The sequence below is a fragment of the Cryptomeria japonica genome, chromosome 10 (genome assembly GCF_030272615.1).
Source record: "Cryptomeria japonica chromosome 10, Sugi_1.0, whole genome shotgun sequence".
In the NCBI taxonomy this organism is placed as follows: Eukaryota; Viridiplantae; Streptophyta; class Pinopsida; order Cupressales; family Cupressaceae; genus Cryptomeria; species Cryptomeria japonica.
The window spans coordinates 839,503,736-839,792,093 of NC_081414.1; the positions used below are offsets into that span (position 1 = coordinate 839,503,736).

The 288,358-nt window shown below is 35.7% G+C and overlaps 1 protein-coding gene across 1 annotated transcript; it reads left to right on the forward strand.

The window, feature by feature from the left end:
- The first annotated feature begins 11,663 nt into the window (after positions 1–11,663).
- LOC131053405 (disease resistance protein TAO1-like) lies at positions 11,664–221,736 on the forward strand. Its single transcript, XM_059212943.1, has 10 exons — positions 11,664–11,769; positions 11,869–12,156; positions 159,678–159,935; positions 189,982–190,223; positions 190,310–190,429; positions 190,512–190,810; positions 216,065–216,246; positions 216,395–217,731; positions 220,436–221,596; positions 221,704–221,736. Exons 1-10 carry the CDS (start codon positions 11,664–11,666, stop codon positions 221,734–221,736), a joined length of 4,026 nt encoding a protein of 1,341 aa, XP_059068926.1.
- Positions 221,737–288,358: the final 66,622 nt, after the last annotated feature.

Below are 288,358 nucleotides of genomic sequence, written 5' to 3' on the forward strand. Positions count from 1 at the left end.
GTGCATCGATACAAAATGTTGATCCAGTCACACCGGCATCATCTGAGAATTCCATAGTGACTGAAGAACAATGGCATGTAAAAAAACCCAGGTATGTAAGATTGAACCACTCTGAAAATCAGATAATTGGGGACAAGTATCAAGGAGTTATGACAGGAGGAAGACTAGCAAATGGAGAGGTATGTTTGATTTCTCAAGTTGAACTAGCCTCTGTTATTGAAGCTTGTAAAGATGAACATTGGATAAAAGAAATGGAAGATGAATTAGAACAAATTGAAAAGAACAATACATGGACATTGGTTCCCTGACCAAAAGACAAAAATGTAATTGGAACTAAATGGGTATTCAAAAACAAACTTAATGAAGATGGTAAGGTAACCAGGAAGAAAGCAAGATTAGTTTGTAAAGGTTACTCACAGAAAGAAGGAATTGATTATAATGAAACCTTTGCAACAATAGCTAGAATTGAGGAAATTAGATTATTTCTTGCATTTGTAGCTCATAAGAACTATAAAGTTTATCAAATGGATGTAAAATGTGCATTTTTGAATGGTGATATAGAATAAGTAGTTTACATTGAGCAGCCTGATGGATTTTCACTGACAAATGATAAAGATATGGTTTATAGATTAAGGAAAGCTTTGTATGGATTGAATCAAGCTCCTAGAGCTTGGTATGCTAGATTGGACAAATACCTTTTGAAGCTTGGTTACACCAAAGGTAATGCCGGCAATAATTTATACTACAAAGTGACTAATGATGACATCTTGGTTATTGAAGTTTTTGTGTATGATATCATTTTTGGAGGAGAAGATGGATTATGTAAAGACTTTGCTAATAAGATGTAGGAGGAATTTGAAATGTCTATGATTGGTGAGATAAAATTATTTTTAGGATTGCGGATTTCACAGACTAATAAAGGTATATTCATATGTCAAACTAAATATATGAAGGAACTATTGAAGAAGTTTGCTATGAAAAACTCTAAACTGGTAAGTACTCCTATGACTAGAACTGATAAATTATCATTGAAGGGTGATTCATCTCATGTTAATTCAACAAGATACAAATATATGATTGGAGGTTTGCTATATTTGACACAAACAAGACCTGATATAATGAATGCAGTATGTATTGTATCAAGATTTCAGAGTAATCAATTCTATGTAGGGACTTGCTATTCTCTATGTCCTGGAGCGGACTTGGGAGTAGGGTAGAAGGAAGGTTATCTGTGAATTGGATTCACAAATTATTGTGAATTTCTTGACTGAGAAGAAGGTGAGTGGGATTCATTGGCAGATGGCAGGGATCATTCATCAGATTCTTCAAATTAGTTCTTTAATGGAGCAAGTGTCCTTCATCCACATTCCTCATGAATGGAATAGAGCAGCTGATTGTTTGGCTAAGTGGGCTTTGGAACATGACAGTGATTGGAAAATTGAAGGTTGGGAGCATCTTTCCCCGGATTACTGTGAGGTCTTGCAGAAGATTTTTGCTGAGGATATGGATAGTAATGATGTTGGTTGATCTTGGTTGGACCCTGAGGCTCTTTTTTGGAGCTTCGGGGCTTGGGCCCTCCTTGTAATTTTTGTTTCTTTGTTTCAATAAATTTTTTACCCCTTTTATTAAAAAAAAAAAAATATTTCAGAGTAATCCTAAAGAAAATCATGAATCAACAGTAAAAAGGATTTTCCGGTACCTCCAAGGCACAACAAATCTTGGTTTATGGTATCCTAGAGATGAAAATATTGATTTATGTGCATACACAGATGCTAATTGGGCAGGAGATGTTGATGACAAGAAAAGAACCACCAATGGAGCATTCTTTCTTGGTAGCAGATTGATTTCATGGTTGAGCAAGAAGTAGAGTTGTACATCATTATCAACAACAGAATTAGAATATGTTGCAACATCAACTAACTCTACTCAGGTATTATGGATTAAACAAATGTTGAAGGACATAAAGGTAAAATGCAAAGAGCCTATAATTATTTACTGTGATAATTTAGTAGCCATTGATATATAAAAGAATTGGGTATTTCACTCTAAGACTAAACATGTCTCTATCAAATATAATTTTCTAAAAGATAATGTTGAAGCAAAAGAAGTGCGATTGGTTTATGTGAATACTAAAGAGAAGATTGCTGATATTTTTACAAAGCCTTTACCTAAGGAAGCTTTTGAATATCTCAAAGAATAGCTTGGGGTAATACCCTGACCATTAGAAACATAGACAGTTGATGTTTTGCATCAAACCGACAAAAATTTAATATAGAAACTTTTTCCAGCTTTGATGATGGAGAGCTACTTCTCAGGGGGAGTAGTTGGTTATAATAATTAATTGGTTGTATTTTTTGGTTTGCTTTAGCATTTGATGTTAAAGAGGGAGAGATATCTATGGAAAAACAATATCCTATTCATATTCAGAGATTATTCATTGGGGAGAGATTCATACTCTCTGCAATTTGGTTTTTGATTTCTGGTATTGATGTTGGTTTTTGGTTTTTGGCATTTCTGCTTTGGCACTTAGATGTTTTTCCATCTAGTGTTGCCATCAATACCAAAGGGGGGGATTGTTGGTATTATGGATGTGTTGCATTAGTTTTGTCATTGATGTCAACACTTATCTTTCTAGAGAGCTATGGTTATGTTATCGACACATTGTGTTCATCGATATGGACAGTGACTTATGCATAGTCAATAGCATTTGGTTCACCAACAGGTTATATTGTTCACCAAAACTGATGAAGACTTGTTATCATCTAGAGATCACTCTATTATGTCAAAGACATGGTTTGGATATTGGTTTTTGGTATTTTGGTTATTGGTCTAATCAGGTTGACATATTTGTTGTTACCGGAAATTGGTCTAGGTTATGCATCTGCACACACTATCTATTCCAGATCAGCACAACATGTTATGGAGATGATTTATTATTATTGGTTATTGTAATGAGCTGACATGATGTATCACATCTTGACTTATTTGTAATTGATTTGAATATAATATTCTTAGTGAGCCGACCTACTCAATTGGTCTTAGGTTTGGTATATATGTAAGATCTCATTTGTGAGATAAATATAGCACATAATGATATTGTAATAAAGTGTGGTATTTGGTATATGTGAATATTAGAAGAGCTATTCAAGAAGACATCATTCGAAGGTTCAAGGAAGGTTTGAAAGTGATTGTCAGAGCTTAACCAGTACTGAATCCAACATTGGAGATGTTATTTTGAGCAGTACATTATTATAGGATTTAACCATCCTACTGTAGTCATTACAACTCCCATTTGAGCAGTGTGCTCTAGACGGTTGGCCTTTTTGCATGTGCAGACCCCATTTATGTATACATACTATCTATAGTAGTATCATCTAATTGTGGGTAAGGTTTCCCACCATGGTTTTCCCCTTACAGGGTTTCCAAATCAAAATATCTATGTAATGTGTTGTGGATGTTGTTTCTATTTTTGTTTCATGCTTTAAGCTTTACCAGTATTAATATTAATTGTTAATCTATCAACCGACATTTCAATTGGTTTACCGATATTAAGTATCAAGTTTGATTAAATCATAATTGGGTTGTAATTCATAATCAACTGATTCACCCCCCCCCTCAGTTAGATTTAGATTCTCAGAGAAATACCTTTAGACTTCTTCGCAACTAGGGTTTCTGGTTAGAAGGCTCTTCCATCGATTCACTTTTCCACAAATCTTCACAGTCCACTATCAAATTCACCAAAGTAGCAATCAAATGCTCTTCTATGTTTCTGTCGCTCTCGAAAAATGCTAAGTGAAAATGAGACTATAAAACACCTTTTATTTTCCTTTTACCAATTGCATTTAATGCAAAACTAGTTGAACATACCCTAATCACCGTTCAACCCAAGAACTTGCTACCAGTTCACATATCACATCTAATTTACTAGTTACATCTCAAAATCACTTCTTAATATCATATTGCATCAAAACATGCAAATTTGACTTACTGCACACCATTTAGGGGGTCTAGAAATGGATCTGAAAATATGCTCCCTGTAAGCTTCATACATAACTTAGTTTTTGGTGAGGTATTCTCCACACCAGGTGAAGAATTGGAGTCCTTTGATGGTTTCTCCTCACTTTTCTTCCACATCTACCTTCTTATTTCCTTTCTAGTCAATAGACTGATTAACCGATTGGTTCATTATATTTCTACAAAACCTTGTAATGTGTCCTGGTTTTTTATAGCGGAAACATGCCATTCTAGATGCTTTCCAGGGTCCAGCATTGCCCCTATCAGTTCTTCTCCAATAATTCATAGCCACATGACCATAGTTGTGACAGATTGAACATGTCACATTCCATCAATATTTATTTCATATGGACTAGACCGATTCACATAAGGTCTCTGACAAGTAGGGGTCCTCTGGTCATTGTAAGATCTCTGTCATTCACCATTTGACATCTGATTCATGTAAGATCTCTGATTGTTCACTCTTGACCTGCACTCAAAAACTTTATGCCCATACTTGATGCACTTGAAGTAATATCCATCAAAAGTACTAGGCTTATATCATTCATATGCATTAGGTCTATACCCATCAAAAGTATTGGATGTACTTCTACAAACATTTATAGTATGACCTACCTCATGACAGTTAAAACATATTGGTTTGTAGGTTCTCTTATCAGTTTTCTTCTTGGTCCTTGGTGTAGATTTGGATTCATGCATGGTGTCCTTGGTACCGGATGGCTCTCCTTGTTTAAAGGTTGTGTATCGCAAGCCATGTGTATCTCCTTTCTACCTTTGTGTCTAAATATTCTCATCAAGAATAGCAATTCTCTTGTTGAATTTAGCTAGTAACTCATTTACATCAGTAAATTCCTTGGTAAGTTACTCATTCTTCTTTGCGAGACTTTCTCTAAGAGACATAGCCATGTCTAGAACATCTTGTATTTTCTCTTTTTCTTCTCTTTCCTCATGAAGATGTGCATGTAGGGTACCAATCTCTTAGTTCATCTTAAAGATCTCATGCTCCTTATCTCTTATTTTGTCTTCAGTTGTTCTCCTGGCTTCCAAATCTTGGCTCATCCTGATGGTAAGCGCTTCCAACTCTCTCCTCAAATTTGTCTTTTCATCATTCACCTTTTCTACCTCATTAGACAAAGAATCAATGGTTGCTTCCTCAAATGAACTGTTTTCACTGAGTTCCATCAACTACTCAGCAAGCTCTCTTTTCTTAGCCAATGAAGATTTGTAATTGACCTTTATTTCATTATAGGCTTCTTCAGATTCTGCAAACCTATTTGAAAGTCCTATGTAACTCATTTAGCCTTCCCCCAAGTTAGCCTTAGATATCTTTCCCAAGCAATTAAGCATGCAATAAATATAACCACATAAGAAAACATCCAACAAAGCATGCAAACCATAAAACAGTGAATTTTTACATGGAAACCCAACTTGGAAAAACCATGACTGGAGTTAGTACCCACAAAGATCTTCTAACTGCGGTATAGAGATCTGACCAGTTAAGGTCATATTGTTTCCCCTTGTGATCTTGTCCTTGATGTCAATTGTTTAGAAGTTAATCCTTTGGTCTTTTGTGTTTGGTTACTAGATAACATCATCATGTCAATTTTTCAGAAGTTAATCCTTTGGTCTCTTGTTTATGGTTACTGGACAATATCATGAAAATGATTTTAGATTCACAGGCTCATGGTGATCCTTCTTTCACTTGTAGGTGCATGAGGTTTGGTTGTTTGGTATATATTTTTTGCTTATGACTTTTGGCATGAGCAAAATGATACTCACAGGTTTATATTTGATATGCTTAATCATGACAACTTTCCATATTATACAGTGCAGTGAATTAACTTAAGTCGATGTAATCTACACTATGTCGAGGAGCTAATATTTATTAGCTATTGTTACCTTTTGGGAAAAGGTGAGAAGTTATATGGTTTGAATTAAAAACTCACGTGAATGTGAGTAGCCTGTTATGGGTCCACTTGGTATTGACATGGCATTAATTTTGAGCTCTTTGACACACGGGTTGTAGATATTTCTTTTGTGGACATGGCATAGCAGAATTCAAACTAATATTGCCTTTGAAAAAGATTCTTGATATCCGCAGATCATAGGGCAAAAGCAAATGAAACATTTTGTTGAATAATGCAAACCTATATGCAGCACCACCATGGGTTTTTTGTGGTAGTTACAGGCGAATTTGTTGGAAGAATCTCCATGTGGGTTTGGAGTATGTTGGACTATTTGCTATGCAAATTCAAATGGAGACATTTTTGGTCATTTTTTATGGAGGTGTTTGCACATTTTCAAGGATCTTTTTTTCAGGTTTTATGAGTCACCATTTTCAGGTATTTTCATTCTTGCCTTTCTTGGCTCACAGTTTTTCTTGAATATTGGAAAAGGAAAGTTCGTTTAATGTCAGTTTGTGAGAAAAATCTGAAATAAGGGTTATAACTTTCAAAAATTAACAAAAAAAAAAGAAATATTCACTTCAATTTGGTACAGTTACTTTCAGATGGAAGAAGTTGTTATTCTTATGTTATTCAAAAATGACATCAACATTATCAAGTATTTTTTTTTACTATTCAGTTATTTATGATTATTCAGAAAAATGATTTTGCAAAAGTTTTTTTCTTGTCAAAGGAGAAAAGTAATATTTATTTACTTGTCTACAAATTACGTGTTATTGAAATCCTAACTAGGGTTAGGTACTCTATTCTCGAGGGTATCCTCTGAAGTTATTTTGATTGGCATCTCTAGTATTTAAAAAGAAGATTCAGACATTTATAGTTTCGGGAACACATAGTAGAGATAAAAGGGTTTCATGAAGAATATTGTGACATACATGATACACATTCCTCTGGTTTTACACACATGAGATACATTACTCTGGTTTTCATGAGAGTTGTAAAATTGTTGCATACAGTGAAATATTGAAACTGATATTATTGAAAAACTAAAATTTATGTTCTACAGTGGTTTTAGAACTGCAAAAGAAATGCAAATTTTAAGATCAATGGTGAATATAAATTCAAACTTTGCAGTTGTTAAAAGGACTAATTTGAGGTGTTGAGTTTAGCTCCACCATTGTAATCATTTGAGGCTTAAGTTGAAATAAAGAAAGCAGGTTCGAGTGGGTTTTTATACCCCATGAGGGTTTTTCCACTCAAGAATATTTGGAGTTATGTGTTGTCTTTTGTCCCTTTGATTATATTTTGTGTGCATTCTTTGTCAAGCCCTGATACTTACAATGTTCATGCAGTTATTTGTTCAGTTCAATCTATGATGCAAAATATTGTTTCTATATCTTTGTTTTTGCATTTAGTTCTCCTTGGTATGTTGTAGTGCAGAGCATAAATGGATTGTTTAAGAAAATTTAGTTGAACAATCTTATATATGCTTCTGATATGAATCAAATAGTTGGACAAAAAAAGTTAGTTGCATTCTTGAGTTTCACTTGTTCCAATTTTGCATTGTGTTCAAAACTTTAAATTGGAATTAAGATTGAAAACATTATCCTGGTGTAAATTTATGTCACTCTAATTCACCCCCCCTCTCAGAGTGAATCCACTTCCAACAAGTGGTATCAAAGTGTAGGGTCCTACATTATTAGGTCTTGCCTAGGATAGATCCTAGTCTTAGAAGTCCTTCATCATGTCACATGTTCAAGAGGGGTCTTCTGTTACTAGAGATCCATTATTTTATGGAACTAATTTTGTGTTCTGGAAAATCAAAATGGAAACATATCTGATTTATATAGACCTTGATGTCTGGAATATTGTTTGTAGCAAGTACATAGTACCTGCTACTATACCTACATATCCTGATGGGAAAAAGTAGTATGAAATGAATGCAAGAGCCAAACATGCTATATTGTGTGGGCTCACTAAAGATGTCTTTATTAAAATTATGCATTTAAAATCTACAAATGAGATTTGGGAAAAACTTGAAAACTTTTATCAAGGTAATGAAAAAGTCAAACAGTCTAAAATACTCACCCTCCAAACTTAGTTTGAGGAAATGAGAATGAAAGATGATGAAAAAGTTGTTGAATACTTTCTAAGGATTGATGAAGTTGTAAATGGGATGAGAGGTTTAGGTGAAGAGGTTGATGAATTCACAATGGTCAAGAAAGTGATTAGAACTCTATTGCCTAAATATGAAACTAAAGTTTCTGCTCTTGAAGAAAAGGAAAATTTCAACAAGCTTACCCTAGATGATCTTCAAGGAACCTTGACTGTGTTTGAAATGAGAACAAATAAAGTTGACAATACTAGTTCATCATTAAAAGAGTCTACCTTCAAAACAGAGAAGAAAGAGGATGTGGATAGTGAATCAGAATTATCTGATTCTTTAGAATCTCTCTTAGTGAGAAAGCTCAAAATTAAATACAGAAGCAAACTACCTCTGAAATGTTTGCCTGTGGCAAAGACGGTCACTTTGCAGACCAATGTCCTTATACTAAATAAAATAATGATGATTACCAAATTGAAAAACATTACAAGAAAAAGGTTTTCAGTCCTAAGAATAAGTTCAATTTTAACAATTTTAAAATTAAAAAGAGTCTACTCTGCAAAGAAGACTCTAATGATGAGTTAGATGACTCTCTAGGTGATGAAGGTGAAACCTTGTTCATTGCTGAAATCGATTCATCTAAAACTGCAAGTAAAAAAATGGTTGGTAAATAGAATAGCCAATCAGATTCTGAGAACTGTGAGATAAATCATGAAGGTGAACTAATTTGTGCCTTCAAGAAATTAAAAAACTCAAGAATCTCATCTCCTCTCAGGAGAAAAGTTCAGATAATTTAACTATCTCCCTTCAAAGTGAATTAGATGACTCTAAAAGAGTTATAGGGAATCTCAAATCAATACTTTCTGACAAAGAACATGAGATTATAGCACTCAAACAACAGGTTAACTCTCTCAAAAATCAAGTCGAAGATCATGAAAGAGCCATTCACTTGCATAACATGCTAGGGAAACAAAAACAACTTACTAACATAGGTGAATGCTCAAATTATGCAGATCAGAATATAAAAACAGATAGTAAGAAGCATCTCTTTGAAAACAAGCGGAACAATTTTAGATTTAATTCCTTCTTTAATGGATATAGCTTCTTCTGTAATAGATTTGGTCACAAAGTGAATACCTACAAATTCATGATGCCTAGACCATCAAGATTTGGTCGAAATCAATATTTTGGCTTTCCTAAAACAATCAGATGTTTCAAGTGTAATGCTATTGGTCATACTTCCAATCAGTGCAGACAAATACAGGAAAGGGTTGGAGACCCAAACAAGCTCATAACATAGAATGATCCATGCTTTTTCAAACTGCTTTTCTCTCTAGTAAGAAGACTTTATGGGTTGTTGATAGTGGTTGTTCTAACCACATGATAGGAGATAAAGACAAGTTCTTGAAACTTGAAGATTATGTTGGTGGTGTTGTAAAGTTTGGTGACAATTCTGGGATTCAAATAAAAAGGTAGAGGGTCTTTACTTCTGAATGATAATACACCTCTTCATGATGTGTATTATGTAGAAGGCCTTAAGCACAACCTTTTAAGTGAGTCAAATCTGCGATAGTGGATAGAAAGTCTCATTCAACTCACAAGGTTATGCAATCAAAACTAAATTTGGTAAAATAATTGCAACAAGACTAAGGACACATGGCAATATATATAATCTCCTTGACTCATCAAATCATGAAAGAAATGAAGGTATGTGTCTTATGGGTCAAGTTGAAGATAACTGGTTGTGGCATAAGTGTTTAGGTCACACAAACTTTGATAATCTGGTTAGAATCAGTAAATATCAGAATGTACAAGGTCTACTAGTGCTTAGTAAACCATAAAATGTTGTTTGTTCTGGATGTGTTAAAGGAGAAAAAACAAAGATAAGTTTCAAATCAAAGGAACATTCCTCTACTAAACCCTTGCAGCTAGTTCACACTAATTTATGTGGTCCTACTAGGACTAAGTCTATCAATGGTGAAAAATACTTTATGTTGTTTGTTGATGACTACACAAGAATGGTTTGGGTAACTTTTCTCAAACACAAGTTAGAAGCCTTTGAAAGATTCAAAATCTTTCGTAAATTGGTTGAGAAAGAATCAGATTTCAAACTTAAATATTTGAGATCAGATAAAGGAGGAGAATTTACCTCTCAATAATTCATTAAGTATTGTAAAAATCATGGCATAAAAAGATAGTATGTTGCTGCTAGAACACCCCAAAAAAATGGGGTAGTTGAGCGAAGAACATAACTATTAAGGAAATGGCTAGAACTATGCTAGATGAAGCCAAATTACCTGATAGATTTTGGAAAGAATATGTTCATACAATAGTCTATATCTTAAACAAAGTGTAGACCAGAGTGAAGTCTAGTTTTAATCCATATGAATTATGGTATGGTCATTCTGCAACTATTAAGTATTTTAAAATCTTTGGTTGCAAATGTTTTATTAAAAAGGATGATGAAAATCTGGACAGTTTTTAGTCTAAATCAGACGAGGGTATCTTTTTAGGATACTCTACACATAGTAAAGCCTATAAATGCTTCAATATAAGGATGAATAAGATTGTTGAATCTATTAATGTCACATTTGATGAGAAGGTGTTTCTAGATGATAATCATGTTCAGGATGTCAAGGAGGAGCCTACTTTAGCACTTGGCAGATCTCCTAAATTTTCTATTGCAGATAGCTTTCAGTAGGAGAATGCATCAAGTTATAAAGTAACAACACCTCTACATACACCCTCTAGGATTATTACTAAGAGACATCCTCAAAATATGATTATTGGGGATAAAGATGTTGGAATTTTAACAAGAAGAAGAGTCAAACTTGATGAACAAACTCAAATTGCTCAACAATTTTGTTTGGTAATTGAATTTGAGCATGCTTTGAATGATGATTGCTGGTTGAAATCTATGTAGGAAGAAATCAAACAGATTGAGAAAAGAAAAACTTGGGAGTTAGTCCCAAGACTTGACAACAAAAATGTAATTGGTGGAAAATGGATTTTTAGGAACAAACTAGATGAGTGTGGCAACGTGGTACAAAATAAAGCATGCTTTGTGTGCAAATGGTATGCACAAAAATAAGGTGTTGACTTTGGTGAGACTTTTGAACCTATGGCTCACATTGAGTCAATAAGAATATTTTTAGCATATTCTTTCTTTAAAAATTTTAAGGTTTACCAAATGGATGTTAAAACTGCATTCTTGAATGGTTTTCTAGAAGAAGAGGTATATGGAACAACCTAAAGGATTTGTTGCATAGGATAAACCTAATCATGTCTACTGGTTAAAAAGGGCTCTTTATGGTCTTAAACAAGCTCCTAGAGCTTGGTACTCAAGGTTGGATTCACATTTGATAGAAAATGGTTTAACCAGAGCTAGTGTGGATAGAAATCTTTATATCAAGAAAGAAGGTAATGATATTCTCGTTGTTGAAGTTTATGTTGATGACATTATCTTTGGTAGCAATGATGATGCACTATCTAAAAAAAATTCCAAGATAATGACATCTGAATTTGAAAAGTCAATGTTAGGAGAACTAACATTTTTCCTTGGACTTCAAGTTTCTCAACTTGAAAATGGCAATTTTATTTCTTAAACAAAATACACGAAAGAAATTCTAAAAAGGTTTCAAATGGCTGAATGCAATGCAGTAAGTACTCCCATGGTCAGTGGATGTAAATTATCTAAAGTAGATGAAACTCCTGATGCTGATCAAACTATGTATAGGTCAATGATAGGTAGTTTGCTATACTTAACTGCATCAATACCTGATTTAATGTAGGCAGTTTGTATGGTTTCTAGATTCTAGTCTGCTCCTAAACAATTTCATTTTACAGTTGTTCAAAGAATATTCAAATACATTAATGGTACTCTTGATTTTGGTCTTTGGTATCCTAGAAATGACAATTTTACTTTGCTGGCTTATATTGATGCTAATTGGGCTGGTTGTGTGGATGACAGAAAAATCACCAATGGTGCTGCATTTTTTCTTGGTGATATTCTTGTGACATGGGACAACAAGAAACAAGATTGCATCTCACTTTCTATAACAGAATTTGAATATGTTGCAACTACATCTTGTTGTACACAGTTGCTATGGATGGCTCAAACTCTTTTGGATATGGGTATTATTGTTGACAAACCTCTCACCTTATTTTGTGACAATACTAGTGCTATAAGTCTCTCTAAAAATCTGGTGATGCATTCTAGAATGAAACACATTGCAACTAGGTTACTCTTTCTTTGTGAAAAAATATTGGCTAATGAAGTTACATTGCAATATGTTCCTACTCAAGCATAAGTTGCTGATACTTTTACAAAGCCCTTGGCTACAAATGCATTTGAAAGACTTCATTTGTGATTGGGAGTTGTCTCTCAATCTAACCTTGTTTAAAATATCCAATCACTAGTTCAGGGGGAGCTTTGGTCTCCAATAGTAGCCTCCTGGTACTGTATTTGATAGTATTTTAACTGCTCCTCTCTATATCTTGCAACCGTTCTTTCAGATTCACCCTTTGTCCTTGAGACAAAAAGGGGGAGTATTTAGCATGGTTATTACAAACATATAGTTATTTGCATTGACTTTGGTTAACAAATGGCTATTCACATTGGCCTTTCGTTAATAGAGGATTATTTGCATTGGCTTTGGTTATGGCTCAATTTTCCATCAAGGACAAAGGGGGAGTTTGTTGCCACTTGTGATGTTGTCCTTGATGTCAATTATTTAGAAGCTAATCCTTTGGTCTCTTGTGTCTGGTTAACATCATCATGTCAATTGTTCAGAAGTTAATCCTTTGGTCTCTTATGTCTGATTACTGGACAGTATCATGAAAATGATTTTAGATTTACATTTGTGGGTTATTGATGCTTTGATACATGTGTAGATCACAAGCTCATGGTGATTCTTCTTTCACTTATAGGTGCATGAGGTTTGTGTTGGAATAAAATGATTCCAAGAACACTGAGAGGGGGGGGGGGTTGAATCATTGTTCTACTGATAATACAAGATTTTAACTTTTTATAACATACACATATAAAGTGGTAAATGAAGAAACATAAAATGTGAAGTAAATAAATGAGCCACATGAATGAACACCATAACACACAAAATTTTATACATGGAAAACCTCAAAGAGGAAAAACCATAGTGGGATTTGTGACCCACAATATCCATTCATTGGCCATATGAAAGATATTACATAGCATGGGGGCCTACACATGCAGGAAGGCACACTGCCTAGAGCACACTACTCAACACAAAAGAGTCTCACTGACTACAAGCTTCTGCTGAGATAAAATAGTAATGGTGAACTCACAAAATACATCTTTAATGCCAAAAAGAGTTTCAGTTAAAGCTCTATTCTGTACTGGTTCATAAACCCTGAACCCTTCTACCGGTATCTTCTTTCCTCAAAGAATGCCTTACAAACCATCTACTAATCATAGCATGATATAACTTTCACATACAAATGACCTACATACATATCCTTCGCATCACACAGTTCTACTTGTTTTTTCATGTATCAAAATGACCTAACAGACTGACTTATATACCCTTTACAAACAATATGCCTTATGTCAACTTACAATGCAAAAGATATTCAATGTTGGCCCCATACAAAATAATTTTACAAATAAAACTTTTTGGATCTAGATAGATGTCGTCTTCACTGAAGTGTTGGATGTCGGTGTCGGTGCCAGTGCCGGTGATGATCCTAAAAACTCCAATGTCAGTATCTGTCGGTGTATGTCTCTAAATGCCTGTATCTATCAGTATATGCCTTCAATATAATCTTTTTTCCATAAATGACAACATATGAGACCAATGAGTGTCAATTGCCAACAATCTCCCCCTTTGGCATTGATGGCAACACTCATGTGAAAAATAAATTCCCTGTCGGTTCAACTGATACATGCTCCCCCTGAGCTGACTGACTATGTTTGCAATATACTCTCTATCTGATATCCCCCCCCTAGGATTATATACATATTTTTCACATAGTATACACTCCCCCTTTGGCATCAATGCCAAAGATCGATGAAATAATCGAAAGAATTGTTATAGATTACTTTAGTGGAGCTTGACCAATTTCAAGATTTTTGGGTAAGCTTTCTCTAGCAATTGTATATAGGTATCCCAGCTGGTTTTGAATATTTCTGATATGGATACAAGTCCACTCAGTAGATGTACTAGTGTGTCTTTCTCTGCGACTTCTGTCGGTGTGGACTTCACAAGCATATCCATACATTCCCTCTTATCTACACCAAGTGAATCCAATCTTGGACTCACCAAACCTTTGAGACTTCTTTCTCTTCGAATAATCTTGTCTCTTTCTTTTTGAAAAGAAAAAATTTAGTTCTCTAAAGTCAAAATTTGTCCATCAATAGATGTTGTAAGCTAAGTTAGTCCATCAAACGAATTAGCAATATTAGCAATTTGTTCATGTAACTCCTTTATCCTCTTATCTACATTTGTTGTAAGAATTTCTATATTACAAAAAACCCAATAGATGTTAGTACCCTGTTTCAAACAATTTTCAATAAGTATAAGTTTCTCTTCAAGCTTCCTCTTCTTTGTCTCAATAATCTGGTCAAAAGCGGCTTTCTTAGCCAAAGTAAATCTTTCAAGTACTTTCCTATTGGAAATCTACTGCAATGATTGAAAGTTTTTAGATATGTGCTTTGTTAATGCCTTATATTTTCTAGAAGGGCTTGCTTCATTTTCAATCATATAATCAGGAATCAATTAGTGCAAAACTATTATTGATTGATCTATTATTCATTTGTCTACAGATCCTTCCTTATTAGCTTTTGAGTAGCCATCATCATTAGCTCTATGGGACTCATTTTTGTGATTGATTTCTTCTTAACTTGTGAAGTGTCAATTACCAAAATCTTGTTGGGGAATCAACTATCGATATGGTACTGGGTGTCTTATTAGTCTCCTTTTTCTTATCCTCTCCTGGTGTATCCCTTTTCTCATCCTCTTTTGTACCGGTGGCTTCGCCACTTGGTGTAGTATTTGTTACTTCCGGTGGAGTATTATCCACAATATTATCTCTAACATGTACATTATCTATTTTACCTTGATTGGTGTATAGAAATGTTGTCTCTACCGGTTTAGTCTATACACTCTCATCAGTTTTAGGATTATCTACCTGTAGTCACATAAATCTGTCCACTTAATTAAATGAATATTTACTATTTATTTGATTATTTAACTATCAATAACTAGTTAATTAAATTAAATGTTTAATTAATTCATCTTCAACCTCTTCTTCTATTAACTAAATAAATTATTCAATTTATTTAAATCAATTCATTAAAGCCACACTCTAAATCAATTAAATAAATAAAACATATTTATTTAATTTAACCCCCTTTTCTCATTTAAATAAATAATCAAATATTTATTTAAATCCCTAAACTCCCCCCCACTTGCATTCTCCTACAAATGCAAGTTGCACCTATTTGGTTGAAATAAAGTAATTTTATTTTAATTAAAATCCTATTTTTCCTCACCCACCAAACCTACTTATTCTTCTAATCCCCTTCTAGACTCTTCTAACCATTCCTAATTAGGCTAACCCATCCCCTAATTGTTGTCACATTCCTAAGCAACTTGAAGTCACTTCTCAAAGCCTCCAAAGTCTTTGAAAAGCATTAAATGCTTTATGTCTCCAACAAGTTAACCCCTAAAGTCTTCCAAACCATTAATGGCTCTTACATAACCATTTATTGTTAATTCCAGTTGCCTACATGGTTAGAGGATTTCCCTCTAGCTCATGTGTCTCCTCAAACATTCATTTCTTTGACCATGGTTATCCCCACTAACTCTTGCACAAGAGTTTGTCCATTGGATAAAGCCATTATTCATTGGATAAAAGCTTTATTCATTCAACTCAAGCCTAACCTTACCTCCTAAGGTAACCCCCATGTCATCTCAAGTATTTAATTCTTCTTCCCTCTCCTCTCAAGCCATCTCATGATGACATTTGTCATCCTGGGATTGGGTTGAAAACGCTCACATGGATCATAAACCCATCAATTCTGACCCTTGTTGAGATTACTCAATCTTAACCATCCATTTCTCTATTTTTTCTATTAATAGAGCTCATTTCCTTCATATCCAGATCTAGAAATCTTGTATGCATCTAACTTATACCAAATTTGAGAGAGCATCTAGGAGCACTTTTCTTTGTTATTTTGGATAAAATTAACATAGATTTAATTAGCCTTTCTCATATTTAGCTTGTATTTGCATAATTTAGTCATTTTCATAATCTTGAATCTCCATAAGACATCCATAATAGTGTAAAACATTGAGGGATACACTCATGTGGAACTTGGAGAGGAGAGGAACAAGGGAGAAGCAGCTATGAGCATGTTAGAGAGTATTTGGGAGGGTTTAGTTTCTTTCCTCCGTTTTTGTGTGCTTTCTATAATATGTTTAATATTTCTCTTGATATGCATGCTTAGGATTGTAGTTTCTTTCATATTTCATTTTTATTGATACTACTAACACTAATGTTTGACTTGAATTTTGTGTGTTCCTAATATCCTTTTTACAGTGCATCATTTGGTGAACCTGATGTGAATCGAACATGCAACCTTTGATCAAATCAATTAACTCTAGAGGAACAGCCAAAATTTGTAGAATTCTTCTAGCAACGTCAAATCAACTTTGCATGGTCTTATGAAGACATGCCCGACTTAGATCTAGACTTGGTCATGCATCACCTAACTGTTGTAAAAGGAGCTAAACGTGTCAAACAAAAGCTCTGAAAGATGCACCCACAAATTGTTGTTCTCATCAAAGCTGAACTCAAAAAGATCTTGGATGTTGGTTTCATTAGACCAATTGATTATGCAAATTGGATCTCCAATATTGTACCTAGCGGTAAACCTAATGGGGGCATCCATATCTATATAGACTTCAGATATTTGAACAAGGCATGCCTTAAAGATGATTTCCCCTTACCAAACATTGACATGATTGTCAATCTAACCACGGGTCATGCAATGCTTTCTCTTATGGATGGATTTTTAGGGTACAACCATATCAAGATTGCTCCAGAGGATCAACATAAAACTGCTTTCACATGCCCATGGGGAACCTACTATTGGAATGTGATGTCATTTGGTCTGAAAAATGTTGGGGCAACCTATCAAAGAGCTATGACTACCATCTTTCATGATACAATGCACACCATAATGCAAGATTATGTCGATGATTTACTTGCTAAATCATTAACAAGAGAAGGTCATCTAGTAATATTGGGTCAAATATTTAATAGATTAGAGCAATATCATGTTCGTCTTAATCTAAAGAAATGTGTCTTTGGAGTAACCTCAGGGAAGCTCCTAGGATACATTGTCTCAAGCAAAGGCATTGAAGTAGATCCAGTGAAAGTCAAAGCAATCATGGACATGCCACCTCCCAAGAACATTAGTTAGTTAAGGACACTACAAGGGTGGCTATAGTCAATTCAGAGGTTCATTGCACAATTGGTTGATAAGTGGGCATCCATTCATGCATCTTTTACACAAGAATATCCTCTTTCAATGGGATACAAAGTGCCAACAAGCATTCTAAATGCTTAAGGACTACCTAATGCATACACCATTGTTGATCCCACTAGATCCAAGTAGACCTCTATTGCTGTATATTTCAGCTACAAATACGACATTAGGAGTATTGCTGGAACAACACAATGCAGTAGGAAAAGAGTGTACTATATCTCTCACACATTGGTAGGCTATGAACTCAATTACACATCTATTGAGTGAGCTTGCCTAGTGGTTATCATGGCAGCCACCAAACTAAGACACTACATGTTAACACACAAGGTACAACTCATTGCTAAAATCGATCCCCTTAAGTAACTACTTAGCAAGGCAATATTGATAGGCCGCTTGGCCAAATGGGTTATGATCCTGAGTGAATTTGATTTTGACTACATGGATTGTAAGGCTACCAAAGGGTAGGTTATTGTAGATCAGTTGGCTGATGCACCACTCACAGGTGACCATCCTCTTGTTTCCAATTTTTTGGATGAAGAACTCTTCATGATTACAACCACACAACCATGGAAGTTATATTTTGATGGCTCCTACACTAGACATGGCTCGAGGGCAGGTATGTTAGGACCTAGAGGCAACTCAGAGGTGGGGGTGAATCAGTTGACTATTAATTTTAACCCAAATATAACTTAATCAAACTTGATGCATAATACCGGTAAACCAAACTTAATGTCAGTAGACAGTTTAACAGTTAATAATAGTATTGGTAAAGTTTAATACATGAAACAGAAAGATAAATAGCATCCACAACACATAACATAGATATTTGTATGTGGAAATCCTGTAAGGGGAAAAACCAGAGTGGGAAACCTTACCCACAATTAGATGATACTACCGCAGATAGTATGTGTGTACAAATGGGGTCTGTACATGCAGAAAGGCCAACTACTTAGAGCTCACTGCTCAATCACAAAATGGGAGTCACACTGACTACAATTGGATGGTTAAATCCAATGATAATGTACTGCTTAAAATAGCATCTTCATATGCTGGATTCAGTACTGGTTAAGCTCTGATTGTCTTCTTCATAGCTTCCTTTAATCTTCAAATGATGTCTGCGTGTATAGCTCTTCTTGTATTTGCATATACCTTATTAGATTCCTCTTCCACAACCATATTAATCTCACAAATGAGATCTTACATATATACCAAAACCTAAGACCAAATGTGTAGGTTGGATCACTAAGAATATTATAATTAAATCGATTACAAATGAATCAATATGTGATACATCATGTCAACTCAATGCATTTACAATAATAGTCAATCAATAAATTATCTCCATAATGTGTCGTGCTGATATGGAATAGATAACGCTTGCCGGTCCATAACCTAGACCTATTTGTCAATAACAACAAATATGCAAACTTGATTAGACCAATAACCAAATCATAAAAACCAAGTATCAAAACCATGTCTTCAACGTGACCAAGTAATGTCCAAATGATAACAAGTCATCCTCTATGCCGGTGAACAATATAACCTGTCGGTGAACCAAATACCGGTGATTGTGCATAAGTCACTGAACATGCCGATGAACATAACCAAAGATCTCTAGTGTTGATAAGTGTTGATAGGTGTTGACATCAATGAAAAAACCAATGCAACACATCCATAATACCAAAAATCTCCCCCTTTGGTATTGATGGCAACACAAGATGGAAAAACTATCTAAGTGCCAAAGAAGAAATGCCAAAAACTAAAAACCAACAATTTCCCAAAGAGATCAATTACCAGAATTCAAAATACATAATATTCTTCCCCTAGGAATAATCTCTCCCCAAAAGATAATGTGTTTTTTGATAGATATCTCACCCCCTTTGACATCAAATTCCAAAGCAATACAAAAACTAGATACAATCATTTCATAGAACTAATTGTTATAACCAACTACTCTCCTTGAGAAGTAGCTCTCCTTCATCAAAGCTGGAAAAAGATTTCTCTATTGATTCCTGCCAGTCTGATGCCAATCTCTAACTGTCTAAGTTTCTATTGGTGAGGGTATTACCCCAAGATGCTCTCTGAGATATTCAAAAGTTTCCTTAGGCAAGGGTTTAGTAAAGATATCTGCAATCTGCTCTTTAGTATTCACATAAACCAATTTCACTTCTTTTGCTTCAACATTCTCTTTCAGAAAATTGAATTTGATAGAAACATGTTTAGTTTTAGAGTGAAATACTAGATTCTTGGATATATCAATTACTGCCATATTATTACAGTAAACGATTATAGGTTCTTTGCATTTTACCTTTATGTCCTTCAATATTTTCTTAATCCATAATACCTGAGTACAATTAGTTGTTGCTGCAACATATTTTGATTCTGGTGTAGATAATGATGTACAACTCTATTTCTTACTCAACCATGAAATCAGTCTGCTACCAAGAAAGAATGCTTTGCTAGTGGTTCTCTTTCTGTCATCTACATCTCCTACCCAATTAGCATATGTGTATGCACATAAATCAAAATTTTCATCTTTAGGATACCATAAGCCAAGATTTGTTGTGCCTTGTAGATACCAGAAAATCCTTTTCACTGCTAATTCATGAATTTCCTTAGGATTACTTTGAAATCTTGAAACAATACATACTGCATTCATAATATCAGGTCCTGTTTGTGTCAAATACAGTAAAGCTCCAATCACAGATTTATATCTTGTCGGATTAACAGGTGTTGATTCATCCTTCAATGATAGTTTATCAGTTGTAGTCATAGGAGTACTTACCAGTTTAGATTTTTCCATACCAAATTTCTTGAGTAGTTCTTTCAAGTACTTAGATTGACATATGAATATACCTTTATCAGTTTGTGAAATCTGCAATCCTAAAAAGAATTTTATCTCCCCAATCATAGACATTTCAAATTCTTCCTGCATCTTATTAGAAAAGTCTTTACACAATTCATCATCTCCTCCAAAAATGATATCATCAACAAAGACTTCAATAACCAAGATGTCATCATTAGTCACTTTGAAATATAGATTGTTGTCAACATTACCTTTAGTGTAACCGAGCTTCAAAAGATATTTGTCCAATCTAGCATACCAAGCTCTAGGAGCTTGCTTTAATCCACGTAAAGCTTTCCTTAACCTGCAAACCATATCTTTGTCATTTGTCAAAGAAAATCCATTAGGTTGTTCAATGTAAACTTTCTCTTCAAGATCACCATTTAGAAATGTGCATTTAACATCTATTTGATATACTTTATAGTTCTTATGTGCTGCAAATGCTAGAAATAGTCTAACTGCCTCAATTCTAGCTACCGGTGCAAAGGTTTCATTGTAATCAATTCCTTCTTTCTATGAATATCCCTTACATACCAATCTTGCTTTGTTTCTGATTACCTTATCATCTTCATTAAGTTTATTTCTGAATACCCATTTAGTTCCTATTACATTTTTGTTTTTAGGCCAGGGAACCAATCTCCATGTGTTAATCTTTTCAATTTGTTCCAATTCATCTTCCATAGCTTTAATCCAATGTTTATCTTCACATGCTTCATTAACCGATGCTCGTTCAATTTGAGAAATTAGACATACCTCTTCATTTTCTAGTCTTCCTCTAGTCATTACACCTTGATACTTATTCCCAATTATCTGACTTTCAGAGTGATTCAATCCTACATACCTGGGTGTATTCACTTGCTACTATTCTTCAATCACTGTGGAATTCTTAGATGATGTCGGTGTGACTGGATCAACATTCTGTACCGATGTACTCTGTATAGGTTCATTTGTGATTATCTCAATCGCTGGTTCAGAGTCCATGTACCTTGAATTACCTCTAAACTGTTCATCAATCTTCACATTTGCACTCAATGATTTTCTGCAATCTCTTATTAAAATATCTATATGCCTCTCTTAGATGAATAACCAAGAAATATTCCTTCATCACTTCTAGGATCAAATTTACCAATATAATCATCTCTCCTAATATAAAATTTGCTTCCAAATATTTTGAAATATTTAAGAGTAGGAGTATTACCAAACCATAGTTCATGAGGGGTCTTACCGGTTTCACCTTTTATGTGAACTCTGTTGAATGTGTAAACCGTTGTATTGACTGCTTCTCTCCAATACACATGAGGTAGCTTTGGTTCTGATATCATGCTTCTAGCTACATCCAAAATCATTTTGTTCTTCCTTTCCACAACTCCATTTTGCTGGGGTGTCCGAGGTGCTGATAATTGTCTTCTGATTCCATTCACTTCACAAAATGTATTAAATTCATTGGATGTGAATTCACCTCCTCGATCCGATCTTAAACATTTGATTTTCTTACCGGTTTTATTCTCTACCATTGCCTTGAATAGTTTGAATTTCCCAAAAGTTGTTGATTTATCCCTGAGAAAAGTAACCCAACACATTCTAGAATAATAATCAATGATTAGCATTAAATATCTATCTCCTTGTAAACTTCTAGTTCTTGCCGGACCACATAAATCAATATGAATTAAATCAAGAATATTATTGGATTTCTCTGGAATACTCTTAAAAGTTGCTCTAACTTGCTTTCCAAATTGACATTCCTTACATACCAGATTGTGTGGTTTTACAATCTTAGGTAAATCCCTTACTGCCTTAGTAGTACTGATCTTTACAATGCAATCAAAATTTACATGGCAAAGTCTTTTATGCCATTACCAACTTTCATCAATATGTACAATCAAGCATGCTTTCTCATTGTTATTCAAATGAAAGATATTACCTCTAGTCTTATTACTAGTTGTAATTTCCAAACCAGTTCTATTCATGATTTTGCATTTACCATTCTTGAATTGTAACTGAAATCCTTTTTCAGCTAATTGACCAACACTCAAAAGATTATGGATACCCTGTTTCCTATTATTCCAAGTGAATATAACATTAGAAGACATGGAGCTAGGAGGAACAGGAAGCAACAATGGGAGATCTCAGAATTCAAATTCTCTGAAAGGTGGGAACTCTGGTTCCAATGGTGGGAGCAGCCAGAATGAAGTTGCTGGTCCTATGGGAGAGATAGAGAAGCCTCAGGATATTTCGAAGGCTATTGACATTCCGTAGATTGGTAGTACTCTTCCATAGAAGAAAGCTGGTTCTGGGTTTTCGGGGGAGGGGTCCAGTGGGGGTTCTAGCCCATGTGAAGAGCCCTTGGAGAGCGGAAAAGAATCTAGAAAATGGTCATCCCTTTTTGGAACAAAACCATCAGGTAAATCCTCTTTACCTCCTGTCAAAAATATTTCTGATCCAACTGGTGGAAAGTTCGTTATCTCTATCCCTGATTTGGTTCTAGATCATAATATAAATAGCATGTCGAACTCCCTGGTAGGCAAATTTATGGGTTCCCATCCAAACGTCGAAGTTGTTATGGTTTACGTCAAATGGAAATAGGCTCTGAAGGGTAATGTTGAAATCTTGCCATTGCCTAAAGGCCTCCTTTCTTTTACTTTCTCGTGTGAAGAAGATAAATTAAGGATACTATGTGGTAGTCCTTAGATGGTAGGAAGGACAACCTTGGTCCTCCAGAAATGGCATCCAAATCTGAATATGAATGACTCTCTTTTGGCTCAAGTTCCAGTTTGGGTAAAGTTACCAGGCCTGCCTCTTGAATATTGGGTAGAAAGTATCTTCTTAGGAATATCAAGTTCCTTTGGTGAACTCCTCTCGATAGACCCCGTCACAACATCTAAAAGGAGACTCACTCATGCTAGGTTTTGTGTAGGGATAACTCATGATGCAGATATACCGAAACAGATAGATATAGTTTCAAAGTTGGGGACATGGAAACAACAAATAGAATATGAATATATCTCCTTTGCCTGCTTTCATTGCAAGAAAGTAGGCCACTAGGCAAAATCTTGTCCTATCAAGCCTAAAGTAGAGCTCAAGCAGACTAAACCCCTGGGTGAAAGTAAAAGGGTTCCAGAAAAAAAGGTTTGGCAAGTTAAAAACTCAGAAAACAAGGAAGCGGACTTTGTTGACAACAACTGTTTTGAACCCTTGGGGGAAAATAAGGACGTGGTCTCCTCAACTTCCATCCTTCCTATACAGGAAGTATTGAGGAATGAATCAACAAAAGTTAACAACCCCGTGATAGAGTAGATCCAAATAGAGGAATTGAAAGAACAGACTGCATCCTCAAAAGATACAGCCGAAGTGGTAACTACTGACACTTTTGCTAGTAAAGAAATGCAAAATAAAGAGGAACAACCTGAGGAAGGGGAGATCATTGGCTCCCAAGAAGAAAAGACTGACTCTTCCTCGCTTATGAAAAATACTAAAATGCAAGAAGCTCAAAAATGTGCTATACTAGGTATGAACCTTTCAGATTCAGATCAAAATTTTAAAAAAGTGAAAAGTGCATCACATGATTCCATGACCCCTAAATGGGGCAATGAAGATGAAATATCTAGACTCCTCAGTAATTTTGAAGTGGTTCTTGAGAAAGAAGCTGACTAGAAAATACCAAAATACAGGAACAAGAAAGGATCCACTCCCTCGGCTTCACAACTAAGGAAATCAAGCAAAATTGTTCAAGTTGATGTTGGGTACATTTCCTCTTCCCCAGGTCAACCTTCTAACCACAAATTCAGAGACAAGGAGGCCAGTAAGAACATTGCAGATGGGACTTAGAAAACTCTTAAGGAGTTAGGAATCGGTAAGTAACTATGAAGATTATCTCTTGGAATATTAGGGGACTTAATAATCCTCATAAACATGATATTATTAGGAATATGATAAGGGATAGTAAACCTGATGTTTTTCTGATTCAAGAGACCAAAATGAGTAGAGAAAAGGTTGAAACTCTAAAGTTTTTTAAAAATGGGAGTATCAGTGGTGGTAGCTCGGAAGGTGCTTTGGGAGGAATAGCTACTATGTGGAATCTCAATAGTGTCAAAGGACATGTTCTTATTCAAGAAAAAAGTTTCTCTTGCATTAGATTTGAGAATTTAAAAGATGGAACAACATGGGTCTTCACCAACATATATGCGCCCAACACCTTGAAAGCTAGAAAATCCTTTTGGAAAAAACTTATAGAAACTAGGGACAACTTCAAGAATCTTAGTTGGCTGGTCATGGGAGACTTTAATACTCCTTTGAGAGAGGAGGAAAAATTTGGTGGAAGCCCCTCTCAATTTGAAAGTAAGTTGGCCCTTATGGATTTCATAAATACTCAGGCTCTCAACGATGTGGACTAATAGGAGAATTGGCAATGATCTTATCCAAGTTCACCTTGACAGGGCCCTTATTTCTGATGACCGGTTCAGACATTATTTCTGCTCCCTATTTGCTCACATCCGGGTTGGGTCTAATCATTTTCCCATCACTCTCTTTGCTGATCCTATTAATAGAAGAAGACATTTTCCTTTTAGATTTGAAAAAATGTGGATTCATCACCCTGACATTACTTGTAATATTTAGAATTGGTGGGATATCCAAGTTGAGGGCACTGCTATGTACAGAGTTGTAAAGAAACTCAAAAGTGTTAAGGACAATATAAGACTCTAGAATAAATGCAACTTTGGGAACATTTTTGAGGCCAAAGGTAAAGTCCAAGATGACCTCAAGAAAATACAGGTGCAAATTCAGAAGGATGGTTTCTCTACTATATCTACTGCTCAAGAAAATGAGACCCTTAAAAAATACCATGAAATCATTGCTAAAGAGGAAAATTTTTGGAAACAGAGATCAAGATGCACTTGGCTAAAGGAAGGAGATAGGAATACAAGATTCTTTCATATGTCGACTATCAAACATAAAGTAGCAAATAGAATTACTAAACTAATAGTGGACAATGGGGAGCTGGTTAAGGAGGAAGAGATAAGGAATGAGGCCAAAAGGTACTTCTCAGATCTTCTGAGGCGGGATCATAGGTTGGATGCTGATGCTCAATCTTCCTTTCTTCAAAACATTCCTTGCCTCATTGATGAGAAGATGAATGCCTCCCTTTCTTCCATACCTTCGATCCTGGAAATAAAAAATGTTGTTTTTTCTTTTGATGGTAATAAAGCTCCCGGTCCAGATGGCTTCCCCATGTTCTTCTTCCAAGATTTATGGGACATTGTAGGGCAAGATGTTTCCAACGGGGTCAAGAATTTTTTTGGGGCTAGAAGACTTTTGAAAGAAATTAATGGCACTTACATTGCACTTATTCCCAAAATCCAAGGTGCTGACTCCATGGACAAGTTCAGACCAATCAGCTTATGTAACTCTTTTTAATAAGATTATCTCCAAGGTTCTTACTACTAGAATCCTGACTGTCCTTCCCTCTTTGATTAATCATCAGCAAAATGGTTTTGTCCCAGGAAGACAAATTCTTGACCCCATTATTACTATCCATGAGACTATTCATTCTCTCATAAGGGGCAAGAAACAGGGTCTCATCCTTAAGCTTGATCTCTCTAAGGCCTATGACCGGGTTGATTGGTCTTTTCTTGTGAAGGTTCTTGTGGCTTATGGCTTCTCCTCCAAATGTGTTGACCTCTTTAGTCAGCTTATTACCTTAGTGTCTTTTGCTATTCTTTTCAATGGTTCACCATCCCCCTTCTTCCATGCGTCAAGAGGATTGAGGCAAGGGGATCCCATTTCCCCTATCCTCTTCATTATTATGGTTGAATGTTCTGGTAAGTATATGGAAAGCATGGTGATGCGAGGATCTTTTAAGGGACTTCAACCTTCTTCAGCTGATCATACCTATTCTCACCAACAGTTTGTGGACGATACCATTTTCATGGGGGAATCAAGTATCTCAAAAGCTAGAACCTTGAAGGACACTCTTTGTAAGTTTGCCTCTGCATCTGGTCAACTCATTAATTGGGTCAAAAGAAAAGTTTTTTTCATCAATACTCTAGAGAGAAGACAACATAGAATCAACAGAATTTTGGAATGTCGGATTGCTGATCTTCCTGCCACTTATCTTGGCCTCCCATTGGGCATTGCACCTCCTGATTATTTTTGGAGCTCTCTGGTGGACAAATTTCATAAAAAGCTAGCTGGATGGAAAGGATCCCTTTTAAGTCAGGCTAGAAAGCTTCAACTTCTAAAGGCTTCTCTTCAAAGCATACCTATCTATGCCCTCAACCTTTTCGGAATTCCAGTAAAGTATGTTGATGCTATTGAGAAAATTCAAAGAAATTTTCTCTAGTCAGGGGTTGAGGAAAAGAAAAGAATGTCTCTTGTGGCTTGGGATTAGGTATGCAGACTGAAAAGTAAAGGTGGTCTGGGCCTGAGAAGAATCTAGACCCTAAATAAAGCTCTTTTGTCTAAACAGGTTTGGAGAATGTTCCACTCAGATAGTGAATGGTGTAAAACCTGGAGAAGTAAGTATTCTTTTCTGTCCTCTTCTCTTTCCTCTTTTATCAATTCTGATATTAGTATGAATGGGTTCCATATCTAGAATCATGCCTCTAAGTGTAGAGATAGCATTGCTAAAGGGGTTATATGGAAAGTTGGCAATGGCAGAAAAATTAAATTCTGGGAAGATCCCTTGCTTTTTGATAAATCTTTGACTGATATCCCAAAATGGGCCCCTTATGCCTCCTCCTGTATTAGAACTTTTGGTCCTTTAGTTGAAGGGTATTGGAAAGGTAATAAATGGTAGAACATTGAAAGTATCCACCCAAACCTTATTAAGCTTAAAAACCATCTTTCATCAATCTGGTTGAATGAAGAGGAAGACTCCCTCATTTGGAAATATGAACCTAAAGGTAATATTACTGTCTCTTCTATGTATGGTGTTCTCTCCCCTGCCCCTTCTGAAAATCCTTTATGGTCTAAAGCTTGGATAAAGGGACTGATCCCTAAAATCAATTTTTTCTATTGGACTATTCTTCAAAATAAAATCTTGACCTTAGATAATCTCAAGGGCGAGGTTTTGCTTTCCCTAATAGATGTGCTCTATGTCTTGAGGAGGAAGAGTCTATGGACCATCTAGCCATCCATTGTTCCTATTCTGCTTCTATCTGGGAAAGATTTCTTAAGAGTTTTTGCATTGATTGGGTGTTTCCTAACACTATCAGTGATTTGTTCTACTCCTAGAATTATCATTGGTCTAACTCCTTTTTGAGAACCCTGTGGCAGCTATCTCTCCCTCACATTCTATGGGGGTTATGGAAAGAAAGAAACAATCATATCTTCAAGGACAGTTCTCTTACTCAGGATATTGTTTTCTAGAAAATAAAATGGGCTATTGTGGAGAACATTGGGATCATTGGGGCCCCCTGCTTTTCGGCCAACCCTTTGGAATCTCACATTTTAAGTTCCTCGAGTTTTAAGAATGCTGACAGTTTTGATCCCAAGCAAAACAAAATTAGAAGCAAGATGGCAAACTCCCCCTCATGGTTGGTTCAAAGTCAATTTTGACGGTGCTGCAAAAGGTAATCCAGGCCCTGTGGGATGTGGAGCTATTCTTAGAGATGATAAAGGTATATGTAAGGAAATGATTGTTGTTCCAATAGGAAGCCAAACAAACCACAAGGCAGAAGCAATGGTAGCTCTCCAAGGCATTCTCCTCGCAAAAGATGGAATTTCCCCTACCTATGGATTGAAGGGGACTCTAACAACATCATTAAATGCCTCAAGGGGACCTCTAAGCCCTCATGGTCTATCAATAATAGTATAAAGACTGCTAGAGACTTCATTAACACTTTTGAGAAAAGTTTCAAATCTCATATTCATCGTGAAGCTAATGGTTCTGCTGATTGGGCAGCCAATGTGGCTGTCAATCAAGATGAAATGATTACTTGGAAGGGAGAACAGGGCCTCCAAGAGGATGTCAGATTAATCATTTTTAAGGATTGATACAATAGCACCCCAAAGATCATTAATAGACAAAATAATAATGAAACAGATTAATAGGAGTGCTTTGATCTTTTCTAATATTGTTAGTACTAGTTTCCAGATTCTAGAAACTATCAACAAAACCCAGTTTCTGGAAACTATCAGCAGAATCCAGATTCTGGAAACTATCAGAAGAATCCAGATTCTAGAAATTATCAGTAGAATTTAGATTCTGGAAACTATTAGCATTGGTGAAGGGAAGTCAATAGTAGATTATGTGGAGGATTTGACCAAAACTATTGCTAGAGCTGAAAATATGAGAGACTCCTTCAACCCCAGATTTGAGCAAATTGAGAAAGACCTGATTGAGAGGAAAGCAAATGCCAATGCTAAGGATCAAACAATGATGACTTGGATGAACTTAAAGCAGCTCTGGCCAATTACGACCAACTGAAGATTAAGGCGGAGGACCTCCTGAAGGCTTTATAATTGTGCTATGTTTTCTCTGGTTTCTTCATTTTGTTGTTTCTGTCCACTGCTGTCCTTTCTGTTTACTGGCTTTATTGCCAGTCATTGTGTTAGTTGTTCTTTCTTGGTCTAGATTCTCTTTGATGATCCTGTTTAATCTCCTTTGTTAAAGGTTTTGGGTCCTTAAAACCTGTTTTTCCTATTAATCAAAACACTCAAAAGATTATGCTTCAAACTTTCAACATAGTAAACATTGTCAGTATTGTGCTTACCATCAAAAGATATAGTGCCTTTTGCTCTGATCAAACAAGCTTTATCATCCCCAAATCTTACTACTCCTCCATTGTATTCCTGAAAGGTGAAGAATTTACTTTTATCACTAGTCATATGATGTGAACATCCAGAATCAATGATCCATTCATCCTTTTCTTCAATTTTTGCTGCCAGGGCCTTCTCTAGTGGTTGTACAGTAGGTGTCGGTTGATCTTTTGTTATTGCAAAAAAAGCCCATCCATTGTCTATCGGTTCCTCATTAGAATGATTAGTAACTCATTCATCAACATAGTAACATGATTTGTCTTTATTATTCTTAAATCTGTATCTTTGAGATTCAGGGTTAGGCTTGTATGTTCTTTTAGCTTCTTCTTTCAATCTTGCATGTCTATCAGGACACCTAGATGCCATATGACCAATTTTGTTGTAGTTAAAACATTTAAATGGTGCTTTACCTTCATACTTACTTCCAACTAGACTTTTAGGTATTTTTCTTGCAAATAGTGCTTCAAGTTCTTCCAATTCTTCATTCTCTCTTCTGATTTCTTCAAGTTCTCTTGCATAAAGTGCTTTCCAATTAGATTTTGATGATGATGATGATGATGATGATGATGCTACAGATGATGATGTGTTAAAGGATAAATCTATCTTAATTGTAGCAACATGACTAAATTCCTCAAGTTCAAAAGCTGAAAGTTTTCCAACCAAGGTATCTCTAGATACTGATGCATTAGGCATTGTTCTCAATTCATTAATAGTAGTTACTTTCATTTTGTATGCTGGTGACAATTCTCTTAAAAATTTAAAAATAATTTCATCTTCACTTAAGGATCCTCCACAACATTGTATACATAAAATAATTTCATTAACTCTTTCCATAAAAGCAGAAATTCTTTCATCTTCTTCCATTTTTCGATTTTCATACCTGACCTGGAAGCATTCCAATTTTGCAATTTTGATAGTGGTATCACCTTCATTCAATGTCTCCAATTTGTCCCAAATAGCTTTAGCAGTAGATCAGTTTGATAATCCCATGATTTTCTGATCTGACAATACGCTCAAAAGTTCTTCTCTTGCTTTGCAATCATTCTCTTGATCTTTTGCCAAGTTAGGAGGATTCGGTTGACTCTGTGTAGGACCAACATAGCCATTCTTTGTAACATCCCATATGTCTCATCCAATGCAATTCAGATTTGTCTCCATTTTGATCTTCCATATACCATAGTTAGTTCCATCAAGCTTCAGACTGTCCTTCCTCAAATAGTTAGTTGCCATAGAATCTCCTCAAGTTGTTAAACTTCTGGAAAAAGAGGACTTAGCTTTGATACCAATTGTTAGGACCCAGAGGCAGCTAAGAGGGGGGGTTGAATCAGTTGACTATTAATTTTAACCCAAATATAACTTAATCAGACTTGATGCATAATACCGGTAAACCAAACTTAATGTCAGTGGATAGTTCAATAGTTAATAATAGTACTGGTAAAGCTTAATACATGAAACAGAAAGATAAATAGCATCCACAACACATAACACAGATATTTGTACGTGGAAACCCTGTAAGGGGAAAAACCACAGTGGGAAACTTACCCACAATTAGATGATACTACTGTAGATAGTATGTGTGTACAAATGGGGTCTGCACATGTGTGTAGGAGAAAAAGTGACACTAAGCAAACATGCCCTAATCTCACTTTCAACCACACACTTGTGGAATATGAAAGAGCCTAGAGGTATCACACAATTGGCTACTTCTTTTTGTGGAAGAGAGAGCCACGGGCTACCTATTAGGATTTATATTCCTTTGTTGCAATTGAAAGATAAAATGATGCAAATTCAATTCCCAACCCCAAAGTGCCAGTATGAACTAATAACAAGATTGCATAATTGAACTTAAACTATGGAAAGCTATAAACACAAGAATAAGACAAGAATGCAGATGCATACCCGGAGCTAAAATCTGAGTGAAAATGTTTGGGATGGGGGCGCGGATGCCACTGTCCTGATTCTGCCCCTGAAACTGCTCCGGAAACTGCTATTTTGCAACTTGAAAAGCTGTCAAAAATGCTGAAAAATTGCTATCTGACAGAAGGACCAGGGCACCCAGCACCCCTGTCCTGGTAGGACCAGGGTGCCCCACGCCCCTATCCTGATCTTTTTCTCTGCAATTTGGTGTGGAGTGCTATCTCAACCTGCTTCTCCCAGATCTACAACCTGCGGCGGCGTCCGAGTCCCAAAACCTGCACTTATATCTGAAAAGGGTGTGGGCAGCTATATAGGGTTTTGCCTTAGTCAAACCCCCACTTCAGTGATTTCCATGTCCACGAATAGCCAAGTTGTATTGTAAAATGTATTGTGTGTGTAGACCTTGTGTGTGTGCAAGATCCTAAAATGCAAGTAAGCAAACTAGAGCAACCTAGAAAGTAAACCCTAATTTCTTGTAAATGACAATGTAAATGCTCTAAATCAAGATGCAAAGTGATCTAAAGCATGAATAAATGATATATTGAAGCTTATGCAAAGACATGAAAACAACATGAAATCATACCCAACCCCCAAGGGAGGGGTACAAGCCAATCTTCAGTCGGTAATCTCCTATTGTTCTTCAATGCCTTCCAAGCCCTAAATGGATGAGTGAAATTGATAAATTCTTGATAGAGGGATGTTGAATGTTGTTGAAGTCTTCAAAGATCTACTCTTTCACTGCATATGAGGTTCCTGAAAACAAAAATCAGATCCTTTCAAATGAAGAAAGAGAGCTCTTATATATGAAACCCTAGGTCTTAATTTCAACTTTTGGCCGACCTAGATATTGAATCTCCTACCAATTTCTTGGGGTTAAGCTTTATTTTATGATTGGATCGCGCTCCTAAAATTTCAGAAAAAATGTCCAGGACCATGTGCACTCCGGGCGCCATGGTCCTCTCCGGGTGCCATGGTCCCGACAACTTTTCACCAAATTTTCAGGGCCGTCAGATATGATGATTTTAGAGAGAATCCCGAAGTTACAGCTAATTTTGAGATGTTTTGACCCCAAAATCAAGCCCCCAAGTTCAAAATAGGACCTAATTAGGGTTTTTGATTAAATGATATATTAGAGGAATAAAATGAAAGGGGCACACTCTAATGAAAGGGCCCAACTTTATGATGTGGATGATGATGAAATAGGACCTTAGACCTAATTAATTTAATTAATTAAGTGCTAAAGGGGAAATGCAATGCAAAATGCAAAATGTGCCAAGGTGGGTGCTAAACTAGGTGTGAAATTGTACCACCCTAGCAAGTGCGTACAATTTACGATGCTACATTTATCTCCCACTTTAGCGGTCATATGAACACTACGTGCATATGCAAGCTAAAGTACAGAAAAGTAAACATTATTTGAAAAAGGATATATCCATAAGTCTGTCGAACGAAGCCCCCAATGGTATCTGTAGTACACAGTTAGGAACCACACCCTACAAAACACATGTTAGATCACAAAATCACCTAATGCTTACTAAGGAAGGTGATGAAAATTCGAGGGTAGCTATATGCCCCCCCCTGTTTCGGCTTGCTAATTTTAGTGAGTTGAAACAAGGTATCATGTTTACCACTTCGAATTGTTAAAGAATATTGATGACAAATGCTCACAAGAAGATTTGACATGAGATCAAAAACTAATGGAGAATCATTTGGTAAGAAAGAGGACTAAATCTCAATTCCAACACAACAAAGAGTGTGAGGATTTGAGACTTCTCTAACACAAGATGAAGGATGTAAATGGAAAAAAAATGCAAAGAGAAGAAAAGAAAGGGAAAAAGCATGAATACACACATTGGTGATCCATGGGAAGAATAGTGAGAGAGAAAACATGGACTTCTCACCCCTAGATCTTGTCTAGGTGATCCATGGGAAAGAGGACATGGAAAACTAGCCCCTAGAGTCTGTCTAGGTGATCCATGTAAGGGAGGAGAGTGAGAAAGTCTAGCCTTATGCCGCTAGTTCCACTCAACCTCGTGCATGTGTGTGTAAGGGAGGTTAGAAGCACCTCATAGGAGTCTATGCCCGAGTATGCTACAACCTGTATATGTATAGTACAAAAGCGTGACATCTCGCTCTAAGAGTCTGTGCTCTGGTTCTGAGAATAATCACCTTGCATAAAAGAAAAATGGAGACATCTCGCTCTAAGAGTCTATGCTCTGGTTCCGAGAATGACCCATTGCTCAAAAAGTGTAATGTTTATGTCATAAGCAAAGTAGAACAAGGATACCTACCTTCATCACAAAAGAAGATACCCCAAAAATGCAACAATGTCATAAATCCAAGCAAGAGAGTTTTGCACTCTTTAAGCAAGGATAAGATAGTTGAAAAGGGATATCTTGTAGTATGTGTAAAGGAGATCCTTAGAGGAGAAGAGATCTTTGTACAAAAGACACCTATCCCCGAGAGGAATTGTTTTAGACAAATATAACATCTTCTAGAATAAGACAAAGACGAGAATAAGAATGCAATACTTCCTTCTTTTGCGAGGTGAAAGTGATTCTTAATGAAGGATGACGCTCCTTTTAACCCAATTGGGAGGGTGACTTCATTATGGATGTATTTTACCAAGTGCCAAAAGAGGTTGTAGTCAAGGACTTACACCTCTTGTAAGAGAGAATCCTTGAACAAACAACAACAAATGCATACAAGGAATAACATCAAGTAATGAAGTTCACACCATCCACGAAATAGGAAAAAGTGGATCCTTAGATAAAAATAAGAAAAGATCATTGCCTCAATGAGAAGGACTTACACAATCTTCTAGGGAGAGATTTGGACATAAGCAAAAGAAGAGATATATGAAATCACTCTTGTCCCCATAGGAACAAGAGATAACATAGAAAAGTAGGCTATTATGTTGCTTCAAAAATATGATTGCACTTGAAATTGTACCATCATGAATGACAATGAGCCCCCAGTAAATGAGCTACCAATGTCACATAATGGTGAGCAACATAATAGCCATTAATGTTATTTAAAGACATGATAGATTGAATGAGGTGTTTGAATATGACATGCTAAATGCTCAACTATAAGTGAGATCAAAAACATGTATAAAATGATAAAAATTGAAGGAGAAAAGTCACAAGAAATCTTAGAAGAGGGATGAGTGTAATTTATTAGAGCCTTATCCCTAGAGGAAAGGACTTTATGATGAATAGGAGATAAAGATTCATAAGTGGATTTAGAAATTTGAGGGGATTCATAAAGAGATTTGTTCATCGCCAAGATTTCCTTATGAGGGGAATGAGAGTTGATAGAAGTAGAAGATGATTTAGTTGAAGTGAGATCATCATCACTACTAAATATAGCATTCACATTGAGAGATGGTCTTTTAGATGCTTTGGTGGGCTTAGAAAGATTATATCCAAGTCCAAATGAATATTCATGCATGTTATGTTCTAAAGGAACTTTAATTCCTTGTTCATTTGTGCCACAACCATTTCCACTATAGCCACTCTTAGCCAAAATATGAAAACCACGACCATAATGATTAGCCATTTTAGAAAGAGAAGGATGTTTTTCATAAGACAAAGAATCAAATTCTTCAAAATTAAAGGTGTGAGGAGAAGAAGTTTGAGAAGTGGCCACCAAATTATTGCTCATAGGTTCAAGTAAGATTGATTGATCTCTAGTTTCTTCCTTCTTTTTAACTTTAAGCTCTCTAGGAGGAACCCTATACTCACCTACAAAGGTGGGATTAAATTCAAGAGATCCCCAATCATCTTCTGCGAGAACCTTCTCAGGATCAAAAGCCTTTTCATGTGTAGATTCAAGTTGAGAAGAATCTTCTTCAAGAACTTCAGACTTATCCAAAGAATTTTGATTATCAGAGGGTGATGATTCATCAATAGGTATCTTGTTTAACGAGTCATCACTAGAAGAGGAAGGTTTAGAAGAACTCCCTTTGGAAGTAGATGTTTGCAAACAAGCTTGAAAATTAGTATCACCTATCAAGGTATATGTCTTATTATTATAAATAAATTTAACTTGTCTATGCAATGTAGAGGGGATAGCTTGCATACTGTGAATCCAAGGTCTCCCTAATAACAAGTTGTATGTTAGATTTCCCGACATAACATGGATAGGAGTAGGCAAAGTAACAGGTCCCACTATGATGGGTAAGGTGATAATACCTAATGAAGACTTAGCCACATTATCAAAGCCTCGAATGGGATGAGAGTCAGGCTCAATAAGGGATGTATCCACATTCATCTTATGCAATAGATTAATGCTACACACATTAAGGCCAGAACCATTATCTACCAGTGTTCATCTTATAGCAGTGTCATTTATGATAACCATAATCATCAAGGGATCATATTGATGTTGAATTTCACTAGTAGGCAATTCATCTTGAGTAAACACAATTTGAGCTTTAGGATTCATCACAGAGTTAACCAAAGACACTATATTACTAGATGTATTAGGTGGAGTAACATTCAAATCTTTCAAGGCATCTTGTAACATTCCATGATGAATGGAAGAAGTTTGGATCAAATCCCAAAGGGATATCTTAGCAGGGGTAGCTTTAAGTTGTTCTATGAGATCATATTCCTTACCGAGAACTTGTGAAATACGTGGAGGTTGCGAAAGAATTGGTTGAGAAGGAGGAAGTGAAGTTGGGCTAACTGGAGGAGGATTAGGTTGCCTATTGTTTCTTGTGTTATAGGTATGAGCAACCGCATGATAACTCTCTCTAGTCAGTTGCTTAGCATACACATAAGGGCTCTTAGTAGAATAACCTCCTTGCACAGTAATAATAGGTTTCTTAGGAGTGCAAAAAGAATCATTAGCATAACCACCTTGAACCACTAAGATAGGCTTATTTAAAGGTTGAGAATTCTGAGAAGGACAAGCACCTTGGACAGTGAAAAGAGGTTTGTTAGGTGTTTCATTCACATGTATCAAATTGATTGAGGATGGTTTAGGGGAATGAACAAAAGTGTTGGAAGAATTGTTGATAGTCTTCTCTTGCACTAAAATCTCATCACGGATTATATCAATTTTAGGAGAGAGACAAGGGGTAGGAATTGATATTCTAGTAGGAAGAGTAATACTAGGAAAGGTCATATCATCCTTTATCATCAAAGGATCTACATGGGGAATAAAATCTCTAGGAGAAGGATCAACATTACTCTCTAAAGTCCCACTTTTGAGAGGGAGATCTTTGAAAGAGATGTTAACCATCTTGTAGAACCAAGCTGAGGAGAGGGAGATGCTTTATTTATTAGAGGAAGAATAATTGAGATTCAAGGAAGGTGAGAAACTATCAAGGGAGCTTTCAATCTTGATTTCATCCCCCTTGGCTATGGTTCTCTCATGGGGTAGAGAATAATCTACACCTTCTTCTAATGGTTCATCCCAAATAGCGAAGTTGTTGAAAGGAATGTTTGAAGTATTGTCAATTTCGGGAGAGGAGATAACCTTGTTTATTAATTCCTCATCCTTAGGAGGGAGAGCATCAATAGATGTGTTAAACTCATCCTCTTTCCTCAAAATATGTTCAATATGATCTTTAGGGGAGAGAGAATTAAGGAAATTGCTTATTATTTCATCTTCTTTCTCTAAGGGATGCTTATGTGTAAGACAAACTTTAGGAGAAGGGTAAGCATTTATCACTAATTCATCATCTCTAGTGGGAATTTTGTTGGAAAAGGAAATGCCATCACTAGGAAATGTAGGGATAATGTCATCTTCTTGCACAAAAGGATCCTCATGAAGGGAGTGTTTTTTAGGAGGAACATGAACATATTTCTCCAAAGATTCATGCTTAGGAAGGAGATCTTTGAAAGAAGTGTTCATAACCTCTTGTTGCACTAACATGCCCCCATTGGAAGGACCAACTTTAGGAGAAAATAAGTCAATGTCCATCAATACCTTTTCACTTAGAGAGGCATCCTGTAGGGAAGGTGAAGTAAAATTAAGAAAGGTGTTTATGATATCATTCTCTTCCTCTAGGATAGCTAAATAGGAAGGGCACATTTTAGGAGAATTGTCAAGATCACTCTTAAAGTCTTCATCCTTAGAGCATGGGAGAGTCTCAAAGGGATTGGTAGAAACTCTTTTAGGCACTAAAATGTTGTTATAGATGGGAGGAGGTTCTTTAGGAGAAGGAAAAATTGAAACAAGGGAAGCTAACCCATTATCACATCTATGAAATGAATGCATCATGACAACAATTTTCCTCTTTCAAATGATAACACATGCAAAATAGAAGGAAATGTTTAATTTTAACCAATGAAAGCACTTAGAATGTAGATCTAGAAAATTAAATTTATGATTCAAATGAGTTCCTAAATCAGATTTGAAATTATTGATCCAATTAAGCTATCCACAAGTTCAACTTTGAATTGAAAAATTAGGGTTCTAGCAAAAATTTCCTCTAAATTTTGAATCTTGCAAGAAATTAAAACTTGTAAATACAAATTTGAATTTGAAATAGCATAAAAACTCAAATTTGAAAACATAAATCATAATTAGAGAAGATTGGAGTTCACGTCGGGTTCACCAAAAATGTGTAGCAGAAAAAGTGACACTAAGCAAACAGGCCCTAATCTCACTTTCAACCACACACTTGTGGAATACAAAAGAGCCTAGAGGTATCACACAATTGGCTACTTCTTTTTGTGGAAGAGAGAGCCATGGGCTACCTATTAGTATTTCTATTCCTTTGTTGCAATTGAAAGATAAAATGATGCAAGTTCAATTCCCAACCCCAAAGTGCCAGTATGAACTAATAACAAGATTGCAAAATTGAACTTAAACTATGGAAAGCTATAAACACAAGAATAAGACAAGAATGAAGATGCGTACCCAGAGCTAAAATCAGAGTGAAAATGTTCAGGACGGGGGTGCGGGTGCCACTGTCCTGATTCTGCCCCTGAAACTGCTCCGGAAACTGCTGTTTTGCAACCTGAAAAGCTGTCAAAAATGCTGAAAATTGTTGTCTGACAGAAGGACCAGGGCGCCCAGTGCCCCTGTCCTAGGGACCAGGGTGCCTAGCACCCCTGTCCTGGTAGGACCAGGGTGCTCCACACCCCTATCCTGATCTTTTTCTCTGCAATTTGGTGTGGAGTGCTGTCTCGACCTGCTTCTCCTAGATCTGCAACCTGCGGCGTCGTTCAAGTCCCGAAACCTGCACTTATATCTGAAAAGGGTGTGGGTAGATATATACGGTTTTGCCTTAGTCAAACCCCCACTTCGGTGATTTCCACCTCCATGAATAGCCAAGTTGTATTGTAAAATGTATTGTGTGTGCAGACCTTGTGTGTGTGCAAGATCCTAAAATGCAAGTAAGCAAACTAGAGCAACCTAGAAAGTAAACCCTAATTGCTTGTAAATGACAATGTAAATGCTCTAAATCAAGATGCAAAGTGATCTAAAGCATGAATAAATGATATATTGAAGCTTATGCAAAGACATGAAAACAACATGAAATCATACCCAACCCCCAAGGGAGGGGTACAAGCCAATCTTCAGTCGGTAATCTCCTATTGTTCTTCAATGCCTTCCAAGCCCTAAATGGATGAGTGAAATTGATAAATTCTTGATAGAGGGATGTTGAATGTTGTTGAAGTCTTCAAAGATCTGCTCTTTCGTTGCATATGAGGTTCCTGAAAACAAAAATCGAATCCTTTCAAATGAAGAAAGAGAGCTCTTATATATGAAACCCTAGGTCTTAATTTCAACTTTTGGCCGACCTAGATATTGAATCTCCCACCAATTTCTTGGGGTTAAGCTTTATTTTATGATTGGATCGCGCTCCTAAAATTTTGGAAAAAATGTCCGGGACCATGTGCACTCCGGGCGCCATGGTCCTCTCCGGGCGCCATGGTCCTGACAACTTTTCACCAAATTTTCAGGGCCATCAGATATGATGATTTTAGAGAGAATCCCAAAGTTTCAGCTAATTTCGAGATGTTTTGACCCCCGAAATCAAGCCCCCAAGTTCAAAATAGGACCTAATTAGGGTTTTTGATTAAATGATATATTAGAGGAATAAAATGAAAGGGGCACCTCTAATGAAAGGGCCCAACTTTATGATGTGGATGATGATGAAATAGGACCTTAGAACTAATTAATTTAATTAATTAAGTGCTAAAGGGGAAATGCAATGCAAAATGCAAAATGCGCCAAGGCGGGTGCTAAACTAGGTGTGAAATTGCACCACCCTAGCAAGTGCGTACAATTTACGACGCTACAACATGCAGAAAGGCCAATTGCCTAGAGCTCACTACTCAATCACAAAATGGGAGTCACATTGACTACAATTGGATGGTTAAATCCAATGATAATGTACTGCTTAAAATAACATCTTCATATGCTGGATTCAGTATCGGTTAAGCTCTGATTGTCTTCTTCATACCTTCCTTGAATCTTCAAATGATGCCTGTGTGTATAGCTCTACTTATATTCACATATACCTTATTACATTCCTCTTCCACAACCATATTAATCTCACAAATGAGATCTTACATATATACCAAAGCCTAAGACCAAATGTCTAGGTCAGCTCACTAAGAATATTATAATTAAATCAATTACAAATGAATCAATATGCGATGCATCATGTTTGCTCGATGCATTTACAATAATAGCCAATCAATAAATCATGTCCATAATGTGTCATGCTGATCTGGAATAGATAACGCTTGCGAGTCCATAACCTAAACCTATTTGTCGGTAACAACAAATATAAAAAATTGATTAGACCAATAACCAAATCATCAAAACCAAGTGTCCAGACCATATCTTTGACATAACAAATTAATCTCCAGATGATAAAAATTCATCCTCTGTGCCGGTGAACAATATAACCTACTGGTGGACCAAATACTAGTGACTATGCATAAGTCACTTAACATGCCAGTAAACATAACCAAAGAGCTCCAGTGCTGATAAGTGTTGATAGGTGTTGACATCAATGACAAAACCAATGCAACACATCCATAATACGAACAAGGTATTCTTTTCATCACACCTCAAGGTGATAGCATCCCGAAGTCATACAGGCTTACCTTTCCATGCACAAATAATATCGTTGGATATGAGGCCTTAATCACAGGACTCAGATTGGCTATACAATGACATCTAAAAGAGCTACAGGTATATGGAGATTCTCAGCTAATTATTCTACAAGTCACCAATGAGTACCACATGAAGGATGACAAACTCATGTCATATAAAAGGATGGTGGATAGTTTCAAAGACTCATTTACAACTATCACATTTGAGCAAGCACCCAGAGATCGAAATCAATTTGCCAACAAAATGGCTACAATTGCATATCTCCTGGATCTTTTGCAAAATTCAACACACTATGAGTTCTTGGTAGAAATGCTTTGGATCCCCTCTTATGATATACCCAAAATGGAAATGATATGTCACCTCATCAGTTTTGATTCCCCATGGTATGGTGAGTTCTTCACTTACCTACGTGATCACACGCTTCCTCCCAACCAATCAAATAACCAACACAAAACATTTATCTTCCAAACAACTTGATACACCATCATTGCTGAAACCCTATAACGACAAAGTATTGATGGTACTCTCCTTTGATATCTGAAACAAGATGAGGTAACAAAGGCCTTGGAAGAGGTACACAAAGGAATTTGTGGGGCTCACTCAAGTGATCGTTTACTCGCAAACAAAATCATGGGTGTTGGATACTATTGGCCCACCATGGAAAAATACTCCTACTACTTTGTCAGATAATGCAAGAAGTGCCAAGTTCATGGAGACTTGATAAATGCACCTGCATAGGAATTGCAGCCAATCACAACACCATGGCCCTTTTATCAATGGGGACTTGACCTTGTGGGTAAAATCCATCCATCTTCATCCAACAGCCACAAATGTATCATTACCACCATCGAATACTTCACAAACTGGATCAAAGTTGTTCCACTTGCCCAAGTCATTGAAAAGAAAATCACCTTAGTCATCCTTAATTACATCATCTGTCAGTATGGTGTACCCATGTCCATCATCACAGATAACAGACTCCCCTTCAAAAATCAAGATGTCCATGAGCTCTGTGAAATTTTTTATATCCAAAATCATTTTTCCACCCCATATTACCCACAAGGCAATGGTTAGGCTGAAGCATCAAACAAGAACATATTGAGGATCCTTAAAAACACAGTCAATGATGTCGGTCATGATTGGCACATTCAATTAAATCTAGCACTATGGGCATATCGAACCAGCATTTGAACCCCTACAAGCGCAACTCCCTACTCACTGGTCTATGGAGTAGAAGCCATCCTACCTATTGAGGTTGAGATACCATCTCTACGGATTTCCTTGCATAATCTGATAGACCATGAAGCATACCGGGTCTCCCATCTTCAAGACTTGGAACTACTTGATGAAATGCGACAAGCTGCATACAACGACCTAAAAACCTATCAGCATCGCATTAGTAGAAGCTATAATCATCAGGTTAAACCTCATACATTTGAGGTAGGTGATCTTGCTCTCAAAGAGAATCATTGTAACCAACCAAATAGAGAACATCAGGGGAAGTTTGAATCAAATTGGCTGGGTCCGTATGTTATCATTGTTGAATTTGGGTTTGGGGCATATCAGTTGGCAACTTCCGAAGGGGAACCACTAGCAGATCCGATCAACAAAATGCACCTCAAACCATTTCATACGTAAGATGTACAGAGCATCAGGATCCACCATATACCAAAAATACACCAAAAACATTCAGAAAAATATCCTGAAGAAAATACAAAAAATCAAAATAATAAAGAAAAATCATGCATCCAAACAATGAAAACTACTTCGGTGGCACCTTGGGTAAAGTGCAAAGGTGAAAACCTAGTAAACATGCACCATTCATAAAAGGGATATGGATCCATTGTCTTTCAACATCATTGTGATCACATCCATTGCATTCATTCATCCATCATTCAAACCATGGCCTGTTATTGATATGCAATTAGGGTTATTACTTCATGTGTCATGCATCCCGCTTTCATAGCAACATCTAACTGGGGGCAATACTCTTAACCTACTGATGGAAGTGTATTATACATTGCATGTGATTCATTGAGTTCTTTATTAAAAAATGTCTTGAAATAAATACCCAAAAACATTCATACTCAGAACATCCCAAAAACATTCATAAAAAAAAACATAACAAAACATCAGATACATCATTCAAAAACATTGCAACATATATTATTCCTTGTACATACACATCACAATAGACACCAAACAAACATTTTGTGCTACTCAAATGATGATCACTTATCAAATCAACCAATCAATCAAAACATGTACACACAACTATCTTCACAAGGATGCATCCTTCCTTACAAAAGAAAGACATGGTAACATTTTCTTTGACAAGAAAATTTTATTTAAGCTTCTAAGTACTTGTTTGATTTGTTATGTCTTTATTTTATTCATATAAGGTTCCTAAGCTACTCCAAGATATCTACCAATGATTAGAGTAGTTAGGATGGTTCCTAGTATCTTTTTCTTTGTTTGTTGTCTGCGGATTGTTCCAATGAAGTTTTGGGGCATGTACTAATGGTGTCTATGTGGGAAGTTCACTAAGCTATGTGATTATATGCACAAATACAAACATGGATCACTATGGCTTACTGACTATAGCGTATACCTTGACCATTTGCACATGAACTAGAATGGAGGGTAAAATAAAGCTCAAACTTGCTTGCTTATAGGTGAAATGCTCAAACTTGGTTCCTGTTACCTCAGCCAAGAACGATACTACCATCCTCGATGAGGAAAATAAAGCACTATGAATGCTCTATGGATCGTCATTTCATCTCATCTGTATATATTGCATTTTGTTGCATATCACCCATCCATTTGCTCATTCATTATTCATATATATTATTTGCATGCAAATGATTCAAGTTTCTATGAGAAAACACCTAATATAAATTTTTCTTGCGTACCATCATGACAAAGTTCTCTGATACACCATCTCACATCTGTATTCCACATCCATGATTTCTCATCAACTTGCATTCATATATCATGAAGGCATGGCCTTATCATGTAATTGCATCAAATACATTCAGTTCATTATCATTTAATTGCATTTAGATGCATTAAATTCACTTAGATATTCATTTAAGTGCATTTATTTACTCATCAATAGAGTACATTTATTATCATTTACTTGCATTTCATTTAAGTGCATTTATCAAGAATATTCATTCATACATTTCATACATTCATTTAAAATCATTAAATATACATTCCTTTCATTATAATTTAAGTTCATTTAGATTCATTTAGTAGGTGCATTTTTTACCATTTAGTTTCATCTAGATTCATAAGATGCATTCATTATCCTTTAATTGCGTTAAGGTACAGTTATTCATTATCCTTTAATTGCATTAAGGTGTAGTTATTCATTATCCTTTAATTACATTAAGGTGCAATTATTCATTATCCTTTAATTGCATTAAGGTGCAGTAATTCATTATCCCTTAGTTGCATTTATTTGCATTATCATTTCAATCTCATTTATCACTTAGTTATATTTGGAATTATTTTTGTCATTTAGATTCATTTAGATACATCTTACATCATCACATCATTTAGATGCATTAATTTAAAAGTGCATTCATACATAACATTTGTATACGCATTTATTCATCCATAAAGTGCATTCATACATAAACATTTGTATACACATTTGTTAATCCATTTAAAGTGAATTCATACATAACATTTGTATACACATTTGTTTCATTTAGATTCATCTTAAAAAAATACATCATTTACTAATATCATATTGTAGACACTTAAAAATAATTATTTTAATTATTCCTTGCATAATTAATTAATTAATTATGTTAATTCAAATTCCTCTCAATATTAATTAAATATAATTAATATTGTCACTATAGCATATGATTGATTTATTTAATAAATCAATCCCTTTCTTTATTCTTCTAAAAAAATCAAATCCTCACAAATCTTCCTCTTAGCTAATTAATTTCAATTAATTAGTTAACCTACATGATTCCTACAAATCATCTTCTTAATTCATTCCTCTAGAAACTCCCTAAACTCACTTAACATTATTCTTCTATTTTTTATTCCCTCCACTCATTCTCTCTCCTAGTCAAATTCTCCTACAAACATTAATCCCACCTAACAATTTCCTCTAATCCCCCTCCTAATGAGTCATTAATGGTTAATCATCATGATCAGCCACAAAGTCAACTCTTTGTCCTTTTCATCTAGCCACTAGCTTTAAATGCTCTTTTCCTAGGTGAATGTAAGATTTTCAAAATCACGCATTCCTCTAGGCATCCCCTCTCCCAAGGAATTTTTAATTCCTTTTTATTCCTCCAATCCCTATGATATCCTTTTTTGGAGAATTTTTAATTCCTCCAATGCATCTTGTGGAGTGTGGAGATACGAAATGCCTTTCAGGCATATTTCTTGGTCTCCACACCCTCTCTTGGACCTTGTGTGAGCTCACAAGTAAATCTTAGCCCTTCATCTCAAATTCATCCTAGCCATTCGTTTTCCTCTCCTCTTCCTATAAAATAGGGCTCCATCCCTTCATTCAAAACATCTTGAAATCTAGTAAATTTATGCTGCCCTTTTGAGCCCAGGAAATCAACTTGGCAACTTGATCATCTCGTCCTTATCATTTTTTAAATCCATTCCATTTGTGCACAACATTGGAGAGCCATCCACATCCAACAATCAAAGGAGCACATCAAGTGGAGCATTATCAAGGGGCGCCTTCACTTCATCAAGCTCAATCCGAAGGAGAAGGACGCTTGTTGAAGACTCTATTTTTCCAAACTACTAATCAAGTTGTTTTGTAGGATGCTTGTTGAAGACTCCTTTTTTCAAAACTACTAATCAAGTTGTTTTGCAAGTTGCCTAGCTGATTCAACCAAATCTTGTGCATTTATTTAAACTAGGCACCTAGATATTAATTAAAATGGAATGAACCATTGTCTTATGTGTCTTTAAGAAAAGCGTAAAGGTAGGAAAGTATGCTCTCGTCTTACTAGACGATCAGAAATCCAGACCCTCCAACCTTTTCTTGTTTGATTGTGTGTTTACCTCTAGCGGGCCTGCCCTCCCAACTTGCTCTTTGAGAAGGTAAGAGGGGAACAACCCAAGTGAGTACACCCAGACCTGGGGTTCCCAACTCACTATAATAAATAGGCCATTGACTATGAAAGGGTTAATGGTTGGGGCTATATGAGAGTTCACTCTCACATTGGGTGCTTAGTAGGATCCTAGAGATCTCAATCACGCTTGCGTGACTACTAAGTTCTTGGTACTTCATTGGGCTATAGGCCTCAATTGCGCTTGTGCAACTTCGAAGGGTAGCTCCTAACGGGAAGACTTACTAAACACCTTGTTCATAGTGGCCAAAAACATTCTAGTCATTGGTGCAAGAGGTCGGACCTCTAAAGCGGCCCATATTATTACAGCCCTTAGTAGAGACACAAAGCTCACCATGAGGAATTTTCATGGAAATTGATGCTTGGCTTCCCCAAGAAGTGAGTGCTGTGGAGGGGAGCCAGTGGGGTCAAGCATCTAAGTGTCCACTCTGGTTAAGCATAAATGGGAAACCAATTGGGATTCAATGACTATTGTCCTTGCCAGCCTTAAGAATGTTGTATATGAGCATGAGTGCCTTTGATATAATATGCATTTGATCACCGTGTTTGCTTTGTTTGACACATACTTGCTAAGAGAAGACTAAAAACACATCACTATCCCCAAACACTTTGCAAAAACACTTGTCAAGACACAAACAATTGTCCAAGTCATTACCCACACAAAGTCCAAAATTGCGTCAAAACTCTGTCCATCCCATTTTTCATAAGCCTAAGAGAGAAGCTAAGAGTCCGTCATCTCCATCAACATTCAAGTTTGTCCTTTGAAACACCAACTACCATCCAAATCAGGGTGGTTGTATCCCTTCATACAACTTGCCATTCGAATCAATCCTTCATGTTCATACCAAAGAACACCTAGTCATCAAATTTCTTCTAAACCATCACTACTATACCTCCTCCATCAATCATCCTCAAATTTTGTAAGTCCTTTCATCACAAATTTCTTAAGTCCTTTCATCACAAATATCATGTATGGTTGCAACTCAATCCCAAAAGGAAAAGATGGTTGAACAACAATATGGCATGCCAGACATTGATGTCCTATATGAAGATCCCATGCAAGATCATACACAAAGTGGGAAACCTAGCGATCAAGATCAAAGTCAAAATATTGACATGGTTAACCAAGATGAACTTTGTCCAGAAGTGCAAACTTTCCTAGTGGATTCTTATAACCAAGAGATGATGGAAAAGTTTATTAAACATAATCCTATTGCACTTTTGAAAACTCTCCTTGAACATGGAGCTCAAATTCCGCCTGAATTTAATAGATCCACTCTCACCCAACAACCACAAGGAGACCTTGCTCCCACACAAAGTGTTGTACCTACTATTCAAACTCAATCAATTGCAGCCCCATCAATCATCTAGGCTCAATCAATGCCACCTGCGGTACCTCCCACCATGGTCTCCATCCCACCTTCTTCCTCCTTACCATCCATACCACTATCAAATCTGATCTCATCTATTCTCCAACAAACTTCTATACCACCTCCTTCTATTCAACCACACATTTCTATTCCACCAACTTCCCTTCCTCCCAACAATGTTGCAAATTTTATCCGGGCCATATTCAATCCCATCACAACAGTTGGCGGACCGCAACCAACTGTCCCTCAAACCCCAGCGACATCGGTCATCACATCCCACGTTCCCACCTCCTCATCATATCAATATATTGGTGGTGGTGCACCTTCTTTGGTTCATCCAATTCTTGGGGCAAATACAATTCATCAATATCAAAGTCCACAACAAGACCTCATCAAGGAAATTCAAGACATGAAAAATATCATCAAGGACATGAAACAAAGGACTAATAAAAGAAAAACTTACTCGTTTGAAGATTTTTTCCCTTGTCCTTACGACTCATCTATATCAGTTGCACCATATCCCCTATGATTTGAGATCCCTAAATTCACCAGTTATGAAGGCAAAGGAGATCCCCGTGACTATGTCCAAGAATTCCACATCTTATGCCAAGAAGTCTCCTATAGTGACCTTTATCTTCGTAGACTCTTTCCCAAGAGTCTCACAGGAGATGCCTTGGCATGGTTCTCATCTTTACCACGAGGTTCCATTGTCTCTTTTCTAGACTTGGGAGGAAAATTTGTGGCCCACTATGCATACAACATGGGTAATGATGTATCTATGATGGACTTATGTAATACAAAACAAAGGCCCGGAGAAACCTTCACCAATTTCCTACAAAGATGGCGACATCTTATCAAGAAATTCCAGTGGGACATGCCAAAACAACATCAAATTGAGCTTTTCCAAAAGAACTTGGTGCCTGAACTTTCAAAACCTTTAATATCTCAATGTATCAAATCCTTCCAAAAATTGACAGATAAGGGCCTTGCCCTCGAACATGTCTTGTTGGAGGAAGGAACCTTGAAACATCACCAGAAATCAACACAAAGTTCTTCCTCTTATTATAACAACAAGCCAAAATTTTGGTCCAAAAACAAAAACATGGTCAATGATGGTGTAACTAATGCAAAACGGGTCCAAACCGTGGCCACTCCCCCAAAATTCACCACCAATAATCATCAATTCAACAATCAAAATAATCAAAATCAATCCCAAAAACCTCACAACAATGTCTCAATCCAAGGATGACCACCTCGATCGAATAATAGGACTCCAAGAGATTTCACTCCTTTGGCTGAGCCTATTGAAATGGTGTTTCAGAAACTTGTCCAAGTAGGTGCAGTGGTTTTTCCAATCACTCTCCTGTTTGACCCCAATCAACCTAAACTGAGATGGTATAATGAAAATGAGTATTGTGAATACCATCGTATCAAGGGACATGATACACGAAAGTGTATGAAACTAAAGATCTACATACACGATCTCATTGATAGAGGTGAGATTGAAGTAGCAAATGCAAAACCTGGTAATAACAATAACAAACTCAAAATGTACCAGGAACCCTTCTCAAAGCATGATAAAGGAAAAGGCTCATCATCTAACGTAATGGGTTATGACTATGCTAATCACGTAACCAGTTTTTATTTTTTGGTAGGTCGCATTGAATCTACAGACAATAATGTCAATGTCATAACCATCCAAGGAGTTAATCCTCCTTCTGCCCAAAGCATACCAAATCCTGCTAGGATAGTCATTCAAGGCACCACGCCTTCCACCTCCCATTTCTAGAATGACTGCAATGCAACTACACATTGAGGAAGAGTCACCATCCAAGGAGTTCCTCCCCCACCAAACCCCCCACCCATGTCTTCCACCCACCGATATGACCTCCTTGATCAACTTGGGAAGACACCCACACAGATCTCCATTTTGGAACTTCTCAAGACCTCCCCGGTCCATAAAGAAATTTTGGAACAAGCCCTTCTCCAATCACGCGTTCTAGATAACATCAACACCACCCAATTCCAAGCCCTCATTGGAAATCTTGTTGCCCAGCAGCACATTGTATTTAACTCCAAAGATGCTCCCGCAAATGAAGACCATAACAAACCTTTGCACATCGAAGCTCTTATCCACAAGCACAAGGTCAAACGTATCTTAATAGACGGTGGATCCGGGCTTAATCTGTGTACATACAAATTAATAAAACAATTGGGACTTTCTAAGGATCTGATAGAGACATTAGGAAGGATCACAATAAAGGCATATGATGATGTAGAAAGAGTTTCAAAGGGCGTGGTCACCTTACCTCTTCAAGTGGCCCCATTACAATTGAAACCCCTTGCCAAGTACTAGATCTTGACCTCCCCTACAACATTCTTCTCGAGAGGCCATGGATTCATTCCTTGCAGGTCGTACCCTCCACCTATCACCAATACATCAAATTTCCCTATAATGGAAGAGAGATCACTATCAAAGGTGATCCCCAACCTTTTCAATATTGCAAACTATTAGAGGGGAAGCATCCATATCATTTCCCACTAAATAGACCCTCGCCAATGCCTCCATCTGACACATCAAATGTTGTCTCCACATCATCCCAACCAGATAATCAAATCAAGATCTTGGACAATGGCTATGGAGAATACAAATTGGAGGACATCTTATTAATAGGCAACCTCCCTCTCTCTCCTAAGTCATTTGGCAAACCAAAAGAGATAAAAAAAGGACTCAAAACCAGTCATGCAATGCCAAAACACCACCTTCCAGCAATGGGGCCCACTTGATAACAAGAGCCTTGAAGTAGATATCTCTTCATGGCTGTAATGGGAAGAAGATGAAGATCCAACAAGAATATCCAAAGAAATGTACACAAAAGCATCTGCCATAGTTGAAAAAATGGGTTACAAAGGACATGGCCTGGGACCAGAGGAGAAAGGAAGAAAAACACCCATAAATCCTATCTCCTACAGATACAACAGAGGCTTGGGGTACACCTTGGTGCCTAAGATTACTATTGCGAGTGCCCTTTCTAGTCCTTCTTCAGATATCGAAAGCATTGATGAAGAGGAATTCCATGAAATGCCTTATGAATACAAGAAAGATATCTTCTTGGATGCTTACATCAATACCATCACCCCTGTAACCCTTCCCACTTCACATGAGCTACATCTTGTCCATCCTGAACTCATTGATTGGGGCCAACGAGACAAACCCACTTTAGATATCTGCACTAATGATAATGCTCTCATTGCTCTCCTAACAACACAAAATATGGAAGATTGTAGCAGAATCGAGGGTATTCAACTACACGAAAAGGGATACTTTGATAGTCAAGTCAATGCCCTTAGACACAAAAAAGATAATAAAAGAAAAAGATATGATTCCTTAGGTGAAACCTCCCTGAGGTGCCTTTGGATGAACAAGAAATAAAAACAAAGGGCGTATCTGAAAGTGAAAACCTAGAAAAGGCACTTGACGATGAGGGATTTGACCTCCCTACCATTGGTTACCTTCCACAAGACAAATCAAATTTGTTGATAGAAGAAACAGACAACATCAACATGGGCACCGAGGTTATTCCAAAAAATGCCCTCATTGCCAAATCCCTCACAGAAATCGAGAAACAAGACTTCATCAACTTCCTTACAGAGGTAAAAATCAATTTTGCCTGGTCCTATTCCGATATGCTAGGGTTGGACCCTACCTTGGTGGTTCACAATCTCATCGTCCACCTAGATGCAAAACTTGTAAAACAAAAATTGCGCAAAATGCACCCACATATTGCACTCCTGGTCAAGGTGAAACTCCAAAAGTTGTTAGACGTAGAATTTATCAAACCAATAGATTATGCTGAATGGGTCTCCAACATTGTACCTATCGGCAAACCTATTGGGGGCATCCGTATCTACACAAATTTCTGAGATCTAAATATAGTTTGTCCAAAAGATGATTTCCTGCTCCCCAATATAGACATGATTGTGGACCTTACAGCAGGACATGAAATGTTATTGCTAATGGATGAGTTTTTTGGATACAACCAAATCAGGATAGCAGATGAGGATCAGCATAAAACTGCATTCACAACACCATGGGGTACCTTCTATTACCAGGTCATGCCTTTTGGCCTTAAAAATGCTGGAGCTATGTATCAACGGGAAATGACAACAATTTTTCATGACCTCTTGCACAAAATTATGGAGGACTATGTGGATGATCTACTAGGAAAATCCAAGACAAGACAAGAACACATCCCCATTCTAAAATAGATCTTCGAAAGATTGGAAAAATACAAGCTGTGCTTAAATCCCAAAAAGTGTGTGTTTGGCGTCACATCGGGAAAACTACTAGGATTCATTGTTTCCCATAGAGGCATCGAGTTGGATCCTGCAAAGGTAAAAGCTATTATGGAAATGCCTTCGCCAAAAACTCTCAGACAACTGCGCAGTCTCTAGGGAAAACTTCAGTCTGTCAGGCATTTCATTTCACAGCTAGCAGACAAGTACCATCCATTTGCACACCTGTTGCGTAAAGACACGAAATTTAAATGGAATTGCCTATGTCAAAAGGCCTTTGAGAAATTAAAAGAATATCTAGCATCACCTCCCATATTGATGCCTCCTGCTCTTGGAAAACCCCTTATTTTGTATATATGTGCTACTGCAGTGGCATTGGGGGCATTATTGGTGCAAACAGATGATCAAGGGAAGGAACATGCCATTTACTACATCAGTCGAACATTGTTAGGATATGAACTCAATTACACCCCTATTGAAAGAGCATGTTTGGCATTAGTGTTCAGCACACAGAAACTATGACACTATATGCTAAATAATAAGACAAAATTAATTGTTAAAATTGATCCACTTAAATATCTCTTGTCCAAAGCTGCTCTAATTGGTAGAACCACCAAATGGGTCATGCTCTTAAGCAAGTTTGACATTGAATATGTGGATAGAAAGGCAATCAAGGGACAAGTCATTGCAGATCAGTTGGCTGAAGCTCCACTTCCAAGCGACCATCCTCTTCTCACAGAATTACCAGATGAGTTCATTATGACTGTTACAACATCCTCCACATGGAAATTATATTTTGATGGCTTCTACACTCAAAATGGATCGGGGGCAAGAATATCATTGGTCACACCTCAAGGAGATGGCATCCCCAAATCATACAAGATAGCCTTTGCATGTACCAATAACATAGTAGAATACGAGGCCCTCATCACAGGTTTACGCTTGGCTATCCACTAGAAAATAAAGGAATTACAAGTCTATGACAATTCCCAACTCATCATAAAACAAGTCAATGATGAATACCAGACAAAAGATGATAAACTCCTTCCCTACCGTACCATGGTTGAAGATCTTAAGAAAAATTTCATGGCAATCAAGTTTGATCAAATCCCATGAACAAACAATAGGGCTGCAAATGCATTGGCCACCTTTGGCTCCCTCCTTCAAATGCCAGTCAGAAGTGTGAGTTCTTAGTCAAGCAATTGTTTATACCAGCATATGACCTACCAGAGTCTAAAATGGTGTGTGTTCTCATTGGTCCCGAGTCCCCTTGGTACCAAGAAACCTTTGCTTTCCTCAAAGACAACACCATTCCCCCACACCTCACCAAAACCCAACAACAAACCTTCATCCGCCAATGTGCCCATTACACCATCCTTGCAGACACCTTGTTTAGAAGGCATTTTAATGGTTCCCTCCTAAGGTGTTTAGATAAACAAGAAGCAGAATGGGATTATGAGAAGTACATGAGGGTATCTGTGGGGCACACTCAAGTGGACTCACATTGGCTAAAAAACTTTTGAGAACAGGATACTACTGGCCTAAAATGGAAGAAGATGCATACAATTATGTGAAGAAATGCATCTCTTGCCAGTAGCATGGCGACAAGATTCATGCACCGTCACAAGAATTGCAGCCATTCATTACACCATGGCCCTTCTTGTAGTGGGGGCTCGATCTCATTGGGAAAATCCACCCTTCATCTTCCAACAGACATAAATTCATTATCACCGCCACCAAATACTTCACCAAGTGGGTAGAGGCTATCCCTCTTACTTTCACCACGAGCAAGCAAATATCCAAATTCATCCTCAACTACCTAATCTGCTGATATGGCATCCCAAAAGTTATCATCACAGATAATGGTAAACAATTTAAGAACCAAGATGTCAAAGAACTCTGCCAAAAATTCAACATCCAACACCACTTCTCCACTCCATATTACCCCCAAGGCAATGGCCAAGCTGAGGCTTCTAATAAATGAAGTAGGCCATGATTGGCACCTCCAAATCCATCCTGCATTGTGGGCCTACTACACCTTCATCCGCACCCCCAAAGGTGCCACTTCTTATTCCCTAGTATTTGGTTCCGAAGCCATCCTTCTCCTTAAGATCGAGATCCCCTCTCTAAGGATATCACTGCAAAACAACCTACCAGAGGAAGAATACAGAATTGCCCACTTACAAGAGCTAGAATTGTTAGATGAAAGGTGCCTCAAGGCCTTGAATAATCTCTCGGTATATCAAAACTATTTGCGCATGAGTTATCATAAAAAAGTCAGAACTCAAGAATTCCAAGTTGGTGATCTTGTTCTCATGGAAAATCAGAAAAATCTACAAGAAAGAGAAAAGAAAGGCAAGTTTGAGCCTAATTGGCTTGGACCATATGTAATCATAGTGAAATGTGGATCAGGAGCTTATTAGTTGGCTACTCCTGAAGGCAATCCTTTGGATGATCCAATGAATATCATGCACCTCAAAATATTTTATGCTTAGTCCTTAGAAAGTCTTAAATTGTCAAAAAAAAAAATCAAGAAATTTTTTTTTAAAAAAATGAGAAAAAGATCTTGAAAAAATCGTCACTTTGGTGAAAACCTGGCAAACAGGCACCTTATGACACAAAAAAATTAAAAAATTAGAAAAAGAAAGAAAAAACAATTCATCCATTAGTGAAAACCACTTGGTGGTGCTATGGACAAGTACCTTGGTGAAAAACTCTATGCAGACACCAAGGTAAATAACCGGATCCACTGTCTATCACATCGATACTACAAATCATCTGCCATCTAGCCCACCCATGCACAACATTCCTTCTTTTTCACCTCCCAATAAAACATGCGTATGATGATGAAGTCTTTGCCTGAGTCATGAACAAGGAATGTCCCATTGAAACTGATATTTTATGCCTCTATGTGTAAGCTTCAAGAAGTCTTGAGAAACAATCCCAAGTCCATCCTAGTTCTACTCTTGGCAAGAGGTATCATGTGGTCGCAAGGAAGAGACTTGTTAGAATTTGTTAGATCTTTTCATATAGGCTTGCATCTTTTGCCCTATGACTGCCACTATTTACGACTGCCTAGGTTCTTCCATATCCAGGTACGTTATGATAGGTGCATACTGGGGCATATTTCATAGTATGTCAGATTTTGGATCCTTCTTGTATAAATCGGCGACCTGCTACTAGTGTTTATCAACACTTACCTTCTCGTGTACAAGAGGTATCGGTGTGTTTGAGGGTTTCCTTGCACGAACCCACAACTCTGTATTAGTGTTTCTTAACACTCACATTATTATGTGCAAGAAATTCCCGTTTGTCTACAGAGTCAGTCCAGGCCCTGCGTTTCTCATGGCATCCTAATTTCTATAATCAATGGTGCAAGTCACTCAGGGCAACATCAAACTAGGTTGGCTCTCCACATTTGTTGTGCACAAAATCTCACCATCATTCCATCAAATCCTAAACTCAATAATCCCATGGAGTTCTCAATTGCCACCATTTTCCTCCACGGTCTCGCATCTTGTATTCTTCTTTCGAAATACCTCACGACTGCTTCATATTTGTTCCTCATCTATCCCTTCCACCTTAATTTTTCTTCCTCTATTTTTTTCCTCACATAATCAATTCTGATCCTGATTCATGTCTTATATAGGATGTATCCTTCCTAAAGCCAGACGCTCTGATCATGTCTTATACAAGATGAATCCTTCCTGAAACCAGACGTTGTGATCTGATCATGTCTTATATAGGATGAATCCTTCCTGAAACTAGACGTTGTGTTCATGTCTTATACAGGATGTATCCTTCCTACAACTAGACACTCCGATCATGTCTTATACAGGATGAATCCTTCTTGAAACCAGACCTTGTGATCAATCATGTCTTATACAGGATGAATCCTTCCTGAAACCAGACGTTGTGATCTGATCATGTCTTATATAGGATGAATCCTTCTTGAAACTAGACGTTGTGATCAGTCATGTCTTATATAGGATGTATCCTTCCTGAAACTAGACACTCTAATCATGTCTTAAATAGGATGAATCCTTCCTGAAACCGGATGTTGTGATCTGAGCATGTCTTATATAGGATGAATCCTTCTTGAAACCAGATGTTGTGATCAGTCATGTCTTATACAGGATGTATCCTTCCTGAAACCAGACACTTTGATCATCTTTGTCTTATACAGGATGAATTCTTCTTGAAACAAGACTGAATCGAGATCTTATCAATTGAATCAAATCAAATATATTGGGATATCAATTTCGCAACACTCCAAAGATCAAATACCTCAATTGATCTCCCGAGGGGGCATCACCATACCATAACCTATCAATCAAGAGTCGGGGCATCCTATCAAACCAATATTAGCATCAAAACAAGATTATTCTTTGAATCAATGTGTCATCACACCTCACTTCAAAGAGGGGCAAAATGTAGACACTTAAAAATAATTATTTTAATTATTCCTCACATAATTAATTAATTATTTATGTTAATTCAAATTCCTCTCAATATTAATTAAATATAATTAATATTGTCACTATAGCATATGATTGTTTTATTTAATAAATCAATCCCTTTATTTATTCTTCTAAAAAAATCAAATCCTCACAAATCTTCCTCTTAGCTAATTAATTTCAATTAATTAGTTAACCTACATGATTCCTACAAATCATCTTCTTAATTCATTCTTCTAGAAACTCCCTAAACTCATTTAACATTATTCTTCTAATTTTTTATTCCCTCCACTCATTCTCTCTCCTAGTCAAATTCTCCTACAAACATTAATCCCACCTAACATTTCCTCTAATCCCCCTCCTAATGAGTCGTTAATGGTTAATCATCATGATTAGCCACAAAGTCAACTCTTTGTCCTTTTCATCTAGCCACTAGCTTTAAATGCTCTTTTCCTAGGTGAATGTAAGATTTTCAAAATCACACATTCCTCTAGGCATCCCCTCTCCCAAGGAATTTTATTTCCTTTTTATTCCTCCAATCCCCATGATATCCTTTTTTGGAGAATTTTTAATTCCTCCAATGCATCTTGTAGAGTGTGGAGATACGAAATGCCTTTAAGGCATATTTCTTGGTCTCCACACCCTCTCTTGGACCTTGTGTGAGCTCACAAGTAAATCTTAGCCCTTCATCTTGAATTCATCCTAGCCATTTGTTTTCCTCTCCTCTTCCTATAAAATAGGGCTCCATCCCTTCATTCAAAACATCTTGAAATCCAGTAAGTTTATGCTGCCCTTTTGAGCCCAGGAAATCATCTTGGCAACTTGATCATCTCATCCTTATCATTTTTCAAATCCATTCAATTTGTGCACAAAATTGGAGAGCCATCCACATCTAGCAATCAAAGGAGCACATCAAGTGGAGCATTATCAAGGGGTGCCTTCACTTCATCAAGCTCAATCTGAAGGAGAAGGTAAAATAGCAAGGTGAAATGGTCTTTTAATGATATTTTAGCATTCTGCATGTTTATTTCATTATGTTTTGATCATTTGACCTTCAAATCTATTTTCCCCTCTTCACATATCATGAAACATAAACAAGTATTATCTATCACAACTATCATTATGCATTATTTAAACTCATCATTTAGCATAAATCGTCATTATTACATTGCATTAATAGAATTACAAAAAGCATCATCCATCTATTAACCTACATCCACATGTTAGCAAATCATCCATAGCATGCATATAGAAATCATATCATCACCATGTACATGTAGAAAGAAAATCATCCATAGCATGAATCTAAGCATAACTCATAATCATCATCTTGCATAAAAACATACATGTCATCATATATATGCATATCATATAAAATCATGGGATCTCCTCATATATCACATCCAAAAAGAATCCATGTATTAGAGTACAACGATGTCAAAAATATATCGGCTACCGAGAGCCATCCAAGTAAAAGTCTAAAATAACAATGTAACAAGTTCATAGAAACTCTCAAATAGCACATTGGCCAGATGTTGCTCCACCACCACCCCATGCTCCCCCACCACCCTCACCATCTCGCTGCATAGGACACATAACACCACCACTACTCTGAGCTCTCTGAGACCCCTCTGATAGCGCCCGCCGCATCTAGGAATAGCTCAGTGCTCATTGAATAACTAGCAAAACCTACTCATATAATCCTCACCAATAGTCAATCTATCCACCTCCCCATCGCATCTCCCTCAACACCGCCTTAGTTGGACCCTGTGCCTGTGCTCCCTCCAACACTCAAACTCTGTCCTGCACCTCCCTTAATTTGTCCACTAGATCATCTCTCTCTCACACCACTTCGCTCAACTCAGCCTCCCGTGCAAACAGTTGGACATCCCTGGCTGCAATCTTTTCCTCCCCATCCTCTAACTAAGTCTACAACTACATAATCATAAACTTTCATAGATCTCCCTCTCCTCCACTTGTGGCTCCTCCACCTGTGGCTCCCTCTCCCATCTCCATAGGCTCTGCTCCCCCACCAACATCCCTACCTCCTGCTCTAGCTACTTCCTAAATAAGTGGACCCTATGATAGTCATAACAGATACCCACCTCTACCCCTCCTCTGTAATCATCCTCCTCTACCACCTCCACCTCCAAATCTAACACCACCCCCAAATCCCCCACCCCCACCACCTCCACCTCATCCCTCTCCACCAAAAGCTCCTCCATCACCTCCCTCTACCCCATCTCCTCCTCCTCCATCTCCTCCTTCCTCATCATCTCCTATCTTCCTCAAAGGGTGGTATAGGCTTGATAGAATCTAAAATTCATGCAATCAGATGCACGGTATGATACTGCATGTACTACTCTGTCACCCATGCATCTACAATCTTTGTCCTCATCTGCCATGGTATCTCTTGTAATGTATGGAACTCTGCAAGGGCCTGATCATAGGGTTAAACTACCTCCCATTTCCATCTCTCCCACACTACCCATACATACTCCCCTGAACCCATCAACACACCCTGCCTCCATCCAAATTGTCTCATCACCCTCCCTAACAACTGTCTCTCTACAATATATGATGTACGACCAATAAAAAACTATGTCACAAAAACATATGGTAGCACCTCTCCATCATCCTCCCATGACTCACAATCAAGGTATGACCTCCATATAACTATGTCTAGGTCATCTAAAGCTCGACGCCAAAACTCCAACTTCCCTAAATGGGGCTGGGTGATCATCCCTCCATACATACACACATAGGGCTAATCTATCACCCTAAATCTCAAACATACTGGTCATGTGACTGGTAAGTGCTCTCAAGCCCAAATGTGCAACAATGTGATCCCTATCTCGATTGATCTCATCTCTCGGTACACTACCTCATGTAGATCCCTATAAAGGTGTGCTAGTACACATGACCCCCATGCATAGTGGGTCCCCTCTATCACCATCTTCTCTATCACCTGACCCCACCCAACCACCAATCCATGTGACCGTCGATTAGGGCTCAGTAAACCCCTAATGATGCCTGCTAGAACTATGGGTAGAGGATCATACAATGCTGCTATCTCCTCCCATGCTATAGAGCCATCCTCAATGTACACATCATCAACACATATCCTTTGTATGACTGTCATCCATAAATGACGATCATATGTAACTATCTCCCCCCTAATCGGGATGTGCAAAATCCTCCATACGTCCTCTAGAGTCACCGTCATCTCTCCCATCACCAAGTAAAACATGCATGTCTCACTATGCCATCGCTCTGCCAAGGCTATCAATAAACTGTGATTCATCTGAATCATGGGTAAATACATCATTTCATACAACCTATTCCGCAGACACAATCTACCTCCACCTTTGTCAAGTACTCCCGCAGCTGCTATGTGGCGGGATGCCTCTCCCGCATCTGTAAGATGGGAAGATCCTCTTACACATATCAACACAAACATCAGTTGTTTTGCTAAAAAAATTCTTAATTTTCAACCTAGACTATAAACAGATACTCTGATCAAGTATCTCTGGGTCTCAACAGGTAATTGATCATGGTAAACCTAGACTACATCAGGCATTTATCACAATGACCTTAGTCTCAACAGGGTTGCTATGATTCACCGAAACAACTCATCCATTCATCAACACAGGGATCATAGGCTATTTTATCTAAACGCTAGAACATCTATGACAATCGTGCTACTTTACAGACAATCATGCTACTCTACTAACAATAGTGCTACAAATTGTGCACAAAAGCGCTACAAAAACAAATGCACTAATAAAAATACAGTATAACGCTATTACATGACAATAGCACTACAACATTTACTCGAACATGCTAAAATTGTAAAAGGGCTATTACTATGCAACCATTGCACTAAAAGCAATAATAGTGCTACAACTACTACACAATAGCTCCATTGCAAAACAATAGCACTATTTTAGACAACAAAAGTGCTAAAACATAGTTTTAGCACTATCATCTTGCTTGGACTTTGACACTTGAAAAAACACGACAAAATGCATAAACAAAAAATTCAAAATTTGTGTACCACTGGTCCTTAGTCGTTTGGTCGCTGGTATCAACGGATTTGCTCTAACAAGTGATCTTCTATAGGAATAGGCATGATGACTGCTACTCATTCCTTCACCAAAGGCCTGATGAATAATGATGAATAATAAATACCTAATAGATACTAAGAGGGGGGGGGGTGAATCAGTATAGACAAAAACTTCCTTAAACAACTTAAAGTGCAAAGACTCCACTGATTGGCAAACGGTATCACTGATCTAAAACAAGGCACTACTAGTAACACATAGTATGACTGTGAAAGACATAAATTGGTTCATCTAGATCATCTTCAGACCTAACATCTCATCTCAACTTCACCCATATTCTTAAGCAAGTAAAACATCAGAAATACAATGAGCATTGGATCAGCATGCTTTACCGCTTAACAGAAAACACTAAAACATCACATGAAAAAGCATCACACATAACACACTAATTTTTCATGTGGAAACCCAACTGGGAAAAACCATGGTGGGGATGAATACCCACAAGTTGTTCTTGAACTCTTTTGAAGTTCGCTTTGTTAGGAGCCTAGTCCTATTAAAGACTTTATGACAGGTTCTGCTAGGAACCGATCCTGCTAGGGATCACCCAGTTAAGGAATGGCTAAATACCCGGTTAGAGGTTAAAACCTGGTTAAAGGTTACCTTGTCAAAGGATTTTAAAAACTCTATGATTTTGAGTCACCTTGTTAAAGGATTTACAAAAGGCCTATTAAAGCTACCCGATAAAGGGATTTTCCAACTGTTGAAATGGTTAGAAGTCAACAGGTAATACACTAATCTGATAACAACACTCAATGCCAAGGCAGATCCACTTCAGTTCCTTTACATTTGCAATCACACTCTACATATCTATACTCACTACATCTGTCTGGAAAGAATCACTTCACACACATTCATTTGCCAACAAATTCAAATGAATATCATCATCGACCTTATAGACAACAATTTGGTTGGTAGCCAAAACCTAAAACCCTAAGCATCTAGGTTAACAATCAGTCCGATCCTGACCGTTTAATCACATTACATAGGGTAAAACAATCTTTAAAAAATCTTAAGACATTCTCCATCGTTCGTTCTTCACCGTTTCTGGAAGCTGATAACCCATCACGCGCTCTCCACCATTTACTGAGACTTCGCACATTCCCGAGGTAGATAGAATCAATCTTCTTCATGCAATATCCTCAAGGAAATTCTTTATGTGCACAAGGCTGACATGGCAACATGATCTGATCTTCATTTCAATGCTAACTCATCACAAGATGTCATCGATCGAATCACACAGACTTGAAATGCATCAACTGGAAACCCTAAAGCTGAGAGTACCAACCGGTAGTCATATCAAATGAAACCCTGATACAAAATTTGCATATACCGATTCACATTCCAACATACCAGTTCACCTTTTTGCATATACCGGTTCATACCATTATACCGGTTCTCTTGCCAGATTGCTTTCTTCAATATACCAGTTCATACTTTAGCATATTGACATCAATGACAACATACAATATCATCATGTCATCCAACTCTGCACATATGCCAACAATCTTCCCCTTTGGCATTGATGGCAATATACAAAGATATCTCTCTACTTCACATCTTCTCCCCAATCTCTTCCATATTATATGTCTTCAATACTATAGATATCTTCTCTGCTTCACATCTTCTCCCCCTTTGATAACAATGCCAAAGTGGAGGCACAAACATCCATGTTCCACTATGCTACTCCCCCTGAGGAGTAGCATCCTTCAACACACCAATCCTCAAAAGATTTGACAATGCAGTACCTGACTGATGTGGAACACATACCTTTAGTTCACCTCTTGAAGGGGTAGCACCCCTAATTCACCTCTTAAATAGTTAAATGTAGCCTTCTGTAGAGGCTTGGTGAATATATTTGCTAACTGCTCTTTATTGGAAACATGTTCCAATACAACCTTTTTGTTCTAAACTTTCTCCCTCAAGAAATGATACTTGAGCTCGAAGTGCTTGGTTCTAACATGCAATACCAGATTCTTGGAAATATTAATTGTACTTGTGTTGTCAAAAAATATACTCATCGATTCAGATACAGGGACTTTGAAACCACTTAATACATGCTTCATCCAAATTGTCTGAGTGCAGTTCATAAATGCTGCTATATATTCTACTTCTGTTGTAGATTGAGAGATACAACTCTACTTCTTGCTCATCCATGAGACTGGTCTACCGCCAAGAAAGAATGCACCACCGGTTGCACTCTTTTGGTTGTCCATATTACTAGCCCAATCGGCATCAGTAAACACTTTGAGATTGAAAACATTATTGTATGGATACCACAATCCATAATATATAGTTCCCTTCAGATATCTAAGAATCTGCTTGAATGCTACCAAGTGGGATTCTCTTGGACTTTTCTAGAAATGTGCAGCAATTCCCACTGCATGTGCTCTATCCGGTCTGCTGCGTACTACATAGTGCAACTTACCAGTCATTGACTGGTATTCCTTCTCATTCACCAATGTTGAGTCATCTTCTTTTGACAATTTACAACTGGTCATCATCGGTGTACCAACCGGTTTGCTGTCTTCCACACCAAAGGTCTTCAACACCTCTTTGACATACTTGGACTGAGTGATAAAGATACCATCTTTCATTTGTTGAATCTGTAGTCTAATGAAGAATTTAATCTCTCTGATTAGTGACATCTCAAATTCCTTCTTCATCTCATTTGCAAACGCATGGCTCATCTTGTCATTTCCACCAAAAATTATGTCATCAACAAACACTTCACAAATCAGAATCTGATCTCCTTTTGACTTAAGATAGATATTGCTATCTTCACTTGTTCTTTCAAATCCAATCTTCACAAGATGGGAGTGTAAACGTTCATACCATGCTCTAGGTGATTGCTTCAATCCATATAAGGCTTTATGTAGCCTACACACCATATCACTGTCTTCTGATAGGGCAAACCCATTTGGTTGCTCTATATACACTTCCTCTTCAAGTATTCCATTCAGGAATGCAGATTTCACATCCATATGATACACTTTGAATCCCTTGAAGGATGCATATGCAAGGAGCATTCAAACTTCTTCCAATCTAGCTACTGGAGCAAAGGTTTCTCCATAGTCTTCTCCTTCTTCTTGAGCATACCCCTTACATACCAATCTTTCTTTGTTTCTTACCATTGTACCATCTTCATTAAGCTTGTTTCTAAAAACCCATTTGGTGCCAATAACATTTTTGTGCTCAAGTCTGGGTACCAAAGACCATGTACCATTCTTTTCTATCTAGTCAAGTTCCTCTTCCATAGCCTTAATCCAGTCTTCATCTTTGTGTGCCTCTTTAAATGTTTTGGGCTCAAATTCAGAGATCATGCAATAATTTTCTCTAACCTTTCTTCTTGTAAGAATTCTTGCATCCTTATCTCCTATGATCTGCTTTGGATCATGATGTAGCTTTACATACCTAGGAATGATCTTAACTGATTCCTCTTTCTTTTCTTCTTCATCCTCATCTTCATCTTCATCTATTGGTGTAGGAGCATTGTTACTTGTACTTGGTTATTTTGCAACCGGTTCCCAGAAGGTTACATCCAGTTCATCTACCACTCACTCACTATTGGTTTCCTCAGGTTTCTCAAAAGTTTCATCAATTCTAATATTGACACTTTCAACAATTCTTTGAGTCCTATTGTTAAAACACTTGAGAGCTTTGCTCTTGGTGGAATACCCTATGAATATTCCCTCATCACATTTTGCATCAAACTTGCTCTAGTGTTCATTCCTCTTGATATAACACTTGCTACCAAACACTCTAAAGTAGCTTACTACAAGATTCTTACTGGTCCAATACTCATAAGGAGTTTTATCCTTACCTTTCTTGATGAGTACCCGGTTCATAGTATAGACTGTAGTGCTCATCGCTTCTCTCCAAAAAGTGTGAGCAACCTTCCCTTGAATCAACATCATTCTGGCTGCTTCAACTATAGTCCAGTTGTTCCTTTCTGCTAGGCCATTCTGCTATGGAGTCTGAGGGGTAGGTAGTTGCCTCTTGATGCCATTCTCTTCACATTACTTATTGAACTCACTAGAAGTGAACTCACCTCCTTGGTCGGTTCTAAGTCATTTGATCCTCTTACTACTTTCCTTTTAAACTAGTGCTCTAAAGGCTTTGAACTTTCCAAAAGATTCAGACTTGTCTTTCAAGAATGTGACCCACATCATTCTTGAGCAATCATCAGTAAGAATCATAAAGTACCTATCTCCTTGAACACTCCTAGTTTTCATAGGACCACACAAATCATTATGCACAAGATCAAGTAAATTATCTGCTATGAAAGATTTACCTTTAAAGGTTGAGGAAGACATTTTCCCCAGTTGACAGTCTCTGGACAAAGGATTCTCTAGTTTGTTTAGCACAAGCAATCCTCTAATTGCCTTGATCTTACTGGTCTTCACAATATTATCAAAATTTACATGGCAGAGTCTCCTATGCCATATCCAACTATCATCAAACTTAGCCATTACACATTGACTGATATTAGTATTTAACTGAAATAAGTTACCTTTGGTCTGCATACCGGTGGCCATCAGTTCACCACTCTTTCCTTTTATTTTGCATACTCCATCTTTGAATTCTAGAGTGAGCCCTTTATCATTCAGTTGGGCAACACTGAGAAGGTTATGTCTAAGACCTTCTACCCAATACACATTATTAGCACTTCTTTTTCTATTTAAAGAGATGGACCCTTTGCCTTTTACCATACATGGTGCATCATTACCAAATCAGACTACACCTCCATCATACTCTTCCAGAGATAGAAACTTTCTCCGATCACCAGTCATGTGGTGAGAACATCCACTATCAATAATCCACTCATTATAATTATCAAAGCGGGAACAAGAGCCTTCGTGTATGACACATCTTCCTTAATGGCTACAAACACTATGTCTTCACTTTCTTCATCTTCTGATTCATCATCTGTGACACCTTCATCGACTGCAATAAGATAGTTTCTCCTATTTCCTCCTTTGAACTTTATAAACTTCTCCAATTTGTCCTTATTATCACTATTAGGATAGTTGACAACAATGTGTCCTATCCTATTTCAAGAAAAGCATTTCAAAGGGATCTTACCTCTGTATTTTCTAGTTCCCTCAAGAAGTCTCTTGGCTAGAAGAGCTTCAAATTCCATCAAGATCTCCTCATCATCCATATCTCTGCTTTGTCTTGGTTCATAGCTAGTACTAGCTTCTTTTCCCTTTCTAGATAGTGTAGCAGATGCTCTAAAGGATGAATCAGTCTTCTGAACACTGCCATCATAACTGTTTAGCTCATATGTGGTAACTTAGCAATGATAGAATCAAGGGATACCTTTGTCTTGTCAATAGATCTCAACTCCTGAATAGTGGCAACCCTTATTGCATAGACCAGTAATAAGGATCTCAAAAATTTGCTAACAATGGTGGAATCATCCATTGTACCTCTTGCACTCTTGATATCTCCAACAATAGTTTTAATTCTTATCCCATATTGTTGAATGGTCTCTCTTTCAACCATCTACATGTCTTCAAACTTTCCTCTAAGGCTTTCTTCCTTAGCCTGCTTCACATGTTCATCACCACCATAGATAGACTCCAGAGTATCCCATACATCTTTGGGATTGTCTTTATCTTGAACATCTATAAACTTAATATTAGATAGACTGCTGATAAGAGCTTCCATGACTTGCCCATTCTCCTAAATTTCTCTTCTTTGATCATTGGTGAGAGTATCGGTAGGGACAACATAAGTATTCTCAACATAGTTCCAGTGTTGAGCACCCATGATTTTAATGTATATCTTCATTATGTCCTTCCATATCTTAAAGTTATCTTTGTTGAACTTAGGACCTTCCCTCTTCATCATTAGAATAGGATCTTTTCCTCAAGCAGTTAAGCTTATAGCACAGAGGACCTGGAGGACACTCTGATACCAATTGATGAATAATGATGAATAGTAAATACCCAATAGATACTGAGAAGGGGGGTGAATCAGTATAGACAAAAACTTCCTTAAACAACTTAAATTGCAAAGACTCCTCTGACTGGAAAATAGTATCACCAATCTAAAACAAGGCACTACCGGTAACACACAGTATGACTGTGAAAGACAAGCCGGTTCATATAGATCATCTTCAGACCTAACATCTCATCTCAACTTCACCCATATGCTTAAGCAAGTAAAACATCAAAAATATAATGACCATTGGATCAGCAGGCTTTACCGCTTAATAGAAAACACTAAAACATCACATGAAAAAGCATCACACACAACACACTGATTTTTCATGTGGAAACCCAACTGGGAAAACCCACGGTGGGGATGAATACCCACAAGTTGCTCTTGAACTCTTTGGAAGTTTGCTCTGTTAGGAGCCTAGTCCTGTTAAAGACTTTACAACAGGTTCTTCTAGGAACCGATCCTGCTAGGGATCACCAGGTTAAGGGATGGCTAAATACCCGGTTAGAGGTTAAAACCCTGTTAAAGGTTACCTTGTCAAAGGATTTAAAGAACTCAATGATTTTGAGTCACCCTGTTAAAGGATTTACAAAAAGCCTGTTAAAGCTACCTAGTAAAGGGATTTTCCAACTACTGAAATGGTTAGAAGTCAACAGGTAATACACTGATCTAATAACAACACTCAATGCCAAGGTAGATCCACTTCAGTTCCCTTACATCTGCAATCACACTCTATAGATCTCTACTCACTACATTGGTCTGGCAAGAATCACTTCACACACATTCATTTGCTAACAAATTCAAATGAAAATCATCATCGACCTTATAGACAACAATTAGTTCGGTAGCCAAAACCTAAAACCCTAAGCATCTAGGTTAACAATATAGTCGGTTTGATCCTGACTGTTTAATCACATTACATAGGGTAAAATAATCTTGAACAAATCTCATGACATTCTCCATCATTCGTTCTTCACCGCTTCTGGAAGCTGATAACCCATCATGGACTCTCCACCGTTTACTGAGACTTTGCACATTCCCAAGGTAGATAGAATCAATCTTCTTCATGCAAGATCCTCAAGAAAATTATTCACGCACACAAGGCTGACATGGCAACACGATCTGATCTTCATTTCCATGCTAACTCATCATAGGATGTTGTCGGTCAAATCACATAGACTTGAAATGCATCAATCGGAAACCCTGAAGCCAAGACTACCAATCAGTAGTCATATCAAATGAGACCCCGATACAAACTTTTCATATACCGATTCACATTCCAACATATCAGTTCACCTTTTTGCATATACTAGTTCATACCATTATACTGGTTCTCTTGCCAGTTTGCTTTCTTCAATATACCAGTTCATACTTTAGCATATTGACATCAATGACAACATACAATATCATCATGTCATCCAACTCTGCACATATGCCAACAAGGTCACTATTAGAGCTCCAAACTGCCAAGGAGATAGGTGCAAATGAGTCTGTTTTTACCCCTTCCCATCCATATATACCCTCTATCCCTAACCCTAATTCACCTCGCTCACCACCGTGGTCCCTGTGAACTTCCAACGCCTCTCATTTCTTCATTTTATCCCGTTCTTTCACCATTATTTCTAATTTCTTCTATTCTACCTCCCCTCCACTTCTTATTCTTTTTCGAGAGATCGCTCGATTTTTTAAAAATTTTAAGCCCATATCTCGAGGGGGCATACCACCCACTAAATTAACATTTATGGGGCATATTTTGTCACACCTATTTTTATTTCTTTGAAACGACGCGATAAACCACACTATCTCAAAGAGGGGCAAATGTAGTCACATAAATCTGTCCACTTAATTAAATGAATATTTAATTAATTTATCTTCAACCTCTTCTTCTATTAACTAAATAAATTATTCAATTTATTTAAATTAATTCATTAAAGCCACACTCTAAATCAATTAAATAAATAAAACATATTTATTTAATTTAACCCCTTTTCTCGTTTAAATAAATAATCAAATATTTATTTAAATCCCTAAACTCCCCCCCACTTGCATTCTCCTACAAATGCAAGTTGCACCTATTTAGTTGAAATAAAGTAATTTTATTTTAATTAAAATCCTATTTTCCCTCACCCACCAAACCCATTCGTTCTTCTAATCCCCTTCTAGACTCTTCTAACCATTCCTAATTAGCCTAACCCATCCCCTAATTATTGTCACGTTCCTAAGCAACTTGAAGTCACTTCTCAAAGCCTCCAAAGTCTTTGAAAAGCATTAAATGCTTTATGTCTCAACAAGTTAACCCCTAAAGTCTTTCAAACCATTAATGACTCTTACATAACCATTTATGGATAATTCCACTTGCCCACATGGTTAGAGGCTTTACCTCTAACTCAACCCCTATCTAACTCATGTGTCTCCTCAAGCATTCATTGCTTTGACCATGGTTATCCCCACTAACTCTTGTACAAGAGTTTGTCCATTTTATAAAGATATTATTCATTGGATAAAAGCTTTATTCATTCAACTCAAGCCTAACCTTACCTCCTAGGATAACCCCCATGTCATCTCAAGCATTTAATACTTCTTCCCTCTCCTCTCAAACCATCTCATGATGATATTTGTCATCCTAGGATTGGGTTGAAAACCCTCACATGGATCATAAACCCATCAGTCATGACCCTTGTTGAGATTACTCAATCTCAGCCATCCATTTCTCTATTTTTCCTATTAATAGAGCTCATTTCCTTCATATCCAGATCTAGAAATCTTGTATGCATCTAACTTATACCAAATTTGAGAGAGCATCTAGGAGAACTTTTCTTTGTTATTTTGGATAAAATTAACATAGATTTAATTAGGCTTTCTCATATTTAGCTTGTTGGTATGTGCACCAAGTTGTGGTACCAAAAGGGGGTCTTAAGATGCCACTTTTTTCTGAAATCAACAAATTCTGAACTTCAACAACAAATTGAAGATAGTTACACTCCAAACTTGAATATGGAACAAGAACAAGAGTCAAAGTGCTTCGAGCCTACTTTGTAAACTACTAATATATTTTTAAAATGGTGGAGATTAAGGGCTTCAAAAAGGGAGGCCAGAAAAAGTGGTCTTGTTTTTATGCAAAAAACATAACATAGCGTCTGTTGTGGCCCCCCTAAAATGTTAACTTTTTAAAAAAAAATTTAAAATTGCTTCAGTGAGAAATTAGCTAACACCTTGTAGTTTATGCCATATTTTCAGCTAATTGTTTAATGAGTATATGATTTTTTACTAATTTTCGAAGTGGACACATCCTGAAAAATAGAAATTTGAGCGTGCTCCCCCCTAAAATCTTTGATAACTAATCAAAAATCAAAACTTTTTTTTTTAAATTATGTAGAATGGAGTCTAGTTTCTAAAAATATAAGTTTCTTCAAAATCTGATGAACGTGTAAAAAATAATACCCAAAATAGTGCATGTTGGTTTTTGACAAAAAATAGACACACTAACAAAAGAAATTATAGATGAAAGCCTTAATGAAATCAAAATGCAAAAAAAATTACATGCTTGGATAGAGAAGAGAGAGATTGAGGTTGCTATGGTGTTTTTTTAGTTTCATTGAAACACGTGCAAACCTGATGGAGAGCACGGCCAAAAATATGTGAAATTTTTTAATCTTCTGATAAAAACACATCTCAGGCCTGAAATGGTGATGACCACGTACAGTCCAACCCAAAGGGTTGGTGGTTTTCAATCCAAACCATTTGGTGAGCGCCAAATATGGTGCTCACCAAATGCAAAATTTTAAATTTTCACATTTGGCACACGCCAAATGTTTTGCATTTTTTTAAAGTGAAGGTTTTGTGAGTGTGTAGATTCTAGTTTTAAGAGGATCATATAAATTTCAGACTTAGTCAAATTTTAGTAATCAACATGCTCCTATTAGCATTCTCTAGCTATGTATCTCACTCTCTTTATCATCCCCAAACTCTAGACCTATCTCTATCCCTATCTTGTCTCTCTCACTTCTCTCTCCCCTCTCTAAGTAAACCCAACTTCTCTACCTTTCATTCCTTCCTTAACCCCATATATATCCTTGACTCCCTCCCTCTCTCTTCTTCTCTCTCATTCTCTTATTATTTCACTCCCCTCCCTCTCCATTCTCTTGGTCACTACCTATCCCTTCTATCTTCTCTCTCCCCATATCTAGGTGTCTTCCTCCCTCCCTATTCACCTCACTACCTCTCCCTCCCTATATTATTACCAACCTATCTCTCCCCCTCTAGGTATCTCACCTAATTAATTTTCCACCCTCTAGTTCTCTCCCCCCATCTCCATATTTCTCTCCCTCTCCCTTACCCCTATCCATTTATGAACTCTCTCCCTTTATTATCTCTCTCCAAACCTATCTATCTCCTCATTCCTTAGGTCTCTGAATCCCTCAATGTCTAGCTCTCCATCCATCCCCTCTTAGTCATCTATGTTAGATTCAATGACAATCCAAAAGAAACTGAGAGGGGGGGGGGGTGAATCAGTGTCTAAACGGTTAGATGAATATTTAAACTTATTAATAAATTTGCAAACCAAAGTAGTGTACTGGTAAGCAAGAATTAATGCAGTAAACACAAATAATAGAGACAACATAGAAACAAACCATAACACAAGATTTTTAATGAGGAAACCCAGTGTGGGAAAAACCTCGGTGAGATTTGTGACCCACAATATTTACTCATTGGCCAACAAATAAATACTACTTACAATAAGGGTCTGCACATGCAGGAATGCCAATAGCCTAGAGCTCACTACTCAGAAGACTCTCACTGACTACAACAAGGATAATAAAATCTAATACAATGTACTGCTCAAAGTAGCATCTCAAATGCTAGGTTTAGTACCGGTTTAAGCTCAACTAGATACCCTAATCAAAAACTTTATTGTCACTAAATCACCTTATACAATATTCGCTATCTCTTATTCATTCCTTTCTTGATAATACATCATCATATACCATACATACAAAATGACCTATGAGATCTCATACTTATATGAGTCATTACAATATACCATGTCGGTTTACAAAAGATAATTACATTCTAATACAATAAAAAAAAGTTCATTCCATGTCGGCCTGAGTGCCAGTATGTTTCATTGCTGGTGAAGTTGAATGTCGGTGTAAGCGCCTACCGGTGGCAGTGGCGGTGTCGGTGAATAACCTATTACCGATGATCCTGCATAACTTGATACTGATTGGTTGTCATCAATGACAACATCAACCAATCTCATATGAGTGTAGAATGCCAACAATATCCCCCTTTGGCATTGATGGCAACACTCATGAGAAAAATCCCAAATTGTCATCCCAAAACTTAAATCTAAAAAGATATGCTCCCCCTGAGCAAATGATCTCCTCTGTATGTTCATTTTTATCCTTATCACTCTCCCTTTGACATCAATTACAAAGGATGTCAAAAAGAGTGAAAGAATACAAAATTTCTACCTCAAAGACTGTAACCGGTTGGTCACAATCTGAAAAATGTCCGCCAAAACTAGGTTCAAACTCTGCATGAACTTGTTGTTGTCTGATAGAGTAGTCTCAGTCTGTTGGATCATACCAGTGAGATAGTGCATTTTCTGCTCCGGTGATTGCTCTCTAGGGATAGTTGCCTTGGTAAGTTCAACTCTTTGAGTTATCAGACTATCCAACCTTGGACCAAGTTTATTCTTTAATTCACGGGCCTTGAACCTTATTCTTGCTTTCTCCTTTTCCAATTTCTCCTCATATACAACCATTTCTTTCTCAAAAATAGATGTAAGTTTAGATGAACCTATCATGTTGTCAGAAATGTCATCAATTTCCTTTTTAATCCTTTTTATTTCCTCATCTATGTCCTTTGTCAAACAGTGTGGTTTACATGCTTCCCTGTGCAGTTCCTTATACACCAAAATTGTAGAATTGAGTACTAGTAACAATGTGTCTAGGTGATCGGTACAATTCTTTATTGTGTTTTCAAAGAATGTAATCTTCTCCTTGTCAACTCTCTCCTTAATGATATCCTCATTCACCTTTTCCAAAGTTAGAACATTTTCGACAATAAATCAGGACAATGTGTCTAATTTGCCTATATAATCATTAATGTGATATGTTGAACATGTAGGTGCAATCAGCTTCAAAATTGGTAAAGTCTCATCAATGGCCTTAAATGCTAAGGCATTAAAATCTATTTTCCTCTTAATGGAATCCAAAAGAACATCTGTGATGTTAGTTGGTCTGAATTCTCTTGTGGATGTGCTAGATTCACCAACCACCTTTATTATTTGCTCCTTATTGCCAAAATTTGGTTTCTCTTTACTTACATTCACTTCCGATGGATCTGTCTATGTATGTACCTCTTCCTTAGATGGTTTCTCATTATGTACAAATGCCTCTGCAACTTCTGATTTCTCCGATTCATGTTGCTCTGTGTTAGTACCCTTATCTTTTGTAGGTTTCTTAGTCTTTGGTTGTTCAACTTGTGTTGGTTTCTCAGAAATATTTTCACTGTTAGTTGCTTGTTCTTTATCTACCACAATGTTTATAACTTGTGTGTATATATTCATTGTAAAAAGTATCTCAGACTCCAGATTAGTATTATCAAGAGTTATACATTCAATATCTATAACCAGTGGATTATCTGTGTGTACCGGTGGGGTATCCAAAGGTGGAGGTGTAAGATTATCTGTAATCTTTATAGTAGGAACACCACCAACTTTACCTTTACCCTTATCCTTTTGATATACCTTGAATGTTTTCTCCATTTTTGATCTGCTCCTTTCATCTTTCTTTTCCTTCTCAACAAAGAATATATCCCAGCAGTTTGTAGTCTCATCTACTATCTCTTTGACTCTCCCTACCATCAGGCTTACCTGTTGGTGTCCACTGACAAATACTGACTAGTTTGCTTAAGATATAAGCTCATCAACCTCTTCCTTAGAGTTAACTGGGTGCACAACCAAAAGAGCTTCAACCTTTAGTTTCTTGTCTAGCTCCATCATAGATAGCCTCTTAGCTTCCAATCTTAAGTAGAGATCATTGGGTAAGTCATCAATCACTTCTATCAAGACTTTCTTGTAAATATCTAAATGAATAATGATACTCTCTTCAATGGTTTCTCTGTCATAATTATTGAAAGAATGATACCATTTATTTACACTTATAGTATTTCCTTCTTGAGTTATCTTATTCAATAAGTCATCCAAAGAAGGGGTAATCAGTGTCTATTTCTTCTTCGAAGTTAGCTTCTTCTGTGGTTCCCTTACTACTTGTTGTTTCTTCCTCCATTTTCTTGTTTTCTTAGGAGAAGGAGAAGGTATCGATGGGGCTTTCCTTTTCCTTTCCACTCTCTTAAACTCAGCAGCTTTACCATTGTCAGTATCAGAAGATATATTAACCAGTGAAACATGTGCTTCCGGTTGCAGTCCTTCAAGCTCATTGGCAGTTATACCACTAATGTTCATGACATTTTCTTTGATCTCACTAACCTTCTTAGATGCATCTCTAATGAATTTTTCTCTTTTCTTCTTTTCTTTTTGCATAGACACTTCACTTGCAATGGTCTCAACATTACCAAAGAATTTCTCCGATGGTTCTCTTGGTGCATCAAGTAAATCTTTGGCATATGTTTCCAGAACAAGTAAATCTACCTCATAACCCATCTCAGTAACCCAAATAGTTCTAGGTCTTACTACTTCCATCCAAGTTTCATCTCTCTTAATGACAAAGCAGATTTGTTTGTCATACTTGTCAACTATGCTTTGAGGTTATCTTTCCCTAGCTCTCATCTTGGTTTGAAAAGATTTAAAGTAATCTGCAATGTTCTTATTACTGTCAGTCCCCATACCAGTGAAAGATTATTGAATATGCTTGCCTACTGGGATGTCATAACCAAAATCCTTGTGTCCAATGTCGGGTATTTCCTTGGTAAAGTATAACATTAAGCATACTAGAAGGTTTCCAAAATGGAAAGAACCTTTCTTATCTCCCTTAATCTTTTTCAGGTTGTCAATAAGTTCATCCTTTAGCCAATCACACACATCAATATTAGCATTATTGTTCACCATTTCATATGCACTATGAATGCAAAGAATAGAAACAAAATTCAGTCTGTTAGCATGTGTAGGTTGGTATCCAAGTACCATACTGACATATCTCACATTTATATCCTTAATATCATTAACTCTAAGTGATCTTATATCAGATGTGGCTTTGGTTACACTTGTCACAGTCTTGTTAGGGATTTTCTTTGTTCTATCAAGCCTATTATTGGTTGAAGGTAAACCAGTAACTGCCCTAATTGCTTCCTTGGTGATTTTGCAAACTGACTCCAACCACATAAACTCTCCATGTACTCTGCTCAACACAATGCGTACCACTTCATCTGGGAATTCAGGAATGTTCAATATTTCCACAAAACCTAAGGTTTCCACAATCTTGTGTTCGGATTTAATAACTCCTTGTTCATCAGTAATGACCTTATTAAAAAATTTCATCAAATCCTCAGATCCTAGGTCTTCTATGTTGCAATGGATATACAATCTAGGGTCTTCAGCAAAAGCGACACCCTTCGGAATTTTTGAAAAAGCTCTGATGGAATCATCCTGCTTCGCAATCTTGGGGATAATCTTAAACACTGGTCGAGGGAATTGAATGTTTTCTAAAATGGTAGGGTTTGCAATAAACTCAGGAATGAAAGGTGAAGTTGCCATTTTGAAAAATACCTCTTAGCTGTATGTTCACTGAATGCCTGAAACTCACTTTGCAGCTTTTCCTTAGAATGCCTTTGCTCGATTTCATTCTCTCTAAAATTTTGAATGCTTGGTGAGTCGAAAAAGAGGGATTTCTGGTGTTATATAACAAAAATGTCTTCCGACAACCGCATTAAATGCTCACAGGTTAAGTGAAAACTTAACATATCTGTCAGTAAAGAAGAAATGTGTCTTCTCACCATCAACTGAGGGTAGAATGCATGATTTTCAATTCTCTGCCATACCCCCAAGGGTTATTCCTCAAACGGATGAAGAATCTCCTACCGGTGGAGGATTACTCTGTTCTACCGATGCAGAGATAGTTTCATCAACTATCTGATCTCTCTTCTTAATCCACTATTTTGAAAAATCTTCCTTTATTTCCTCTACCTTTTCTTTTCCATTTGCACTAAATCCCTTATTGTTCATCAGTATAGTCTTGCTTCTACAAAATTTTGCAATATGTCCAATCTTGTTACATGCATAACAAGTTACATTGTTCCTCTAAATAACCTTTCCATATCCTTGACCGGTTTGTGATCTACATTGATTAGATAAATGCCCAAATCTACCACAAACATAGCATTTCACATTCATTCTGCAATTTTATGAATTATGACCAATTTTATTGCATTTGGAACATTGACCAATGGGTGGATTATTCTAATTATTTCCAAATCTGCATTGATTTTCTCTATGACCAAACTTGTTGCAATTGAAACATTTCCCATTAAATTTATAAGCATTAGGTTGCCTTACCAGTTTGTTCTGATCTTGATAATTTGCAGTACCGAAACTTTCTCCAACTTCAAAACCAAGTCCAACAGTATCTCCATCAGGTTTTTATATCTTTAGCATGTCATCAAGCCTTTCTAAACTTTTCTTGAATTTGTCTTTATACTCATTTGCAGTGATCAACTCTCTTTCTAGAATTCCAACTTGTCTCATAAGCTCCTCCTTATCATGTTTCATGTGAATCAGATCTGTCTTTAGCATATCATTTTCATGACCAAGTCTCAAACTTTCATATGCTCCATCATTAAGTCTTCTAATCAAGTCTTCTTCATTCTTCTTCCTGTCTTCAATATCCTTACATAGCCTCATTATCAGATCTTGCATTTCATTCCTCATGTTATTGTTCTCTTGTCTCAGCTTATCTACAATATCTCTAAGAGATTCCTTTTCATCATCATGATTTTGCATTTGCTCATGAAGTTCTTTTCTCTTGTTTTTTTCTATAACTAGGTTCTCTTGAAGTCCTTTAATGAATTCTTGTGCAATCCTCAGATCATCTTCAAGTTTGATATTCTTCATTTTTTTCAACATCAAAATCTTCAAGAGCTCCTTCCAACTGTTTTCTCAAACTCTCCATTTGTACCAGTTTCAGAATCTTCCTCAAGCTGTTAGGCTTTTGAAAATAGAGGACCATGCTCTGATACCAATTATTAGATTCAATGACAGTGCCAAAGACACTAAGAGGGGGGGTGAATCAGTGTCTAACTAGTTAGATGAATATTTAAACTTATTAATAACTTTGCAAACCAAAGCAGTGTACCGGTAAGCAAGAATTAATGTAGTAAACACAAATAATAGAGACAACATAGAAACAAACTAAACACAAGCTTTTTAATGAGGAAACCCAGAGTGGGAAAAACCTCGGTGGTATTTGTGACCCACAATATTTACTCATTGGCCAATGAATAAATACTACTTACAATAGAGGCCTGCACATGCAGGAAGGCCAACAACCTAGAGCTCACTGCTTAGAAGAATTTCACTGACTACAACAAGGATAATAAAACCCAATACAATGTACTACTCAAAGTAGCATCTCCAATGCCAGGTTCAGTACTAGTTTAAGCTCAGCTAGATACCCTAATCAAAAACCTTGCTGTCACTAAATAACCTTATACAATATTTGCTCTCTTATTCATTCCTTTCTTGATAATACATCATCATATAACATACATACAAAATGACCTATGTGATCTCATACTTATATGAGTCATTACAATATACCATGTCAGCTTACAAATGATAATTACATTATAATACAATAAACAAAAGTTCATTCCATTTCGGCCTGAATGCCAAAATGTTTCGTTGCTGGTGAAGTCGAATGCCAGTGTAAGCGCCTGTCAGTGCTGGTGAATAACCTATTGCCGGTGATCCTGTGTAACTGAATACCAGTTGGTTGCCATCAATGACAACATCAACCAATCTCATATGAGTGTAGAATGCCAACAATCTCTTTTCTCTTCTATCTATTCCCTCTCTCCATTGTCTAGGTTGTCACCTCTCCCTCCTACTCTCTCTACCTCCCTATCTCAAATTTCTAGGTTTCTCCCTCATTCCCTCTCCACCTCTATTCTTATCCATTAATGTCTCAATAGGCACCTATCTTTAAGCCTCTCTATCTATATCTCTTCTATCTCTCCCATCTACCTATTTAATCTCTCTCTCATGCTCTACATATCTCATCTCTCTATTTATCCCCTCTCTAGTTCTCTCCCTTTCTCTCCACCTCTCTCTCTCCATCACCCCTTACCCATCTCCCTTTATGAACTCTCTCCTTCTCTTATCTCTCTCATCACCTCTTTATCTACCAAAAAATATAGACCTATTACTCCCCCTTTCTTCTCTCCATGTTTTCTCTCTCCCCTCTCTAGGTCTCTCCTATACACTCTCCCTCAATCTCTCTTCTCTTCTTATTGTTTCTCTCCAATCTCTTTGTGTTCTCTTAATGAATGCCTCTTCCTCCTAACCTCTCTATCCATACTTATTTTTCTCCTTCCCTCCATCTTTACATAGCTACATCTCCCTCTTTGTCTCTTAATCCCCCTATATCTCCTTCACCTTCATCTTTCCACCCTAGGTCTCTCACCTCTCTCTTCCTAGGCTCTAGATCTCACACCTTGATATCTCTCTCCTCTACAATTATTTCCTTTCCACCTCCTTACCCCTCTTTCTCTCTTTGTTCACTTATCTCTCTTATTTTATTCTCTCTCCCTCACCTATCTACTCTTCCCTCTCTAGGTATCTCAACCACTCCCTACCCACCTCTCCCTTTCTTCACAGATCTCTCTTTCTCTTTATTCTTCCCTCTCCCCTCTTTTTTCTCCCTCCCATGTATAGGATTTAGATAATAGGTTTTAGGATATAAGGTTTATGGTATGGGGTACAAGATTGATGGAACATTGTTTAGGGTAGATACGGTTGAGGGTAGTGGTCGTATTGATACTTAGGACACCATATGACCCCTTAAGACACCATATGACCCCTTAGAACACCAAATGACCCCTAACAACACCATATCATGTCCTAAGGGGTAATATGGTTTTGTTAAGGGTCATATGTTGTCCTAAGGGGCTATATGGTGTCGTTAGGGGTCATATGGTGTCATATGGTATTCTATGACAACTTAGGACACCATATGACCCCTAAGGACACCATATGGTATCCTAAGGACTCATTTGGTTTCCTAAGGGTAAATATGGTCTTCTATGACCCCTTAGAACACCATATGACCCCTAATGACACCATATGGTGTCCTAAGGGGTCATAAGGTGTTTTATGACCCCTTGGAACACCATATGACCCCTAACAACAAAATATGGTGTCCAAAGGTGTCATATGGTTTCCTAAGGAGTCATATGATGTCCTAAGGGGTCATATGGTCTTATATGACCCCTTAGGAGACCATATGACCCAATATGACACCATATGACCCCTAACAACACCATATGGTGTCATAAGGGGTCATATGGTGTAGCTAGAGGTTATATGCTTTCCTATGGGGTCATTTGGTGTTATATAACCCTTTAGGACACTATATGACCCCTAATTATACCAAATGGTTTTATAAGGGGTCATATGGTGTCCTAAGGGGTCATATGATTTCCTAAGGGGCATATGGTATCCTAAGGGGTCATGTGGTGTTATATGACCCCTTAGGACCCCATATGACCCCATACAACACCATATAATCCCTAACGACACCATATGGTGTCCTAAGGGGTCATATAGTGTTCGATGACCCCTTAGGACACCATATGACCCCATACAACACCATATAATCCCTAACGACACCATATGGTGTCCTAAGGGGTCATATAGTGTTCTATGACCCCTTAGGACACCATATGACCCCTAATGACAACATATGGTGTCCTAAGAGGTTATATGGTGTTCTATGACCCCTTGGGACACCATATGAGCCCTCAAAACACCATATGACCCCTAAAACCACCATATCATGTCCTAAGGGGTCATATGGTGTTCTATGTCCCCTTAGGACACCATATGACCCCATATGACACTATATGACCCCTTGCGACACCATATGGTGTTCTAAGGGGTCATTTGGTGTCCTAAGGGATCATAAAACACCATACGACTCCTTATAACACCATATGACCCCTAACGACATCAAATAACCCCTTAGGACATCTAATGGTGTCGTCAGGGGTCATAAGGTGTCCTAAGGGGTCATAGAATAGCACATGACCCCTAACAACACCATATGACCCCTTAAGACACCATATGACCCCTAATGACACCATATGATGTTGTTAGGGGTCATATGGTGTCATAAGGGATTATATTGTGTCCTAATAGGTCATAAAATACTATATGACCCCTTAGGACACCTTATGATCCCTAATGACACAATATGAACCTTTAGGACACCATATGACCACCAAAGACACCATATTGTGTCTTGAGGGGTCATATGGTGTCACAAGTGTACATGCCATGCACTAGGATGTTAAAAGGGGTCATATGGTGTCCTAGGGGGTCATAGAACACCATATGACCCCTCAAGACACCATATGACCCCTTAGGATACCATATGGTGTCGTTAGGGGTCATATGGTGTCCTAAGGGGTTGTATAGTGTCATTAGGGGTCATATGGTATTCTGTGACCTATTAGGATGCCATATAACCCCTAACAACACCATATAGTGTCATTTGGGGTAATATGGTGTCCTAACAGGTCATATGGTGTCATAAGGAGTCATATGGTGTTCTATGACCCCTTAGGACACCATATGACCCCTAATACTAGCATATAGTGTCCTAAGGGGTCATATGGTGTCATTAGGGGTCATATTGTGTTTTAAGGGGTCATATGGTGTTCTATGACCCCTTAGGACACCATATGACCCCTAAAAACACCATATGGTGTCCTAAGAGGTCATATGGTGTCCTTAGGGGTCATATAGTGTCCTTAGGGGTCATATGGTGTTCTATGACCACTTAAGAAACCACATGACCCTTTAGGACATGTCATATGATGTTGTTAGGGGTCATATGGTGTCCTAAGGGGTCATATGGTATTCGATGACCCATTAGGACATCATATGACCCCTAACGACACCATATGGTGTTGTTAGGGGTCATATGGTGTCTTAAGGGATCACATAGTGTCCTAAGGGGTTATATGGTGTCTATGATCCCTTAGCACACCATATAATTCCCAAGGACACCATATGACCCCTAAGGACACTATATGGTGTCCTAAGGGGTCATATGGTGTGTTTATGGGTTATATGGTTTCCTAAGGGGTCATATGGTGTTCTATGACCCCTTAGGACACCATATGACCTTGAACGACACCATATGGTGTCTTAAGGGGTCATTTGATGTTGTTAGGGGTCATATTGTGTCCTAAGGAGTCATATGGTGGTCTATGACCCCTTAGGACACCATATGACCCCATACAATAGCATATGATATCATGAGGGGTCATATGGTGTCCTAAGGGAACATAGAACACCATGTGACCCCTTAAGACACCATATGGTGTTTTTAGGGTTCAAATGGTGTCTTGAGGGCTCATATGGTGTTCTAAGGGGTTAGAAAACACCATATTACCCCTTAGGACACCAAATATTGTCATTAGGGGTCATATGATGTCCTAAGGCCTCATATAACACCATATGACCCCTTAGGACACCATATGACCCCTCAGGAAATCATATGACCCCTTAAGACACCATATGGTGATGTTAGAGGTCATATGGTATCCTAAGGGGTCATAGAATACCATATGACCCTTTGGGACACCATATGACATGTCCTAAGGGGTCATAGAGTACCATATGAACCCTAAGGACACCATATGACCCCTAAGGACACTATATGACCCCTCAGGACACTATATGGTGTCATTAGGGATCATATGGTGTCCTAAGGGGTCATAGAATACCATATGACCCCTTAGGACACAATATGATCACTAACAATACCATATGACCCCATAAGACACCATATGGTGGTTTTAGGGGTCATATAACATCCTAAGGGGTCATAAAACACCATATGATCCCTTATGACACCATAGGAACCCTTAGGAAATCATATGACCCCTTAGGACACCATATGGTGATGTTAGGGGTCATATGGTGTCCTAAGGGGTCATAGAATACCATATTACCCCTTAGGACACCATATTATCCCTTAGGACACCATATGGCATGTCCTAAGCAGTAATATGGTGTCTTAAAGGGGTCATAGAACACCATATGACCCCTAAGGACACCATATGACCCCTGAGGACACCAGATGGTGTCGTTAGGGTCATATGGTGTCCTAAGGGGTCATTGAACACCAAATGACCCCTTAGAACACAATATGACCCTTAACGACACTATATGACCCCTAAGGATACCGTACGGTGTTCTTAGGGGTCATATGGTATCCTAACAGGTCATAGAACACCATATGACCCCTAACGACACCATATGGTGTCATTAGGGTCATATGGTGTCCTAAGGGGTCATATGGCATCCAAATGGGTCATAGAATACCATATGAATCCTTAGGACACCATATGACCCCTAAGACCACCATATGGTGTCTTGAGGGGTCATATGGTGTTGTTAGGGGTCATATGGTGTCATTAGGGGTCATATTGTGTCCTTAGGGGTCATATGGTGTCTTAAGGGGTCATAGAACAATATATGACCCCTTAGGACATAATATGACCCCTAACAAAACCATATAACCCCTAACGAAACTATATGACCCCTCAGGACACTATATGGTGGTCTTAGGGGTCATATGGTGTCCCAAGGGGTCATAGAACACCATATGACCCTTAATGACACTATATGGTGTCGTTAGGGATCATATGGTGTCCTAAGGGGTCATATGGAATCCTAATGGGTCATATAATACCATATGACTCCTTAGGACACCATATGACCCCTAATGACACCATATAGTGTCCTAAGGGGGCATATGGTGTCCTGAGTGGTCATATGGTGTTCTATGACCCTCCTAGGACACCATATGACCCCTTTTAACATCCTAGTACATGACGTGACCACTTGTGACACCATATGACCCCTCAAGACACAATATGGTGTTGTTAGGGGTCATCTGGTGTCTTAAGAAGACATATGGTGTTTTTAGGGATCATATGGTGTCCTAAGGGGTCATATGGTATTCTATGACCCATTAGAGCATCATATGACCCCTTAGGACACTATATGACCCCTAACAACACCATATGAACCCTTAGGACACCATATGACCCCTAATGACACCATATGGTGTCGTTAGGGGTCATATGTTGTCTTAAGGGGTCATATGGTGCTCTATGACCCCTTAGGATATCATATGATCTCTTAGAAGACCATATGAGCCCTAACAACACCATATGGTGTCCTAAGGGGTCATATGGTGTCCTAAGGGGTAATTTGGTGTTTTATGACCCCTAAGGACATCACATGACCCCTTAGGACACCATATGACACCTTGGGACACCATATGACCCCTAACAACACCATATGGTGTCCTAAGGGGTCATATGGTGTTTTATGACCCCCTAGGACACCATATGACCCTTTTTAACATCCTAGTACAAGACATGACCACTTATGACACCATATGACCCCTTAAGACATAATATGGTGTCGTTAAGGGTCATATGGTGTCCCAAGGGGTCATATGGTGTCCTTAGGGATCATATGGTGTCCTAAGGGGTCATATTGTATTCTATGATCCATTAGGGTGCCATATGACCCCTAACGACACTATATGACCCCTTAGGACACCATATGACCCCTTATGACTATGGTGTCATAAGAGGTCATATTGTGTCATAACGGGTCATAGAACACCATATGACCCCTTAGGACACTATATGATGTCATTATAAGTTATATAGGGTCATTAGGGGTCATATGGTGTCTTAAGGGGTCATTTGATGTCCTTAGGGGTCATAAAACACTAAATGACACCTTAGGACACCATATGGTGTCGTTAGGGATCATATGGTGTTTTAAGAGATCATATTGTATCCTAAGGGGTCATAGAACACCATATGACCCATAACGACACCATATGACCCCTTAGCACACCATATGACTTGTAACAACACCATATGTTGTTGTAAGAGGTCATATCGTGTCATAAGATAGATAGTAATGGTTTCCTAAGGGGTCATATGGCCCACCATGCTCATGCACATACCGATATGAGTTATATAGAAATATAAGATACCTAGATGGGGAGAGAGGTATGAGAGACCTAGATAGGGTGTGAGAGAGAGAGGGTTGAGATGGAGGGGGATAGGGAGAGGTTGGTAATGAGATATGGATGGAGATGTAGAGAGGTGGAGAGGGAATGAGGGAGAAACCTAGAGAGGGGTAGACAGGGTTTGATGGAAAGCTGAAGATGTAGATGGTAAAGAGAGAATAATAATTAGTAGGGAAGAGAGAGAGAGATGGGGATATGGAGGGAGAGGGAGATAGAGATGGAGATGCCTATAAATGGGAGTGAGGGATAAGAGGAGAGATGAAAGAATAAAGAGAGAGAAGAGTATGAGGAGATTGAGGGAGAGGTAGACATGGAGGGACTACAAGACCTGGGAAAGGAGAAGATGAGAGGTGGGGGGAAAGAGAGAAGAGGAGGAGAGAGTTAAAAAATAAATAGGGGTAAAGGGGGAGGGAGATAGAGTGGAAGAGAGAGGGAGAGAACTAGAGAGGGGACAAATAGATAGGTGAGAGAACTATATTGGGAAAGAGAGATGAGAGACCTAGATTTCAAGAGAGAGGAATAAGATAGATAGAGGGGGGGAGAGAGAGGTGAGTAATGAGACATGATGCAGAGGTAGATAGGTGGAGAAGAAGGAAGTGATAAACCTAGAGAGGTGAGAGATATTTGATGACCTAGAATGTAGAGAGAGAGAATAAAAGAGGAAGAGAGAATAAAAAAGTGGGGGAGTGAGATATATATATGGGGGTATGTATGGATGGGGAGGTAGAGAGGGAGAGGGGAATAAATGAAGGGAAAGACCAAGAAAGGGGAGGGAGGGAGAAGAGATGAGATAGAAGAACAAAGAGAGGAGTAAGAGGGGATGGATGGAGAGGTAGACATGGAGGGAGTGAGAGACCTATGTAAGAAGGAGATAAAGAGGTTAGGGGAGGAAGATAAAAGGAGGGAGTTCATAAAGGGATAGGTTTAAGGAGGAGAGGGAGAGAGGTAGAGAGGGACAAAGAGAACTATAGAGGGGGAATATAGTTAGGTGAGAGACCTAGATGGCGAGAGAGGAGTGAGATAGATAGAGGGGGATAAAGAGAGGTGGGTAATGAGACCTATATGCAGAGGTAGATAGGTGGAGAGGAAGGGAGGGAGAAACCTAGAGAGGGGAGAGAGGGTGGGATGGAGAGGTAATGACCTAGACAATGAAGATAGAGAATAAGAGAGGAAGAGAGAAGACAAGAGAGTGGGAGAGGGAGATAGAGAGGGAGAGAGGAAGAAAGGAAGGTAGAGACCTGGAGAGTGAAGGGAGGGAGAATAGAAGAGATACAAGAACAAAGAAATGAGTAAGAGGATATGGATAGAGAGGTAGACATGGAGGAAGTGAGAGACCTAGACAATGAGGAGATAGATAGGTTTGGAGAGAGGGAGATACGAGAGGGAGAGAGTGCATAAATAGATAGAGGTAAGGAGAAGGGAGAGAAAGGTGGAGAGGGAGAGAGAGAACTAGAGGGTGGACAATTAGATAAGTGAGAAACCTAGAGGGGGAAAGAAAGGTGGGTAATAATATAGGGAGGGAGAAGCAATGAGGTGAATAGGGAGGGAGGGAGAACCCTAGATATGGGGAGAGAGAGGATAAAAGGGATAGGTAGTGACCAAGAGAAAGGAGTGGGAAGGGAGAGAAACAATAAGAGAGTGAGAGAGAAGAGAGAGGAAGATATTCAAGGATAGAGAAGTGAGAGAGACGAGAGAGGGAAAGAGATAGGTCTAGAGTTTGGAGAAGATAAAGAGAGTGAGATACATAGCTAAAGAATGCTACTAGGAACATGTTGATTACTAAAATTTGACATGCTGATTACTAAAATTTGACTGTCTGAAATTTTATATGATCCTCTAAAAAATAGAATCTACATTATAAGTCCTGTATAGCTATACTTAAATGTTATATTTTATGTATATATTCTCCTTCGAGGGTGCATATAACATGTGCCCAGATTGGAAAATCTACACACTCACAAGACCTTCACATGAGACAATGCAAAACATTTGGCGTGCGCTCGCCAAATGCAAAAAATGACTTTTCACATTTGGTGTGCGCCAAATTTAGCACACGCCAAATGTGAAAATTCAAAATTTTGCATTTGGCAAGTGCCAAATAGGGCAAGCACCATATTTGGTGCTCGCCAAATGGTTTCCTTGGGAGAATACCAACCCTTTGGGTTGGATTTTCCTTGGGCAGCCAACTCGTAGGTTTGGACGACCTTCTCATGCCAATGACGCATTTTTATGAAAAGATAAAAAGTGGCACCTTTTTTGTACCACAACTTGGTGCACTTACCCTTGTATTTGCATAACTTAATCATTTTCATAATCTGGAATCTCCATAAGACATCCATAGTAGTGCAAAAAGCTGAGGGCTACACTCATGTGGAACTTGGAGAGGAGAGGAACAAGGGAGGAGCAACTATGAGCATGTTACAAAGTATTTGGGAGGGTTTAGTGTCTTTCCTCCATTTTTTTGTTCTTTCTATAATATGTTTAATATCTCTCTTGATATGCATGCTTAGGATTGTAGTTTCTTTCATATTTCATTTTTTATTGATACTACTAACACTAACGTTGACTTGAATTTTGTGTGTTCCTAACATCTTTTTTGCAGTGCATCACTAGCGGTTCATTTAAAATTTGATCTCAACTTCTCAAAATTCCTTTCCCTTTTGATTTGTTCGAAATAGTGGGAGTAGTTGCCTTAGCAAATTCTTCTTGAGAAGTGAGAAAATCAGGAGCAAATTCTTCTTGAGAAGTGAGAAAATCAAGATTCTTTTAGAATAATTTAGTCCAACAATCTCTGGTCTCATTTATTATCTCATTGACTCTACCCATCATTAAGCTTATTTGTCAGGGTGTGCTACTAAAGACTGTTCTATTTGTAGCTTCTATACATATTTTCATTTCCTCATTATTTATAGAACCACACATATTCAAAAGTTCAACTTCTTTAATCTCTTTGTCCCTCATGATTGCATCTAACTTATTATATAATGATAAAGGAATTTTCCTTCAAAATTTCTACCAAAGCCTTCTTATATATGTCTAAATGTAACAAAATTGCTTCTTCCATTTCATTTTTCTCATTATCATCTAAATCTTCATAGAAATTTGACACATTCTTCAAAATTCCATCTTTAGTTACCTCATCTATCAATTCTACACAATTCATTAGGGGGATGATGGTAACATTACCAGATTCAATTGCTTTATCTATTACACTCTTTTTCTTCTTGCTGGGGGTTGCAGGAGCGAATGGAGCAGGCTGCTTCTTCTGAGTAGGTTTCCTTGTCGGAGGTGTGGATGCAGTTGTTACTTTTCTTATTATCTTCCTCCTTGGTTCCACCTTCTTCTCTTCTATCGAAGGCTTGTCATCTTTCTTCCTCTATACCCTTCTGAATGCAAGAGGTTGATTATACTATGGATGAGAGTCAGAAGTGATAGAAGAAATGAAAGTCTCAGGCATCTTTACCTCAGGAGCACTTTCTACTGCTGGTTGATCTACCTATTTAGATCCAGAACCAAGTTCTGTATCTATCCTGTGAATTACATTTTGAACAAATGTAGACATTTTGTCTATCTTCTTTTCCCTCCTTTTCTTATTGAAGCTAGTTTTAACTTCAAAAGCCTTCTCCTCTATAGTTCCAAAGTGTTCAGCCTTATCATTTAAAGGAGCATCAAACAACATTTTAGCATACAAGTCCAAGATATTGTCATCAACTTCATAACCCAATTCAGTGACCCATATTGTTCTAGGTTCCACTGCTTCCATGAGTTTCTCATCTTTTTTTACCATAAAGCAAATATTAGTGGAGTATTTATCCATAATATGTTTGCAGATTCTCTCCCTCAGTCTCATGTTCTCTTGAAAAGTTTTAAAGTAGCCCAAAAGATTCTCATCCCTGCTACTACCAAGATCGATGATTGCATCTTTGATCTGCATACATATCAGTATGTCATGAGCCCAACATTTATTTCACAAACCCGGTAGCTCATTCATGAAATATAACATCAAGTAGACAATAAGATTGCCAAAATGGAATGTTCCTTTCTTAACACCTTTGATATTCGCCAAGATTTATCATTAATTCACTTCTCAACCATTCACACAAATCAAACTTCTCATTATTCTTTATCATTTGATATGCACCATGGATACAAGAACTAGCAACATAATTCAGTTGAATTGATTGAGTTACCTTGTAGTAGATGATCATGCCAAAAAATTTCACATCTGTATCTTTGATGGTGCTAACCCTCATTGATCTTCCATCATGGGTTGCGCTAGTGAGATTTTCAATCATAGTGTTGGTGATCTTCTTTCCTAGTTCTTGTCCAACTTTGGGTAAGCTGGTGATTGCCTAAATTGCTTCTTTGGTGATTATGTGGGGCTGGTCCAGCCAGATAAATTCATTATGGACCCTTCTTAGGACATATCTGATCACTTCGTCCTTGAATTCTAGAATATACAGGATTCCGGTTAACATTAGGTCTTCAATGATTTTATATTCTGGCTTAATTGTTCTAGAGCTTCCTAGTATCAAAGATTGATACATCCCCTTGATTTCCTTAGTGCCTAAATCCTCCAATGTGCAATGAATATAGGCACTGGAAAATGATTGTCAATTTTAAGATTTTGATTACTTCTCAAATAACTACTGGAAATCCTTTGGAATGCCTTTGCTCACTCTTGGTCACCTATGATTCACCTTTTCTTCGCTCTAGTTTGATCGAGTGCTGGGTGAGTGAAAATGAGTCTATTTTCCCTTTTTATCAGTGAGTAAACCCTAATTCATCACTATCATAAATGCTTAGCAATGTGCCCTACCGGATGTTGGTTTCATAGTTTTATGTTGGATAAACCTCCATCAATGATCAATACCACTCTCCAAATCTCTTTCCAGATCTCCTTCAAGGAATATGCAAGATTTGTAATGAATTTTCCAACCCTAAGGCGTATTCTTTAGTTACCAGTTGAATTTCCTACTGGCGCAGGAATGCTCTGTTCTACCTATGGAGTTACAAGTACAGTTACCGGTGTAGTTGCATCTCAACTTGGTTCTCCAGACTTTCTAACCCATCTCTTCATGTGATCTTGTTGTATTTCATCTACCTTCTGCTTTCCTTTCTCATTTTATTTATCATTACTTATCGGTGTAGTCTTTCTTATGTAGTACTAGGCAATATGACCTATTTTGTTGCATGCATAACATATAACATTGTTCTTTTGAATTACTTTGACATATCCGGTGCAATTCCTTGACCCACATGTTAGGATAACTAGTGGACAACTGAGAGGAAGGGGGGTGAATTAGTTGTCAATAGATTTTATCAATTAATACACTTTACAACCTTTAACCAGAGTATATAAACATTAAGTACCAGAATAGAAGAACTAGATACCGGTAAACAATATAACTTAAAAATTAAATAGATAATCAACATAAAGCAACCATACCACATAACACCATTATTTGTACGTGGAAAACCCAGTAAAGAGAAAAACCATGGTGGGAAGCCTACTCACAGTCAGATGTGTTAGCATTTGGCATTATAACAGACAATGGGAGTTTGTTGACATTTCAATAAGGATATTGAGAAGGTTGTTGATGATTATGGATATAACTGATTAAGGATGTTTACTGTCTTGATATTATTATTTTGTCATTGATGTCAAGAAATTGATTTTCTAATTTAGTATGATATTGCCATATCTTGAGAAGTATGATTTGAAGAGTATAAAGATGTTGGTAAAAGACACAGAAAGAATATGAAGAATAAGGGGATGAATAAGGTATTCAATGGGCAACTATTACCGAGTCAGACAATGATGAGATCATGATGTTTAGATTGTTTTGACATCATACATATGTTGTAAATTGTAAGGTTAATACTATACTATGTTACCAAGCAAAGAACCTAGTCAGTAAACCCTAAGGTTATCGCTATCAGTTAATGAAGGCAGAATGTCTACCGAGTGAAATTTAGTATTTATCGAGTTGTTACCAAGTTGTAACCGAGCTATAATAGAATGCATTAAATGTTTACATGCATTATTTAATGAAGGAAGCTGATGAGCTGGAACTGATTAAATGATTGGTATGTCGTGCATGAAGTTTGTTAATGAATCTATGGCAAAGGAAAGTTGGCATGAAGATCTACAGCTCAGATTGAACCGCAATACCCTAGCAAAAGTTCTAAGAAATGTATACAAGTTCCAAGGTGGGTTAAAACATTTTCAGATCGAAGGATACATTGAACCTAGACAAAGTTTGAAGATCTAATGGCTATGATTGATCATGGGAAATGTGATCAAGGAGATTAAGTGGTTAGCTAATTGTTTATAAATAGGGAACTGTTGATAAACAATGCATGCGGGAAAATGTATGCACAGGGATGCTACATAGTGATTATCGAGCATAGAAGCTTGAAGACCTATTTGAATAACAGAGTATAGAAGCCCAACAGATGGACAATATTAGTTCTATGTCTAGATTGTATTGAACAAATAAGAATCTACTTTAACATTTTAGATGTGAAGTTGCAGATAGATTTTTAGTACTGTTATTTTGTGAAAGTGATAGAAAATCTCTTAACTGAGTGGACTTAATAGTCTTATTTGTAAAACCCTCTAGCAAGGTGACATTCTGATTGAGTGTTTGAAATCCTTTAACAAGGTCACTTCTAGCAAGGTGAAGATCCTAACAGATCTGAGGAAAATCCCTTAACCAGGTCACATCTAACAATGTGTTTGTAATCTTTAATAGGATTTGCTTTTAACCGAGCATACTCTAGAAGAGTATATTTCTTAGTGGGTCCAAAATCCCACAGTGGTTTTTCCCTATTTGGGTTTCCACATTAAATCTAGTGTTATGAGGTTTATGGTGTTTATATGCTTTTGAGTTTGCATGTTTAACAGTTTTGGTTTTATTACTGAAGTAGATGTTACTAAGGTTGAATCTGATGTTTTTATGGAAGATTAAGTTTGTATGATTCACCCCCCTCTCTCATCTTGTTGGCTATTGGATATGTACTTATATTAAGTATCAAAACTATCAATTGGTATTAGAGCTTTGGACTCGGGAAGAATAGTTTTAAAGGAAATGAGTTAAAGATCCAAAGATGTATAAGAGGGATGCAAAGAAGCTAAACAAGTCAAGTTTCTCTACATGGCAGAAAAGGATGAAGCTGCACCTATTAGGAGTTGGAGAATATGTTGTATACTATCTGGAGAATGATTTTGTAACACCGAGCACCTATCCATTGACTATGGAAGAGATAAAGGCAGAGCAAGAACATATTCAAGCAATGATTGAAATAACATCTGCATTGACCAACTTAGAGTTTAATGATCTAGAAGGCTGCAATGATGCAAAGGCTATGTGGGATAAGCTCATATCAATATATGGAGGAGATGAACATGTTTAGAGAGCAAAAGTAGATAGTCTAAGAGGACAACTTGAATCCATGAGGATGAATGAATTTGAGAACATAACTCAATATAGTACAAGACTAAAAGAGATTGTCAATCAAATCAAAGGAGTAGGTGGAACTATTGAAGAAAAGGATATAACAAGTAAGTTGTTAAGAACCCTTCTACCGGCTTATGCAATCCAAATCTTTGCATTCAATGAATTGAGGTCTGTACCTAATATGCCAGTTTCTTTAGATGCTACTATTGGTAAGCTACATTCATTTGAGTTAAGTAACTTTGATAATAGTGGATCTTCGGTAAATAAAGTTGAATCTGCATTTAGTTCTTTTCATCTTGATGAATCTAATGATTACAATGAAAGAAAGTATAAGTACTCTGAAGGAGATCAGAGTGGAGCAAGTTAAATATTTCATAAGAACATGGAAGAAGTACACAAACTGTATGAGGAAATCAAAAAGCAAGAAGAGTTTGAAGTACTATTAGCCAGAAGGTTACCAAGAAGCAAAGGTAAGTATAAAGGAAAACTACCTTTGAAATGTTTCAATTGTGATAAGATAGGACATATAGCTTCTAACTATTCTGACAAAGATTCTACTGAAAGGAGAGATTACCGAGATGATAGACAGAAAGATAATCATTACAGAGGACATCGAGAACTCCACAGCAAAATGGAATAGTTGAGAGAATAAATAGATCTATTATGGATTGTGCTAGAACACTGATGATTGAAAAGAAAGTGCCACAAACATTTTGGAGAGAAGCAATAAGCATAGTAGTTTACACCCTGAACCGAGTACAATTGAAGAAAGGTACTTTGAAGACACCATATGAAATCTGGTATGATAAGAAACCTAATGTAAGTTATTTTAAAATCTTTGGAAGTAGATGCTATGTTCACAAAAATGATAGAAATGGCAAGTTTGATCAGAAAAGTGAAGAAGAAACATTTCTAGGCTATTCTTCTAGAAGCAAAGCATTTAAATGTCTGATCAAATCAACTAACAAAATAGTAGAAAGTGCAAATGTGAAAATTGATGAATTTGCAGAAAGAAATGATGAAGGAAATTCCAAGGAACCAAAAGACTATGATGAATTTGTTTATGTTCAATTGACAAGTCTTACCGAGAAAACTGTTGAAGAAAATGAAGAGAATATCTAGTTACCGAGTGATGAAGAGGATCATACAGAGCCTACCGAGCCTGTATTAGCTAAGTATGTCAGAAGACATTATGCACCAAGTCAAATTATAGGAGATAAGGATGATCCAGTGATGATAAGGAACAAATTGAGACAGAACACATGTTTGATATCTGAATTTGAGCTGAGAATAGTGAAAGAGGCATTTAACAGTGAAGATTGGATAAATGCTATGATAGAAGAGATTGATCAAATCAAGAAGAATGACACATGGACATTAATCCCAAGTCCAAAGGACAAAAATGTAATCGGTATAAAGTGGATTTTCAGAAACAAGCTAAATGAAAAAGGAGAGGTCATTCGAAACAAAGCAAGACTAGTCTGCAAAGGTTATGCTCAAGAAGAAGGAATTGATTATGGTGAAACTTTTGCACCCGTTGCTAGACTTGAAGGAGTAAGAACATTGTTGGCATATTTTACTTTCAAAAACTTCAAGGTATATCAAATGGATGTCAAATCTGCATTTCTGAATGGAATATTAGAAGAGGAAGTTTTTATTGAACAACCTGAAGGATTTGTTGAAGACAAGAATAAAGATCAGGTATGTAAATTGAACAAAGCATTATATGGTTTGAAACAAGCACCTAGAGCATGGTATGAAAGATTGCACTCTTAATTGATTAATATTGATTTTATCAGGACAAGTGAGAACAACAATATGTACATGAAGAATGATGAAAATGGAATACTAATCTTAGCCATATTTGTTGATGATATTATATTTTGTGGAACTGACTCTTTATGTAAGAACTTTGGAAATGAAATGAGCAAAGAATTTGAGATGTCATTAATCAGTGAGATAAAGTATTTTATAGGTTTACAGATATTGCAAATGAAAAATGAGATTTTCATTACTCAATCCAAGTACATAAAGGAAATCTTGAAGAAATTTGGAATGGAGGATTCAAAACTAGTAAGTACTCCTATGACTACCAACTATAAATTATCAAAGAATGATGAATCTGCATCTGTTGATGAGACACTTTACCAATCCATGATTGGAAAGCTACAATATGTTGTTCACAATAGACCAGACACAGAACATGCAGTAGGTATAGTTGCAGGATTCTCTGCAGATCCTAAGGAAACACACATGACAACAATCAAAAGAATTTTTAGATACTTGAAAGGGACAGAGGATTATGGCTTAGTATATCAGAAAGGAAATGATTTTGATTTAAAAGTTTATATTGATACTGATTGGGCAGACAACATTGATGATAGAAAAAGCACAAGTGGAGGAGCTTTCTTTTTAGGAGAAAGACTAGTGAGTTGGCTTAGCAAGAAACAAGGATGTGTTTCATAGTCAATAGTAGAAGTTGAATACTTTGCTGCAACATTGAATTGTACCAACATTGCATGGATCAAACAACTATTGGAAGGTATAAATGAGAAAGTTACCAAGCTAGTAACTATATTCTGTGACAATACTAGTGCCATTAACATTTCAAAGAATCTTGTTATGCACTCTAAGACAAAGCACATCTCTATCAAATATCATTATCTTAGAGAAGAAGCTCAAGAGAAGAAAGTGGTGTTGAAGTATGTTAGCACAAAGGAACAAATAGTAGATATCTTCACCAAACCACTACCAAGGGACACTTTTGAATATCTCAGAAGTAAGTTAGGGGTCCTACCCCTATCTTCTAATCACTGAATGAGTTTGGTGAAAGCATCAATCCGATGACTCTATCAAATATCTTTTAGGATTTGATGCTGATTTACACACTTTAGGATCTTTTCTAAAGGTGTACAGGAATTAATAGAGGAGACAATATAGGGAACATAAATTGAAGACAAAATGCTCGGACTGAGACTTAGTTGATACACAACAACATGAATTCACTTCATACAGGAAGAAATTATGTTTTAGTTCTTTAATTTTTGGCATTGTTGTGAAAGGGGGAGAAGACTAATATAAGGGAGAGAAAACTGAAGATTGGAAAGAAAATTGAAGAAATCAGGAGAAGTTTAATGTATGGGGAAGAAAGTCTGATGACAACAAGAGAGTATTTTAGCATTTTAGAATCACAACAATCTAAATCTTTTTAAGGTCAAATCAATTGGTTTTGCCATTAATGCCAAAGGGGGAGATTGTTAGCATTTGGCATTATAACAAACAATGGAAGATTGTTGGCATTTCAATAAGGATATTGAGAAGGTTGTTGATGATTATGGATATAACTGATTAAGGATGTTTACTATCTTGATATTAGTATTTTGTCATTGATGTCAAGAAATTGATTTTCTAATTCAGTATGATGTTGCCATATCTTGAGAAGTATGATTTGAAGAGTATAAAGATGTCGGTAAAAGACATATAAAGAATATGATGAATAAGGGGATGAATAAGGTATTCAATGGGCAACTATTATTGAGTCAGACAATGATGAGATCATGTTGTTTAGATTGTTTTGACATCATACATATGTTGTAAATTGTAAGGTTAATACTATACTATGTTGCCAAGCAAAGAACCTAGTCGGTAAACCCTAAGGAACCTAGTCGGTAAACCCTAAGGAACCTAGTCGGTAAACTCTAAGGTTATCACTATCGGTTAATGAAGGTAGAATGTCTACCGAGTGAAGTTTAGTATTTACTGAGTTGTTATCGAGTTGTAACCGAGCTATAACATAATGCATTAAATGTTTACATGCATTATTTAATGAAGGAAGCTGATGAGCTGGAGCTGATTAAATGATTGGTATGTCATGCATGAAGTTTGTTAATGAATCTATGGCAAAGGAAAGTTGGCATGAAGATCTATAGCTTAGATTGAACCCGCAATACCCTAGCACAAGTTCCAAGAAATGTATGCAAGTTCCAAGGTGGGGTAAAACATTTTCAGATCGAAGGATACATTGAACCTGGACAAAGTTTAAAGATCTGATGGCTATGATTGATCATGTGAAATGTGATCAAGGAGATTAAGCAATTAGCTAATTGTTTATAAATAGGGAACTGTTGATAAACAATACATGCGAGCAAATGTATGCACAAGGTTGCTACATAGTGATTACTGAGCACAGAAGCTTGAAGACCTATTTGAATAACAGAGTATAGAAGCCCAGCAGATGGACAAGATTAGTTCTATGTCTAGATTGTATCGAACAAATAAGAATCTACTTTAGCATTTTAGATGTGAAGTTGCAGATAGATTTTTATTACTGTTATTTTGTGAAAGTGACAGAAAATATCTTAACTGAGTGGACTTAACAGTCTTATTTGTAAAACCCTCTAGCAAGGTGACATTTTGATTGAGTGTTTGAAATCCTTTAACAAGGTAACTTCTAGCAAGGTGAAGATCCTAACAGATCTAAGGGAAATCCCTTAATTGGGTCACATCTAGCAATGTGTTTGTAATCTTTAATAGGATTTTCTTTTAACCGAGCATACTCTAGAAGAGTATATTTCTTAGTGGGTCCAAAATCCCATAGTGGTTTTTCCCTATTTGGGTTTCCATGTTAAATCTGGTGTTATGAGGTTTATGATGTTTGTATGATTCACCCCCCCCCTCTCATCTTGTTGGTTATTGGATCTGTACTTATATTAAGTATCAGAACTATCAAGATGATACTTATGCAGAAAGTATGTGATACATGAGGGGCCTGCACATTTAGGAAGGAACACAGCCTAGAGAATACTCCTCATTACAAAATATTCTCACTAACTACATAGAGGTTATAACCACCTCAAGATAATTGGACAACAATCCAGTAGAATTAACTACTAGAGATAGCATCTACCATGCTCGATTATAGTCCCGGTTAAGCTCGATAGAGGAGACCTTTGACCTCTTCCTTAAGCCCAATTTGATCTTCAATGATCAACCAAAACTCCTTCGCATATGATATTACATTCCATGACCACGACACATAAATCCATTCCCATACCCTTGATCTACAATGAGATCTTACATCAATTTATACCAACCTTAAGGCCTAAGCCAATTAGGTTGGCCACCTAAAGATATTACAATAATATCATTACATACATCCATATTAAAATGATATGCCATGTTGGCTTTAGACCAAATAACATTAACCAATCCATAAAACATCTTGGCCACATGTAGAGAACACGTTATCATGTTACCAGTCCATAACCTAGATAGGTACCAGACCTAATTTAGGTCCACCATGCCAAAGAGATGTCTCCAACCAGTTGAGGCACGATCAAATAACATCTTCAAGATCTTGAAATACATCTCGAAGCAACACCAATAGTACTTATGCATCCTGTCAAAGATTCTTAGTGAAAGCTCTATCGGTTAAACCTTAAACCCATGTCGGTAAGGGTTTACAAGAGTGTATGATATCATCTGATCACCAAGTCAATATCAACCGACCAAAACATGTTTCAAGAACATGTAACACATAGAATCAAACATACTCCATTGATATAAACATACCAAAAGTATCAAACAGATAGTCCCTTCTATCGGTAACACTAGATCTTCTATCAGTAACCAAAACTTGTCTGTCGGTAACCAACCATGATAGCTAGTGTTGACATCAATCAAAAAACATCAATACAACACATAATTAATTCTTCCATAATGCCAATGATCTCCCCCTTTGGAATTGATGGCAACACTAGATATGAAAAACATCTAAGGACCAAGAAATGCCAAACAAGTCCCCCCTTTTGGAAGACAACCAAAAATCTCCTCTATCTAGCTCTAAATATAAATAACTCTCTTTGTGTGAATAATATCTCTGTAAAGTTTTGAATTTATTTTTCACATCACTATTTCTCCCCCTTTGACATCAATGCTAGAAATTTGACAAAAATATCAAATCAATAATATAAGCCTCTGACTCTCAAAGCTGACTACTCCCCCTGATTAGTAGCACCACTAATCAGTGCCAAAATGAATAGTATCTCTAATAATGCATGCTAGGTTGATGCCAAACTGCATCAATCAAGTCTCTGTCGGAGGGGTAGAAACCCCTAACCTATCTCTCAAATACTCAAATGATTCCTTAGATAGCAGTTTAGTGAATATATCTACAATCTGCTCTTTAGTGTTTACATAAACCAATTTGACTTCCTTTTCTTCCACCTTATCCTTCAAAAAGTTGTACTTTATTGATATGTTCTTAGTCTTAGAGTGAAATACTGGATTCGTAGACATGTCAATAGTTGCAGAGTTATCACAATAGATAAGTACCAATTCACTACAATTTACCTTGATATCCTTCAAAATTTGCTTCATCCACAAGACTTGAGTGCAATTAGTTGCTGCTGCAACATATTTAGCTTCTGTAGTAGATAAAGAAATGCATGACTATTTTTTGCTAATCCATGAAACCAGTTTCTTTCCAAGAAAGAAAGCTCCACCAAAAGTGCTCTTCCTATCATCAGTATCTCCTGCCCAATCTGAATCTGTATATGCACATAAAGTAAAGTCATGATCTCTAAAATACAATAAGTCATATCCTGTTGTTCCTTGTAAATAGCAGAATATCCTCTTTACTGCACATTCATGGTTTTCTTTAGGATTACTTTGATATCTTGAAACAATACTCACTGTATTCATAATATATGGTCTATTCTGAGTTAGATATAACAATCCACCAATCATTGACTTATACCTTGTCAAATTTGCCAGTGTATATGTATCTTTGATAGATAATTTCTCACTTGTCACCATAGGAGTACTTACCGGTTTGGAATGATCCATACCAAACTTCTTCAACAATTCCCTTAGATACTTAGTTTGATAGATAAAGATGCCTTTGTCAGTCTGAGTAATTTGCAAACCTAAGAAAAATCTCATTTCACCTATCATGGACATTTCAAATTCTTTCTTCATATTATTAGAAAATTCCATGCACAATTTATCTTCACCTCCAAAAATGATATCATCAACAGATACTTCAATAATCAGAATATCATCATTAGTGATCTTGTAATATAAATTACTGTTAGCACTGCCTTTAGTAAAGCCAATCTTCAAAAGATATTTATCCAAACTTGCATACCAAGCTCTAGGAGCTTGTTTCAATCCATATAATGCTTTTCTTAACCTACAAACTATATCTTTGTCATCTGTTAGTGAAAATCAATCAGGTTGTTCAATGCATACTTCTTCCTCAAGTTCACCATTCAAAAATGCACATTTAACATCCATTTGATAGACCTTATAGTTCTTATATGCTGCATAGGCAAGAAATAGTCTAACAACTTCAATTCTAGCTACAGGTGCAAATGTCTCACCATAATCAATTCCTTCCATTTGAGAATACCCTTTACAAATTAATCTAGATTTGTTTCTTACAACTTCACCATCCTCATTTAGTTTATTTCAAAAAACCCATTTAGCTCCAAAAACATTCTTATTTTTAGGCCAGAGAACTAAAGTCCAAGTCTCATTCTTCTCTATTCGATCTAATTCATCTTCCATAGCCTTTTGACCAATGTTTATCTTTGCAAGCTTCAATAACAGATGTCGGTCCAATTTGACAAATAAGACACACCTCTTCATTTGTGAGTCTTCTTTTTGTCATAACTCCCTTGTTCCTATCTCCAATGATTTGATCTTCAGAATGATTTAATCTTACATACCTTGGTTTCTTCTGAAGTTCAAGTTTACTATTCTAACCATCCATCACAGTTGAATTTTCTAATTGTACTGGTGTAACTGTCTCAGTGTCTTGTACCGATTGAGACATTGCCAATTTAGTTATGATGATTTCCACTATCGGTTCCCTATCATATGATATAGATGTTAGGATTCCCAAAGATATTGAGAGGGGGGGGTGAATCAGTATCTGACTGGTATAAGAATTTACTTGAATTATAACATGAAAAGCATATCAAAACTGTGTACCGATAAACCAAAAATAATGCAGTAAATAAGAAGAATAACCACAACATGAAAAGCACACCATAACATAGTATTTTTAATGAGGAAACCTGGTGTGGGAAAAACCTCATTGGGATTTGTGACCCATGATATTCGCTTACTGGCCAATAAGGGAATATTATTGTTTACAATAGGAGCCTGCACATGTAGGAAGGCCAAGTGCCTAGAGCTCACTGCTCAGTTACAAAGGAAGTCACACTGACTTACAAAAATGGATTATACAAATCCAATGTCTTGTACTACTTCAGATCAGCATCTCCTATGCCTGGTTCAGTATCGGTTTAAGCTCTGCAATATTCATAAACCATTATTCTATGTATGCCTTACAATTTGCATATTAGGTCCACATTAATTCTTCCTTATTCCGTACTTCTTAATGTTTTACAATGATCTCATACTTATATGAGTCATATTACAATCTGCCAAGTTGTCTTATAAAAGATTTTACAATTAATTACAAAATATATTTACACAAAATTCCTATTGGCCAGGGTGCCAGTAATCTTCCATTTCAGTGTCGGTGATCTGTATGTCAGTGTACGGTCTGCCAGTGTCGGTGCTTGTGTCTGTCGATATCACATGATTGTAAGGTTGCCATCAATGACAATACCTTCAATCACCTACAATTTCTCATTGGAATGTGCATTTGCCAACAATCTCCCCCTTTGGCATTGATGGCAACACTCATGAGAAAAATCAAAACTGTATATCCAAAATTGATTTGCCAAAATTGTCTTACCAAAACTGTGTGCTCAAAATGTTGCTTCAAAATTGAGTGCTCCCCCTAAGCAAATGATCTCTTTCTTCAACCTTTTTCTCATCCCAACTACTCCCCCTTTGATATCAATGACAAAGGTTGTCAAAGTGCCTATTGAGTGTAGTTTCAACTCGATCCTTGCAACCAGTTGGTTACAATCTGGAATAGGTCTGCCAATACAAAATTTAGTCTCTCAATGAACTTTTCACTGTCTTTCAATGTGGCCTTTGTCCTTTGAATAGTACTGGTGAGGTGATGCATTTGTTCCTCCAGTGTTTTCAGTCCTTGAACAAGTGTCTCTAAGATATCTTTACTCAAAGAGATGAGGTAGTCCAATTTGGGACTGAGTTTGCATTTAAGATCTTTTGCCTTTCCTTTTATTTTTTCTTTCTCTTTTTCCAATTTCTCAAGTTTTTCCTCAAAACTGTATATCTCCTGCTCTGTAACTGATAATGGTTCAGATGAACCAATGAGATTATCAGCTATATTCTCAATCTCCTTTTGTACCTTACTGATTTCCTTCTCTACATCTGTTGTCAAAATGTTGTCTTGCATGTATCTCTAAGAGTTCCTTAAACTTCATTATTGTTTTGTTTAGTTCCTGTGAAAGGGTACCAATGTGTCCCATGCACTTCTTTATTGTTTCATCAAAGAATTTCTCTTTCTCTTTGTTCATTTTCTCCTTAAATGTCTCGTCATTTATTTGATCAATTGTCAAAATGTTGCCGGTGATGTATTTAGACAATGTGTCTAGTTGACCTAAAGAATCTTTATTATCCATAATGCACTTGGGTGCTAACAATTTAAGAATATGAATTGTGTCATCAATAGCCTTATAGGCTTGTGCATTAAACTATGTGATTTTCTTTATTGACTCCAGTAAGACCTCTGTCACATTTGTAGGCCAAAATTCTGCCATTGAAGTACCAGATGTTTGCCCAACTGTTTTCACAATTTCCCCACTGCCGATTGTAGTAATAACCTTGCTTGTTTCGACCTCTAGTAGGTCAGTTTATGTTTGCATTTCTACTAGCAAAGGTTTAGGCTTTTCAGTTGTTGCTAGTGGCACTATTTTAGTATGAGCTAGTACATCAACCTATTGGTGTTCCTATTTCTTGGTCTGATCCTTAGTGGGTTTCCCTGTGCTCTCAACTGCTGATTTTTCTGATGTAGTCATGGTATGCACTGCTGGTTTCTCAGTTTTGTCTACCGGTGCTTCTGATGATTTCTCAGTGGTGTCCTCTGTCAATTTCTCTATTCCTGTGCTAACATTAATCTCAACATTTGCAGCCAGTGGCTTAGTAGCCATATCTTTCTTCTTATCCTCAGTGATTTTTTTATCTACCACAATATTCACCTCTTGAGTGTCTATATTCATAGTATACAATATTTTTGACTCAGGATTTGTATCCTCTTGAGGAGTCTCCATACTCTCAGTTGCCGGTTGTTTGTCAATAGTATGTACCGGTGGAGTATCAGAAGGAGGTGGGGACAAGTTATCAGTTATTTTTAGGCTTGGAGGTCCACCTACCTTGCCTTTCCCTTATCCCTATCCTTTTGGTATACCCTGATGGTCTTAGGTCTTTTGAGTTCTTCTTGTTTCTCTTTTTCAACAAAGAATATATCCCATGAATCTACTATTTCTTCAAAAACTTCATTCAGTCTGCCTGCCATTAGTGCTACATGCCGGTGAGCGGTTGAAAATACTGTCTGGTTGGCCTCACTGATTAATTGGTCTCTCATCAGGTGAGTTTATTGGATACACTACAAGTAATTTTTCAATTTTTATCTTCTTGTCCAGCTCAACAATAGCTACCCTTCTAGCTTCTAGTCTTCTATACAGGTCATTTGGTATTTCATCAACAATTTCCAACAAAAATTCCTTGTAAATGTCTAAGTGTAAAATTACACTATTCTCTACGCTCTCTTTGTCATCAGTGGAAAGTGTGTTATACAACTTGCTAATGTTTTTCAACTTTCCATCCTCTATTATTTCATTTAGGAGCTTGTCCAGTGGAGTAATATCTTGTTTTACCTTTTTCTTCTTTGCAGTCAACTTTTTAACAGGAGGCCTAATTGCTTGTTGTTTTTGTCTTGTTTTCTTGGGTGTAGGTGAGGGTGCCGGTGAGGGTTTTCTTTTCCTTTCTACCCATTTGAATACCACCGGTATCTCACTATCAAAATAAGTTGCAACTAGTGAAAGATGAGCTTCCGGTTGAATTCCTTCCAACTGACTTTCCTTGATACCAGTTTGCTTCAATACATCTTCCTTAATTTCTTTAGCTTGTCTAGTTTCGTTTCTCATTGTTTGTTCAACTTTCTTGACTCTTTCTTAGACTGAATGCCACTCTCAATTGTTTCTGCATTGCCAAAGGTTTTCTCAGAGGGTTCCTTTGGTGCTTCAAGGAGGAATTTTGCATAGGTTTCAATGATGTTATCATTTGTTTCATATCCCATTTTAGTTACCTAGATAGTTCTAAGGACAACTACCTCCATCCAAATTTCATCTTTCTTAATTATAAAACATATTTCCTTTTGATATTTGTCTACAATTGCCTGTGACAGCCTTATTCTAGTCTTCATTCGAGCCTTTAGTGCTTGAAAATGTTCATTTAAATATTTTTCTCTCTGTCTTCTCCCATGTTGTTTAAGATATTCAATAGTTGCTTTCCTACCGGTATATCAAAGCCAAAGTCTTTCCTTCCAATACCAAGTACTCGCTTAGTAATGTACAACATCAAGCGTACAAGCAAATTTCCAAATCTGAAAGTTCCTTTCTTATCTCCTTTGATCTTCTTCAAGTTTTCTATCAATTCATCTTTGAGCCATTCACACACATCTATTATAGCATTATCATTAACCATGTCATATGCACTTTTAATACATAGACTAGATACTGAGTTTAACCTATTTTCATGTGTAGCCTTATAGTCCAGAATCATACTGACAAATCTGACATTGATGGCATTCACATCATTTACCCTTAGAGACCTTTTGTCAAATGTTGCACCGGTTAGGTCCATCATAGTGTCATTTGAGACTCTTTTAATTCTGTCAGGTCTACTATCGATGGAAGGTAACCCTATTATTGCCCTAACTGCTTCTTTGGTGATCTTATTGATCGAATCCAACCAAAAGAATTCTCCATGGACTCTACTTAGGACTATTCTTATCACATCTTCAAGAAAATCAGGAATGCTAAGAATATCCACAAAACCTAGGGTTTCTACTACCTTGTGTTCTGGTTTGACATTACCATTTGTGTCACAAATCATAGTTCTATACATGTTCTTGATTTCATCATCTCCTAATTCCTCTATATGACAATGTATGTATATCCTAGGATCCTTTGCATAGACTACTCCCTTAGGTATTTTTGAGAATGCACCTATGGTATCATCCTTCTTCGCTATTTCAGGAACAAGTTTGAATATGGGTCTAGGGTGTTTGATAACTTCAATAACATTAGGGTTCGCAATAAATTTAGGTATGGATGAGGAAGCCATAGTTATAAATACCTCAATCTGCCTTAAGGATGAGTGCTTGGATGAACATTTTCACTTTTTCGCTATGGATGCCTTTGCTTGGGAATTTTTGCGCTCTCAAAGATTTGAATGCTTGGTGAATGAAAAAGGAGCCAAAACACTTACTTTATAATGCTATTTTCTCCAACTACCATATTTAATGCTTGTCGGTTAAGTCACAACTTAACTCATCTACCGGTAAAGAAGTAATTCAACTTCTCACCATCAATCGAAGGTATAATAGCATGTTTTTCAATTTGTTGCCAAACCCTCAAATGATTTTCCTTCAGTTAGATGAAGAGTCTCCTGTCGGTGGAGTGATACTCTGTTCTGCCAGTGGAGGAGTATTCCCATCAATATTCTGATATGACTTTCCGATGCATTATTTTGAGAATTCTTGCTTTACCTCTTCAACCTTTTCTTTACCTTTCAAGCTAGGACCTTTGTTATTTTTCGGTGATGCCTTCTACAAAATTTTGCAATATGTCCAATCTTGTTACAAGCATAACAAGTCATATTGTTTTTCTGAATAGCTTTCCTATATCCTATGTTGGTTTGTGTTCCACATTGATTAGATAAGTGTCCAAATCTTCTACAAACATAACATCTTACATTCATTCTACAATTTTCTGAATTTTGACCAAATTTGTTGCATTTAGAGCATTGACAAGTGGGTGTGCTAGTGTTATGATAATTTCTAGATCTACACTAATTTTCTCTATGACCATACTTGTTATAGCTAAAGAATTTCCCATTAAATTTGTAAGCATTAGGCTGTCTTACCGGTTTACTATGATCATAATTGTTTGCAGTACCAGAGCTTTCACCAATTTCAAAGCCAAGGCCATTTGTATCTCCATTAGGTTTCTAGTTCTTCAACATGTCATCAAGTTCTCCTAAACTTTTCTTGAATTTCTCCTTGTGTTGATTGGCAGCAGCCAATTCACTTTCCAAGATTTCTTTCTGTCTCATGAGTTCATTTGTGTCATTTTGTGTATGTATCAAATCTGTCTTCAACATATCATTTTCATGACTAAGTCTTGTGTTTTCATTTCCAGCATCATTCAGTCTTCTAACCAAGTCATCTTCATTCTTCTTTCTATCTTCAATTTATTTACAAAATCTCATGGTCATATCTTGCATCTCAATCTTCATTGCACTGTTTTCTTGTCTTAGTTTGTTCACTAGATCATTAAGAGTTTCCTTTTCATCATTATCTTCCCGTATATTTTCACAAAGTTCTCTTCTCTTATTCCTTGCAATAGTGAGGTTTTCTTGAAGTCCTTGAATGATATCCTGTGTGGCCTTCAAATCATCTTCAAGTTTGATATTTTTTCACTTTTTCTGCATCATAGTCTAAAAGAGCTGTTTCCAATTGCTTTCTTAAGTTTTCCATCTCTATCGGTGTCAAGATCTTCCTCAAGTTGTTAGGCTTTTGAAAATAGAGGACCAGGCTCTGATACCAATTGTTAGGATTCCCAAAGGGGGGGGGTAATCAATATCTGATCGGTATAAGAATTTACTTGAATCTTAACATGAAAAGCATATCAAAACTGTGTACTGGTAAACCAAAAATAATGCAGTAAATAAGAAAAATAACCACAACATGAAAAGCACACCATAAGATAGTATTTTTAATGAGGAAACCTAGTGTGGGAAAAACCTCAGTGGGATTTGTGACCCACAATATTTGCTTACTAGCCAGTAAGGGAATATTACTGTTTACAATAGGAGCCTACACATGCAGGAAGTCCTAGTGCCTAGAGTTCACTGCTCAGTTACAAAAGAAGTCACACTAACTTACAAAAATGGATTATACAAATCCAATGTCTTACACTGCTTGAGATTAGCATCTCCTATGCCTGGTTCAGTACCAATTTAAGCTCTGGAATATTCATAAACCCTTATTCTATGTTTGCCTTACAATTCGCATATTAGGTTTGTATTAATTCTTCCTTATTCCTTACTTCTTAATGTTCTACAATGATCTCATACTTATATGAGTCATATTACAATCCGCAAAGTTGGCTTACAAAAGATTTTACAATTAATTACAAAATATATTTGCACAAAATTCCTGTCGGCCAGGGTGCTGGTAATCTTCCTTTTTGGTGTCGGTGATCTGTATGCTGATGTAGGGTCTATCGGTGCCGATTCTTGTGTCTATTGGTATCACATGATTGTAAGGTTTCTATCAATGACAATACCTTCAATCACCTACAATTTCTCATTGGAGTGTGCATTTACCAACAATAGATTTATTTCTGTATTGCTCATCCACTTTCACATTTGCGCTCTCCACAATTTTTTGCAATCTTTTGTTATAACATCTATATGCTTTGCTCTAAATTGAATATCCAAGATATATTCCTTCATCACATCTAGGATCAAACTTCCCAATTGAATCATCCCTTTTGATATAACTTTTATTTCCAAAAATTCTAAAATATTTAATAGTAGGGGTATGTCCAAACCATAATTCATAAGGGGTCTTACCAGTTTCACCTTTGATATGAACTCTGTTGAATGTGCAAACTGTTGTACTCACTGCTTTTCTCTATTAGATGTGAGACAATTTGGCTTCCACCATCATGGTTCTTCCTACATCCAAAATGGTTCTATTCTTCCTTTCCACTACTCCATTATGCTTAGGAGTCTAAGGTGTAGATAATTGTCTCATAATAACTACTAAATTCATGAGAAGTGAACTCACTGCCTTGATTTGATCTCAAACATTTAATTTTCAATCCAGTTTCAGTTATTAAATTTTCTTTAAAGATATTGAATTTCTCAAAATCTTCAGACTTCCCTTAGAAAAGTCACCCACATCATTCTAGAATAATCATCAATTATTAGCATGAAATACCTATCACCTTGAAAGCTTCTAGTCCCTGCTGGACCACATACGTCAGTATGAATCAAATCAAGCACATCATTAGATTTATCATGTATGCTCTAAAAAGAAGTTCTAACTTGCTTTCCCAATTGACATTCCTTACATATCGGATTATGAGGCTTCATAATCTTAGGTATATCTCTAAGTACCTTAGTTGAATTGATCTTGACAATACAATCAAAATTAACATGACACAACCTCTTATTCCATATCCAACTCTCATCAACATGAGCAATCAAATATGTCTTATTATCAGTGTTCAAGTGAAAGATATTACCTCTAGTCTGAATACTGGTTGCAATCTTCAAACCAGTTTTGTTAATGATTTTGCACTTTCTATGTTTGAATTGAAGTTGGAATCCCTTTGATGGTATGATGAAAGAATAAGTATCTAGTAGAATACTGAGAGGGGGGGGGTGAATCAGTAAACTTAAAAACTGATACAAACTCCCAAACTCAAAATAAACTTATCAACAAATAACTCTTGTCAAGATAATATCTCAAAGATTACTCAACATCAACTAATATCAACACCAACTGGTTTGACTGTTATGACAACTTAATAGTAAACAACTTCAATCTCGTAAACATCAAAATGCTTAATCAAATGTCAACATATTCATCTTTGAATTTTTCCAGTATCATGCCTTATCAGAATAGTTAAGTAGTTAATCAAATCAACAAATAATATCATAACTACAAAAGAATTCACCACTTGACACAAATATTTATACGTGGAAAACCCAAATAGGTAAAAACCATGGTGAGATGAGACTCACAAAGATAGCTATCTGAACTCTTCTCAAATTTGCCCTTTTTAGGAGCCAAGCCTGTTAAAGATTTTACAATAAGTCATGTTAAGAACTAATTGTGGTTAGGAATCACCTAGTAAGAGGATTTTAAAAATATGCCTTGATGAAAAGAGCAATACCCTATTAGGAGTAACCTCGATAGAGGGTTTGAGAATCCAAACTAATGGACCATCTTGTAAGAGGATTTAGAAAGTAACCAATCTTGTTAGAGCTTACCTAGTTAGGGGATTTTAATTTCTACTGTAATTGTTAGAAAATAAAAGGTTTTATTGATCTGTTTGAATAACACTACATCTGCTTGATCAAATCCTTCTTAAGATTCAATCTGCCTTTACTCAAACTGCATATCCATCCACCGGTTTGGCAACCACACACTCAATTGGTTTCTCCAATCTTGCCAACTTTTCCAACTCTTAACAAAACAATATCATCGACCTTAAATATAAAATCAACTAGGTCAGTAAAACAACAAAAACCTAATTCTCATCATCAAGATTACAAACAAGTCAGTACAATCTTGACCGTTAGAAATCATAACAATCTCTTCACATTAATCAAGAAAATTCCAACCACTCCATGATCACCACTTCATCAGACTTTGTAATTCATCACACGCTATGCATTTGATGCAATCCACTTTTCTCCTTTCCAAGATAACAAATAAACACTCCAAAACAATCTGAACGTATCCTCATACAATGATCACACATGTCTCCATCATTATCGCTCAACATTAGATCTTAAGCTAGCAAAATTTATCGATGAGGGTTTATAAAAAACAAACAGTAGGGTTTACCAATTACAAAAACATAGAAAGGTTTAACCCTTTACACCGATTTAACTTACAAACTACCATATGCGGTTTACAACATCTTCCACAAAGTTTATCATACCGGTTACAAGACAATAGAAATAACAACAATAACATCAACAATATCATGAATACAATTCATCGGTTCAATTGACATCAATAACAACATATCATTAATGCAATCTGTAGACACCTTAAAATGTCTCATTGATCATGTACTAATTATTCCTCTAATTGATTAAATAATTCTTTAATTATTTAATTAAGTTAATTAATCATATTCTTCTAATTTTATATTTCCTCATCATCTTACTAATTAATTATATTTTCAATTTTATTATCATTTAATCATTTTCTAATGTTAATTAAATATTTATTATTTAATTAATTTTGATTAACTCCCCAATTTAAATAATCTTTATTATTTAAATAAATTAATTTTTAATTTCTATCTCTAATCAATTAATCATTCAACCCTTTTCTAAATATTTATTATTTAATTAATTGTGATTTTAATCCTTTAATTTAAATAATCTTTATTATTTAATTAAATTCCATTTCTAAATAATTAAATAGTTTATTTAAATTATTTAATTAACTAATTATTTCCTCTCATTCAAATTCCAAATCCCCAAATTCTAATTTCGTTTAATTTCACATTTCTTCTAATTTTGTTTAATTTCCAATTCTTCTAAATTCATCAAATTCAAATACATTAGCATGATTTCAAAAATTAAAATGAAAATCAAAGTCAAGTTATAAATATATTCAAATACTAAATTAAATTTAAAATAAATTCAATTATTTGAATAAATCACATTCAAAGATTAAATTGAAAATCAAAAGTTAAAGTGCAAACACATGGTAAATTAATTAATTCAATGAATTAATTAATTAAATCATTTATCTCTCCAATCGTTATTTCCATCTTTTAGTTAGATTTTTCTAAATGAAGCTTTCTTTATATTTCCTCCAATCATTCTTTTTCTTCCTTTAGTTAGCTTTTTCTCAATCAGTTAACTCAATTAATCTATTCAATCTATTATGTTTCACCTCTAAATCAGTAGTTCAACTATCAATCAATATGTGAGCTCACTTGAGTTCCACCTCTTGATCAATCTGTTCCACCTTTCATTCAAGGTTCTCCCAAAATCTATAAATTGAGCATTCAATCTCCATTTTCAACAATCACGAACTTTGAATCTTTGTGTCAATTGCAGGTTGCCAGCACAATATCTGAGAGCCATCATACCACAGAGAAGAGAACAACAATGGAAGTTATACACAGTCATAGAATAGGGAGTTTTGATTGATTTGATTTATAATTCCTATTTCTTATTATTGTGTTATTTCATTGCCTATTTGTTGGAATTATTTGATTAGATAGGGATTTGTGATTTCCCTTTGTTTCTAATTGATTTGATATTTGAATAAGATGAATTCTTTAGCATGCGACACAATCTATATGCAAAATGCCAACAACCTCCCCCTTTGGCATTGATGGCAATACAAATATCAATGCCTCTAATTGCTACTATGGATTGGTGAATATGAATCTTGTTTTACATTACAAAGTATTCACCATGCTCTGTCTGTCTCCAACCTCCTGTTGGTTCACCTAATCAGACACATAATTCTTCTCCTCAATCACATAATTCTTCTCCCCCTTTGACAATAATGCCAAATTGAAAGTAAAACATGTAATTCCAAATTGTCACTATGCATCAACATACTGCAACTTGATGCTCTTCTTGTGGAATACATCCACTCCAAAAACATCTGTCCATGTAAGATTCTACAAGTAACTCAAGGACTGATGCAATCAACATCATGTTCAACTGACCTCATGAAGGGGTACAACCCCTAGTTGTCTTCTAAGATACTCAAAAGTGGTCTTAGGTAGAGGTTTGGAAAAGATATCTGCAAGCTGCTCCTGGGTAGACACATGCTCTAAGATAACATCTTTACTTTGAACTTTCTCCCTCAAAAAGTGATACTTCAATTCAATGTGCTTAGTCCTTGCATGCAAAACATGATTCTTAGAAATATTAATTGCACTAGTGTTATCACACAAAATCTTTATAGGTTTTGAGATCTTCATCTTAAAACCTTCCTGAATGTGCCTCATCCAAATAACTTGTGTGCAATTCATATAAGTTTCTACATACTCAACTTTAGTAGTAGATTATGAAGCACAACTCTTCTTTTTACTACTCCATGAAACTAGCCTTCCTCCTGGAAAGAATGCTCCATTGGTAGTACTCTTCTAGTCATCAATATTTCCTGCCCAATCAAGATCTGTGTACACCTTCAGATCAAAATTTTCTCCATATGGATATCATAACCCATAGTCAACTGTACCTTTCAGATATCTAAAAATTCTCTTGGTTGTTATCAGATGTGCTTCCTTTGGATTTTTCTAAAGTCTAATAACTATACCTATTGCATGGGCAATATCCGGTCGACTATGAACAACATAATGTAATTTGCCAATCATTGACCTATATTCTTTTTCATCTACAGAATTAGATGCATCTTCTTTGGACAATTTACAACCTGTAACCATTAGAGTTCCAATTGGTTTATAATCACTCATACCAAAAGTCTTCAAAATTCTTTCACATACTTAGATTGAGTAATGAAATACCATTCTTCATCTCCTGTATCTACAAGCCTATGAAAACTTTTATTTCCCCTACTAATGGCATCTCAAATTCATTCTTCATTTCATCTGCAAAACTATTGCTCATGACATCATTACCTTCAAATATAATGTCATCAACAAATACTTCACTGACCAGTATTTCATCTCCTTCAGACTTGAGATAAATAATGTTGTCATCAATGGTTCTTGCAAAGCCCATCTTCATCAGATGTGTATGAAGCCTCTCATACCATGCTCTGGGTGCCTACTTTAATCCATATAAATCTTTATGAAATCTACATACCATGTCTTCCTTATTTGTCAATACATAACCATCAAGCTGCTCTATATAAACCTCTTCTTCCAATATCCCATTCAAAAATGCGGACTTAATATCCATTTGGTATGCCTTGAACTTCTTATGGGCTGCAAATGCAAATAATGTTCTGACTCCTTCCAGTCTAGCTATTGGTGCAAACGTTTCTCCATAATCTTCTCCTTATTCTTGTGCATAACCTTTGCAAACTAATATGGCCTTGTTGTGAAATACAACATCATCTTCATTTAACTTGTTTCTGAACACCCATTTAGTACCTATGACATTCTTGTTTACCAGTCGGGGTACCAGGGTCCAAGTGTTGTTTTTCTCAATCCGATCCAATTCATCTTCCATTGCTTTCACTCAATGATCATCACCAAATGCCTCCCTAGCACTTCTCGGTTCAATGGTGGAGATCATGCAAGCATTCTCTCTAATTCTTCTTCTAGTAAGTACTCCAACATCCTTATCCCCAATAATCTTCTCAGGACCGTGATTCAGTCTCACATATCTAGGAATAACATGATCATTCTCCTTAGGTTCAACTTCTTCATCATCTTCTTCCTCTAAAATTATCTGTTCCAGTTGAACAAGTACATTAGGGTTTGCCTTACCAGTTTCAGATTTAACTATTTCAGGTTCCAAAAGAAAAATGCAAGGATCTTCATACTTTCTCTCTGAGTTGGTTCCTTCTAAAACTTTAGGACTTGCATCTACACAAACATCAGTACTCTCAACAATTCTCTGAGTCTAGGTGTTGAAGCATTTGTAGGCCTTACTCTTGGTGGAATAGCCAAGGAATATGCCTTCATCACTCTTTGCTTCAAGCTTGCTAATGTAATCACCTCTTTTGATAAGACACTCACTACCAAAGATCTTAAAATAGATAACATCAGGTGACCTCCCATACTAGTACTCATAAGGTGTCTTGTCGTTACCTCTTTTCACCAGAACTTGGTTCATTATGTAGACCGTTGTGCTTACAACTTCTCTCCAAAATATTTTTGCCACACTTCCTTGTATCAACATTGTTCTATCTGCTTCAACCAGTGACTGGTTGTTCCTCTCTGCTATACCATTTTGTTGTGGTGTCCTTGGTGCAGAAAGTTGCCGCTTGATACCATTCTCATCACAATACTTAGTGAACTCCACAGAAGTGAATTCACCACCTTGATCTATTCTCAAAAATTAAATCTTTTTGCCACTCTCTTTCTTAGCTAAGGCTCTGAATGCCTTGAATTTACCAAAAGATTCATTCTTATCCTTCACTCAAACTATAGATCCATCCACCGGTTTGGCAACCACACACTCAACTAGTTTCTCCAATCTTGCCAACTTTGCCAGCTCTTAACAAAACAATATCATCGACCTTAAATACAAAATCAACTAGGTCGGTAACACAACAAAAATCTAATTCTCATCATCGATATTACAAACAAGTCGGTACAATCTTGATCGTTAGAAATCATAACAATCTCTTCACATTAATCAAGAAAATTCCAACCGCTCCATGATCATCGCTTCATCAAACTTTGTAACTCATCACGCACTATGCTTTATATGAAATCCAATTTTCTCCTTTCCAAGATAACAAATGAACATGCCAAAATAATTTGAACTTATCCTCACACAATGATCACACATGTCTCCATCATTACTACTCAACATTAGATCCTAAATCAACAAACTTGATCGGTGAGGGTTTATCAAAAACAAACGGTAGGGTTTACTGGTTACAAAAACATAGAAAGGTTTAATCCTTTACACCGGTTTAACTTACAAACTACCATATGCCGGTTTACAACATCTTCCACAATGTTTATCATACCAGTTACAAGATAGTAGTAATAACAAAAAAAACATCAATAATATCATGAATACAATTCACCGGTTAAATTGACATCAATGACAACATATCATTAATGAAATCTATTTGCAAAATGCCAACAATCTAAAAATGCCAACACCCTTGTCCACCAATTGACCAACACTCAAAATATTATGCTTTAAACCTTCTACAGAATAGACATTATAAGTATTATGCTTACCATCCAAAGAAATAGTACCTCTACCTTTGATCATACATGCTTTGTCATCTCCAAATTTGACTTGATTGCCATTGTATTCTTGTAGGGATAGAAATTTCCTTTTATCTCCAGTCATATGATGTGAACATCCACTATCAATTACCCATTCATCCTTATCTTCAACTTTTTCTACCAAGGCCTTTTCTTCATTCTTGATAGCTCGTTCTGGTTCATCTTCCTTTAAGGCATATATTACCCATTGCTTTTCATTCCCTGATCCACTAGCAGAGTTTTCTGTCGGTTCATCCCCAGAGTTATCACTTACTCCTTCCTCATCCACTATGTAGCATTATTTGTTTCTCTTGAATATATATCTATTCTGATTAGGCTTAAATGTTTTCTTAACTCTTTCTTCAAATCTTTCATTCCTTTCAGGACATCTAGATGCAAAATGACCAATCTTCTTACATGCAAAACATTTAAAAGGTGTTTTTCCTTCATACTTCCTGTCAGTCCTTTAGGTACTCTTCTAGCAAATAAGGCTTCAAGTTGCTCAAATTATTCATCCTCTTTCCTCATATCTTCTATTTTTTTTGCATATAGGGCTTTCCAATCATTTTTTCTGGTAGATGATGATGATGCATGAAAAGCAGGTTCAGAATTTGCAGCTCTAGAAGGTCCAAATTCTTCAAGCTCAAAAGCAGATAATTTCCCAAACATAATATCTCTATTAACTGAAGTGTTTGCCATTGTTCTCAATTCATTAGTTGTAGTTGCCTTCATCTTGTAAGCCAGTGGAAGGGCTCTCAAGACTTTAGAAACTATTTCATCTTCACTCAGAGATCCTCCGCAACATTGAATTCCCATGACAATCTCATTTACTCTTTCCATAAATGTAGCAATTCTTTCATTGTCATCCATCTTCAAGTTCCCATATCTTACCCGGTAACCATCAAGTTTAGCAATTTTGATAGTAGGGTCACCTTCATTCAGAGTTTGAAATTTGTCCCACATAACCTTTGTAGATGATTTATCTATCAATCCCATGATTTGTTGATCAGTAAGTGCACACAAGAGGGCTTCTCTATCTCTGCAATCATTTTTCAATATTTTTGTCCAAGTCTGTAGGAGCAAGATTGCCAAATGTCGGATCATAAGGTGTGTATCCTTTCTCAGTGATATCCCAAATATCCTTGCCAAGACATCTAAGATGAGTCTCCATTCGGATTTTCCATAGCCCATAATTTGTTCCATCTAGCTTAGGGATTTCTCTTCTGAAAATAGTTGCTGGTGGATTTGAAGTATTAGTTGCCATAGGATCTTCCTCAAGTGGTTAAGCTTCTGCAAAAGAGGAGCAAAGCTCCAATACCAATTGTTAGGATAACCAGTGGACAACTAAGAGGGAGGGGGGTGAATCAGTTTTCAACAAATTATATTAATTAATCCACTTTACAACCTTTAACTAGAGTATATAAACATTAAGTACCAGACTAGCAGAACCAGATACCCGTAGAAATAGATACCGGTAAACAATACAACTTAACAATTAAATAGATAATCAAAACAAAGCAACCATACCACATAACACCATGATTTGTATGTGGAAAACTCAGTAAAGGGAAAAACAACGGTGGGAAGCCTACCCACAGTTAGATGATACTTCCGCAAAAAGTGTGTGATACAATGAGGGGCCTGCACATGTAGGAAGGTACACTGCCTAGAGTGTACTGCTCATTACAAAAGAGTCTCACTGACTATAGAGAGGTTATAACCACCTCAAGATAACTGGACAATAATCAAGGAGAATGAACTGCCAGAGATAGCATCTATCATGTCTGATTAAAGTCCCGGTTAAGCTTAATACCGGAGGCTTTTGACCTCTTCCTTAAACCCAATTCGATCTTCAATGATCGACCAAAACTCCTTCGCATATGATATTACATTCCATGACCATGACACATATATCTAGTCCCATACCCTTGATCTACAATGAGATCTTACATCTATTTATACCAACCCTAGGGCCTAAACCAATTAGGTCAGCCACCTAAATATATTACAATAAGATCATTACATACATCCATATTACAATGATATGCCTTGTCAGCTTTAGACCAAACAACATTAATCAATCCATAAAACATCCTCGTAACGAGTAGAGAACATGTTATCATGATACCGGTCGATAACCTAGATAGGTACCAGACCTAATCTGGGTCCACCACACCAAAGTGATGTCTCCAACTAGTTGAGGCATGATCAAAGAACATCTTCAACATCCTAAAATCCATCTAGAAGTCGCACCAACACTGCTTATGCATCGTGTCAAAGATTCTCAATGAAAGCTTTGCCAGTTAAACATTAAACCCATGCCGATAAGGGTTTACAAGAGTGTATAATAGAATCTGATCACCAAGTCAATATCAACTAACCAAAACATGTTCTAGGAACATGTAACACATAGAATCAAACATACTCCATTGATCTAAACATATCGAAGTGTCCAATAGATAGTCCCTTCTATCGGTAACACTAGATCTTCTATAGGTAACCAAAACCTGTCTATCGGTAACCAACCATGACAGCTAGTGTTGACATCAATGAAAAAACATCAATGCAACACATAATCAATTCCTCCATAATTCCAACACTACATTGATTAACCAATTGTCCAAACTTTCCACATGCATGACACTTAACATTCATTCTACAATCTTCTGACTTATGACCATATTTCTTGCAATTTGTGCATTGACCGGGAACTAAATTGTAGTTTTGATTTGCTCTATTTCTACATTGTCTTGCCATATGCCCAAATTTATTACAAACAAAACATCTACCATTGAATTTGTAAGCATTAGATTGCCTTGCCGGTTTCCTCTGGTCTGATGAGTTCTACATACCAGTTGTCTGATCTTCATTTGCAGTACCGGAGCTTTCGCCTTGTACAAATCCAAGTCCTCTAGAATCTTCACTCTACCTTTGTCTTTTCAATAAATCATCCAACTGCGTAGCACTAATTCTAAATTTTTATTTATACTCACTTGCAGTAGTTAGATCATCTCTCAGAGTCATTATTTGTCTCTATAGCTCTTTTTCTTTATTCTGGGATTGTACCAAATCAGTTCTCAACAGATTATTTTCATGAGTCAATTTTCCACATTCTTCAAATTTGTTCTTCAGAGATATAACAAGATTTTCTTCCTTCTTTCTGTCCTCAATATATTTTGGCAACCTCATAGTCAGGTCTTGCATTTCATTTTTCATGAGCATGTTTGTTTGACTCAGTTTCTGAGATTGTTCCTTAAGTGCATTTTTCTCTTCATCATACTGGTTTTGCAAAAGTTCCTTCGTCTTAGCTTGAGTAGATGATAACCTTTCTTGCAGAACAAGAATACATTCATTAGTAGAATTCAAGTCATCTTGCAGTTTTAAGTTCTTCATCCTTTCAACATCATAATCCTCAATTGCCATCTCAAATTGCTTCTCCATATCCATGTTCAATGATTTCAGTTTCAGGATCTTCCTCAAGTTGTTAAACTTCCTCCGAGGTACTAGGCTCTGATACCAATTGTTGGAATATAATGAATCCAACAACACTGAGAGGGGGGGGGGGGGGGGGTTGAATCAGTGTTTTGTTGGTAATACAAGATTTTCACTTTTTATAACATACACATATAAACCAATAAATGAAGAAATATATAACATGAAGTAAATAAACCTGCCAAATGAATGAACACCATAACACACAAAACTTTATACATGGAAAACCTCAAAGAGGAAAAACCATGGTGGGATTTGTGACCCACAATATCAATTCACTGGCCATATGAAAGATATTACATAGCATGGGGGCTTGCACATGCAGGAAGGCACACTGCCTAGATCACACTGTTCAACACAAAAGAGTATCACTGACTACAAGCTTCTGCTGAGATAAAACAATAATGGTGAACTCACAAAATGCATCTGTAATGCCAAAAAGAGTTTCGGTTAAAGCTCTATTCTATACTAGTTCATAAACCCTAAACCCTTCTACCGGTATATTCTTTCCTCCAAGAATGCTTTACAAACCATCTAATGATCATAGCATGATATAACTTTCGCATACAAATGACCTACATACATATCCTTCGCATCACATGGTTCTACTTGTTTTGTCATGTATGGAAATGACCTAATAGACCGACTTATATACCCTTTACAACAATATGCCTTATGTCGACTTACAATACAAAATATATTCAATGTCAGCCCTATACAAAATGTTTTTACAAATAAAACCTTTCGGATCCAGAATGATGTCGGCTTCACTGGAGCGTTGGATGTCGATGGCAGTGATGACCCTAAACACTCCAATGTTGGTATCTACTAGTATATGACTTCAATAGAATCTTGTTGCTATCAATGACAACATATGAATACAATGAGTGCCAATTGCCAACAGTTTGGTTGTTTGATATGTATTTTTTTCTTTTGACTTTTGGCATGAGCAAAATGATACTCATAGGTTTATATTTAATATGCTTAATCATGACAACTTTCTATATTATACAGTACAGTGAATTAACTTAAGTCGATGTAATCTACACTATGTCGAGGAGCTAATGTTTATTAGCTATTATTATCTTTCGGGAAAAGGTGAGAAGTTATATGGTTTGAATTAAAAACTCACGTGAATGTGAGTAGCCTGTTGTGAGTCCACTTGATATTGACATGGCATTAATTTTGAGCTCTTTGACATGTGGGAAGTAGATATTTCTTTTGTTGACATGGCATAGCAGAATTCAAACTAATATTGTCTTTGAAAATGTTTCTTGATATCCGTAGATCATAGGGCAAAAGCAAATGAAACATTTAGTTGAATAATGCAAACCTATATGCAGCACCACCATAGGGGTTTTGTGGTAGTTACAGGCGGATTTGTTGGAAGAATCTCCATGTGGGTTTGGAGTATGTCGGACTATTTGCTATGTAGATTTAAATGGAGACATTTTTGGTCATTTTTTATGGAGGTGTTTGCACATTTTTAGGGATCTTTTTTTTGAGGTTTTATGAGTCAACCATTTTTCAGGTATTTTCATTTTTCATTCTTGCCTTTCTTGGCTCACAGTTTTGTTTGAATATTGGAAAAGGCAAGTTTGTTTAATGTCAGTTTGTGAGAATTATCTTAAATAAGGGTTTATAACTTTCAAAAATTAACAAAATAAAGGAAATGTTCACTTCAGTTTGGTACGCTTACTTTCAGATGGAAGAAGTTGTTATTGTTCTGTTATTCAAAAATGACATCAACATTATCAAGTTGTTTTTTTACTGTTCAGTTATTTCTGATTATCCGAAAAAATGGTTTTGCAAAAGGTTTTTTCTTGTCAAAGGAGAAAAGTAATATTTATTTACTTGTTTGCAAATTACATGTTATTGAAATCCTAACTAGGGTTAGGTACTCTATTTTCAAGGGTATCCTCTGAAATTATTTTGTTTGGTATCTTTGTTATTTAAATAGAAGATTTAGACATTTACAGTTTTAGGAACACATAGTAGAGATAAAAGGGTTTCATGAAGAATAAATGTGACTTCATGATACACATTCCTCTGGTTTTCACCACAGGTTTGTTGTATTGTTTTCTACACATGAGATACATTACTCCGGTTTTCATGACAGAGTTGTAACACTGTTGCATACAGTGAAATATTAAAACTGATATTATTGAAAAACTAAAATTTATTTTCAATAATGGTTTTAGAATTGGAAAAGAAATGCAGCTTGTAAGATCAATGGTGAATATAAATTCAGACTTTGCAGTTGTTAAAAGGACTAATTTGAGGTGTTCAGTTTAGCTCCACCATTGTAATCATTTGATGCTTAAGTTGAAATAAATCAAGCAATTTTGAGTGGTTTTTTATACCCTATGAGGGTTTTTCCACTTAGGAATATCTGGTGTTATGTGTTGTCTTTTGTCCCTTTGATTATATTTTGTGTGCATTCTTTGTCAAGATCTAATACTTAACACTGTTCATGTAGTTATTTGTTTAGTTCAATCTGTGATGCAAAATATGGTTTCAATATCTTTGTTTTTGCATTTAGTTATCCTTGGTATGTTGTAGTGCAGAGCATAAATAAATTGTTTACGAAAATTTAGTTGAACAATCTTATATATGCTTTTGATATGAACCAAATAGTTGGACAAAAAGTCAGTGGCATTCTTGAGTTGCACTTGTTCCAATTTTGCATTGTGTTTAAAACTTTAAATTGAAATTAAGATTGAAAACATTATGCTGGTGTAAATTTATGTCACTCTGATTCACCCCCCCCCTCAGAGTGAATCTACTTCCAACACATACAACCACCCTATTAGGGGCACACCTAGTTAAGAGTGTTTTAGCCTGGTTAAGAGCTATATAATAAGACCTATTTTGGAACTAGCCCTATTAGGAGCTACCCACATTACTAGGATTCACAAACATAGTCTAATGTGTCACCTTGTTAGAGGATTTCACCTTTGGACCTTCTAGGATCCTACCGCACCCTGTTAGGAGTGACCTTGTTAGAGGATTTTCTTGCTACAACTATTAGGAAGACAACAAGTCCAACTGATATAATGTTAGTACCTCTGTGCTTGAGATCCACTTCTACTTAGCTTCTATCAGTGACTAAACATGGAACCCTAACTTCTCCTTCAACCACATGATCATTTATCACTCTTTATACATAAAATCATACAATTTATATCTCCTTATAAAGAACTTTGTTAAGTTAGTTAAGAACCTTGGAATAATTCCCTAGGTTCATTAAATCTAGTCACCTTTTACATTTTCCCACTCATTACACTTTTCTCATGTCAGAAAAACAATTCATTACTTAAAAACATAATAATAGGTCTACCAGTTATCGATCAAACTAACTCTGCTATACCGGTTCTTTGTTCTTCCTGACTATGACTGGCAAATTCATCATAACTCACTCAATACATCAAATCTGTTGATGCGGTTTGGAACATAGGTGCATGTTCCTGTCTCCAACACTCATGTAAAACCACAACATCTAACTCTTCCCCAATCTTCTATACTGGTCGATTGATCATCTCTTTGTTCTTGTTTACTGGTTGACAATAACTTAGTGGTTTTGTTGTCTAACTTATTCCACTACCAGTTAGGCTATACCGGTTGGTCTAGATGATCTAGATCACTAAACAAACATGGTTTCCATCAATGAAAACACAAATAAAGCCATAAAACAACCTATTACAACCATATCATCATCATCAAGCCAACAAATACATGTTTCCTTTGAAGGTTTCAAGGTTTTATTTACATACATGCCCGAAGACAGTAATGACGTAAGTGATTTAACTCAAACCTTAATCACTAACACTTGTCATTATTTATCTTTTTGTGGTAGGTGTTATCAATCATTCTTACTTCCACATACAATTCACTATTGAGAAATATTCTTATCATTTTCTTTGGAATCTTCATTGTCTTCCTTTCTCTAAACTTTATCTATTCTCGAATCATTTAACTAGCTTCTCTTTTACCTTGGTTATGAATTGGTATGCTTTCTTTATGGTTTTCAACCTTACCAAACTAAATTCCTTATGAATAATTACTTTAATTATATTTATATATCTTGTGACCTTTTATTTTTTATTTTTTGCTTCATAATACCTAGTTGTAATGTTAATCTTGTAAAATTATTGAATGTATTCTTTTTTAATCCTATTAGTAGCAACCAAGAAGTAAAACTAAGAGGGGGGGGTGAATCAATGTTCATTGGATTAAAACAGTTTAAGAAAAATCTCAGATCTTAACAACAACAACAATAAAGATAAGAGCAATGAAACCACAACACATAACACCAAGATTTTGAAATGAAAAACCCGGTTAATGGAAAAACCACGGTTGGAACCTACCCACAATAAGATGATACTCTGTAGTAGTATGTGAAAATATTACAGTGGGGAATGCACACTGCCTAGATCACTTCTACAAATAAGATGACTCAAAAGGCTCCAACCCTCAAGGAAGGTTCACTACCTTACAACAAGATTCAGACTACAATCTGGAAAGAATGAACTGCAATGATAGCATCTGTTAATGCCTGATGATAGTTTTGATTAAGCACATTTATCTGTCCTTCAATAATCTCTGCTCAATACATCACACTGAAGGATAAATTTTCTTAGGCATCACATACACCACTCTCTGATAATGTCAACATAACACCCATACCCAAATTACATTACTAAACCACCTATTTATAAAAATCATCAACCTTGACTACAAGGTCAGCTAAACCCTCAACTCACAATTATAAAATTACATCACACGATACATATGAGAACTACTAGACCAATATAATGATATACATGACATAACATGGACCTAAATAAAATCTCCAAACATGCATCACAACTAGAAATCTCGCAAAGATCAACCACAACATGCTACACCACCAAGAATACCGCACAACATGAAGAATATCACCAAGAACATGCACAAGAATTAATGCGGACTACCAAGGCAAATAGGATAGGATCAGGAAACACCAACAAGCACATTGGAAGCATCCACAATAGCTGCACCAATACCACTTATACAAATCTTCATCGATCAACACGCTAGCTCACAGAAATACTCAACATCAACAATTTAGACTAGAAAGATAGCTTGCGAAGCACCAAATCATGAACCATCTGAATTGTAAATGTTATTCAAATTTAGGTTCAAATCTAAAGTGTAGAAGTTTAGAAATTCTTTTACTATTTTATTGACCGTTGCTTCTTATTTGTAGGTTGCTGTAGACTACATTAATTAATTTTGATGATCATACAACATTTCACACAACTTTTACTTATCTATTATGCCCATCGATCAAGGCATTCCTTGACCGGATATGTCTCTTGACATGCCCGATCAAGACATGTCTTGATCGGTTTCATAGGCATCATTTCAATAAAGAGCTTTAGTGATAACTATCGGGTTGAGACAAATGCTATTTAATATTGACAACCGATAACAAATCGGGTCATGTCAAATGTCATTTAATATTAACAACCGATAATAAATCGATATGATGCGAGATTAATATGATAACTATAGTTATCATAAATCTGATTTGTTCTATTTCAACCACAATAGATGAAATATGGTCATAGCATGATCGATTACATTTGATAATGATGTTCAAGTATCAAACTATGCAATCTAATGTTTGGATTGTGAGATGCATATAAGGATGATTATAACAAGTTTATTCATTCAATCATGAAGTCTACCATTAGCTTGTAGTTACATCAATAAGCTAGATGATTGAATGAGAGATAAATGAAGTCTCTCATTCAATAATTTATCTTACCGAAGCTACTTAGTTTCAACACTCTGTCTTAGCTAGGGAAGATAACTGGAGACCTATGTAAATATTGAAATAAGCATCACATTTATCATAATAGAAATGTATTACATGACCTCGTAATACAAAGGTTCATATCACATATTCTTGTGACATGATGTATCACATAATAAGTGACATAGGAATATATCACATCATCTTGTGATATAGATATTACATAACACATGATATTAGTATCGCATAACGCGCAATACCTTGGATATAAAATTCTTGAGAACATTGAATTCCCTTATATCTAGGTTATGGTATGTGCATTGACATTACGTCACATAATGTCTACCATAACATATCATGACATATCCATGAGTCAAAATGATATCAATTCAGCATGATATCAACATTATAAGATCGTCACCTTATAATGTTTAATACAAGTGTTCACTGTACAAAACATCATCACCTTTTAGAAATGTACACAGGGGGTGGAGCCCATAAAGTCATAACATGACAAAAAAGAAGTTTACACATTAAACATCTCATATATTAGTACAAATTAAAAAACTAATTATAACTCAATCATACCAAGACCTTTTCTGAAGTGTTCAACTTTCAGTCTAAGTAGAGGTTTGGTAAGTATGTCTGTTGTCTAGTCTCCTGTATTGATATACTGTAATTGAATTACATTCCTGTCTACCATATCTCTCACATAGTGATAAGGAATCTCTATGTGTTTGGATCTATCATGAAATACATGATTCACAAAGAGTTTTATACTACTTTGATTATCACAATGAATTATGGTAGGTTTTAGTAGCTTATTGAATAATCCCACAAGCAGTTTCTAGAGCCAATTGCTTCTCTTGCAGCCATGGAGGCTGTGATATATTTGGCTTTTGTATAACTATGAGCTACTAATGACTTCTTCTTGCTAATCCAAGATATCATGGTTGAACCCAAATTGAAGCAACACCCTAAGGTGCTTTTCTTGTCAGTCACACTTCTAGCCCAATTCAAATAAGTGAATCCATGAAGATCCAAATCAACTTTCTCATACTTGAGTCCATAGTTGAGAGTGACTTGAAGGTATCTCATTATGTGTTTCACAACCATAAGATGTATCTCCTTAGGTTCACAGATGAACTGGATCAAGGCATTTACTGGATAACAGATATCAGGTCTAGTATTGACTAAGTACATCAATGATCCAATCATTTGTCTGTAGAGAGTAGGATCTACCAATGAGGAGTCTATTGCTGCCTCCTTTAGTTTGTGAAGATTTGTTTCCATTGGGGAAGTCATGGGTCTACAGTTCATCATGCCAAATCTCTTCAATATGTCAAAGTGTACTTTCCTTGATTAAGTACAATATTTTCAGAGTTTTGCCAAACTTCCAATCCAAGGAAGTAATGTAGAAGGCCTAAATCCTTCATATCAAACTCCTTCTCAAGATCTTTCTTACATTGGCCAATAAGGTGATCTTCTCCTGTAATTAAAAGATCATCAACATACAAGATCAATATCAACATATCACCTTTGTCTTTCTTGAAGTATAGATTTGGATCTACATCATTTTTTAATAATCTCAATCCCATGAGATGACTGTCAATTCTTTCATACCAGGCCCTGGGGACTTGTTTTAGTCCATATATGGATTTCTTTAGTCTGCACACATGTGATTTTGCATTGTGGATCTCAAATCCATCTGGCTATTCTAAGTAGACTTCCTCCTCAATTTTCCCATTTAGAAAAGTAGTTTTGACATCCATCTGATGGACTTTCCAACCTTTGGCTACTGTAATGGCTAGTACTGCTCTGACTAAGGTGTATCTAGAAACTGGAGAAAATGTCTCATCATAGTATATTCCCTCTTTCCATGAGAACCCCTTAGCTACAAATTTGGCTTTATATTTCTCTATGCTACCATCTGCAACATGTTTGATTTTGAATAGCCACTTGGATGAAACAACATATTTCCCTTTTGGCCTAGGAACAATTTCCCACACATCATTGTTTAGGATGGATTTATATTCTTCAGACATGTCATCTTTCCAAACTTGATTTTTAAGAGCTTCTAGTACACTAGAGGGTTCTGATTTGGAGAGATCATTCATTAGGGCTACATATCTAGTGTTTGGGGTCTCTTACTTTCTCTAAAAGTCCCTGAAGGAGCTGCAAAGTCCCTTGCATCTTCCATTGTTTTGTGAACCCATAGAGGTCTTTTCTTAGGGATTTCTTGGGGAGGAATTTGTACTTCATTTTCTTCTGAACACTCCCTTTGAACCTCAGGAGTGGGATCCTCTTCTATGTCTAAAGATGGAGCATAGATTTCTAACTCAATAGAGTATTTAGCCCTTTTGAAGGCCATGTCCTCTTCAAATATTACATCTCTACTAAGTTCAATATTGCTATGTCCAAGCACAACTATTTTGTAGGCTTTAGAGGTTTCACTATATCCCACAAATATTCATTTTGTTTCAAAGGGTTCTAGTTTTGTTCTTTTCTCTTTAGGTATATGAAAGTAGATAGGGCATCCAAATGTCCTAAAGTGATTGATATTGGGCTTTATACCTGTGAAAAATTCTTTAAGAGTTTTATCTTCAATGTGGGAGTGAAGACATCTATTTTGTATGTATACAACAGTGTTGGAGGCTTCTACCCAAAGATGAGTTTCTAAATTTTGATCAAGAAGCATGACTTTGGCTACTTCTACAATGGTTCTATTTTTCCTCTCAACAACCCCATTTTGTTGGGGGTTGTAAAGGGCAATGAACTCCCTCTTAATCCTAGCTTCTTTACAAAATTCCCTAAAAATGTTTGAGGTATATTCCCTCCCATTATCAGTCCTTAGGATTTTTATTTTCTTTCCGGAAGAGTTTTCAGAGAGAGATTTGAATTCCTTAAATCTCTTGAGGATCTCTTCAGATTCTTTAAGTTTAAGAAAGTAGATTTAGGTCTTCCTAGAGAAGTCGTCAATGAACATTACATAATAAAGGAACCCTCCTAATGATGTTACAGACATTAGCCCAAATAGGTCAGAGTGAACTAGTTCTAAAACATCGCTTGTTTTCCTAGAACTATTCTGCAAGGAACTCTTAGTATTTTTGCCTAGGGCACACCCCTTACATGTACCAGAATGGTATTTTTTAACTTAGGCACCCCAATTACTAAATTTTCCATTGAACATAAAGCACAAAATTTTAAATGACCTAATCTTCTATGCCAAATTTCATTAGAATCTACAATCATATGAAGTAGGGCTAGGTTAGATTCAATACATACCTCATACAAATAGCCTTTTCTATGCCCTAGGGTTATAGCCTTCTTGATGGAAGAGTTTTGTGGCCATACTAGAACTTTACCATTCATGAAGGTTATTTTGTACCCATCATCTTCAAGTGCAGATATGGAGATTAAGGTCCTCTTGATGCCAGGAATGAATAGGACTCTGGTGGGTTGGAGAGACATGCCTATCTTCAGCTTAATGGTGTAGGTACTGATGCTTTTCACTGGATGTGCAGAGTCATCACCAATGGTTACTTCATCAATTTCTTCTAACATGGAATCCAATAATTCTCTATACCTAGTGACATGTCTTGAAGACCCACTGTCAATGATCTAGGTGTTAGATTTATTGGATACTTGGCTAGAGAGGGTAGAGTAGAATACATGCTTCTCGGAGTCATATTGTTCCCTTTTCACTTTTGCAAATGTAGCTTGTTTTTTGATTCTATCCAGACATTTTTCTGCAATGTGTCCATATTGATCACACCTAAAGCACTGAATGTGAGAGTTGTCTTTCTTAGATGACCTTTTCTCATGTCGATTCTTTCTCTTCTTGAAATGTTTCTTCTTTGTTTTCTTGTTGGAGTTGTTATTTAGAACATGGAGATCTTCATCTATGTTCTTTTGCTTGATCCCCTTCTTATTTAACCTTGACTCCTCTTGAAGACAATCTTCTCTTAGCCTATCAAATTTTGGATATTTATCCCTTGCACTAATGCCTTGGATGAATGTTTCCCATGTACTAGGCAACCTATCTAGAGCAATGAGCGTTAGCTCTTTTCTTTCGATCTCGTATCCAAGCATTTCCAGTTCATCCCTTAGGGCTGATATCCACATAAAGTATGCATTGATTTACTCTCCTTTGTTCATACTTATATTATTTATTTCCCTTTTTAGAGTTAGGGTTATACTTGCGTTGTTTATCTTGAATGCACTTTCGAGTTCTTTGAACATATGGTAGGTAGTCACATGCTTTGTTATTATTGGCATAATATGATTTCTCACTCCATCGACTATGATAGTCATGGCTTTTTTATTTCCCTCAATCCATGTCAATTTTTCAGGTTCATTCTCAGGTTCTTTAGATTCAACTTTACTATTTTAGAATCATCCTAATTCTGAATTTCCATGCTAAGGAATTATCGCTGCCTTCAAGTTTGTGCTCAATTTGATAGCATTAGCCATGGAAAATGTGATATTTATATCTTCGATTTGAAGTTCTCAAATTTGAATGCCTTAGGTTTGATGGCTCTAATACCATGTAAATGTTATTCAAATTTATGTTCAAATCTAAGTTGTAGAAGTTTAGAAATTCTTTTACTATTTTATTAACTATTACTTCTTATTTCCAAGTTGTTGTAGACCATTAATTAATTTCAATGATCCTACAACATTTCACATGGCATATACTTATATGTAATGCCCACCGATCAAGGCATGCCTTGTCGAAACATGTCTCTTGACATGCCCCATCAAGACATGTCTTGATCAGTTTCATAGGCATCGTTTCAATAAGCACTTTACCGATAACTATTGGGTTAAGACAAATGCTATTTATTATTGACAACCGATAACAAATCGGGTCAAGTCAAATGTCATTTAATATTAACAACCGATAATAAATTGGTATTGATGTGAGATTAATATTATAACTATAGTTATCATAAATCTGATCTACTCTATTTCAACCACAACATATGAAATATGGTCATAGCATGATTGAGTACATTTGATAATGATGTTCAAGTATTGAACTGTACAATCTGATGTTTGGATTGTGAAATGCATATAAAGATTATTATAACAAGTTTATTCATTCAATCATGAAGTTTACCATTATCTTGTAGTTACATCGATAAGGTAGATGATTGAATGAGAGATAAATTAAGTCTCTCATTCAATCTTTATCTTACCAAAGCTACTTAGTTTCAACATGAATTGAAGATACACATTAACAACCAAAACATTCTCCCAAAACCGCAACCAAAGATATGATCATATCGAAGCTCACCAGAGAAAATACCAAAGTCTACCAACCACTGCACAAAAAGAATGAACTAAAAACTGTATCAAATAATATGATCAAGCAATCTCCCATATCACTAAAAGAATAAGGAATAAAGTATTCTAGCATCCCAAATAGATAAACCATCCATAGCAGCTCAATCCAATCACCAGAAACAAACAACTCATCTGCAACACCAAAATATGTGGACATCAATGACAACAATATATCCTAGCAACAACAATATCCAACAATCTCCCCCTTTGGCATTGATGGAAATATATGAATGTGAAAAAAAATCAATGCAAAGGAATGAATCAATACCAATAAACTTACCCTAAGATCATGCACAAAAGGCTCCAAAACTAAAGCAGATTTTCACATGTCTCTCTCCCCCTTTGATAGGAATGCCAAAGACATAATAAAAATTATGCTCTCTTTCCTAAAACTCATCTTGTAAGGAGGATAATCTCCCCCTTAGGATAAACCCACAACTAAAAATATGAACCACACACTGAGTACTCCACCTAAGTAGCAACACCAACTCACCAGCCCGGACAAAGAGATAAGGCTCTGAAATCCACCAAATTGATGTAACTCCATGCATGTATTGGAATCCAAGAACACTAAGAGGGGTGGGGGGGGGGCGTGAACCATTGTTCTGCTAATAAGATCAATTTTAACCTTATTAACAAAGCACTCCAGTAACTAGTAACCATAAAAGAATATAACAGTAAGTAGAAATAATGCCACCACAAGAACATACACCATAACACAGTGATTTATACATGGAAAACCTCAAAGAGGAAAAACCATGGTGGGATTGGTGACCCACAATATCTATCCACTGGCCAAATGAATAAATATTACAATAGGGGCTTGCACATGCAAGAAGGCCAACAACCTAGAGCCTATTACTAGCTAGGGTTGTCGTTGCACCAAAAGATCGACCTGTCAATGCCTGATACAACCACTAGACTTATAGAATCCACAGGAGGCTGTTAAACCTGTCATGAATCCCCATGAGGGACGCTGGCCCACTACCAACAATCCTCCTCCCAGTGTCACTTGCTATGGCCTGCGTGATTCAAACCTGTGACCAAGCTCTGATACCACTTGTTACAAGCTAGGGTTGTCGTTGCACCAAAAGATCGACCTGTCAATGCCTAATACAACCCCTAGACTTATAGAATCCACAGGAGGCTGTTAAACCATGTTGCAAATCCCCATGAGGGATGCTGGCCCACTGCCAATAGAGCCCACTGCTCATCACAAGAGGAGCCTCATTGACTAGAAACACCAAATACTGGTTTACAAATAAAATTATGAACTAAGAGAATACATTTGATATGCTAGATGAGTTCCGGTTCAAGCACTGTCTGTATTGGTTTCCACCATGTCCTCCTTTGTTGGTAACTTACTTCTCATCCCAAACCTCTAAACCAATAACCAAGACTGATAATAGAATACTATATTGAAATTCAGTTGATCGACATTGCTTGCACAATATCACATCATTATATCTCGCATCACACCAAAATAACCTAACCGAACTAACTTAAATACCCTTCCCAAACATAAACATAAATATGTTATGTTGGGTTCTAACGATATTAAAATTTATTTACATGTTAGCTTAGATAAAAATAAATACATTAAAATTCGTGACCGATGTCACTGATTGCTACCATCTAGACCTGCCGGATCAATCTCCTATGTCGACCTCATATACTGGTTCCTAGTTTGTTAGTTTCCCTAAATGTCGGTTGACTTAAATGCTAGTTGGCGAATCATGAATATCGGTAAGTACCGGTTAAGTGTCCAACCCTAAATGATATGTGTTTCCATCAATGACAACACAACTAAACCGAATGAGTGTCAATTTCCAATAATCACCCCCTTTGGCATTGATGGCAACACTCATGTAAAAATGGATTGCTGAAGTGCTATAGTGGTTCCTCCCAAGACTGATGACCAAAACTAACCCTGCTTCCCCTAAGCTATACATTACTTCTTATGTTCCTTGACATTTTTTAGGACAACCTCTCCTCCTTTGACATCAATGACAAAGGTCGGGGCAAAAGAATGAAATCAAAAATGTGTTTACCAGATCTAGATGTACTTGAATATATCTGGGTAAGCACCCTTCAAAAATCCTAACTAAGTATCCCAACTAGTTTTCAATGTTCCCAAAATAGATACAAACCCATTAAGAATGTATGTATGTAGTTCTTCTTCTGTTAGATTTGTGAGTGTGGGTTTATTCATCAATTATAAACTTTCCTGCTTATGAAGTAATAAAGTGTTCAACTGGGGACTTACCAATCCTCTCAATTTCATAGCTTGCCAGATTAATTTGTCCATATCTTTCTCCAAGGTTGCTATCTTAGATTCTGTAACCAAAATTTGACCATCAATAATATTGTTCAATGATTAAGTGCCATCAAAATTGTTAACCAGATGTTCCAACTAGGCCTTTGCCATTTTTATTTTTACCTCTAGGTCAGCTGTAAGTTTACAGGTGTTAGTACAAGACCTATATATACAACTACACTAATTAAGAGCCTCATCAAATTTTGTAAATTTCTCTGTCATCTTGACCTTGTTTGATATAATCATATTGTCACAGGTGACCTTCCTAGCTGCATTGTATCTCTTTATTAACTATCGGTTTGATATTTGTTTAAGAGTTTGAAACTCTTTTGCAGTATGTTCAGTCAAAATCTTAAGCTTATCAGAGGGGCTAGCTACTGAACTAGTGTATCCTGGAACTAGCTGCTGTAGAATTAGAATGGCTTGCTCAATGACTTGCTTATCTTTTGATCCTTCCTTCCTTAACTTGTGAGCTGCAACAAACATTAATTCAAAACTACTCAGCTACTCAATATTCTTCTGCCCAAAATCAACTTGACCGGGTGATCCAAGTGCCAACAATGAATGACTCGACTCTCCAGCTTGCTGACTAGCACCGGTGGCTTCGCCACTTGGTGCAATAACTAGCTCAACCTTAGCCTCTTCTGTATGTAAATTTTTTGCTAGAGGTTCAATATCCTCAATCTGTTTATTATCCGTATCCACATCAATAACCTCTAGATCTAGAATGTGTTGTTTTGTTGTTTCCTACTTATCATGCACAACTTCAACGTTATCTACCAGTTTCTCTATATTATGTATAGGTGATACTACTAGAGGAATATCATCTGTTAGTTTTTGTTCTAAAACCAATGAATCCATACCCAATATATCTTTCCCTTACCATCAACATATATGTCTTGAATACTAGACTTAGACGAGAATACTGGTGCATAAATAAATCTGGTTTATCTACAAATAATTTTAACCATGCCTCGTGGGTCTCCTTAACTATTTAATTTACTCTACCTACCATGAGACTCACATGTCGGTGTCTGCTTCAAAAAATTGTTCTATTAGCATATTCCAGACACTGTTGCATCTCCTCATCAATTATGGCACCATAGATAGTTAATAACTCCTGCATCTTTATATTTTTATCCTCTTCAACTATAGACAATCTCCTAGCATCTAGCTTATTGTACAAATCTCTTAGTATTTGATTTTTAATCTCAAGTAATACCTTCTTATATGTATATCTAAATATAACAAAACTCCTTCCTCAATCTCCATTTGTTCCTTATCATCCATATGTACATAATAATGTATGATATTACTCAAAATTCCATCTTTAGTTATTTGATCTAACAATTTAGCAACTGAGAGAGGAGGAATGACCTCAATACTCTTACCTGATTCAAGAGCTATATCTATATCTGATTTCTTCTTGCTGCCAGGAGTAGAAGTAGACTCTTTAACTGATTTCCTCTTCTCTTTGGGTCTGTCGGAGGAGTGACCTTCACTTTTTGTGCCTTTCCTTCCATAGGATTTTTCCTATGTATCCTTATGTATGTTTGGGGAATCTTTGGGGGCACAACATCAGTATTAGAACCAGAGTCAACAAGGGAAATATAAGTTTTTGGTTTCTTCCTCTTCAATATACCCTTGCTGGTTGTTTCTGTTGGTGGAGTCAGAACTGCTATCGAAGATGACCCGTTTGCTAGTCCAATGATCTGTTTGATTTTAGAGAACATTTTCTCCACAAATTCCCCAACCTTCTTGATTTTTTCTTCCCTCTTCTTCTGGTTGAAACCTATCTGAACTTTGGATTCCTTTTTCTTAGCTATCCCAAAGGGTTTCTTAGCTTCATGAATTGGGGCATCAATAAGACAACTTGGCATATAAGTCCAAGATCTTAGCATCAACCTCATAACCCATCTGAGTGATCCAGATCTTTCATGGTTGCACTTTCTCCATCACTATTTCATCCTTCCTAACCATAAAGAAGATTTTTGTAGAGTACTTATCAACTATATGTTTAGGCACTCTCTCTCTCTTCTTCATTGTCTTCTGAAATGATTTGAAATAACCCCATAAAATTGAGTCTCTCTCCTTGTCCTGTCCCAAACCTTTTATAGCATCTTTTATTTGCTTCCCTATCGGCATATCAAATTACCATTGAGTTTTACTAGATTCTAGTAACTCATTCATGAAGAAAAGCATCAAGAAAATAACAAGATTGCTATACCAAAAAACACCTTTCTTCTTATCCTTAATCTTCCCTAGGTTTAAAATAAGCTCTTCACACATCCATTGATAGGAATCATACCTATGATTTTCTTTGACCATCTGATGAGCACAGTAAATGCATGAAATGGAAATAGAGTTCAATCGGTTTGATTGGGTTACCTTGTAACCGATGTTCATGCTTGTAAATTGAGCATCTTTGTCTCTGATAGTACTTATCCTCATTGATCGATTGTCAAAAGTTGCACCAGTTAACTTCTCCACCTTATTGTTAGATACTTTCTTCCTTTTGGGAGTTTGACTAGTCTAGGGAAAACCAGTGATTTAACAAATAGCCTCCATGGTGATTTTGTAAGGTCAGTTCAACCACATGAATTCCCCATGGACACGGCTCAGCACATACCGAATCATTTCATCTTCAAATTATAGCATCTCCAAAATGTCTGTGAAACCTCGATCCTTCAAAATTTGGAATTCTAATTTCATCGATCCCTTCCTATACAACAGATTTCTCATGTACATTATTTTGATTTTAGTAGAACCTAAATCCTCTAGAGTGCAATGGATATATGCATTAATATCTTCAACATATAGAACTTCATCTATAACCCTATAAAATGCGTCGATTGAATCATCAACCTTAGCAATCTGAGGGCATTGCTTGAAAATCAGGTGTGGACTATCCTTGATGTCAACAATAAGAGAGGTAGCCACCCCTACCAGAGCAGGAGTAGATCCAGAAGCCATTGCAAACAAAAGATAGTTCAAAAACTGATAAAATACCTCACAACCTTCACTAATGAAAGTTCTTGAAAATCCACACCAAATGCATTGGAATTCACTTGCAAATTCTCTGGATTGCCTTGAATCACCTTAAACTCGCTCTTCTTTTCTCTGAATGTTGTGTGATAAAAAATGAATCAACATTTCCCTTTTATTCTGTGAAAAACCTAATTTCACATTGACATAAATACGTGTCGGTCTATCATACCAGATTTAAAGTCCATGACCTTAGTACCAAAAAACCTTTAGATTGACTTCTCCAAGATCTTAAACAAGCTCTCAAACAACTACTAGGGGTAATGCAAGATCTATCATTAATTTTCCTCCCCCTAAGGCTAATGCCTTAGTTACCAGATGAGTTTCATGTCGGTGCAGGAACATTCTACTCTGTTGGTTGAGTAACTGGGTTGATTGTCTCTATCAGTTGATCTTTAGATTTGCTAACCCATTTCCTCACATGCTCCTTCTAGATATCATCAACCTTTTGTTTTCATTTCTCATCATTTCCTACTAGATTGTTCTTGCTTCTGCAAAATTTAGCAATATGTCCTATTTTGTTGCATGCATAGCAAGTGCCATTATTTTTCTAAATTGCCTTACTGTATCCTTGATCATTCCTTGACCTATATTGATTAGCCATATGTCCAAAATTTCCACATGAATGACATTTCACATTCACTCTACAATCTTCTGTCCTATGAATATACTTACAATTTTAACACTGATGGGTAACTGCATTATTATCCTGATTTTGTCTATTTCTGCAATGTCTTGCCATATGACCAAATTTATTGCAAACAAAATATCTACCATTGAATTTATGTTCATTGGGTTGCCTTATTGGTGTTTTCTGGTTGACAAGTGGATTCTCATTTTGACCTATTGATTCAACTTCATTTGTAGTACCGAAGCTTTCTCCATGCTCAAATCCAAGACCTCTAGTGTCTTAGTTGTGCCTTTGATCCTTTAATAGCTCATCAAGCTCTGTAGAACTTTCCTTAAACTTATCTTTGTATTCATTTGTAGTATCCAGATCTCCTCTTAGGATTGTTATCAATATTTCCAACTCTTGCTCATTATTCTAGGATCGCACCAGTTTAGTTCTCAACATATCATTCTCATGTGCCAGCCTAATGTATTCCTCAGATCTATCTTTTAGAGATTTGACAAGATTTTCTTCATTATTTTTCCAGTATTCAATCTCCTTGGACATCCTCATAGTTAGGGCTTCCATTTAATTCTTCAGGACATTACTCTCCTGACTCAGCTTCTAACCTTGTTCTTTAAGGGCATTCTTGTCTTCATCATCCCGATTTTGTAAAAGTTCCTTCCTTCTATCTTGAGCAGATGATAGCCTCTCCTGCAGGATAAGAATGAATTCCTTTGTAGAGTTCAATTTATCTTGCAACTTCAAGTTCTTCATCCTTTAAGCATCATAGTCTCCAAGAGCTACTTCAAGTTGTTTCTCCATGGATTTTGGATTCAGGATCTTCCTTAAGTTGTTAGACTTACTCCAAAGTGCCAAGATTTGATACCAATTGTTGGAATCCAAGAACATTGAGAGCCGGGGTGAATCGGTGTTCTCCTAGTAAGATCAATTTTAACCTTATTAACAAAGCATGTTAGTAACCGGTCACCATAAAACAATATAACAGTAAGTAGAAATAATGTCACCACAAGAACATGTTGGCATTCTAGTGTATTTTGTATGACTAGTGAATGATATGGTTATCATTGTTGGAAACATCATCTCCCAAGTCTTCATAGCCTATGGGCAGTAAGTAGACCAGTATGAAGAGGTTAACTAGCTAAGAAATGTTTAGATAGGCTAAGCAGTGAGTAGACTAACATGTAGGAAGTAAACTGGCAAGCAGTGAGTAGACCGGTACAAAAGAGGTCAACCAACTAAGTAGTGAACAGATTGGTATACAGAAGGTAATCGGCTAGGTAGATTTTGATCGGTACATCGATAGAGTCTGTAACTGACAGACTTGGTAACATTTAGTTAACATCTAGTTAAATTGGCAGTCTTCTCTAGTCAACCAGTGGACTTATCGACATGAATGACTATTTTGACAGAGATTCCTGCAATGATTTCTAAAGAGTGATTTATGGCGTGGTAACAAAATTTTAAATCTGATGTTCTGGAGGGAAAGTTGGTGACAAATCAAAAGGGTAATAAATTCACATAACTCATTTTGAGGAGGTTGTTGTTTTATGTGAAAAGTGAAAATGTGAAAGTGAACACAGGGGGAGTAGAACAGAGCACAGAGGTGAGTGACAGAGGATCGACAGGGTGTAGAGTCGAGGATCAATAAATTGGCAGAGTGCAGAGCCGAAGGTATGTTCAGGAAACGTATGTTGTGCACAGTAGACACAACTGATGCAGATATAGTATGATTTTCAATGTGATCTGATCAAGCTATCAGTAGCCACTCCAACAGATCATCTTTATGTTGTTTTCTAACCATTGCAACTAAAATCCCTTAATAGGGTGGACTTTAACAGGCCCCATTGTAAAAATCCCTTAACTAGGTGTCATCTTAATTGATGATCCTAAGACCTTTAACAAGGCTACCTTTAATAGGGTAAAGGCATTGACATGCCTTAATCAAAATCCTTTAATCAGGTGGCACCTAATAGTGTCTTTGTAATCTCCTAACAAGGATGTCTCCTCACCGAGTGTACTCCAGAAAAGTTAAAAAATTGTGTGTTCCCACTCACACCATGGTTTTCTCCCATTTGGGTTTCCATGAGATAAATCTTGGTTGCATTGTGTATCTTTTCATGCATGCATATTCTTCTACAGTAATTATTTATATTGATGAACGCTAAGTTAGTGCAAACTTAAAAGAAAAAGTTTAATTGAGTTAAAATCAATATAGTGTTGATTCACCTCTCCCCTCTTAGCACCGGTTGGGACTAACATTTGGTATCAGAGCCATCTTCCTCTGAAGTGAATCTTGACATCTTGAAGATAAAGATCATGGAAGAGTACTAGTATCAGCCTTGAGAATGATTGTGATATTGGAAGCTAGCAGAAGTGTCAATGAAAGAAAAAGGGAGGTAGAAGAAGATCTGTCAAAAGTTGAAAGAGCCAGAAGACTTGCTGAAGATGCCCTAAGAGAAAATGATTCAATCATGATTGAAAAAGATGAAGAAATCCAAATTCTCACTCAGGAGAATGAATACATACATAAGCATCTGCATGATAACACAAAAGAAAAGGAGAACATGATGACAGAGATTGAACAACTCAAGAGTGAGTTGAAAACTGAAAATGAGAGAAATGAGAAGCTGAGGAAATTCAATGAAAGCTTTGAGAAGTTAGATAAATAGTTGAAGGCTCAGAGAAGAACAAAGGAAACAACTGGTCTTGGTTACCTCGGTATAGGTCCTATGGAAACTGGAGAATCATCTAAATCCAAAAATATGAAGGATGACAAAGGGAACCATTCAGAAGTGAAAGGTATGGAATTTTATAAATCCTCTTGTAATAATTATGGTAAATTGGGTAATACGAGTAATGACTATAGAAATAAACCGGTTAGTCAAAGAAGATTTTCACCTTTGATGGTTAGTGCCATAATTGTCAAAAGTATGACCATACTGCTTATGAGTGTAGATCTCAATCTAGCAGTATGTCAAATAGAAGAAGATTTAACGGACATTTCTTCACATGCAATAAGTTTGGACACAAATATGAAGAATGCAAGTTCAAGTAAAATGTATCAAGATCACCATTCAAACCAGCCAGTCCTAATAAAAGGAGTAATCGGTTCAATGCCACCTATTCCACGTGTGGTAATTCTGGTCATGTTGTAGAAAATCACAGAATGAGAGTGGGCCAGAGAAATAATTTAGGACCACAGAGGACAACTGGTATGGCATGTTTCAATTTCCATAAGATCGATCACTTAGCCAGAGAGTGTAGGAACCGATCCTATAACCGGTCTGAAGACAAGAACCAGTTTAGAAAGAAGAAAGAGAAAAATGACCTAAAAGGAAAGAAGACAATTGAAGAAGTGAGATAAAATGAAAAAACATACATCAAGAAGGAAGAAAGAAAAGAAGGAGAAGGCCATTATGAAACTAGGTCATCATCCATCAATGATGACAGTTCCTCTTCTAAATAGGAATAATGATGCCCACGAGGAGCACATATGGTAAGATTTTTTTTTTCCCTTTACCTTTATAAAGTTATGTCTATCTGCATAGTTGAGATGCATAAAAGTTAGACTAAAGTTCTTGATTGAGATATTCCTTGTGAGCTAATTGTTTGTGTATCGGTATCGGTAACAAACAACTGGTAAAAGGCAAATCTGTGTACTTTAAGTTGTAAGGTTCAAAACTAACCATTGTATCATTACGCTGATAAATATCAACAAATAAATAAGGAAATGTCAATGTATTTTCATTTACACTGATTTCTTGTGAAATTCCTTGTTCTCTTGTGTGATCAAAGGCGATTGAGATCTTGTTAGTATTTTTTGTGCAGAAAGTTCAAGCAAAGCGATAGTGGTGGTTGGTATTTGCTAAGAAAAAGGTATTCAAACCCCATTTGAGAAAAGTTTGTTTGAAGGTCATCATGGCAGCACTGATATCGACTCTTGTGTTGGTTGAAGCTATCAAAGAACCCTAAACCGAGTTCAAGCTACATCCAATGAAATCCGATGAGATCGACATGATTGATGCCTTATCATTTGTGCCCTCCAGTGTATTATTGGTTGAAGACATTCGTTCCTGATAAATAATGATGAACTACTAAGGTCCTAACCAGTACTGAGAGGGGGGTGAATCAGTACACAGAAAAACTTCTCTAACACTTTATCATATTAAAACACAACTAACCGGTTGTCTTCACCACTGTACTTAACCATAGCAATACCGATTAGACACAAATACTTCAAACAACATTCAACAGATCTCAAATCTTGATGACTACTTTATCGATATAATCATGCATGAGTTGTATCAATAATACCATAACCATTTAACACTGCATACATATCTAACTTAATCAAAATCACACAATCATCACATGAAAAACTCACAACCCATAACACACAAATTTTTCATGTGGAAACCCAAATGGGAAAAACCACGGTGGGGATGAATACCCACAAGCTTGTTTGTGAACTCTTTTGAAGTCCGCTATGTTAGGAGCCAAGTCTGGTCAAAGACTTTACAATAAATGTTCCTGTTAGGAACCGATCCTGTTAGGGATCACCCAGTTAAGGGATGTCTATATACCTTGTTAAAGGTTGAAACCCTGTTAAGAGTTACCTCGCTAGAGGATTTAAATAACTCAATGAACTTGAGCCACCTGGTTAGAGGATTTACAACAAAGCCTGTTAAAGCTACCCAGTCAAGGGATTTACCTTCTGTTGAAATGGTTATAAGACAATAGGTAAAACTTCGATCTAATAACAACACTCCTTGCTAAGGTAGATCCTTTTCAATTCCTCTCTTATGCAACCACACTCTGCAGATTCCTTACTCTGGTTTGGAAAGTATCAAATCTCTAACATGCAAACACAAACATAAATTTTGCCAACCACTACAATAAATAAACTCACCAACCTTATAGACAACAATTAGGTTGGTAGCATAAACCCTAAACCCTAAATGTTTTAGGTTTACAATTACAAGCGGTCCAATCTTGGTCGTCAAATACATTACATAAAATGAAATGATCTAAAATAGATCTCAAGACATTCTGCATCATCCAATCTTTACCACATTTGGAAAACAGTAACCCATCACGCGCTCTTCACACACCGCTAAGAAAAACACACATTCCTGAGGTAGACATTCAATGCATTCGATCTTCATGCATAAGAACCACAAAGAAATACTTCATGTGCACACAACTGACGTGGCATCTCGATCCTTATCCTTATTCTTTAACTATCTCATCTCAAAACATCATCGATTGCACCGCACAAGCCAAATCGCCAAACTGGTAACCCTAGAGCTGAGACTACCAACCGGTAGTCACACTTACTAAACCCCAACACCGGTCCACTCCATCCTAGTTGACCATAACCGCTTCCAATATTCATACCAGTGCATATCGGTTCACTTGCTTGAGCACTTATTGATATCAATGACAACATACATTATCACTGTTTCATCATATGCCAACAATCTCCCCCTTTGGCATAAAAGACAATACACAGTGTATCAGTGCTTAGTATCTGCACCATTCTGAATACCATAGACCGGTTCAACATAAAAGATCACCAGGACCACCTAAACTAGTTAGTGTGCACTTTTCTCAATCACTCCTCACACATATATCTTCTCCCCCATATATCTTCATCATCATATATCTTCTCCCCCTTTGATAGCAATGCCAAAGTGGATGCACAAGCTTCTGATCTCCACTATGTTGCTCCCCCTCTAGAGTAGCATCCTTCAACATATCAATCCTATAAGATCTGACATTGTAGTACTTGACTAATGTGGAGCACACAACTTTAATTTACTTCATGAAGGGGTAGAACCCCTAATTCACCTCTCAAATAGGTAAATGTAGTCTTAGGTAAGGGCTTAGTGAATATGTCTACTAGATGCTCCTTACTCGACACATGTTCTAACACAACCTCTTTATTCTAAACCTTTTCTCTCAAGAAATTATACTTGAGCTCAATATGCTTGGTCCTAGCATGCAATACTGGATTTTTGGAAATATTTATTGCACTAGTATTATCATAGAAAATACTCACCGGTTCAGATATAGTTACATTGAAGCCATTCAGTACATGTTTCATCCAGATTGCCTGAGTGTAGTTCATAAATGCTACCACATACTTCACTTCAGTTGTATACTGGGAAATACAGCTCTGCTTCTTGCTCATCCACGAGACTAGTCTTCAACCAAGGAAGAACACTCCACCGGTTGTGCTCTTTTGGTCGTCCACATTACCTACCCAATCTGCATTGGTAAACACTTTGAGATTAAAGTCACCATTGTATGGATACCACAATCCATGATCAACTATCCTTTCAAATATCTAAGAATCCTCTTTACCGCTACCAAGTGGGACTCTCTTGGACTCTTCTAAAAATGGGCCACTATGCCCACTACATGAGCAATATCCAGTCTGTTGTGTACCACATAGTGCAGCTTACCAATCATTGATTGGTACTCCTCCTCATCCACCAATGCTGGATCATCATCCTTTGTTAGTTTGCAATTGCTCACCATTGGTGTTCCAACCGGTTTGCTCTCCTCCATGCCAAAGGTCTTCAATACCTCTTTGATATACTTGGACTGGGTAATGAAGATACCCTCTTTCATCCGCTGAAACTATAGACCAATGAAAAACTTTATCTCTCCAATCAAAGACATCTCAAACTCCTTTTTCATTTCATCTGCAAATGCATGACTCATGTCATCATTTTCTTTGAAGATTATATCATCTACAAATACCTCACATATTAAAATATGACCACCTTCAGATTTCAAGTAGATGTTGTTGTCTGCACTTGTTTTCTAAAATCCTATCTTCACAAGATGAGAGTGTAATCATTCATACCCTGCCCTTGGTGATTGTTTCAATCCATATAGGGCCTTGTGTAATCTGCACACCATCTCACTATCTTCTGACAAAGAAAACCCATGTGGTTGCTCAATATACACTTCTTCCTCCATGATTCCATTCAAGAACGTAGACTTCACATCCATTTGGTATACCTTAAATCCCTTGAATGCTGCAAATGCAAGTAGCATTCAGACACCTTCTAGTCTAGCCACTAGAGCAAAGGTTTCTCCATAGTCTTCTCCTTCTTCTTGAGCATTTCCCTTGCATACAAGTCTTGCCTTGTTCCTTACCACTATGCCTTCTTCATTCAAATTATTCTTGAAGACCCATTTGGTACCTATGACATTCTCATGTTTCGGTCTGGGTACCAAGGACCATGTTACATTCTTCTCTATCTGGTCCAACTCCTCTTCCATTACCTTTATCCAATCTTCATCGGTAAGTGCCTCTCTAGTGGTCTTAGGCTCAAATTCTGAAATCATGCAAGAATTTTCTTTCACCTTTCTCCTTGTAAGTATTTCTACAACTTTGTCTCATATGATCTGCTTTAGATCATGTTGCAGTATTACATACCTAGGAAAGACTGTAGCTGGTTTAGCTTATTTTTCCTCTTCTTTTCTGCTTCATCTTATTCTTCACCCACTGAAGCTTCTATCAGTACATAAATACTGAGGTCTTTGCAGTGTTTGTCACTTGTTTCTTTCTTAACCAGTTCCTAGAAGGCTAAACCTAGTTCACCTTCCATTTCCTTGTTGTCGGTTTCCTTAGGCTTCTCAAGGGATTCATCAACCCTAACATTGATACTCTCAACAATCCTCTGAGTCCTACTATTGTAGTACTTGAGAGCTTTGCTTTTAGTGGAATATCCCAAAAATATTCCTTCATCACACTTAGCGTCAAACTTACTCAGATGCTCACCTCTCTTGATATAGAATTTACTCCCAAACACTTTGAAATAACTCACATTGGAAGTTCTCCCATTCCAGTACTCATAGGGGATTTTGTCTTTACCTTTCTTAATGAGTACCTAGTTCATGGTATAGACTATAGTGCTCACCACTTCTTTCCAAAATGTGTGAGCGACATTTCCTTGGATCAACATAGTTCTGGCCACTTCAACCACAGTCCTGTTGATTCTTTTTGCTATGTCATTCTACTGTGCATTCCTTGGGGGCAGACAATTGCCTCTTAATCCTATTCTCCTCATAGTACTTATTGAATTCATCATAATTGAATTCACCTCCCTGGTCGGTCCTTAGGCATTTTATCCTTCTACCGCTCTCCTTCTCCACTAATGCTCTAAAGGCTTTGAACTTTCCAAATGCCTCAGATTTGTCTTTCAAGAATGTGACCCACATCATTCTTGAGCAATCATTGGTAAGAATCATGAATTATCGATCTCTCTGAATGCTTCTAGTTTTCATCGGACCACACAAATCGGTGTGCACTAGATCAAGTAAGTTCTTCGAGGAAAAAGACTTACCTTTGAATGTTGAGGAAGACATCTTCCCAAGTTGGCATTCTCTGCACAAGGCATTCTCTGGTTTGTTCAGCAAAGGCAATCCTCTTACTACGTTGATCTTACCACCCTTTACAATATTGTCAAAATTTATATGACAAAGTCTCCTATGCCATATCCAACTGTCATCAAATTTCGCCATCAAGAACTGACTAATCTTGGCATGTAGCTAAAACAAGTTTCCTCTGGTCTACTTACCGGTGGCAATAAGTTCACCACTCTTTCCAATTATTCTACAGACTCCACCTTTGAATTCCAGTATGAGTCCTTTGTCGTTTAGTTGAGCAACACTCAAGATTATGCTTAAGGCCTTCCAACCAGTAGACATCATCTGCACTGCTCTTTCCATTTAGTGAGATGGATCCTTTTCCTTTCACCATGCAAGGTGCATCATTGCCAAACTGGACAACACCACCATCATATTCTTCAAGAGACAAAAACTTTCTCTAGTCACCAGTCATGTGGTGAGAACACCCGCTATCAATGATCCACTTGTTAGAGTTGTCAATATGTGAGACAAGAGCTTTCTAGTCAGACAACTCTTGCTTGATAGCCACAAACACTATGTCCTCATTCTCTTGATCCTTAGATTCCTCATCAATAACACCTTCATCCACTATAACAAGACAATTTCTTATACCTACTTCTTTATACTTCCTAAACCTCTCTGGTTTATCCTTATTGTCATTGTTAGGATAGTTAACAACTATATGTCCTATCTTATTGCAGGAAAAAAACTTTAAGGAAGCTTACCTTTGTATTTTCTGGTGCCTTTTGGAAGTCTCTTGGCAAGAAGAGCTTCAAACTCCATCAGAATCTCCTCATAATCCATATCTCTACTTGGCCTAGATTCATAACTAGTATTGACCTCTTTTCCTTTCCTGGTCGGTGTGGAGGAAATAGACGCTCTAAAGACTGACTCGGTCTTTTGAAAACTACCATCATAGCTATTCAATTCATATGCAATCAACTTTGCAATAATAGAGTCTAAAGATACCTTGGTTTTGTCGATAGACCTTAGCTCCTGAATAGCGGCAACCCTGATTGCATAGACCGGTAAAAGTGATGTCAGAACTTTACTAACAACAATGGCATCATCAATTGTTCCACCAGTGCTGTTGATCTCTCCAACCACTATCTTGATTCTTATGCCATACTATTGAATGGTGTCTCCTTCAACCATCCTCACATCTTCAAACTTTCCCCTAAGGCTTTCTTCCTTAGCCTGCTTGACATGTTCATCACCGCCATAAATGGATTCTAGTTTGTCTCATACTTCTTTTGGATTGTCCTTATCTTGTACATCAATGAAAGCTACATTGGACAAGATGCTAATAAGGGCTTCCATGACTTGCCCATTTTCTTGTATCTCTCTTTTCTGATCATCGGTTAGAGAGCTAGTGGGGATTACATAGGCATTCTCAACATAGCTCCAATGTTGTGCACCCAAACTCTTGATATATATCTTCATCTTGTCCTTCCATATTGTAAAGTTGTCCCTGTTGAACTTAGGACCTTCCCTCTTCATCATTAAAATATGATCTTTTGCCTCAAGTGATTAAGCTTATATCACTGAGGACCTGGATGTGCTCTGATACCAATTTGTTTACATGTCAGCTTAGACCAAAATAAATACATTAAACTTTGTGACCGTTGCCATTGATTGCTACCGTGTAGACCTGCCAGATCAATCTCCTATGTTAGGCTCATATATCGGTTCCTAGTTTTCCGGTTTCCCTAAATGTCGGTTAACTTGAATTCTGGTTGTCAAATCATGAATACCGGTGAGTACCAGTTAATTGTCCAACCCAAAATGATATGTGTTATCATTAATGACAACACAACCAAACTGAATGAGTATCAATTGCCAACAATATTTAGTTCTCAACAGGAGGGGCAGAGACCCCTAACTTGTATCTCAAATAGACAAATGTATCTGCAGGAAAAGGCTTAGTAAACATATTTGCAATTTGATCCTTCGTCGATACATATTCGAATTTAACTTCCTCATCACTAACTTTCTTTCTCAAGAAATGATACTTTATGGGCACATGCTTTATTTTAGAATGCAACACCGGATTCTTTGAAATATTGATAACACTTGAATTATCACAATATATAACAATAGGCTCATCATAAATAACTCTAATATCCTTCAACAACTACTTCATCCAGACTACCTAAGTACAATTACTAGCAGCAACAATGTATTCAACTTCAATAGTAGACAAAGATACAACATCTTGTTTCTTACTTGACCATGAAATCAACTTCTTTCCCAAAAAGAATGCTCCATTGGTAGTACTCTTATGTTCATCAACATCACCAACCCAATCAACATCAATGTAAGCACATAGCAGGAAATCATCATTCTTTGGATACCATAGGACATAGTCAACATTTCCCTTCAGCTATCTGAAAATCCTCTTCACAACAGTACATGAGTTTCTTTAGGATCTGCTTGAAATATAGCACACAGACAAACAACATGCATAATATCTAGTCTAGTCTGAGTTAAGTACAACAATCTACCAACCATAGATCTATACAAGGTCTGATTAACTTTCTGAGATTCATCATTCTTAGACAACTTACATCTAGTCACCATAGGAGTTCCAACAAGATTAGAATCAACTAATCCAAACTTCTTCAATATTTCTTTCACATACTTAGATTGCGAAATGAAAATACCTTTACCAGTCTGAGTAATCTGCAATCCTAAAAAGAATTTTATCTCACCTATTATAGACATCTCAAATTCTGTTTGCATATTATCAACAAACTTCATACTCAAATCATCATCACCACAAAAAATGATATCATCAACAAAGACTTTAACAATCAACATGTTATCTTTCTCAACTTTGAAATATAATTTACTGTCGGTAGTACCTTTATAGAATCTCAACTTCAATAAATACTTATCCAATCTAGCATACTAGGCTCTAAGGGCTTGCTTCAGTCCATATAGAGCTTTCTTCAATTTGCATACTATATCTCCTTCATCACATAGAGAATATCCATTTGGTTGCTCAATGTAAACTTCCTCTTCTAAATCACCATTCAAAAAGGCCGACTTGACATCCATCTGATATACCTTAAAGTTATTATAAGAAGAATATGCAAGCAACAACCTAATAGCTTCACTAGGTTCATTCAGTTTATTCCGAAACATCCATTTATTACCAATCACATTCTTGTCTTTAGAGCTTGTAACAAGCTCCCAAGTTTTATTCTTTTCAATCTAATTCAACTCTTTTTCTAGTACTTTTATCCAATTTTCATCCTTACATGCTTCTGCAACATCCTCAGGCTCAATATTTGAAATCAAACATATCTCTTTAGCAACAATCCTTCTTATAGTCATTACACCTTTATTATTGTCATCAATAATTTGATTTTCTGAATGATTTAATCTAACATACCTTGATGTCTTCTGATTGTTCTGATTTTCAGGTTCTTGCATTTCTTCACTGGCAACGACAATTTTTGGATTTCCTATCTTCATTGGAATAGCCTGCTTCAATGTCTTTGTCTGCATAGGCTTAGGAACAACATCAAAATCATAACTGCATGCTTTGATCTTCTTTCCAAGACATTCATCCACCTTCACATTTTCACTTTCAACCATCTTCTTCAATCTTTTATTGTAGCACCAATAGGCCTTGCTCTTAGTAGAATATCCCAAGAAGATTCCATCATCACATATTGCATCAAACTTTCCTATATCCTCATCTCTCTTGATATAACATTTACTTCCAAAAATTTTAAAATATCTAACTATAGGAACATGACCAAATTATAGCTCATAAGGAGTCTTACCGGAATCACCTTTAATATGCACCCGGTTGAATGTGTAAAAAATAGTGCTAACAACTTCTCTCCAAAATATCTATGCAACATTTCCTTCAATCAGCACAGTCCTAGCAAAATCTAAGATAGTTCTATTTTTCCTTTCAACAACTCTATTCTGCTAAGGAGTTCTAGGAGAAAATAACTGTCTTCTAATTCCATTCCTCTCACAAAATGTATCAAACTCTCCTGATGTAAATTCTCCTCCTTTGTCAGATCTCAAGCATTTTAGCTTCAATCCTATCTCAGTCTCCACTCTAGCTTTGAATATCTTGAATTTCTCCAATGCTTCTAATTTCTCTCTTAGAAAGGTTACCCACATCATCCTTGAATAATCATCAATCAACAACATAAAATATCTCTCTCCTTGCATGCTTCTCACTCTAGTAGGACTACATAAGTCAGTATGAACGAGATTTAGCAATCCACTAGATGAATATCTCTTACTCTTAAATGAAGTTTTTGTTGTTGGCAATATGATGGATTTGGTTAATTGTTATCATTGATGTCAACACTATATCCGGGTTGGAGACTATCCCAGTTGGACCTATCTCGGTTAGTCTTGGTGATCATCTTGGTTTTGGCTATGTTTCTGATCCGGTATGATCAGATCTTTGGAATCAGTTTTGGATGATTATTATGGGTGGTTATATGGTTTATATATTCTAATGGTTCATGATTTGGTGCTCTGAATGTTATCACTTTTGGTATTTACTGATACCGGCTAGCTTTTAGCTTTACCGGTTAGCTTTTCCAATAAGCAATAATAGGTGATTTGGTCAGAGGATTTTAGTCTAACTTATGGAATCGGTTTATATCATCATGAAGGTGTTTTGTGATCATGTCCTAACTATTTGGTGACTTTGCATTGGATGGTGTGCTATTATGATGATCCTATTTGGATCTGGTTAAACTTTCTGTTATTTCACTAAGGATTTCTACTAGTTGGTGAAGCGTGTTGGTTTTGGTCTTAGCAGAATTTCTGGTAGATATAATTGTTTGGATATTTGATTGAGGTCCATGCTATGTAATGTAAATCATAATATTGGTCCGATAATACTGTGTGATGTAATTTTTGTAATTATGGGTTTAGGGTTTAACGGACCTTGTCAATAAGGTTCATGATCTATATTTATAGGTGACTTATTCATGTAATTAGGATGATGATGGGTATGGATGGATAGTGGTTATGACTATATTATCTTAGAGTGGTTTATGAGTGAATAAGCTTATATCATTCAAGAAGGTTTTGTATTGCAGAGAAGACATTTGTGCTTAACCCAAACTATATCAAGCATTAGTAGATGCTACTTTCACAGTTCATTCTTTCTGGATTGTAGTCCGATGTTTATGTAGGTCAATGAGACTTCCCTTTGTTATGAGCAATGTGATCTAGGTTGTTGGCCTTTCTACAAGTGAAAACCCAATTATAATTATATACAATACTACTGCAGAGTATTCATCTGATTGTGGGTAGGGTTTCCCACCATGGTTTTTCATGTCAAAATATTGGTGTTATGGGTGTTGTGCTTTCATGTTATATCTTTCATTGTGGTGTACTTTGATATATGGTTTATAATTGAATTAATATATGTACTTATGAGATAACTAATTCACCCCCCCCCCCCCTCTCTCAATTATCTCTCAGTATGAGAGAAAGGTCCTCTCTTGAGAAGCTTAACCTCTTGAGGAGATCCAATGGAATTAGCATCAAGTTCTACATTCAATCCCTATTAGAAGGAGAGTCCCGGATTTGATGGTACAAATTACAAAATATGGAAGGAGAAAATGAAGATTCATCTCAGATGTCTTGGAGCTAAAGTTTGGGAGATATTGGAGAAGGGTATCTACCTCATGATCCTAATTCTGGAACACCGACACCTGTTGATGAATAGAAGAGAGATGAAAATGATGTCAGAGAAAAAGAAGATTTGTTGAGTGTCCTATTTGATGAAAAGATATTGAATGTCATAGAATTGGAAAATGCTAACCAGATCTGGTTGAATCTTGAAACTCTTTATGAAGGTGACTAGGCAGTAAAGATTGCAAAAATTGAAGGTTTCTGGGTAAGGTATGAAACTTTAAAGATGGAAGAGGATGAGAAGATAAGTTCTTTCATGGATAGAGTCAATGTGTTGTCATGGGTATCAAATGTTGCGGCAGATCAGATAATGAAGATGAGATAGTGTCAAAAGTTATGAGAATTCTACCTCCGACTTACAAGATGAAGGCTACTACAATCAATGAACTCCGAACAATGTCAAGTACCCCTGTGACCAAAAATACATTGCTTGGGAAATTGACTACTTTTGAGCTTGAAGAACTTGGAGATCGGAGTGTTGCTAAAACTTGATGATATGATGAAAAAATAAGTATCTGGTAGAATACTGAGAGGGGGGGTGAATCAGTATATTGAAAAACTGATCTCTAGTTCCCAAACTCAAACTCAGTCAAACAAAGTAAACATATGTCAATCAAGATCAATATTCATAGGAATACTTGACATCAACCAGTTTAACTATTATGGCAGCTTTAACAGTAAACAACTTCAACATTTATGTAAATCAACAATGCTCAATCATAACTCAACATATTCACTTCTCAATGCTTCTGCATTACATGCCTTATCAGAAATTAAGCATATCAATAAATAAAGTCACAACCACAAAATCATTCAACACTTGACAAAAATGTTTATACGTGGAAAACTCAAATAGGTAAAAACCACGGTGAGATGGAACTCACAAGGATAGCTATCTAAACTCTTTTTAAGTTTTCCCTGTTAGGAGCCAAAGCCTGTTAGAGCTTTACAATAAGTCCCGTTAGGAACTAATTCTTGTTTAGGAATCACCCGGTTAAGGGATTTTACAAATATGCCTTGTCAAAAGCACAATACCCTATTAGGAGTAACCTCACTTGAGGATTTAAGAATCCAAGCTAACGGACCACCTTGTTAGATGATTTAATGAGTAACCAAGCTTGTTAGAGCTCACCCGATTAAGGGATTTAACTTCTGCTTTAATTGTTAGAGAACAATAGTTTTGTTGATCTGTCTAAATAGCACTACTTTTGCTTGATCAGATCCTTCTATAACCTTCAATCTACCTTCACTCAAAGTGAAAATCCATACACCAGTTCGGCAACTACACACTCAATAGGTTTTTTATCAATCTTGCCAACCACCTTTACAAACAACTTCATCGACCTTAAATAGAAATCAATTAGGTCGGCAACACAACAAAAACCTAATTATCATCATTGAGATTACAAACAAGTTGGTACAATCTTGACCGTTAGAAATCATGACAATATTCTTCATATTCTTCAAGATAATTTCAATCGCTCCATGATCACCGCTTCATGGGACTGTGTAACCCATCATGCGTTATGCAATAGATACAATCCACTTTTCTCCTTCCCTAGAAAAGAATAAATGTGCCAAAAAAATTGAATATATCCTCATTCAGATGATCACACATGTCTCCATCATTACCACTTATCAGATAATAAACCATCAAATTTGGTCAGTTAGGGTTTAACAACTGATAGGGTTTTACTGGTTACATTACATGAAAAGTTTAACCCTTTATACTGGTTCAACTCACAAATTGTGCATACTAGTTTACAACATGTTCCACAAGGCTCTTTTACCGGTTACTTAGCCAATAGAAAAAACAACAATATCAGCAATATCATAAATACCATTACCAGTTCAATTGACATCAATGAAAACATATCAATAATGCACTCTTTATACAAAATACCAACAATCTCCAAATGCCAACAAAACAGAGGTTGCATTCAAAGCATCTTCCTCTGGTAAGCAGAAGTTAGATTGGAAGAAAATGTATGCTGAAGATATGGAGGAAATTGAGAAAGAAGAGAGAGAACTTGAAGAGCTGGAAGCACTGATTGCTAGAAGAATTCCTAAAGGACCAGTTGAAAGTAAGTATGAAGGAAAAGTCCATTTCAAATGTTTTTCATGCAACAAGATTGGTCATTTTGCTTCTAGATTCCCTGAAAGAGCTACTAGGAATCATGAAAGATTTGTGAGGAATTATAAGCCTAATCCTGAATATCAGAGCAGACCTAGATTCATAAGGAATAAGGACAAATCATGTTATTATGTTGTTGATGATTATTTTGGTACTACTGATGATGATGATGAACCTGTGAGTGGAACCGGTAATAGAGCTTCCTCTGGCAAAGATTGGGTCTTTATTGATATCAAGGATGATTCTCAATAATCTGTCATTGAAGAAACTCATACTCAGGAAAAGTCTTTGGCTGCTAAAATTGAAGAGAAGGATGAATGTGTCATAGATAGGGGATGCTCACATCACATGACTAGTGACAAGAGAAATTTTTAACACTACAAGAATTTGATGGTAGACTAGTCAGATTTGGAGACAATAAGGCATGCAGGATCAAAGGCAAAGGAAAAATATCATTGGATGGTAAGACTAATATTGATAATGTTTACTATGTTGAAGGCTTAAAACATAATCTTTTAAGTGTAGGTCAGATGGTGGATAGAGGATTTCATTTGCCATTCAAGGATGGAAAGTGTAAAATCATCAATAGATCTGGATTGGAAATTTCTTCTAGAACTCAGACCAAAGGTAAAATCTTTCATTTGACCTCCCGTGAGAAGGTTTTCTTGCTTGCTCAAATTGATGAGAGCTGGTTATGGCATAAGAGGATGTGTCATGTAAATTTTGATTTCATAGTGAAAATCAGTTCAATACCGATTGTCAGATATTTCCCCAAGATTGTTAAACCTCATAATCCGGTATATAGAGAATGTCAAATGGGTAAGAAAGTTAGAACTTTCTTCAGAAGTATAAATAATAAATCTAATGAAATAATCGATCTTATTCATACTGATCTATTTGGACCAGCAATGACTAAAAGTTTCAAGGTGATAGATATTTTATGTTACTTATTGATGACTATTCTAGAATGATGTGGGTACCATTTTTGAAAGGAAAATCGGAAGCTCTTGAGAAATTCAAAATCTTTAAAGCTATAGTTGAGACTGAGATAGGATTGAAGATAAAATGTTTCAGATTGGATCATGGTGGCGAGTTTACATCTGGTGAGCTCAACATTTTTTGTGAGAGGAATGGTATTAGAAGACAACTTTATGTATCTAGAATCCCACAACAAAATAGATTGGTGGAAAGGAAGAACAAAATAATATTGGATTTAGCAAGGACAATGATGACTGAAGCTAGATCACCTAATATCTACTGGAGAGAGGCTATCAATATAGTTGTATACACTTTTAACATAGTACACATTAAAGGCGATATTGGTAAGACTCTTTATGAATTATACTATGGTCATACTCCTACTATCAAATATCTCATAATTTTTGGAAGTAAATGTTACACAAGAAGAGATGATGCATTAGGAAATTTTGATCCTAGAAGTGATGAAGGAATATTTTTGGGTTATTATACTAAGATAAAATCATATAGATGTTATAACAAAAGATTGAATAGGATAATGGAGAGCAAAAATGTCAAGGTGGATGAGCATGGCAATAATCAGATCAGATAATATGACTATGGATTGGAAGATGAATAGTGAACCACTAAATTTGGTAGCATCAGAAAATTCAACAGTGTTAGATGAACAACATAATGAGTCAGCAAATCAAGAAAAATCAAAGACTCCCAGGTATGTGAAACTAAATCATTCCGAAGAATAGATAATTAGAGATAAAAGGAAAGGTGTGATGACTAGGAGAAGGTTAGTTGCTGAAGAAGTATGCTTAATTATCACATTGAACTAGGATTGTTTATTGAAGGAAGTAAAGATGAAAATTGGATAAAAGCAATGGAACAATAATTAGACCCGACAGAAAAGAATAAGACATGGGAACTAGTGCCTAGACCTAAAGACAAAAATATTATTTGAACTAAATGGGTTTTTAGGAATAAATTGAATGAGAAAGGTCAAGTTGTAAGGAAAAAGGATAGATTGGTTTGTAAAGGTTATTCACAAGAAGAAGGAGTTGATGATGGAGAGACTTATGCCTCGGTTGCAAGAATTGAAGCAGTAAGACTTTTTCTTGGTTATGCTACACACAAGAACTATAAAGTATATTAGATGGATGTCAAACATGCATTTCTGAATGGAGATCTTAAAGAGGAAGTTTACATTGAGAAACTTGATGGATTTTCTTTATCAGAAGACAAGTACATGGTTTGTAGATTGAAGAAAGTTTTATATGGACTAAAACAGGCACCTAGAGCATGGTATGCTAGATTGGATAGATATCTTTCAAAACTTGGTTTTAGTAAAGGTAATCCTGATAGTAACTTATATTACAAAATTAAAAATGATGACATATTGATTATTGAAGTCTTTGTGGATGATATCATTTTTGGAGGAGAAGATGGTCTATTCATGAAATTTGAAATGTCGATGATTGGTGAGATGAAATTTTTATTAGGTTTGTAGATTACTCAGTCTGGAAAAGGTATTTTTATTTGTCAAACTATGTATGTGAAGGAGTTACTTAAGAAATTTAGACTTAAGAATTCTAAGCTTGTCGGTGATCCTATGATAATCCTATGATAACTGGTTGCAAATTGGCAAAGGCTGATGAATCCCCTAAAGTAAATCCAAGTAGATACAAATCAATGATTGATGGTTTGTTGTGCCTGATGTCATGGAAATGGGGACAAGTAAACGACAAAGTTCAATGTTAATAAGTTAGTTTCAACCATAATACCAAAACAAAGAACTAAAACCCATTCCAAACATATCAAAAGAGATTTCAAAAAGCATGAAAGAAGTTTAACAAAAGAAAAGAAAGGAGAAGAGCCTCCCTATGATGCTTCCATGATTCTTTTTGATGCTTCTTCCTTGTTTCTCGCCTCTCCAAGTCTTAAATGAGTGTAGCTCTCATCTTTTAGCACTAGCCATCGATGCCATGTGGAGATTCAAGATGGTTGGATGTGATAAAAAAATGCTATGCAAGTGTAAATAGTGATGCTATGAAAAATATCTATGCTAATACCAATATAGCAACAATACTCTAATGCTTCCTCCTTTTCTTGAGGATAAGGGTTCTATTTATAGAAGAAATGGGGAAATGAAGGGTTAAGATTGAGCAATCTTAACAAGGGTTAGGATTGAAAGATATTAAATCCATGTGAGACTTTCAACCCAATCCCATGTTGACAAGTGTCACCATGAGGAGGCTTGAGAGGAGAGATAAGGAGCATTAAATGCTTAAAGGGACATGATGGTTACCCTAGGGGGTTGGGTTAATGGATATTCCTTTTATCCAAGGGATAAATGAATGTGCAAGGGTTAAATGGTTACCTTAGTCAAAAAAATAAATGCTTTGAAGAGACCCATGAGTCAAAAGGATGGTTAAGTTAGAGGAAAGTCTCTAACCAAAGGTAAAAGGTGACTTAACCATAAATGGTTATGTAAGAGCCTTTAATGGTTTGGAAGACTTTAGAGGTTAACCATTTGAAGACATAAAGCCTTTAATGGTTATTGAAGACTTTGGAGGTTTTTGAGAAGTGACTTCCTTTTATTTAAGAATGTGATGATGATTAGGATAGGATTAGGCTAATTAGAAGGAGTTGAAAGAATCTAGAAGAGATTTAGGCATGCAAGTGGATTTTGTAGGAGAATACAAGTGGGAGGAATTTTGGGATTTTCAATTAAAATAAAATCATTTATTTCAATTAAATGGTGTAATTTGCATTTGGATAGATATTTAAATAAATATTAATTTATTTAAATGTGAATGTGAATTTTGGATTTTATTTAAATAAATCTTAATTTATTTACATGAGAAAAAGGAAGACAAAGCATTAAATGCTTGAAGACTTTGAGGGAAACCATCAAAGGCTTAAGAAGACTCTAGAAAGAAGCCATTGAGTTTGAAGACTTTAAGGGAAACCATTAAAAGCTTAAGAAGACTCTAGAAGGAATCCATTGAGTTTGAAGACTTTAAGGGAAACCATTAAAGGCTTGAGAAGACTCTAGAAGGAAGATATTAAGTTTGAAGACTTTAAGGGAAACCATTAAAGGTTTCAAGTGGGTGAGGATAAATAGGATTTTAAATAAATAATTAGTTGTGCAACTTGCATTTGTAGGAAAATGCAAGTGGGTGGAGGATAAAGGTGATTTAAATAAATATTAATTTATTTAAATGTGAGAGATGGGATTTTGGGGGATTTAAATAAATATTTATTTAAATGTGAGAGAAGATTAAATTAAACAAATATGATTTATTTATTTAATTAATGGTCTGAATTTGGTTAAGTGAGTTAAATCAAATAAATTGAATAATTTATTTAATTAATAGGAGAAGAGGGTTAAGATGAATTAATTAAATATTAACTTAATTAATTATTGATTGATGGTTAAATAATCAAATAAATACTAAATATTCATTTAATTAAGTGGACAGATTTATGTGTCTACATTTGCCCCTCTTTGAGACGGTGCAGTTCCATCGCGTCATTTCAAAGAAAGAAAAATAGGTGTGAAGAAATATGCCCCATAAATGTTAATTTAGTGGGTGGTATGCCCCTTGAGAGATGGGCCGAAATTTTTTGAAAAATCGGGCGATCTCTCGAAAAAAGAATGAGAAGTGGAGGGGAGGTAGAATAGAAGAAATTAGCAATAACGATGAAAGAATGGAAGAAAACAAAGTGAATACAGAGAAATGGCAAGTCAGTGAGTACCCGTAGGTTATGTAGGAGATACGGTGCAAATGTGGTGTTGTGCTTTTGATTGATACTATACAATTGATCAAAATTGGTTGGACAATCTAATGCAATTGGTTTAATTGCCCCGGTCGAGTCAAAGCATGACAGTTGATGTCAATTGTTTGCCTGGACAAGATAAAGTTTGAGTAAGTGAATCAAAGTGACCTGTTGGTAACGTAGACAATTGATGTAATTGCCCAATGAAGTCAAGGTATAGGAAGCAAAATACTTGTTGAGACTTAGTCAATTGATGTAATTGTTCATTGGATTGTGTTTGATTGGTTGATCAATTGATAGTGTTTACGTTGTAGGTTGGTTGTGCTGAATCATAGTAGCCCCGTTGAGACTAGGTCATTATGAGAAATGGTTGTTGTAGTCTAGGTGTGCCATGATCAATTACCTATTGAGATCTAAAGATACTTGATCAGAGTATCTATTGATTGTCTAGGTGTGCGTAAGTTGATGTACCTGTGCAGATAGAGTAACTTGCTTGATTGGGTTGATGGAAAATGATGTAGGGTATGTGATGATATTGATGATCAAGATAGGGAGGGTGAGGGGGGATTTTGATGTTAGATAGAAGAAATGGAGGACCTATAACCCATTCCTATGGAAGAAGAGAAAAATAGAGTATGCACCCATTGTCATTACTATGTATGAATGATATGCAACTATTATGAATGTATGGATGGATGGAATGTAATATATACAAATGAGATGAAATGAAAATCCATAGTGCTTTATTTTTCATCATTGAGCATGGTAGTATCAATCTTGGACAAGGCAGTAGGAATCAAGTTTGGAGCATTGTACCTATAAGAAAGCAACATAGATAAAGAATATGGACCCTCCATAATGGTTCATGCTCATATGGTCGAGGTATATGCTGTAGTCAGCAAGCCGTAGTGATCCATTACTATATTTTGCATAAGATCATGTAGCTTAGTGAACTTCCCACGTAGACACCATTAGTACATGCCCCAGAACTTCATTGGAATAATTCATAAACAACAAACAAAATGATACTTAGGAACCATCTTGGCTACTCTAATCACTTGTGGATATCCTGAAGTAGCATAGGAACCTGATATAAATGAATAAATAACTAACAAACTGACCAAGTACTTGATAGCTTAAACAAAATTTTCTTGTCAAAGAAAATGTTTATCATGTCTTTGTTTTGGTAAGGAAGGATGCATCTGTGGTAAGACAGTTGTGTGTCAATGTTGATTGTTTGGTCTATGTTTGAGTATTTCAAAATGTTTGCTTGGTATCTACTTGGATGCGTATGTACAAGGTGTTGCTATGTTTTTATTTTATTTTTGATGTTTCATGATGTTTTTTGGATTTTGTGAGTGTTTTTTAATGTCTTTGGAATTTTGTGAGACAATTTTGAATGTTTTCGGTTTTTGTGAGATAGTTTTTTTAATGTTTTTGGATTTTGTGAGACAGTTTTGAATGAAGAACTCAATGAATCACAAGTAATGTAGAATCCACTTCCATCAATAGTGTTAAGAGCATTTCCCCCAATTTAGACATGACTATGAAAAAGCAACATGCAAGACGCATGAAGTACTATCCTTGATTGCAGATCAATAACAAGTCATGATTTGAATGATGGATGAGTGGATGCAATAAATGTGATCACAACAAGTCTGAAAGACAATGGAGCCATAAAATTTATGAGTGGCGCTTGTTTGCCATGTTTTTACCATCGCACTTACCCAAGGTGCCACCAGAGTGGTTTGTTCACCATTTGGATGCATGATTTTTCTTTACTATTTTGATTTTTTTGTATTTTCTTCAAGACATTTATTTGAATGTTTTTGGTGTTTTTTCGATATGTATGGGAGCCTGATACTCTATACAACTTATGTATGAAACCATTTGAGGTGTATGTTGTTGATTAGATCTACTAGCACTTCTCCTTCTGAAGTAGCTAACTGATATGCCCTAGACCCAAATACAACAGTGATAACATATGGACCTAGCCAGTTTGATTCAACCTATCCTTGATATTCTTTGTTTGGTTGGTTATGAGGATTATCTTGAAGAACAAGATCACCTACCTCAAATGTATGAGGTTTAACTCAGTGATTATAGCTTCTGCTCATTCGCTGCTGATAGGCTTTGAGGTGGTTGTATGCAACTTGTCGCCTTTCATCAAGTAGCTCTAACTATTGGAGACGTGACACTCTATATGCTTCATCATCTATGAGATAATGCAAGGAAACCCATAAAGATGGTATCTCGACATCAATAGGTAAGATAGCTTCTACTCCATAGACTAGTAAGTAGGGAGTTGTGCCTATAGGGGTTCAAATGCTAGTTTGATACGCTCATAGTGTTGGATTTAATTGAACGTGCCAATCACGACCGGCATCATTGTCTGTCTTATTTAGAATTCTCTATATGTTTTTATTTGATGCTTCGGCCTGACCATTTCCTTGTGGGTAATAGGGAGTGGAAAAGTGGTGTTGGATGTGAACTTCTCACAGAGCTCACAAACATCCTAATTTTTGAAAGGAAGCCTATTATCTATGATGATGAACATGGGTACACCATACTAGCAAATGATGTAATTAAGGATGAATGAGGTGATCTACTTGCCAGTGACTTGGGTAAGTGGAACAGCTTCAATCCACTTTGTGAAATATTCAATAGCCGTAGTGATGAACATATGGTCGTTAGATGAAGATGGATGTATCTTACCTACAAGGTCAAGTCCCCATTGACAAAAGGGCCATGGTGTTGTGATTGGTTGCAATTCCTATGCTAGTGCATGTATCAGCTCTCCATGAACTTGTCATTTCTTGCATTTTCTGACAAAATAGTATGAGTCTTTTTCCATGGACAGCCAATAGTATCCAGCACACATGATCTTCTTTGCTAAGGAAGGACCACTTGAGTGAGTCCCACAAATTCCTTTATGTACCTCTTCCAAGGCCTTTGTTATCTCATCCTATTCCAAACATTGAAGGAGAGTACCATCAAGACTGTGTCGATATATGGTTTCAGCAATGATGGTATATCGAGCAGTTTGGAGAATAAAGGTTTTACGTTGGTTATTCGATTGGTTAGGAGGAACTGTGTGATCACGTAGATAGGTGTAGAACTCACCATACCATGGGGATTTAGAATTGGTAAGGCAACATATCATTTCAGATTCAGGGATATCATAAGTGGGAATCCAAAGTTGTTCTACCACGAACTCGTAGAGTGTTGAATTCTATGGAAGATCTAGGATAGATGCAATGGTAGCCATGGCGTCAGCAACTTGATTCTAATCTCTAGGTATCTGCTCAAAGGTGATAGTTGTAAATGATGCTTTTAAACTGTCCACTATTTTCTTGTACGACATGAGTTTATCATCCTTGGTCTGATATTCATCTATGACTTGTCGGATAACCAGTTGGGAGTTGTCATATATCTGTAACTCTTTCAATTTACATTGTATGACTAGTCGGAGTCCTGTGATCAAGGCCTCATATTCTGCTATGTTGTTTGTACATGGAAAAGTTAGCCTGTAAGACTTCGGGATGCTGTCACCTTGAGGTGTGATAAACAGAATGCCTACCCCTGAGCCATGTCTAGTATCGAAACTGTCAAAGTATAGTTTCCATGGTTGTGCTACTGTGATAATGAAGATCTCTTCATCTAGAAAATTGGAAACAAGAGGATGATCACCTGTGAGGGGTGCATCACCCAACTGATCTATAATAACTTGGCCCTTGATAGCCTTACGGTCCACATACTCGATGTCAAATTCACTCAAAATCATCACCCATTTGGCCAAGTGACCTATCAATGCTGCTTTGCTAAGTAAGTACTTTAGTGGATCGATCTTTGCAATGAGTTGTACTTTATGTGTTAATAGGTAGTGCGTCAGTTTAGTGGCTGCCAAGATTACTACTAGGCAAGCTCTCTCAATAGGTGTATAATTGAGTTCATAGTTGACCAGTGTACGAGAGATATAGTATACAACACACTCTTTCCCTTCTGCATTATGTTGAGCCAGTAGCACTCCCAATGTTGTATTTGTTGCTAAAATATAGAGCAATAGAGGTCTACTTGGATCTAGTGGGATCAACAATGGTGTATTCATGAGATAGTCCTTAAGCATCTGGAATACTTGTTGGCATCTGGCATCCCACTGAAAGCAAATGTTTTTGTGTAACAGATGTGTAAATGGATGACACTTATCTACTAGTTATGCAATGAATCTTTGAATGTATTTTAGCCACCCTTGTAATGTCCTTAGCTGACTGATGTTCCATGGAGGTGGCAGGTCCATGATTTCTTTGACCTTTGCAGGATCGACCTCAATGCCTTTGCTTGAGACAATGTATCTTAGAAGCTTCCCTGAGGTTACTCCAAAGATACATTTCTTTGGGTTGAGTCAAACATGATATTGTTCCAGTTTGTCAAAGATTTTCTCTAATATTTCTACATGACCTTCTCTTGTTAATGATTTTGCCAATAAGTCATCAACATAATATTCCATTATCGTATGCATCATATCATGAAAGATGGTGGTCATTGCTCTTTGATAGGTCACCCCTACATTATTTAGACCAAAAGGCATTACATTCCAATAATATGTTCCCCATGGACATGTGAAGGTCATCTTATGTTGATACTCTAGAGTGATTTTTATTTGGTTGTAACCTAAAAAGTCATCCATGAGAGAAAGCATGACATGTCCTGCTGTTAGTTTTACAATCAAGTCAATGTTTGGCAGGGGGAAGTCATCTTTAGGACATGCCTTATTTAGATCTCTGAATTCAATATAGATACAAATGCCCCCATTTGGTTTGCCGATAGGCACAATGTTGGATATCCAATCTGCATAATCAATTGGTCTAATAAAACCAACATCTAGGAGTTTCTTAAGTTTTGCTTTGACTAGTACTACAATCTAGGGGTGCATCTTGCAAAGCTTCTGTTTTACTGGTTTAGCTCCTTCTGCTATGGTGAGGTGATGCATGACTAAATCAGGATCAAGACCAGGCATGTCTATATATGACCATGCAAAGTTAATCTTGCATTTTTTGAAGAATTCGATGAACTTAGGTCGTTCCTCTAGAGTTAAAAGAGATGTCAGGTGTATGTGGTGAGGAGTTTCAGGAGTCCCCACATTGTATTATTTTGTCTCTTCAATAAGGATTGTTGATCATTCCTACTATGTACTAGAGGGGAGAATGTCAAACCTTTCATCCTTAGGCACCTCAGAGAGGTTTTCACTGTTGGATACGCTCTTTCTTTTTACTTTTGTGGGATCAAACAGTTCCACAGTGTGGTTTTCACTGGAAGATCCATGTTTTATTGTTATATTTTTGTAGCTGAAAGGTTTGGCATCTACCCCAAAGTATGTTGCGCTATTAAGTTCAATGGTGAATCCAGCTTTGTGATCCCCGCTTGGTATGTTATCCCGTAGTTCCAAAAATTCAATGATTGCCTCATCATTTTGGAATTGGTCAAGGCATGGGGGATTAGATTGGTTCCATTCAACGAGTTTAGGGTGGATAATGGGCATTACCTCATTGATCAGGTTAAGTTCATAAGATGTGTCAGTGAGGGTTAAGACATTGTGGTGAAGGTCATTGATGGTACTCTCCCTATCACAATCAGGCGTAGGATGTGACGTAGGGTCTGTGAAACGTGTTTCTAGTTCAAGAACCCAAGAGGTTTTAATCTGTACTTCTCCATAAACAAGGATTTCTTTGTGAGGTGGAGGTGGTGCTGCATCTTCCTCATCTGAAGTATTGAGATGTACTAAATCAAATTCCCACTCATGTGAGTTAGTCTCTGAGTTGCCTTCTAGTATCCGATTACTATACCATACCAATATATCCTTTGAGTTAAATACCACAGGTGTGATCGGTTGATGTACCTTGGGAGATGGAATGGTTGGTGCTGCAGGAAGGATTATTGGGATTAGTGAATCCGATACTGGGAGTATCAGCATTGTTGAATCTACTGCTTCTGATGGAATTGTTGGTGTTGTCGATACTACTGGGGCTTCTAATATTGCTAATGGTGTTATTGATGTAGTTGTTGCTACTGATGGGGTTGATGGTTTGATTGGTGGGATGATTGTTGTTTTGGATGGTATTGTTGGGATTCTCAGCCACATTGGGGCAATTGGTGCCTTTTTTGGTGCTGTTGATATAATCAAGGGTGGCCTCTTTAGAGTATTAGGCTAATATAGAGGTTTGTTGGGTTTCCCTTTGAATTTGAGCTTAGGAAGAATCTCCTATTGAAAGCCTAATCTAGTGTTATCTTTAGGCTTTAATTTTGGCTGCAATGGCTCATGTTGTCCTTGCTTGCAAGGTCCCAATGCACTCTAACCATCATAGCCCATTCTTTGCATAATGAGAAGGCCTTTTCAATATTGATATGTAGGAAGTTTAGCTTGTGGGATTTCCATGGTGATAGGGTCTTTATAGATCCATTCTGCTAAGTCCTCATCTCTGGTCTCTTCTTCTTGACTCTTTCTAAGGATAAAAGGCGCCAAAGTGCATGTTTGCTTGACCAATGGTGCTTGAAGTAACCTTTTAGGCTTACCATGAGTTCTAGGGGAAGCTGGTAGTTTCCCAACATAAAAGAGTTGGCTAAGATTGTACTCCCTAGGACCTTCCTTTGCCATTTTGATTTTTAGCTTCTCTTGCTTGGGTATAGTGGTGTTTGAACTAGAAAGAGAGGCTAGACTTACATATGATGTGGATGGGATAGCTTCTCTATTGTTGGGAACGGTAATGTCTGGTTGATGGTTGATATTGTTACAATATGCAAATGGATTTGCATCACCCAAGATTGTAATTTCTACACCTTTATGAGGAAACTTGATACACTGGTGGTAGGTGGATGGAACAGCTTGCATGGCATACATCCAAGGTCTTCCTAACAACAAATTATATGGCAAAGGAAGGTCCAAAACTTGACATATGATGTGCTTCACCATTGGGCCCACTCAGATTGGTAACACAACTGCTCCTTTGGATGAACGCTCTGCATCATCATAGGCTTTTATGGTTATCTTTTTGCGAGGATCCACTGACTCAACTGCATATCCCAATGTTGTAACTAATTGTAATGTACAAATATTTAGGCTTGCTCCATTGTTGATCAAGACTCGCTTGATCCTATGTTGGTTGATAAATCCTTCAATATGGAGTGAGGTGTTATGAGGTTGCTGGAAGGATGTATTGTCACTTTCAGAGAAAGTGAGACATGGTGATGACCTCAGACTACCAACCATAGCTTAAAATTTAACTGTATTTAGATTGGCAGGGACTGACGCCTGTTGGAGAGCTTGATCCAAGATTGTTTTATGAGATGGGGATAGGCACAAAATCTCTAAGATGGATATAAGTGCAGGTGTCTTATCTAACTGTTCCACAAGGTTATACTATTTCGGGATGGAGGTTGTACTTTGTGGAGCTACTTTAATGGTGATCTTACCACGATGTGTAACAACATTGTAGGTAGATCTTGGATCTTTGATGGTAATGGTTTCAATTTGTTCATTGGCATCATATAGGTTATTCACAGTGTAATTATATGCGGCTCACGTATAATTAGTTGTATTTGTGTTTCATCTTGAAGTGGAAGGACCCCTTTGATCTTGTGATGGAAGTGGATTCTTAAACATAAGATGATCATTATTTGTGGTTTTTGGGTCATGTCCTTCAATTTCAATCTCACCTCGGTCAACAAGATCCTGAACAAGATCTTTCAATCTATGACAATTACTTGTTTTATGCCCTTTCCCTTGATAGAATTCGCAATGTTCATTATCCCTCCACCATGGAGGTTTGACTTGAGGTTCATAATTAGATGTGTTTGGTAAGGTCGCCAGATTTGAAGAGACCAATGACATAACACTATTTTAATAGGTTCCCCTAAGGGAGTGTATGTACGTTTTGGTTTATAATTTTGCTAGTGTTGTCTCGGTTCTTCTTGCGGTACATTGCATCCTTGATTTGGTAGGGGAGCCACCATGTTGTTCTTAGGAGGGGGGTTTTGCCCCGCAAATCAGACCACATGCTGTGTACTCTTGATAGTCTTTGCATCTACAACCCCGTCATTGATGATGTTTATGTTTTTATTCCAGAAGTTAGGTTTATCACTTTTGAAGCACAGGCGAGGGCCATCTTTCGGTTCATTGTATATTTTGATAAGCCCCTTTTTGATGAGGGCTCGTTCAAATTTTAAACCCTGTGTGATCATGTCATTGAAAGACTCTATGCCTTTCATGTCTAAATGAGATTCCATTTCTTCGTTCAAGTTGGAAATAAATATTTCCACTAGCTCTCTTTCAGGTAGCTGAAGGGAACGTTTGCTAGAAATTTGTCTCCATCATTGCAGGAAAGCTGAAAATAGCTCCCCTAGTTTTTGCTTGATGTTACACAGGTCTGCCATGGTGACATTGTGCTCTATGTTATGGGAATAATGTGTAATGAACTTCTGGACCAATTATTCAAATGTCCTAATGCCACCTACTAGTCGAGAAAACCATGATGTGGTTGTCCCTCCCAAACTTTGAGGAAAGAGTCTCATTAGGTACGTGTCCTCATATGCTACTTCTAGGCAAGCTGATTGAAATTCTCTAACATGATCGTGAGGGTCTCCTTTTCCTTGATACTTTTCAAACTTGGGTGTTTGAAACCCGCGTGGAAAAGGTGGCATATGTAAGTTCCTATCAAAGGGATAGGGACAAATGTCATTAAGTGAAAACTAGTTTGTTTTCACACCACTGTGGAGTTGTTGGGCTAAACTCTTGATTTGTTGCCTCAACATGTTAATGTCATTTGGAGGAGGAGGAGGAGGAGGAGGGGGATTTCCTTGAGGAATGTTGTATTTGATGTGATCTCGACCTCTTCCATCCTTATTATGACTTTGGTGTTCTGATGCTTTCCTTAGTTGTGCAATATCAAAATCAAAGGGTAGTTTGGCTCCCTCTTGGACAAGTCTTAAAAAGTGAGCATCAGCGTTGTTCCTGAAGATTTCATCAAAAATTCTATTAAAGAGAGGGTTGTGTTACACCCTTTCTATTGTTGTAGGAGTAGGAGTACTTGGATTTTCATCATTTGTGTTTCCTCCAAGAGCTTCTTGGATTTCATTAAGATTTTCCTCCTCTTCCTCTTCTATCTCGAGTTGTCTAGACCTTGATCTGGTTTGAGCCATTTTGTTTGAGAGTTGTTGTTGAAGTTTGGTGAAAATGATGATGAGTTGGTGATGAAATGAGAGATAAATATTTGGTGAAGTGTTTTGCATATGGATCTCTAACACTAAAGGTAGATGTTACCAAAGTCCTTCTGTGAATTGCTTGTTGTGTTTGGTTGACAATGTTTGATATGATAAGGTTTAGAGAGGCCTGAAATGTGTTACATAACCAACTACCTAGTAATGAGAGGATGCACTCATAGACTAGTTTTAACCTGCGTAGAAATGCCTCTTAGGATAAGTTTATCCTAGATGTAGAGACACTCTAAAAAGTGATGTGTTGTGTTGGATTCAAGCAATATCAAAAAAGAACTTAGGACAAGACCTCTTTATGTTTTGAGAGTTGGAATGGATTGATGATGTGTGAATGTGAGAATGGATGAAATGTTAACTTCAATAAAAACTTTGTGTTACAAATGGGACAAATTCTTCCTCTTCTCTTTCGGGGGTTGGTGGTTCTTCCCGGGCTATGTTATATGTGATGCAAATGTCTGGAAAGAAAGCAGGATTGATTTTGCCTTCTTTGTTTTTATGATAACTCAAAGCTCTATATTGAGTAAAACCTCCGCGGTTTAAAGACTCTTGATCAAACTCATTGGATTTTCCTTGAAGATATAGACGCATGTGACATAAGAAGGTTCTATGTGAGACAAAGATTTGTCTATTGAGATAGAAAAATTTCCTTCTTTTGATTAAACCCTTTGAGCTTAATGGTCTTTTCTTCAAATCGATATGTTGATAAAGATTTCTCTTTCTCAAAATGTGAAGAATGGTCATATAGTTTGATACTTTGTTTTTGCACTTTGTTTTTGCACTTTGTTTTTGATTTGTTTGCCAAAAGTTGGTGTTTTGAAAATTTTGTGTTGGATGAATATTTGTTTTTGGAATTGTTTTTTTTTTTTTTTTGGTTTTTCTTTGACAAGAAAACACAACAAGCACACAAACACAAGAATGTTTCCTCAAAAGGCACAAATAAGTGTGGGTCTAAATCAACCGAATATTTGGACTTTATGACCCTTTTTCCAAATGTTTTTGAGTACGTTTTTCCAAAAAGCCTGAAGTCGGTTTAGTTTAACACTAGTCTTGACACAAAATGAAGACACTTCAAACACTTTTTATCCCTAAAGTCAAATGGCCAGTTGCGATAATTTCAGCCCACATCTTGATATTTCTTCAACTTTGGTACTACATACCTTATGAATCTCGTCGTGGCAGGTAAAGATGTGATATACTAAGTCTTGTATGAGCATAAAAAATAGATGATCCCTATGATGGGAGAGTCACCACTTTTATCAGGCTACAAGTAGCCTTTCAAAAAGCTATGTTACTACTCAAGGAAATATGTATGGTGAGTATCTTGGGAGCAAAACCTTCTATGCTCTTGCACTGAACTTCTCACAAATATCCTCAATCAATAGAACGGGTGGGCTACTACTTAAAGGTGTTTAGTAATTTTTGATGTCTTTGGACATAAGTTTATTCTGCAATGACTCACTTAAGAGCCTTGTAACTTGTGGTGGGGCCCATTTTTCCTTTCGACAAGTTACACTGTAGGAACATATATACCCAAGGCTACAGCTTTTTCTCACACCTGATTTCTATAGTGGCTTGAATGATTTACCGCACGAGGTTGTTCCCAAGAGTAACATGTCTCTTGACAGGCCTCTCTTAAAAAAAGAAACTTTGAGTCTTACTAACACTTTTCTCTTGCACCTAGGACCACGAAAGCTGAGGGAGAGGATAGTGTGTGTTAGAAGTAGGACCACTCAACAAACTTTTTGCACAAGCATGCCAAACATAAAAGACACTTGTTCTTTTTAACTCATCATCGCAATGTGATCTAACTATTTGGAGATGTTGCTCCAATAGTCATGGTGTTCTTTTTATCCTTCAATGGCAAAATGTTTTGTAATCTAGGAATTGGAAATCCTAGTCAACTGAATTAAGAGCATGTTTTGCTTTGAAGTAAAATCATTTTGAACTTGAAGGAAAAGTGGCTTGTTCTTTTTAGTTTTCCCAAAACAAAGTGTGGATTGTGAATTTTAGTTTGAGTTGATGCAAGAAAAGCAAAGTTTGTCTTGTTGATTTTAAGCACCAAAATGAAGTTTTGAAGTTTCCTAACTTGCAAGAAAAGCAAAGTTTGTTTTGTTGATTTTTAAGCACCAAAACGAAGTTTTGAAGTTGCCTAACTTGCAAGAAAAAGAAAAGTTTGTTTTTGTTGATTTTTAAGCACCAAAATGAAGTTTGAGGTTGATTTTAACTTGCTAGAAAAACAAAGTTTGTTTCTGTTGATTTTTAAACACCAAAATGAAGTTTGAGCTTGATTTTAACTTGCAAGAAAAAAAGAAGTGAATTTCTAAAATCCTAAGAAAATGAGGTTAGTTCAAACCTACACAAAAAAAACAACAAATTACCAAAATCCGCATACATGGTGGCCTTCTACAAGCCTAAAAAAATTTGATTTTTTGGTTACAAGGTATTTTTTACAACTCTCTGTTGCAATAGCACTACTATGTGTGAGAACAAAAGTGCTATTTAACATGAAAGCACAACAGAAAATACAATAGCGCTAAAAGAAATGTTGTCAAACAAAGTTACCTCTATCAAATAGAGAGTCAAAAGCGCTAATACTAGAACACTAGTGCTACTTGAGGGTCAATAGCACTAGAATAGAAACAAAAGAGCCAATTTGGGGACAATAGCGCTATTAGTTGGAATAATAGCACTAAAATACCAAGTTGCGATGGTGCTAAAGCGAGAACAAAAGCGCAAGAGTGCGACCTCTTTGTCAATTAAAACATTCAAAAAATAGTTTGTTTTTTTTAAAAGTTGCTCTTCGATTCATGTCAGGTTCACCAAATGATGTCATGGAAATGGGGACAAGGCAACAAAAAAGTTCAATGTTAATAAGTTAGTTTCAACCATAATACCAAAACAAAGAACTAAAAACCCATTCCAAACATATCAAAAGAGATTCCAAAAAGCATGAAAGAAGTTTAACAAAACAAAAGAAAGGAGAAGAGCCTCCCTATGATGCTTCCATGATGCCTTTTGATGCTTCTCCCTTGTTTCTCCCCTCTCTGAGTCCCAAATGAGTGTAGCTCTCAACTTTTAACACTAGCCATGGATGCCATATGGAGATTCAAGATGGTTGGATGTGATAAACAAATGCTATGCAAGTGTAAATAGTGATGCCATGAAAAATATCTATGCTAATACCGATATAGAAACAATATTCTAATGCTTCCTCCTTTTCTTAAGGATAAGGGTTCTATTTATAGAAGAAATTGGGAAATGAAGGGTTAAGATTGAGCAATCTTAACAAGGGTTAGGATTGAAAGATATTCAATCCATGTGAGACTTTCAACCCAATCCCATGTTGACAAGTGTCACCATGAGGAGGATTGAGAGGAGAGATAAGGAGCATTAAATGCTTGAGGGGACATGATGGTTACCCTAGGGAGTTGGGTTAGGGTTAGGTTAATGGATATTCCTTTTATCCAAGGGATAAATGAATGTGCAAGGGTTAAATGGTTACCTTAGTCAAAGAAATAAATGCTTTGAAGAGACCCATGAGTCAAAAGGATGGTTAAGTTAGAGGAAAGTCTCTAACCAAAGGTAAAAGGTGACTTAACCATAAATGGTTATGTAAGAGCCTTTAATGGTTTGGAAGACTTTAGAGGTTAACCATTTGAAGACATAAAGCCTTTAATGGTTATTGAAGACTTTGGAGGTTTTTGAGAAGCGACTTCCTTTTATTTAGGAATGTGATGATGATTAGGTTAGGATTAGGCTAATTAGAAGGAGTTAGAAGAATCTAGAAGGGATTTAGGCATGCAAGTGGATTTTGTAGGAGAATACAAGTGGGAGGAATTTTGGGATTTTCAATTAAAATAAAATCATTTATTTCAATTAAATGGTGTAATTTTCATTTGGATAGATATTAAAATAAATATTAATTTATTTAAATGTGAATGTGAATTTTGGATTTTATTTAAATAAATATTAATTTATTTACATAAGAAAAAGGAAGACAAAGCATTAAATGCTTGAAGACTTTGAGGGAAACCATCAAAGGCTTAAGAAGACTCTAGAAATAAGCCATTGAGTTTGAAGGCTTTAAGGGAAACCATTAAAGGCTTAAGAAGACTCTAGAAGGAAGCCATTGAGTTTGAAGACTTTAAGGGAAACCATTAAAGGCTTGAGAAGACTCTAGAAGGAAGCCATTAAGTTTGAAGACTTTAAGGGAAACCATTAAAGGTTTCAAGTGGGTGAGGATAAATAGGATTTTAAATAAATAATTAGTTGTGCAACTTGCATTTGTAGGAAAATGCAAGTGGGTGGAGGATAAAGGTGATTTAAATAAATGTTAATTTATTTAAATGTGAGAGATGATTAAATTAAACAAATATGATTTATTTATTTAATTAATGGTTGGAAATTGGTTACATGAATTAAATCAAATAAATTGAATAATTTATTTAAATTAATAGGAGAAGAGGGTTAAGATGAATTAATTAAATATTAATTTAATTAATTATTGATTGATGGTTAAATAATCAAATAAATACTAAATATTCATTTAATTAAGTGGATAGATTTATGTGTCTACAATACCTAAATCAGACTAGACCTGATATAATGAATGTTGTTTGTATTGCTTCAGGATTTTAGTCAAATCCTAGAGAAACTCATGATATTGTTGTTAAGAGGATATTCAGATATTTGGTTGGTACAATGGACTTTGGGTTATGGTATCCAAAGAAGGATGACTCTAGACTATGTGCATACATAGATTCTGATTGGACAAGAGATGTGGATGATCGAAAGAGCACCGGAAGAGAACTATTGGTAGTGCATTCTTTCTTGGGAAGAAGTTGGTTTCATGTCTTAGCAAGAAACAATCATGCACTGCATTGTCTACTATTGAAGTGGAAAATGTAGTTGCTGCTACCATCTGTACTCAAATTTTATGGATGAAACAAATGTTAAAGGATATAAGGGTAAGTTATGATGAGCCTATTGTTATTCATTGTGATAATACTCGTCCTATTGATATGCCAAATAATCTGGTATTTCATTCCAAATCAAAACACATTTCTATAAGGTATAATTTCTTGAAGGAAAAGGTTGAAGCAAAGAAAGTCAGATTGGTTTATGTGCCTACTAAGGAGTAGATTGCAGATATTGTAACTAAAACATTTCCTAAAGACACTTTTGAATATCTTAGAGATCAGTTGGGGGTTACCAACCCTTTAGAAGAGACTTAGAGATGTAGGGATGCATCAATCTGGTAAGCTTATCAGACATACTTTTTTGATCTAGGTTGATGGAGATGATGCTAATACTCAGGGGGAGTAGGCAGCTATTTGGTTTAGTATCCATCCTTTTTCATTGATGTCAAAGGGGGAGAAGGTGTCCATGCGAAAAATAGTCAAATCTTTTGGGAGTTGTTAATCTCAGGGGAAGTCATTTCAAATTAGTCTTTTTCTCTTTTGGGGAGATTGGTTGGCATTCTTTGGCACTTGGATGTTTTTCACATTCAATGTTACAATCAATGCCAAAGGGGGAGATTGTTGGCAATATGCTAGATTTGGTTTAGTGTTGTCATTAATGTCAACACTATATCTCGATTGGACCTATCATGGTTAGTCTTGATGATCATCTTGGTTTTGGCTATGTTTCTGATCCGGTATGATCAGATCTCTAGAATTGGTTTTGGATGCTTATTCTGGGTGGTTATGTTCTTTCTATATTCTGTTGGTTCATGATTTTGTGCTCCGGTTGTTTTCGCTTTTGGTATTTACCGATACCTACTAGATTTTAGCTTTATTGACCTCTTCTGGCTTTCTCGGTTAGCTTTACTGAATAGCTTCTAGCTTTCTCAGTTAGCTTTGTTGGTAAGCAATATTAGGTGATTTGGTCAGAGGATTTTGGTTTGAATTATGGAATCGGTTTTTGTCATGCTGAAGGTGTTTTGTGATTGTGTCCTGGCTATTTGGTGACTTTACATTGGATAGCATGCTGTTATGATGGTCCTATTTGGATCCGATTAAACTTTATGTTATTTCACTAAGGGTTTCTACCAGTTTGTGAAGCATGTTGGATTCTGGTCTTAGCTGAATTTCTAGCAGATATAATTGATTGGATATTTGATTTAGGTCCATGCTATGTAATATAAATCATAATATTGGTCCGATGATACCGTGTGATGTAACTTTTGTAATTATGGGTTTATGGGTTTAGGGTTTAGCCGACCTTGTTAATAAGGTTGATGATCTGTATTTATAGGTGACATTCATTTAATTGGGATGATGATGGATATGGATGGATAGTGGTTATGTATGCATTATCTAAGAGTGGTTTATGAGTGAATAAGGTTATATCATCTAGGAAGGTTTTGTATTGCAGAGAAGACATATGTGCTTAACCGAAACTGTATCAAGCATGAGTAGATGCTACTTTCACAGTTCATTCTTTTCAGATTATAGTATGATGTTTATGTAAGTTAGTGAGGCTTCCCTTTGTGATGAGAAGTGCACTCTATGTTGTTGGCCTTTCTACAAGTGCAGACCCCATTGTAATTATACACAATACTACTACAGAGTATTCATCTGATTGTGGGTAGGGTTTCCCATCATGGTTTTTCCCTTTACCAGGTTTTCCACGTCAAAATATTTGTGTTATGTGTGTTTTTAATTCATGTTATATCTTTCATTTTGTTGTACTCTAATTTACGGTTTATAGTTAATTAATATATGTATTTATGAGATAACTGATTCACCCCCTCCTCCCCCTTAGTTATCTTGCAGTATCAAAATTGTAACATTTGTTTTCTTTCCCATTAGACATTCCTTACATATTAGCTTAGTAGGCTTCACAATCTTAGGCAAATCTCTAACAGGTTGAGTAGAACTTATCTTTACCACCTAATCAAAATTAACATGACACATTCTCCTATACCACAACCAACTCTCATCAATATGACCAATCAAACATCTTTTCTCACCAACATTCAAGTGAAAGATACTACCTTTATCTTTAGTATCTAATGAAATCTCTATACCATAGGAATTTAGGATCTTACACTTACCATTCTTGAATTGAAAATCATATCCCTTGTCAACCATCTATCCAAAACTCAAAAGATTATGCTTCAAACCTTCAACATACAAGACATCATCAATATTATGCTTACCATTGAAAGATATAGAACCTCTACCACAAATCACACAAGCTTTGTCATCTCCAACTCTCACTATTCCACCATCATACCTTTCCATACTCACAAATTTTCTTTTATCACTTATCATATGATGTGAACAACCACTGTCAATTACCCATTCATCTATCTCTTCAATCTTAGCAGCCAAAGCTTTTTCCTCAACAATACAGCTTGTAGGATTCATTGATACTGGATCATCTTCCTTGATAGAAAGAAATACAAATTCATCTTTTGATTTCCCATTCTCTGATTCCTCATCTGTTACACCTTCATCAACAGCATAATAGAATCTCTTCTGATTTTTGTACTTCTAGTAAGGCTTATAGGGCTAATCATACTTATCATGTTTCTCATATCTATCATTTTTATCAAATCTATCATACCTTTCAAATTTATCATGCTTATCATATCTAGAAATGAACTCAAGGCACCTAGAAGAATAATGTCCTATTTTATTGCAAGAGAAACATTTCAAAGGTAACTTTCCATCATACTTACTAGCTCCTTTAGGAAATCTCCAAGCAATAAGAGCTTCAAGCTCATCTAATTCTCTTTCTTTCTCTTCCATCTCTCTCTTTTCTCTATCAAATATTGATACCCAACAAGAAATTTCTCCTAGATCATACTTTTGCTTCTCAGATATAGAGGCTCCAAATGCAATTTCAAATTTACCATTTGATTCTCCAAATTCACTTAACTTAAATGCAATAAGCTTTGTAACCAAAATGTTTGTAGTCACTATAGTCACACTCTGGATCTCATCAATAGCAACTACCTTATGTTTAAAAGCATGAGGCAAAGATCTTGACACCTTAGCAACAATCTCATCTTCTTCAAGAGTTACACCGACACATCTGATATTCATGACAAGATCAAATGTTCACCTTACCCATAAAGGTTGATAAATTTTCATCTTCTGCCATCTTCAATGCTTCATACTTCCCTTTCAAGCTTTGTAGCTTAGCAACTTTAACTTGTGCATTCCCTTCATACAAAGTCTCCAACTTATTCCAAATCTCATGAGCAGTTTGCAAACCCATCATATTAGTCATCTCTAAATCAGTCAAGGCACTCAAAAATGCTTCCTTAGCTCTTATGTTATGTTCACCATCCTTGATCCCAGAAGTAGTGACTGGTCTATTCTGAGGAACATTATAAACTTTCATTGCATTCCTCCAATACTCTTCTCCAAGGAATTTCAAGTGAACTCCCATCCGGTCCTTCCAAAAAGTATAATTGCTTCCATCAAATCTAGGACTCTCATTCTTGAGCACATAAGCTGCCATCCCAGATCTCCTCAAGTGCTCAAGCTTCTTTCAGAGGATTTAGCTCTGATACCAATTGTTATCAACAACCAAGAAGGAAAACTGAGAGGGGGGGGGGGTGAATCAGTTTTCACTAGATTAAAATAGTTTAAGCATAATCTCAGATCTTAACAATAGAAACAACAATAAAGATAAGAGCAATGAAACCACAACACATAAGACCAAGATTTTGCCATGGAAAAATCGGTTAAGGGAAAACCACGATGGGAACCTACCAACAATAAGATGATAATCTGTAGTAGTATGTGAAAATATTACAATGGTGAATACACACGCATTTAGGTACACTACCTAGAGCTCACTTCTTAAAATAAGATGACCTAGAAGGGTCCAACCCTGAGGGAAGGTTCACTACCTTACAACAAGATTTGGACCACAATCTGAAAAGAATGTACTGCAATGAGCACATCTTCTAATGCTTGCTGACAGTTCCAGTTAAGCACATTTGTCTGCCTTACAACAATCTCTGCTCAATACACCATACCAAAGGATAAAATCACTTAAGCACCACATACACCACTCTTTGATATTGCAGACATAACACCCATACCCAAATTCCATGACTAAACTAGCTATTTATACAAATCATCAACTTTTACTACAAGGTCAGCTAAATGCTCAACTCACAATTACAAAATTACATCACATGATACATTTGAGAACTACAGGACCAATATAATGATATACTTGACATAACATGGACCTAAATCAAATATCCAAACATGCATCACCACTAGAATTCTCACCAAGATCAACTGCAACACGCTACACCACCAAGAATACTGCATAGCATGAAGAATATCACCAGATTAGCAAAATCACCAAGAACGTGGACAAGAATTAATGTGGGTCACCAAGACAAATAGGACAAGCTCAGTGAACACCAACAAGCACACTAGAACTATCCATTATAGCTGCACTAACACCACTTATAGAAATCTTCATCAATCAACAGGCTAGCTCACAAGAATACTCAAGAACAACAATTCAGACTAGAAAGATAGCTTACGAAGCACCAAATCATGAACCATCTGAACTAAAGATACACATTAACATCCAAAAAATTCTCCCAAAACCATAGCCAAAGATATGATCATGATGGTATGATGAAAGAATAAGCATCCGGTAGATTACTGAGAGGGGGGGGTGAATAAGTAAACAGAAAAACTGATACAAACTTTCCCAATCTCAATTTCAATCTCTCAAAGTAAACATATCAATGCAATACTAGTGTCAAGATAAAAACTCATAAGATAAACAGATTGACTATTACAACAAATTAACAGTAAACAACATCAAAATTCTTTATCATATGTCTACAGACTTCATTTCTTAATGCTTCTAGTTATCATGACTTATCTGAATAGTTAAGTAGTTAATCAAATCATCCATAAGATCATAACCACAAAAACATTCACCATTTGACACAAATATTTTTGACATGGAAACCCAAATGGGAAAAACCACAGTGAGATGAGACTCACAAGATAACTATCTGACCTCTTCTGAAGTTCACCCTGTTAGGAGCCAAGCCTGTTAAGAACTGATCCTGTTAAGACCACCTGATTAAGGGATTGACTACAAATGCCTTGTTAGAAGTAATACCCTGTTAGGAGTAACCTCGATAGAGGATTTGAAAATCCAAGCTAATGGATCACCTTGTTAGAGGATCTCAAAAGTTACCAAGCTTGTTAGAGCTTACCCAATTAGGGGATTTTAGTTATGTTGTAATTGTTAGAAAACAATAGGAGTTTTCTTGATTTGTCTGAATAGCACTACACTTGCTTAATCAGATCCTTTTTTATGCTCCTATTTGCCTTTACTCAAACTGCATACACATCATCTAGTCTGGCAACCACACACTCAACTGATCTCTACCAACACCCTAAACAAAACAACTTCATCGACCTTATAAACAAATCGATTAGATCGGAAACACACCATAAGTTAAAATCTCATAGAGATTACAAACAAGTTGGTTCAAGTATGACCATTAGATTACATAGAAATCTCTGCACATTAATCAACAAAGCCTTGACTGCTCTTTGATCACCTTCTTCGATCTTAGTAACTCATCATGAGCTTTGCATTAGATGAAATACACTTTGATCTTTCCCTAGATAAAAAAATAGTTACAACAATGTGCCAAAAATATTTTGAAATCGTCTTCATACAATGACCATACATGTCACCATCATTACCGCTCATCATCAGATCATAAACCAACATAACCAATTCAACAACATTAATCAATTAGGGTTTATTGGTTACATCAAATAGATAGGGTTAAAACTTTTGCCGGTTACCGATTCAACTCATAAACTTACATACCAGTTTACAATTTCCTTCACTTAGCTCATCCTACTGATTACAAGACAATATCAACAATATCAACAATATCAACAATAACAACAATATCATAATTGGATAATTAACCTCAATGATAATATAACATATCATTAATGCAATCTTCATGCAAATGCCAACAATCTACCCCTTTGGCATTGACGGCAATACAAATATAAACACCATTGATTGCTGCTATGATAGTGAATAGGAATCGTGGTTTACATTACCAATTATTCACCACTCTCTTCATGTCTTCAGCTTGTCACTAGTTCTACTCCTCATAATCACATAATTCTTATCCCCCTTTGATAGAAATGCCAAATTGAAAGTAAAACATGTAATGTCAAATTTCACTATGCAACAACAATAATAATCTACAACTTGATGCTCCCCCTGTGGAATAACTTCTACTACTACACCAATCCTTTTATAAAATTCTACCAGTGGCTTAGGGATTGATGTAATCTACATCATGTTCAACTAACCTCATGAAGGGGTACAACCCCTTGTTGACTTCTAAGATACTCAAATGTAATCTTGGGTAGAGGTTTAGTAAAAATATATTCAAGTTGCTCCTTGGTAGAAACATGCTGTAAGATAACATCTTTGCTCTAAACTTTTTCCCTCAAGAAATGATACTTCAATTCAATATGCTTGGTTCATGCATGCAAAACAAGATTCTTTGAAATATTTATGGCACTTTTATTATCACATAAAATCTTTATAGGTTCTGAAATCTTCATCTTAAAACCATCCAAAATGTGCCTCATCCAAATAGCCTATGTGCAATTCATGTAAGTTTCAACATACTCAGCTTTAGTAGTAGATTGTGAAGTACAACTCTGCTTCTTACTACTCCATGAAACAAGTCTTCTTCCAAGAAAGAATGCTCCACTGGTTGTGCTTTTCCGGTCATCAACATTTCTTGCCCAATCTGCATCTGTGTACACCTTCAAATCAAAGTTTCCTCCATATGGATACCATAATCCATAGTCAACAGTACCTTTCAGGTATCTAAAAATCCTCTTGGTTGCTATCAGATGTGTTTCCTTAGGATTCTTCTGGAATCTAGCAAGTATGCCAACTGCATGAGCTATATCTGGTTTTCTATGAACAACATAGTGCAATTTGCCAATCATTGACCTGTATTCCTTCTCATCAACAAACTTACATTCATCTTCCTTAGACAAGTTACAACCTGTAACCATTGGTGTCCCAATTGGTTTATAGTCACTCATGCCAAATATCTTCAAGACCTCTTTCACATACTTAGACTATGTAATGAAAATACCATTATTCATTTGTTGTATCTGCAAGCCTATGAAATTTTTTATTTCCCCTACTAAAGACATTTCAAAATAATTTTTCATTTCATCTGCAAAACTATTGCTCATGACATCATTACCTCCAAATATGATATCATCTACAAATACTTCATTGATCAGTATTTCATCTCCTTTAGATTTGAGATATATGTTACTATCATCACTAGTTCTCAAAAAGCCTATCTTCATCAGATGTGTATGAAGCCTTTCATACCATGCTCTGGGTGCCTTCTTTAATCCATATAAAGCCTTATGCAATATGCATACCATATCTTTCCCATCAGTCAAAGAATAACCATCTGGTTGCTCTATATATACTTCTTTTTCTAGTATCCCATTCAAAAATACAAACTTAACATCCATTTGATATACCTTGAATTTCTTATGGGCTGCAAATACAAGCAAAGTTCTGACACCTTCTAGTCTTGCTACTGGTGCAAAAGTTTCACCATAATCTTCTCCTTCTTCTTGTGCATAACCTTTGTAAGCCAACCTAGCCTTGTTGTGAAGTACAACACTATCTTCATTCAACTTGCTCCTGAATACCCATTTAATACCTATTACATTTTTATTTACCGGTCGGGGTACTAGGGTCCAAGTGTTGTTCTTCTCAATTTGATCCAATTCCTCCTCCATAGCTTTAACCCAATGATCATCACCAAAAGCTTCCTTAGCAATTATTGGTTAAATGGTGGAGATCATGCAAGAGTTTTCTCTTATTCTACTTCTGGTTAGTACTCCGACATCCTTATCCCCAATAATCTATTTAGGATTGTGATTCAATCTCACATATCTTGGAATAACATGACCATTTTTTTCAGGTTCAGCTTCATCATTATCATCATCTTTAGAATTTATCTATTCCGATTGAACTAGTGCATTAGAATTTGCTTTGTCAGTTTCAGATTTCACAGTTTCTGGTTCCAAAAATAAAATGCAAGGATCTTCATCCTTCTTCTCCAAACTGGATTCCTTTAAGACTTCAGGATATTCATCCACTCGAACATTAGCACTCTCAATAATTCTCTTTGTCTAGTTGGTAAAACACTTGTAGGCCTTACTCTTGGTGGAATAATCAAGAAATATACCTTCATCACTTTTAACCTCAAATTTGCTAATATAATAACCTCTCTTAATAAAACATTTGCTTCCAAATATCTTAAAATAACTAACATCAGGTGATCTTCCATACCAGTATTCATAAGGAGTCTTGTCCTTACCTCTTTTTACCAGAACTTAGTTGATAGTATAGACAATTGTGCTGACAGCTTCTCTCCAAAAAATTTTCGCTACACCTCCTTGTATCAACATTGTTCTAGTAGCTTCAACAACTGACCAGTTGTCCCTTTCTATGATACCATTTTGCTGTGGTCTCCTTGGTGCAGAAAGTTGTCATTTGATACCGTTCTCTTCACAATACCTAGTGAATTCCTTAGAACTAAATTCACCACCTTGATATGTCCTCAGACATTTTATCTTCTTACCACTCTCCTTCTCAGCTAAGGCCCTGAATGCCTTGAACTTACCAAAATCTTTAGTCTTATCCTTCAAGAATGTGACCCACATCATCCTTGAGCAATCATTAATGAGGATCATGAAATATCTGTCACCTTGAATGCTTTTTGTTCTTATTGATCCACAAAGATTTGTATGAACCAAATCTAACAAATGATCTGCTAAAAAAAAATTGCTCTTGAAAGTTGAGGATTTCATCTTTCCTAACTTACATTCATTACAAAGAGCATTAACCATTTTGTCCCACTGAGGCAAACCTCTCACTATCTTGGACTTACTCACCTTAACAATTTTATCAAAGTTTATATGACAGAATCTCTTATGCCAAAGCCATCTATCATCTATTTTTGCAATTAAACAGTTGCTAACTTTAGGATTAAGGTGAAACAGGTTACCTTTAGTTTGCTTCTCAGTTGCAATCAATTCACCTTTGTTGTCAAAGATTTTGCACATACCATTTTTAAACTTCAGTGGGTATCCTCTGTCATTGAGTTGTGCCACACTCAAAAGATTGTTCTTTAGATCTTCAACCCAATAGACATCATCTGGACTACTCTTCCCATTGAAAGAAATAATTCCCTTACCTTTAACCATGTAGGGTGAGTCATTACCAAATCTTACAACTTTGCCATCAAATTCCTTCAAAAAAACAAATTTGCTTCGATCACCAGTCATATGATGTGAACAACCACTATCAATGATCCAATCAACAGAGTTATCCATCTTGGATACTAATGCCTTCTAGTCTGATATCTCTTCCTTAATAGCTACAAACACAATATCTTTATTAGCATCACCATCAGATTCTTCATCAGTGATACCACCATCAACAACAATAAGACAGTTAGCAACTTCCCTTTACCCTTATACTTCTTTAATTTCTCTCGCTTGTGTTCATTTTCACCATTACGACAGTTAGTAGCTATGTGGCCAATCTTATTGCATGCAAAACATTTTAAAGGTAATTTACCTCTATATTTATTAGTCCCTCTAGGCAGTCACTTTGCCTACAATGCTTCAAGCTCCACTAAACTATCTTCATCATCAACATCTCTGCTAGATCTGGATTCATAACCATGACTAGTATCTCTACTTTTTATCACAGATGGGTTAGAAACAAAGCTCTAAATGTAGACTCATATTTCTATACACTACCATCATAACCGTTCAATTCAAAAGTAGTAAATTTGTCAATTATGGAGTCAAGAGTTACCTTGGTTTTGTCAATGGACTTCAGCTCCTGAATGGCTGCAACTCGGATATCGTATACCAGTAGCAAGGTTCTCAGTACCTTACTGATCACTATGGCATCTTCCACTTTCCCTCCCACACTCTTAATTTCACCGACTCTCTTTTATCCTTTGACCATACTGTTGGATATTCTCACCTTCATCCATCCACATGTCATCAAAATTTCCTCTTAGACTCTCCTCTTTAGCAATCTTAACATGTTCATCACTGCTATACATCTCTTCAAGTTTTTTTCATACCTCATGTGCAGTCTCAAGACCATGAACATCTACATATTCAGCATCAGACAAGGAACTCATAATGGCCTCTAATGCTTGATGATTTTCTTGTTTCTCTTTCTTCTGATCATCAGTCAAAATCCTAGTAGGTGCAACTTATTTAGTATTGACATATTCCCAATACTAACTTCCCAAACTCTTGATGTAAAATTGCATTCTCTCGCTCCATATCCTATAGTTCTCTCTGTTAAACTTTGGACCTTCCTTCTTCATCATGATCTACAATATCTTTACCTCAACTTGTTAGGCTTAGATCTTAAAGGACCTGAGATGCTCTGTTAAAAATCAATGGTATGATGAAATAATAAGTATCCAATAGATTATTGAGAGGGGGGTGAATTAGTAAATAGAAAAATTGATACAAACTTTCCTAATCTCAATTTAAATCTCTCAAAGTAAACTTATCAATGAAATACCACTGTCAAGATAAAAACTCATAAGATAAACCAGTTGACTGTTACAACAAATTAATAGTAAACAACATCAAACTTATAAAAATCCAAATGCTTTATCATATGTCTACAGACTTCATTTATCAATGCTTCCGGTTATAATGACTTATCATAATAGTTAATTAGTTAATAAAATCAACCATAAGATCGTAACCACAAAAACATTCACCATTTGAAACAAATATTTTTGACATGGAAACCCAAATGGGAAAAACCACAGTGAGATAAGACTCACAAGATAACTATCTAAACTCTTCTGAAGTTCACCCTATTAGGAGCCAAGCCTGTTAAAGATTTACAAAAGTCATGTTAAGAAATGATCTTGTTAAGAACCACCCGGTTAAGGGATTGACTACAAATGCCTTGTTAGAAGCAATACCCTATTAGGAGTAACCTCGGTAGAGAATTTAAAAATACAAGCTAATGGATCACCTTGTTAGAGGATTTGAAAATTCACCAAGCTTGTTAGAGCTTACTAGGTTAGGGGATTTCAGTTCTACTGTAATTGTTAGAAAACAATAGGAGTTTGCTTGATCTATCTGAATAGCACTACACTTGCTTGATCAGTCTGAATAGCACTACACTTGCTTGATCGGATCCTTTTTATGCTCATATCTGCCTTTACTCAAACTGTAGACACATCATCCGGTTCGGGAACCACACACTCAATTGATCTTTACCAACACCCTAAACAAAACAAATTCATTGACCTTATAAACAAATCAATTAGGTCGACAACACACCATAAGTCAAAATCTCATAGAGATAACAAACAAGTTGGTTCAAGTATGATAGTTAGATTACATAGAAATCTCTGCACATTAATCAAGAAAGCCTTGGCCACTCTTTGATCACCTTATTCGATCTCAGTAACTCATCATGTGCTTTACATTAGATGCAATACACTTTTCTCATTCCCTAGACAAAAAATAGTTACAACAATACACCAAAAATACTTTGAAATCTTCTTCATACAATGACCATACGTGTCACCATCATTACCACTCATCATCAGATCATAAACCAACATAACCAATTCAACAACCTTAATTAGTTAGGGTTTAACAAAAAAATAAGTAGGGTTTACCAATTACATCAAATAGATAGGGTTAAACCTTTTACCGGTTATCGGTTCAACTCAAAAACTTACATACTGGTTTACAATTTCCTTCACTTAGCTCATCCTACCAGTTACAAGACAATATCAACAATATCAACAATATCATAATTGGTTAATTTACATCAATGACAACATAACACATCATTAATGCAATCTTCATACAAATGCCAACAGATCGTACCGGAGCTCACCGGAGCAAATACCAAAATTTGTCAACCACTGCACATAAAGACTGAACTACAAATAATATGATCAAGAAATCTCTTTGATTATTGAAAACAATATGGAATAAAGTATTCTAGCATTCTAAACAGATAAACTATCCATAGCAGCTCAGTGCAATCACTGAAACATGAACCAACTCATCTACAACACTAGAATATGTTGACATCAGTGACAACAACATATCCTAGCGGCAACAATATCTAGCAAATCCTACTTATTTTCCTTAGATTGTATAATATTTTTTATATGTAGGAAATGAGATCATAGCCTATGGATAGAAAATAAGATCTCAAATCTCCATGGCATATCACTAGGATAATAAACAATTGAACACACCAAATAACTGAGAGGGGAGGGTGAATCAATCAAGACCTTAAAACCACTTCTAATCCTCTTAACATCAAATCACAATAAAATTAGCTTTTCAAATATGAAACATGAAACTATAAACAACAATGCACATGAATACCAAATTTAGATGGAAAAACTAAAAAGGGGAAAACCATAGTGAGAATCACACTCACAATATGATAATTGATTACATGGTTTAGGCTCAAGCACAAGGAGAATAGAGGACTAAAACTAGAGAATGAACCTCTTTTGATTACGTGACACCTCAGCTATACTAAAGTGAAACATCAAATGTAAGATATAAGTTTGGATCTTAATATAATTCTGGCAACCAATTGGAAAAGAGTAGGATGAACCAAGATAGAAAAAGATCCAATGAATATAAGTTTTGTGGATGAATCTAAGATGGAAACATTAATAACTTCAACAAAAGTGGTCAGTACTCCTATTCTTGTCAAGATCTCCTAGAAACCTAGGCCTAATTATAAGCTCTCTTACAATACTATGAAAACTAACCTAGCTAGAGCCTTCTCCAAAGTCTCTATAGATTTCATATACACCAAAAAAAACTAGAATATATTTATGCACCTGTTATATAAATGGATCATAAAATGTATGAATCCCTTAGGCTTATTCTTCTTTAGCATGACATAGATACCTACTTATCCTGATATAGTTGCATCAATAAAAATAACCTTGAAGTAGGGAGAGAATTATTAAACTTCACTTCATAAGAGGAGTGGTTGTACATTATGCTGATTTGAGTCCATGATGAATATCTCTATTGGGATTAGCCCTAGATAGGTTCACAAAACAAGTGATTCAAGAACTTACAAGCATGTCCACAAAAGGAGAGGTACTATCAAATAAGGCCATAAAAAATGTGTAGATCACCAAGCTGACATAAGTAATGTATGATAGTAGAATTTTAGATGTCAATAAATTATAAACCTAGCAGTCAAGTATGTAACTATGGATATTGCACATACAATGTACTGAACAAATATAGAAGGTTATGTCACCACAACTTACATCAATGCAACATACCAAATGGTGATCAATGGGAATGACATAAACCTCTATGAAGTCCTATTTCATCAATGAGCTACCAACATTTGTATAAAATATATGGGTTCCTAGACTAGGTTAGTTTAGCTCAAATTCAAGAGCATTTTCAACACTTGAAATATGTCATTTCCTACACTGCAACATACTATGACATTATTTAAATCCTTCCAACAAAAGGTCTAATATATTGAACAAACCTCCTATGAAATGGTCCAAAAATATATAGAGATCATTGTATTTTTCATAGACAACGACTTCACACTCTTGGAGGGCATTGAATTATAGACTTCATGGAGTACATAATTTGCCTACAAAGTCATTGATATAAAGATACAATCATATAGAGCTACACTCATCAACCTCCCCAAGGACCCAAAGGTAAAATGATTCTCAGTATATAGTGAGTTCATGGAAACTAGCACTAAAAAAAATATGTGAAATGATTTGGCAAAATGATGGAGAAATTGCAAGAGCAATGGAGCCTAACCAAAACTAAACTAGAAGAACAAAGTACTACAACACCACATAGTTTTGAAATAATCTAAGTAGGCACCCCTCCAAAATAATCTTGACCAATAGAGAGAAAATGCAAAGAGAAAAGAGACTACTAGAAACACCACTCAAAACTTGCCCACTAGATGAGGAAGCCCTTGAAATTATACTCCATGATTAATGAGATAAATCAAGGTACAACTTTTATAAACTCATGGAATTAATGAAATTGAGTTTGTAACATATTATTGGAGACAACAAGAGGCCCAAAAATTAGCTCGAAAAATACAAATTCCTAACACACTTCTGTAGTTAGGGCATTTAATCATACACTTCTCTCAATGACTAATAATTCCTTTGTTGAGTTGTATTTTTCATTTGATGTTATTTCTTGCACAAGAGTATGTGTCTTCATTGTTTAGGACCTATTCTCTACTTATAATGATAAACCTTTCTCTGGAGCATAAAAATGTAACCAAGTAACTAAGACCTAATCTCAGTCTAATGTACATACATTAGAATACGAAAGAGCCTAGGGAGATATCTCACTTTGACTACTTCTTGTAGGGAAGAGAGAGTCAAGGAATATCTCTTAGGATTTCTATTCCTTTGTTGTAATAAAGAGTAGATATGTAAAAGATAATTCCACAATCAACTATGCTACGAAATAGGAGATGAGATACACAAACTAAAATAGAAAATTTTGTCTAAACTGAAACTAAGATACTGAAAGAAAGGCTAGAAACTATACTCAGAGATTCACCTGTTTCTGAAATTTGATGCATATTGGGTAGGACCGGGGCACTGGGCACCTTGGTCCCTATCCTAATAGGAAGATGAAATTTTGGATCTTGGGTCCTGAGAGCTTGAGATGCAAATCTAGCACAAAAAGCTGCAAAAAACCTTGGGGACCAAGGCACCATGGCCTGGTCCTATCCTAGGAAACCATGCCCTAGTCTCTAAAAATTGTGATCAAGTTCTAGCACTAAGACTGTATCTATGTCTTCCATTGGTTCAAAAGATCGTGCATGCGCCAGATTCTTGTACTTGCACCTGCAGCTTGAAAAAGGGTGTCTAGGTGGCTATATAGGGTTTTGCCTTAGTCAAACCCCTTGTTTTGCTGGTTTCCACCTCTACAAATATCTGATAATGTACTGAAAATATATGGGCAAGAATCTTGTATGCGTGCAAGATCCTAAATGAGAGTAATAAAGAATATAAAATTCTACCCTATGCTTTGGAGAGAAAACCCTAAATGCTTGTAAATGAAAATGTAAATGTAAATCCTTCAAACCACAAATCAACTTAGAGATATAAAGAATGAGTGTAAATATAAAAATGAATCTTATGCTAAGACAAGAAAACAACATGAAACCATACCAAACCCTAAGGGAGAGGTACAAGCTAATCAATAGTGGGTGATCTCCTATTATTCTTCAATGTCTTCAAAGCTCGTAACAAATGTTGAAAATGCTTGAGGTATTCTTGATGAATTCTTTATTTGTTGTTGTAGACTTCATATAAAATGTACTTTCACTTCGCAAGAGGATCCTTAAATTTCTAGATCACGGATCCTTAAAATGAAGAAGGAAAGACTATATGTAGGAGACCCTAACATTGTTTTGAGTCATAGGCCAACCTAGAAATAATATTTGTCACCAATCTCTTGGATTTGAATATTAAAATACTTCCAAATCATGCTCCCAAAATTATGGGAGAAAAGGTCAAGACCAGGTACTATGCTACCTGGTCCGAAGACACGATCCGACCAACTTTTCACCAAAATTTTGGGGAAGAAAGATATTGTAATTTTAGAGAGAATTCCAAGAGTATGTGGGAATTTAAAATGTTTAGATATGCGAAATTATGCCTTGAAGGTCAAAATAGAACATAATTAGGGTATTTTATGAAATGATTTATTGGGAGAATAAAATAAAAAGGGGCACTCTTAGGGTAAAGGGCCCAATTTTATGATTTGTAGAGTGATGAAAAAAGACCTTAAATATAGTTAAATTATTTAATTGAACGATTAAGGAGGAATTGAAATTCAAGATGCAAACACACTAAGGTGGGTGCTAACCTAAGCATGGAATTGTACCACCCAATTAAGGGTGTACAATTTACGACACTACACTTTCATGAACAATCTGTCCTTAGTGAAAGTGTACAATCCTTCACTAAGAATCCTCTTTTCCTAAATATGGAGAAGGTATCTATTATTATGTTCCTTCTCCTCTTTTTAAATATGTTATCTTTATTTAACATCCCCTCTACTCTTGAAGGCAGATGTCTTAGGATAATGATCTCTTCCTCCATTTTTACAATTCAAAAGGTAATTCTTTTCCATACCCTAATTCTGCATGTTTCGCTTAACCTTTCATCTTATGTTAGAGAGATCAAATTCAACCACTATTGGTTATGTTGGAATTGTGCTTTGGTTATCTTTCTTACCAAATAATTGTCCATTAGTTTTTATCTTGGACCAAACTTTGTTGTGAGAATTTGTCATCAATTTTCCATCACAATTCGATGTGGTAAACATGATACCCTATTTCAACTCACTAATTAGCGAGTCAAAACAAGGGGGCATATAACTACCCTTGAATTTAATCATTCCTTGGTAAGTATTTAGGTGATTTTTTTAATTTTATCTAAAAATGTGGTTTTGTAGGATGTGTTTCCTAACAATGTACTATAGATACTGCTAGGGGCTTTGTTCAACACCTTATGGATATATCTTTTTTCATGAATGTTTACTTTTATGTACTTTATCTTGCATATACATGTAGTCTCATATGACTACTAAAGGGGGGGCTAAATGTAGCATCGTAAATTGTACACCCTTAATAGGTGGTACAATTTCACGCTTAGGCTAGAACCCACCTTAGTGTGTTGTATTTTACATTTTTAAATACCCTTTCATTTAATTAATTAATTTAATTAAATCTAAAGTCATCTTTTATCATCCCACACATTATAAAATTGGGACCTTAATCTTAAGTGTGCCCCTTTTTATTTTATCCTTTTAATTAATCAATTCATTAAAGCCCTAATTAGGTCCTATTTTGACCTTCAAGGCCTGATTTCACATATCTAAACACCTTGAATTGTCGCACCAACTTGGGGATCACCTTATAGTCACAATACCTTGCATCCCTAGATATTTGGAAAAAAGTTGATAGGACAGGTTTGAATCACATCGGTCCTAGATTTTTCTTCTTGAATTTTGGGATCATGTTTTGGTGGTATTATAATGTTTACATCTAGATTTTTGTGAAGATATATCAATTATAGGTTGGCCTTTGATCTAAACTAACTTAGGGGTTCGTATATAAATCCTTTCGTTTCCTCATTTGAAGGATTCATCTACTAGCATTTCAAGGAGCCTCTTATGAAATGAAAGTACATGTTATGTGAAGTCTTCAATCAGAAAATAAATCATTCATCAAGTCTTCATCAACTATTTTCATCATCAATTTAAGCTTTGTAGATATTGAATTATAAGAGGAGATCACTGATTGTTGATTGGCTTGTACCTCTCCCTTAGGGTTTGGTATGGTTTCATGTTATTTTCATATCTTTGTATGTGTTTCACAATATTCATTTTTAGATCTACATTAATTCTTTAGATCCATTATTGCATTTATGATTTGAAGCATTCTCATTATGTTCATTTAGGGTTTATACTCAAAGCATAGGGTAGAACTTTAATTCTTGCATTTTAGCTCATTTAGGATCTTATACACATATAAGGTTCTAGCACACACATATGTCAATCTATTATTAGCTATTTGTGAAGGTGGAAACTAACAAAATAAGGGGTTTGACTAAGGAAAATCCCTATATAGCCACCCAAAAACCACTTTTCAAGCTGCAGGTGCAAGTACAGAAAGTTGATGGATGCACAATTTTTGGAAAAGCTAGGGTTCATAGCAACAGGTTCAGATCTAGAAGGAGACCCTAGATCCCTAGGACCAGAGCACCTAGTGCTTTGGTCCAAGACCAGAGTGCCCAATGCCCTAGTCCTCAATACTTTTGGGCATTCTTTTGCAGTTCTGCATCTCAGGGCTTCAACAGGCAAATTTTAGAAGTCTAGCTCAGTACAGTAAGGGGAACCTGGGTGTTGGGTGCCTTGGTCTAGCTCTATTAGGCCCAGATTGTGATATCAAGTGCATACAAAAATTTCCCCTTTATCTTTGTACTTTGTGTCTCAGTTTCAGTTTAGTATCTCTTTGTTATTGCAATTTACCTAGTCATTTCCTTCATCTTTCTATCTTAGTTTGTCATCATTGCACATTTAGCTCATTTCCCTTTCATAGAAATAAAGTAATAGAAACCTTAGGAGTATTACTTGACTCTCTTTTACAAGAGTTAGTCAAAGTGAATGACTTCCTTAGTCTTTTTCCTATTCCAATGTGTGGAGGAAAGTGGGGTTAGGTCCTAAACTACCCGATCCCATTTTTCACCATCATAATGTATATACACATATATGTAGGAATATGAATGATAATATATAAAAGAAAGAAGGGATATATGTATATGATCTAATAGAGATATAAGGATGAAATTAATGTATTTTATTGTCCTTGATTAATAATATGCTAGAATTCCATAAATATTATCTTCACTTATGTTCAATTAAATGTTTAGTACTCTATCTGGATTTATTTCTTGATCCCTTTGTATAATTGAGTTTTAGATATAAATACACACATAGAAAGTACTTGGGGCTCAAAACATTGGTCTATGTTCCATTTTTTTTTCTAATAGTAGGATTGATTATATTAGAGGCATTTAAGAAGTTTAGGTAATAATATAATTCCATAAAATTGCAAAGGAAGTGGCCCTATATTAGACTATAAAATAAAAAGAGCTTTTTTTTAATGTATAAAGGGATATTGAAAAATAAATAATTTACTTATTCTCATTAGTTTTTGAGTTGAATTAATCAAATAAATATCCAAATCCCTCTTTAAATTGGTTGCCTCAAAAATATTAGGAAGACCTATTAATGCAATATCATCTACAATTAAATGTGAGAAGAGAATCAAGATCTATTGTTGCTTTCAAATCTTAAATACTCCCATTAAATCTAATCTATGTCAAACACCTTCTCAACCCTTCAACCTAATAATTAAATATATGATGAAAGGGGATCACCTTGTTTCGATCCTCTCAAAGGAAAAAAAATAGAAAATGGTATTTTATTTATCAAAAATAAAAATGATATTGAATTCATGTAGCCCATAACACATTCAATCTATGTTGAAAAAAAATCAAAATCAAAATCAAACAATTCTAAGAAATGACCATCAAGCCTCATCATAAACCTTGGACATGTCTGCCTTGATAAATATAGAATTTATTTAAAATTAACCATGGGATAGATAGTTTCTTAGGAAATGACTATCCCATCTAAAGTCTAAAATCGTTTTATAAATCCCTCTTTTTTTGTTCATATCAAAGAATGTAAAATCTACTTTAGATGACTAGCCATCAATTTCATAATTATCTCATAAGTAACATTACAAAGAGCTATAAGGTAAAAGAAATTAAAAGAGTTTTCTCTTACTTTCTTAGGAACCAAACCTGATAAAATGTAATGGATTTCTTTAAGCATTTACTAATGGTTTTGAGATTTACAACCCATATCCGAAAGATCATTCTTTGAAATGACCCAAAATTATTAAAAGTCTCAATTTGGAATCTAGATAGATTAGGATCCTTCTCTTTCTTCATTTGAGGATGACATCTTCCAACATTTAAAGAGTAATGAGTTCCAATAGTTGATAATTCATTCTAATAGTAACCAATGAAGATAAATAATCTAAAATAAGCCTTTCCTCCTACCCTTATGCATGACGACACTACTTAAATGAAGAAGAGAAATGAAAAACAACTTGTTCAGTAATTTCCTAAGATGAAGAAAAATGAATACCTTGAGAGGAGACAATATAGGAAATAACATTACATTGTCTCATATCCTCAAGTAAACTATAAAAAAGTAGGTTTTTTGATCAACCTTCTAGAGTTGTGTGATCCTATAATTGTACTTCTAGAAAATATTTTCATCTAACCACCATTCATGAAGCTTCCTAGAAATGGGTAACTCCTAAAATTGTTCTTATTCATTCCATGTTCTTTTATTTAAAATGTGATTGCATTCAAAATTTCTTACACTTGTCTTTTTTGCCAAAAAACTTTACAAAAACTAATTTTTTTCTATTATTTATTTTCAAACATAACAAATTGAAGCCTTTTAAAAATAAAATACATTGCAGTGCAAAAGGAGGGATTTCCTTAAAATAACCAATTCTCCATATTTTCCTTAATTTATGCATGATGAAGCCACATTAATATAAATATGAATGTTAATTATTTAGGAAAGCAAGAAAGAGATGAAGAAAATTTACTAGGCCAATGATTAGAGCCATGCCATTTAAATTTTTTAAATGTAGTTATCAAATTAATCCTTCAATCTAATTAACTAATTTTAACAGCTTGTCAAAATGTATTGAAATAGAAAATGAATAATATTATTTATTATTCCAAGTATAAATTCCTACACTTGGTATAATATCCACAAGATTAAAAAATAAACATTTTCACAAAATAGACTTGAAGATGAATCAAGTTTACTTAAAACCCCACATTTTTCATAAATAAGAAAATAGAAATAAAGTCTCTAGTCAAAATCCAAGTTACGTAAGTAACTATAAAATGAAAAGTTAAATATGTGACCACAAAATACCTTTCCCCAAAATTTTGGTGTATAAACATTGGAGAAAAAAACTTGATCACCAAAGTCAAACCTATACTTACTAAATACAATTAGTTCTTAGGTGTTAACAAAGAGAAATGTATAATTTGATGAGGGTCTCAAAAACAAGGCAATCCACCTATATATCATTTCACACCCATATATTGACATTGACTACATTTCCAAAGTAAAATAGAGATAGCCAACATTATCTCAATAGAAACTTTGTGCTATTAATGAGAAATACTACCATGTTTACGAATTTGGATGAGATCTTGGATAGTCTTTTAGTGAGGGAAGTTGTCCAAACCTTTAGCATTTCATGAGATTTGGGAAGTTGCCCAAATCCCTACAAAATCAATCATTAACATTAATTACACGTATTGAATATTTGAAATTTTAATATAAATATAATATATAATTTAATATTTAAATTACTTATATTTATTATATTCTTATTATTCCTATCCAACTCTTAAATCCAAACCAATAATTTATTTAATTAGTTTTTGTTCAATTAATTTTAATATTTATGTGAAAGATGATGTAATTGCTTACATACATGAATAAAAATAAATAAATAAATAAATTATTATTATTATTACATAGTGGGTAGGGCATTAATAAAAGAATTAATTTAATAAATGATCAATGGGCAATGTTTAATAGATCAAAGTCAGATGATGAGTTGGTGAAAGATTACAATCATATAAAATATAGATATTATATTAATTGTACTAAAAATAAATAAATAAATTGTTATTATTATTGCATAGTGGGTAGGGTATTAATAAAAGAATAATAATAAGCAATGATCAATGGGTAATGTTGATTAGACCAATATGAGATGATGAGTTGGTGAAAGATGACAATCATATAAAATATAGATATTATACTAATTCTACAGTGTTTGTCGTTAATTGGTGAATATTTTACGCTACATAAAGAGGACATTTTCTACGTTATTTTTTACAAACGACTTAATAATTCTGATTTTGAAAAGGATGTCCTCATATAATAATAATATGGGGAGGTAACGTGCAGCTGCCGAGCGAAGGCGATGTTTTCATCCATTTCGAAGAGTTCTGTTTTATTGGGTCCGTCGATAGCGCTCTCCTTACCTAATTCTACTGCAAGTGGTGAGTGTTCACATGGCAACCATCTTGAATGGAAATTGCTTTGAAAAAGATTGGCTTCAAATATGCACATTAGCATGCCCCCCTTCATTGTACTCTGATAATTTTGTATGTAATCAACGGCAGACATGGGTAACGCTTGCCAATTTTGCACTTCTCATCCTTCTGTCATGAGCCCTCCTCATGATGAAGGATCCTCTCTGCCTTCGCCGCCACCTATTATACCTTCTTCGCCTCTTCCAATATCAACTACATTTTCGCCGCCTCTTTCCATTGACTCCCTCATTCAGAGCATCAAGCAAGTTAATCCGACTGATGAAATAGATTCTCTCTTGAACTTCATTGAAGATCGGCTACGGAGGATCAAGGTAAAGAGCTGCAACCATTTAGACAATATTGTCTGTTGATTTATTGATCAATGTTTGGCTGACGAGGTGTGTGTTTACAATTGCAGGGCACGCCAGAAAAAGCGTCTACCTCCTCTTCTCTGTTGGATTCTGTAACCTCCACTACAACTCTGGCTGCTAAAGTCGTAGATACTATTACAACAGAGGCTGAAAAGCTAGCAAGCATGGTATGGTTTGTAGTTTGCTCCAAAGCGTCAGTTGAATTGTAGGAATTGAATATTATAATTGACAATAACTTTGTGTTTTCAGGATATTGCTAAGGAAATGGGAAGCTTAGCTTTGAGTGGGCTGAAGATGGTGGGGGAAGCCCACTGGATATTACTAGGCTTGTCTGTGGCTGCGTGTGCACTGGAGAGATGTGTGACTGTGACATCTAATGTCTCCGATTGTATCGACCTTTTGCAAGCAATTGCTTTCCTTGCAAAAGATCTGAAGCAATTCAAGGAAGCGATGCCTGGTGAGAGCAAAAGACTATGCCAAGCGGTTCAGATGATAGTGGAGGGGGCAGTCATGTGTTGTGACTACATCAACAAGGAACGACTCTCCAGGTTTGGCACACTCAACCCTTTTATTTATGTGAGTGTAACACACTAATTTAATTTAACATAGATAAAGCTAGGCCCGAGAAAGGGCAAGGGGACTTGAATTAATTGACAAGTTTGTTTAGATTTTAATTTACGGAAGCCTGGGCTCAGTTTAATGTAAGATTTTGTAACATTTTTCCCATCAGCTCTGTTCTTACTCCTTTGTAGTCTGTTTCGTTTCAATAATTTTAAAAAAATAAAATAAAAGTTAGAATAGAAATATTTGTGAAAAGTTTGAAATATGAAGCTTTTTATATGTTATAAAATCAGAATAATTAATTTTAATAATTATATAATTAAATAAATAATAATAATTATGTAAGTGTATATGAAAATGTTATATATCATTGTTTTAAATAAAATCAATTTAATTTTTTTTTTCTATTAGAGTTTTTAGAAAATCTTAAGGATATGAGATTTGTAATTGTTGGTCGTATTGTGTCAATTGTAAGCTATAAGCTTTAAGCCTGTGATCTACGAGCTAAGTGAGTAGCATGGGATATGAAGTTTGTTTTAGAGTTAGAGTTGTTGACTGCTTAGATACACGTGCACTTTCTATTTCAGGCACTAGAGGTGATTTAAACACATATAGGTTTGGTGTAATCATTCACACTATTAAAATTCCAACCATAGGAGGAAGAACACTCTAGGTGGTTTGCTAGAATATGCTCTTATTCATGTAAAGAGGATTTATATATAGTGGTGTGATTATATAATGTACAACCTCATAGGTAATGTGTTTTCAAAACTTTAACCCCCCTTTCCTTTCTTCTTAAATTAAACTACACCTTTTCTTCGTTTCAAGTCTACCCTCTCATCGGATTTGGTGCTTTGGAAGGGATGTTGAAAGAGTATTGACTTTGTTATATGGTAGTTACCACTATTTTATAACAAGGGGATCATTAAAGGATTACTTTTTATCCAATCTTTATAATTTCTTCTAATCGTTTTAAAGAAAAAGCACCACTCATAAGTCATAGTGGCACATGGATTTGATTAGTGCTTTTTCATTTATATAAATTTGTAAACAAGAGTGAGGTGAATAGTTTCATGTTTTATCTTTTGGTATTGTCACAATTGAAAGTTCAACATCAATTTCTTATATATTATTTAGTTTATAAGAAAGCTAGTATTGAGGCAACATAATACAAAGAGAAGGTTTTATTGTTTGTATTATAGGGGCTTTATTTTTTAAGACTTTATCCTAGTGTGCTTGGGAGTTTATTTTTGTTTCAACTATGACATCATTTGAAAGCTTGAATATTGTGATTTATGCTAAATTTGATGTTTCTAACTATACAAATTAGAAATGTGAGATGAAATTAATTGTTAAAGTTGAAGGTTTATAGGAATTAACAATAATAAATACATATAAGTAAGGATGAAAGATAAGATAAAATGGATATGAATGTGAGAAATTATTCTATGGAAAATTAGTCTAGGAATAAATTCTTGTGTTTAGGATCTCAAAGCAACAAAAAAATCCTCAGTTTTTTTTAATCATCTACAAAAAACCCACCAAATTAAAGAATTATGGATATTAAAAGTAGTCGAACAAATTTAAAAATCAAAGAGATAGATAGAATGAATAATCACACTATAATGTTTAAGAATCTAATAAATTAAATTATGATCATGCAACACTAATGCTTATGAATTACTTCACACGGGATGGTAGATTCAATACCTAGCTCTTTCCCATGCTAAATTACCTAAATTATGGTATCAAAATGAATTTTCCTTTTTGTGTTTTTTCCTCTTTATCAGAGCCGTTTGCTAGGGCTAAATATAATACTTTCCCAACTCCACCAAGGCTACATCCACAAGCTCTACAATTTTCACTTGGCTTTGACTCTATCTAGTGGGACTCCTTTGATCTCCCCTAGCCTATTGTTAAACTCTAAATTGGTTATGGAGCTTTTTGTAGCCCCTATTTTGAAACTGGACACCAATTTGGTTTCCTTGTCCAAGAAAAATCTTGTGCATGCCCAATTCAACCCTATTTGTGGGGCTAAATAGAAAAATTACCCTATCCCCCCTTATAAGGATGTTGAGTTGTACATTTTGAAGAGGATGTGGATTTAAATAATTCTAATTCCTCCTTGCCCACAAGTTCTTACTAGTCTCCTACTACTTTTGAGAATATAGGCCCCCTTTCCCCCTACTAGGGTCCTCTTCACCCGTCCATGGTGTTTCTACCCCCAAACCTGACTCCTCTACTCTAACTTAGAAAGTGTCTAAGTTGGCTAATGTGGTTGAACAATAGGATGTGATCACATGTTGGCTCCTCTTCCAATTGAGTGTGGCCAAAAAGAAGATAAATAGGCTTGAAGTGGTGACTAAGGTTGAGGCTTGGGGCAATTAAACTAGGAACTGGAGGATAAGGAAATTAGAAAAACTGAAGATTATTGAGGAGAAGCTCAAAGACCTTAATGTAAAAAGTTCTCATAGGAATGAGAGGAGAGTTGTGGCTGAGTTGAAGGAAAATCATGAGATTCTAAAAAGGAAGGTTAAGGAAATGACTACTCTAAGTTAGGAAATGGAAATGAATAATAAGACTTCTATGCATGCCATATAGGAGAAGATAGAATGAAGAAAGGTGAAGAGGAAGAGACACTTCGAATCTCCTTCTATGGAAACATACCCCCTCATGTCTATTGTCAAGGCTACTCTAAATTCGATCACTCTGGCCATTGGGAAAGATTTGAACAATTTTTTTAATTTTCTTTGATAAAGTTAAAGTTCTATGCAATGAATGGTAGAATGATAATGACATCATTCAATAGACTATTCCTTCATATCTTTGGTAGGTGGTTGGATGTTGTTTGTTTTATAATTATATCATTAGTGGTTCCTATACTATTTGTCTATTGGGTTTTAGTATGCTTTGGTCTTCTATGTTTTTTGGTTGGGTGTGCACTCCTCATGTGCCCAAGGTAGTTTCTCTTTAGCGGGTATGTAAAGGCTTGGTACTATCATGCTTTAATTAATTAGAACTTGCAATGATGAAGGGGAAATATGAAGAGTTATAAATTGTATGAGTTTTGATTAAATGTCTTCTCGAAGAGTATCATATATTTTCATACCACTTCTAGAAAAATTGACAATATCAAACTAAGAGTATATGGGATTTTTTTTAAATGGATAGGATAGGATTAAAAGGTTAATAGGGGAGTTTTAAAAGAGTTCACAAGTGTTTATAGAAAGAGGAAAACATAAGAATTACAACTAAGACAAATCATACCAAAATCAAAGTCAGTGAAATCAAGTGAATCCATAAAGAAATAATCAAAGGGAATGAATCCAACAAAGAAATAATTTTTTAAAAGAAAAAATCAATGAATGAGCTAGAGGGATGGTTGCCAAAATGAAAAAATCTATCATATGTTATAATTCCGGAGAACAAGGGCAAAAAAATTATCATTGTCTTAGGAATTCACATGTAGGATAGAAAAACAAAAGGTTTTTTCAAAGAAGAAAATCATTTTTTTTAAGAAGAAGGTGATTGTAATATGTTGATGACATATTTAGCTACTTGATAATATTTAATTATCATAGTATGTTGATTTAGGGGCTAGCTAACATATGACTATGATAAGAACATATTTAGTTCATTTGAAGAAGTGAAAACTATAAGATGTTTCTTGGTGGAAATAGTTCACATAAAATTGAAGGAATAACTTTGGTTCCAATTAATGGACATGATGATAGGAAATTGAAAATATATGATGTTAACCTTGTAAATAAGTTAATAGAATATATTCTCTCCATAAGTAAAAAATCTCAACATGGTTACAAGGTGTGTTTATATATTTATATAGGTGTATAAAAAAAAACATTAATTAATTATGGTTATAGGAGTTGAGAGTGGTAGATTTTTGAGGTCTTAGCATCTATATCTAAGAAAACCATAACTGTAGGTTCCACTATAGGTCAGTTATGGCATGTCAAAAATTTGGTCATTTAAATTATAAAAGTTTTTTATCCTTGGATAAGCGTACAGAAAAATGTGTGTACATGTTGTATGGCTAGAAAGTAACGTGGAGATAAATTTCAAAGGTTTAAATCTATTGTTATTAAATTTACTCAAGTTGTCTATAGTGATTTATGCAGACCAATAAATCCACCATTAAGGGGAGGAGTTAGGTACATATTAACATTCATTGATAATTGTTACAAGAATTTTAGAGGATCAAGAGAATAAAAATAAATAATATTGAAGAATATGTTAATAAAAAATTCAAAGATCTTTTGATGGGAAATGAGAACATCATAAAAATACCTCTAAGATCAGTATGTGCATCCAATATCCTATGTTTCTTTAAAAAAATAAAATCAAGCAAGCTAATACAAGCACATACTACTATGCCATGAAAGAGTAAATAGACATAGTTGATTTCTCAAGCATTAAACCTCAAAGGAAAGTAGGTGCAATTTATAAATTTATAGATCAAGGAATTTTTAGTATCATTATAACATATAGATTTAATACCATAGTTTCATAAAACAAGAAGAACAAGACATAAGACAAAATGCAAATATGCATGGGGAAAACCCTTTCGAGTTAAAAACCCCACACTCAAAAACAAAGAGACAGTGTGTTATTCAACAAGGTTACAATGCATTTTCAAGATCTAAGCCTTTAAATGCAGATTTACATCTTGCTCCAGTTTTGGAAGAAATTTGGCAACATAACCCTTGTGTGAATCAATATTCTCTCCTTAAGTCCTCTAGAAAATAATTGTATATATAAAGATTACAATGCATTAAGTGCCAATTTTCAAAAACCCATGCCTAAGCACGAAGACACCAAATGGAATGTGCCAAATACATCACACATGTAAATGATAAATTTCCAATTTACAACTCATGCATAATATGCAATTTCTAATTATTACTGAAATTACATAAGAAATTGTGCCTTCCGAATAAGTAACTACACCTCCAAAGGAGTCCCACATTTTTGTAAGTGTAGGTTTTTATTTTTCCTTATATTAGGGGGTATTTATTTTTCTATACATATCATTTAATATTTTTTATGTTATTAAGAGTGGTTAATATGAGGACATGTGGTGAAATACATCAACTACATGTGTAACTCTCTCCCTCACATTGGCAGTTGAGTTATACACCCTCTTTTGGATTGTTGTGCCACCTGACATAACCACTTTTTTGTCATTTCCTAAGCGGATTATAGGTTAGTTAGGGTTCTCACCCTCTTTTGGCTTTATGTGCCACCATTTACAACTCCTTGTTGCAAGGTGTGCGCCCTTGGTCTCCTTGTGTTGTGCAATGTAGTGCTTGGGTTTGTGACATGGGTTAACTGTCTCTTGTGGATTCTACAAGTTTAGTGATTGTATTGGGGATTAACAGGTTGATCTTTTGGTGTAAAAAAACCATACTTCTAACAAGTGATATCAAAGCCTAGGTCATAGGTTCAAACCCTCTCGCTTCCACTAGGGGGATTGTTACAAGGTGTGTGCCCTTCATCTCCTTGTGTTGTGCAACACAACGCTCGGTTTGTGACATGGCTTAATTGCCTCCTATGGATTATATAAGTCTAGTGGTTGTATCGGTCATTAATAAATCAATTCTTTAGTGCCATGACAACCATACTTCTAACACTCCTTTCATATCTTCATGTAAGGAGCTTATGCCACATGTTTTGGAATTTTACTAAGTAGATAAAACTTACCACTTTTATGGGGAGTAAGAGTTAATGCACCCATTGGATGTATATGCTATTTTTTTCTATATAATTAACACTCTACTCTCACCCTTCACTAGTTCAATGATAGATCAGTGAGAATATTGAGAGTCTTCTTAAAATTCTCTTTTTTGTCTCAATTTTTCTCTCATCGTAGAGTTATCTCCATTAAGCACTCTTGATCTCTGATCATATGTTGCTTGAATTTGTATGTGATATATGACCGACATTCGCTCTTGGCTTGCTTCTTGGTTCTTGCAAACATATAACAATTTCATGTAGACTCAACATGAAACAAAAATTTTATTTTTGCATAATTCTGACTTAATTAGCAACTTCCATACTTGACTCTCTAAAGTGAGAACCAACTTCCAAAATTATAGGTGTAAAGCCCCATTAAGGAACCCTAGAGGATATGAGAAAATAATACAAGAAAAAAATAAAACTATTTTTTTTAATTAATTAAGTGTGAGTTACATACATTTAACAATAACAAGAACAATGGTCAAACCTCAAGATTAGGTCACACTGTTGTTAACAAACTATATATAAGAAAAAGGTTAAACACTCAAAACTTAAAATGAATAGGCAGAAGGGTCTCCAAAACTACATGAAAATATATAATAGGTGATTAGGATCAAATATGACCATCCCCAAAGTTTCCAAGCTTGATTCATCAAGCAAGACAAACCGCTATGTCCTAGTTATCACAAATAGTCTCTAGTGAAACTCTAATTTCAATTAGACACCCCTTACACCATCCAAACTCAATAAAAACCTAATCAAGAACCCTTAGAGGGTTCCCTAATATCACTACCTTTTCAACACACCGATAATAGAGTTAAACTGGTTCTTTTTTCTCCTAGAAATACCTTCAAACTCAATGATAGGGTACCAACTCCCAACCAGAATTAGGTGTCACAACTAGACACTAGCATGCTATAAGGATACTAGTGAAACTATATAGTACCTTCCACCAATGCTATGATGTATAGTATGCACTAGCATCCTTGGGACATTTTGGTGTCATTAAGATTGATGATCTGCATTGTCATCCTCTGAGACACGTGTTTGTCTAGACTAGTGAGCTTCTCAGTTAGACCATAAAATTTACTAGACACCATAAACCCCTAGGTGAAGTCAAAATACACACATAATCTAAGAATTGAGAGAAAATAATATAAATATGCTAAAATGGGTCAAGTGACATCAGGTCATCAAATGACTCATAGAAGACAAGGCAAAGTGTAGGTGGAATCATTTCGTAATGAATCAATCCAAAACACCCACAACCATCACATATAGAGAAAAAAGATTCTAAATAAGGTATAATCTAGAATTTAAATCCAAGAAACACTCATTGAGTGATTTTAGTTAAGCTCAGATTGACTCCAAAGGGCTCAAACTCAATTTAAGTTGGTCAATCTATTATGACCTCAATAGGAGATAACTATATAAATATCTAGCACTATGAGAAACACAACTACATTCATTTTAAAGCACCAATCAAAATTTTTATATGATAACAACATACGTATATCATAAAATAAGAAGTATATATTAGCATGTTTGGTGGCCAGTTCTAAAACTGGTCAACAAAAGTATACACTAATCTATATCAAATGTGTGCATTACATAATTATCCATGTGGAGTGTTCATAATGTATGATTCATCAATAATTATAATGTTTATGCCAAATTATGTCTACTTTACAGCTTGCAATGAAGATGGATGAAAGAGGTCAAGTGTTGAGAAAGGTGAAGAAGCTCTCCATGGTAATCATGAACTAAGTCCACCAGACCCTAATGGTGGTGTGCAACACCACCCACCATGTGGTACCCATAGGTACACCCAACCATTCTTATGGAGATAGTCACAAGTCTCATACACTCATAAAATGCAAGAAAGGGTATAGTAGGCTTACACACACCAAACACAAAGCATAAATGGCATACACTATAGTACAATATGCATCACAACATCAATCAAGGATGATGCAAATCCACGAAGCCATCAAGGGTTCCTACTTAAACTAATCAAGGAATTAGATTCTAGAGTGTACATGAGGGAGTATCATTGTATGTTCTCAAGAGGACACACCATACATAACTGAGCATTCTCTCATATGGATGAGAATATCAACCATGCAAGTCCCAATTATACATGTATGGGAAAGTCTTTTGAATAAGTACCAAGGCCACATGTGTGGGAATTCCTTCTCAAGACACCCATGGCCTTTTGATAGCACTCATGAAATTCTTGAGGAATCCAATTATCTTATTATGTGTTTGCCCCAAGTTAATTATTAAGTTATCACTTGAATAAGACTTCCCAATGTGATTGTTTGTATGCCACTTACGGGTTATGTATACATTAGAAGGCACTCTAAAGACACACTCTAGGACCTAATCCTAGGGTTATTCCAAATATAAAGCAATACATCTTAATTAACATCAACTAATCACATTTTTACTACCATTTTCATATACAACCATGGCAAGCTCAATTGGTCATAATGCCAAGAGGTTGGATCCAAATATATTTCATAATAAAATTTACTTATATAATATCGTGACTTCGCATAATAATATCACATCTACAACATCAAATTCTAACTTTTATTAAATGACAAATTTGGACTAAAACTAGTCATGGAGGCCTGTAGGATTTTGCCAAGATCAAGGGCACAATGAAAAGCATAAAAAGAGACAATAGAATGACATGAACAAACTGTATTCTCATCAATATGCAAAATGATCAACTGGATTAACCAATACAATGAATATAGGCCTGCTTATATAGGCAAGGCCATATGGATGTATGAGCACACAAATATGACATGTGGCTCAATGAGAAACAAGGGTAGGTAAGAAATACTAGGGGTAGGTAGGAGAAATAATATAATATTCCACAAGAGGTGGATGACCCACTGAATGTGGAGTGTAACAGCAAAATAAGACCACAAAAGGTGGAATTTCTCCTACAAGCTCTATCCCTATGTGCACACTTCCCTAAGTGTCTCAAATCCAAACTACGAAGAGATGCATTATCCTAAGTTAACTTAAGTAAAGTGTAATAATATCCAAAATGAATATTTATTTACACCAACACCCCCCCTTAAGTGCAACTTAGGGGAATGAAGACTCAAGTCAACAATGCAAGATGGGTCCCGACTACTAGGCCATGATAGGTACCCATGTACAATATGTAAATGCAAGCAAAACTATGCAATGCAATCTCTCACAAATGGAGAAATGGAGAAAACCCAGTGGGAAAAAAACTCCCCCCCAAAAGAGAGATGAATGTACAAAAGACTCTCAAAGAAGAAGGACCAAACCTCAAAGACGAAAAAGTCCCCCCCATAAGAGAGGAAGGAGAAGTCAGCTGACCCCCCCTAATGACACATCCCGCACCCCCAAGAGAGCTCGCAACTACTGGAACTTACTCTCAGTGAAACGTTTGGTGAATATGTCAGCAACCTGCTCTGCTGTAGGACAATATTGCAAATCAATGACCTGCTCCTGAATGAGCTCTTGGATATAGTGCATATGAATCTTGATGTGTTTGGTCCACTGGTGCTGGACCGGGTTCTTCAAGATTGCAATAGCACTTTGATTGTCACAATGTAGAATTGTCGACCGTGGAGTGGTGAATCCAAACTCTGTGAGAATCTGGTGGAGCCAAATGGTCTCAGTCACCGCGTTAACAGCGCCTCGATACTTAGCCTCAGTCGAAGAGAGAGCAATAGCATGTTGCTTCTTGCTCTGCCAACAAATGGGGCCCGAACCAAGGTGAAAATTATAACCAGAGGTAGACTTACAATCATCAAGATTGCCAGCCCAATCGGAGTCTGTGTAACCAACCAAGCGAAGTCCTGTGCCTGCTACATAGTGAATCCCATAGTGATGTGTACCCTGGATGTAATGAAGGATGCGTTTGGCGGCTTTCCAATCAAGCTCATGTGGTTCCTGCATGAAGTAGGAAACCATGCCAACTGCAAATGAAATATCAAGGCGTGTATGAGTCAAGTAGATGAGACTACCCACAAGCTGACGATACAAAGTGGCATCAACTGGTGGAGAAGAACACTAAGCCTCAAGCTTGACTTCTAAAAGAAAGGGAGTCAGGGTAGGCTTACAATCAGCCATATGAAAGCGTGCAAGTAGATCAAGAGCATACTTGGGTTGCGATATTGTAATCCCAGAAGTTGATTGTGAAATCTCTATCCCAAGAAAGTAGTGCAAAAGACCCAAGTTAGTCATGGCAAATCTGTCATGCAAAACAGTTTTGATCCTACTAATGATGGATGAAGTACTCCCTATAATGATCAAGTCATCAACATAGAGCACAACTATCAAGTGAGAGTCATCCTATCTCAAAATGTAGACATTTGGATCAAAATGACACCTGGTGAAACCTGCGGAGAGAAGAAAGGAATCCATCTTGGCGTACCAAGCCCTGGGGGCCTACTTAAGGCCATAGAGAGATTTCCTTAGTCTGCAAACCAAGGAACTATCCTGGATGAAACCCTATGGCTGCTCCATATAAATATCCTCATCAAGATCACCATGAAGAAAAGCACTCTTCACATCCATCTGATGTACAGCCCAACCATGAGCTGCAGCAATAGCAACTATCAAACGAACGGAGTTCATCTTGGCTACAGGTGCAAAGGTCTCAGTATAGTCAACACCTGCAACCTGAGAGAAACCTTTCGCAACAAGCCAAGCCTTAAACTTATCCACACTACCATCCACTGCAAACTTGGTCCGATAGATCCACTTACATCGAACCATCTTTCTACCCTTAGGGAGATGGACTAGATCCCATGTGTTGTTCCTCATCAAGGAACTATACTCTTCCTCCATAGCTTGGTCCCACTCAGGAACCCCTGATGCTTCCCTAAATGTCTGTGGATCAGAGGCAGTAGCAATGAATGCATGTGGAAGATCCTGATGTTGTGATCGAGTTCTCCGTGTATCTGAAGGATCCCCAACAAGAGAACCTGCGGACTCAAGTGTCTGTCGAGCCCAATGAGGTCTAGGTGGAGGTGGAGAACGAGGCTCCTCAACTGCAAGTGGACCCTGCGGAGGTATAACCCTGCGAGTCAGAGTTGAAGGAGTCTCATCATCTGAATCACTAACATCACTATCCACAATGGAGGAAGGTGGAGGAGGTAGAGAGGCTAAGCTAGGAGAGCTTTCCTCAAAGTGAACACTCCTCTCAATGAACACCTCATGTGTCTCTGGATCCATCAATCTGTATGCCTTAACACCCTCAGGATATCCAACAAATATGCAAGGTCGACTCTGTGGTTCCAATGCCTTGCGTTTCTGCAGAGGTATGCGAGCCCATGCTGGACACCCAAAGACTCTGAAATGTCTCACAATCGGTTTCCTACCAGCCCAAGCTTCAAAAGGAGTAATACCTTGCAAAGCTTTATGAGGAACCCGATTCTGGATGTGTGTGGCATAACTGATAGCCTCTGCCCAAAAGGCGGGATCAAGAGAACGTGCATGTATCATACAACTAGCCATTTCTTTGAGAGTTCTATTTTTGTGTTCTGCAACCCCATTCTGTTGTGGAGTGTATGCTACAGAATGCTGAATATCAATCCCCTCAAATGTACAAAAATCCTCAAGTCTTTTGTTCACATATTCCCTTCCATTATCTGTGCAAAGAATCTTGACCACTTTCCTTGATTGCTTCTCCACATGAGTCTTGAAGTCTTGAAATCTGTCAAATACTTCACTCTTATGAATGAGAAAGTAGACCCAAGTGAAGTGGGAGTAGTCATCAATGAAGGTGAGAACATAGCGGGCCTTACTAAATGAAGGTGTTGGAAATGGACCTGCTACATCGCTATGAACAATTTGAAGAACTTCCAAAGCTCTCCAAGCTTTCCCTTTATCAAACTTCTCTTTGGGATGCTTGCCCATGGAACAACCTGAACATAAACCCTTTGAAAAACTAATTCGAGGTAGACCTATGACCATTTCTTTAGTGCTTAGCTGCTAAAGATAGCGGTAGTTGAGGTGACCAAACCGCTCATGCCATAGCTTACTTTCTAAATTTGAATGAGTAAGCAAGGCCCTATAAGGTGAACTTGGCACAAAGTGGGAGAATGAATAAAGTCTTGAGTTGTCATTGACTTGTCCCATTGCTACCAACGCATCATCATCAAGTTCCTTTACCACAACTGAATCTAGTGTAAACTCAACCTTTTTCCCATTCCCATAATGAGTGATTTGGTAGATGGAGAGAAGGTTGGTAGAAAAGTTAGGAACATAGAGAACATTCTCAAATGTTCCATCATCCATGTCAACTGAACCTATCCCTTCAACCTCTACTTGTGTATCATCACCTATGTAAATGTGAGGTACCTTAGATGGCTCCAATGAAGAAAACTTCTCCTTTGTAAAACCCATGTGATATGAGGCACCTGAGTCAAGTATCCATTGCTGTGAAGAACCTGTTGTAGCCACAAATGCTTGCCCTTTTCCCTTAGACTATGAGGAAGAAGAAGGAGATGAATCCTTCTTTGTGTAGGTGGATGGCAAGTTGATGTTGTTTTTCTTAAGAAGATTAGTTAACTCATCAACTTTCTTTGCGTGGCATTGATGCTCATCATGACCATACTTCTTGCAATATGCACAAGTTGGTTTATCCTTCTTAGGTGGTGTCCTCTTCTTGGAAGAGGATGAAAAATCGCCTTGTGATGGAGAGGATGATTGTCCTTTTTCCTAGTGTGGCTTAGACTTAGAGTGCTTCTTCTTCTTGTTGGAATCTTTGCCTTGACTTCCTTGATTCCCTTGATTAGCCACCAAAGCCTTGGACTTTGAAGACTTGAGAAACCCCATGTTCAACAACTTAGATTGTTCCAATATTAACATTTTTGTGAAAGCATCAAATGAAGGCATAACATAAGAACTCCCCATTGTCAAACGATGAGTTTGGAAGCTAGACACAAATACTACATATTCTGGTGCAAGCTTGTCCAACAAGTTGAATATCAACTGAGCATCTTTTTTTGTCAATTCCACAATCCTTAAGCTTCGCTCTTAGCTCATTTTCTTTGGTGACATAATCTTGGATTGTATCAAAACTCTTGGGATCCAAGTTGGTGAGGTCATTGTCAATCTGATAGCCTCTGATTTTATCAACTTGACCATACAATTTTTGAAACATATCCCAAGCCTCTTTGATTGTTTTACACTTCTCAATGTGAAAAATGAGGTCATCTGATACATACTTGCGCAAGGTTCCAAGAGCCATGCAATTCTTTGTGAGCCATTCTAATTGAGCATTTGGATCAGCCTTAAGATCAGGTGGTGTTGTTATTGTTCCATTTATGTAATGTGTGAGACCCTTTTCCATTAATTTACTCCATACTTTAATTTTCCATGATGCATAATTATGTGGAGTTAAAGGTGGAAACTTATTAGGACTCATTGCAACAAAAATGGAAAGAGCACAAAGAGAGGCACAATCACACAAGACATCCCCCCAAATTCACTCAATCAAAGAACCCCCCCCAAAAGTGATGATTTTGGCATTTTATAATTAGTGTGTATACAATGGGCCACTTGCAAAAAATGGCAAAATGGACTTCTGATTACAATTTTACAACTACCTCAATAAGGCCAAAAGAGTCTCAAACTGATAATGTAAGAGATCTAACTAAGATCCAAGCAATTTACAAGTACCTAATAGGTCAAATAAGACTAATATCTGAAAGTACAATTTTCACTCAAAATCTCTAAAATATGATCATATATTATGAAAGTAGATGAAAAAACATGCACTTTCAAAAAAAATGGCACTTGAAAAGGAGGTTGTATGAGCTCAAACGAGGCCTTTGAAGTTGCAGAATTGAGGATTGGACAGGTACAGCTGAGAGAATCCGAAAATTTTGAAAAAACTATGCACCAAAATTAGAAAATAACCACACCACTCCAAAGATCATGAAATTTTAGCCCATTTCAAAAAAAATTGCACCAAAAAAGGAGCAAAAATGAGCAAGATATGGCCTTTCAAAGTTGGACTACAAAACTGAAAAGCTCAATGGAGAGGGGTCAAAAAGTTTTCAAAAAGCTGCTGATGTGGCACTAACGTCAGCAATTCACTGTCTTAAATTTGACGACCATATGATCGTCACAAAAACTTCACCTCCCTGCTGATTGGGCGTCCGTACTGTACGGACAACTGACTGTGCTTCCGTACGGATGCTGACGTGGCACTGTCTAGGGTGTACAATTAGTGGACGCCGGCGGGGCGAAGGCGTTGCTGGAGGTAACTAGTGGTTGGGAGCCGAGGCACTGGAGGGAAGCCGACGGCGAGAATGTGGCGGCCGGTGGGAGGCGACCGACGGGACCTGTTTGGGCGGCGGTGGGGCGAGCGGTCGCTGTGCGGTAGGTAGGACAGGTGTCGTCAGCGAGAGTTTGGGCTGCCGGTGGGGAGACTGGTCGGCGCGGGCCCTACCGTCATAGTACACGGCGGTGGTGGGTACAACAGGTACGCCTATGACCTACAGCACACGTAGGGTACAGGGGGGTCTACGGACCCCTAAAACACAACGAATTTTTTTTTTTATTTTTTATTTTTTTTTCGAAAAATAAAAAAAATTTTGAAAAAAAATTTCAAAATCCATACGATAATAGCCAAAATGGGGAAAAAAAAAATTTCACCAAAATAGGTCGACTTTATAGTCCAAATTTATGGAAACGGCCTCCCGGATTCAACGGTGATGTCCAAATCGCTGTATGACGCCCCCAAAAAATGAAGATCCCCAAATCCGAAAATAGAAGCCTTCCATGATGTCTCCAAAAACCAATCAATGAAGCCCCAATAGCTCTGATACCATGTAGGATTTTGCCAAGATCAAGGGCACAATGAAAAGCATAAAAAGAGACAATAGAATGACAAGAACAAACTGTATTCTCATCAATATGCAAAATGATCAACTGGATTAACCAATACAATGAATATAGGCTTGCTTATATAGGCAAGGCCATATGGATGTATGAGCACACAAATATGACATGTGGCTCAATGAGAAACAAGGGTATGTAAGAAATACTAGGGGTAGGTAGGAGAAATAATATAATATTCCACAAGAGGTGGATGACCCACCAAATGTGGAGTGTAACAGCAAAATAAGACCACAAAAGGTGGAATTTCTCCTACAAGCTCTATCCCTATGTGCACACTTCCCTAAGTGTCTCAAATCCAAACTACGAAGAGATGCATTATCCTAAGTTAACTTAAGTAAAGTGTAATAATATCCAAAATGAATATTTATTTACACCAACAAGGCCACCTATCATTAATGGACCTCCAAAAAGCTTAAAAATTCATACTTTATGAATCCAAATTCTAGGAAAACCCATTGATTTATAACTACACAACACTCCAAAAATGCAACAAAATCAACATTTCTCTCATCCACAAAAAAACAATGGGCAGAGTTTTCCTCATATAAACCCACAATTTCAATTTTTAAAATAATAAATGAAAACAACCAATTAAATGATCAAATTTAAATTATGGAAAGATTTGAAATAATTCTATGAACCATTTGCAATGAGACTCAAACACACAAATTTAGAAACAAAAGAAAATTATCAAGATCCATAACTTGAAGGTTGAGTAAATCTTCAAAATAAAAGTTAGATCCACACACACCAAAATAGCCAACAAAATCCAAACATCTTGTAGAGCTCTCACACACAAATATTTTGAGCATCTTCCCACTAGATTCTACTCAACCAATACCAAAATATAAACAACTCAAAATGGCCATTTACAGTTTTGAGAGAAACAACAAGAAATTAGAACTAAGTATTCAAGGATAAACTAAAATTACAAATTATAACTCACTTTTGGAGTGGGAATATAAAAATAATAAAATTCAAATAATTTTTTTAAAACTAATTAAACTCCCAAATGAACAAAGGTAAAATCATTAAAAACTCTTTAAATCAAATACATATAAGGCACATTGCACACTTATATATTAAATTGATGCTATAAACATAAAATATCATTAACATAAATATTATAAGAGTGACAATTAACAACTAATTGACTATGCACATACAATATTTACTAGCCTCTCACAATGATCAAATAGGGCAACCAAACATTACATAAATGGTAGTTGGAGGTATAAACATATGCAATATGGAATATCATCCATATTAAGAATAATGTTTTGGGTTTGGTAACATATAAATGACCATTGTGCTATCTCCTATAACCATCATTGGGGATATGAGCATGCTCGGACCTGTGGAGCTCGGTGTAGTCAATGCTCTATACACACATGAACCAAAACATACATAAATGTGGGTACACATATATAATATAACTACAACATAAGTAATCATTCCCCAATCGGGGTTACATGTTAACCATGGTCAATAACATCATATTCCATGTAAACAATATATCATCATCAACACATCAACAAGTAACTACATCATAATCAATGGGATCAAATATCCTTATAATATAATATAAACAACATCATATAACATCCTTATAATATAATATAATATAATATAAACAACATCATATAACATCATATCACAACATCATAGAGTCATCATGCATATAAGATCATCACTAAAATTACAAGTATAACCTACTATCCACATCAGTAGTTATATCATATGAACAAAAGAATATAAATATAAGTAGTTAGCGCCATGTGGGTTCCAATACAAAAGAATTATATATGCACAATTAGAAAGTAGCATATATAGAGTAAGTCTCTGAGCAAAAAATGAAAATGACAAAATGCAAACATGGGAGGCATTACATGCTTCCATCAGTGACAGGCTTACCTCTAGAAGCTTACAAAAAGATAGGTGTACAAATGTCTCAACCATGTAGCATCCTCCCATGTAGATGAAGTCTCATCATTTTAGTCCCATTGGAACCTTACCTACTCTATGTCTTGACCCTTGAAGGTTAGTGTCTAATATTTAAGGATGTGCATGGGCTTCAAAGAAATTTTCCCATCCTTGACATATAAAGCACCCCAATCAAGAACATGTGCCAAATTAACAATATTTTGATGAGGCACTAAAACATGGATCACATCATTGATGTGAGATAGGCTAGGTGTAGGGCTAGATGGTAGGCAATAGGACCAATTATCTCTAAAATTTTAGAAGGTCCAACAAAATGTGGCACTAACTTAGAGCCTTCCCCATAGAGGACGGGGCTCTTCTAATGAAACACTATCAAGAACACGTGACCACCTACTAAAAATTGACAATCTACTCTATGGGCATCAAGATACTTCTTTTTTCAGTCTTGGGTTGAAATCAAATTCTCTCTGATGTGAACCACCAGCTACTCCATATCTTGAAAATTTATAAGACTAAAGAAGATCATCCATCAACAAGTGATGAATGCACAGTCATTACTAAATCTCCCACTAAACGGTGATTTTGAGCTCTACAAACATTATGAGAAACCATCTCCTAATATGAAGATCATCCAATTCTACACACATGCAAGTATAATATTGATAAAACCAAGTGGAACCAAGATCACCAAGCCAAGAAAAATAAACCATCACTATAAAAAAATCACACAAAGATATATATTCAAGCTATCTGTGACATCATGACAAACATACTTTAGGTCCCCATAACTGAATATCTAGGTGTACTCAAACATATCCATGCTCTCATCTTAAAGAAATCATACTAATGCACAAATGACCATAGACAAGGCTAACTAACAAATTTTGCATCAGTATTGAATCAACTTTGGTGGATATAAATAGTCCACAATCAAGTCGACCCACTATAACTAGATAGGTGATCAGCCCACACAATTGCATAACTCTTAGACCCATACACTAAAACATGAACAATTATCATCACATTAGTAACCTCCAAATTAGAGATATTGAAGAGAATAATCATGTAGACCACATGAATCAAAGAACTAGACCAAGCACACATTTGATTTGATAAAAACCATGTCCACCTATGAGAACCATAGTCTAAGAACCCATTGAGAAAAAATGCTACAAAAAATAATGAGTGAATAATCACATACCAACATCTCCATAGTAAGAAATATGGGATGAGTGGGAAAAGGAGCGGGCGAGGGTCTAATGTTCGAAGTGGCCCTTGCATTGCAAAAGAGGCTGGAGATGAAAAAGGCAAAGGAGATGACGACGATGACGACATTGAAGGAGTTTGCAGTGGCTGCTTCTTTCTTGAGGTTATGGCTAGCATTGGTAATGGTGGTGCTTGTGCTTCATTTCTTTCACTTTTGTACAGGGATGGGAGTGTTGGGTTTTAGGTGTGGGTTGCAGATGGAGACATTCTCAAGGATGGAGGTGTATTTCCTATTGGTGTGGGTTCAAGTGTTGGGTTCTCGGAGTTGTGGTTTCTCTTCTTGTGTGTGGGCTCTTCTATTGGTGTGGCTTGATGGTGGGAGATTTTGTTTATTGAGGCTCACCCTTTGCCGGCCCTTTATGGTTGTGGGTTCCTCTGTACTCTGCTTCCTCACCCTTTCTCTATGAAAGGTATGTGTGTTGGGGATAGTGTGTCCTATATTAATTGGGCACATGTGGTCGAGGCTTTGGTGCTCTCAGAGATGTGCATGTATCTACGGTGTGTAGGGGTGGGTGTAGTTTTTTTCTCTCAGAGATGTCCCTATTTCTTCAGATAGTGCTGGTGGTTTTTACATGCCTCCCTCCTTCCTTTTGGTGGTTTGGTGCAAAGTTAAGGCTTGGGACCTAGGTGAAACCTCTGTTGCAAGCTTCCTCTTTGGTTTTTTGGTCTCTCCTTTCCTCTCAGATTATCTTCTATCCTTGGGGAGGGTATTTTTGTTTCATTCCATGCTACTCTTTTTCATGTCGGTGGTATTCTTAATGGAACCCTAGTTGAAGGCCCTGAGGGTAGGGGTGCACTTTTTTTCTTCTTGTGCCCTTTTCCCTCTTTTCTCTTCTTGATTCGGCAAGCCATATGGGGTTGCTATTAATTCCTTATGTGCCTTGGTGTTCATTTGAATATTTTTTGAAGGGCTATCTTCTTGGATCCAATCGTGTTCTCACTTACACTATCTTTTGCCTTGCCCTCTCTCTGTAGCATGGGTTTTCTTTAGTTTTCCTTATTGAGGTGACCCTTCCTTCTTTGAAGGCAGAGATTGATGGTATTGGAGACAACCTCCCTCCTATTGAGGTGGAGTTGGGTGTTGTGGTGATGTTTGGGTGGTGCTGGTGAATGACTGGTGATGACTTGTTTGAAGAGGTCGATTGGTCAATTTCTGGTCTCTCCTCGCTGATGAGTTCCTATCCATTTTCTCCTATAGAGGTGGAGATTTTGGTTATGCTTAGCTACTTGGAGCTAGGATGGTTTAGGCCTCTTAACCAACATGTGGTTCTAGGAGCCTTCTTAAAACCAAGTTGTTTAGTAATAAGTTGTGATTCCATCTCTTGGTTGATGGAATTTATTTCATGGTTTGAAGCTTTGTTCTCCCTGTTGATGGTTTCCTACCTTCCAACTCCTATTGAGATGGTTTCCTATCCTATTGAGGTGGATAGATTCTTTGTTGTTAGAGGTGTGACTTTCAAAAGCTTTGAGGTTGTAGGCTTCATCCTAGTGGTTTTGGGAGCCATTACAAAACCCATTCTAAGGGTTAGGAGAGCCTTTCAAAACCCCCATGTTTCTATTCAGATCTTAATGCTTTTTTTGTGTTTTCTTGTTTGGATAGAAGTTGATAGTTTTTCAAGGGCCCAGTATAGACTATGGTTGTTTTTGGTCAAGGTTTGGGCTAGCTTTTAGCTTCTTGGAGTTTTTGTCATAGGTTAAAAGAGCCCAGAATTTCCATGTTGTTCAGTTGAGGGTTCCTATTAAACCCTCATCCTCTTCTTTTAAGAGCTATAGTTTAAGGTTGTAGTCTTGTTGGTGTGGCCAACTTGATTTGTATTTATTATCTCTTGATTGGTTGGCTGGCTCTATTTGTTTGTTGATGTGTTAGTATTTGGTTGGAGTTTGTTAGTTTAGTTGTGTTTGGGTTGTTTATTTTTTATGTTTTTACTCTTTGGCAGTGTAGTATTGTGGGTTCCAAATCCTAGTAAAATCTTAGGCTTTCAGGTCCCTTCAAAACCTATTGTGTGGGGTTTTGGGTCCCCTCAAAACCTGATTTTTCCTTAATCAAAGACATCTCCATAGTAAGAAGACCACTCCTTCTCAAAAATGCATGAATCATACATGTAGAGCTATAACTATCTACTCCAGAGTCACCTTAGAAGAACCATTATCTAGAAAATATCTCATCTATAGATCTACTAAACCACAAATTTTGATTAACTGTTTAAAAAATTAAAAACTACCAAGTTCTTGAACATAAATGCAAACCCATATCCACTTAGCATCTAGAAGACCCACAATTATAAAAGAAATAAAAAAGGTTAAAGCATAGTAATGATATAAAATAAATGAAAATTACCATAAATTTTAGATGAAATATCTATAAAATGCTCATATCCAATGAACATGAAGTTGAGTCACACAACTACAACCATTGATGAGGAAGAAGAGGTTCAAGAAATCTAAGCCCATTTGTAGGCCAACTCCATAATCACCATCATGTACTTGCATATGAGGGAGATAGCTTATTCTAGAAGCCTCCAAATCATCTATTGATCAGCTCCATAACCTACATGCACTTAGAGATAATGAAATAATGCCTTCCAATAACAATGACTAAAACAAGCACCCAAAATAAACACATTACGCTATAGTTTAGACTAACCAAGTTTATTCATATTCTTAAGGAGCCTAAAATAGATACCCAATATAAAATCTCTGCTACACACAACCATAAGATGTAACAAGACAACCATGCATTAGGTTATTAATCAATCAAATAGAAGCTCCAAATCAATATAATATCAACAGATCAACTCCATAATACTCCATATTCTCCATATTTCAAAATTTCTACTATCTCCTAACAGGTAGATGAACTATAATACAAGCACTTTTCAAAGTATTAATCATCAATCGATTACTTCAAAAAAAAAATCCTCAATCTTACCAAGATAAGAAATCTTAACCAAATGAATTCCTAGAACCTTAAATACATGCACATGATGAGACAAATATCTTATACCAATTGAAGGGAAATGAGGAAATCCTAGAAAGACCTCTAAGATCAGTATGCACATCAAATATCTTATGCTTCTTTAAAATGAATTCCAACAAGCTGATACAAACACATAATACTATTCTAATAAAGTGAAAATAGACGTAGTTTATTTCTTAGATAAATTAAACATCAAAGAAAATTAGTTACAATTTAAAGATCTTTATAGATTAAGCAAAATCTAGTAGCATTATATCATATAGATTCAATAACATAGAATAGTAATACTAGAAGAATAAAATAGAACAAAAAACATAGATATACATGGGGAAAACTCTTTTGGGTTAAAAACCCCACACTCCATAAACATAGAGCCAATGTATTATTTATCAACAAGGTTACAACATACTTTTAGGTTCTAAGCCTTTGCATGGAGACAACATAACCATTGTGTAAATCAATCTCCTCTCGTTAACTCCTCTAGCAAACACTTGTATTTATATAGCTTATAGTGCATTAAATGCAAGTTTCCAAAACACACACCTAAGCATGAAGATGCCATGTATGGAAGATTCCAACATCACACATGCAAAAGGTAACTTTTCAACTGACAACTCATGCATAAGAAACCGCACCTACCAAATAAACAACTACACCTCCAAAATAATCCCACATTTCATGTAGACTCAACATGAAATAGAAACTTCATTTTTGCATATTCCAAAATCGACTCTCCAAAGTGGACATCAACTTCTTTTTGTGAACATCATTGGATAACACATATTCTCCTCAACAAAATGATGTTATTGAAAAGGAATGATAGAATCTTAGTGGAAATGATATGCTGCATGATACAATCCAGTGATATTCCTTTGTCTCTTAGGGCTAAGGTTGCCAATAAAATAACTCAAGTCTTAAATGATCCTCTATAATGTTTTCATAGAATATCACTCCTAAGAAAGTATATAGAGGTAAGGAAATATTAAAGTATTATAGAGTATTTATATGTGAATCTTGTGCTTACATGCTTGATGAGTTTGGAGAAAAAAAAGGATAAGAAGATTGTTGAGTACATCTTTTTTGGTGATTATGATTAGAAGGATATTAGTTGTATGATGATATTGTGGAGGATGTGTCTAGAAGTAGTAAGGAAATGTTTATTGAAGGGCTTCACAATATAACTAAATCATCTTCAAATCCTATTCCACAAGTGAACATATATAATGATGTATCCTATGGTAAATTTCAAATTAGTTAACATTCAATGGCAACTTCCATTATAGTTAAAGAATGTATTCTTCCTTAGAAGACCAAGAGACTTCAATAAATGTACCAAAGGGCCCAACAAAAATTATTTATACCATAATAACTATCTTTAATGAAGGCTAATGATCATCAAGCCTATGATAAGGCTAAGGGAAAATGAGATAGTTATTATACCATAATAACTACCATGGTAAAGGCTACTTATCCATCTATAATTGAATTGAATCATTCAAACACTTTTAAATATAACTATTTTCTATGATAATTTTTCTTGGATTCATTCTTTTATTTCATTCCATCATATCCATTTCTATTTAATATGTCCTTTTTGGGGAATTTTCTTCACTCATTTCCACTTTTATAATGATGTAATGAAGCAATTTTTAAAACTACTACAACACTTAGCTAACTAATTGATTTCAATAAATATGTCTTAATTATTAGAATTGTGTTTCTAAACATCTAGGTTTAAGTGAAGAAAATGGTCATACAACCTAAGCATCTTATATATCACATTGAATTTATCCAAGGAATGTTATTTACAATGTTCATAGTGTCTATATGTTAAAAATTTTACTTTAGCTAGATGGATGTAATTGCATAGATGATAGAATGAAATTTCATGATTATGCCTCAGATTTATAAAGTAAATGCTTATGGCAAATCTGGTTTCTCAATTTGAAACACCTAAAAGTGCTATATATGTTTTAAATCTAAAGTGATATAAACAAATGAATTGTATAAATTTTTTGTGTAGTTTTATTTTGTAATTAAAAATGGATATATCTTTGAAAATTTTATAGAAAAAAACTATTTCTCAAATTTTTTTTAGAAAATATGATCAATGTGCCTCCACTTTTACTATACTGAACTTAATTTATTCTTCTTGTTTTTCTTCACTTAAATAGCCTGATTATCTAATGCATAGAATTTTTTTTGATAAATATTTAATTTTATTAAAAATTGAAAGTCAATTTTATCAAATATACAATAGTTTTGATGGAACTTCAATTATGTTTAAACCATTTATTTATTGTAGATATTTTACAACAGTAGGAAGGGGTAGAATGTAATGATATAAGTGTGTTAAGAAAAACTCTTATCTTGATAGCCATTTTACAAGTCAAAGTATTATTATTTAATAATAAACATAACATTTTATAAATAGGTAGCATGTAAAATATAGGTGTCCCTATATGTGATGAAACGAAATACCTGGTACTTTTTAAGTTTAAATTATTTATTAGTCAAGAAAAAGTTGATTTGTTGATCTGACATTTTTTAATTTGCTAATTAAAGTTAAAAAGTTGATGGACACAAGTTGAATGGATGTATTAAATTTAAATAATTAATAAAACTAAAAAATATAGAAGAAAACACAAACAAAATTTTAAAAAGTGTTAGATATAATTCCTAGAAAGATTTAAGATATCTATACTAGTTACACACACTTTTTGATAGAATTATCTCTTCTACTATGTCAATTTTTGTATATTTTTTGAATTTTAATTAGTCTTACAACTTATTGTAATGACTTATTTGTCATAAATATTAAAAAATAATTAAAATATATAAATTACTATTTTCAATTTATGACTTTTGAGTTTGAAAATATAATTACTAAAGGAAATCAAAATCAATAGTTAGGGTTTAACATTTGTGAGAGGATTATCATGATTAGTGCACCATATTTTTTATAACTTTTGAAAATGAATATTTGTATATTATTTTGAATGTTCAATTATCTTATATTTTACTTTTATGAGGTAGTTGCGATACAAATTTTAGAAATATTATTTTAAAAAAATAGAAAAATAAAATTCCAAAATCTAAGATTTGAATCTTAACAAATGGTATTTTAGATTTTGTTGAAAATATATTTAGTCCAAGAAATATAGACTACAAGTTAGGGTTTTACTAAATTTGCAAAGAGGAGGGGTAAGTTGTGAAGTGAGATGCTAGTTCAACAATTTATAGAGGAATTGGTTTTAGTCAAAATAATTTCACTTAAAATACATGATGGAGAGACCATTAGTTTTTAATTGTATGTTAGTTATTTTGAGAAATACCTTTTTTTTTCTTTGCTATGACAAGGGTACCCCTTGCGGGGAGGATCCACAACTCACAAGCACTCCCCCTCTTAAGTTGGAGGAGGGAACTGAACCGGAGGGCTATGGCGAGCAGACCTGTGGCTCAAGACAACTCACCTAGTGATGCAGACTTTGAGAAAAACATTTTTATTTAAAGTATTTAGCTTCAAACATATAATGCCACACAAGTAAAAAAATAAAAAAAATGTTTGGAATCTTCTCACCGAAATAAGCTTGGGTTGAAATTATTTCATTTGAAAATCAATCATGTTTGAGTTAGTGATGGCGATTGGAGCCCCAATCCTTCCCTCCACACCTCCTCTTATGACTTATATTATATTTCTTGGCTTAGTTTGTTTAATTTTCTTTGCCCTAATTGTTAATATGATTTTAAAATATTAATTATGATTTCAAGTGTATTTTATGCTAACTTTTTATATATTTAATTTATTTATTAACGCTTGATTGTAATTATATAAATATAGTACCTAAACTTTTATTTAATTAATTTTTATTGATTGATGTAATATAGATTACTCTTTTGATATTAAAAATAAATAAATAAAAATAAAAATAATGTATCTAACCATAATTGATATTGAAAATAATTTTACTTCTTTTTTAAAATAATTTTAAATTTTTAATGTTCTTGATATTGAAATTTGCTATCAAAACTTGTTAAAATATGTTTATCCTTTTTATATTTTATGTTTATCCTTTTTATATTTTATAATATTTTTAATATAAATTTTTTAAAAATTCTCTTTAAAAATGATTAAAATATTTCTTTGTTATTTATAAATCTATCAAATCACTAACCATTAACTACACATTATAATGAAATTTAGGTATTGTAATAACCGACATAACATATAATGAAAGCTATTTTATTTCTAAACCAATGTGAATCTGTGAGACTCATCGTCCCTAAATAGTATATTGGAAAAGCGCATCTTCCTTTTTGGGTCTTTCTTTCGCTTTCTAAATTTTAATATTGATGACGCGTCGCTTTTATTCTTTGGTGATTTGTACAGGTATTGGTCTGCCACAACTACCCTGGCCCAACTTGAAAAGACAAATCAAAGTATAAGGGATATAAGGACCTCTCTTGGCTTACCACTTAACCTTCAGATTCTTCAAAACACTAAACAGCTTCTTCGAAAGGCCACTGTGCGTTTTGAGGAATCACCACTCAGGCTACTTGAGTTTGAGCCAGGTAACAAATTCATTTGTTCCATTGATATGTTTAGAGGCTTAAGGCTGGACCAGGATTATAAATTGATTTCTTTGGAAGTTAAATAAATAAAGAAGTGTTGCTTATACCCATTCTAATACAATTATTTTCTTTTTGTCAAACTAAACAGTCGGGATTGAAGAAAAAGTAGCAGAGGTGAAAGCATTATTGGATATGGAAGGCACGGAGCCAGCGGTGGCCGTTGTGTTATGCGGCTTCGGTGGTGTGGGCAAAAGCACGCTTGCGGCTTCAGTTATTCAGAATTTGTACCTGAACCATCCCCAATCTTGTGCAGATTTCAAATTTTGCAGAGTCATAATTGACGACAAAAGTGCCGATGTAACATCCCACATCATGAAGCTCCAACAAGATATTATTTATGATTTTGGAGGAGTGAAACAGGATTTGCGAAATCCACAGGAAGGCCATCTCCGTCTTCAAGATGTCATGGAAAACAAATCCTGCCTTCTTTTCATCGATAATGTCGTCGACAAAAGATATGTCCATCAGCTCCTGCCAGAAAATTTACTATGGTTCGACAAATCTAAGACTATGTCAGCGGAGAATCTGGGGAAGTCAAAAACAAAGCTGAGAATATTTATCACGTCCCGAGAGAAAAATCTTATATCAAAACTCAGTATCACCTATAAGGAATATGATGTGAATGCTTTTTCTAATGAAACGGCAAGAATCTTCCTGAGAGAAACAATCTTACACAGTGATGGACAACTGAAAGGCGACTTTGACGAAAATGCTTTCATTAACGATGTTGCAGATGCATGTAGAGGCGTCCCAATACTCTTGTCTGTTTTCGGGAAGCACTTAAGAGGTGATAGAGAGAAAGCAAGTTACAAAGAAGCTCTCAAGGCGCTTCATGAGGGAAACCCCGATGGTTTTGCGAAGGAAGAAAATCTCAGTAAACAGCTTTTCTTTGTTTACAGTAAGTTGGAGAAGGAAGATCAAGAGGCATTCCTTGATATTTGCAAATATTTTTATGGTTGGGAATGGGATCTTGTTTGTAAGATTCTAGATGAATCTACAGTTAAGACTCTTGAGAGCAAAATGCTGATAAATAAAGGCGACTCGGGCGTCGTGATTGTTCACGACGTCCTCCGCTTAATGGGAGAAAAAGAAGCCGAACACACAAGGATATCAAATTACAAAAAATTATTACAAGTCACAGAAGATGAAGCAGATCTCAGAAATATAAAGGGCATCTCTCTTGTTGGGAACGAGACTTTAGTCACAGTTGAGACCAGGCATTTAAATGCCACGTGCAAGTCGTTGAGAGTACTGATGATTGGAGATTGGGTAAATTTCAATGGGCCTCTTTGCAATAGAACTTTTCAGAATTTGAGGTATCTTAGTGTGGGGGATACGATTCATTTTCCATTTGAAGACACTTTAAAACTGCACAACCTCAGAGCTTTTTTCAACAGATCAAAGGACGGCATGAATTTGCCTAAGGTAAGAAGTATTTTAAATAAAATGTAATGAAATAATTAGGATATTAATTCATTTTAACGCCGTCGAGTAGAAAATTTCTAATATATGAGGAACAAGATAATTGGATATACAGAATTTGCAAGTGGAAGAGTTACTGCTTTGTTCACAGTTGTTAATTTTAGAAGCTGTTAAATCATATCTAATAGTGTAAGTGATGGTGGTACAAACTTACTTTTATTTGGGAAATTTTTTATTCAATGAAGTTTTTTTTAAGGAGACTTTTTGAGTGATTAGTATATATTTTTACAGTTTTATTTGTTATTTGTTAGGGTCATAATTAATGGTTATTCAGTTTTTAAAATGTATCAATTCATAAACTATTCTTATATACTATAATTTGTGTATTGTCTATGTATTGGTGTTCTATTTGTTATTTTTAGCATAGTTGAAAAACTCGGACTCGGCAAACCAAAAATTTGGATTCGGACTTGGACTCGTGAAAGACTCGCAAAAGACTCGGCAAGGACTCGGCAAAAAAAAAAAACCGTAGTTTTACAAAAAAACATAAAGAAATTAATGCATTTAGAGAACATAAGAGCCATAATTGAAACATTACACATGTCATATGATCTACAAACGCACAATATTTGAAATTTCATAATTTATACTCATAGTTTCAAACTTTCAACTCTAAAATGCATATTACCAAGATTTCTTCAATGCTAATTATGTTGTTATATGGAGCCTAATCAGACTTGGAGGTTAAATTTTCCCTACTTCCATCAGCGCAGTTTCCCTCTAGATTTTTTGACGGGGGTTTGGGGGCAGCGCCAAAAATACTTTTATTATTTTATAAAGGCGTCGGGTGTTATTTTTCTATTGGCTCACGTCCAATTAGGGTTACCCTTAACCCCCAAAAAAGTCAAAAAGGGGGGGAGTTATGCCAAATGAAGGCAACAAAAACAAAACAAAAAACTCATTTTTAAAGCTTCCCTACGTTTTTTTTGGGTCGTGCGAGTCCTTGCAAAAGACTCGCGAGTCTTTCAAATGGACTCGCCTCGCGAGTCCTTGGTGAGTCGACTCGTGGCTCCCACGGACTCGTGAGTCCGTGGCGAGTCCATGAGTTTTAAAACTATGATTTTTAGTATCAATAAAATATGTTATTGTTGGAAATGAAGTGGACAAATATATTCGAGAATCTAATTTACAATAGTAATAATAAAATATGTCGTATAATAAATATTATTAAATTTGTACAGGCTTTTATAATTAACTATGGGAATGCTTATAGAATATTACATTCTCATAACCTCTTAAAATTATCCTAAATTACCAACAAGAAACTGACTAATAAAAAATAAACTAAAAAACATATACTTCTCATACAAAACACCATTTATCATGAAGCAAGTTTGAGATGATAAAAGTCCAACCTTGCATCAAATCAGCCATTTGTCAGTCCTTACCTTCCAAAGGTGGCACCAAAGGTAGTACTACAATCTTTGAAAGTCCAACCAACAAAACAAAAAAATTTAGGCATATTTATAAAGCTTCTAGTGCAATAGAATGTTTGGTTGAAACAAAAATGCATATATACAATAAAATTATGTTTTCAATCAAAATATTGACTTTGCAAGCCATTTATACCAATATCAAAATAGACCAACACAAAATGACCACAAATAACTTTGAACTTGGAACCTTCAATTGCAACAATGATTTTGTCTTCAATATCAAAATAGACCAACACAAAATGACCACAAATAACTTTGAACTTGGAACCTTCAATTGCAACAATGATTTTGTCTTCAATATCAAAATAGACCAACACAAAATGACCACAAATAACTTTGAACTTGGAACCTTCAATTGCAACAATGATTTTGTCTTCACTCCAACCACATTGCACACCCTTTTACATTGATAAACTAAAATAATCTCAATACTTATTAAATAAATCAACTTTTGATTTTTAAATTATAAAATATTTACCTTATATCTCTATAAGTACCTTAGAAAATAAATTGAGTACCTCTACATAAATATTTTTGTTTTCCCCCTCTTAATATCTTTAATCTTTATACTCGTTTCCTTATAATTTATACTAACATAATATACTTGAAATATTTCAATTAAAAGAAAATTTTAATTGACAATTATTTCTCCTTTCTCTCTTATACTATGAAGCTGGTTGAGAAATAATTTGACACAAATATTAATGAAAATTTAATCATGATAAGAACAACAATGCTAGTAATAGTATTATTAAATTTATAAAAGATTTTACAGTGAATTCTATAAATACTTATATAACATTAATTTCTCAGACTTTTCAAAACTACCTCAAATAATTTCTTAGAATTAGCTATATGAATGATATATTATGAAACTATATAATTGCATAAACCTTAATATTCCAAGAATTCTGCAATTGCATAATCTATTTATACAGTGGCTTCATTTCTGTATTTTTTTAATGAAAGAAGATAAAGAAAAACTGTGTGAAAGTATGCAATTTGAGCAACACGGTCTCAGCATATAGTTTAAAAAAAATATTGGGTATGTGTTGATTGCTCGATTCTCGTTTACGGCTGTACGTTGATTTCTTTTTATTATGATGAATATGAAATGCTGTTAGTGTCTTCCTTTCTGCGCTTATAATTAGTTTTCAGGCTGCATTTAAGTAACACAGGCTGTTTTTAAGACGATTTGTTTTTGCACACAGCTTCCACGGAGTCTGAGGATCATCTCTCATCATGTACCACATCCCTATGGCCAATCCTTTGAAGCACTGCCATTGCAAAACCTGCTCTCTTTACAAAGTTTTATTGTGGAAACGAGGATGTTGGTGAAACTTCCAGCGAAATTTGGGTTCCCTGCATCTCTACTAGATCTCAAGTTGAATTGTTGCGGGCAGCTACCGAAAGATATCAGTATTCTGGCCTCTCTTGAGCGTTTGAATCTGGATAAGTGCCACTTGGAAGTTTTGCCTCAAGGAATTGGAGAACTCAAGAAGTTGAAGCATTTGAGCCTGCAAGACTGCACAAAGTTGGCTTCGCTGCCACAAGACGTTGGGCTGCTATCTTCAATGACTTGTCTGAGGCTACAAGGATGCACGCTTCTTCAAAATTTACCTGATGACCTGGGAAAGCTGAGTGCACTGGAAGAGCTGAGCACGAGAGACTGTGAAAATTTGAGGGAGCTACCTCAAGGATTTGGCGGTTTATCCTCTCTACAAAACTTGGACTTGACCGGATGCATCGCCTTGAAGAGACTACCAGAAAGCTTTGCGAAACTTCGGATAGAGTCGCTCAATCTGCAATCACTGCTTAGTTTAGATGAGCTTCCGTCATGTTTTGGAAACATGCCATGTCTTTCTCACCTCAAATTGATATACTGCAATTCATTATCCACTCTCCCCAATAGCTTCGTTCACTTGACATGTTTACAGACCTTAGAAATAAATGATTGCAGCAGCATTGTAGCGCTTCCAGGAGACTTTGGCCAATTAAGTTTGTTGAGTGAAATGACTGTTGAAATGTGTCCTAAACTGAAGGAGTTGCCTCATGGATTTCAAGCACTGACAGCCTTAAAAAAGTTGAAGTTGATCTGTTGTTCCAGTTTAGTGAGTCTTCCTTCAGGGTTCGGGGAGCTCATATGTTTGGAATCCTTGTATTTAGAGGGCTTGTTAATATCGAGTCTTCCAGAAGGATTCGGGAACCTTCAAAGATTAGATTTTTTACGGATACGACTTTGTTTCAAACTAGAAAAATTGCCAGACGATTTTGATAATTTAGCATCTTTGACTATGACATATTTTAATTATTGTCCCGAGTTGGACGGCGCAGCAATGGAGAGAATAATAAAATTGCGTCATTGCGATAAAGTAGATATTGGAGAAAGTGCTAAATTGATAGAGAGGTGGAAAGAAATACGGGATGAGGACGAATCTCCAATGGTTGTGCGTACCGAAGAGAAATCTGTGGTAAGTAGAGGATCCGATCTTTACATGTTTGTCTCATTTGAACTCTTTTTGAAAAATCAAATTGATATATATGACGCAAGGTTAGTATCTGTTCTGTGCAGGACTGGGAGGAGTGGACGCGCGCTGCGAGAGTGGGTTTGTTGTGTGGAAAGTGCGTAGAATTGGACAACACTACACAGCGACTGATAGAGCGGTCAACGTCCATGTTGTTTGAGGAGGGCACAGCTCTGGCAGTGATCGCCCTCCCTCTCCACATGGAATTCAATCATCACCTGCTTATACAGCGACTTGTTGGGGCAGCGATGGAAATAGCAAAGACAGCTTCTGAAAGAGGACGGCTGAGGATTGTTTATGTGAAAAGAGTAAAAGAGAAGGGCGAAACGACAGAGCAAGAGAAAGAAGAAGAAGAAGAGTGTTTTCGACAAATTTTGAAGTCGACGCCAGGCTCGTGTGCCATTCCTTCCACTGCCAGGAGGCGCCATCGTCTCATTACCAACCTTTTCTTTAACTTTGGTGGTTACAGAGCTGACAACAAACTTGCCTGTTGCATGGTGAATGTAGTGGTGGATGATAAAGAACATAAATTTGGGGGTTTTAGATATCGATTTGGCGAAGATGATATTTCAGGAGAGGCCATGCAGAGCTCAGAAAGCTCGTATAAAGAAGATATAATTTCCAATAGAATTGGAAATTTTATAGAATCCATATGTTCAGGGAAGTCTTCTGGAACAGCTGGGCCGCCTAATGAAAGTAGGTTTACAGATTTTATTCAAATATTGAATGAAAACAGTGCAGGTCACCTCATCGACAGTAAACTGAACCTGGTATGTTAATGCTATAATAATACTATAGAAATATTGTTTTCATGTAAATATATAAAAGTTATAAATTTGAAGCAAATTGATATAGACAATGTATAATATGACTAGAACAAACTTTTAGTTGCCTTCAAAATGAATGCCAAACGTTTGCAATTCACGTAATATGTTGTAAGATGCATGTGTTCAGGTACAGTTGGATCAACTAAAGAGCAATGTGGTGGGCATCTTCATAAGTGATGTAAATACGCCTGAATATATAGAAGTAGAACAGATCTATAAAGAGCTCAAATCAAAGGGTCACAATTTTGAAATGATCTGGATTCCTCTACTTAATAATGAATTTTATGGGCTTGGCACTTACGCAACGACTATTCAAAAAATGAGCTGGACAGTTCTCCCTAATCCTAATGTGGTTAAAGTGGAAAGCAAAAATCCACATTGCATTATTTTTGATCAAGAAGGAAATATTGCAAATCAAGATGCATTATCTGCAATGATATCGTGGGGTGTAGAGGCCTTTCCTTTTACCCGAAGCAAGATTAATCAAATTTTCTCAGCTATGCATGCGGAATCAAGTTTTAGTTTTCTCTTCAATAAACTAAATCTGGTAAGATGTAGTGTAGAAGCTAACTTATGCGGTGCTGAAGTAATTTTTTTAAAGATAGGTTATTATATTTTTGAAATGAATATAATTTTTTATATAAAATATTATGTAGTATTCTATGATATCTATTGTCAATACTAATTCGTACAATTTTTTTCTTTTCATTCTTACAGGTGAACAAAGAAGAAATAGAAAATAAATTGATTTTTTTATATGCAGAACCTCCTAGTTCAAAACTCAAAATGAAATTCATCTTAGAAAAATTAGAACAAGTTCATAGCAATGTTCAAATTATATATGTGGGATATCTTTTTGTGGGAGAATATGATGTTGCAATAGTCAAAGAGGTCTATGAAGATGTGATACGAGAAATGCACTGGCGAAGTCTCTCATTTGAGAATATGGTTACATTTTGGCATCATTGTAAGTATTTCATGGAGGTAGTGGAGAATTCAAATTTAGTCATGGAAGGGACACTCAAAAGACTTGTGAAGCACCTATATGTTGAAAAGAGATGGTTAGTGCTACTAGATAATGATGGATTAGTGACTGGAAGCGGATATGAAGTCTTGAAGAAAATTCTCAAACCTAATGATGAAAAGATAGATGAGTTGGATAATATAATTAAAAACGAATTGGTGCTAAGCTTACAACAAGGGAAATGTAATCAAATTGTGAGAGAATTTTTTAAAGATGAAATAACATGCCATCCCTTACATCATCAACATTCTTTATTATTACAAGACAATCAAATAGATGCTTATTATTGTTGTGATTACTATATCTGTGACATTTGCAATCTCTCAAAGGTTGTTACATGGGAACACCAAAGACTTTATAGATGTAAGACATGCAAGTGGGACATGTGCATCAATTGTTGGGAGTTATTTGCTAAAGAAAACATCAACTCCTTGATGCTTATAAAAGATTAGAATGATATGATAAGGGTGTCAATTGTTTCTCTAAAAGGAACACCTTCTATGTGTTTCATTGTGCTAGGAGAATTCTTCTCTTTTATAGAGATGCTTTATATTATTATTGGAGATTTTTTCTTTCTTATAGAGATGCTTCATATTATTAGAGTTATTTGCAAAAGAAAACTACAAATGTGCATCTCTTATGTATCTTATTTGGAATTAATTAAATTTCTTCTAAAATCTCCATGGTGGTAGAATCTTTTACATGATATGTGAGAGAAGTATTAGAGCAATTTAGATTGCTAGAAAATACAAAATAGTTTGCTTGAATTAGAGCATTGTAGATTGTTGAGAAATGGAGAGTAGTGCATCTAAATTAGTTTCAATTTGAATTCTCACTCTGCTTATATCCTCGGTGATGATATTCTCTACACAAAGGGAGAGGAGGTTCTTTTTGTCAAATTTGATCCTATGCTCATAGAATGTAATATTCAAAAATTACCAATGGCAGTAAAGGTTGTTTTAGTCCATAATCCGCAGAAAGAATGTTTAGTTCTTGATATTTTTTTTTCATACCAAAATGAAGCTATAATTAATGCCAAACAAGTAAAAAATGTTACAGCAATGATTAAAATTCAAGCACAGCCAAGAAGATTTGAAAGTGAAGAGCATAAGGAGGGTTTAAACAAATCCAATGCTTTATACTTCCCCACTGATCTTGATCAAGATTCTAAGGTAAAAATTAACCCTCTTTTTGAACTCATTGATTATGAACTAGATAACTCTAGATTGCCCATTCCTTCTTTTCATAATGGCATAAGACAAGTTTTCACTCTTGAAAGTGACTTTGAAGATATTGGAGACACTAGCAAATTTGAAATAGAGATTGATGAGCAAAAGAGGGAAAATCAGATTTTAGGCTATCATAAACAAGAAAAAGATTATCCTCATGCTTCTCATATGGCAGATTGGTCCTTATATTTTTTTTATGATGATAATTCATTCATAAATAAAATAATTACGTCTTCATTGTAAACCAAGAGTGATGATTTTTTAGTTGATGAAAATGAAGACACAAAATTGTTATCCAAAGAGGATAAGTTGGTTGAATTGGCTTTTAAAAAGAACGATGAGGTTGTTTCAATAAATAATGACTCCATGAATGACAATGTTGATAGCAATGATGACATTTTTTATTTTTCTCAGGTTAAATCTGATTTTAATCCAGATTCACTTTGTAATGATTCGTTCTTCTTCCAAGTGGATGGTGCCTATTTGTCTAAAATAGATCATGGAGGTATGGTTGGGTATACCCAAGAAGTCATAGAGGTGTATAATGATAAATGGCTCTTTGGTTGTAAGCTTATACATAAGGGCTTCTTATGCATAGGGAGTCTATATTGGAACTATGTGCTAGTTTTGAACTTGTAGGTGCTTCATGAGTATATATCCATTTTCTGCAGTGGGTCTTATTATTCACAATTCATCAATGGCTTTTGCATGAGTATGTTCAAGCATTCCTTGAGGTAGGGTCTTATGACTATGTATATACTTAGGAAGTTTTGGTGTGTTTTTAACTTAGTTTCTTTTTGGTTGTTGTCCCATTTTTGGCTTACCCATTTTTGTTGTGTGTGCATGCCCAACCTCCCCTCCACCCTTCTGCAAAGTGATACCTTATCTTCTTCCATTCTTTCTAACTCTATATCCCAATGAATAGGCATTGGTCGTCGCACAAGATTTTGGAGTTCTCTACTTTTTGCTAGAGAAAGCATTCCCCATTCAGAGCCTGTTTTTACCCCAAAATTTGAAATTTTTGTCTTCTCTTTTGAGTCTAGGCCTTCTCCACATTATGTCATTTATGTGCAAAATCCTTCTCATATTTTTTGCTAGGTCTTGAGCTCATAGTTAGCCTTTATCAATTTTTTGGGTTCCAGAGTTCCAAAGTTCCTCGATTCCCTGATTTGCCAACTTCAATAGTTCTAGTGTTCCAAAGTTCCAAAAATTTCTCATTTGCTGACTTCAAAAGACTTCAAGGGTTCCCATGTTCGGAAGTTGCATGATTTGCTGACAATCCAAAGGGACAAAAAAAACTCAAATTTTCATTTCAAAAAATTAGAAAATTCCATTTTTTTTAAAGAAGGCAAGCATAGAGCACAACAAAACAACCAAAAGGTAGGGAATAAAGGCTATAGACTTTGGAGGAAAATTTATTTTATTTAAAGAAAAATAATTTTCATCTTTCTAACGAAAGGGATTGTCATTTTAAATATTAATTTACAGAAACTAAAGGAGCAAGACGAAAAGATATAAAAATGTAAAAAATTAAAGGGAGAGAATCTAGATATTTTGATCCTCCTTGTACTTTGATGAATGAGTGAGACTCACTCAAAAGTAATTTTTGGAAATTTTGTTGTTTGATTTCTTGTAGAAAGGAGATCATTATTTTTCTTTTGGAAGCATCGTCTTTGTATAGAAGCATATAGTCTTTGTACTCTCTTATTTTGTTTAGAAAACTAAAGGAAATTTCTAAAACTTTGTATTCAGGTATATTTCCTTTTGATTGTCATTTTATTTCTAACTTTCAATCACTACTAAAAATTTTATCTGTAACATTAGATTGTGGATGTGATTATTATTAGAACTTTGAGTGTCAAATCTCCATTCCATCCAAAGGGACTGTTGTTATTTTTCTTGATCTTTTTGTGGGTGTTAGGTGAATGAATTTTGTGTCATTTATCTTTGTTCCACATTCGTTTATAAATTGTATGGGTGTTAGTTTTCCTTTCTTGCTTTTTGGTTAAAAACATACCCAAAAAAAATCAAATTATATCATAAGAGGAAGTTGTACCTCTAAAATTCAAAGGAAATTGCTTATCCAATAAGTAATTTCTCCAATTGTTAGCTTCTTGTTTTTCTTTCATATTGGGTACTAAGGAGTCATTTTAATTGTGATTTTGGGAAGACAAATATGTAAACTAACAAATCCATTAATGTGGGATCACCCCTCTACTACCTGGTCCTAGAAAATCAGCTCGAACTTTTAGGAATAGGTTTTGAATCTCTTATTTTGCCTAGATCTCTATCTATGGCATTGCTAGACATTTGTAGAAATTTATTTTTACCTTTCCTCTTCAATTATCCCTTGTTTTGCCCTAATTTCATAATTCACATCCAAGTTTCAACTAGAAAGAGGGGCAAAATAAAAACTAGTGAATCTAATGAAAATTTCAGCACTTTTGCTATTTTGATTGTGGCTAGATCTATTCATTTCACCCCTATTTCAATGTATTGTTTCCTTAAGTAAGATTAGTGGTTTTATTATCTCAATTGGTGAAAGCATGATTTTACACCATTACATTTTGGTGAACTCGATGACTTTCATGCTTATTTTTTATTTGTGGTCTCAGATTTGATATGTAAACGCTTAAACACTAGAATTTGTACTCATAAATCATAATTACAATTGAATTACATAAAGTTAGTGGTTAATTTCATGAAAACCCTAATTTATTAATCTAAAATTGACTTGTGAGTTGCATAATTTTTCACTTGTGTTTTCAAATTTTATTTGGGCTATTTCATTTTGGAATTTAATAAATCTAATTTCTCTATTTCATATATGATTACATTGTTTCTTAGTTACATGAACCAAAATCATGTGTTGCATAATGGTTTCTTCCACTTCATAGTACTTATTTTCATCCATAGTACCCTTGCATATTACATCATTAGAATTTCAAAGATATTTCCAACTTACAAATCATCTCTCAAAAAAAATATCAATTTTGTATGTTGTTTTATGTTGATATTTCTAAGAAAATGCATTACATATGTAGGTGACATAAAAGCTTTCGTCGACAATGATAATCCTAGAGGTGACATTGAAAAATATAACGCTTGTACCTCTCCTAGAGTAATTAATGTGAATGAGGAAAGATTCAATACTCATATCAATGATCTTTCTAATGTAGAGAAAGAGTTGAAGAGAAACATGAGACCATCTTCTACTCTTGTGCATACTCTAGTGCAAGGGGGTAAGATCAAAATGTTGGTGTATCAATCTCTTTAGATCCTCCTTATTCTCCTAAATCTTATCTCAATCATCAATATATATGTAGGGAAGATGATGTTATGTATTTTATTCATGATCTTTCTCCTCACATAACATTAAGTAAAGATTAAGCTTTAGATAATAAGGGCCCTCCTTCCCAACCTATCAAAGAGGACATGAATGATGATAGAAAGGAGAATCTCATTACAATGGATATCCCTTCCTCATTTACTTATCCCTTTGATTCCTATATGTATCGTTACACTACAAATTTTAAATAAATTCATGATGATAGTCCTTCACAATTGAAAAATTCTTATAGGATTGGTTATAATATAATCTCAAAACAAGGTTATAGTGGATAAGGACTTGGAAAATATGAACAAGGAATCAAAGTACCTATAAACCCTCCCTCACAAGCTAGTACAAAAGGTCTATGACATCCTCATTATTCACCTACAGATGATCTCCTGAAAGTTCAAAGGCTTAAGGAGTATTTGGCAAACATAAACTCTATCATCCATCTAAATGTGCTTCTTCCTCAAATAATTATTTATGTGTATATCATGAAACTAATGATCATCATACAAATTAATGTCCTAGTTTTCAAAATGAAATAAAAGGACTCATTAATAATGAAACTCTCAAATTAATAAAACAATCATTCTCCTTCTAGCACACCTTATCCTACATCTCAAGAGACAAGACCTACTCCTATTGACAATCAAGACAAGTTAGCTACAAGAATATTTTGGAGATTGATGTATGATAAGAATGTTGTTTTTCCCTTCATAAGATATAACAATAAGAATAAAGAAGGTGATGATTAATGTCCTTTTCATCGTTATTATTCTCATTCTCTTGTGCAAATTGTATATGTTTTAAAGATTTTTTTCAAGATCAATATGACCAGCCTCACATAGCTCTTACAACTTATCTTGCAGTTTTTCTTGGTGAAGAGGCAATGCCTTAGCACTCCATTTACCTTATTATGTTTCTCCTTACCCCATGGTACTAGTAGTTTAATTTTATTGGGAAATATTTCTTATGTGTGGTGATGCATCTTTATTTACAATCACACTTGTGCAACAACCTAATTCTTCCTTGTCTCCTTGCATGGGGGTCAAAGAAGGTATACTCTTCTTCTCTCATTTTCAAAGATTGTCTCTTCCTTTGAGTTGTATTTTTCATAACTTGATGTCAGTTTTTGCATTGAATATTTCTTAATGTGAGTACATGTGTGCTCCTTTATTGGGACCTTTTCTTTTCTTGAAGTTCTACATATTTTATATAATCTCTCTTTGGAGGTTGTGTAATCCTTCTCTATGTCCCTATACTTGGGGAGTATTGATTTCTCTCATCCTTTTTAAGGATTCACTTTTCTTTTATTGAGTGGTGTTTACCTATGATACAATGTTATTTCTTGTGTGAAGTTGTTTTTATTTTTTGAGGATTCAGTCTTATACAAGAGGTATGTATCCTTTTGTACAACCTCTTCCTCACTTGGCAATGTATGTCTATTATAAACAAACGCCTCACTTTGGGTCAAAAGTGTGTTATCCTTCATCAAGAATCTCTTTTCCCTAGAAATAAGAGAAAGGTACGAATTCTTATTCTCCTTCCTTTCTTTTGGTCAATGATGATTATTTTTTTCAAAATATCCTCTTGGAGGTAGATGTCTTTTGAGCAAAGATATCTTCCTCCTTCTCCTCCAAATGATTCCCTTTGTACACTTGTTGCAAGATATCTCTTTTACAACTATCTTTTCCTTTCTCATAAGAGTCATACCTCTTTGGCTTTGATTTATGTACATTGTTACTTAAAGGATATTTTATTGGTGTTGAAGATGTGTATCCTTGTTTCTATCTTCCTTAAGACATCAACATACCTCTATGTTGACGTCTTAAGGGGAGGCACATAAATCATCTTCTTTGTACGATATTATTTTTTATTTTATATATCTTATATGGGGTGTACATTCTCAAAACCAAACCTAACTCTTAGATGAGATGCTTACCTCCTGAAACCAAACAATGACATATGTAACATGGTGAGTTGCCTAGCATTTAACATGACTTTCTATCCTATCAATTCCACAACCACTCTTACTCTTCTCATGGATCACCTAGCACAATGAAACTTGCTAGCTTGTGATACCCATGTTCTCTCTTTTCTCCTCCCTATGGGGTCAAAAATTTGATATTTGTGGATCATGGTTCATCACTTAATGGATTTTGGTCCCCATGGATACACATGAACATTGGAGGTTGGCCTAATCAATAATTTACCTAGGGAACCCCATATAAAGGCATCCTATCAATTCATTTTGATATCCACTACCTATCCACAATATTCGTGCATCTGTCAAGAACTCATCATCCAACATTCTAAAACATTCAAGGTAGTATTTCAATCTTCAAGAATTATGGAGCAAAGTTACAACAATCTTCATGTAATCATGTGTGTTTGACTAGGTCTTTTATGTTCATGGTTTTTTCGTGCCATAACATTCAACATTTGTGATTACTTTCAAAGATAATTGAATCATTAATCTTTCTATCAACCATTGTAGATATGAGGGAATTGACTCAAGAATTGTACTCAGAGATTCTGAGAGAGTTGACACTAACAAACAAATTTATCTTTCGACAGAGCAAGAATTGGAGGACCAGTGCGAATCTCTACTATTTGATCCCAAAAAATCAGCTTGAGCTTTCAAGAACGGGTTCAAAATCTCTTCTTTTCCCTAGATCCTTGTCTGTGACTTTGTTGGACATTTGTAGAAATTTTTTTTAGCATTCCTCTCCAATTATCCCTTGTTTTGTCCTAATTTCATAATTCACACCCAAATTTTAACTAGAAAGAGGGGGCAAACTAAAAACTAGTGAATCTAATCAGGATTTCAGCCCTTTTCCTATTTAGATTGTGGTTGGATCTAAATTTTAATTTTCTTGAGTGAAATGGTTGTGGAAAAGTGTTCTAAACTAGGGGAGTTGCATAATAGATTTCAACCATTGCTGGCCTTATAAACCTCCCATTTGATCGATCGTTCTAATTTAGTATGTGGGAGTTGATTGGTGACTCCTCAACACCCCCGAGAACTCTACAAGACCAAAATCACTTCTACAAAAGAGAGAAGGGAAAAAATAACTTGTTTGATTATTGACGTAAAAATGTACATGATAGGCCTTTCTTATAAAGGCAAGATGAGAGGTAGGTTTAAAATGGATGTTGACATGTTTCATAATCCTATACAATAAGACAACTGAAATGATAAATATTAAATGATCTAGGAAACTAAAGTAATCATCAAAAAATAAGATAAGATCATGAGATAAATAGAATCAATCATCTAGAAAGACATCTAAGACCTAAATAAACTTAAGTGAGATGAAAATATCCCTTACTAAAAACTGGAGAATAAACTATATACAAGATATTTATTGGGTAAAACTTACAAGATCTTATTAACATTTACACCAGCACCAGACCAGCACCAGCACCAGCACCCCCTTTAGTGTAACTTAGGGAATATGTTTTGTAAGTGGAGGATTCGATGTTCACATGTTTTTCTCATTCAGATTCTTTTTGAGAAATCAAATACATAGTTAGTATCTGTCACGTGCACGAATGGGCAGATTAGAAGCACACTGCAAGAGTGGGTTTGTTGTGTGGGAAGTGTGTAGAATTGAATAAAACTACACAATAATTAATAGTGCGCTCAACATCCATGTTGTTTGACGAGGACACAACTGTAGCAGTGAGATCGCTCCCTCTCCACGTGGAATTTAATCATCAACTACCTATACAATAATTTGCGAAAAGAAAACACGACTTTAATGGGACGCCTGAGGATTGTCTTTGTGAAAAGAGTAAAACAGAAGGGCGAAACAACAGAAGAAGAAGATTATTTTCGACAAGTTTTGAATTGATGCGTCATTCCTTCTACTGACATAAGGCGCCATCGTCTCATTAACTATATTCTTTGTTTGTCATGGTTACGTTGTTAACAATAAACTTGCCTGTTGTATGGTGAATATAGGGGTGTATAATAATGATCATTAGTTTTAAAGAGGATGACGTTTCAGGAGAGGCCTTCCCGAGGTCAGAAAGCGTAGTTAGAGAAGATATAATTTCCAACAGAATTGAAATTTAATAGAATCTATATGTTTAGGAAAGTTTTTTGGAACAGATTGACCGCCCAATGAAAGTAGATTTACAGAGTTCCTTCAAATATTGAAGAAAAACAGTGCAGATCACCTGATCGACAGTAAACTGAACCTGGTACGGTCATGATATGATGTATATATATATATATATAAAAGTTATCTAAATACATCTTAATATATAAAAATAGAGCAGATCTGTAAAGAACTCAAATCTAAAGGCCATAATTTTGGAATGATAAGTAGAATTTTATGGGATTGGTACTTACACGAGGGCTATTCAAAAAATGAATTGGACAGTTCTTCTGAATCCTAAAATGACTGTATTAGAAAGCAAAAAATCCACATAGTATTATTTTTGATGAAGCTGGAAGAATTGCTTATCATGATGCATCATCTGCAATGATGTCATGGGATATAGAGGTATTTCCATTTAGCCAAAGTTAGATTAATAAAATAAATTGACTTTTCTATATGGTGAATCTCCAAGTTTAAAATTCAAAATGAAATTCAGGTAAGGGCAATTAGATCAAGTTCATAAAAATATTCATATTATATACGTGAGATATTTTGTTGTGGAAGAATTTGATGTTGCGACACTCAAAGAGGTCTATGAGGATGTGATACAAGAAATGCATTGGCCTAAACTCTCATTTGAGGACATGGTTACTTTTTGGTACCATTACAAGTATTTGTTTGAAGAAATTGAGTAAAAATTAGATTTGATGATAGGAGAATTCAAATCTCTTGCTAGATTTTTATTTAATAAAAAAATATGGCTAGTAGTACTAGATATTGATGGAGTGGATATAAAATGGTGAAGATGTTGTGTAAAACAAATGATGGGAAAAGAGATGAGGTGGATGTCATAATGAAGAATGAATTGTTGGAAAGTTTACAATTGAAAAAATGCAATCAAATTGTGAAAATATTTTTCAAGAATATAATCTCAACCATCCAAAGCATTTACAACATTAATTGATAATTCAAAATAAAGAAAATGAATATATGATCCTAGAATATTTTTGTAACTCATGCTATTCTTTTGATGTAGTTGCATGGCATCAACAAAGGCGATACACGTGTAATCAATGTGATTTTGATTTATGTACAAAATGTTGGATGTTGTTTGTAAAAGAACAAGTAAAAAACCCTTACCAAGGTTAAGGGAATCTAACATGTTACATATGCTCCCATGCCTTCCCCTTGTGTACTTTTGAACAAACATTCAATTTATTTTTAACATTAAATTCTTGGACACATATCTTGTATTGTTCTTTTATATGCCTATGAACCATATTTATTAAATTGATTCTTATGTATTATGAATACTATTATTCAAGTATATTATGTTCATATATGTTTCATTGCATTTTTTTTATTCGAACATAATATTTAAAGCTTAGTAATTTCAATTTCAAAAAATTAGTTAACATTTTATTTTATTTTTTTCTAGTTAAGGTGATCAAATATCTTAATCATAGCCTATTCTTATTTGATATATACTATTCTCATATGATAATTTTTTATGCAATTCTATATACCATAGAGATTATTATCTCAAATAATCAATAAAAAGGTCTTCTAAGTATTAGTTGTATAAATACATATTAAAAATAAAATTTAAATATAAGTCTAGCACTACATAGTGGGATGGTTCTTGTCATCATCGCCCTTGATTTGTAGGTTTTTATCCCATTGACCTCTACCAGCATATAGGAACATGTGGCACATCAATGAGTATCATTTGCAATTAAATTGTTGATCATTGGCATTGATGGCCACCATATATTTATGCATTTTCTCTATATTGAATGTTGTAAAATATAAATTAGTGTTGACCATGAGGCGTTAGATACTTGATGTGTTATAAATCAAATGAATTAGGATCTTCAACTTAGCATCTTCTCCAACAATTCAACATAGAGAGTGGTAGAACCTCTTGATAACATAATCTTCAAATATCTCAAGACAAAGGTTTTCTTCTCTAGAAATAAGATTTTGATTGGCTTGGCGTCTGAACCTTTGATCTTATGCTTGCAATATGAATAGACCTATAAACCCCCTTGTAGAGCTGATATGTGCCTCTAAAGGCACTAAAATCAATTGCCTTGTTTGCAACTTTATTTAGACCAAACACATCTGACATGAATCATTTCATAAAGGCAAGATCATGTACTATTGGGGTGCACTCCAATTAGAATGAAGTTGACTTGGACCAAAGGATTACAACTCTTGACAATGAAACATGGACCCACTGGACATTTGGCAAGATCATGCAACCTTCCAACTCTAACAAATCTAGAGCCTATCACCTCACGAAAATAATTAATTTCACTTCTTACAAACTTATTAAAAATGATTCAAGACGGGGCTAGCTGGTAACTAGGAAGATAGCACTAGTAAAGAACAATGCAAGAGATACAAGGTTGTAACTTAAAGGCTTGCAACCGACACTAGTAGGTCAGCTTGAAGATACAATGTAGGGCTTAAGAATAAGGAAGAAAAATCAAAGGTTTGGGACTTGGACTAATTTGATAGGGTTTAAGCACACAAGGAGCTTAAATTTTAATGTAGATCTCTAACAGAATCTTAGGAGTTTGAAAGGAAAACATACAAAGAGGAGCCAACATTAGGGAAAGGGATTCCCAATATTGATGGAATAAGTGGGATCATGGTGAGAGAAATTTTGATACCATTCAATAATATTGAAAAATGGGCAAGCAAAGGGATTATGGATCAAGGATGTAGAGTACCAAATGCATTTTTTTTTTGTAAAGTAAAATATATAATTCTAGAAGTCTATGACTCAAGAAATTACTTGGGGATTATTAATTTGATATGTCTGCTAGAAGGAAAAATAGCAAGGAAAATAGGCTGGTAGAATTTAAATGTTTTGAGATTTGTTTACCACATACCTTATACCTTTTGGGTATTATGGTATGAATGATCCTACAATTATGTGCTTCACAAATAGATTCGAGATAGATGGGAAGTGGAGTGAGGGAAACAAGTAGGGAAAACACTAAAAGCACAAGATTTTGGGATTTAAAGGAAAAGTGAATCTTTAAATTAGTAATTAAGGATGATGAATACTCGATACTAAAGGAGAAAAAGCATGTAAATGTGTAAGTGAATTACAATTGAGGCTCATGGATTACTCTTATAGATTAAGAACTAAATGTTAGATGGAGAGCTAAAATCCTAGGGCTAAAGGAAAAAACAAAGTACCTAAGTAATGAGAATTCTAAATGATTTAGATAGTTAAAGGTCTCAAACAAAAATGGAAACAATGGGTTTCAAGGAATGGAGGAAAATAATATTTGCCAGATGAAATCAATAACCCAATAAAGGCTACAAATACACGCAATCATATCTAACACTTAGAAATGAAGAACTGAACTTAGATAAATTTGCACTCGCTAATATAGACCCCAACATCACCTAGAAAGTGGCAAGACAAAGATATCACATAATAACTATTAAAAAATAAATAAAAATATTTGATTGAATATTAATGAGAGAATTTATAAGAAAAAAAATCAAACTAAAATAGAATTAGAAGTAGACTAGAGTCCTTTCAATTAGATTGGTATGGAAGGTAAAGGTTTGAAAGCACAAACATCAAGAAATGCTTCCTTGTTTTTATGCAAAATTAGAGATAGTGTTGCAAGGCTTAAAGAAGTGTAAACTTTATTAGAGAATGTTCAAAAACGTTTTTGGATAGAAAACCAACTTAGGAACCCATATAATAAGGTTTATCATAATTAAAGCTTTTCAAAATAACTTAATACAAGAAATTAATTCTCATGAATTAACAAGCCATAAACTAATCCATGACAAAATGTGTGCAAATAGTTCCATTTACTCTTCATGAAATCAATAACCTAATCCATAAAAGTAGAAAATGCAACAATCTTAGAGATAAATTTCATTACAATCTGACAATTAACACATAATTGAAAATTTCTAACATCTAATAGTTGTTCACATGAACATGTCTAGAAAACCAAAAACACAATTGGCAACTTTTCACCTTGATGATGGAAATAAAGTTATTTTCTTCATTTCCCATAACTTTCTTCATTTCCCACACCAAAAAATGTGTTGCATTTGAAAAATACCCTGGTGTTTCATCTCCCAAGCCAATTATCCAAATTTGCATAAATTTACTGTGTGGGGGACATCATCTATTCCCTACACAAGAATCATGTACCGTTTTATGACCTTCAATTCAACTACATCTAAGAAAGCTTTTTAATTCCTTTAGCTTTCATTAATTTCCTTCCCATTTTCTCACATCATCTGCCCACTTTTGCAAAGATATTGAAAAGAAGAACATTAGTCACACTTTTTAAGGTCCAAATAAAAGAGTAGAGTTGTTGTAAAGACTCCTTAAGCCTATATTCATATGTGATTTGCAAGTAGAAAGGAAACAAATCCAAACATTTGGAACTATACTTTGATGGAATTCCATACCATGGTCCAAAGCTCCCACCCATATTCCCACAGGCTAGAAGTCTACCGACAAATGAAAGTGATTAGGTCAGAAACCTTTTCTTTTTTTGGCATGTGATGAAACTCAAGAGAACAACCATAACACCAAATAGACGAGGAAAACCAAATGTGGAAAAAAAATTGGTGAGAATAACTATTAGGAACTACTATCCTAATCCAGCCCCACAAAGAAGATTTGATTACAATTTTATGAGCACCAACTCAAAAGAACACTAGTCCCTAAGCTTTTATAGATACCAATCCAAAGAAGCGCCAACCCCTAATTTAGGAGCTACAACTTCAAGGAACTATAATCCCTATTTTAAGCACCCACTTAGATTTACATACGATAAAATAAATACAAATGATTACCCTATTTCAAATGTATTTTCCAACTCTGATTGTTCTTCTCTTCAGTCTTGCTTGATGTGTCAATTTAGAACATGCTTTGCTTTTCAACTTATGGCTCTCTTTTCTTCACAACATCATCAGTTCGTTATCAGCATCCTTATGTGCCTATTTTCATATATTTATATGTGATATCCTTCTTATTTCATGTTGACCAAGACTCTATTTTTTCAATAACTCATCACAAATTTGTAAATTAGTTAGTTTCATCGCTATCATTTAAAATGATCTATACAACTCACTTTATTTTCATTCTATTTCATTCATCTACTTATTTTCTAATCATAACTCATTAAACCTGTAATTATCACACATATAAATCAATATGATTCAACAAGGTTTCACAGTTTTTCAAAAATTCTTGTTGACTCATGCAATTTCTATCATAACTCTATTTCTACGCCAAAATAATTGTTAATATATTTGATCGTTCATCAAATTTGGACCATTGGTCCACTTGGTTTGACAAAAAGGGCTTAGTTGTATTTGCCACTATTGCAGTTCCATGTGCCACATCACCTTAGCGCCTAGACTATCTCCTTGTTTCTCCATCCTGTTAACCTTCTTCTTTATTTTATATTGAAGAGACATCTCAAGGTCTCTCTTGATGTGATTAAGTCACATTGATATTGCTAAGGCCTTTTCATTGAAGAGACTTGGAAAGTCTCTTATGAATGAGCTGCTATCCTACCAATGAGCTCTCCAAATTCTTCATTACCTCGTAATGGTCTCTCATGCTACATTGAAGATACTTAGAAAGTCTTAACTTTGATAAGATGGTGTCCTATCAATATGTTCTCTTGGTCATTTGCATTACTTAATTAAGAGGACCTAGATAGTCTTCCTCTGATGGAGACATGTCATGCAGATGGGGTCTTTCATTGTGGATCAGGAGGACTTGGAAAGCCTCACTTTGATGAGGACATTTCATGCAAATGAGATCTTTCATTGTGGATTAGGAGGACTTGGAAAGCATCACTTTTATGAGGTAATGTCTCATTCATATGCATTTGTCCTTCCTTGTTCTTTTTAACTTATCAATGAATCAGTGTGACTCAAGAAGAGTGTCATCAATATAGCTTTATCTCATAAATGTAACCTTATCAATATTTTATCAACATTGTGGGTCCCACATAAGATGTCACCTGGCATGTAGACATTGTGTGGGTGCTATCGTTGTCCATATCATCATCCATGTTGATTGTTCTGACTGATAGGATCGAAATGGGCTTCTACTAATAACTCTTTTATCCTTTCCTTAACATGGCATTTGCATGTGCCATATGCAACGTTAGTATCCATATCGGTATGACTTCCTTATGTCTTGAGGATATTTGTGAAGTCACTTTGATATCATAATGTCTCATCAACCTCAACCTTCATCAACACTTTGGGTCCATATCAGTTTGCAATGCACAAGGTTGAGTGGCAAAACATGTGAGTCATAACTCACTTACTAAATGCACATCAGGCTATATTAATAGCCAATAACCTTTTCATACCATCAATGTGGGATAAAAGAGTAAAACCCCAATAATATTGTCTATCCATTCTGCACACTCTATTCTTATCTGCTATGTTTTGATTAGCCTAATCTTGAATACCATGAAATGTAATTGACTCAAAATGTTGGATGTTGACAACAATACCAACACAATAAGTTGAATGTCAATAAAAGGACTTGGAAATATTATTCCCTTCCATTTGATATAATGTAGTTGATGAATACTAAGAGGGGGGGTGAATTAGTATACCCAACAATTTTAACAAACACTTAAGCAATTTTACTGCAGACCGATATAGCCCTTTAAACAGTAAACCGATTAATACACAAACAAGCCAAATAGAAAATAAAGCATTCACCCACAATAACACAATCACCATAACACGAGATATTTTGATGTGGAAACCCAAATGGGAAAAACCACAGTGAGTAAAACTCACAAGTCCACTATCTGCAGAATAGCAACCAAACCGATTAAGGTCTTACAATATTTTTCACCAGAACAGATCCTGTTAGGAATCCAGATCTCTATTAGGAGATAATTCCTATTAAAGACTACCTTTTTAAAGGATTTTAGATCCACAACTGTAAACCACCTTGTTAGAGGATTTGGAACAGGCTTAATTAAGCCTACCCAGTTAAGGGTTTCTAACTTGTCAAAGAGATTAGTAATCAATAAGTAAGTGATCTAGAAAGTAGCATAGAATGCTTGGTTAGATCCTTGAATGCTCTCTGTTAATGCATTACAACATTACTTCAGTCTTTTGTTCAATCTCTGTCGCAAGATGCCTTTTCTACAAAGACCTAATCGTTTCTACAACACTTCGCACACACACATCTACATGAAAAACCCTAGACATGATGTCCTCATATAGGAATCTGATTTCATGTTGGTCCAATGAGATTAGACTACAATTTCCTAGGTACAGTGCATCTAGACACAATTCATAACACGACACAGAATCACCGCATCGGTGTCAGTGGATGATAACTCATCACACATTACAGGTTTGTCGGTTAAGAAAATATAGTATACCGATTACTGGTTTACAAGCAAAGACTGGTAAACTAGAACATAGTGTTCTGATCTCAAAAAGATTGGTTGTCGCTTGGGGTCCTCATACCACTTGAAGTCCTTGTACCGCTTTGACCGGTAAGCTCCTCCTACAAACACCGATAGTCTTCTACGAACAAAGACTATGCATACAATGGCGTATAATGCCAGTTTGAACAATACATCACATACTACCAGTTGAGAATAACTCATACAAAAAATAAGTGTGTGTCCATCAATGACAATCACAACTAAACATCATCAAAATGCCAACAATCTCCCCCTTTGGCATTGATGGCAACACTTAGGAAAATTTGACATCTAAGTGCTTACAAAACAAAAATGATGCCATAATCAAAATTACTCCCCCTAAGCATATACACTACTCCCTTTGCCAATATTACAAGCATGTACTACTTCAATACTACTCCCCATAAAATTTTCAATTCAATACCACTCCCTCTTTGCCAACAATGACAAAGTAATGCACACATATTGGATTTAGCACTCCCCCTTTCACATAGATTTACCAAAATCATATTGCATAACATGAAAATAGAGTATATGTTTATGAAAATAATGAGTAAAACTTTTCAAAAATGGATTTAAAGTTTTTCAGAAATTCCTTCATGTCTGTAGACCAGGTATCTAGGAGTGAGGCAGCAATTTCACTCTGAGTCTTCATCTGGAATGCTAACTCCTCCATGGCATCAATAGTGCTTAATTCCTACGTAACAATAATAGCTTCCATGTTCAGAAAACACTTATGAAGAACCTACAACTTTGGTAATAGAAGCAATTGGAGCTCCTGCAGATCTTGAGTCCGCTTGCAGATCTCCGATTCAATCTTTGCAATCTAATGTCGGTGAGTCTAAACAGTCTACCCATACACTATGAAGGAATCAAATGGCAGTTTGAAGTTCTCTATATACTGCTTTAACTCCGATTGGAGTTGACCCTTCTTCTTCAAAGCATCATCACAGAATAGATCGGGCTAGCAGATTTTGCTCAAAAGTTTATGTCCTTCAGCCATTGCCAGACTGATATCATCTCTCTGGTGAATCAACTTGTCTTTGTCTTTGTTAAATTTCTTTACCAATGCAACTTTTAGTGCCATTTCATGGTTTTTCTTTGCAGTGGCCTAGGCAACATCTTCCAAAGATTGTACTTGATCATCCACTATTGTGCAAAGAAGTTTTAACTGGGCCAGTGAGGAATCGGTATCGAGGAGATTAGTACCGAGAACTAAGTTGGAAAGAGTGTCAACAACAAATTGAATGACATCTTGTTCTTTCTTCTTCCTCGGTTCTTCCAATCTTTCTTGAGCAAGTTGAATACTCCTTAGTAGCTCATTTTCATCTAGCGATTGGGTAAGACAGGTAAGAGTCAAATCACTGTGATCAGTGGGATCAACCTATTTAGTTTGATCTTTGGTTGCCTTGGGAGTATGTCCTCCTTCCTTTGTTTTGTTCTCCTCTTGTTTCCTCTTCTCCTGCTCTTCTTTTTCCTTGGCCTCCTTGTCGGCTTTTTATTTCTCCTCTTTCTCCTTCTCCGCTCTCTTCTTTTATTCTTCCTTCTCTGCTCTCTTCTTCTCTTCTTCCTTCTCTGCTCTCTCCTTCTCTTCTTTCTCCTTCTCTGCTCTCTTCTTTTCCTCTTCCTTCTCCGCTTTCTCCTTGTCTTCTTTTTCCTTCTCTTCTCTCTCCTTGTCTTCTTTTTCCTTCTCCACTCTCTCCTTCTCTCCTTTCTCTTTCTCCACTTTCTCTTTCTCTTCTTTTTCTTTCTTAGCTACCTCCGGTTTGATACCTTCAGCATCTAATGCATCCACATCAATGGGATCATTTTTTTAGCTACTCTCTCTCCCTTGTCATTGAAGATTTCATCCGGTTTAGATTTTGATAGATCAGACACTTGTTGAGCCTGCATATTTGCTTCAGATACCTTTTGCATATTGACAGCTTCTTGAGCCCGCAGGTGAGTGTCCTTCTCTACTTCTGAGATCTTACCTCCAAGTAACTGGAGTCTTCTCTTTCTCATGAAAAAGGTACCTTTGTACCGATCAAGAATATCAAATAGTTCAAAATTTGAAGCATCTGGGAAATATTGAGCAAAAATTTTCTCCCTAATTGCTTGCTCCTTTTAATGACGATGCACCATTTATTGTCCAAAGAATCATACAAAGATTTAGAAACTTTAAGTTTAATATCGGTAGGAGACCGATCATTATCACATAAGTATTTAATAAGTTCTTGCTCAACCTCATGTTTCTTAGTATCAATAAGATCATCAAAATAATCTTTTAGATCATCAAGAACTTTCTTTCTAGTATTCTTTATAGTCCTTTGAAAATGTTTCATAGGCTTGTAAGAAGGAATGTGTATATTTACCGGTGCAGAGGTTGCAAGTACATTACTGGTAAGCTTGGTCTTCTTACTCGATTGCCTCATCTGCATCACTTAATTTTCTGATTCAGTGTCTCCTAAATCTTGGGATCCATTCTTGGTTTTTCTCTTCCTCTCAAATACCTTTGGCGGAATAGCCTCCAGTTTCTTCTTGGCTTGTGACCACTTGGTCACTTTTAAACTGGCAGTAGATGTAACCGGTGCCGATGTCAATGGCATGACTTTCCCCTTCTTTTTCTTTGGTACTATAGTAGGATTAATCCTCTCAGAGTAGGTACCGGTCCTTTTCTCCTTTGGATCAAGCGATGAGGCAAATAGGGTAGAGGCATACCCAATGAGCATATTGTTCACCACTTCATAGCCCATAGGCTCAACTTCCTCTTCTTTGGGCTCAACCGCTTCCATTATGCAATGATCCACTTTGATCATGAAACAAATATCATCTTCATATTTCTTAACCAAGTCACCTAATATCCTTGTTCTCTGGTTCATCTTTAATCTGAACTCATCAAAATACATGTTTAGAATCTTTGGATAAGTAGATCCCGCTGATTGTAGACTCTCCTTGATTTGTCTTGTAACCAGTAGGTCACTTGACCATTGAACATCACCAACTCCCGGAAAATACCCTTGAAAGTAGAAAAGCAACTCGACAAGTAGTTGACCGAATTTGAATCTTAGTGTATTATCCTCTTTGATGGACTTCAAATTATCCATGATTTGTTTTTGCATACAGCTACACAAATCATATTCTGCATCATCCTTGATCATCCTATAACCGGCATGCATCGCAGCTGTAGGAATAGAGTTCATTCTGCTAGCATAGAATACTCTATACCTGATCACTATGCATGCATACCTCACCAAGTCATCTCTTATGGTGTTAACAGTCATTGCCCGCTTGTCGCTCACAGAACCGGTGAGCTTTGTCACTTTGGATTTTGTGATCTTATGAAGAACAAGGACTTCTCCAACATTGCAGAAACCGGTCACGACATGGATTGCCTCCGGTGTGATATCATGGGTTCGCTCAAGATACATCTTGTCACCATGAACCCTACGAAGAATAATTCTTATGTGATCTTCTATGAATTCCTCGAGAAAATATACTGCTTTGTGGAATTTATTCTTCTCGATCACGCTATACTCTGGTTTAATCTTCTTATCTTTTCCATAGAACAAACTTAACTAGGAGTGAATCACTAGAGACCCTAGGTCTTCTAGTCTACAATCAATATAACCAGAAACATCCCCTTCAACAATGACTTCGGTAGGAATTTGAGATAGGGCATTGTAATTCGACTTCTTCCTAAGGGATTTGGATGACTCCTCAGGTGGGGAAGAACTAGAAGAGATGTTGGATGCAAAAGCCATGTCTAAATAATTCTAAATGATAAGAGTGATTCGATGAAAAATACCTTTTCACTCTGAACTAGGGTTTGTTGATGTCGATCACAACACACTCCTCCAAAGGCTTTCTTTACCACTCTGACCTCCACTCTGGATAACTTGAAATAACTACTGGATCTTGCACAAGATTTCTTTCTGGATTTCTTTGAATGCAAGATTGATCACTTTTGTTGTGCTACTCAAGTTAGAGAAATGCTTCTTCGAAAATAGGTAAGTAAAAATGACTACAAGAATCACCTTTATACATGCTCCTACCTACCATAATAAATGTATCACCATTAGGGTACAAACCCTAATTTTACCTTTTACCACTTCATTTCTTTTGTCGGACGACAGGTAACCAATACTAATAAAAGCACTTTACCGATATACTCTGGGGGTTCAAAACATTGGTACCGATATGTTCCCCCTTAAGCTTTTCGAAGCTCAATTTGCTAATTCAGGGGTCTCCACACAGGATGCGGAAACTAGTACATCTTGTGGCTTCTCTTTAGATTTATTTTTCCAAGTTTTATTCATATCTTCTTGAATGGCTTCAACATCGACCTTTCCTTTTCCTTTTGGGTCGATCGGTATTTCTTCTGATGAATTTTGTCTCAGTTTGCATGCTCTAGCAAGATGTCCTAGTTTGTGATAACGATAGCATACCATACCAGGTGCTCTCCATGGTTTGGTGTTCACCTTTCCATTCTTTCTCCTACATGTTGCAGCAATGTGACCACTACCACGACAGATCAAACAGGTTGCTCTCCAACAGATTGCCACTTCATAACCATTTGACCGATGGTCATAGGTTCTATACCGGTTTGGGTTCTGACTCATAAGAGGTTCTTGGACAACACCTCTTGATCTTGGCGCATAACCTCCAGGATTGTTCATAACCAATCTGCACTCAAAGGCTTTATGCCCAAACTTTTTGCATGCATAACAATGACCATTAAATCTACCAGTTTTAGCCTTGTGGTCATACACATTGTTTTGCATGTAAGGAAAATTATTATAGGTCTTTCTCCTACATACATTTGTAGCATGTCCTTCCTTATGACAATTAAAGCATACAGGTTTGAACTTTGGCTTACCTTTGCTTTTGTTCCTTTTCTTAGGTACCGATTGCTCTTTTGGTGCATCAATCTTGGTTCCAAAGGATTCACCTTTCTCATATGCAGAGAAACCAAGTCCAGTTGTATCCTTTGATGACTTCATTGATCCCAACTGTTGGTCCAATTTTGTAGAGCTCAGGTTGAACTTTGCAAGTATCTCCTTTGTCTTAGCAAGTTCTTTGGAAAGAGCTTCATTGGTCTTCATTAGGGTTTCATTCTGAGAAATGGTTGCATTGAGTTTTGCTTGCATTTCTTCTTTCTCTTCCTTACCCTCTTGCAGATAAGCAGTAATGGTACCAACTTCTTGATTCAACTTAGAGATCTCGTGTTCTTTGTCCTTCACTAGATCCTCAGCTTTTCTTCGGTTTTTCAGTTCCTGACTCATCCTCATGGTAAGTCCTTCCAGCTCCCTCCTTGGGTTAGTTTTGGACTCATTTAGTCTCTCCACTTCTTCGACTAGGGCATCCATGTCTGCTTCATCAGAAGAGTTGTTTTCAGTAATTTCCAGCATTTACTCAGCAAGTTCTCTTCTTTTGGCTAAAGAAGCTTTGTACTTGACCTTAAGTTCATCATAGGCTCTTTTAGATTCAGCTAGACGATGAGTGAGTTCCCTCATGCTGTATTCCCCCATATCTCCTTTCAAGTGGTTAGACTTAAAGAAAGGTTGGCTCTGATACCAATTGATGAATACTAAGAGGGGGGTGAATTAGTATACCCAACAATTTTAACAAACACTTAAGCAATTTTATTGCAAACCGGAATAGCCCTTTAAACAGTAAACCGGTTAATACACAAACAAGCCAAATAGAAAATAAAGAATTCACCCACAATAACACAATCACCATAACACAAGATATTTTGACATGGAAACCCAAATGGGAAAAACCACGGTGAGTAAAACTCACAAGTCCACTATCTGCAGAATAGCAACCAAACTGGTTAAGGTCAGACTGCTTAAGGCCTTACAATGTTCTTCACCAGAACAGATCCTATTAGGAATCCAGATCTTTGTTAGGAGATAAGTCCTTTTAAAGACTACCTTGTTAAAGGATTTCAGATCCACAATTGTGAACCACCTTGTTAGAGGATTTGGAACAGGCTTAACTAAGCCTACCTGATTAAGGGTTTCTAACTTGTCGAAGAGATTAGTAATCAACAAGTAAGTGATCTGGAAAGTAGCACAGAATTCTTAGTTAGATCCTTGAATGCTCTCTGTTAATGCATTACAGCATTAGTTCAGTCTTTTGTTCAATCTCTGTCACAAGATGCCTTTTCCGCAAAGACCTAATCTTTTCTACAACACTTTGCACGCACACATCTACATACAAAACCCTAGACATGATTTCCTCATATAGGAATCTGATTTCATGTCAGTCCAATGAGATTAGACTACAATTTCCTAGATACAGTGCATCTAGACACAATTCGTAACACGACACAGAATCACCGCATCGGTGTCGATGGATGATAACTCATCACACATTATAGGTTTGTTGGTTAACAAAATACAGTATAACGATTATCGGTTTATAAGAAAAGACTGGTAAACTGGAACATAGTGTTCCGATCTCAAAAAGATTGGCTGCCACTTGGGGTCCTCGTATCACTTTGACCGGTAAGCTCCTTCTGCAAACACCGATAGTCTTCTACAAACAAAGACTATGCATACAATGGCATATAATACTGGATTGAACAATACATCACATACTACCAATTGAGAATAACTCATACAACAAATAAGTGTGTGTCCATCAATGACAATCACAACTAAACATCATCAAAATGCCAACAGTAGCTAAGTAAGTTCAATGAATATATGAAAAAATAAATAACTGAAAAATGTAATTACTATATAATGCAATCTACTATTAACATGCCTACCATCCACAATTTACCACATAATTTTCAAGGAATACTAAATATATTTCATTAATCATCCGCACATATTACCAAAATGTTGTTACAACATATCTCACATTTTACTATTTATTTAAATATTTAATATTAACATTGTTGAACACTATTCAACTAAATAAAGCCAAAATTTACATCTTTTCTATATTAAATGTAAATTCTAAAATATATATTTATTAATGTTTTCAAAGTTTAAATGGTTTGTTTAACAAAATGTTAAGCTTTTCCTCTTATATTGATAATAATAGTTTATTCAACAAAATCTTTTGAGTTTTGGATAGTATGCAATCAAACTATAAGGATTTATGTCATGAACAAAAATTCAAAGAATAAAGTTTAATAAATATACAACATCGAAAATTATTAGAATGAAAGTCCATTTAATAAAACTCATGCACACCCAAAAAAACACAAAAGATTAAAAATAATTAATATTTCTATTATTGTGTGATTTTTTGATAGGTTGTTGATTGCAATTGAAAAGTTTAAAATGCCTTTTAAAGAATTTAACATTTTGATATGATTCATTGATTTCAGATTTAATATCATTTAACTACAGTAGTAATTTGTTCCTTTTTTCCAATTTTAATCCATCAATTGCTTCAACACACTCATGTATAGTCATCTTTCTATTGATTTTGATGCCACTAAAGATAGATTTTTTCAAAAAGGAACATTTTTTTTTTTGGGCCCTTCCAACAATTTATTCACCAAAAAAATAAAATTGTTTATTTTTTAAGAATCATCTTTCTATTCATTTTGATGCCACTAAAGATAGCTTTTTTCAACAAGGAACGATTTTTTTTTTGGCCCTCCCAACAATTTATTCACCAAAAAAATAAAATTGTTTCTTTTTTAAGAAATCTATCTTTAGTGACATCAAAATGAATGGGTGTGTTGAAGCAATTGATGAATTAAAATTGGTAACATACTTAAACTTATTTTGAACACTTTCACTGTGGAGTTTGGATATAGCAAGGCACTCTTTTCCTTTTAAGTTAGACCTATTAATTTTTTTATATTCTAGTCAAGGCTACACAATAAGATAAAGTATCCAAAACAAGAATACTCAAAAGGTTCAATTACAAAACTAGAAAATAATGAACACAAATTAAGGACAATGTCATGATTGTTATGTGTATATGTTGTACTAAAACTATAATTGTGCATGTAAAACTTACTCATTTTTCAATAAAATTATCTGTGTAGCTATGCTCTATTAGGGAACAAAGGAAGAAAAAAATTGGAGCAAGAATTGGAAGAGAAAAATTCTTGGAGGGAAATATTTTAAACTTGTGAAACTCAAACTATTGTAAAAAAAAACCATGGGACACCCATCATAATGTTTCATCATTATTTAGAGATGTTGACTAGAAATTAAGAGAGTTCCTCTAAAGTTCATTGTTGAATTTAGAAGCCCACAAATCTGTAGCCAATCCATGCCACTAAAAGTATAAATAGACACTAATTTTCATCATGTCAAATTTAAGGACACAAATTTTCACTAATTTTTTACCATCAATTAAAATAAAAGTTTTTCAGGATGACTTGCACACTAGAAGTGTTGGATTAGAACATAGATCCCAATTATTATACCTACATGCTTCTATAACAACTATTGTATAGCTACACATAACAAAAAAAAAGCTTAAAAGAAACTCTAATTTTCAACAAATCATGCAAATAAATCCTTATCTATCATGAGTAGGTACAAGCCCTATGTGAATATTTTTTATAGATTACACAAATAAGATCCAAATCTAAAGCCATGTAAAAAAAATGTTTGAAAAATCTGATAGCACAAAATGATCCTTCTTGCAATCTCTTTTGTAAATAAATGAAAAGCAATAATTTTCTAAGAAAGGAGAGAGTTCAGAAGATTTAGAACCTTATTACTAAATCATGCATCAAATCTACCAGATGATTGACAAGCTTTTGAATAGAGTTATGCAAGAAAAATAATTTGGTTAAGCTACAAATTGTAATCAATTATCTAAACAATCCACTAGAGAAAATTCCAAAACATGGTGCATAAACTGACGAGATCTCACTCTCAGCTTTTAGAACTACCTTCAAAGACAAATTTATTTAGATTGAAAAGAGAAGAAAAAATAAAAACTGACCTCAAATAAAATAAAACTCTAAGAAGCCTTTGTCGTTCTTGATCAACTTACAAGTTGCAATGCCATTCCCTATTTACCATCTACCATGTCATTCTTCATTTACTTGTTGCTCCATTTTATATTGTTTTTCCTCAAAACCAAATATTAACGGTAATTTTATAAGAAGCAAAAAACTACAATGTCGCTGCATGTGGCTCCGTGGGCTAGGGTTCTTGCAGGGCGTGGTGGATTTCCTCCCGATTGGGGCAATGTCAGCTGAGCATACGTGGTGAAGTGCGGAGATGGCAAAGAGCCAAGCCATGGCAGATTTGGGTCCCCAAACAAGCGACAGGGTTTTAGGGCATTCGCTTCAAATGCCCATGACAATCGTGTGTCTGGCTTCTGCCCCCATTCTCGACCCCGTGCAATGCCTGAACAGAGGGCAGGTTCGCTGCCAAATGGGTGGAGGTTGCCCCACGGTAGAGATATTTGGGGCCCATCGACTTCGAATGCGGCTGTCCCGGCCATGCCGACTACTGTATCTTTGTCAAAGGCGGTGGAGAAAGAGGTTGATCATAATGAGCTCATTTTTTTGACATTAGGGCTTATTGGGTGTTTTACGGGTTTTTGGCCTAGTCTTGGTGCTCTGCATAAATGGATCTCTGATCATTGGGAGCCCATTGTGGATGATAGTGTGCATATTTATCCTCATGCTCGAGGGTTTTTTGTTGTGGTGTTTCAGACTGTGGAGGATAGAAATAAAATCCTTGGTGGCAGCCAATGGTGCTGGGAGGACAGTTATCCTTTGATGCTTAAACCGTGGCATCTGACTTTAAACCCTGAGTCAGAATCTTTTGATCGTGCTCCTATGTGGATTAGACTTCCAAACCTTCCGTTGCAATACTGGTTTGACTCATGTTTTGAAGCTATTGGAAACTCCCTCCGTAAGTTTGTATTGACTGATGACAGCTCTCTCAATTTACTACATACAACTTTTGCTCGTGTCTTGGTGGAGATGGATATGTTCATGGATCTCCCTTCGGAGATCTCTATTTCTACTTCAAAGGGAAGTTGGCTTCAATCGGTGGATTATGAAGGGATTCATTTTGGGTGTAGGAGATGCTTTAAGACTGGACATAATGCTGAATCTTGTGCCAAGTGTAGGGTGAAGAGTCTAGCTTCATGGTGGAAGGATGCTACCCCCCAATCTTACACGGTGGAGAAGGTGGCTGGGAATCTGAAATCCGATCAGGATGTTGGGGTATTGATCAATGATTCGATTGTGAAGGATCCAGAACTTTCAAATGATGGGCAAGATCTGGCTGGTAGTTTGGTTGGCGCGAGTGAGGGAGGTTTTCTTGAGGGTTGCAACTCCTTTCAGGATGCTATTGGAGGTGTACAAATGATGGAGGATGGTCCTAGCTCTCAAAAGGGTTTAAATGCAGGCATGGTTGAGGGGAATCATTTTGAGAATCATTGCTGGGATAGTAAGGGGTTGGTTGGAATGGAAATTCAAAATCTAAAATCGTTGGAGGATGCCAAATCTTATGGATGGATAGAGGTGAAGCAGAAAAAGGGTAAGCGAGGTAAGGATGGGAATAGTTGTAATGACCCCCTTCTTGAAGGGGGAGATGGATTTGGGGAGGTGGCTTCCTAATTGTAGCACCACCTGGTTCGAGCCAATACAAAATCCTGAGTAATTAATAAAAATCACTATTACCGACCAAAATAAAAAAAATTAACGGTCATATGGATTTAAAATATGTTGAGTGGGATAATTTAAATCCTTTGCGAGTGGTCAAAATGTGAGCTAAAACTTTGTTTCATGACCATTTGTTTTTGCTTCCATTTGTTTCTCAGTTGTCGTCTATCTAATCCATGCATCATATGGGGTTGACTATGCATGTTATCATACGTACTGGAACATACCATTTTTTTAATTCTATCCAAAACCCTAGCATTTCATGTGATATCTCATACAACCTTTTGGTTAGGGGAGTTGGCCAAATCTTTAACAAATCAATTATTAATATCATTATTCATATTGAACCATTCAAATTTGAATATAAATATCATATTTGATTTAATATTTAAATATCCTATTATATTCGATCGTTAATATTCCTATCCAGCTCTTAAATCCAAACTAATCACTTGTTTAATTAATTTTTATTCAATTAAACATAATATTTATGTGAAGGATGATGTAATTCCTTCCTTAAATAAATAAAAGTTTAATAAATTATTATTATTCCATAGTGGGTAGCGTATTAACAAAAATTAATAATAATAAAGTTTCGTGCATCTCAATAATGCTATCTATGATTAGGAGAGAAGAGTCAGAGGATTACTAGGTGAAAGATCAATGAGTAGCACAAGTGGGCACAAGTGGTTAATATATAACCCAACATAGAAAGGACGCTTTTCTTCGAACGAATTAATAATTCTGATCTTGAAAGGGATGCTTCTGTATAATAATAATAATAATAATAATAATAATAATATTGAGAGGTAACGTGCAATAAGCTCATTCATGGCACTTGTCGAGCGTTGACAAAAGATGCTTTCATTCATTTTGAAAAGTTCTTGCATCGGTACTATCGTTGGCGATTTCCTTCCTATTTCCACCGCGAGGAGTAAGTATTGACATTGAACGAGATTGGCTTTAAATATACACATCAACATAATTCTTTTCATTGCACCCTCATAATTTTATCTCTGCTGTTTTAGAATTTTGTTTGTAGTCACCAGCAGAAATGGGAAACACTTGCTCACGTTGCGCTTCTCGGCCTGCTGTCATGAGCTCTCCTTCAACACCCACTATATCTTCCTCACCTCCTTCAATACCCACTACATCTTCGCCGCCTGTTTCCATCGACTCCCTCATGCTTAGCATTCAGCTGGTTGATACTACTGATCAAATTGATCCGCTCATCAACTTAATTGAATATCAGCTTCAGAGGATCAAGGTAAGCTTCAACCATTCAAAATAAATCTTAACCAGTGTCGCCCATTAACATATTAATGAATGTTCAACTGAAAAGTTGTGTGTTAGCTATTGCAGGGTTCTTCAGAAGTAGCGTCCTCTTCATCTGTGTTGACTTCCGTAGCGTCCAACACAAGTCTAGCTGCTTAATTTATTGGCTTCATTTCAACACAAGCTCAGAATCTAGCCAGCACGGTACTGCATGCATGTTGTTTGGTCGTAAGCGTAACTTGAAATCTAGGAATTAAGCATTGTCATTGACAGTAATTTTGTCATTTGCAGGACATAGCTAAGGAAATGGGAAGCTTAGCATTGAGGGGCCTGAAGAAGGTGGCAGAAACCCATTTGTTGTTCCTAGGATTGTCTGTAGCCGCACATGCACTGGAGAGATGTGTGACTATGAGATCTAATAATAAAGATTGTATCGACCTTTTGCAAGCAATTGCTTTCCTTGCAAAAGATCTGAAGCGATTCAAGGAGGAGATGCCCGGGGAGAGCGAAAGACTAAGCCAAGCGGTTCAGATCATAGTAGAGGGCGCAATCATGTGTTGCGACTACATCAGTTTCAAGGTTTGGCACACTAAACCCATTTATTTCTGAGTATAAAACACTAATTTAATTTAACTTAGATAGCTTGCTGGGCCCAAGAAGGGGCTATGGAACTTGGGATTAATGGCAGGTTTGTTTAAAAGTTAGTATAAGACACCAATTTAATTTATTTTAGATAAATCTGGACCCGAGAAAGGGCAAGGCGACCTGAATTAATTCACAAGTTTGTTTAGAAGTTATTTTAGGGCAGCCTTGGTTCAGTTTTTTCTTTTTCTTTCAACTCTGTTTTGTTTTAATATCTTAAAAAATAAATTAATAAGAATACAAATAAAAGTGAAGAATCTAAAAGATGAAGTTCTTGTCTATGCCTATGTATTTAATATTAGGAATGGATAGATAAAATTAGAATAATTAATCTTAATATTTATGAGATTAATTAGATAATAATAATTATGTACATTTTATATGAAAATATTATTTATATTATTAACATAAAAAAAATAATTTAATTTGCCTTTCTATTATAGGATTAGACTCTTTAGAAAATCTTAAGACTATGGGATTTGTAACTACCAGTTGTGTAGTGACAACTATAGGTTGTAAGCTTGAAGCCTCAGATCTATGGGCTAGGTGAGTTGCATGGGCTATGAAGTTTGTGAGGTTTGTGTTCGAGTTGGAGCTGTTGAGTGCTGAAATAACATGTGCACTTTCCATTTGAGGCTCTATGGATGATTTAAATTGCATTGGTTGGGTGTTGTTATTCACACCAATAACATTCACATAATATTTATTAGAATATGCTCTATAGTTTGTCTACATAATATTTATTTACAACCGTGAGATTGTATCATGTACAACCCTCATAGATAACGTGCTTTTGTAAATTTAATCCTCTTTTCCTTTTCCTTGAATTAAACAACATCTTTTGTTCCTTTCAAGTCTACCCTCTCATTGGATTCTCTACTATGCACAAGACACTGAAAGAGCCTTGAGTTTGTTATTAAGTGGTTGGCAACAACCTGTGCTATGGGATGGGAGGCTACACTAGAGAAGATGTTCAATGACCGGGAATCCCTTTACTAGAGTCATGTGTGCTCTCTCTTTTGGTTGTTTTATGTATGATTAGTAGTTATTTGGTTATTTTTCTTATAGTTGTTTATGAACAATTTTGACCTTTGACTATACTCATTATATTTGTACTTACTATGCCTAGTTGGTAGTTGATTTTGTCAACTTATCTTTCAAGAATTTATAATTGTCTTTGATCTAGTAGGAACTAATATGTATGGGTTGGGGGCCCTACTCCTACTTACCTTAGTAAAAAACAAGGCGATCTTTAAAGGATTAAAATTTCATCCAATCTTTATAATATTTTTTATTCGTATTTGAAAAAAGAAAATCCACCACCTCTAAACCATAGTGACATCTAAAACATCTAATTAGTGTTCAAGTGTTTATATAAACTTATCATCAAGGGAGAGGTAAATGGTTTGTGTTTTAGGTTTTCATATTATTAAAATCAAAATTTTGACATTAATTTCTTTCAATTAATCTCCTTCATATTATATAATTCATAAGAAGATTAATATTAATGCATCATAATAAAAAGGTGTTATTTTGTGTATTCCACGGGCTTTATTTTTTGAATCATAATGTTTGTGTGCTTGGGAGCATACTTTTATTTCAGTTATAACATCATTTGAAAGGTTGAATATTGTGATTTGACCAAAATAAGATGGTTCTAACTATACAAATTATAAATGTGAATTGAAATTAATATTAAAAATGAAAGATTTATAGGAATTCATAATTTAAAATAATAATACTTGATTAAGTGTGAAAAATAAGATAAGATGCATTTGTATGTGAGCAATTGTTCTATGGAAAAATTAGTTTAGGAACTAGGACTCATGTTCAAGATCTTAAATAAAAAATATATATGATTTTTTTTTCCAAATAATGTATTAAAGAAATAATAAATTAAATAATTAATGGATATTTAAAGCCAATTGATTCATCTAAAAATAAAGCAAATCAATAGCATTACTAATCACATTGTAATGTTGAAGAATCTAAGAGATCAACTTGTAATGATGATGGTGGAATATGAAGACCTAGAAATCATATATTTTGTATTAATATTCTTCTAGAAGAGTATCGTAATTTTATACTAACTAGAATATATGACAATATCAAAATAATTATAATGCAGGGCTTTCTTCAATGAATATGAAATTAGTAAAGGGTTTACAGGTGATTTTGACAAGAGTTTACAAGTGTTTATAAATAGAGGAAAGTAAAATCTAATTACAACTAAAAACAATAATACCAAAACCAAAGAAAAAAAATGAAGGGATTAGACAAAGAAAATAGAAGAATTAGAACTAAGACCCCTTTAGACCTCTCACTAACTCCACCTTTGTTGTTGAGCTCTCTGAAAACCCAGACTGCAAAGATGTTCCTAGCACAACCCCTAAGCTTAAAAGGACTCTTTCTGTGTTAACCCTAACTGGTCTACTAGAACCAAGAACTTTTTGGTCCCTACACCCAAAATTACTATGTCTAAGGAGCTTTATGTAGAGGTTCCTACTTCTGAGGACTTTACATCCTCTTGGTCCATGGATTTTGAGTGGACACCAAATAGCTCTAAGGCAAATTTTGTCACACCTTCTATACCTTACTTAGTATGTCCTCCCTCCTCCCCTATTAATTCCCTATACAAATGTGATTTAACTATTCTTGTTGAGAAGGTGAACAAGCTATGGGATGGTTACAATAGACATGAATCCATTGTCTAATGGCTCCTTGACCAACTTAATGGTGTAAATAAAAAAATCAATATGTTGGAGGCACTTGCCTAGGTGGACGATAGAGCCTCTAGTTCAGTGATGGATGAAAAAGATCAAAGGGTCTAGGTTGTTGCCAATGTGCTAACAAATAGATTTGAGAAGTGGGAAGCCATGGAAGAGGAAATTAGGATCTCAATGTGAAGGTGAACCAGTAGGATGACAAAAAAATGACAACTAGAGTCATCGATGAGCTTCAAGGTAACTAGGTGACCTTAGAAAGAAGAATAGATGAGATGATGGCCCCTTGACAACGAAATGGAAAGAAAGAACTCTACCTCTCTTTAGGAAATTTAAGAGAAAAATGATAGAACACATGCAAAGAAAAGGCACCACATGGAATTGTCTTCTTCCATTGAGATGGAGCTAATTAATTCTAGGGTGAACGCTACTCCAAAGTCCCCTACTGTGTCTTTGGGAAAAATTTTAAACAAAAGGATGTACTTCTCTAAGAAGGTGAAAGTGTTGAGCTAGGATTGGAAAACCAGAAAAAAAAACCCCACAATATAGATTATTGGTTTGTGTCTTTAGTGGGTGGTGTGGTTTCTCTTTTTTGGTGTCAATCAGTTTCTAGTCTATTTTTTTTGTTTTGTTGTATTTGGTAGTCAACTAACCTTTTGGTTCCTTTTTGACAATTGGTTCTCTAGTTGGGTGGCCTCAATCCTTGTGAGACCTTAGTCTTTTCACTTTGGTAGTTATGTAATGGTTTTGGCCTTCCTCGTATTGTAATCTAGCCAAAACAAAAAGATAAATATAAGAAAGGAAAAATGAATGGATATGTCAAAGAGATTATTCTATAAGGAAAAAATCTATCACATCCTCTAATTTTGAAGAATAAGGGTACAAAATTGATGAATATCTTAGGTATTTAGGGATGAAAATGGAATCATGTAGTTTAGAACCTAACACCACTTCCATCCAAACATTGGAATACGAAAGCACCTAAAGGAGTAATCCTATTTGACTAACTCTTGTGAAAGAGAGTCAAGAGATACTTTCAAGGTTTCTATTCCTTCACTGACATGAAATGGAATATGCTAAATGTAGGGGAATGCAAATCTATACTAATACGATTCAAACAAATGTGACTATAACAGCAAAAGTAATAGACTGATCGAGTAACTGAACCGAGAAGAAAGTGTAGATCTAAGAATGAAATCTTGATGTGTACCTGTAATCAAAAATTGATCTTGAATTGACAATACCAAGGCATTGGGTGCCCTTGTCTCATAGACTAATCTGAGATGCAAATTGGATGACCTATTTCTAAGTTTGTCTGAGATAAGCTTGTTAAATTTGCAAGCAAATAAGGAGGACTAGGGAATGGATTGCCCTCATCCTATGGGACTATGGTCTAGGGTGCCTTGGTCCTTGATAATCAGGTCCAATTTTTTATAATGGGTCTGTGCTTGTTCATTGAGATCTCTTGAAAATTGCTTTCTCTAACAGAAACCTATGACTGTACCTACAAGATGGAAAATGTTGTGCTTGTGACTAGATAGGGTTTTGCCTTAGTCAAACCCCTGGTTTTGGTGATTTTAACCTCCATTAATAGCTAATATTTTATTCAAAAAAGTGTGTGCCCTAGAATCTCATGTGTTTGTAAGATTCCTATTAGCTAGATGCAAATTAGAGTTCTACCTTATATTTTGAGTAAAAAGCTTAAAATGAATGTAATGTAAATGCTTCAAATAACAAAATGCAATATGGATCTAAATCAATAATGCAAATCTAAAAACTAATGTTATGTATTTTTAAAATTTAAATAGAGAAATGAAAATAACATGAATCCATACCAAATCCTAAGGAAGAGGTACAAGCCAATCAATAGTCACTAATCTCCTTACTATTCTTCAATGTCTCCTAAACTATTTATTGATGTTGACAAACATTTTATAATGGCATCAAAGAGAAAACCATAAGAACATAAGTCAAAGTATTATTATTTAAATTTGATAGCTATTTTACAAATCAAAATATTATTATGTAATAATAAACATGATATTTTCAAATTGGTAAAATAAAACGATGTGTGTGTGTGATGAAAAGACAATGCCTACATTTTTTGAAGTAAAAAATATTCATGAAACAGTAAACAAAAAATTTGTTGATTTGATTATGCTAATTATGTTTGAAATTTTGACAGACACAAGTTAAGTGAAGGTATTAAACTTAAAAAATTAAATAGTTAATATAATTAAAAATACAAAATAAAACAAAAATACAATTTAAAACAATATTAGATATATATTTTACAAAGATATATTTAATAGATCTACATTATTCATTAAAAAAATATTGGTTTGATATGATTATCTAATTTAATGCACCATATTCTCTTAACTGTTTGAAATAAACTTTTGCATATTTTTTGAATTTTTAATTAGTCTTATTCTTTATCATATTAATTTTTTTTGTAAATTTTCAAATAATAAATTATTTCAATTATATAAAAAAATGTATTTTTAGACTCTAACCTTGGAATGATAGAATATAATATTTTAAATTTTATTTTAAAATATAACTAGGAAAAGCAATCTACATTAAATGTTAGGGTTTAACCAACATGATATTTTCTTCTACCTTTAAAAATAAGTTTTTTATATATTTATTTGAATTTTAATCATTTTATATTATACTATAATGACCAGATATGGTGAAATTTTGAAAAAATATTATTTAAATAATACATATTATTATAATAATAAAATATATAAAAATATGTTTTTATTATAAGATTTAAAATCTAATAAAGAATTTTTTAAAATTTTCTTGAAGATAAATCTAGAATAGAAGAGAGGGTTTTACTAAATTTGCAAGGAGAAGGGATTAATTTGTCAAGTAATATGCTAGTTCAACAATTTTTAGGTGAAGTGGTTTTAGTCAAAATAATTTTACCTAGAATACATGATAGAGAGATCATTATTTTTAATTAGTAATTTATTTTGTGTAAAATTGCATTTGAAAGTGTTTAGCTTAAAACACATGGTAGGACAGAAGTCCAATAAAAAAGTGTGAGATCTTTTAGCCAAAAAAAAATTTAAGGTGAAATTATATCTTGACTTAATTTCTTCACTTTTCTAGATTGTTCTAATGTTAATGTAATTTTCAGATATTAAATATGGCTCATATTTCGTTCTCAATATTTTTATAAACTTAATTTATTTATTAACTATTGATTTTAATTATATGAATATATTATCCAAACTTGTATCACTGCATCACCCCCACCATTCTGAGCTAGACTTAGAGAAGTGTCACTCGCTACCGAAACCTTGGACAAACTTCTGGTTCTCGGCCTCGACCTTCGACCAGAGCTCTCGACCTCCCCTACTTCATCTCGCACCTAATGGATAACCTCCTCTAATTCCAGAATTTGGACAAATAGCTTCAAAGCATCCCAACCACGTGACGTCATGTCTCAGAACTAGGCCTTCACAGATTCTTGTCTCTTAAGAAAGTGAATGCTCATGCATCTGTTATAGTATTTAGTTTTCTCCAAAGGAACTCCCTCCGAAACGTCAAAGCCCCTCCCTGACACCGCCCACTCCAATAGAGATTCCAAGTTCAAAGGATAATCTTCTAGCACTTTGCCTTCATAACTTTCCTAACCTCCTCACATAGGGTGCCCAATTCTAATCCCCACACCATAATAAGTGAATATACATCCACTCTTGAATAGTACCTGTGACCAATAACTGTCACCTCCTCCCCCAACACCAGCTTCACGACTTCAAGAAATAGGGGGTCCCTAGATTTAAACATGGTCATCAATTTCTTCTCCAGGATTGGACCCCAAAAAGTTGGCATCAACTTATTAGATTTAAGCATGAAATTGGCCTCCATATCATCTGCCACCTGCAACCTCGCCTTTGTCTAACACAGATCCACTCTCTCGAACTTCGACAAACTCTAAACATCCAATTTAGTAGGGCCAACATTCCAAAATAAACCATAAATACAACCTCCACTACCTCTACAGAATTGATCGGCATTAATTGCCACTGTCAGTGAAAATTGCCTAGGCTTGTGTGCAGGGGGAGAAAATTAAATTCACATGCATCAAGCAGACGACTGTACTAAATGAAAATCAACATTCCCAGTATGCCAATGGAATATGTCATCATTCCTATCCCACCAACTTGTCACTCCTATGTCTAGCTCACATGCCACGTTCGATAAAGCATAGCTAAATCGTTACCTCCTCATCTGATGTGGGAAATATGGCAATTTTGAAAAAAAAAGTTAATTTCGAAATAGTCAAGGCAATGAGCTTGTTTATTCTCCAACTCGGGGTTACTCCATTCATAATTGCATTCACAATAACCTTAGAGTCTCCTTCAAGGAGCATCTTCGAAATCTTCATGTTGACAGCTAACTCCACAACTAATAACATGGCCCGCACCTCTACCTCATTATTGGTGCCATCTTTTAGTCTTTGCACACCCTTAAAGAGGATCATCCCACTCTCATCTTGAGCAACACATCCTGCCTTGAGACTCCAGGGTTGCCCTTTGAAGCCCCATCAAAAGTTAATTGAGTCCACCCCTGATTTGGCTTACTCCATGATTCCCCTTCCATCCTCTGCTCCTCACCTCAAGAATGAACCCTTGAAAACCCATGAACAAGTAACTTGTTTATATTAAAATTCGTTATCAATAAATTTTTAAAATAGCTTTGTTCTCTATATATACTTCTGATATTTTTTTAAATATTTTAAATTCACCTCTCTGAATAGAATTATTACCTTTTTTAATCACTTAAAAATCTATTACTCAAATAACCAGTAACTACACATTAAAATAAAATTTACGTACTGTAATGACCCATATAAAAAATAAATAATATGAAAGCCAACTATTTTATTTCAAAAACCAATGTGTATTGATGAGACTCATCGTTGCTAAATTGTATGATGCAAAAGCTCATCTCCCTTTTTGGGTCTTTCTTTGTGTCTATAAATTTTTATATTGATGAAGTGTAGCTTTTATTCTTTGGTGACTTGTACAGGTACTGGTCCGCCACAACCACACAGGCCCAACTTGAAAAGACTAATCAGAGTATAAGAGATATAAGCACCTCTCTTGACTTCCCAGCTACCCTTGGGATTCTTGAAAAGGTTAACAAGCTTGACCGAAAGGCTACAAAGCGTTATGAGGAATCGCCACAGAGGCTACTTGAGTTTGAGCCTGGTAATACGTTCATTTCTTGCATTGATTTTTTAGAGGCTTAAGGCTGGACCAGGATTATAAACTGATTTCTTTGGAAGTGAAATATAGAAGTGTTGCTAATAACCATTCTAATATGATCATATTTTTTTGTCACAAAAAAACAGTTGGGATTGAAAAACAAGTTGCAGAGGTGAAAGCATTATTGGATATGGAAGGCACAGAGCCAGCACTGGCCGTTGTATTATGCGGCTTCGGTGGTGTGGGAAAAAGCATGCTCGCGGCTTCAGTCATTCAGAAATTGAATTGGACCCATCTCAAGACTCTTGGAGACTTCAAATTTTGTAGAGTCATAATCGACGACAAAAATGTAGATGAGACATCCCACATCATGAAGCTCCAACGGGATATTATTTATGATTTTGGAGGGGGAAAACAGGATTTGCGGAACCCACAGGAGGGTCGTGGCCGCCTCCAAGAGGTCATGGAAAATAAATGGTGCCTTCTGTTCATCGATAATGTCGTCGACAAAAAAATTGTCCAGCAGCTCCTGCCGGAAGATTTACTATGGTTTAACAAATCTAAGATTATGTCTGTGGAGAACCTGGGGAACCCAAAAACAAAGCTGAGAATATTTATCACGTCCCGAGAGAAAAATCTTGCATCAAAATTCAATATCACCTGTAAGGAATATGATGTGGATGTTTTCTCTGATGAAACGGCAAGAAGCTTTCTGAGAGAAACAATCCTACAGAGTGATGGACATAAATGTTGTGACGACTTTGAAGAAGATGCTTTAATGGATGCTGTGGCCGACGCATGTAGAAGCGTCCCGATTCTCTTGTCTGTTTTCGGAAAGCACTTAAGAGGTGATAGAAAGCAAGCAAGTTACGAAGAAGCTCTCAAGGCGCTTCAGGAGGGAAACCCCGATGGTTTTGCAAAGGAAGAAAATCTCAGTAAACAGCTTTTCTTTGTTTATAGTAAGTTGGAGAAGGAAGAGCAAGAGGCATTCCTTGATATTTGCAAATATTTTTATGGTTGGGAATGGGGTCTTGTTTGTAAGATTCTACATGAAGCTACAGTGAAGACTCTTGAGAGCAAAATGCTGATAAATAAAAGCGACTTGGGCTTCGTGATTGTTCACGACGTCCTTCGCTTAATGGGGGAGAAAGAAGCCAAGCAAACAAGGATATCAAATTACAAGGAATTATTAGAAGTCATAGAAGATGACGAAGCAGATCTCAGAAATATAAAGGGCATCTCTCTTGTTGGGAACGAGTCTTTAATCACTCTCGAGACCAGCCATCTGAATGCCACGCGCAAGTCGTTGAGAGTACTGAAGATTGGAGATTGGGTAAAGTTCAATGGGCCTCCGTGCGATAGAGCTTTTAAAAATTTGAGATATCTCAGTGTGGGGGATACGATTGGTTTTCCATTTCTGGACACTTCAAAACTGCAAAAACTCACGGCTTTTTTCAACGGATCAAAGGACGGCATGAATTTGCATGAGGTAACAAGTACTTCAAATGAAATAACCGGGATATTAATTTAGTTTAAAGCCGTCTAGTAGAAAATTTCTAATAGGTATATGAAACAAAATAATTGGACATACAGAATTTGCAAGTGGAAGAGTTACTGCTTTATTAACAGTTGTTAGTTTTAGAAGCTGTTAAATCATATTATTTAATCTAATAGTGTAAGTGATGGTCGCATACTACTACTTTTATTTGGGAAATTTTTTATTTTTTGAAGTTTATTTTTAGGAGACATTTGGAGTGATTATATTTTTATAGTTTTATTTATTATTTTTAAAGGTTACAATCTGTTTGTTATTTTTAGAATAATAAAACATGTTCTTGTTGGAAAATGACATGAAAAAATATATTTGAGAATATAATTTATTATAGTAGAATAATAAACATAGTATAGTAAATATAATTAAATTTACATAAGCTTTTAATATTAATTGCATGAATGTTTAAAGAGTATTGCATTCTCATAACCTCTTCAAATTATTCTAAACTAACAACAAGAGATTGAATATTTTAACAATAGAATTAAATTCTAAAACATAAAGTCACTAGAATGATTTTATTAGAATATGTAAACCTTAAATTTCAAAATCCACCTTAAGGCTTATATTACACACAACAAAAGTAGTTGATTGAAAAAATACAAATACTTTTTGAAAAAGATAATTCATAAATGAAGTAGAACTCCATCAAGCTTCCTCATAACTCTCAAAGGGGTGTAGCTACCTAGTTGAATTTATGAGTTCTCAGCTTACAACCTCATTGATCTCTTGAATGAAAGATGTCCACAACTATTAGGCAATAATTATTGTTAAGCTACATCCAATGCTCCACCACATTGTCTCTAGACCTTCAAAAATTCACCAAATTCCTTCATATTTTTCAAAAAATAAACATCTCAATAAATACATTTTTTTGAGTGTTAAAAACATTAAAAAATAATAAAAACATATGCTTCTGCCCTCCAACATTCACTATTTCTACCAAATTAGCCACATGTTAGTCCTTACCCAAAGGTGGCACCAGAGGTAGTACTAGAATCTTTGAAAGCCCAACCAAGAAAACAAAGAATTTAAGACATATTTGTAAAGCTTCCAAGGCAATAGAATGTTTTGTTCAACAAAAAGTGCATATGTATGATAAAATTATGTTTATACCGAAAGATTGACATTACAAGTTATTTGTATCAATATTTAAATAGGCCAACACAAAATGACCACCAATAACTTTGAACTTGAAACCTTCAATTGTAACAATATTTTTACCTTCCCTCCAATCACATTTCACACCATTGTACATTGAAAAAATAAAATAATCTAAATACTTATTAAATAAATCAATTTTTAATTTTTAAATTATAAAATATTTATCTTGTATTTCTAAAATTATACTAAAAAATAAATTAATAATCTTTTTCTATACATAAATGCTTAGTAATTTTTTCCTCTTCTTAATATCTTTAATCTTAACAGTCATTTCCTTATAATTTGCAAACCATTATATCATTGACATGCTATCCTTGAAACATTTTAATTAAAAGAAAATATTTTATTAAACCTTTTTTCACTTTTATATGATCATACTTTCACTTGAAAAATTTTTTTTGAAAAAAAAATAAAATTAACAATTATTTCTCCTTCCTCGTATTATGAAACTTGTTCAAAATAGTTTGACACAAACATTAGTTCTAACAATAATAAATATATAATTATAATAATAAAAATGAATTTATAAGAAATTTTATAGTGAATTTTATAGATGCTACATTCTTATGACTTTCCAGAACTATCGCAAATAATTTATTAAAAATTAGCTATTTTAATAACATTACTAAATTATGAATTAGAAAATCACGAAATCACTAAAATCACTAAAACATTACTAAATTACAAATTATAAAATCACTTAATATTCCAAAAATTATGCAATTGCATAATCTATATAAACAGTCGCTTCATTTCTGTAATTTTTTAATGATAGAAGACAAGAGAGAAGACAAAAGAAAAACTGTGTGAAAGTCTGCAATTTAAGCAACACGGTCTCAATGTATAGTTTCATAAAATATTCAAGTATGTGTTGATTGCTCAATTCTGGTTTAGGGCAGTAAGTTGATTTCTTTTTATTATCATGAATATGAAATGCGGCTAGTGTCTTCCTTTCTTTTGCGGTTACAATTGGTTATCAAGCTGGATTTTAAGTAACAAAGATTGTTTCAGAATCTTCAATTACAACCATGATTTTTATACGACGATTTGTTTTCGCACACAGCTTCCACGGAGTCTGAGGATCATCTCTCATTATGTACCAGATCCTTATGGCCATTCCTTTGAAACACTTCCCTTGCAAAACCTACCTTCATTACAAACTTTTATTGTGGAAACCAAGAAATTGGTGAAATTTCCAGTGAAATTCGGATTCCCTGCATCTCTAGTAGATCTCCAGTTGAATTGCTGCATGCAGCTACCAAAAGAATTCAGCAAACTGATTGCTCTTGAGCGTTTGACTCTGGATAAATGTGACTTGGAACTTTTGCCTAAAGAAATGGGAAAACTCAAGAAATTGAAGCATTTGAGCGTGCAACACTGCACAAAGCTGGCTTCCATGCCGGAAGAACTTGGGCTGCTATCTTCAATGACTTGTCTGAGACTATGCGGATGCACGCTTCTAAAAAATTTACCTGATGACCTGGGAAAGCTGAGTGCACTGGAAGAGCTGAACATGAGAGATTGTGAGAATCTGAGGGAGCTGCCTCAGAACTTTGGCGGATTATCTTCTCTACAAAAGCTGGACTTAACGGGATGCAGTCGGATAGAGTCACTGCCAGAAAGCTTTGCGAAGCTTCGGATAGAGTCGCTCACTCTCAAATCACTGCTGAGTTTAGGCGAGCTTCCGTATTGTTTTGGAAACATGGCATGTCTTTCTCACCTGAAATTGAAATTCTGCAACTCATTATCCACTCTCCCCAGCAGCTTTGTGAAGTTGAAATGTTTACAGACCTTAGAAATAAGTGACTGCAGCAATATTGTGGAGCTTCCGAGAGCGTTTGGCGAGCTAAGTGTCTTGAGTGAATTATATCTGAAATTTTGTCCTAAACTGGAGGAGTTACCTCATGGATTTCAAGCACTGCCGGCCTTAAAAAGGTTCCACTTGTTCGGTTGTTCAAGTTTAGTGAGTCTTCCTTCAGGGTTCGGGGAGCTCATATGTTTGGAACACTTGTGGTTAAAGGGCTTGTTATTCTCGAGGCTTCCTGATGGATTCGGAAAACTCAAAAGATTAGAGACTTTAATGATACAATTCGGTTACAAATTAGAAACATTTCCAGATGATTTTGAAACATTGCCATCTTTGACCTTTCTAAAATTGGTGAGGTGTTCCAAGTTGAATGGCGCAGCAATGGAGAGAATAATAAAATTACAGCACTGCTATTATGCAGATATTGAAAAAAGTACTGAATTGATAAAGAAGTGGAAAGAAATGCGGGAGGAGGACGAATCTCCAATGGCCGTGTGTACTGTACCGAATGTTCTGGTAAGTGGAGGATCCGCTCTTTACATCATTACATGTTTCTCTCATTAGGATTATTTTTGAAAAATCAAATGGACATATATGACGAATAGTTCGTATTTGTCCCGTGCAGGACTGGGAGGAGCAGAAGCGCGCTGCAAGAGTCAGTTTGTGGCATGGGATGTGCATACAATTGGACGAGAGTAGAGAGCAACTGATAGAGCGCTCAACATCTATGTTGTTCGAGGAGGACACGACTGTGGCACTGATCGCCCTCCCTCTGCACATGGAATTAAATTATCATCAGCTGCTCTTACAAGGACTTGTTGAGGTGGCGAAGGAGAAAGCAAAGACGGCTTCTAAAACAGGACGCCTGAGGATTGTTTATGTGAAAAGAGTAAAACAGAAGGGCGAAACAACAAAAAAAGAGAGAAAAGAAGAAGAAGAGTGTTTCCGAGAAATTTTGGAGACGATGCCAAAAGGATCGTGCGCCATTCCTTCTACCGACAGGAGGCGCCATCGTCTTATTACCTACATTTTCTTTGATAGCAGTGGTTACAGAGCTGACAAAAAACTTGCCTGTCGCCTGGTGAATGTAGGGGTCGATGATAAAGACCATAAATTTGTGAAGTTTATAGATAAGTTTGGAGAAGATGATATTTCAGGAGAGGCCATCCAGCGCTCAGAAAGCTTGGATAAAGAAGATATATTTTCCAATAGAATTGGAAATTTTATAGAATCTATATGTTCAGGGAAGTTTTCTGTGAACAGATGAGCCGCCCAATGAAAGTAGGTTTACAGAGTTTCTTCAAATATTGAAGGAAAACAGTGCAGGTCACCTCATCGACAGTAAACTGAACCTGGTACGTTCATGATATGATAAAATAGAAATATTGGTTTCGTGGAAATATGAAAAATATATATTTGAAGCAAATTGATATATACGGTGTATATGACTTGAGAAAAATTATAAGTTGCCATCAAAATTAATGTCAAACGTTTTCAATTCAAGTAATATATTGTAACATGCATGTTTCAGGTACAGTTGGATCAACTAAAAAGCAATGTGGTCGGGATCTTCATAAGTGATCTAATAAATATGCCTGAATATATAAAATTAGAACAGATCTATAAAGAGCTCAAATCTGGAGGCAAGAATTTTGAAATGATCTGGATTCCTCCACTTAAAAATGAATTTTATGGGCTTGATACTTACACAAGGGCTATCCAAACATAGATGATATAAAGCTTAAAAGAACTTCTTGGAAAGGATTGTGGAGCGTGTGAGCTTCAAGTACGAGGAACTTTAATGGCACTCATCGTGCTATTACATCTTTCAATGTTAACTTCACCAACTTTTTTCATTTATCATTTCATAATTTATTATTATTAATGTTCATTCAGTTTTTGAATATTTTAAAAATGACATGCAATTAGTATTTTGACTTCTAGTTCATACTAATCCCTTTGTTGTAAAAACTTTTATCCTTGCAAACACTGTCCATATTAGTATTCATCAAGACCTATCACAGTCATGTCTTGAGTCCAATTGGGTGATGTTCCACCAAGCCATTGGAGTTGAGTATTTATGAAATTCATTGGCTCAAGTGAGTCAAGGAGAGGTAGAGGCCTAATCTCACCCTTATGCCTACCTATGTATGTGATGAAAGACACTTGGGGTCATCCTTTATCAAAATGTCAGACCTCCTAATGTTGTCTTTGGTTGAATCAAGGATTGTAGTCACCAAAATTGTCTTATCTTGTTATTATTGAATATTGCCCTGTCATGAAGAGTTGAGTATTACCCCTATCTCTGCATTGTTAAGGCATCAAGTTTGGGACCAACCTATCTAGGAACTACATCATGATACCTCAAAAACACAATACACATACCAAGCCACAATAGTTAAGGACAAATATAATAAATCTTGGAGCAGCTAAGAATTTGTTTGGCCTTCAAAGCTATAGCAGTCTTCAAGAGATATAATAAGGTTCATATAATTTGATCACTATTTCTCACAGTCCCAAATAATGAATAAGAGTACTATTGTATTCAAGAAATCATTGGCAAGAAAAGATAAAATGGTGCCATGAGAAGATTTTGATAATGGAAGAAGAAATATTCTCAAACCTTCACAATGGGCACTCAAGACAATCATTTGTTCATCTCCACAATCACTGCATGAATGCAATTACAAAATTGTGAACATGCATAAGTATATATTGACCTACAATATTAGATATCATCCAATCCCTAACATGCAAGACATCCAACAAAATGTTTCTATGCTCATTACTAGTCCAAATGATATGCAAAAAATTAGCCTTATTCTATCATGCCAACATTGAAGTATAAACAACATGCATTAGTCCTAATTTGTGCTTGCTATATCCACTCAACATGCCAAATAAAAAGATATACCTTTTATATTAGAATGAGATTCATTAGCATGCATGACACCTAACATGAATGAGAAATGTGTACTACCAAAATACAACACCTCTTGACTCATACAGACAAATAGTGGTTATCATAGTCATTATAGGAAATTGTCATAGTCCCATTATAGCAACATTTCATAACTTGTCAAAATTTGTGGGGAAAGGTAGATTTGTTAAGGATGGGGAATATTCTAATTCATATGGTTATGATTCCCTTTTCTCTGAGGGTAGTGGATGGAATACTAAGGAGCTAGGCGATTCTAACGAGGATTGAGATGAGGATAAGGGAAAGAAAACTAGTGGTAAGAATCCTAAAGGCAGATAGGCTTCCCTTATTTCAATTTTGCAAGAGATTTTCTAAAAGTGAAGAGGGGACGAGTATTAAGAAAAGGAAAACGAATGATGGGGATAGTAGGGATTCTCCATTGGGTTCATCCCTTAAGGCGGGTAATCAGGAAGGTTCGAGGGTTTCAGAAGATTTTCATCCTAAGATTGGTTGTGATAGGAGTCCCCCCTTCCCTCATGACCTTAACCATGACTCCCCTATATTAAATATTGACAAGGAGCACCCTTCAAACTTCCTAGCAGTGGCAAGGAACACGACTGTTGACAATTTCAAAATGCAGAAGTTTTTCTTCCATGAAATTAATGAGATTAAAATTTCTATCTATGGGGTCAATAATAAATTGGATAACTTGATGGACCCAAATTTGAATTTGCTGGAGAAGGAAGCAAGTAATATGGTTGTTTCCCTGCAAAAAGCTATTAAGGACATAGAACATATGAAGGAAGATTTTGAAGGGAGAATTATGAGATTGGGAATGAACTACAAGAAGATTAATGATAATTTAGTTACTCTGTTCAACTTTAGCTACAAGGTTATCAAGTCTAGTGTTGAGAGCATTAGATTTATGATAGAGAAGTTTGAAAGGGCTCAGGAAGCCAAATCATTCTTCATTGATATTTGGGTTTTTGAGAAAGGTAAGTAGGCTACTTAGGAGGAGGGTAGAGGCCTTTGTACTCGTACTAGGGTGAGCAACAAGAAGATGGTGGACCAGGATATGCAAGATGTGAGAGATATGAAGAAGTTATCCATGAACTTGTCTCAGCTTGAAGTGGAAGTTGTTGAAGCTGTAAATAATTTGAATTAGTTTTCTTTTCTTGTACTGTTGTGTTGTGTTGTGTTCTATTTTGGTCTTTTTGTGTCTTGGTTTCTTGTTTGTTGATGGTTTACTTATGGAATTCCGACGATAGCTCTTTGTAAAAAGGGTTTTGAGTCCCTTCAAAACTTGCTTGACCCCTTTAACCAAAAACATGTCATAACTTCTCATAGTTAACTTGAACTAGAAATGGAATGAAACACCAAAATAGGCTAAAATATAAGTCCTCTAAGGTGGGCACAAACCTCTTATAAACTAGGAACCTTGTCATAGTTATCTTTGGCCATGTAGGATGCCACCACAATGATAGATCCCTCAAAGTGATATGACAACTTAGGAAGTTATAAACCTAGGAATAAAAGGTTACATACAAGGACTTCAGGTTTGAGATATCTTAATCTCGATATTCTCCCACTTAGTGAACCCCTATCAAGAGTCAACTATGATCAAATGCTTAGACCCTGAAGGCCCATGAAGTAGGAACACCACTTTTTTCATTGGTGTATCTACAAAATTTTCCTAAGTGTCAGATTTTTCCAACATCACCTTTTCATCTTCTATCATATCATGAATAACATGAAATTATACATCAATATGATTTGTTCTAGCATGGAAGGTAGGATTTTTTTTAAGAAAATGACTAATTCTCACAATAGGTTGTATTTCACCCTACATCAAATCAATGTTTGAACAAAATGCTCAAGGCAAATTTAGGTTCCTTGAAAGCATGAGTAGTTTCCATGTAGTTTGCTTCTATAATCGACAAAGTGACTACAACCTATTGCTTATTCATCCAACTGATAGTACCACCAAACATAGTAAATATATAGTCACTGATTGATCTTATACTATTAATGTCCCCTAACCAATCTGAATCTACATATCCTTGAATACAAAATAAATGTTGAGGTCTAGTAGAATAACCATAAAAAAGTGAATACTCCAAAATGTCTCATAAATACCTGAATACTCTCTTCACTACATCTCAATGTGATTATTTAGGATTAAACATAAACCAAGGATTGTTAGTGCTTGGCTAATGTCTAGCCTTGTATAGACCAAAGAATACATAAGACTTCCAACATCACTAGAATATGGAAATTTGGTCGTGTCCTCTATCTCATTAGGAGATTTTAAAAAATCCTCCATAGAAAGCTTCATCCCTTGTAAAAAAAGATCAAATAATTATCTACAAGTTTCCTTGTTGAATCTCTCCAACACTGAGTTCACATACTTACTTTAGTGTAACCAAACCTTTATGCTACTTTTGTCTCTTATGATCTCCATCCAATAATATGCCTCAAACCAAGATTTCAAATCTGGAACCATACTTTTAGCATTCCTAATGAAAAACATATCATCTATATATAGCAATATTATGAGAATATTATCATTATTAGATTTTAAATACACATAATATTTATATTTAGATCATATAAATCCCAGAATACAAAACATAGGTGTTAAATTTTAGATATTGCATTCTAGGAGATTTATTTAAATGATACAAAGGCTTTTTTTAACTTGCATACTAGATGTTCTTTACCTTTAAAAATAAAATTATATATATTTAACATAGAAATATCTTTCTCTAGTCACCATGAAGGAACATTGCCTTTACATCCATCTATTTCAACTCTAGATCATATAATGAGCTACAAGTGATAACAAGAACCAAATAGATGTCATCTTCAAAATAGGAGGGGATATCTCAATATAGTTAATTTTCTCCACCTTAGAATACCCCTTAGCCATCATTCATGTGTTATACTGATCAACAATGCTATTTTGACCATATTTTCTCTTGAACACCCATTTAAATCCAACATGTTAGTGTCCTTTAGGAAACGGTGCCAAATCCCAAGTATGATTTCTATTCAATGCACACATATCTTCTTTCATGGAATTCATCCATGAATCTACATCACTCATATCCATAATGTCTTTAATGGTCCTACATTCATCAATGCTAGCAACCAATGAAAATATGCAACTAAAATCCAATAGAGAAATTGTAAACCATTTTTGTTCCCTCCTAACATGTGTAGACCTCCTCATCGGTTGAGGTTGGTTTTTCTTTTGAATTTTCATAGCTACTAAAGTCTCCTCATCATCAGGTCCAATAGCTATTTTTGGTGCAACTTTCTTAGGGGTGGGAGGAAGGTGAACCATACCCTTTTTCTTTTCTTCATTCTCTGGCTACAACTCAATAGTGAAAGTTTTCATCTCTCAAAAATTGTACTTTTGTTGTGAAGAACCTTCTAAGCCACTAGATCCCAAAGTTTGTACCAATTCAAACTGACACCATATCCAATGAAGATACATTTAACTACCCTTTTTCCTAATTTTGAACTCTTATCACTTAGAACATGAGCATATACTTCACAACTAAATACTTTGAGATTTCTCATCAAAGGCTTTTAACCATACCATACTTCCATGAGTGTCTTATTAATAGGAGTTGATGTAGAATATATTTTGATCAAATACATGTGGTGGCCACAACTTTATACCAAAGTTTATGCTCAAGGCTATCACCATTCAACACACTCCTATCCCTCTCCATCAATGTCATGTTCATCCTCTTTACAACTTAATGTTTTTGTGGGGCATATGGAGTTTTCTTGTGTCTCTCAATCCCATGCTTCTTATAGAAATTAAATTCTATTGAACAAAACTCACCACTATAGGTAGTCCTCAAACATTTGATTTTCCCATCAATCTCAATTTCAATCAGAGATTTAAATTTCTTAAACTAACCAAACATTTCAAATTTTCCTATCAATCTAATTTTTAATCAAGGATTCAAATTTGAAGTCATTTTTATTGAAAATATAATAGTTTCGATGGGATTCACTTATGTATAAACTATTTATTAATATTGAGAGACATTTTAGAATGACAAGAAAAAGTAGAGTGTAACAATATAATTGTGTTAAGAAAAAATCTTACCGTTTACCATAGACATGATAGTCATTTTACAAGTCATAGTAGTATTGTTTAACAATAAACATATCATTTTCGAAAAGGTATCATGTAGATTAAATATGTCTGTATATGTGTAATGAAAGGAAATGCCTATTATTTTATAAGTTTTAAATATTTATGAGTCAAGCAAAATTGATGTGTTGATTTAAGATTTATTTCAATTTTTAAATTATAATTGAAAATTTGATGAGATCAAGATGAGTGAAGGTATTGAATTTATACAAATAATTAATTAATAAATTTTAAAATATTAAAAAATCATTAAATTTTTGTATACTTTTGAATTCTTCATCATTCTTATACTTTATTATAAATAATGAATTATTTGTGGTAAATTAAAAAAAAATTAAAATATATAAAAAAATATACTTTTCAACTTCTAGATTTGAATCATAGAAAATAGTATCCTCACATTTTGTTTAAAATATAACTATTAAAGTAAATCTAACCAAAAAAAAAGGCTTAAAATAAATTTTCAAAGAGGATTAACTTTTTTAATGAATCGTTTTTTTTAACTTTTAAAAATAAATTTTGTATATTTTTTGAGTTTTCAATTATCTTATATTCTATTATAATGGTCTAATTGTGGTAAATTTAATTTTAATTTTAATATATTATTACTAAAATGATTTTTTTTTCTTTGGGAGTTTTACTAAAATGATAACATATATAAAAAATTATTTCCATATTCTAAGATTTAAATGGTAACAATGAAAGTTTTTAGATTTTGTTAAAAATATGGTTAGTCCAAGAAATCTAGACTGGAAGTTAGAGTTATATTAAATTTGCAAAGAGAAGGGGACTAAGTTGTTAAGTAGAATGCTAGTTCAAGAATTTTAATGTAAACTAAAATAATTTCACGTAAAACACATGGTGAAGAGACCATTATTTCTATGTTAGATATTTTGAGAAAAAACATTTTACTTGAACTTGAATCAAGACAATTTTTTTTTCTTCGTATAACATCTTTTAAGCATAATAATTTTAATGTGAGATTATTTCATTCAAAACTCAAGAAAGTTTGGGTTAATCTTAATGACCATGAGTCCCAACCCTTCCCTCCACACCACTTGTTTAAGACCTATATTTTATTTCTTAACTTAATTTCTTTAAATTTTTGTTACTCTATTTTTAAATATAATTTTGAAATTCAAATTATATTTCAAATCTCAAATTTTTAATAATATTTAATTTATTTATTAACTCAGTTTAATTTTATTATAGATGTACTATCTCAACTTTTATTACATTACTTATTATTGATTGATGCAATATAAATGATTCTTTTGATATAAAGAATAGAGAGATAAGAATGAAAATAATGCATTTGTCTAAAAATAATCTATTACAAATTTTTAATATACTTGATATTGAAATTTGTTATCAATAACTTTCTAACAGAACTTTATACTTCTTATATACTATATAGCAATTTTTTTTAAAAAGTTGATCTCTTTACATATAATTATAATATTTTTTATCATTTAAAAAATTATTTGAATAAATAAAAAGTAATTACATTGTTTTTATTGTTTTGCTTTATGATATTATGGAATGGCTAGGTGCTTATTCTATCACAAGGTTTCTGGGTGTCTTCATATTGTTATGGTTTCCTTCCTTGTCCGAGTTTCAAGGGGGTTCTACTGGTAATAAGTTGCAAAGAGCCTTTCAAAATCTGCTAGTTATTGTTTGTTCCCTTAGCTGTATCAACTCCAATGCAAGGGGGGTTTTCAAGAAGATGGTCCGGGGTTCCTTCCTAAACCCCTTTGTTCTAATTAGGTGATTTTGTGTGTTTGAGACTCTTGTTCCTGCCGGTTCTTGCTTTGGTCAAAAGCCTCATTTCAAAAAAGGGTTTGTTATTTTCTAGTTTTTGTAGTCTTGGTGGTCTCAATGCTTGTGAACTTTCCCCCCTTTTGTGTGCATGCATGGTGGTTTTGTAATGGTTAAGACCTCTCTTGGTTTTATCTAATCAGAACTACATTTTATTTTATTTTATAACTTAGGGTATCTGGCTTACCAAAGGTGAGACAAACATGGTTGGGGAGAGTTGAACCTTGGACCTACATGGGACAACCCCAAGGACTTAGCACAACCTTACCAAATAGTTGAGCTAGTGGGTTTGGATTGAGGACTTAACTCGTTGAGCAAAGCTTTCTATATAGACATAAGATGCAATCTCCCTCAAATAGCAAATAACAAATAAATTGGCAACCATTTATTTCTATAAACCAATGTGAATATGTGAGACTCATTGTTTCTCACTCATATAGTGCAAAAACCCATCTTCCTTTTTCGGTCTCTTTTTCCTTCTCTATGTGTTTATAGATATTGATTTTGTTGAAAAAGTATTCTTGTAGGGATTATCTATTTTCATTAAGAACTACATATATTTTATAATTAGTTAGAGTTCGATTTGTTTTTTCCACTTTATAGTGATAGAAATGAAACAATGTTTTAAAATTCTAAAACACTTAGCTAACCAAAATACTTCAATAAGTGTATCTTAAATGACAGGAACATCTAAGTGTAAGTTGAGAAAATGGTCATACAACTTAAGCATATTATAAAGGTCATTGACTTTTCAAGTGATAATCATTAAAGTCTTAGCAAAGTGTCTATATGTTGAAGACTTAATTTTAACAAAATATATGCAATTACATAGATGATAAAGTGAAATTTCATTATTATGGTCTACATATAGAAAGGAAATGTCCAACAATTCTATTTTTCAACTTAAAACGCCTAACAATAACAAATGAATTATAAAACTTCTAATATCATTTATGTCTATAATTTTTAATACTATATTTAAATATAGGGGAAGGGTACCAGTAGTGGACATAGTTCCAATAGTGTACACCTTTTTTTCAACCCAATCCTCTGGTACTAGATTGCAAAGGAGCCCAACAAATTGATAATGGAAAGTTCATTAATGAATATCTCACATGTACCAATAGTGGATAATTTTGCACAAATGGGCCAACAGTGGTGCACAAATGGACTAATTATAGTAAAAATAAAAATGTCAAAAAATGTGATCTACTACTAAGGCAATTGCCCACTACTACTGCAAATTTTGAGTTATCCACTTTTGGTGCAAAGGAGTTCATCTATGGGTAGACACTTTTTGACCTTGCGGCACATAACGATTTTCACAGTGTGCATTGCATATTTTGAAAGCCAGATCCTTAGTTATAAGCAGTTAAGTCGTATACGAAGACAACCCAAAAAAAAATTGAAATCCGACGGACGGTTTGAGAATTCTATGTGCGCGAAGTTAGCTATGTCCACTACTAGTACCTTTCCCCTAAATCTTTTATAAATATAATAAAAAAATATACTTTTAAAAATTAGAAAATGAGATCAATGGGCCTCTAATTTCTTTTTCTTTTAAATTAATGGAACGTGGCTTTTTTTTGGTGACTTGTACAGGTACTGGTCCGCCACAACTACTCATGCCCAGCTTGAAAAGACTAATCAGAGTATAAGAGATATAAGGACCTCTCTTGGCTTCGCAGTCAACCTTGATGTTCATCAAAACACTAAAGAGATTCTTCGAACGGCTACAGTGCGTCTCGAGGAATCTCCCCTCAAGCTACTTGACTTTGAGCCAGGTACCACATTCATTTACTGCATTTTTTAGAAGCTCAACGATGGACGAAGATTATAAATTGATTTCTTTGAAAATGAAATAGAGGAGCGTTGCTAACGCCCATTATTTTATGATCATCTTGCTTTTGTCAAACAAAACAGTTGGGATAGACACAAGAGTAGAAGAGGTGAAATCATTATTGGATATGGATGGCACAGAGCCAGCGCTGGCCGTTGTATTGTGCGACTTCGGAGGTGTTGGGAAAAGCACGCTTGCGGCTTCAGTTATTCAGAATTTGTACCAGACTCAATCAGGGACTTGTGCAGGCTTCAAATTTTGCAGAGTTATTATAAACGACAAAACTGCAGATGAAATAACTCACGTCAAGCAGCTCCAACGGGATATTATTTCTGATTTTGGAGGAGGGAGACAGGATTTGCGGAATCCAGAGGAGGGTTGTCGCCGCCTACGAGATCTCGTGGAAAACAAATGGTGCCTTCTTTTCATCGATAATGTCGTCGACAAAAAATATGTCCAAAAGCTCCTGCCCAAAGATTTAAAATGGTTCAACAAATCTGAAAATATGCTTACGGAGAATTTGGAGAAGCCAAAATCAAAGCTGAGAATAATTATCACGTCCCGAGAGAAAAATCTTAGACCAGAATTCAATATCACCTGCAAGGAATATGACATTTTCGAATCAAATTTCAAGGTGCCTCCTGAGAGAAACAATCTTACAGAGTGATCAACAATTACAGGACGACTTTGACGAAATTGCTTTGATGAATGCTGTGGCTGACGCATGTAGAGGCGTCCCGATACTCTTGTCTGTTTTTGGAAAACATTTGAGAGATTATAGAAAGGCAGCAAGTTACAAAGAAGCCCTTGAATCGCTTCGCCAAGGAAACCTGGATAGTTTTGCAGATGAATATCTCAGTAAACAGCTTTTCTTTGTTTATAGTAAGTTGAGCGAGGAAGATCAATAGGCATTCCTTGATATTTGCAAATACTTTTATGGCTGGCAATGGAATCTTGTTTGTAGGATTCTAGATGAAGGTAGAGTTGAGAATCTTCAGAGGAAAATGCTGATAAATAAAAGCGACTTGGATGTCGTCAATGTTCACGACATCCTCCGCTTAATGGGAGAGAAAGAAGGCAGACAAACGAGGATATCGAATTACGAGGAATTATTACAATTATTGCAAGATGGTGAAGAAAAGCTCAAAAATGTCAAAGGCATCTCCCTTGTAGAGAACGGCCAGCCTTAAACAGCACACACTAAGCCTTGACCGCTTAGGTGGCTGTGGGCCCAGTCCTTTTAATTGTCATTCCATTACAGTCCCGTTACGTCCAAATAAAACTCGCTGTTAACTTTCAAATTCGAAGTCTTCCCGCCTTAAAGTTTCACCGTACCCACGAACAGATTTTCATCGAGATCCGTTTTTATTTGCAGCGTATTCCCCGCCTGTGTCAAAATGTGGGTAGACATCCATCAAAGCATAACAGAAGGGCATATTACAGTCGTAAATGCTCTGGTAGACATGAATGCGAAAATGTGGAAGAATAGACAAGGCATGGGAACTGTTTGACCCGAGGTCTCAAATAAATGTGGTCTCATGGAATGCTTAGATTGCAGGATATGCAGAAAATGCGTTTGATGAAGCGTTCAGATACTTTTAGCATATGCAAAGCTTTTCCAACATCCCCCCAGCCTGCGCGAAAATGGGAGCTTTGGAATACGGTATGGGCATCCATGGATACACAATGGAGTAAGTTTGTCAGGTGGTGTAGCTGCAATTGACCTGGTAGACATATGCAAAATGTGTAAGCTTAAACAAGGCACGTGAACTATTTCACGGAATGCCTCAAAGAAATATTTTCTTATGGAACGCCATGTTAACATGATATGAAGAAATTGGATTTTTATTAAAATGCTTTAGAAATTTTCAATAAAATGCGATTGGCAGGTCTAAAGTTTAGACGTTGAAATTAGTTGCATGTGATCTATGTTGGCATTTGGCATTACCCATGATTAAATTGGCTGTAGCTATTCTAGCTCCAAAACGGCATGCCTTGTCATGATGCCCGCTCCAAAATTGCATGCCCTGCCATGATGCCATGAGAGACGTTTTGGGACCCACCATCTCTGACGTGGGAGGGATGTTGCTATTTTGCGGTTGACAGAAAGCATTTGCACGCGGCTAACATTTGCCGGTTAATCTCATGGTCACAGGAACAGCTACAGTATGTTTTGAATTTTAAAATCTTCCTCCTGCCCAAAACATTTTAAAAATCCCTCCCGCTCAATACATTTCAAATATCCTTCTTACTGTATTCATTTTATTTTTTTCATTTCCAAAATATGAAAGTAGATACGGCGGGCGACGACAAGGCTAGTGCTAGTATTCTTTAAAATATCCCTTTCCAGCTGCTCGTCCACCATTTTTGCACCTCCTTTCCTGCCATTTTTATGCCGATCCAGGTAAATTATTTTTTGTTTTCTTTTGTATAAATGTTTCGTTTTGTATTTCATATCTAGATACTGTTTTTGATGCCCAGAATGAAGCTGTGTGTGGTCATCTTGTTGAGTTGTCAAGCATATCTTCTCCGAGACTGTGTAGTAATGGGAGATGCCGTCAGGCTTCAAGGACCGGTGGAGCTATATCAGTGTAGATTCCCCAAAATGATGCCGCCACTATTTGAAATCTCATTGTGTAGATTGTAACCCCAAAATGAGGTCGGCAGAATATCCGTTGGCCACAGCAGTCGAGATTACCGAGCCGATCCAGTCTGTTTCATTACAATCAGATGGTTAATAAATATCTGCCAGGGCTCCGAAGATGTAGACGCAGAGACTGGTGTGCACTGGTCAACAGCGTTTTGGGGATCAGGTTGAGTTTGCGGACTCACTCCAGAAGCGGACACGAATCTACGGAAAGGAAGGGGGTAGATTCGTTCCAAATCGTTTCGAATGGATCGAACACCAGACCCATCTCAGGAAAGATCTCATTGACAAGTTTGAGGAGTTGAGGTAAGGAACCCAAATACATTCCATTGAAGGTAAGGCTAACAGGACTGCCTCCGAACACAAAGACACGGATATAGAGATCCTCGGGGGCAAACGGTACAACAAATTGCCATCGTTCTACAAGCTCTGTCACGTTATCCTTTCCGGCTGTAGCTATTCTAGCTCCAAAACGACATCTTGTTGAGTTGTCATAGTTGAGAAATATTTTGGGAACTATAGAGTATATTGTAGATTATAAAAGTTTTGTTTTCATGTTCATGATGAGGTCATGGTAGCTTCTTAGTTACTTATCATTTGATTTTTATCAATCTTATTAATGGGTTTTTGACATGACTCAACTTAGATGAAATAAAATTAAACTTCCATCTATCTTGAAAGGAATTAGATACCAAAATAGAAAACAGTTACCCAAATCTTTTTTTCTGTTAGGTCTTAAATTGCATAATCTAATTGTTGTTTTATTTTGTTCACAAAAATTAGGTAAATGATAGTAGCTATAAATAATACTAAGATCTATAATGTAGGGAGGATTGGGTATGTTGTGAAATGTAGATTAATACAGTGTATTTTGAAACACGTTATGTTTTGAAACACATTATGTTTTGAAACACATTGTTTTTTAAAATACCCTATACTTTCCTTATAATATGTGGTAAGGGGCTTCTCTTATTATAATAAGCTTCAAATTATAGAAAGGGAGAAGGGAAGAAATGAACGAAGAGAGAGAGAGAGAGAGAGAGAGAGAGAGAGATTTGTAGAAATGGGAGGGAGCGATAAGAGGGGAGACGAAAGAATATATATATATATATATATATATATATATAGAGAGAGAGAGAGAGAGAGAGAGAGAGAGAGAGAGAGAGAGAGAGAGAGAGAGAGAGAGAGAGAGAGAGAGAGAGAGAGAGATTTTAGAAATAGATAGGAGTAAAGGGGGAGGGAGATAGAGGGGGGAGAGAGAGGGAGAGAACTAGAGAGGGGACAAATAGATAGATGAGAGAGCTAGATGGGGAAAGAGAGATGAGAGACCTAGATGCTGAGATAGAGGATTGAGATAGATAGAGGGGGATAAAGAGAGGTGGGTAATGAGACATTTTTGTAGAGGTTGATAGGTGGAGAGGAAGGGAGTGAGAAACCTAGAGAGATGAGAGAAAGGTGATGACCTAGATAGTAGAGAGAGAATACTAGAGGAAGATAGAATAAAAGAGTGTGGGGTAGCAAGATAGATATGGGGGTATGTATGGATGGGGAGATATAGAGGGAGAGGGAGATACCTAGAGAGAGGAGGGATGCAGAAGAGGAGAGACATACTAAATCTACTCAAATATGAACTCGGAAAGTAAATAAGCATATAATGAACTCAGAAAATAAACTCTGTCCAGATCTGTTATTTTCGACTTACCTTCTTGTTATCCATGCATTCTTCTTTTTTATGTTGAGTTCATCATAAATCAGATATGGGATATATTACAGTCTTTGAACATGATAGGTTATTGACATGATGTCGTATAACATGGAGGTAACTATAGACATATAAATCTAACCAATTTCCTAAATGAATATTTAATATTTATTTTAACCCCATTCTTCCTATTAATGAAATTCTATTTAATTAATTTCTTCACATTCATTTGTTTAATTAAATGAATTACTCAATTTATTTAATTAAATTCACCTAAACCTTTTCTAGCCTTTAATTAAATAAATCATAATATTTAATTTAATTCCCTTTCCCCCTTTTTAATTAAATTTACATTTAATCAAATTGATCCTTGCAAATAAATAAATCTAATTTATTTACTTAAATCCCCCCCACTTGTATTTATGCAAGTTGCATCTATTTTGTTGAGAGAGAAAGGTGATGAAGACAGGTAACAAAGAGAGGAACAAAGAGATAGAGAGAGGTGGAAAGGAGATTTATAGAGAGATAGAAACAAGGAGTATGTGTATGAGTGAGAGAGAGGTGGAAAGGAGATTTATAGAGAGATAGAAACAAGGAGTATGTGTATGAGTGAGAGAGAGATAGTGAAGTGTTGTAATTTGTAACCTTGCACAATTTACACAACTTTATGTGTCCCCACTTTCATGTGTCCCATCTTAGCTCTCACCCGAGTCCATTTCAGGACTTTTTACCTCAAAACTAATGTCATCTTTCTGCATGGTAATCTAAACCCTAACATTGAGTTGTTTTCTCTTCATTTCTCATTTATTTGCCCTGTTTTCGATGAATGGGTGCACTCGAGGCACCCTTTTCTGTATAGGGGTTCCCAAGGCATCCTTGCCTTCCTTAAAAAAGACATATTTAAGTATGTCAGTGCACTTCCCCTTCTTGGTGATTTTGGATCTTGGTGTCTCAATTTAACCATAGGAGGTCACCCTAATTGGTGCAAAGAGAGGGAGAGAGGGAGAGAGTGAGAAAGAGAGGTAATGAGAAAGGGAGAGAGGGAGGGGGAGGAGAGAGGGAGAGAATAAGAGAGATACACCTGAGAGAAGGGGAGAGTGAGATAGAGAGGATGAGAGGGAGAGACTTTAGAGATAAAGAATGAGAGAGAGAGAGAGAGAGAGAGAGAGAGAGAGAGAGAGAGAGAGAGAGAGAGAGAGAGAGAGAGAGGATTAAGTGAAAAAGAGAAAGGGAGGGGGGGAAGTAGGGAGAGAGTGGGAAAGAGATACACTTGACAGAGGAGGAGAGTGAGATAGAGAGATAGAGGCAGAGAGGGAGAGAGACTTAAGAAAGAAATAATGGGAGAGAGAGGGAGAGAGAGAGAAGATTCATGGAACATTGTTTAGGCACATAGCGTGTTGATGGAAGATTCAACTAACATAGCGTGTTAGTCGCTTTCACTGATTCATAGACTGCGTGGCCGCTATTTCCTTTTGCCTCATGAAACAACGAATTCGACTAACATAGCCTATTAGTAGCTTTCGTTGATTCGCGGGCTGCATGGCCACCATTTATTTTTGCCCTACGAATTCGACTAACATGGTGTGTTAGTCACTTTCGCTGATTCGTGGACTGCATGGCTGCCATTTCCTTTTGCCCTGCAAAACAGTGAATTCGACTAACATAGCGTGTTAGTCGCTTTTGTTGATTCATGGACTAATGCTATGTTTGTCAAATTGGTTGTTTCGCGGGGCAAAAGGAAATGGCAGCCACGCAGCCCGTGAATCAGCAAAAGCTACTAACACGCATTGTTAGTCGAATTCCCAGGTTTCATAGGGCAAAAGGAAATTGCGCCCACGCAATCCACGAATCAACAAAAGCTACTAACACGCTATGTTAGTCGAATCTTCCATCAACACACTATGTGCCTAGACAATGTTCCATGAATCTTGTCTCTCTCCAATAAAACCTTCTTCGGTTTATTCCTCTAGTCACTCCATCAACCTTCGGAATGGGCTAAAGCTATTCTGGCTCCAAAACAGACCTTTTTGTATAGCGTGATAGCGACGTGTTAGTCAATCGCAGCCATTTATTGCAAAATTGATGGTGTAAAATGTACGAAAAAACATGCATGTTAGTCAATCCGTATTGTCATTTTGGAGCCAGATGACATCCCTAACTTTCTTTTTGATCGGCATAACTTTCACCGATTGCTTCATCGGGCATCGGCATAGCGTATTTTCCTTGCTTCCAATAGTTATAGTCTCCCCGATAGATCTGATCTCTGTGGCATTCTGCCCATTGGGTATCGACACAACTCTAAAAATGTTTCTCCGATAGCATAAGCTATCCTGATGAGTCTTCTTGCACCAGACGCGTCTATTCTAGGTCCAAAATGACAGTACGGATCGACTAACACGCATGTTAGTCGTGCGTTTTACACCGTCGATTTTGCAATGAACGACTGCAATTGACTAACCTGTCGCTAACACGCTGTACTAACTTGTCGCTAACACGATTGACTAACTTGTCACTGTAAGGTGCAATGAACGGCTGTGATTGACTAACCTTACTCTCCTTATCGGGTTGTTTTGGTCTTATTGACGTATGCTTCCCCGATGTAGTCACTTCGTTTGTGCCACGCAGCCCGCGAATCAGCGAAAGCAACTAACATGCTATGTTAGTCGAATTCATTGTTTCGCGAGGAAAAAGAAATGGCGGCCACACAGTCCGTGAATCAGCGAAAGCGACTAACACGCCATGTTAGTCGAATTCACAGGTTTCGCAGGGCAAAAGAAAATGGTAGTCACACAGCCCACGAATCAGCGAAATCTACTAACACGCTATGTTAGTCGAATTCGCTATTTCGCAGGGAAAAAGGAAATGGCGGCCACGCAGTTCATGAATCAGCAAAAGCGACTAACACGCTATGTTAGTCGAATCTTCCATCAACACGCTATGTGCCTAAACAATGTTCCATGAATCTTCTCTCTCTCTCTCTCTCTCTCTCTCTCTCTCTCTCCCTCTCTCTCTCTCCCATTCTTTCTTTCTTAAGTCTCTCTCCCTCTCTGCCTCTATCTCTCTATCTCACTCTCCTCCTCTGTTTCTTTCTTTCTTAAGTCTCTCTCCCTCTCTGCCTCTATCTCTCTATCTCACTCTCCTCCTCTATCAACTGTATCTTTTTCCCACTCTCTCCCTACCTCCCCCCCTCCCTTTCTCTTATTCACTTAACTCTCTCTCTCTCTCTCTCTCTCTCTCTCTCTCTCTCTCTCTCTCTCTCTCTCTCTCTCTCTCTCTCTCTCTCTCTCTCTCTCTCTCTCTCTCTCTCTCTCTCTCTCTCTCTCTCTCTCTCTCTCTCTCTCTCTCTCTCCTCTCTCTCTCTCCCCCCCCCCCCCCAATCTTTATCTCTAAAGTCTCTCCCTCTCATCCTCTCTATCTCACTCTCCCCTTATCTCAGGTGTATCTCTCTCTCTTATTCTCTCCCTCTCTCCTCCCCCTCCCTCTCTCCCTTTCTCATTAACTATCTTTCTCACTCTCTCCCTCTCTCCCTCTCTTTGCACCAATTAGGGTGACCTCCAATGGTTAAATTGAGACACCAAGATCCAAAATCACCAAGAAGGGGAAGTGCACTAACATATTTAAATTGAGACAACCTATGACCCCTTAGGACTCCATATGACATCTTATGTATCGTTACAAGTCATATGGTGTCCTAAGGACTCATATGGTGTCCTATGACCTCGTAGGACACATGCATAGATCCCTAGGATACCATATGAACCCTAAGAATACCATATGACCCTAGAGAGGGAGAGAGGGGTAGGAGAGCGAGGGAATGGGAGAGAGACACACCTAATAGAGGAGGAGAGTGAGATAGAGAGATAGATACTGAGAGGGAGAGATAAGAGATAAATGAGAGAAAGAGAGATGGAGAGAGAGAGGAGGGGAGACCGAGATAGAGAAAACATAATATTGATGAATCGACACCTTGAGGTCAACATAATTTGTATTCTAATGATGTTTCAAAATCATTGTTGAGTTATTATAGATGTATATTCTTCTTCATCAATAACATACAAAGGTAGCTCATTAAACAAAACAAGCATTATCTCATCATCTTGCTCAATATAACTAGGTAACTCATTAAACAAAACAATAAAAAACTTGTTATCAACACTTTTTCCTTGCTCTTTAACCTATTGTTCTATATCATCATACATATCATTTTATTGCAATAAATTTAATTTTTCTATTTCTACATCATTTGCAGGTGTATTGACAAAAGATAATTTTGTTTCTACCTCAAAAAAGTCTCTCTTTTGTTCAACAAAATAGCTCTTTATATATATAATAGAACCTCTTGGACAAAGGCAAATGATGCTAGGGCATGAAAGTTGATTTGCAAAAAGACTTTGATAAGATTTGGGGATTCCTTGAGGTGGAGACATCTCTTTAAAGGGTTTATCTTGGGGAATGATGACCTAGTTTTCTACATATATATAACATCTTGCATGCGTTGAAAGCTTCTAAATCTTGGGATTTCAACTTTAGAAGAATCACTTGAAGGTTGAATAGGCTTACCTTGCCCAACTTTTAAATTTTTACTTACGAACCTCTTCTTTCATAAGATGATCTATTGTAGTTGAGGGAGCTTGTTTGAGGATAGGATTAATTGAAAGAGCCGATTAATTCTCCAACCTCTAAAATTGAGCAAGAAAAACCTTCATCTACTTCTCCTTGGTTTTTATCTCACTGCAAGATATTATTCATACTGCTTCATTTGAGCCTCTAAATATTTCTCATGATGATAGGCTTGATAAGCCCACTCATCCTGTTGTAAATCAAATTCCCTTGATAAGTACACTTATATTCAAGTTCCCAAGGGGTTTGAGCAGGGATGGGTGGGTGGTAAGCATATTGAATATGCTAATAGCTTGTTGTAGAAAGTTTGTCTGGGATAAAACTAGCAGTGTTGTGGGTCTAATATAGATAATATGGTGTAGGAATATCACTCTCATGAAACAGGGTTTGATAAAGTATAGACATATTTATTCATTCAAAGAGTCGGAGAATCAAAATAAAATAGATTTTCTTTGAAACATACCAACACTTGGACTATTGAACCAATAGATTTGAACTCAGAGTCACTAGGCATGTGAAGATATTGCCTCAAAAGGAAGATATCATTGATATAAATACCAAATCAACAATATATGGAAAATCCCTGGACTAAAACAATCCGAACTATCCCACTTGGTGTGCCAAAAGTTGTTGTTACTAAGGATTGTGCCCAAATGCTAAGATGTAAAACTCAGTAATCTTGCACAACATGGGGAGTTTCTCAAGCTATGAGTGACCTAAAACAAGGATGAACCTCCATATTATGGGATACTTCCCTTGGAAAACCTCCTAAAATTATTGCATTTGACAAGAGAAAATGATAGAAATATTGCTTTTGAATTGAAAACTACTAGCCCTAGGAGGTGATGCACTAAAATCTTGAGATTCTACTTGCTATCCTAAAATCACAATCAACTTCAATGGAGATCAAATTCATTCGCAACTCAAATTAGAAACATGTAGTATATAATTGGTTCATAGGAAAGTCTTAAATTAAATAATTGCTTGAAGGAAAATGATTGTATTCGCAATTTCAACTTGTCAAAACACTCAACACAACTTACAACCTCTACTAACATGACACTTCTTGTCTTGAAAATGCATAGATGAGACAAAATTGAAAGATCTTTAAACAAACCATAGCAACATCATCATATCATCCATTTAGGAGTCAAATAACAAGTTTAGATTCTATTTATTGGTTACATGTTATCTCTATTAGCTGCGTCTATGGAAAACTATAAAATTTTGTAGGCTAGAGCAAGTGTAGATTATGTCATTGAAAGACTCATTCAAAAGAAATAATACTGAAGCTTTAAATAAAAACACCATGTAACAAAAGAAATCAAGCTCATGATTATAGTTTTTACATTCACGATGAGTGTAAATGAGACAATGAATTCACTTGAACTATCACATAGAATTTGGAGTTTCAACTAACTTATTTAGGCTTCCAATTTTAGTTTTCAAGAATGATATGTCAAATATTTTAGTTGATCTAGAATAAAAGAACTTATTACAATAATCTAGGATATTTCCCTCCCATTGCCATGAGATTTCTATGAAATTTGAACTTAAATAGGTTTCTACTAAAATAAAATAATTTTTCAAAAAATTATCTTCCTTCTAGAGACGTATTATCAAGAGGGAATGATTATTAACTTGAGATTTCTATGAAGTTTGAACTTCTCTTAAATAAAATAATTTTAAAAAATTCTCTTCCTTCTAAAGACTTATCGTGAACAGAGAATCATTGCTAACTTAACAAAATCATATGAGATTTGGATTGAAGTTATTCTTGGGCATAGCTTGAAATAAATATTTTTTTTATGCAAGAGAGAGTTAAGTTAAGAAAGTAAATAGTAATAACTAAGTACTAGCTTGAATTATTTAGGCTTGCATTAGGGATAATAGGAGAAACAAATATGTGTTTCTAGGAGAATTTTTTGAAGTAATTTGTAAGGGGATGACAATAGATTAATACTTTTAAAATATAGAATATTTTGAAATACAAGAAAATTTAAAATATTTATATTGTAACATGAATAAGCCATTCATCATAGATATTGTATAATTTAATTACAAAACATTAGAATTGAATTGATATTTTATAGGAGATTTGACAAATAAATTAAAAAATGTTATTATTATTGTTATTAATATGCATATATATTATATAAAAACTATAACAAATGTATAAAGGCTACAAATTTTATCTATAAATGATAAAATATAGAAAACATGCAGTTATCCATAACCAACATCTAGTTGGTTTGAATTAAAATTTGAGTTTAATCTTGAGTCACTCCTACCATGAGAAGTTTCTTCTTCCATTAGAATGTCAATCAATAATTTCTTGTTCTTTCTCAACAACCTATATGCTATTTGAAGAATTAACATCCTAATGTGTCGCTAGAGTCTATAATTACTTAAATCTCTTGATTTTGTAGTTGTGAGACATTGTGAGTGATCACCATCTTCTTTGATCAATCAAAGGTAAAGGTTGTTCCTCTTGATTGATTGAATGAATTTACATGTGGACCAATTCTTCTTTGCAAAAAAATAATTGGCAACTTGCGAAAGGAGGCTAAAGGAAAGCACCCTCAACTCAAGTGCATCCTTATAACCATTTGAAATTCACCATTTAATAGTGTCAACTTAAGCTAATGCATGACTTTATTCATCATTACCTTAGTTTGTTTAAGGTTGGACTACGAAGAATGAGGAAGGCTAGCCGATGTGTTAAAAGAGTTGACTCCTCATTAGTATACTTTTTTCATAGGGAATTCATTAGCCTTTCTTTCACTTCTTCCCCATGAGATGGATGCACTTTCCCAATCCTTCTTCCATATTATTTGAGAGTTAGATCATAGGTTGTCATATGAAGTGTGTTGTTCACAATGTTCCATCATTGTATCGTAATGGGCCTAATATTCTTATCAAATCTCAAAGTAGGATCACTACTATGAATGCCTTTCTTTTTTGTCCAAGCATGCTATCAAGTATCTTATAAATCTCTCAAACGCTTGAAGAGTTTATTTTAACATATCTTATGATCCATGCAATAGGTCACATAAATTTCAATTGACCACTATAAATTAAAGAGGCTCTTCCACCTCATCTAAATAGTATGCCCATATATTTACATTTGACAACTTTTCTAGAACACACAAGAATGTGTTGGCAAAAGCAAAATAAATTGATAGTGGAAATTTGGATGGTGTAAGGGCAATCCTACATCACCAAAAATATTTTAATATAATTTTTCTAAGGTTTTTGTTGAATAAAGTTGTAGGATGAATATATTTCTAATGAAAGGCCAATATTTAGTAAATATTGTGGCCATAGTTTGAGGGCAAGTTTGACTAGGTGATTCAAATTTGAATCTAGCATAGTCTACTTCAAACCTAGAATATTCCTTTTTGGGTGTAATATTATAGGAGATATCATTTGTTACCGCTCATAATTTTCATCCTAAATGATAGCTATACAAATTGGTTCCAAGAGTGATTTTTGGGTCTCTTTCTATTGTGGAGGTCCTGGTGAGTGGCCGAGGAGGAGACCTTGTTGATAGATATTATCAATTGGTAGGTTTAGAGGTGGAGTTGGCAAGACATATAATGACATTAAATTCAATTTCTAAAGTGATAATATGTTGTCCTCTTGGTTTTGGAAGCAACAAATCATTTAAAATATCCTATTGTTGATTTTACAGAGGGCCATTTAAAGAACTCGAGGAGGAGAAGCAAGTTTCTAGGGAAAAAGACCAATTTCAAGGAGAGATTTTATGATAGCTCTTATTGGTTTTTGTTTTCTATTTAAGATAAGATTATTATCAGTTTTGTAATGGTTTTGATTGACCCATATGACTACAAATCAATTCAGCAATTTTTTAATTAGAAATATGAGAAATTTCTTATAGA

Coding starts and splice junctions, on each gene's coding strand:
- LOC131053405 (XM_059212943.1), top strand. CDS start 11,664: ATGGCTGAATGCAATGCAGTAAGTACTCCCATGGTCAGTGGATGTAAA. Junction 190,430..190,511: donor CTGAAAAGCTAGCAAGCATG/GTATGGTTTGTA, acceptor TTGTGTTTTCAG/GATATTGCTAAGGAAATGGG. Junction 217,732..220,435: donor ACGGCATGAATTTGCCTAAG/GTAAGAAGTATT, acceptor TTTTGCACACAG/CTTCCACGGAGTCTGAGGAT.